General features: G+C 42.2%; 4 protein-coding genes across 4 annotated transcripts; 3 read left to right on the top strand and 1 right to left on the bottom strand.

Annotated features, from left to right (window-relative positions):
- Positions 1–27,042: 27,042 nt before the first annotated feature.
- hyal4 (hyaluronidase 4) lies at positions 27,043–34,453 on the top strand (the record flags this gene model as incomplete). Its single annotated transcript, XM_080737077.1, has 6 exons — positions 27,043–27,338; positions 27,857–27,950; positions 29,174–29,338; positions 30,500–30,907; positions 32,522–32,611; positions 33,932–34,453. The coding sequence occupies 6 exons, from the start codon at positions 27,043–27,045 to the stop codon at positions 34,451–34,453; spliced, it is 1,575 nt and encodes a 524-aa protein (XP_080593203.1).
- Positions 34,454–46,739: 12,286 nt separating this feature from the next.
- spam1 (sperm adhesion molecule 1) lies at positions 46,740–67,147 on the top strand (the record flags this gene model as incomplete). The annotated part of the gene is made up of 9 exons (XM_080737076.1): positions 46,740–47,678; positions 48,335–48,424; positions 52,855–53,187; positions 63,223–63,655; positions 64,297–64,568; positions 65,228–65,497; positions 65,935–66,024; positions 66,428–66,607; positions 66,902–67,147. 9 exons carry the CDS (start codon positions 46,740–46,742, stop codon positions 67,145–67,147), a joined length of 2,853 nt encoding a protein of 950 aa, XP_080593202.1.
- A 5,153-nt stretch (positions 67,148–72,300) lies between these two features.
- gpr37a (G protein-coupled receptor 37a) lies at positions 72,301–90,951 on the top strand (the record flags this gene model as incomplete). The annotated part of the gene is made up of 2 exons (XM_080737075.1): positions 72,301–73,326; positions 90,094–90,951. 2 exons carry the CDS (start codon positions 72,301–72,303, stop codon positions 90,949–90,951), a joined length of 1,884 nt encoding a protein of 627 aa, XP_080593201.1.
- A 29,223-nt stretch (positions 90,952–120,174) lies between these two features.
- On the bottom strand, positions 120,175–223,101 carry pot1 (protection of telomeres 1 homolog; the record flags this gene model as incomplete). Its single annotated transcript, XM_080737074.1, has 21 exons — positions 223,073–223,101; positions 208,122–208,265; positions 207,550–207,622; positions 206,280–206,380; positions 199,364–199,471; positions 198,022–198,099; positions 195,658–195,784; positions 191,240–191,370; positions 189,360–189,665; positions 188,044–188,199; positions 163,690–163,889; positions 163,212–163,300; positions 162,329–162,355; positions 162,066–162,222; positions 160,032–160,246; positions 156,031–156,184; positions 154,715–154,800; positions 153,213–153,307; positions 151,255–151,351; positions 140,666–140,833; positions 120,175–120,425 (listed from the first exon to the last, which is right to left on the bottom strand). The coding sequence occupies exons 2-21, from the start codon at positions 208,248–208,250 to the stop codon at positions 120,175–120,177; spliced, it is 2,748 nt and encodes a 915-aa protein (XP_080593200.1). The 5' UTR covers positions 208,251–208,265; positions 223,073–223,101.
- Positions 223,102–288,358: the final 65,257 nt, after the last annotated feature.

The raw sequence follows: 288,358 nt of genomic DNA, 5'->3' as shown, positions 1-288,358 counted from the left end.
TCCAGCCACCGAGGAGAAACGCTGTGACAGACAGACAGACAGACACTCACTCACTCACTCAGACATTCGCAAAATTATAGTATAGATGTATTAAAGGAAGGGGAGGGAGAGCTTTGTTAGAACCACAGGGGAAATTCTGCTTCAGCTTCACCAGCTGAGGACTGTTCAGATGTTATGAGCCCTTGTGGGGTGCAGATAGGGGAATTATAATATAAGCAGATAATATAACGCATTATTTATATGTTCATAATGCAATATGCTTCACAGAAAGTCAGAACGTAACACATTGTCACATTGAAAAAGAATAACTAAAGGATCAAGTGCAACTACAGTATAAGTAAATGTTTGCATGTTTGAAATAGAGTTGCATGGCAGAGGCCCTTCCTCAAACATAATTGCAGCTTTCCTTTCGTGTTGTTCTAATGTATACGTTACATCATTTACAATCTTACAGTGAAGCAGTTTTTCTCATTTTATGGTCTTCAATTACTCCTTTTAGCACTAATCTAAGCTCCCGAGCATGAAGGAGATCTATTTTAAAACTTCTTCAAAGAACTACAGACGGGTTTACTCGCATTCTCAGAGTCAGCATACCATGCAACGTCACCTTCACACTCTTTAAACACACAGTGTAGTAGTTGACTCTAGCACGGCTGAGACACTGTAATTTACCCCTCGGCCTCATTGAGCCCTCGTTAGCGCAGAAAATTAGCATGTCGTTACTGTGTACAATCTACATGACAACTCATTTATCTAACTAAGTACATGACTGCTGAAGGTGTTATTAAGGAAATTATTTTTGTAATCAAACTTGGCTTCTGAATTCCTGCACTCGCTGCCTCCGAGAGAGCGTTGCCTTTTTCAGCGCTGCTTCACCTGCATAACAGTTACTGTATTCAAACTTGTAAGTGTCGATGCAGTAGCATCGAATCATCATCTCTTTGATCTCTTTTATACTTAGAACCTTGTTTAGTATGTGAAACGGCACATGCTGACTCTGTCCGCCCGGACGTGTACACTTTTTTATGATCTATGGGTTTGCCGTTCTGACATCATGCACTGACATCACTGTGATGTCAGCGGAACCTGCCGCTCTGACGTCACATTCTGGCTTCACTGTGATGTCACACTAACCGGGCACAGTCAGTAAGCATGTTTGGGCTCTCACAGCCTATCTCCATACACAGTACATGGATCTCCATACAGTATACAGTATGGGTACCAGGGGTCTTCATATATGGGTAATTGGTCCGATATACATCACTTGCCAGATGGCCAAGACATGGCGCGACCTCACCGAGGTCGCTTGTCACCCTGAAGCGTCTTACTGGTAAATAAAGGGACTTATTGTCGGAACTGTGTGTTTTGATTTACAAGCTCACAACGAGGTGCAACACGACTTGTGATCCGTACAGTGGCATATGGTAGTAACAGCGGGCCCTGATGCAGGCTAACCCGATTCATTCTTGTTTTGACTGTTCAAAACTCAACTTTAATACCAATTCAAAGGTTTTGGCATGAGAAAACATACATTTACATTGCCAAAGCAAAAAAAATATAAGTCTGATAATTTCAACTGCAGTGCACAGCCAACAACTTCACAGCGACAATAACTCTCTGCTTCTGACGGTCGTCCCTTCACAATAAAGTGTCTCCCTTTTACCTCCCAATGCACCACATTTTACACTGGTTTTAGGTGTAACTTAACAGTGAGTGTATGTGTGGCAGAGAGAAAGCAAGCAAGAGCGAGCAAAAGAGAGAAAGCCCATTAAACACCACGGGTATCACCCCCGAGCCCTGATGCAACTGCATCCCCTATTATAGCTACGTCACTGTATCCACAAGATTTGGCATCAAAGGAAAAAAGTATTTAGGGTTTAAGTTCTTAAAGCAAGGGTCTTCAACAGGGGGTCCGGGACCCCTAGGGGGTCCTCAAAGTTACTACAGGGGGTCCTCCAAATCTTTTTGTGATAGAAACTTATTTCTCTTTTTTGATATTAACCACTTGAACCCTATAGCGTCCATATTCTGAGAACTTTCCCCAAAAATAGCAGATCTACAAGCAAGCTAAGTACAGTGAAAGGTCAAGTATTGACCGTTCAAGTGGTTAAATATCTGAAAACACACATTAACATGAATCCAAAATACACTGTTGATCGTGCTGTCAAACAATGGAACTCTATCTATGAAAAGCTTGTGGGTCCCTGCTTCATCTCTCTCTCTCAACTAAGGGGTTCTTGGCCTGTCTTAAAGCATCAAGTTCATGGCGCTCGGATGGCGCAGTGTAGCTGCCCACCACCACAGAGTCTTGGGGTTTGAATTCATCGCGGTGCATTCGGCTTTGTTGAGTGTCTACGAACACAATTGGCCCGTGTTCAGGGGAGGAAAGCCAAGCAGGGAGGATGATGATTGTTACCACATGTACTCCTATGGGCTGGGGGGCCTGTCAGCACTAGGGCGGGAGGAGTAGGACGCTGCTAGCTACATCCTCCTGGTGGGGGCTCCTTACTGGCAGGTGAGTCAGTAGGACAACAGCAGCGACTACAGACAGACATGTCTGTGGCAGTTGGGCATGACAACTAAAATTGGGGAGAAACTAGAAAAAAGTATCAAGTTTGTGGACGACAACCCTGATGGGATTGCTCCAGAAAAAGTGACAATATATGTCCAGAAAGGAGGGCAGCAACTTCGAGCTGGAAACTCAATCTCAAGCATGGGCACCGCTGTGTGCTGGTCGTGCGTGCGTGCGTATGTGCATGCGTGTGTGTGTACGTGCATGCGTGCGTGCGTGTGCCAGTGCCACCCAACGTTCAAACTCAGTCCAGGCTGTACAGTACAGCCTGTAGGTCACTTATCTCCACAAATAGGGCAAAAATGTGTTTTTCCAAAATCTTCCTGATCCATGTTGATGACATGAGTGTAGACATACTGTGTAGTGATTTTCGTGATTTTAGGGCAAAATCTGTAGGAGCAGTGTCCAAAAATGTGTTTTTAACTCATTTAATGCCAGCCTATCACCACTAGAGGGCATCCCAGTGGCCAGAGAATAATAGAGATATGCTGGTAATGCATGCCCAAGCCCTGGAGCCATGACTTGCCAGAACACTTTCCTTTGTGCATTTACAGGAAGAGGATGAAGTTAGCTTGAAGTTAGCTATTGGCTACCAAGCATTTTAGAAGATCTATTTTCGGCAATTTAGCCACGATTAAACCTTGCACACCTCATGCATGGGAAAAAAACAGAGAAGAATGAGCTCTAAAAAATCCAATGCAATCCTGGATTGCATTGTTGTGGTTTTGTGCAGTTTGTTCAAAGCTTTCAAACAAAAAAATCCGATTGGAAATCCGTTCAGGCATTCTTGAGATAATAGCCATTATGTTATGTTGTTATGTAAACAAAAATGGCTGCCCTGTATGTTAGATGGGGTTGGAACATGCAAAATCGCGATTGAAATCATGTTCACTAGTTTTGATGGGGTCCAAAAAAAAATTAAAAAAAAAAAAAAATTAAAAAAATTTTTTTTTTCAAAAAAAAAAACAAAAACAAAAAACGAATTTATTCGGTTTTGGCACTCCTTAATACGTTTTAATAAACCGAATTTATTCGGTTTTGGCACTAGAAGAGTTAAAAATCGGCCTGGAGGAGGCGCTATATGGGAGAGATTCATGTTGATGGGATGAGTGTAGACATACTGTGTACCGATTTGCGTGATTTTAGGGCAAAAATTTTAGGAGCAGTGTCCAAAAATGTGTTTTGCAAGAATGGGCCTCATGGTGGCGCTAGAAGAGGGCCATGTGAGAAATGAGGGGTGGGGTCTCCGCGCCGGCAAGGCGGACGAATAGGTACCGGCCCCGGCTGTCCCGGTCGCTCCTAGCCGGAGTTACGGCATTTTATGTGAGCTGCAGTGTAGGGGGTCCTCCACTGGGGGCGCCACCACTTTTGCATCCGTTCTGGAGCACCAGGAGTCGGTGGTCCCCGGGAATTCCCCGTGAGCAGCCCCGTTGGGTAGTGCTTCTCAAAGTGAGGTCCAGGGACCCTCTGGGTTCCTTGAGGGGGTTACAGATGGAACCAAATGGACCCACTCTCAGAGTTATTGTGGTCGTTAAAATTGTAAAGTTTGAGAACCACTAGGTACTGTAATTGTATAGCAGACGTGAAGTCAGTCCACATACCAGCTCTGACAATGTGATAAAACCTGTTCCGTAAACGGTTCCTGTGATGATGATGATGGAACAGATTCCGGTTCCTCAATGTTGGAACCGATTCCTGCAGCGCTTCCCCCGGTTCTGGAACCTGGATCCCAAACCTAGTTGAACGTTTTGAACAAAGCTCATTGGCCCACATGGGACACGGATCTCTCAGATTGTGCTCCCATGCTAAAAATAACTATTATTAGAGCCGGTATATTTATATCGGGGTCTAACTTTCGCAAACCGTTACATAACCTTATTTGTATTCTGCCTCAAACACAGAGAGTCAGCAACTCAGCATACAATGGCTCTGACTGAATACAGTTTAAGGATGAGGTCTATACTGCAGTACAAATAAAACCACCTCTGGACCAGTCTGGAGTCCAGTGGCTTTTGGCACTGAGGGCTTTGGGAAACCAAACCTCACTGACAAAATACCTCCATGATTACGCTGCACCCCCCTGACTCCCCCTATCCACCCACCCGAATGAGCACAAGCCAGCCCCACACACACACACACACACACACACACACACACACACACACACACACACACACACACACACACACACACACACACACACACACACACACACACACACACACACACACACACACACACACACACACACACACAGAAAGGAGTAAGATGTCTGAATAGCTGTGGAGAGATTGCGATCACATGACTTGGATTGGTTTAATCTGGCTGAAAGGAAAACAATATTTAACCACTTGAACCCCAGCATGCATATTCTGGTGGAGAACATTGGCCAAAAATAGCAGTTCTACAAGCTTGTAGATCGTCTGTAGAAAAGACTTGGTGTAGACATAAAAACGGCCCAAATACAGTTCTGACTCAGGTCCGTTCTGACTAAGAATAGAGGGTTAAATGGTTAAATGTGAAAAGTTGTAGAAGTGTTTTTGTTTTGGTAAAACTGAGACGTACTAAAGATGTATAATCCACTGGAAAAATACCATGTGTGTGTAACAGTAGACAGACAGCAAAAATGGTGGTTAATGTGACTCTGGGGAGTGTAAATAGACCCAAATGGGATCCATAAGGGTGTTTTTACACACTCGCAGAGTCGAATTAACACCCTGAATTTGTTTGTTGTTGACTGTGTACCGTAGGTGCCATCTTTTCATTTGATGGGGTAGCACTTTTTGGAAACAAAACTCTACATTTAGGCTAAATTGCGGAATACAGTATCGATGTTATTTATATCGTCTCTGTGCAATGGAACGGATGCATTTCACAGCTCATCATCATGACCTCCTCTCGGGGGGGGGGGGGGGGGGGGGGGGGGGTAGCAAGCCGTACAGTAATTGAGTAGATATTTGAGGTACAGTATTTGTACTTTACTGGAGTGTTTGCAACTTCCACTAAAAATATTTGTTACTAGTTACTTTGCAGATATAGATTAGCCTATTACAAAATACAGTATCCACTTCAGCCCTATAGTTTGGCTATTTGAAAATAGCTCTACAAGCCATGCTGAGAGCTGCTATTTTCAAAAGATTTGTATACAGCAGGCCTATATATTATATACACTTGAGAACCTGTGGGACATTTCATACATGCATAATGAGTACATTACTTTTGTACTTTTACTTAATTAAATTTGGAATACCAGACTTGTAACACAGTGTTTCTACTTTTACTTAAAAAAAAACAAAAAAACAAGTACTTCTATCCTACGGCGAATAGGATACATCCCATTTTGCGCTCTCGTCTGAGACCCGGGCGCCTTCTTGCGAGGCATCATTTGAGGTACGGTAGTCCAAAGACATATTCATAACAAATCCCATATGTTTCCCCCTCTCTCTGTACACACACGGCGAGGCACGCCGTCTCCAAACCACCACACCAAGGGGACGAGAACATTTTCCGACCGATCGGATGGAGGGAGAGTTTGTGTTGGGAGCAAAAGGAAAAAGAAAGGGAGAGCTGGGGGAGGATGGGTGTGTGTGTGTGTTGGGGGGGGTGGGGGGCGGACTCCAATGTCTCAGGACGGAGACCCTTTCATCCTAGGTGGTGGTAATGAATCCAGTGTATCTGGACTATACCCACCAGGCCAAAAGAACCATCCCACCACCCCTCTCTCTGATTGTGGGAATGTGGTTTCCTTCCCCCTAGAAGTCTTCTACCCAACCACAAGGGCCCCCCTCCCCCTCTGGTCTGGGGGACGCTTGTCTCCACTCTGGCTACACGCAGAGCGTCGGACGTCTGGGGTATGGAGAAATCACAGAGAGCGAGAGAGAGAGAGAGAGAGAGAGAGAGAGAGAGAGAGAGAGAGAGAGAGAGAGAGAGAGAGAGAGAATTGCTTACAGCATGTGTGCAAGATTTTACTTGTATACTGTATGATCTACGTACGTGCTTCTAAATCTGCTATTTTTGGCTAAAGTCCTCCTCAGAATAGGGATGGTAGGGTTCAAGTGGTTAATGTAAAAAAAAAAAACAATGTGTATGGGGGTGGGGGATATGAGGGGGACATGTACACTCCCCTGGGGGACCCGGGTCAACGAAGTATGTACGGTTTGGTTAGTATAGAAACCAAACTTCACATAATTCTTTATTCTGCGGGAGAAAAAGTGACAAAGAAAACAAATGAAGATCTACATCATCGAAAATACTGCTGTGTGTGTTCCGATAAAATTTTACAATCCTCATCCTGCTACGAATATGTTTCAGCATCTGTTCTGTATTATTAAGTCACTGTCTGGAACATGAGTTTGGAGCTGTTGAAAAGGGAATTCTCTTGCTGTTGTGTTATGGGCAGATTGTGTTTAATTCATGTGTTTAATTCATGTGCAAAGAGGTCAAACATTTTCTCATTGCTGCTTCGTCAATATTGTATATACTTCATTCAGGAGTAAACTGTAAAAAGAAAACTGTATACTCTAGTCTAGTGCTTTACTCCAAAGTGCTTTACAATGTGCATTACATTCAACCCTTCACACACCGACGGCAAAGGAAAAGATGCAAGGCAGGCAGTGAAGACACCAACCTACTCACTTCGACACGAACCCAGGGTGAGCCGGGGATCAAAACCAGGAAACTTCTGGCCAGGACCACTGGCCTAGCGGTTCGGGCTCCAAGCTCTCCTCCAATGTAGCCTGACAGTGCATTGCAGGTTCGAGACGCATTCCCGACCATCTTTACTGCAAGTCTCTTCGCATCTCTCTCCCCGTTTCCTGTCCATCTCCACTATACCTATAAATAAAGGCAGAAAAGCCAGTAAAATAAGATTCAAAAATGTCCAGTCTACCTCCTGAGCAGGTGTAGTATGTCAGCATTTGAACCAATATACAATATACTTCATTGACAGGGGTCCCCCAGAGGTCTGTACTTGGGTCAAAATGTTTCCCCTCTACATCATATCTCTGGAAATAGCAGACCCACAATATCCCAAACGTGTTAATGATGATGTGGTTAATTGTGATGTAGTTAATGCCACAGCAGATAAACCTGGCTTGTTGGCCGAGTGCTCAAATTAAATCTGTGTCAGTGGCGATGTATTTTTGCTTTAAATCATGTCAACACCATGCCAACTGTGTTCATCTGCCTCGCGCCGTGTTATCATAACAAATCATGGCGAAGTGCGATCTGAATGTTGTGCGCCGTGCTGAACAATGGCCCAAACAACGTTTCAAATTCCTCCACTCATTCTTGACAAAACTCTCTTATGCGACTCCTACACATGAAACTCAGAGCATGTAATTACCACCCACATGCCAGTCATAGCTGATACATTGCCCTACCGGTTGTCAGGAGGCTCAGCCACAACATCCATCCCCATTCAATGGCATTGGCTGGTATAATGTTGCACAGGAGCATTATATATTTCAGTAAACTACAGAGGCACTGCTTGTGTATGTTGTTGGAATAAATGAACTGGAGAGGTAAAGACAGAGGCAATTAGAGAAATGGGCTCCTGGCACGGTCTTGGATTGCGGTGAAATACAACAAGTGTAAGTAGATATCCTAGCAGAATGAAGGAAAGACAACATCTCCAAGCTTTGTTCTGTGACTGCCTCGGTGACTCAACCTTACATGGAACAAAAAATCACACCCAATGTGAAGTGAGCGGTGGTCGTGCTTGCATAACGTCTTCAGACTAGGATTTGAGTCTAGGATGTACAGGCTATGCTACACACGTTTTGCTATGGCAAAACGCTGAGGAAAAAGGCTACAGACACATGATGATGACATCACCGATGCTACAAACACACGTTTTGCTATGGCAAAACGCTGAGGAAAAAGTGGCTACAGACACACGCACAGCCACTCTATGGAGGTTTTACCACCGCTCAAAAACACTGGAACACAATGTGGGCCCAATGTCTGCTTGTATGGCCAGGGCCAAGCTTCGCGGGACAGTTAATGAAATAAACTCATAGCACCGCTCACTTCAAACTGGGTATGAGTTGGTGTGGAGCTTTTCCTCATTTATATTGTCTCCTCACCCGTCCCTAAGACTCTGATTGGCTATGGGAATACAAAGCCTGTAGCCCGTGATTGGCTACAGCCATAAACACAGACACACACTTGTCTAATTTATAGATACAAGGAGATATACTGTACATGTGTTGTGTTTGATATACCATCACACAGGTGCAATTTTCTTCTCAATTGTGCAAATAGTGGTTTGCACTGTTTACAGTGAAAAGGTTTTTCTTCATTGACCGAATTCACGTTACGCAACTTCCTGGCGCTGACGTCACGGTAGAAGGGGAAAAACTACTAATAGCCCATAGAGTTAACACAGAAATCGCAAATTTAATGCAATTTCTGAATTGTAAAGTATAAAATACGGCTAGCATGATCAAGAACACAAGATGGTAAAAGGCACAAAGCGGTATAATTTACTTTACCGTTCGAAATAATGATTTGTGTTATTTTACCCTCCAAAGCTGACGTCAGTACCAGGAAGTTGCTGAGAAATTCGCTGAGTGCGCATGCGTGGGCGGGCTGTGTTTTTTTCTCCAGTGTGGAGCTTCAGGTGTCTCTTCAGTGTACCTATCCGACTGAAACTCTTGTCACACTCTTTACAGTGAAAAGGTTTTTCTCCAGTGTGGATACGCTGGTGTCTCTTCATGACATCTAACCGGCTGAAACTCTTGTCACACTCTTTACAGTGATAAGGTTTTTCTCCTTTGTGGATACGCTGGTGAATCTTCAGGTCACCAAACCTACTGAAACTCTTGTCACACTCTTTACAGTGAAACGTATTTTCTCCTGTGTGGGTATGCTGGTGTCTCTTTAGTGCACTTGACTCACTGAAACTCTTGTCACACTCTTCACAGTGAAAAGGTTTTTCGCCCGTGTGGATACGCTGGTGAATCCTCAGGTGACCCAACTGACTGAAACTCTTGTCACACTGTTTACAGTGAAAAGGTTTGCCTCCTGTGTGAGTACGCTGGTGAATCTTCAGTGCACCTAACTGACTGAAACTCTTGTCACACTCTTTACAGTGAAAAGGTTTTTCGCCAGTGTGGATACGCTGGTGAATCTTCAGTTCCTCCAACCGAATAAAAGTCTTTTCACACTGTTTACAATAGAAAGGTTTTTCTCCTGTGTGGATTTGCAGGTGTCTCTTTAGTGCACTTAACTGACTGAAACTCTTGTCACACTCTTTACAGTCAAAAGGTTTTTTGCCAAGTTGGTGATTCTTCAGGTAGCCTAACTGACTGAAACTCTTGTTACACTGTTTACAGTGAAAAGGTTTGTCTCCTGTGTGGATACGCTGGTAAATCTTCAGTGTACCTAACTGACTCTTGGAACACTGTTTACAATAGAACAGTTTTTCTCCTGTGTGAATACGCTGGTGTGTCTTCAGGTGATCTAAGTTACTGAAACTCTGAAGCTGATGTGTCTTTGCCTCTCCTGGTTGAGTTAAAGTCTTGGTAAACTTTTGATGACTGTAAGATTTTGGTTCATTTGTGTCACCTTGTTCCTGGCTGGTTACAATTCTGGATTCTGAGGGGACCTGTCCATTTATGGGCATTTGGCAATCGAGGTCATCATGGTTTGATTGAGATCTGACGTATGTACAATCAGAACAGCGGACCTTAGTCTGGGGAGCTGGAGACCACACTCCTTCCTGGAGAGGCGGTTCATCATCACATCTGCATCTATACATGGACTGTGCTTGGGACAGAGTTATCTGTTGGGTAATGGACAATTTATTTATCCTCTTTCTGACTCGTAAGGTTTTCTATTTCTCTCTCTCACGACACTGAGTACAAACTCTGAATCCTCTGGTCTCTGTAAAATTTTAAGTTAATTAAAACTCAACTCTTATACATGCTGAGCAGAGCTCTGGTCTGACTTCACTCACAACACAACCGGTTGCCGCGCATGCCTGACAACACCGATGTGCGCAACTGCGCATGCTGCCGCCACCTACTATTATTTTTTGGCTTGGAGCAGCCCACACTGTTTTGTAGGAACAGTATTTCTAGTTTCATGAAGACATCAAAGAAAAATCAAAGAAATTCCAAAAATTAGAAAGTAGTAGTGAAAATAGCTGATCTACAAGCTCACAACGTGATGCGAGGCGAACGTCTAATCTCAACTTTTGGGTCACAGGCTAAAAAGTTTGGGAACACACTGGTATAGAACAGTGGTTCTCAAACTGTTTGGACTCAGGGCACCCCTGGAAATAACGTTTTCATCCACGGCACCGCTGAATGACAGTTCATTTTTAGAACCTTACATTTATGTCGTTATTAGGGTACGTAAATAAGTACATATAGTATGTCACGAGGAAAGAATATCTGTTTCCATTAGGACAGATTGAAAACAACATGACCTCTTGATTTTACCACTTGAAACCCAGCATCCCTATTCCTGGATGGGAACATTCAAAAAAAGAAGCAGCTCTACAAGCTCACAATGCGCTGTGATGCTTGTGAGCTTGTAGATCTGCTATTTTTGGCAAAGATTTGGTGAAGATGGGAAAAGGGCTCACCCAAGCACAGAGCAACTAGGTCCATTTTACTAAGTATATAGAGGGTCTAAAGTGGTTTTATGATCCTTTTCTCTACTTTTATTATTTGTCCTGCTACATGGTCTGAAGGAAACCGAACTAAAATACATTTTACTAAGGATGTACAGTGCACAATATGTAACAGAGTACCTTGATTCAGGGTATATTATCCATTACTGTGCAATACACTGTATATACACATTATACCGACACTGGACATGTTGTGCTGAGTGATAATTTCAAACAAAAAAAGGCGACACCCTCTGAAAAGAGTTTCTGTGTAGCCTACATTTGATTGTTACAGTCTGTCAGAAGGGTATTTACACAAGCACATTATGCGTCTGCAAACTTTTTTGTCTTCTCATGGTAAATAAGTGTGGTTTAACCACTGGAATGTGAGACCAACGTAAAGCAATGGGACACATGCTATGCTATGCGAGACCGTTTAATCAGCACAATGAGTCAATGACACATGCAGACTTGACAAAACACGAGCAGTACGACACATGGCCCCAACTAGCATTTAGTGTCTAGTTTGCAAGGTGGCTAACTGTCATCTGCTGCACGCACTGGTGAAGTTCAGAGCAGTGGTTCTCAAACTTAGACATTTTAAGGTCTCCCCTTAACTCTGACAGTGTACAAATTGAACCAATTTGGTATTTGGTTCAATTTGTACACCGTCAGAGTTACAGACTTGTATGGGTCAATTTAGACCCCCATTGGGAACCTATAGAGAGTCCCTGAAATCCACTTTGAGAACCACTAGTTCAGAGGATAAAACCTATGGCAGGAGTTCTTCTAAAGTGCACAGTCAAATCCCCAAGCGTTAATTCAACTCCCGAAAGGGTAAAAACTGATCCGGGCAATAGGCACTCATGTTTGACTTACATGTATCAAAGTATCAATTCCACCATGTAGAAATACTCACTGTCTGCTACTGACAAAACACTCAAACTCCGGTATTCAAAATGTGCGTACCAAAAGTAAGAGTAGCCTACTCATTATGCAGGATGCAGTTTCCAAAATGTACAAAATCCTTTGAAAATACTGTAGCAGATCTACAAGCTTAGATCTACACACTTTGTAGATCAGATGTTCAAATAGCCAAAGTATATAGGGTAGAAGTGTTTAGCGTATGTTTTGTAATAACAAGTAAAACACCTTAAGGGAGAGAAGTGACCGCAGGGCTCAGGGAAAAAACAGAATTTAAAAATGTACACACATGCGTCTCTGAGATGTAGAAGAGTAAAAGTAAAAGTATGAAAAAATGGAAATACTCCAGTAAAGTAATACATCAAAATGGTACTTTAGTACAGTACTTGAATAAATTAGTTACTTTCCACCACATGTGTGCGGGTCTGTTTTGACCCTTTCTGGAGTTGAATTAACACAATGTGTGCGACTGAATCAATGTGAAACAGGGCAGTGATGAAAAAGCTCACACTCCATTTCACATACTATAGTGCACACATCAAATGTTAATTAAGGTTTAAAAGAATCCAGCTGGGGTGCTGCTTGTGCTTGGTGGTACAGGCAGTTGGCACACAGGCAAAAATACTGAGTGTTAAATTAACTCTGTGTGTAAAAATGGACTTAGAGGTAACTAGAAACAGAGTCTAATAACCGACGTGACTTCGCTCTACAATAGAAAGGGCTTTCAGACAGTTTACCTAATTTAATTAGAGCATCTGGCAAACTAGCTAGAAAAATTCCCCTAAAACAGGGGTCTTCAACGTTTTCAGGCCAAGGACCCCGTAGTTGAGAGAGATGAAACAGGGACCTCCACAACCTTTTCAGATAATTTTTACTGATAATATGATGTTCAACAACATACCTCAACCACTTGTTCCCTATAGACTCCCTATTCTGGGGTGAACTTTCAGCAGAGATACCAGATCTCTAAGTTCACAACGTTTTGCGTTGTGACATGTGTTATGAGCTTGTAGATCGAGAGGAAAAAAAGGAGGGGGCCAATTCAGACCCCTGCAGGAGTTCGGTCAACTATAAGTACAGGCGGTTCATTTGGTTAAGAGAATGCAAGCAAGTGCTCTGGTGATTTCGCACTGGGTGCACAGTGTAGAAAAGTACTTTTACAGTCAAAGGGATTGCCGGCACTCACAGAAATATAGCCTTAGGGCACTTTTATTAAGTTGGCACGGGCAGCAAACAATCGACGCACGTGTTTCGTCACAAAGCCTCAAATCAGAGTATCAAAGATCAGCAAAGTATATAGGGTTTAGGTATCTTGACAAAACACAGGTTCATGGAATGAGACAGCTGGAGTCTCATTCCTGAACCTGTGTTTTGTCAAACACTCCTTCAAAACCGCCATAAAAGAGCACCTGTCTGCAATTTGCAACTGGACCTAGACCTAAAGTCTTCTAGCTTGCCAAAAGAAATGACGCCCCACTGTTTTTCTGTAAATACACTTTTACTGCTCCTAGTATTGATGATCTCTTTTATAGTCTTTATTATGTCTTGAATTGAATACACAGGACGATAATGAAAACAAGCCCTCAAGGGCTTTTTACTTAGCACAATTGTATAACTGTACCCACAATACTTTTTGCAAACTGTTAAAGAGGTGGTGTCATACTTTTTGTGTCTATGGACTTAACATTATTGTAACAGACCCCCAGGTGTGGTTTTAATATGCAAATATGTTTTCCCTGTGTATTTTTGGTTTCTTCCTGAAAGCCGAAAGCCTCTGAGTCAAAAAGCCCAATTGAAATACACCGCCTTAATGACATGAAATCATCCCCTCCCCTTTACATACAGCAACACTGTGCGTGTGGCTAACTTCAGCTGAGTCAACACCCACCTGACAACCAGGTATACTTAACAGGTGGGTGTGGGCACAAAAACAATTTTAACACTCTCTGTACACGTTTTTGAAAAAAACTTCCTCCAAGTAAAATCATAATACCTGATGACCATGTTGTGGGGTGGGGGGGGGGGGGGGGGGGGGGGGGGGGGGTGGATTACGGCACCCCGTCTTTAATAAAGTCTTCAATCAAGCAATCGAAATTGCTGTGCTAATAATGTAAGAGGGGACTGGAAAAGTGTAAGCATGTGTGCTCCATGCATGGGCAGACACCTTCCCACACACGCACGCACAAAGACTAAAGTGGTCTCTAAACAACATCACCCAGCCTAATACTGATTGAAGTGGATAAGCGTCAGACAGACTACCCCTGCTGCTTCAACAGAGGATCAGCCACCTTCAGCAGTCAGAGTGGGAATATAATCCACTCTCTCTCTGTCTCTGTCTCTCTCTGTCTCTCTCTCTCTCTCTCTCACACACACACACAGTCTCTCTCTCGCGCCTTGTTTCCCTCCTTCTCTCCTCTCCTCCCCCCTGACTGCGCTCTAATCGCTCTGTTGTGGCGTTAGCCTTGGCGTGGTGGTGGTTTCTCCTCCCTCACAGGAAATACACACACACACACACACTCTCTCTCTCTCTCTCTCTCTTTCTCTCTCTCTATTCCTCTCTCTCTCTCACTCTCCCTTGGCTGTATATATAAGTGGTGGATGGCCAGGCTTGTGTTTCAGTCAGGGAGAGAGAGGGAATGCTGCTAGTGTGCGGGACATATGGTGAGGGGGCATGCCCCCCCGCACTCTGTGGACCCTTCCCCACCAAGACCACCTGCTGCTGCGTTGGACAATGTGTGGCATCTACTACAGGTGAGTGTCTCTCTTCAATTATTGGTTCAATTCCAACGTACAGTTTAATTTGATTTGATGTATTAGACCGTATGTCATGGTTATAAAAGAAAAACATGTTACATTCTCACAGGCCTGTAAAGGATAAAACACAATTAAGTCAGTGACGTATTCCCATTGTGGTCCTGTGGTCTGAGACAGTGCAAGTCAGTGGGTCTCAAAGGCGGGGAACCCCTCAAAGAGGGCCTTCCAATTCTATCCTAACAGGTCTGTAACTCTGAGCTACAAATGGAAGTCAATGGACCCTTACGGGTTCATTGACTTCCATTTGTACAATCTCAAACAGAGATGTTGGGCTTTCTTGAAAACGGTTTTGAACCACAGCAACAGTTGCAGTGACAGCTTTGGAAGACTTGAATGAATGTCCAAAGTTTTCAGTAGACTGGAAAACAACAACAACAAGAAAAGCACGTTTTCTTGCTTGTCATTCCAGGACATCAACCTGGCATGACTGACGACCAGGGAAGTCACAGAGTTTGTAGATAACATGTATTTTTAAACACTTGAGGCCCCGGCAGTGGGAGAGGGAGGAGGTGGTTGTAAGCACCAAACCTTCTCCTTTGGGCGCAGCTAGCGGCAGCGAGAGGAGAGGGGGCGTGTCGCGCATGGAATGTTCACATACACTGTAATTCAAGACCCTAAACAATGCCTGTGTGCAAAGCTCTCAAACTTTTGACTCATTGACAAAAACTGACAAAGTAGTAGCACTGAAAAGCTTCATACTGTAGTTTCTTTTGCATACTGTATTTTTGCAATCGTGATACGCTTCCCTCAACATTTTTTGTTGTACAGAACAGTATTGCACAGTAAAATATTCAACCATATAGATTTGTGTCTTTATCTGTTGAGCAGATGTTAGGAACATCGTATTTAATAAGTCATTTTCAAAGGCCACGCAAGAACATGTAAGGTTGGGGTGAAACTGGGAGCAGTGTGTGTGTGTGCTGGTGGTGGTGAGACGACTATGTTTAATAGCACAAATTAACTTGCATTACAACCTCCTATAAAATGCTCATTTCTGTTTATTGGTGCACTTTTGCTTTCATCTCCCCCCATCCGCAGAGAATGAGTGATAGTACTGTAGGCTACAGTAGAATGGATGCTATGACAAGCCCTCCTCACAACAGAGAAAGAGTGATAGCACAGTAGCAGAATACAAGATCGCTCGCCCCCCAAAACACGCTCGTCCTGGGTCAAATAAGGCAACGGGATGGTCGCGAGTGGGGGTGAGTTACCCAGTAGCCTTCCTCACCCAGAGTGATCGTACAGTAGCATGGTATGACAAGCCCTCCACACGTGGGGTTCAACATGTTTGTCTTAGAGAGAGAGAGAGGTTTGTAAGCAGTCGTGGAAGAAGTTTATGCAGATTGTAAACAAACATGTTATGAGTCATTTTAACGTCTATACAGGCTTTTGTGAGCACAGTTTTTAAGTTCCTTGATTCATTATTTACATAATCTGATAAATCTGATAATCATTTTATCAGTAATCATTTTAAACCCTTTGTAACTCCAAACTCATTTTTAACCATGATAGCCTACTGTAGATTCAATCGAAAACACGCATCCATGGTTCTGGTGACTTGAGCTTGTACCTGCAGAGCTTGTAGCTCAGCTATTTTCAAGTAGCCAAATTTGAATAGGGCTGAAGTGAAGTATATATTGTAATAATAATTCAAATCTACAAAGTAACCAAAGTAAAGTTTTCTAATAATTGTAGCAGAGTTAAAAAGCACAATGTTCACCTCTGAGATGTAGTGGCTAGTGGAGTAGAAGTAAAAGTATTGAAAATGGGAAAGAAATTACCTCACCTACTTGAGTAAATGTACTTAGTTACTTTCCACCACTGCTCTCCAGGCACGTGCACACATAGACATTTAAGGGGGCTGAGCCCCTGCCCTTTTATCCGCCTGTAAAAAGTGCACTCTCCGAAAATAGCCGCGATGCGTTTTGAGCTTGGAGGTCGGCTATTTTCGATATTTTCACCAAAAGGCCCTTTTAGCGATTTCAGCCCCTGCCTCTCTAACATTCTCTGCATCCCTGCTGCTCTCAGCCACAGGTTGTAAGTGTAAGGATGTGACAGGAGGATTTCAGGTCAGGATTGTCCACAGAGCTGCAGTGAGATCAGAGGATGGGAGGAGCCGCCCAGGCCAAACACAGTGTGGGCCAGAGTGACAGATTGTGTTTACAACGGTGGCGTTGCTTCCAGTGTTGCCAGATATTGCGAGAGGAATAAGCAACCAGGTTTATGAAAACAAACCCCTAAATAAGCGACTATAGTTTGTTGGTTCTCAAAGTCCAGTTCCCATGCCAATATGTTAAAAACAAAACAGCATAATGGCAAAAAAAACATTGTTTCTATTCAATAAGAGTTACTGATCAAGGTATTGATGTAATTTGGTTTAAAAATGTACAAATGAGCAGGTTCACACAAAGTCATCATAACACCATCTTGACCTTAACACTAAAATAAATATTCCCATGTTCTAGTTTTTTATCACGTACCCCCTGCGTGCCCCCTGGACTAGTTCACATATGAGCACTTTAAACCTATCTATATCCAACGGATATTTGTAAATAGCTGTATCAGGAAGCAAGTCCAGATAAGCAACTACACTTTAGAAACAATGCCATACAAAACGCAACTGCCAATATTTACAAGCAACTTTACAGAAAAACAAGCCCAAAGTCACTCATAATAAGCAGACATGGCAACACTGGTTGCGGTTCACCGGAGGGTAAAGGTATTACACAGTGCCAAGACACCATCGTAACACACTCCTTGGCTGGGAAACCACAACCTCCGCCCCTGATTTCTCACATGCCCCTCTTCTAGCGCCACCATGAGGTTGCTTTTTGAAGACAACATACATGCGACCTGACGGTTGCTTATCTCCCGATTAGAGAGTCTTACTGGTAATAATCATTGTCCTCCCTCTGTACCCGTGTCTTGTTTACAAACATATTCTTCAACATGCATTCCTAATAATCTTGCTGGATATTGAACACTACTCAGCAGAATCGCAATAAACTTCATTTGCATAGTGCTTTTCGAAAGCAAGGTGACAAAGTGTTTTACAAAAACAAATAAGGAGCATAACAAAGATAAAAAAAAACAGGAACGAGTAGAAATGTGAAGATAAAATAAACAAATAGAAGGCATAAAAAAGCCATAAAAGGAGATGAGCATGGATAAATGAGAGGCAATGAAATGAACATTGTTTTCAGAAGTGATTTGAGGGACACTGACTGTTATAGCCTCAGATCCTCAGGTAGAGTGTTCCAAAGCCTATACAGTAGGTTAGCCTAGGCATTAGGGCAAAGGTTCTCAAACCTTTCAGGTACGACCCCCCCAAGATAATCATATTTGAACTGGGACCCCCTCCCCCGCCCCACCACCCTGACAAGCACTTGGAATTGTAGGCATTACATTTAGTTGGACTCTGTTCCAAATGTTGTGAAAATAGCCGAACTACAAGCTCACAGCTCGTTGATTGTATATTTTCACAATGTTCTCCTCTTTCTTCCTTATTATTTAACAATTTTGGCCATTTGGGCATTAAGAAAGGTCGAACCCCAGGGGGGTCCAGTGGAAAAATCCGCCTAAAAATGCATGCCCAAATTGGAACAGTTGTGGACAGAAAACTACAATGATTGTGGCTACTCTTGACCCACCAAATGTAAGCTAACCCCTGAAAACTCACAAATGCAGTGTACAACATCACATTTCTCTTACCAAATTGTAATGCTCCCTTACTAGGGAAAAGAGGATTGAAAAAGACCTCTGCATATAGAAAATTTGCATTCTGAATAGTGAAAAAGACTCAAGACCTCATTGGAGACATATAGTGAATAGAGAAATTGTCCATCAAGGTGTCATCATTTGATAGGCAAAATCTTATGAATATATTTCAAACTATGTAAACTCTACAGATGTTTTAGTGAGAGTAGTGCTGTAATAGTAGTAATGTAAAAGTATAGGGTGAAAAATGATAAAGACGAGTACAAATAATGTGTAATAATAATATAATATGAGTAATGCATGGATGAAAAATATAATGGCAGCTGATTATATGTGCTGTAGGGCCCCTGTAGCAGAATCAACATTGAAATTGTAATTTGATTTTGTCTCTATTGATTTATTGACCAATGAACCAGTCCCATAACCAGTGTGACTGGTTATGGGAAGCCGGCTTCCCATGTGGGGCTTAAGTGGTTAAAGTCATTACATTTGAACTTTAGAAATGTTCAGATACCCTGTATACACTGATACTGTATGTTGGTTTGTTTACTGTTGAGTGAGAAAATAATGTTGCACATTAAGCCAATCATCTGGGGACCCCCCAGTTTGGGAACCACTGGCCTAGGCCCTAGGGCATAGCTAAATAAATCCCATAGTTGAACTCTGGTTTTAAGTATGGGAAAGTGATCCGTTTTGCTTTGTATAATTTTTGCCTCATACTGTAATCTGACACTCTTTTCTGCTCCATTTCTCTTTCTCTGGAAAAGAAAAAAAATAATTGATGTGGCAAAAACTAGGGCATCAAATCCCCAAAAAGTATGGTCATCATTCTCATTCATGTGAGGTCAGGGGTGTCAGGGGTGGGGGGGGGGGGGGGGGAGTGGGACTGAGTTACTAGGGCCCAAGGTGGAGGAGCCTTAATAATTTTATACACTTTAGCTATTGAAAAATAGCAGATATACAAGCTCACAGCACGGCACTGAGTGCCGCACTGCAAGCAATAGATCTGCTATTTTTGAAAAGTTGTTAAAATGTGTGCAAATCTTTGAATATATGTATTTTTTAAGCGAACATTTGTTACTCAAATTTAGCTTCTGGGGGGTCCCTGGAACTAAATATTTTGAGATGGGGGTCCGTGGCCAAATACATGTCATTTTGGTGGTCCTTCACATGAAAAGGTTTGAGCACCAGTGACATAGAAACATAGGTTTTTCAAAAAACCTTAGAAGGATTTGAAATATTCAAAGACATTTTCATGATTTTTCCAAAAATAGCAGATCAACAAGCACTGCAAGCTTGTATTTCTGCTATTTTTCAATAGTTAAAGCACAAAACGTGAGTGAATCCTTGTACCCAGGGCACAGAATTTGGTGCAACACCCCTGTGTGAGGTCATCCAGCTGTTTTAGCCATCCAGCGGAGAACAATCCAACACAAACCAAACTCTAGCTCCACTATTTATCTTCTACACTGTGTCCTTGGGGTATAGTCGTCTGGGTGGCAAACCGACTTATTTTGGAGCCAATCGTCCTTGCAGAAGAGTTATGACGTTTGACCTCACAGTTATGTATACTTTTTTATTTTGAATATCATGGTTCTTTCCCTGGGAGCTTTTTTGTTTTTCAAACTCATGTTGAGGGAGGCCATGAAAAATGCAACGTCTATTTTTGACCGCATGCTGTGATGTTTGTTTTTATGTTGTTTGTAGCAGTTGAGTCTGATTAATCCACTAATAAAATTTATTGGGTGCTCATGCTTCTTCTGCAAAAACACATACTGTGTGCAAGTACCCCATCTTGTCTGTTTGAAAGGTTAACCTTTAACCTTTCAAACCACTCATAACCAACCTCATAATGGTGTCCAAAACTGTAACTTGTCAGGTTTCAAATTCAAAAATAGCAAAAGTAGCTCAAAACGTGTCGCTTCGTGCCGCGTTTCAAGCTTCTGTATCTGCTACCTTCGATGCTTGTGTGACTTCATCAAGTAGCCTGTAAATTTACGGAAAAACAAAGCGCTAGAAAATGGAGATAAGAGGTTTCTGCCCGACAGCAACGACATAAGGCTTAAGTGGTTAATAGAAGCTATGCAAAGGCTGCAAAATTGACTTATGCCAATATAGATACATGTATGTCTTTAGTTAGGCCTACATCCCACTGGCACATACATACTGTACAGCCAGGATGTCTCTCCCAGTTCTTGGCATTCCACAGTCTGCTTGGCTGCCTGTTCCAAGATAATATTCGTCCCTTTAGCTGCAGCCACAATTGTTCCTTTCCAAGCCGTATAACTTAATGGGTTGAACATGGCATGACACTGTAGCTGGGTTACGACTTCTACTCTGTGTAGAAAGCATAAATGGGAAGAGCATGGCACCAACATGGCCAGAGATTGAACCGTTATTCTCGGTGTAGCTCAGCGGATAGGTAAAGCATGGCATTAATGCAGCACAAGGGGGAGGAATTACCTTTCCTGTTGAATCCTGCCCGGTGAATACAGTCTGTCTCCAACAGACTGTATTCTGGAAGGAATTCCAATGCCATGTAAATCTCATTGGGTAGACGTAAACCATTATTTTATACTTCAGCTATTCAAAGATAGCAGATATAGTAGATCTGCTATTTTTGAAAAAAAGAGTGGGCTCTCAACTTGGTCCTGGGTTGGAAACTGCATATTGCATGCATTTTGTTGAAACCTCTTATCTCCATATTTTAAAGGTAGACTAGTGATTTCATTTAATTCAAATAACAAACAGACATATATTTTTGCACAAATTCCATTTCATGCTGGCATCCCTATGGGCATGTCATTATAGGCAGACATTTTCAAAGAAACCTGCATCATGATGAGCTTGGAGGTTGCTATTGTCACAGCGCAACATCATACGATGAACATTGTAAAATGTACAATAGTATAAAAAAGTAGCCTATACAATCGGGGCGGAAGTGGTTAATGGGCAGAGCAGGTCATTATCACTAGTTCTCTTCTATTCGGGTAGAATTTCCACTGGAGCACTGGAAATGTTTACACTAAAGGGCACTTTAGCTAAATGCAACAACAACCAAATCAATTCAAATAGGATAGATTTCAAACTAATTCCAAGAAGTCTTGATAATTCTCTGGTGGAAAAGCAGACCAAGCCACTAACAGATGTGCAACAATTCCAGGTCATCATCAGGGTCTCTGATTGAAATATTATTATTTGTAAACAACACCTTCTTATTCCCATATGAGATACAATAATCCATCACACAGAAATAAGACAGGAGAGTGATCAGAGTGAGAATGGAATATTTACTATGGAGAGAGAGGATTCAAGACAGGTATACAGTACATAAATAATGGTTGGTTCGTGCTCTCTCTGACATATTATGTTTTGACATGAGTATAAGTATGGTCATTTCATCAGTCAGTGGATGACGTTTCAACAGTTAATAGGATATGTTTCTTGTCCACACATCACAAGACTAAGAGTCCATATACAGGGTTCCTGGGGGGAGAGGTGTCCTTGCTGGTGTCTAGATGACACCAAATGTTCCAGGCCGAGCCTTAGAATACCAAAACAATTCTCATTGTTTTCGGAACAGGCTCCATGGCAGTAGATAAGGTCTGATTTCTACCAGACGGAGACCTTGTGGGTACTGTAGTGTACCTGACCTTATATGACACAGTCACTGTGCCATCAATATGTATTGATAAAAAGATGATATGAACCATAACAAAATACCTATCAGTCTCCATAAGGGTCTATCTCGGCCAACCCATGCCATTACAGGCAGAGGTTTTTCTGAAAAAGGAGAGCTACAAGCTCTCAACACATCGCCATGTAACATGTTGTGAGCTTATACAGTGGATAATTTGTTCTAAAGAAGTGGTTAATTCTGTGTCCTCAAGGTCCAAATGAGAGATATGCTGTCTGACAGAATGCTTGCAATATGCAATTTCGAACCCAGGTCCAAGCTACACACCCTCTCCATCTACTATTAGATTTTTCTTAGAGCCGCATCCCACTTCCAAGGCCATACACGCCCCTTTACATCCACTTCAACTCATAGCTAGCTCCGATGTCGGTAGAAGGCCATACACGCCCCCTTTACATCCACTTCAACTCATAGCTAGCTCCGCTGTCGGTAGAATGCACGGCACAGCCGTCCGCTGATTCGCTAGAGAGGGAAGGGGGGGGCCGCTGCACAGGGGGGGGAGAGAGAGAGAGAGAGAGAGAGAGAGAGACTCAATCGCTAGCCGAGAGCCTGTATCTTACAAGAAGTTCGCGGCCCTTCGGGCCACTCACATCTAGAGTTCACAGCAAGATACTGTCTGTCTGTCTGTCTGTGTGTGTGTGTGTGTGTGTGTGTGTGTGTGTGTGTGTGTGTGTGTGTGTGTGTGTGTGTGTGTGTGTGTGTGTGTGTGTGTGTGTGTGTGTGTGTGTGTGTGTGTTGCTAAAATGAAAACATTGAAATAATGAAAATAAAACATTGGCAGGCCTATTACAGTAACAATAATAACACAATTAGGCCAAAACCTGTTTTTTTTTCAACAAACTTTTTTTTTTTTCAAAAAAAAATGTTTTCAATTTTTTTTTTTTTTTTACTTTTTTTTTTATTTAAAAAAAAATAAAAACGGGCGTGGACTCTAGATGTGAGCGGCCCGAAGGGCCGCGAACCTCTAGTCATCTTACAATAAATGCGAGAAGTCTCTGCGTGTATGTACGTATGTATGTATGTAATCCGCGTATTTCGAGAACCGTTCGTCCCACCAGCTTCAGATTCGGCACGTGCGTTCCCCGCCGCGGCACGGAGTGCCGTGCCCGGCCTTGACCCGACATGGTTTTGGACGCCCGTGGGCGGAGCTGATGTCTGACATCAGAGTTCTCCATATATGGGCATAAATGGACACAGGCAAACAGATGGTCAAAACGGGTCCTATGACAACAGGTATAATGGGGTTTGCATTAAAGGGCGGGGCATTCATTCCCTATTTACATCGTTCCCGAGTTTGCCGGTCCCCTCGAGCTTCTAGTTACCCTAATTTAACAGTAATTCATATAGTCCCAAACAAACTTCACTGTAAAAACACCTTTTTCTTTTTTTGCAGAAGCTATGAGTTTAAAAGTACGAGAGTAGCATGAGCCATAATCAACAGACAAAATAAATGAGTTCTTCAAAGTAACTATAGGATGCCAGGAAACCATCAAACCTTAGCATCTGGCTAACCAAGATACTATCTGAATAACATTCCAAGCATATGCTCAAGCAAACTACATTTTGTCCATCTAAATGCCACAAGTAAACAGTAACCAACACACATCTGCAAAGTATAACCATAGGTTACAGGAATGATGAGCGCTAGGGGGTGAGGTGGAGTCTGAAGAGGTGAGCACTAGGGAGTGAGGTGGAGTCTGAAGAAGTGAGTGCTATGGGGGTGAGGTAGAGTCTGAAGAGGTGAGTGCTATAGGGGGTGAGGTAGAGTCTGAAGAGGTGAGTGCTAGGAGGGGGTGAGGTAGAGTTTGAAGAGGTGAGTGCTAGGGGGTGAGGATGAGTCTGAGGAGGTGAGTGCTAGGGGGTGAGGCAGAGTCTAGCAGTGACTTTTGGAAGCTGATATTCATTTAATGCTCTACATTTCAAACGGGATGCCGTCTTGCAGAGATTATTTGAGCAAAGGCATTCCATAAGAACCACTGTAAACATCATCTTATCATAATTGCTACCAGATGAGAACTTAGATCTACTTTTGACGTTTTGAATGCTGAAAAGTAACAGTTTTGGGGCATGTGAGGTTTCCACCCGACAGTCAGAGACGAGATTCTGCCAACATAACAGTAGTCCTCATGCAGCAGCGACTGCTGTGTACAGTTAACAGAGCCATGCATGCATGTCTTTGATTGTTACTGTACAGGATGTGGCTTCATCATTCATTCCCCCTCGGCTATGGATGATGCCAAAAACCTCAAAAAACTGGAAGAAAGGAGCTTTCAGATCGCAGAGCCCCATTTTCCAGTCAATCACAAAACTATCGAGACTATCTTTTCTTTTTCTGTAACTTTTTTCAATCGTTTGCCGCCTTTGCAAGACATCAAATAAAGGAACACATACAACCTCTCAACCTCATAATTAAGGGGCTAATAAAGTGCACATGTACTGTTATTATCACCATGGTTACTGGTGATTACTTCCATGAGTGCGGTGTTCCCTCAAGAGCCGGTCGGTCTAGTGCCATGCGCCATTGCCTGTCCCCCCTCACACACACACATTCACTATATCCCCCCTCCCCATCTCCCCCAAAGGAAAGAGATTGCACTGATTTATACTGCCAAGGTTTCAGGAACAGTGGTGTAAAGTAACTAAGTACATTTATTTACTGTACTGTACTTAAGTACAGTTTTGAGGTATTTGTACTTTACTTGAGTATTTCCAATACTTTTTACTTCTACTCCACAACATCTCGGATCCAAATATTGTACTTTTACTCCACTACAATTACTTGGAAACTTTAGTTACTAGTTACTTTGCAGATATAAATTATAATATTAAAAACTCACATTAACACACTTAAGCCCTAATTTAAACCTATAGGCTATTTGAAAATAGACGATCTACAATCTACATTTTGTTACTTTTGGTACTTCAAGTACATTTTGATGCCAACACTCATACTTTTACTCAAGTACATTTTGAAATCCGGACTTTTACTTTACTTTTACGGTTTGGCAGACAAAGTATTTCTACATTGCAGTATTGATTGACTCTTACTTAAGTAAAACTGTACTTTTCCCACCACTGTTCAGGAGTCACATCTGATAGCCGTGGTTTTCCCTCATCAGCTGAAAAAGGAAATCCATTAAAATGCATACATACGGCGGTGAGGCTGGAAAACTGATACCGTTTAAACACTGGGAAAAAAATGAAATAAAAAGCTTTGGTCTATACCACATCTAAATGCTGGCTTTGAAATGGCCATTATGAAACAAACTAGACTTATGAATGAAGCTGGAATACTTGGTGAATATGTCTCCATTGCAGACAGTTATCGTCTATATGTTGGGTAGAAACCTTGTATGTCCAAAACTGTTACTTTTCAGGATTCAACGTTTGTAGATCTGCTATTTTTTATGCTTTTGTGCTGTAGTATATGATCAAGTAGGGCATCCGTTTCAAGAAAAAAACACAGTAGAATATGTAGATAAGAGGTTTTTGTCCGTTAAGCAACAGATACAGAGGGCAATTATAGGGCAAGGTCCTGCTCATTTAGAGCTCGAATTGAAACGAAATGACAAAGAATGCGTTACAATTTCAAATAATTCAAAAGCAGAATTTTGTGAGGGAGCCACACACCAAATTGGTCACATTTGGGGTTGTAGTGCCATTTGCAGATGGCACAGAACATTATAAGAACGTCCGCAGACACACTGTACAAAGTGTACAGCGAAGCGTCCATCGCTGGGAGTTCATGCAGAGACGTTTTGGCAGAGGAGGCTGTGATTATGGGCATGTGGTGGGCTGGCGGCTAACGCTCTGGTCACGGTATGGCTAGTTGTGAGCAGCGACTGACATGTCCAGCTGAGGACAAGAGTCCCAGGTTCCTGGGTGTCAACTGTCACTCCTGTCTGTGACCCTGTGACCTAAAGGTACCGTGGGAACGGGACCAATTCGTGGATCTATTTATATCTTTAAGCCCACGATTTATAGTTTGTAGCACCAACGTGTCGTGCAATTTCCTTTGCAAAAATAACATTTCTACAAGCTAACAACACGTCACATTTTTTAAAATCTTTGCCTATGACATGCCCAGAATAGGGACACCAGCCAGGTGGAAAGTGGTTGAGGATGTAGTTGCTCTGCTTTTCATTTCCCATTGTAAAACAACATCTGCAAATAACATCTTAGGAATGTCTGAGTAACAGACTCTAGCAGAAAATATGTTTTTAAGGGTGGAATCAGGTAATTTGGGACACTTTGATATAATTACTAACCGAGACCATCCAAAAAGCTGCCTACTCACTCCAATTGTATATATATGTGCAAAGCTTTTGCTGTTTTGAAACGATGTTGAATTGCATGTTTCGAAACTACACACCTTCAAATACACCAGGGGACAAGTTTGAAAACCCAGTGCTAATATTTAAAGAGCACATTATCCAGACCAGAATAATGTCCAATTTTATCTCATGTCTGTATTTCCTCTGAGGACTCCCGACAGAATGGAACAGAACCTTCATTAGTATTATTAGTAACACCTGTAAGAAGAGGCTTGTCTCCAAAATGGATGCTGTACATATAGCCTAGTGGGCGGTTCCCAGATTGTGTCCCTCTTAATGATTCCTTTTATGTATCTGCGTCACTCTCTCCAGGATGACTGACAGAAGAAGAACCTCTCCCTGACCCAGACCCTTGACCCCCAGGATGCCCGCGGTGCCAGCGGGCGGTAGTACCTCCCACCACCATGCAGTGCCGGTGGCCTGCGCCCTCACCTGCTCCTGGCTCCTCCTCCTGTTCCACGCCGCCTTCGGACAGAAGCCCGCCAAGCTGCCGCTGGTGGGCCGCCGGCCCTTCGTGGCGGCCTGGAACGCCCCGCTGGACATGTGCACGCTCAAGTACAACGTCACGGCCAACCTGGACCACCTGTTCCAAATCCACGGGAGCCCACGGGCCGTCCGCACGGGACAGAACGTCACCATCTTCTACGCCAACCGACTGGGGTACGGTACTAGTATTGAGGCCTAAGTACTGTCACTCACAATTAAAACATAATGCCTGTTGATCAATTATTTTATATCGGTGGTTTTTATATCAAGGGCCATTAGGCTATTTATTGGGCATTTGAGCCGCAGACCACCATTTGATTAGATTTAGCCTCTCAGACCCCTTTTTTTATCTTTGGATATAAGATTTGGTCCATAATTCCATGCATGCTGTATTGATGTTGTACCATCGGAACAATTTTAGAAGTTTCCACTGTTTTTGATTGTTTTATAGTATAATTATGATGTATGGCCTTTTTCAGCCTTCGTACATTATTTATTTACATTATTGTTACCCATCACCATCTTTGTATATGTATTGTCATATCCTCCCTCTGCAATATTTGTTAACTTTGGATTTTGATATACACACTGTAATGGCATTTCCGTTGTGTTAAATGCCAAAACACAATTAAATCATGAATCGTAATTAATTGTCGGACAGTTAAAATGTTCTGATGTTTCCAACCCTACAGGTACTACCCCTACTACACAGATCAAGGTGTGCCTGTGCACGGAGGCCTGCCCCAGAACTGTAGCCTGGACTTCCACCTGTTCAAGGCCTACCAGGCAAGGTTATTATAATTAACCAAAACTAACACAATAAATACAACTTTAAAGGCATAGTATGTAACTTTTGCCCCGTGTTTACATAACAAAACCATACATAATTGTGTGGACCAATCACTTCCCTGCAGTCACTGGAGTAGTGTGGTGGTGTTTGCCTGCAGAAACACATTGCCCTCGCTATCTATTTTTGGTGTTTTCACTGTTTGTTTTGGTAGACAGGGACGTTTTTGAGCAACCAAAACCAACAGCCAACAGTGAAATCACCCAAATACAGTGAGAAGGCAGCTTGTTTTTCTGCAAGTTAACACCACTAACACCACTGGATGATAACTGCTGAGTGTGATTTAAACACAATCCCTGCCGGTCAACTGCCTGATCAACAATTTAACTAGGGGGTCCCTGCCGATCAACTTTTATCAACTTTTTTATAAAAAGTAATTCTTTAGATATTTTTTTCGGAAAAAACTCCCCTGGACTATAAGGAAAACGCTGATTTTGCTGGCTGGAGCTGGATTATTTATGTATTTACTCTGGCAGTGAATGGTTTAGGGGAAAAAAAGAAAAATGTATATGCTTTTTTGTTACGTAAACAGCGCAAAGTTGCATATTATGCCTTTAACTAACTGAAACTGCATTGTGTACTTACAAAACACACTAAATCTAAACTAAAATCACAGAGAAAATGGCCTTAGTCTTTGTGAATTTATGCCATACTGTACATACATGCATGTAAACCAAGTATTGTTTGTTTGTTTATAAAGCGGCACTACAGTATGCAATTTTTTTGTAGAATAAAATGTACATTGTCGAATCTGTATGGTAGAGTATGTTTGTTAATGCAATATAACGTATTCGATCGGTTTGGCAGCATTTGTCTCCCTGCTCTTCTATTGAGACTTTTGGATCGTGTCAAAGCTCATGTCTCACCTAGACACAGGATCTGACAAGATTCAATTCATACCCCTGAGCAAGCAGGCAGGCTCTATTAGTTCAATGGTAAAAAAAAAGGAAGTACAATTCTCAGCACTTGCGCAGGAAACCGGGTTCAAGTCCAGGGTAGAAGAGGAAAGTTAGTGCAGCTTTAACTGTGACAGTTAGGAAACTAACACTAAACTAGCAAACAAACTAAAACCGAGCTTTTTCCACAAAATAAAAACCCTTTAAAATTTTCAAACTGAAATTGGTAAACAAAACTATAAATAAAAACGACATTAACCTTCCAGGACATCACACACTTCATCCCATCGGAGGACTTCCGTGGCCTGGCCGTCATCGACTGGGAGTACTGGCGCCCCCAGTGGAGCCGCAACTGGCACAAGAAGGACATCTACCGCCGCAAGTCTCGCGAGCTGATAGCCAAAGCCTACATCAATGTGACCGCGCCACAGGTTAGTGTTGTATTATTTTGGACTTCTTTCTCTGTAAAGTTTCTATTTTTTATTGGTAGTTGCGGTAGTTTTTTAAAAATTACTATAATTATTTTGGTAGTTGCTTATTTGGGCTTGTTTCCAAATGTTTTAATTATTATTTAAACCATTGGTTCTCAAGCATTTTCATGTCATGGACCCCCAAATTAATGTGTATTTCCTTTAGACACTTCAGCTCAGAATTAACCATTTATTCAGGAACAACCATTTATCACAATGATATGATATTGCCTTGTGTTTGGCAGTATGGCTCTGGTGTTATATTACAGCATGAGACAGAATCTGATCCCCAAAAGCAAAGCATAATATATATAGCTATACATGCACATACTACAACTGAACCTTCAGTTTCATGATTTAAGATATTACATATCATATGATGGAGGGATTTTTTTTTCACTGACAGTAGTGACAGATAAACACACAAAATTAACATAGAATAGAGAACTGCTTAAATGAACCACCTGAGATGCACTGTGGGTAAGAGGTCGTATGTGAGTTAGCTTGTAGGGAATGAGAATGAACGTTAAGTGACAGACCGCATTTGTGGGAGTATGAATGGATTAACTTGTTAGAGAATGAATGGGGGGGATTATTACATTGGCTATTTGATTATTTTCAAATAGCCAATGTATAGCCTACAGTAGCCTATATAGGTTTATGTGGCCCATTTCTCCTTTTGCACAAAGTAGTGCATTGCAAGATAGAGGGCGCCAGATCCCTTTTAGTCACACCCTACCACTACTTCCTGTTCATCCACAGAGCGTTGATTCTAGTTGTTTTCTCAATTATATTAAAGTGCTTTCTTTTCACTTTTCTCAACTTTTACTTGTCAAAATAGATTTTATTTGTCTGCCTCATCTTTTTACCATCCCAAGTAATAAAAGTTGAAAAAAGTGAAAAGAAATCTAATGGAGAAAATGACAAGAATCAATGCTCTGTGGATGAACAGGAAGTAGTGGTAGGGTGTGACTAAAAGGGATCTGGCTCCCTCTATCTTGCAATGCAGTACTTTGTGAAAAAGGAGAATAATAGTTGCTTATTTCGGGCTATTTTTTATAGACCTGGTTGCTCATTCATTTCTCTCGCAAACAATCCGTAAACACTGTCCTGCACCCACAGGTCGAGGAGCTGGCTCGACGGCGCTTTGAGAAGAGCGCGCGGCTCTTCATGCAGAGGACCGTCCAGCTGGGGACGCGCCTGCGCCCCAACGGCCTCTGGGGCTACTACCTCTACCCCGACTGCCACAACTACAACCTGCACGACGGCAACTACACAGGCTTCTGCCCCCTGCTGGAGAGCCTGCGCAACGACGACCTGCTGTGGCTGTGGAACAGCAGCACGGCGCTCTTCCCCTCCGTGGCCATCAGGAAGAGCCACTCCAACAGCGCCAGCAACCGCCACTTCTCCCAGCACCGTATACGCGAGTCGCTGAGGACCGCATCGCTCACCTCCAGGGAGTACGACCTCCCCACCTACGTGTACCTGAGGCTGGGCTACAGGGACGAGGCCATGGCCTTCCTCACAAATGTAAGGCGGGGAGATATGTAGGCCGGGAGATTGTAAAGAGTTTACTACTAAAGACTTTACAGCATTTTACCTTTTTTTTTTTTTTACAATTTAAAGAATAATAAAAAGTAATAATAATAAGTCCATTACTACGTCTACATTTTGTCAAATATTACTATAAGAAAGTCAAGAGGCAAACAATTTCAAAATAGCTGATCTAACAAGCTCACAACGCCTCGCATTGTAAGGGATTGTAAGCTTGCAGTACGGCTATTTACACAAATTGCACAATATTTATCTATAGAACCGAGTCAAACTAAATGTAGAGTCTCAACTGCAACAATTCAAATTCCATGTGCTTGTCAGTTTAAATGTGATTATTTTGGATGGGTCTCGGCCTGAAAACTTTGTGAACCCTTGATCTAGACAGCATAAATAGACTCTCCATGGAGTCTGCGGGATTTCCTTTCCATAGTAAATCAACTTCCGCTGTCTGAGAATGAGAGCAGTGAGTACAGCAACTCTATGGTGTACAGACTGAAACAAAGTCAGTGGTCAGTGGAACTATACTCTTTGGTAATAGTAGCCACTCTAATCGTTAGCACCATCGTGTGGAGATAGAAAGCAAGTACATGGTGTGCACAGCCAGACAAACTGGTGCAGGGTGCAGGTTGCAATAACTAGGAAAATAAATCCACACACTGAAAAAAGTATCTGCCAATATTCAACTCAAACCAGCTTATTTTTTTATGTTTTATTCATCTTCTTCTGCCATATGATCCCGTTCAAAAACAGTGGTGGAAAAAGTACTCGCATAAGTAGAACAGCAAGGCCGCCCTCCCTCATGTAGAAGTATCAATACTGCAATAGGCCTATAGAAATACAGGTAAAATTCCAGAATTAAAAGTTTACTTGAGTAAACCTATATATTAGATATGCTGCCCCCTTATGAGCCAGGGCGCATCCTGAGGTCATCAGATAAGGCCCTATTGAAAGGCCACGATACCAACTTGGTTACCCGAGGTGATCAGGCTTTTGCCGCCCGTGCACCCAAGTTATGGAATGCACTGCCAGTGCACCACTATTTAAATCACTGCTTAAAACATACTTATTTACTAAATGTTTTTCTTAATTTTAGTGATGTGATAGTACACATTTTTAACTTATGATTTGTTATTTGTTTTTGTGTTGTGTTTTTTGCTTTGTTACATGAGGTTTTAATCTTGCCTTGTGCAGCACTTTGCTAATTTGTTTTGAAAGGTGCTATATAAATACAATTCTTTATCATTAAAAGTACAAAAGTGTTGGTATCAAAAGTAGAAAGTACTCATTATGCAGAATATCTCATTTAACAAGTTTTCAAATTTATAAACAAATCTTTTGAAAATAGCAGATCTACAAACTCGCAATGCGACGCGTTGTGAGCTTGTAGATCGGCTTAGCCTGATTATCAGACTGAAGCTGCAAGGAGTATATTGTACTTAAGTACAGTACTAAATGTACTTAGTTACTTTACACCTCTGCCAAAAATATCAATCCAGCAATCAATGACGGTAGTAGAGCAAACAGTTGCGCAAAATAATCTCCATGACTTATTTGTGTAAAGATACATTACATTCATGAAATATTTTACAGAAAGACTTGATTCACACCATCGGTGAGAGTGCTGCTTTGGGGGCTGCTGGCTTTGTGATCTGGGGAGACCTCAACCTCACCTCGTCCAGGGTAAGTTAAGTTTGTCCAAACTGTATGATCGAGTATGTTAATACAATATAACGTACACAATTGGGGTGGTTGTCTTTTGTCTCCCTGCTCTTCTATTGAGAAATTTAGATCCTGTGAGATATGGTGAGATATGACCTTTGACACATTTCTGGTTTGCCACAGATTCAATTCATCCTCTGAGCAATTAGGCAGGCTCTATTAGCTCAATAGTAAAACATGTCAGCACTTATTCATCCACCAAATCCAATGAAACCCGAAAATAGTCAATCTACACACTGATATCTTCACAGAAAACAGTCGATCTACACTCCGATATCTTCACCGAAAACAGTCGATCTATACATACAGCTGTAGATCGGCTATTTTCGCTGGAGGGGACATCAGATGTTCTCTGTTCTGTGATGATCTGCCAGTGTTTTGACATGACTGAAGTTTGTTGACAGAACGGCTGCCATTCATAACAGTGAGACTGTAAAAGAGAAACAGCGTTGCATGCCAAGTCCAAGTGTTCTTACGTACATTCACAGACACAATGTTTGGTTTCTGGAGCTGCTCCAGACAAGCCAACTCTATAAATACAGAGGAGCAGGACAATAGGTGGTTGACATGAGAGTCACTGGCTAACATCATGCGGCCATCGTTCTATGATCTTGTAATTTCAGCCTAACATTTTGAAATGTAAAGTGGATTGGATGTTTTGGAGGCCTTTTTATAGGCAATGATGTGGTCCACTAAAGTATTTGAACACTATTCATCAAGTTAGTTCTTCATTGTCAAAAACCTGTAGGGCTGCAGCTATTGATATTTTTTTGGTGATTATTTTATCAATTACTTTTTCAATTAATCAAAAGATACAGTAAGTAACAACTAATGAAAGTGTTTTTATTTTAACAATCAACTAAATCGCTTAGATTAACCACTTATGCCATACTTTATACTCTACATCATCATGCAATGGTGTCATACAAACATAGCATTTCTTTTTATTGATTAATCAATTAAAAATCACTTATTTGTTGCTGTCGGGCAGAAAACTCTTTAACTTTGTGTTTTTTCGCAAATTAACGCTCTACTGTACTTAATCACACTACAGTGTCAAACAAAAGCAGCAAAAGTAGCAGACCTACTAGCTCGAAACTCAAGCTCATTTCGAGCTTGTCGACCTGCCACTTTTGCCGTTTTTGAATTTTTAAATACAATTTATAAAAGTAGCACTTTTGGTCAACACAAGACTTCCACCCGACAGAGAAGTTATAAACGATTAAAACAGTTTGATTAATTGTTCGCACCTTGTGAAAACGTGTCTGTCCCACGCTACAGTTCAACTGCACCAAGGTGAAGTCATTCCTCAACGACCGTCTGGGCCGGTACATCACCAACGTGACGCGCGCCGCCGAGGTGTGCAGCGACTTCCTGTGCCAGAACAACGGGCGCTGTGTGCGCCGTGCACCCCGGGCGCCGCACTACCTCCACCTGAGCGCCGGCAGCTACCGCATCCAGCCGTCCGGAGACGGCGACTTCGCCGTCACCGGCTGGCACTCGCAGCACGAGCTGCAGCTGCTGGCGCAAAGGTTCCGCTGCCACTGCTATGAGGGCCACGCCGGGGACAAGTGTGACAGCCTCAACAAGGTGGTGGAGGAGGTGGAGGAGGTGGACAAGGAGGGGGACGAGGAGGGCAAGTGGAGCCCTCCGGACCAATGGGACGAGCAGCAGCAAGAGGACGAGCAGTGGAACAACGACGAAGGGAACGTGGCGGTGCCGACCGTTGGCGGCCCACCTCGTGTGACGTTGCTGTTGTTGCTGCTCATACTGAACTTGTCATTTGTCAGGATAGTTGTTTGATAATCTCTCAAGACAGATTCTGCTAATGTAGCGTTTTACGCACCAAGCTGGGCAGGTCTACCGAGCTGGAGACCGGGGTTCGATTCCAGCTTGGTTCGTGAAACGTTACATTGGCGTCAGAAGTGGGATGGGGACCGGTGGGGCGTGCCCTTGCGTGAGGTACTTTGAGGGACTCGAGAAGTGAAGTGTGAAGCGCGAGGGCACGAAGGAGGGGATAGTGTAGCAAACGCACAAAAGACCCAGCCATAACTTGCTCCTTCAAGTGAGCTCTCTTGGCGATGCTTGTTACCTGCTGGTCTGCCGAGCTGGAGAGCGGGGTTTGATTCCAGCTCGGTGCACGAAACGTTACACGGCAGAATCTGTCAGCACCACTGCCCTAAACGTGTAGTGTTGTTACGTTAGGAAGGAATAAGAGACTAAACGAGTTTCTACGCAAAAAAAAAGGAGGTGGTGCCCCACCCCCCACCCCCCGAGAGGCATTAACAAAGGATTCCCAGATTGGTTGTTTGATGACAGAACTTTAAATGACATGGACATTGATGGCTGTTGGTATTATTAGAGCTTGAAGTCACTTTTTGGGGCACAACCGTACGATGTTGGTGGTTAAATATCCACAGGGTTGGATTTGTTTAGGGGAATCTATGCCGCTGCTTTTTATCTGTTTTTATAGCCAGCCCAGTACGGAATCATGTTTTATTCCTGCGTCTGGTCAGACTGAATTAAATACATGCATTTTATTTGGAGGATACGTAGACGTAGTTTGATATTCATGTTTGATAATATCACAAGTTCAATTTAACAACTAAAGGGATATTACACTTTCAAAATTCAATTTGGTCATTTCATCATCTACTCAGGCTGTTGGGAACACCCCGGACAGTTTTTAAGTTGCTTGATTCAGTATTTAGATACTTAATATTCATTTTATCAGACACACCCCCTTCCTATACAAACTCATTGTAACTTCAAACTCCATTTTAACCATGATAGATTATTCAAAAACACAGTTCTTTTTTCTGGCGACTCAGGATACCCTCTGGATACGTGAGCAGGTATTTTCATTTTTTCATTTATTTTTAATAATTATTTAAAACAAAGAATACAATAAAGAAATTATAAAAAATAAATGAAAAAAGTAAGTAAAAGAACACGGCATACTCACGTATCCAGAGGGTATCCAGAGTCACCAGAAAAAATAACTTTGTTTTTGATGAATCTATCATGGTTAAAATGGAGTTTGAAGTTACAATGGGTTTGTATAGGAAGGGTCTGATAAAATGAATAATTAAATATCTAAATACTGAATCAAGCAACTTAAAAACTGTCCAGTGTGTTCCCAACAGCCTGAGTAGACGATGAAATGACCAAAACATTTTTTTGAAAGTGGAATATCCCTTTAACCACATTAACCCTAGCATGCCCTATTTTGGGCAAATTTGTATTTTATAATTTTTTAAATGTTAAAACATGTGACAAAGCATATAGGGCTTAAGTGGTAAAGAAAATGTACACCTTCCCTTTTTCCTTCTTTTTTCAACTTTTCAAATTGAATCCTGGCTATAACACAGGAAGGTGGCAAACAAATGTTGGCCAGGCACAACGGTTGTTAACCTTTTCAGGCTGTGATCCCCCAAAATAATCATATTTGAACTGGGGACCCCCCGCACCCTGACAAGCACTTTGTAGATCAGCTATGTTCACAATTATTGGCTCTTTCTTATATTATTCGACAATTTGGCCAATGTTTGACCAGTTTTTATAGTATAGTTTGTTGATTACTTTTGATGCAGTAATGTTTTTTTTTTTTTTTCAATTTCTTTTTAGGTGTTAAAAAGGTCTTAAAAGTCCTTAAAGTGTCACTTTACTGTCATCTGAGGACCCCCAAAAGATAATGTGGGGACCAACCTGGGGCTCCCGACCCACAGGTTGAGAACCAGTGGCCTAGCAGAAGGATCTATGGTGGAATGCTGGGTTAGTGCAGGTTATAAAGAATAACAAAGATACCTTGTCTGCTTTTAGGATTATATATCCCTGAAGGCAAATCCACCCTAAAACAAGTAAGAACTAGAATCCTACAGGATACCTCCCAAAGACACTTAATTAATGTTATCGCTAAAATGTATCGTGAAATCTTTATTTACCCTCCTAATGCGCTTTATTTCATAGTAACCTTTTTTATGAGCCAAAGGATTGACACATACAGTAAACATAGAAACTGTAGACATTATGAATATTATGGTAGCACAGTGTACTGTTCCAGCAATAAGGATTGTTACTCAGATAAAACACAACAACAACCCTATAGGCATAGCAGTGGTGGTCATTTTGTGGTTCCCTAGATAGAAAGCCTATACATTTTTTGAGAAATCTAGAGATTTCGGAAAATATTTATATTAATTATTTTAAGTCTGGAACCAAGCCCCATTATTATTATGTTATAGACCTATTTATTAACTAGCCTTTATTGTGGTTCTCAAATATTGTTCGAGACAAAATGTTTTATGGTCATAATTCAACAGGAGCCCGAATGGCTTGGTTCCAGGCCTAAAATAATTAATATAAATGTTTCTGGAAATCTCTATGGGAAAAAAATTAATGGGCTTTCTACCTGTGGAGCACAACATGTCTGCCACTGCTATGCACGACTGGGTTATATTTTCCATAAAGTCACATACTGTAGATTGCGATGATGTACTGTATTAATTTTCTTAACAATAAGCCTTGATTTTACAGTATATGGCATTTTTGTATTTGTTTATACAGGTTATTATACTAACATGGAAGGACTAATAAGAATCAGCTTAAACTATATCCACGTCATGTTCTTCTAATACTACAGTACGGCATGTGTACATGCAGTAAACACTTGCCTTCTACACAGACAAGCCTGTCTTTATGGGGACTACTCAATGTCACATTGTTCAATACACTTAAAACTGACCAAATCCAAAGGCTCACATAGAGTAGATTATATCCATCATCTAGTACTGTATATCTGATTTATCTAACTGTGTATTATTGCGACCGTAGGTCGCAGATTAGTATCTGAACGGTCATAGCTTGTCCGTATGTGTGTATCTCTGTCTGTCTGTCACGCCTGACACTGTGGCTCTATGGGTTTGTCGCTCTGACATCATGCTCTGATGTCAGTGTGATGTCAGGGGAACCACTCTTAACAGAAAAGGTTTGCCGCTCTGACATCACACACTCTGGCTTCACTGTGATGTCTCACTAACAGAATCCCTTTTATGCCCATATATGGAGTTCCCTGATGTCATCAATATTAACTAACATGACTTCATATGGGAATTCCCATATATGGAGGCCACATCGGCCACATACCACGCTAACAATCCATATATGGCCAAGACAGATGGCCAAGACACGAAGACAGCCCATATCTGTGTGGCTGGTTCTACAGACAGGGATCTCTGTGTATGGGCATAAAGGCTATGATGTCAGATGTCATAGACGTCATAGGACTTTCACATAACAAATAACTGAGTAAGCACGTTTGGGCTCTCACAGCATATCTCCATATACAGTACATGGATCTCCATATACTGTATGGGTACCAGGGGTCTCCATATATGGGTAACTGGTCCGATATACATCACTGGCCAACTGGCCAGAATTACAGCGACCTCGTCGCATGTCGCCCTGATGCGTCTTACTAGTATGAATATACAGTAGTAGTTACACTACACATAATTCACAATAATTATATCCATTTGTCTCTGCACATAGAGAGTATCTCCACATATAATGCAGTTAGAGTCCATGTAAATATGGTACTTCGACAATACTACCTATGAACTTAAATCTTTTGTATGGCCAAAGTATGTATCAGCCAAAGAGCAAATTATGTTACTGTATTTTCTTTTTTTTCCCCCCTTTTTTTTAGCTGCAAGTAACTGTTTAAAGGATGATGTTGGCTCAGCAATGGAACCAACCTCTTATCTCATGGTTTGTCTGGGAACTGCACCCATACAGTATAATACGAGCTCCACGATTTTAACCCATTTAGGACGGGAACCCTTTTGGGGTTTTTACCTTTCAAGACCGGAATTCTTGTTATGTGTAGTATGGGGCTTTTAAGCCGTGACATCATTTTGTAGGCAGAGGAGAATCTGCCCCCAGAGCATTTTCTGTCCCTCGCTATTTCAAAAAACAACGACTAAAAAATAACGACTAAAGTATAATTCTAACACTTTCCTTGCAACAACAAAGAGAAGAAAAATGTGTAAATAGTAAAAATAGTAAAAAGATTCATGGAAACTGGGGGCAGAAATTCTCCTCTGCCTACAAAATGATGTCATACTTAACAGCCCCATATAGCAACATACTGTAATTGTTTTACAACTTTTTGAACAACTATTTGAAGTTATTCGGAAAACTTAGGTCGGGATTTAGAAGGCGTTTTTAGAATCGGCCTCAGTACTAAATGGGTTGGACTCCGTTGCATGAATAACATTTTCATTACCGGCTAGGTAATATGATTCAATACCACTAAGATTCCAAACTTTTGCCTAGATTACGATTAATGAAAAGAAAATAGTGAAGCCTACTTCAGCTATTTTTGCATGATATTCTTTGTATGCGACCATTGTACAATGGAGTATAATTGTTTTGTGACAATTCATTGATACTGTAAGGCAGTGATTCTCAAACTTTTTCATGTTATATATTTGGCTGCGGAGCCCCATCGGAAATCGGAAAAGTTATCTCTTTTTTTTTGTTGCTCCCATCCGTTCCTTATAGTTGGTTCTAAATATATGGGTGTTGATGTATTTTCGGTTAACTGCCCAACCCTGTTACATCGAATAGGCCTACTGCATTACATCAACTGTGTACCTCAGAATTGTAATCTTAGCGCTGCCTTGATAAACCTAATCCCTCCCAGGATGGTGAACGAGTGACGGCTTGGAACGGATTTGACCAAAAGTCAACTTGTGACCCTCACGGGCCGTCACATGTTAACTAGGTGTGACCTTACGATTATGTCCCTATCGGGACGAATCTCTAACTGCACCGAATCGACTATTAAGCGGACTTCGCAACACTATAGGCACAGCGACCCGCTCGCTGGTGCCTCTCGTAGGTCAAGGCCGCTTTAGACATCGCCCCTCTGTCGTTTTAAATGTTTCGCGGAGCCGTCACCCTTTTTCATCTCGCATCCGACCAGGACAGCACCCGCTCTGTCAAACGTTTGGTCACATTTGTCCCAACAAGTCACTGTTGGCCATTTTGGGAGTGAGAGTGTGTTTACATTAATCCAGTCAGCATTAGTTCAGGCCAGCTGAACTGCATGCAGATAGTTCCAGTACTGTTTTCATCTCAGCCACAGTATCTACAGTACTGTGCTGTATGATGTATTTTTGTGTATACAGCACAGTGCACTTGTATTTTTTTCTTCTTGAGATTGTAAAACAAATATTATATGCAATAAGGACTATGCAACAACAGAAATATGATGTCTGAATGTAGACGCACTGCAAATAAAGACACATTGTTGTTTTGGAAACATTTTGTTTCTTACATTTGAATTCCAGATGTAATAATTGTGAGAGTGAATAATTTCACACACACACACACACACACACACACACACACACACACACACACACACACACACACACACACACACACACACACACACACACACACACACACACACACACACACACACACACACACACACACACACACACACACACACACACACACACACACACACTATTTTGGGGGGTCCCCAGACGATTAGCTTAATGTGCAAGTTGCAACATTGTTGTTCTCACTCAACAGTAAACAAACCAACATTAAACAGTATAAGTGTATACAGGGTATCTGCACATTTATAAAGTTACAATTTAATGACCTTTAAGACATCTTTAATGCCAAATTTGTCGAATTGTCAAATATTACGTATGAAAGAGTCAAACATTGTGAAAATAGCCGACCTCCACGCTGAGCTTCAAGCTGAGCTTGTAGTTCGGCTATTTTCCCAATGCTTATCTGTGGAACCGGGTCAAACTAACTGGCAAAATTACAAAATAAACATGTATCACTGTCTGAATACTTGTTGACAGTAGGACTGAAAGAGGAAGAGGTTGAGAGCGAGACAGAAGCATCATTACACATCGGTTGAAACTGGGTGTGGAAGACAGGCAAGGAGGGTGATACTGAGAAGTATAAAAAAAGCACTACACACTCTTGGTGGGGGAAGCTTACTGGCAGATGAGCCAATAGGTGGAAAAACAATCTTTTTACAATAAGTGCATAGGGCCTGTAGAGTACAACAGCAGCGGCAACAACATAGCAATGTCTGGGGAGTGTTCATTTGGGAGAAAATAGGCCAAAGAATCATCTACACATTTTTTGCAAACTTTAAAAAACAAGTGTGTCAGCGAGGTCAAATTGGTCAACAGCCACAAACATTACATCTGAAAATGAGTCGGACGGAAGGTCATGTGTGCAAATAACACATGACCTTACCAGTGTCTTTTAGGCAAAACATTGAATCCCTGCCTCGCCCTTATTGTCCCGTGTCACAGTGTGTGTCACAGGAGTGGGACTAGTATACAGTAGAGCCCTGGGCGACCCCCGTCAACTAAGTATAGGGTTTAAGTGGTTAAGCAAAATGACAAGAGCTTATGAGGGTTACATTATGGCAGACATGGGTAAAAATGGAAACACACACAAGACACTAAGGTTCAAAAGGGCATACAGACAACAGTACAAGACACATGAAACACAATAACAATGTGTAGGAACTGACCCAGAACTGGTTTAAATAGCCTATTACAGAGAAGAGTTAAAGGTGCACTATGTAACTTTTTCCCACGCAAGTGACTACATTTTTACCATTGAGCTAATAGAGCCTGCCTGCTTGCTCAGGGGATAAATTGAATCTTGATCATCAGGTCAAAATTCGTGTCAAATCCTGTGAGACATGACCTTTGACACAATCTAAATTTCTCAATAGAAGAGCAGGGAGACAAAATACCCAAATTGTAAAAGTTATGTAAGGGGATAACGTCTGCCTCAGCGGTCATTATCGAGTGATAAGATCCCGACTGGTTGAATGCTTGATTCCGATTGGCCAACCACTCTATAACAGACCGATGCCTAATCAAAGGCTCAGAGCACCTGCTGCACTCAGGCTGCAATGAGTGAATGTAGTGCCATATCCAATGTGACAGCCATGTAAACAAACACACAGTCATTTAGTTGTCATTTACAACTAAACATTGCTCTCAAGAATGTAAAAATATTTGAAGCGAGAAATAGACAAAGCAATAACAGAAAATGAATTCTATTTCACCAACAATTCCTTGTTTTCCAAGGCGACCGTGTTGTGCTGGGGGGACGCCCAGCGCAACACTTGTGGAATACTTTCACTACTGTAGGCAAGGACATACTTTGTTTTGTTTTTTTGTCAATTCTTTTTTGTAATAAGCGTGTAATAAGCTTCAGGACTATCACTCGATAGTGCCATAGTTTTGTACTTTTTCTGTTTTGTATGCGTCTATGGAGTTAACATTACTCTAATAGATCCCCGGGTGTGGTTATAATGTGCATATTTGATGACAGAACAATATTCAGGTGTTTGAATGCAGCAGTGACCACTTCTGATTTTTATGAACTCTTTGAGACACACTCTGAGACACACGTGGGTATCTATGAAAGAAATTGATCAATTAGTCGGGGGATATCTTAAAAAGTCCTGGAATAAATTCCTTACCAAAACATTTCTTCACCAATGTGTTTGTAAAGGTGTCTAGTAACACATCTCACAAAGACTGAAATTCAGTTTCCCTAGGAAAATCTTTGACAGCTAGGGTAATTCTGGGTCTCATTCACTCACTATACACTCCCAGAAAATATGCTTTAAGTTGGATGTGAGGGGTCTAACTAGGTGTTTTCAATTATTCTGAATCCATTGCAAGCATTTGTTTTGCACAAAAAAACATTCATTGGGCTAAAAACAGCCCATAAAATGATGGTTTAGTGATGAGTCATCACTTTTCACAGTGGTATGGGGGTCCATTTCTAGCCCAAGGAATGTTTTTGGTGCAAAAGAAATGCTTGCAATGGATTCAGAATAATTAAAAACACCTAGTTAAACCCCTCACATCCCACTTAAAGCATATTTTTTGGGAGTGATTTTTTCCCCTATAGTATAGTGTATAGTGAGTGAATGAGACCCAGAATTACCCTAGCTGTCAAAGATTTTCCTAGGGAAACTGAATTTCAGTCTTTGTGAGATGTGTTACTAGACACCTTTACAAACACATTTTGGTAAGGAATTTATTCCAGGATTTGACACTATTTCTAAAGATATCCCCCGACTAAATACTGACAGGCGGTCAGCAGGTGGATTCATGACTGTATGTATATGGACAATATTTTAGGTAATAAAATAAAAACGATATACCAAATTTCATACCCCACCTCAGGGGCAGCCGGACTAGAGTAGAAGTAAAAGTATTGGACATTGGAAATACTCAAGTAAAGTACAAATACCTCATAATTGTACTTAGTTACTTTACACCACTGCGTGATAGATACTGTATACACCTACAACACATTCCTGTGGTGTCGTAAATTACCGTCCCCCAATTGCACATACTAGGATGTGACATCACTGTGGCTAAAAGGTGAGCTGAGGTGAGATGAAAAGGTGGGCCGGACTAACAAGGAAGTGGAAACAGGTGTGTAGGTAACAGTCAATAACTAGATTAGACTGTGAGAGTATCCAGAAGGAATGGAGAGAGAGAAAGAAATGACAAAAAGAGTGACAAAGAGAGACAGACCATGACACATGATACAAACACACAAGAACACCACATAAGTGTGTACAATGTATAGCACAAACATAAATGTATAGCCATGAAATAGGCCTAACCTCTTTTCCTTCTGTGGGGAGACTTCCATGCACACTTTGTTAAAGCACCACTATGTCATTTTTTTCTTATGAATAAAACAAATGTTGTCCAATCTGTATGGTAGAGTATTATTAATACAATATAACTTATACATTTGTGATTGTAGTTTATCCCTACTATTGAGACAATTAGATCATGTCAAAGGTCATGTCTCACCTACAGTAGACACAGGCTCTGACACAAATTTTGACCTTCAAGATTCAATGTATCCCCTGAGCAAGCAGGCAGGCTCTATTAAGCTCAATGGCAAAATAAATAAATAGAGTTCAAAGCAAGGGTATAAAAGGAAAGTTACATAGTGAATAGACGATCTACAAGCCAATCTTCCAAGCCAACTACGCAGTGGGGGCGTTGTGGGCTTGTGAATCGGGTATTATCATCGAAGAGGTTTGGTGTAGCATGCAGGAATAAGATTGATACAGATGTTTTTTTTAAGTGGTTAAATACACATTAACCTGAAACCAACACAACGCTACACAATGATGATGTTGTCAAGCAGGGGCGTCACACCAAATTCTGGGCCCTGGGTACAAGGATTCACTGCGGGCCCCCCATGAATGTTAACTATTGAAAAATAGCAGATATACAAGCTCACAGCGCGGCACTGAGTGCCGCGCTGCGAGCTTGTATATCTGCTATTTTTGAAAAATCGTGAAAATGTGTGCAAGAAACCTATGTCAAGGACCCCCAAGATGATATGTATTTGGCCACGGACCCCGATCTCAAAATATTTAGTTCCAGGGACACCCAGAAGCAAAATGTTCGCTTAAAATATACATATGTATATTTTAAGCGAACATGTCTAACTCAAATTTTATGAAAATCTTTGAATATATTATATTCGAAGATTTTCACAACTTTTCAAAAATAGCAGATCTACAAGCTCGCAGCGCGGCACTCGGTGCCGCGCTGTGAGCTTGTATATCTGCTATTTTTCAATAGATAAAGTTATTAGGGCCCCTCACACCTTGGTCCCTGGTAACTCAGTCCCACTTTCCTACCCCTTGTGACGCCCCTGTTGTCAAGTCTATAAAACTATCGGATGAAATCTATGAAAAAGTGTAATCTGCAACACAATTGTGTACAATAATGTGGTGCTGGGCATCCCTGCTTCATCGCTCTCAGACCATGGGTTGAAAAACATCGAAGACCCCTGCTTTACAGTTCATGCAAATTATACTTTACAGTTATAGCCCAAATTTCAAAATGTATTTACCAAAAAAAGAGTGGTAAGATCAGTCCTCCTGACAACTGACATTGGGGATAAGGAGTTGCATTGGTGTGGACAGACCTTAAAACAGTTTTGTTGCAAGGAGTTGCGTTGCATTGGTGTGGATTGGCCTTAAAGTTTGAATGGTTGAGACATAAGAAAAACAGATTAGATAATGCACAAAAACAGGTTTCCTTTCAGGGATGATGAAGCAAAACAAAACAAGCGGAGAAAAGCAGAAGGAGGAGTATAGGCCTACTATCATTGATTCTCAGTTGGTCATCGTGTAAAGATCATTACCGGGACACATTTGGGTATGGAACAAAAAAATAAAAAATATGAAAAATTTGCAGTGATTACATGTGGCATATTATACTCTCCTCATACATGTGTACGCAAGATAACAGTACGAATCTTTGAGGATTATCTGTTTTAACAGCTTTGGAAGCCATCAGTCATCATCTGTCTTTTTATCATCATTCTTGTGATTACGGTAAATATTTTTTTTTCTTTTATTGCAATAACCTTAGTAAGAATTAGTTTTTTGTTATCTTGGGTAACATAAGAATATCTTACTAAAATAAATTTAAAAATAATGTACATATTTTCTTTCCATTAGAAATTATACTTAACAGTACACCCATTGGAATCGTCAGTTTTTTTCATTTTTAATTGATACATATATGTATTACTCTATTATCTTTGGCTAATGGCTTTTTAAAATCAGAATGAATAAAATTCATTTCCAAGCCCATTTAATCCAGGAAAATGTAAATGTATAAAACGCTACATAGATTATACAAACTAGAAGTTCGCGGCCATTCGGGCTAATCTGAAAGGGAACTGTCGTCTAATAAAGGTGAAGGGAAGCTCATCATTTCTGCCATGGTGAGGTATCCTTAGGGGAAGATTTTTTTCACCCGTTTGTGCCTACTGCAATCTCACATGACATTGTCCATCGTCTGCATTACCACCATTCTGGTGAAATGTTAGAGTGAGGTCAGGACCGCCTTGCAGGTTTCTAAGTAGCACGACTGGTGGTGCATACAGTATCTCCCTGTTTGGACTGTTCTGTTCTGCTGTGATGTCAGTCTCTGCGGACCCTCTATGACTCCAGTCTCGTGTGACATAGTGGGGTCTATGGATTCCTGGCATGTGTACATCCCTCCATAATATGGAGTTTCAGATACACTTATCTCCATAAATGGAGGTGGGGGGTCTATGGATTCCTGACACGTGGACTCCTATCTCCATTTAGTAGTAGGGATAACTAGGATCCCTACTACTCAAGACAGAAGTCAGTGAAAGAACAAATAAAAACAGACTTCAGAGTCAAAAATCAATTGCTGATTAATATAGAGACACTTACACTTTATTAACAGTAGATGTCAGTAAACACTAATGTGAGATGGTATAGTAAAGGGACTGTGTTCTAACATAAATCCCATTCATCTAAACATTTATTTTTCTATTTTTACATAATGATGTAGTTTAGATGCAATACATATAAAAAGATTTTTATTTGATTTTAATAGTGTGATTTTTGTTCATAATGTTCCTGTGTTCAATGACAAAACAATTAATTTGTGTGACAGTTAATTGTCAACTTAACTCATTGATTGCCATGTTCAGGCATTCATGAGATAGAAGCCTTCAAAGTCAGACAAAACAAACACTGCCACCTTCCTAAATTTCTAGTGCACAGATCAATTTTTAGTGCACGGATCGTGCACGCCCATGCCTAGATGACCATATGTGTAGTACTTTTTAACAGCTTTCAAACAAAAAATTCCGCTTGGAAATACGTTCAGGCATTCATGAGATAGAAGCCTTCAAAGTCAGACAAAACAAACATTTTGCCATTTTGAAAGATGTGTTTGTTATGGGGCTAAACATGCAATTTTGCGATTGCGATCATGCCTAATACATTTTAGGCATTTTTTGTTTTTGTTTTTTTATAATTTTTTTTTCTTTTTTTCAAAATGGCTGCCAACTCGGGAAACTCGGGCTGTGGCAGCCTGGGACTGCTGTAATAACTCGGGAAACTCGAGCCTTGGCAATCAATGAGTTACATTTCTAATCGTGACAGCGCTAATCATGTCTCATTTCCTCAGAGCAGTTGTCCTCCATGAACCATCGCCTCCTCCTGAGCAAGTGTGCTCTGGCACTCCTCCTGTTCACGCTCACCCTCTACGTCCTGGGCTGCTTCTCGTCCTCCTTGCCCCTCACGGAGGCGCCGCTGATCGACGGACATCCTTTCATAGCTGTGTGGCAGGCCCCCACCGAGAGATGCAGAGACCTACGAGTCCCGCTGGACATGTCGGCCTTCCACGCCGTGACCACGCCGGCCACTCTGCCCGGTCAGTTCCTCACCATCTTCTACGAAGACCGCCTCGGGCTCTATCCGAGGGTTGTTGGCACGCCACCGGCAGAGAAGCAACTCAACGGCGGCCTCCCCCAGAAGGGCAACCTGACGCGGCACCTGGACAAGGCCCTGGGGGACATTGCCCACTACATCAATTCACTTCCCGGCCTGGCCGTCATCGATTGGGAAGCGTGGCGCCCCCTGTGGGACCACAACTGGGGATCGAAACGCGTCTATCAGAAGCTATCCGTCGCTTATGCCCAGAAGAGGCCGGCTTCTCACTCAGACCTGGACGAAATAACCGCAATGGCTAAAAGCCAGTTTGAGACCGCCGGTAGGGGCTTCATGGAAAAGACCCTCAAGCTAGGAATCCGGCAGAAGCCCAAGAAACGCTGGGGTTTCTACCTGTTCCCTGACTGCTACAACCACGGCTGGAGGGAGCGCGGTTACACAGGGAGGTGCTCGGAGACCACCCAGCGGAACAACGACGCCATGCGGTGGCTGTGGGAGGCCAGCACGGCCCTCTACCCCTCCGTCTACCTGCACTCGACACTGAGGAACAGTGCCAAGGCCACGCTCTATGTCCAGAACCGCGTTCAGGAGGCACTACGGGTGGCCAGGCTTCCCAAACGGCCGTACACGGTGCCCGTCTACGTTTACTCGCGACCACTGTACCGCGATCAGAACAAGTATCTAAGCATGGTGAGCATGTTCATAGTTGCATATTGGGCAGTGCAGTGGTTTTTTCATAATGGTCCATTGTTTATTCTGCATTTGAGCTACAGGACCACCATTTGATGAGATAGATTCTCAGACCCAAAACCCCCCCCAAAAGAATTGTTGGATAAGATTTTGTCCACAATTCCATGGTGTACTGAGGTTGGTACACTATGGGTCTTCAACAGGGCCACTACATCTTTTGTTAACCACTTGAACCCTAGCAACCCTATTCTGAGGGGAACATTAGCCGAAAATCGACACGCTCATAACAACTCATAACTTCACATGAGCTTGCTTGTAAATATTTTTGGCAACAAGGTTTGCCAGGTACTTTGTTTGCTCCTTTTCCCCTCTACACCATAGAGGGGAAAAGGAGCAAACAAAGTACCAAAGCCAAAGGTCAAGTTTACTAAGTATTTGAGAGTGGATATATATATATATATATATATATATATATATAAAACATTAATTTACACAACACTGATGATAGTCAATGAAAAAAGCTTAATCTGCAACACAATTTTTAAACAATATGTAGAGTGGGGGATCTCTCACTCAGATAAGGGGTCCTTGGCCAGAAAAAAACATTGAAGACCCCTGACTTACACATATTTAATGTCTCTCTCCTTGCCATCCAGGAGGACCTGGTGAACACCATAGGAGAGAGTGCAGCCCTGGGGGCCTCAGGGACAGTCCTGTGGGGGGCCAGTGCTGACTTCAATGACACGGTAACTTTCCTCACTTCCTGTGAACGTTATGAGATAACAACTCCTCAGCTTCTTGCAGCATCATTGTGTGATTACACATTACACAATTTTTACATTGCAACACTGGAGCTGCTCAGAGGCCAATAGGAAAATAGTATTTACAACTATAAATAAAGGTATAGATGTTTGCACACAGGCTGCACACACCACCTCTCAGACGTATGAGAGTACTGTGCCACATAAAAGCTATTTTTGAACTTATGACAGGCCTTTGAACTTTAATTTATTGCTGTTGACCTGTTCATTTATAGCTTGATCAAATGTCAAATAGACCGCTACTGTAATTTAAAGGCCCCATGAAATGAAAAACAATGTACCGTCGACGGCTGTTCGGTGGTGCCGAGATTTTGTGACTCCCCGAACCGAACTGTACTGTATGCGGGAAAGTCCTGTTCTGGCGAAGCCCGAACTGGCGAAGTGGGGATTTGTCTCCTACCGTAGCGATCTGGCGAATCGATTGTCCACGACATTGCAAGCGGCGCGAAGGCCAGCGGACCTTGGTCCTGCTCTTCGCCCCCGAGCGCCGCAGGCGCGAGTGGCCGCGAAGAGCGGGCCAGGGCCGCGCGGCCGGCGGAGCGCCGCGCGAGTTACGAAGCCGTGGTGAATGCAATCGTTATATTTATGCCCAGGCCGTAAGGCCTGGGCAAGCGCACGATAAACGCCCTGTCCAGAAGACGTTCGCCAGATCGCTACGGTATCGGACATTTCCCCACTTCGCCAGTTCGGGCTTCGCCTAAAAGGTACGTGCCCCTGTATGCATCGTCCCTAATTGTACAGGAGGAGCTGTCTGTCCTGACGCCATTTCCTACTACCCCTGGGCCACAGTGTTATTTCTTTTGCATTGGAATCCCGAAAGGCCTATGGGGATTCCAAATAGAGGATGGCAGTACTTTTTTGGGGGGGGAGGGGAGGGGGGGGGGGGCAGTATAGATAGGACAGTAGACAGACAGGAAATGGGGAGAGAGATGGGGAGAGACATGCAGTGGCGGCTTAAGGATTCACAGGCCCTGGCGCTTCTCCAAATCAAAGGGCCCCCCCACCACCCCCCGCCCGACCCGACCGACCGACCGAATGCAGCAAAGGTCGTCGGGAACGGGACTCGAATCCACGACACGCTGTCATGCATCAACGCGTATATGGTACGCGCCTGGACCGCTGTTATATTACTGTATATCTTCACAGCAATTAGATATTGTTATTATTGTCGGCTTGCTGCCCGTGGTTACAAGCCATCTCGTAAAATACGAGATGGCCAGTACTAAAGAGTGAAGACACACGCACGCATCCCGTAACTGATACGGGAGGTCAGGGAATCATTACAGGGCGATTTATTTGAGAAATGACAGTGAAATGGGTGAAACTACAGTAGTGCTCCTAATTTTCTAGTCTCGCTGTGTACGCAGAGTCGCAGAGTAGACACACAGAGTTTGTGTGAGTGTGTGACAGAAGAAAATCCGTCAAGCCCTCGGCTCGTTACGGCTCTCCATTGGCTAATGTACTCATGTCACAACCAATCAGAGCCGTGTTGCTATAGATACGGATAGAACCCATAGGCTATGGGAGGCAGCACTCACACACACCACACTCCATTCTAGCTAAGCCACACAGAGACGTCATGTGTGAAATTCACAGCGCGAAATGTTCAGAGCATGGTTCTGAGCCCGGGCCCGGCCCTAGGCCCATTTGTGAGCCCGTTTTGGCGGGCCGTGGTCGGGTCCCGTCGGGCCTGCAGGGCTCTAGCGGCAGTGATCACACACTTCAGTGCCCTGTATTAGGTCGCCCTATTACTTTGAATGGTGTCCTCAAACACGATATCCATTACAAGTTCTCCATGACACATCCTGACAGGAATTCCATGGGAACTTTAAAATCTTTCTTGGGAATTTGAGTCATCATGAACATCCTAAAGGTGATGTGGCAGTCATACGGCACTGCCCAGGAAAAAACACAGACAGCTGGATAACGCACAAGATATGTCCAGTATAGGCCTCCCTCTCCCCATGTCTGAATTGTAAGAGGAAACATGGGAATCATGCACAAGTGGTCTATGTTGAATGACCTGTGTGAAGTATAAATCGGAAGATGCCTGATTTGTATGTGCTGCAACACGTCGTCGTGAGTGACTCGACAACAAGCTTATAGATCATCTATTTTCGTGCGTAACACTGAAGCCAGTATAGTCAGTATAACTCGGGCGTGACTGACATGACATTTGTTTGTGTGCTGTTGAAATAAGCTGTTTGCCTTCCTTGAGGCACATTCTCTAACACACAAACAGGGGAGGAGCAACGTGTGTCCTCACTGCACTTTGTGAATGACACTGACCTCTCTCTACCCCAAAGTCACCCTAAACATCCGCAGACAAAAAATAAATAATTGCAAGAATCAATCAATCAGTCGCCCATACATTGCACTTTCAACATTCCAAGCTTCAATAATACTTTAGTTAATTTCCTACCCTGGATTTAAACTGCTGTCTTCCCAAGTTGGAGACTACCACGCTTATAAAAAGGAATCCCAGCTTGGTGGGAATTCGTACGTGGAGATATTGCGGTTGCGGTTGTGAGCTTCAGCTTGTCCAGCAGTAGGTGTCCATGTCTAGTACTACCCGATACCAAGGTACAAATGTCTCAACGTAAGAGTAGGGAGACCAGCTCCAGCTAATACAGAAGGTTCTATTCTTGCATTAACATACTCTACCATACAGCTAGCTCTTAATACTTTTCATTGGTTCAATACAAAACCCACAAAATAAACCGCAGAAAATAGCCCACCTACGAGGCAAGCTCACAATGTTTGACCTAAAACCAACACAATTCTCTACTACTCTGCCACTAAAATGCAAAATGTCCTGACACCATCCATTAAAGGGCCTACACCATGCTTTTAAAACTATATTTTTTGTATAAATATATGCTCAAAATTGAGTCTTAGACAGGTTTTAACCCTCAAAAAACACTCTGACCATTCTTTTTGTTTGTTCTAGCTCTACTATAATGAGGCTCTCCAGCTGCAATACCAAAACGGCCTCTGTTTGCTCAGGGGCGCATCTAGTGGGGTTTTTCCAGAAAAAAAATAAGTTTTTTGAAAAAGAAAAAGTTTTTTGAAAAAAAAAAAAGTTTTTGAAAAAAAAAAAGTTTTTGAAAAAAAAAAGTTTTTTGAAAAAAAAAAGTTTTTTGAAAAAAAAAAGTTTTTTAAAAAAAAGTTTTTGAAAAAAAAAGAAACATTTTTTTTTAAAGTTTTTTTTTGACTCTGCATTGCATTTTTTTTGAAAAAAAAAAAGTTTTGAAAAAAAAAATGTTTTTGATTTTTTTTTTTTTTACTCTGAAAAAAAAAACGGGAATCCGAGAGTGACGTCACTCTCGTCAACTCTCAGAACAGCACTGTTCTGAGAACCCGTGGAAAGCTTTTCATCTCTGTCTGCCCAAAACCAGAGAAAGACACAACGGTCAGAAATAGGACTTTGTGAGGATAGAAGGTGCCAGTGGGACCCCAAAAAAAGGTTTTAAAATAGAAAAAGTTAAAATTCATGGTGTAGGTCCTTTAAGGATGTGTATCACTGGTCTCTTTCAGAACTGGCCTGAAAAACCACAAGGGGAGGTACACTGTAAATGTAAATTCTCATCGAAAGGAGGTGTTTTTCCTTTCTCTCCTTTGTGTTTGTTTTTGTTGAGGATAATGTATTATAGTTTGGTTTTACTTTTTTATGTTTATGTTTTATGTTCACGAATTGAATACAGGACCACAGGGGAAACAAGTCCCATGCAGACGTTTTTGTGTGATCATTTTAGTGTCTTACCTACTGTACCACATTCCATTTACATTTCCGACTAATAAATATTCAAGTACTAACTAGTAAGACGCCTCAGGGCGACATGCGACCTCGCCCCAAAAGGGCAACTTTGCGCCAATTATACTGTATATGGAGATATGCTATGAGAGCCCAAACATGTTCAGTTATTCGTTATGTGAAAGTCCTATGATGTCTATGACATCCGACATCATACCCTTTTATGCCCATACATGGAGATCCCTATCTGTAGAACCAGCCGCGTTAGTGTGGTATATGGCCGATATGTGGCCTCCATATATGGGCATTCCCTTATGAAGTCCTGTTAGATATAGGCTCAATATTGATGACATCAGGGAACTCCATATATGGGCATAAAATGGATTCTGTTAGTGTGACATCACAGTGAAGCCAGAGCGTGATGACAGAGCAGCTAACCCATTCTGTTAAGAGTGGTTCCCCTGACATCAAAGTGACGTCAGAGCGACAAACCCATAGAACCACATTGTCAGGTGTGACAGAGATACATACAGTACATACAGACAAGCTGTGACCGTTCACATACTAATCTGCAACCATCTTCCCTCTCCATCCTATACAGGCTACATGTGAGGCTCTGTCAGGATACCTGACCAGCACCCTCAACCGCTACGTGGCCAACGTCACGGCGGCCGCCAGGCTGTGCAGCCACGCGCTGTGCCAGGGCAACGGCCGCTGTGTGCGCAAGGACTACGAGTCCAGGGACTACCTCCACCTCAACCACGCCCACTTTGACATCATGAGGGTGGAGGGGACGTACCTGGCCGTGGGCACGCCGTCCTCCGCAGACCTCCGCGCGCTGGAGCGGAGCTTCACCTGCCAGTGCTACGCGGGCCGGAGGTGCTGGGCCAAGCTGTCCTCTGCCATGACAGATGACGTCATGTTTATCAGTGGTGTGAAGTAACTAATGTACTATTGTGGGGGCGGAAGTGGTTCAGTGGTAGAGTGGCCGCTTGGGAACCTTCTGGTGGATCCTGGGCTCCCCCAGAGCTGTTATTTTGACGCTTAGTATCGAGGTGTCCTTGAGCAAGACGCTGAATTGCTCCCGATGAGCAGGTTGGTGCCTTGAATGGTTTCCTCTGCCGGTAGCGGTTTTGCTGTTACTACGTGTCATCTGCTCGACACCCATTTCTAACCCTTACCCTAAACCTAATCTCCGTGGGGTGAGTCGCTAACCCTCCCGACGCTCCTTTGTCAAAATGACGGTCGTTCGAAAGAGCGAGATTTCCCCTCCTCTGCCATCGGTGTATGAATGTGTGTGAGAAGAATGTGGGTGAATGTAATGCAACATCATTGTAAAGTGCCTTGGATAAAGGCGCTATATAAATACACCATTTACCATTTTATTAAGTACAACTTTGATTTGTATTGTTTTACTTTACTGGAGTATTTCCAATGTTATGTACTTTTACTTCTACTCCATTAGGGCTACACCTCAAGAGGCAAATGTTGTACTTTTTACTCCACGAAAATGATTTGACTTTTATTTACTAGTTACTTTTTAGATGATTATTATTACAAAACATACATTAGGTCTACTTCAGCCCTATATACATTTCGGCAAGTCAAAAATAGCCAAGCTACAATAGTTCACAATGCTTGTGCGCTTGTAGATCGGCTGTTTCCACATTTTCTACATTTGAAAACTTGTGAAATGGGACATTCACATTCTGCATAATGAGCCGTGTACTTTTGTTACATTTTGATACAAATATTTGTGCTTTTACTCAGGTTTATTTTGAATTCCAGACTTTTACTTGTTACAGAGTATTTCTACATTGCAGTATTTGATACTTTTACTTGAGTAAAACATGTTAGTACTTTTCCCATCTCTGATGTTTATTCATGTTTAAGTCTGTAGATTCAGTGCACTGGTTATTCAAATAAGTCAACGGTTTTTGAAAATAGTGGATCTACAACAAGCACACAGCCTGTCACACGTGAGATTGTAGAGATCATCTATTTGCAAAGTGTTTTAAACTGTTCCTCATTCCCCCCTCCTCAACACCCACAATGACTCCTGGGGTCCCTGTCTGGACCCCACTTTGAGAAGCAGTGTTGTAGATCAGGGGTTCCCAAACTTTTTTGGCTCAAGGCACCCCTATAAATATTTTTTACTCCGAGGCACCTCTACATTATATTCATAATTTTCACTCCCAGCTTTGCTTTTAATTGCGTATCTCCAAGAGGAAACATAAGGGCATTTTTGCTATTATTCTCCCCATGATTACGTTGAGATAATAGCCATTATTGTTACAACTGAAAATAACTTGGTACTTCAAGTTTAAAATGATACAAAGTACTATTTTTAAGTGTCCAAATAAATTCGAAATATTATCAAATTATCTCGCGGTACCCCTGGACTACTGTCACGACACCCACTTTGAAAACCCTTACTGTAGATAATAAAAGTGACACCATTTTCTATTTTCATGTCATTTGGAGAGGCTGAAATGAATGCCAGCCGTGGCTGGCATTCATTCACCCTAACCCTTTGGTAGCCCATTTAAACTTTTGTGCAAATAAAGCAAGCTTAAAACAACTCACCCTCTGTTTATACACCCTCCTCAAGCAGGGTGGGGGTTGGCAGCAACAGGGACCAAGCAAGGACACCTGGGGAATTGGCAATAATTACATTGGGGAGAAAATGGGTAGGCCTAATGATGTTTTCTCATTGTCTTTATGACTTGATAACTAACCTCAGGCAATGGTGTTTGCCTCTGTGATTAATCTATATACCACATACCTAGCTAGCCACAAATTGCAACACTAGATTATTTTTAAATCAGTTGAATCTAGAGTTGCAATACCTCCAATAAGCAGCCAATGCATCAAAAAAAAATTGCTATCTGATTGTATTAAACATTGCGTTATAGAAGACGAGCGCTTCCAAAGTTCAACACTTAGAAAAAAAACAAAAACATGTGGGATTTATTGACAGATAGTAACTCATAACATGTATACGCTGGGTTTTTATGAAACAAACACTTTGCAGATAGAAAGCGGGCGGATACTCCAAGCTTTCCATACAGCCCCAATGTTGGTGAGTTTGACATTGTTTAATAAAATCAGATATCAAAACACTGTTTTGATGCATTGGCTGCTATGGCAGGTATTGCAACCCTACTGTAGATTGAACATATTAAAAAAAAAGATCTAGTGTTGCAATTTGCAGCTAATACCTAGCATTTATTTGCCCTGGGCAATGGGGAGAGATAAAAGATAGTAGCCTACTGATAACTCATATCAGGGCTGACAAGACAAACAACTGCCCACAGTTAGCTTTGTTGATCAAAAGCTATTTTCGCAATGTCCTCGAGTAAACAAGGCTGAAATCAGATAAAATGCATTTGTTTAACTTCTCCAGCCTATGGCTGCTTCAACAATGTATATCAGCTGATAGACTAATTTGGCAGCAAGTTATTGCTAACTGAGACTGTACCATATTAAATGATATTGCATCACCTTAAATACACCATGTCAACATAGCATCTGGTTCCACTCTGTATATTGTACAGTCATTCTCCTAGACTCCAAGTGTCACCATTTCTTCAGAAAACTATTTCAAGTTGTGTTTGTGGCCGGTTAAGTAACAACTACTATTATTGTGCAATTTGCGCAAGTTTTGTATGAGGTGAGGCACCAGAGCATTGCAGGGAAGAGGCACAGAGCAGCATGATCAACAGGAAGTTCACACAGGTGTTTTCACTTATCTCTGGCTGATTACCTGTGGGCACACAACCAGGCTTGATTGACAGCTCCCTCACACTCCTGTAGGTTTTGTTGTAGGCCTACCTTCCCCTAAGGACGGGACAATTTCTTCAGGCACTCTCTTGCTGCTTTGCTCTGATGCTTCATTCATGTGTTTGCGTGTAAATTAACTCTTGGCTTGACTTAATAGCTTCATGAGATAACTTGTGTTGTGATTTGGCGCCATCTCTCTTGCTCTCTGTCGGGTCAGATATAAGTCTTACAGGCAAGTAGGAAGTTGACACACTACTCATGGTGTTAATTATTTATCTACATTTCAGGGTAATGATGCTTTCAGGGTAATGCTGTTTTATCCTGTAGTTCCATTTATACAATCTTGCCGTGAAGGGTTTTGGGGGCATGTAAGGCCTTGCCTATTTATGTCCATGCATTACACTTCGCATAGCAGAGATCAGCAAAGATAGCCTACTGTAGCTAATATCATAAGAGGGAGTGTCTGAGCAAAGGGAAACCCTGCTGTCTCAGACCTTGAACACATGGTGCAAACCATCAAACCTGCATGGCTTTCTAGCCATAAATTACAAACCAAGGTCCGCCACTGTCATAGTTTGATTAACAGCAAGTGTCTGGCGGAAACCTAAAACCTGGCAATGCCTAATCCTTGAAGTTCTTTTATTGCGACCGGAGGTCGCACTTACTACAGAAAGCTGCTCGAGGTGTCCGTCTGTCCGTCACACACGTCACACGTCACACGTCACACTTTTGCCCTGCTCATATCTACGCAACCGTTGCCCCGATCCATGCCAGATTTTGCACACACACTCCTTACCTGCCAAAACTACCCCCGGAGCTCCAGGGACCCCCAGCTCCCTGGGGGACCCCCAAGTGTAAAAAATGAGCACATGTGCAAAAATTACCAAATGACCACCCCAACGGAGGTGCTCACGGGGAATTCCTGGGGACCACCCACTCCTGGTGCTCCAGAACGGATGCAAAAGTGGTGGCGCCCCCAGTGGAGGACCCCCTGCCACTGCAGCTCACATAAAATGCCGTAACTCTGGCTAGGAGCGTCCGGGAGAGCCGGGGCCAGTACCTATTCGTCCGCCAAGGCAACGCGGACACCCCACCCCTCATTTCTCACATGGCCCTCTTCTAGCGCCACCTACAGGCCGATTTTTAAAACACATTTTTGGCCACTGCTCCTACAGTTTTGGCCCTCAAATCACGAAAATCACTACACAGTATGTCTACACTCATCTCATCAACATGGATCAGGAAGTTTTTGGAAGAAAAAATGTTTGCCCTATTTGTGGAGATAAGTGACCTACGGTCGCTTATCTCCCGATTAGGGAGTCTTACTGGTATTTTACATTTTTTACATTGTTGTGACATGCACATTGACCCACATTCCAGTATGTTTACATATACGTCGTCTCTGTCGGGTGGAATCCTCATACGTCCAGAACTGTTAACCTTTCAGGATTCAAATTCAAAAGTAGCATTGCAGTTCTAAAAGCGCAATATGTGTCGCTTCGTGCTTTTTCGAGTTTGCATATCTGCTACTTTTGTGTGACGCTATAGTATGATCAAGTAGGGTGTCAATTTTACGAGAAGAAAAAAAAAACAGAAATTAAATATAGAGATAAGAGGTTTCTGCCCGACATCGATATGTTATACTACCTAAGTCACTCTTAAGCTGTGTAAGCATGTGTTTCTGTCAGCGTGTGTACACTTCTTTATCACAGCAGGCCCCAAGGATACAGCATGTCACTGTTGATGAAGCACAACTCATAGAACATCATGTTTCTATCTATTCTTATTATCCTGTGTCTTCCCTATCAATCATGACTCACATCAGTCACATAATGCCTATAGTGGCCATTCTCTCTGTGTGTGTGTGCCTTAATCAACACTGAGGACATGTTGGTGTCATTGTTCAGTTGTCACTGTGGACATAGCGTCCGTCAGCGTGTCCAGGATGAATGGCTAGCAGGTGGAACTGGAACCCATGGCTTAACAGGTGGAACCCATGGATTGACGTTATTGCTGTTCCTTCCAGAGCATATTGCTGCATCTTAATGTAAGTACAGGTTAACTGTTTTACAAGTATGATTAACTTCGCTATCAACATAACTGAGTGGGCCTGCTAATGAGTTTGACCCCAAGGCCTTGGCAGTGGAATTTGCGTTACTTGGTTACATCTTGGGTTATTACAAACACTGCAAGAGGAAATAAAAACTAAACCTATTCAGAATGTTTACATTGTTTCGTGTGAAACGATGAGCTAAGTTCTTTATTTTATCTATACTATAATTTTGCGAATGTCTGTCTGTCTGAGTGAGTGAGTGTCTGTCACAGCGTTTCTCCTCAGTGGCTGGAGCAATTGATCTGAAATCGCATCACCATTAGCATATGAACACACCTGACATAACTGTGAAGCCCGTTTGTCACTTTCACAAATCGTATGCTGTATATTAGCATTTTTATGGTGTATCTACTATCTATTCTGCATCTAGCTTGAGGCACATCTATTCTGCATCTAGCATGAGGCAAAATGTTTAACCAGCTCTGTGTGTGTGTGTGTGTGTGTGTGTGTGTGTGTGTGTGTGTGTGTGTGTGTGTGTGTGTGCGTGCAGGCAGGCGGGTGTGTGTGCAGGCGGGTGGGCGGGCGGGCTGGGGGGGGCGATAATGGGCCTGATATCAAAATGAAAATGACAGCAAAACACAACACTATAATCACAGGTAAGAAGAGTGGCAGACTAGACCAGCTCATATTCACTTATTCATCACCAAAATGCTCATAATGGCAGGCGTACCTTTAAATAATACTTCTTCTGTTCTTTAACGTTACAGTCTGTTTTTCTTGTGTAACATTACCTCATGGCTTTCATGTAAACTATAACAATGCCTGCTTGTTTTTGTTAAGCAATAGGGGTCATCATCATATCTGAAAACAAATCATTCAATAATTAGTGTAATCATTCATGGATAACAGTGCAGATGTTGACTGTTAACATGGGTAACCTACCAAGTTAAACAAATTTCAAATCAGAGCGTTTGGTTTAAGTTAAAGTGTTAATTACTCATATGGTCTATTAGGCGAGGTGTACTGCCAACGTTTTGTACAGTAATAAAGTGTGAGTGTGCAGTGCAACATGAGCTACAAAGCAAGACATACTGTAAATACGATAAGATTGTAATAACTGCTAGGATAGCTGTTATGCAAAACGTATTGGATGAACACAAACTTTGGTCAAATGCCAGATTAATTCATTCATATAATCAAGAAAGTAAAGGTGCTATATTCTTTTGTTAAAAGGTTAATCTCTATATTTTGATAGTAATCATACAATAGACTGACACAAGTAACAGCTAGGTGGCGGCTATAGGGGCGGCATAGCTCAGGGGTAGAGAAACTGGTATTAGAGCACGAAGGGTATAAATCCCGAAGGGTTCCCAGTTCGAATCCGGGCTCCCCCTGAGTTAATGTCGAAGGGTCCTTGGGCAAGACTCTGAACCCCTAATTGCCTCCGGTGAGTAGGTTGGTGCCTTGCATGGCTTCCTCCGCCACTGGTGTATGAATGTGTGTGTGAATGGGTGAATGTAATGCACAATCTATGTAAAGCGCTTTGGATTAAAAGCGCTATATAAATGCACCATTTACCATTTAGGTGACTCCCTGTTTCTCCGGCTCTTTCATAAGCATAAAATACATGTTCAGATGGATCACAATCAGTGTGTGCCACCGTGCCATTCTTTATTTTTTTTTGCAAACTGTTTATGAAGTATTCAATCAATCAAAAACAAAAGAGACAAATTTATCAACTTAAATTTATAGTGTTCCAATTCCAATTGTGTCTATTTGTTTGTTTCAACACTTCCTACTTATGTATCCTGCTGTAGGAGTTCTCTCTCCTGACTGGATGAAATTAAAGGTAGGGTAAATGATTTTCTTTAGTTAAAATAGAGTGTTAAATAGCGCTATATTCTGATAGTAGTACTCATTGCTATAGTGTCTGTTCAGTAACAGGAAGACCCCAACAGAAACAAGACCACAAGGACCTTCTTGGCGTGTTCTTTTTAGGCAGGTTGTTTTAACTGTACTTTTGCTGTATTCCAGTTTGTCAATTAAAATATCCAATCAATCAATCAGTCAGTCAAAGAGTCTCCATGTCTCTCCTGTTCTTTATTAAACAGAAAATGCATTTTCAGGTCGGGATACCAATTTTATCCAATCAGGATAGAGAACTCAGTCAGAATAGAGATTAAACAAGTGAAATTGGAAGTGATGACACAATTATGAAAAGACAACATTGGAACGGGAACGCTATAACAATGAAGCTGATAAATGGGTGCCCTTTCCTGATTGGCTGAAATGTTGTCAGTGTCACCTGAGCTGGAGACTCATGTTACTGAACACTCTATACTCTATAGCATATGGTTACTATCAGAATATAGTGCTTTAGCTTTTAACTTTTTGTTTCACCAAAAACATATCAACTATCCTGAAGATGTATTTTCTGATTAGAGCTGGAGAGTTATTACTGAACAAATAGCAATGACTGTTTTATTTTTTGTTGTGCAGTTCCCAATGGCCCCTTGAACATGAGATGATGTATCTCAATTGATTTATTGATTTGTGAAATAAATTATAGGTGAATACAGAGCTATTTAACACTTGCTTACAAAAAGATCACTTACACCACCTGTAAACAAATATTTATTACAAAATGATTAAAAAGTGAAAAAGACAGAAGCAAGAGCGAACACGCGCCTTTGTGTGTGTGTGTGTGTGTGTGTGTGTGTGTGTGTGTGTGTGTGTGTGTGACTCATTGTGGCAACCAGACCAAATGGTTTGTCATAATTCTCTTGAAGCTGATCGAGCTCTGTAAACAGTTTATCACTGTAGTGCTGTAGTTTTCCAACTGGAGCTGACCAAGTAGAAAAAGACAGAACACATTCCTTACGTGCCCCGACACATTCTGAGGATATGAGTAGTAGCTACTGGGGTCCACACACATTGTCCTGATACACAGACTGCTACAAATCTTTTCAGCCTGTTAAAATGTCCATGAAAATCCCCCCAAAAAATCAAGCCTGCCTCCTCGGGGCAAGAGGGGACGAATCAGGTTCCTGCTTTCCAAGACAAGTTTCCACAAGTGTCTTCCATTCGTGTAACTTAAACTAGCCTCAAAGCATATCGCAGAACTTATTTAAAGACATTCTATTTGGGTTCCTCACACACGAGAGCTACTGTCAGGGTGACGTTTATGGCGACACGTTAATAATCATCTCAAAAGAGAGCTTGCCAGGTGTGCGTTGTAGACTGCAGGAATTATACTAGAGTCTCTGGAACAGGTTGGTACATTTAAAATCTTTGTATTTTTTAACACTTTCTTAGTATTGTTGTTGCCTAATTTGACATGATAAATGTCTTTTTGAGGTATTTCTTATGGGGTTCAAAGGTTGATCGGTCGTCTCCTCACCTTTGTTTTTAAGTTTGGAAAGCGGTTGTAAACCAGAGAGTGTGTTTATGGGGTCAAGGTCAACAGCTGTACTGTAACTGATGATTAATTGAGAAGAGTGACTTAATAACCATGTTAACATGTTATTATAATAGACAGTTAACGTGAGACTTCACTTCCCAGACCCTGCCTCAGGTGTTAACAACATTGTCCCCCGTCCCTATTATAAGGGCACATTTTCAAAATGCGCACAATTGCTTTCAAAGATTTTGACTCTTTTTTTTCTCTTGTTTTGTTGCAAAAATAGCATATCTACAAGTTCACATGGATCAGCTATTTTCATAATTTGTTGTACAACAAAGTATATCTAAGGATTAAATGGTTCATGTTAAAAAAAGTATATTTTCTCAGGTTATTGATTTACCTATGATCCTAGATCTATGTATTTGATTTATTAATACTTTGCTTACTGTGCACTGTGTGCAGGTATATCGCTCTGGATTAAGAATGTCTTCTAAATGCCTACTGTAAATTGTAATTGTGATCATTTATACCATTTCAACCCGATACTTCATTGACCCTTCACCCCCCTTTTTTCCCCACTACAACAAATTTCTTTGCTGAAAATACCTGACCTGTCCTACAAGCACACAACGTGTATTTTGAGCTTGTAGATCTGCGAATGTTTCCCTAATTTTGGAGAAAGTACGCCTGACATTATGACATTATATGACATGCTCAGAATAGATATGCTAATAGTTGCCTTTAAAAGATTGTCAACACATTCCTGGCATATAGACAAAATATGTGAAAATGGAAGCCCCTCAAAAGTCAATATTGAATAAATGTGCTTAGCATATTTCAGTCTGCTTCCCAGGACATAATATTTAATCTCATCTCATAATGCGCAAGCAGCAGATTACAACTGAGATTAACCCCATTCCGGTCCTTTACATCATCACAGGAGGAGATCCAAACAATAGCTTTTGCAGATGCCTGTCTTCAAGGAAATTAAAAAACACAAATCATCCTTCTTTACAGTATTGTACCACATGCCAAGCAGATGTCATTTACTAAAACTCAGAATTATGGCCTAACCCTGAGACAACATTTTACTCACTTTTAAACATGTAAAGGCATGTACTGTAAGGTATTTATTGTTGGCTAAAACAAAAGGATGATTGTATACTATAAATGTTTAACCTATATTCTGATAGTAGTACACAGTTTGTTTAGTAAGAGGGGCCTCCCTCTATATCACACTTATGCCAGTGTGCCAGTGATCGGGAGAGTGTTTTTTGCAGGTCTTTCAGTCGGAGTGTATCAAAAAAGCAACTGTGTTAAGGCAGCGGAAGCTTGTGATTGGCTGCACGGAGGTGCCGAAAGTCGGGAGAGGTTAGACCCTAACACTAACCTCAGTAAAACTAACGCTGTTGAATGCTAACCTGGTGAAATGCTAACCTGCTGACGCTGGTGAATGTTAACCTGGTCGGACCAATGGGAGGTCGTCTCCACCTTAACCAAGGTGCTTTTTTGATACACTCAGACTGAAAGACCTGCAAAAAAGACTCTCCCGCCAGTGATCACCCTCCCCTGCGACAATGTCTGCACCCGTGCCTAAGGTTGCCTACTCCTACAAAGTCCTATCACTTATAGCATGCACTTTATTTGCACATACTTATGAAGTGCAAGTCCAATTGTATGTTCTATGTAGAATTTCTTCATAATGTATTATTCCGTCTTGTCTCCTTCAGAACTATAGACCCGGCTTCAGCATGAAATCGGACCAATGGCCCCATGAAGTCAAGCTCCACTTCTTGCTCCATGTCCTCATCTTCTCATCGGTCGTACTTCACTGCAGCCAGGCTTTCATCAGGACCGACCCGCCCGTGGAGCCCGACCACCCGTTCGTCTTCATGTGGAACGCCCCCACGGAGCTGTGCGACAGCCGCTTCGGCATCCACCTGGATCTGTCACACTTCCAGTTGGTCAGCAGCACGCTGAAGTCGGCCACCGACCAGAGGATCTCCATCTTCTACATTGACCGCTTCGGCATCTTCCCATACGTGGACGAGGACACTGGCGAGACGTTCGAGGAGGGCCTGCCGCAGTTTATCGACCTGGATGACCACCGCGAGGCGGCCGAGGACGACATCGAGAACTACATCCCGGAAGTGGGCCAAGCAGGTAAAAGAAAGGCTGTCTAACTATCGTTTTAGTTTTTCTCAGCGGTTATTCGATTAACTTTTTCCGATTAATTGAATAACCGAGTCGGTTGCTGCCCGCACAAAAAACAGTACAACACACTGATGCTGGCCTTCAAAGCAGCCAAAGGTATGGCACCTCGATACCTTCAACGCCTGAACAATCCCTACAACCCCACCCGTTCGTTCACTCAGATCAGCTAACACAGGGAAGCTGACAGAACCCCTGCTAAAAACTCCAGGACAAACGATCCACTCGTCCTACACTCTTCGCCCTCGTAGCCCCCAAACTGTGGAATAAACTCCCCATTGCAATTAGAACTGCAGACTCGCTCCCTAGCTTCCGCCGTGGTCCGACGACTCACCTCTTCAGACTCCACCTTAGCTCATAGCACTTACCGTAGCACTTGCCTATCCTCAATGACCATACATATATTGTATACATAGCATTTTTTCTTTGTTTTTATTTTATTTTATAATGTTTTTTACTGAATAGGTGCTTGGTCTACCTACGTTTTTTTTCTTAGATTACTATTTCTATGATGTATTAATGTATTATCTTGCTTATTGTAAGGGGAGACCTTGAAATGTAAAAGTTTGAGAACGCTTTCCCTATACGATCAGGCCTGGCCATCCTCGACTTCGAAGAGTGGCGGCCGCAGTGGGTCCGAAACTGGGGCAGCAAAGACATCTACCGGCAGTTGTCCATCGAGTCGGTCAAGAGGAGGAACTCCAGCCTGTCCGATGACCAAGTGGAGGCCCGGGCCAAGATGCTGTTTGACCGCGGGGCCCGGCGCTACTTCACCCGCTCCATCCGCATTGGGAAGAGACTGAGGCCCAAGAGGCTGTGGGGCTACTACCTGTTCCCCGACTGCTACAACTACGACTACAACCAGGTAGGGGTGGGCGGTTTGACATTTCTATCCGAAGTCTCTCTTATATCGATATCCGATACAATAATTGCTGTTATGGCCGATAACCGATACAAACCGATATGATCTCATTCTGTATTTAAAAAAACTACATTTGCAAAAGCAATTCCTCTTTATTCCAAAACTAGGGATGCACAGTTGTTGAAATGTTGGCCCATCCCAACATAAACAGCTAGAATGTAAGATTTCTATTTTAAAATCTTCCAACTTCACCACAAAAGGCTTTTTCAGTTTCACATTCAAACATATTATAAAATGAAATATCGGCTAAAACCGATATATTATTTGATATCTGTTCAATACCGATATTGCATTTTAGGGCCAACATCGGCCGATAGCGATCTGATGACTGATTTAAGGTCTTTGAACACTGCTGCGTTTTTTTCAGCACTGCTGCGTTCAATTTCGGAGCACGTAAATACAAAAATCAACCTCATGTTATGTCAATCACGTTTACACACTGCCGTGTGCATATATATATATATATATATATATATATATATAATTTTTTTTCCCCAATTTTTTTTTTCTTTCTTTTTTTTGGCGGATTTTGGATTTCCAAACCGCAACGAAAAACACAGCAGTGTGCAACCACCTTTTAATTGTCCATCCCTACAAACCAGGAAATGATTGACTACGACGGGAAGTGTCCCGAGCTCGAGAAGGAGCGCAACGATGAGCTGCAGTGGCTCTGGGAGGAGGTGACCGCCCTCTACCCGTCCATCTACCTGGAGGAGGTGCTCCGGGACTCCCGGCAGGCGCGCTTGTACGTCCGCCACCGCATCCAGGAGGCCATGAGGGTGTCCATGCTGGCCAAGGACGGCTTCTCCACGCCCGTCTACGCCTACATCCGCCCCGTCTACAAGGACAGCGTCGACGACTACATGTCAGAGGTGCGTTTCAGGTGAAGTATTCAGCGGTTTAATGTTTAACCCATTAAGACCCGGAATTATTTTATACTTTAGCTATTGAAAAATAGCATCTATACAAGCTCACAGCACGGCACCGAGTGCGAGCTTGTAGATCTGCAAGCTTGTAGATCAGATTTTCTTCTTTTTTTTAATAGCAATGTACAAGCTCGCAGTGCGTCATGAAGTGAACATAAAAATCTAACACAACACAGTTTTAATGGGTCACAGAAGGTTTTGAACTATGTTCTGTTTGTGGGGAAAAAGCTGAAGTCAACTAAATACTGACCGGAAAGCTACAAGCTCACAATATGGACTCTATGGCCTGGTTATGGTGGCAATGATAGGCTAAATGAGTTTTGATTGTATACACAACAGTATTTTCTGTGGGTTTATTTGATTGAATAACAGTTGTTTTCCAGTATGACCTGGTGAACACCATCGGAGAAGCAGCAGCACTAGGCGCCTCCGGCGTCATATCCTGGGGGGACATGAACGTCACTGACACAGAGGTAAAAAATGCCTTGTTTTCTGAAAAATAATTAATTCGAAAAACATAAGATGTATAACCTTGAAATGTGTTTTCTGGAAAGTCTCTCTCTATATTTATATATTAGGCTATATTTTCAAATAGCCTAGGTATAAAATAGGGCTAAAGTGGTAAATGTATGTTTTGTAATATAAGTTATACATACAAAGTAACTAGTAACTACTAACTAACTAAGTTTCCATATAAATGTAGCGGAGTAAAAGTACAATATTTGGATCCGAGATGTAGTAGAGTAGAAGTAAAAGTACTGGAAATTGGAAATACTCCAGTAAAGTACAAATACCTAAAAACTTTACTCAAGTAAATCTATTATCTACGGTATGTCTATAATCAACTACGTTACACCACTGCCCACTGCACACCAGGACTCGTGCTTTGACGCCCGGCAGCACTTGGAGAGGGTGATGAACCGCTACATGGTCAACGTGTCCACGGCCGCCCAGATGTGCAGCAGGGCTCTGTGTCAGTCCCAGGGCAGATGTTTGAGGAAGCACTGGGACAGCGACGACTACCTGCACCTGGACCCCCGTCACTTCTACATCAAGGTTAGCACCGTTTACCAGTGTTTCTCAAACCTTCGAATTTCAAGGCCTCCTCTTAACTCTGACAGTGTACAAATGGAACCAAACGGCCCCGTTAGGGTTCATTTGGCTCCATTTGCTCAGTTCTTTTTCTTTTTCACTTCAGTTTTTGGGAGGCTTTTCTACCTTTATTCTACGTTTTAATTTGTTTTGTAAACAACAAAGCCTTGTTTGGTTTGATTGAGCTCGCACGTTTAGTGAATGCCAGTTTCCATTATTTCTTAATAAACTATAATGAGCCTGTTCTTCATCATTAAGAGATACAGGAGCGGCGAGCTGACGGTGAAAGGCGAGATGTCCCAGGAGGACGTGGACTGGTTCGACCAGCGCTTCGACTGCCTGTGCTACACAGAGAAGCCGTGTCGCTCGGCCCTCACCCTGAACGTCATCCCCGACCTGGACGTCAACTTCGCCTGGAGCCACTCCGCGGGCGGGCAGTTAACCTTCACCCCTCACCAGACACACCTGCTGGTCCTCTTATTGTGGATGTATTTTATCATCTAAATTAGGGGTCTTCAACAGGGGGGGGAGGGGGGTCCTCAAAGATACTGCAGTATGGGGGGGGGGGGGGGGGGGGGGGGGCTTTATTTTATTTGTACATAAAGGACAATTCCGGACTAGTGCTTTTTTACTGTGATATCTGGAAAACAAATCTATTTCTAGCGCATGACCGGAGGCCGGGGGTGGGATCTAGTGGCCATTCTCTTTTTTTTTTTTTTTTTTACAGCAGCCCTTTATTGACAAAACTGAAAAAAAGAGCAGACCCAAGTAACGAGCCAAAGGTCAGGTTTACAAATATTGGGGGTTGAAGTTGTTAACTCCTGCTTCATCTCTAAGCTAAGGATAGGCCTGAAAAACAGTGAAGACTGTCTATAGACAATCTAAATACTATGGATGGAATACATACTGTATTGACATTAAAGTGGGCATTGTTATCAGCGATCCTGACGTTTTGGCGATTAATCGTCACAATGAATTGCAATAATAATTGCAATTCATTGTGTGACAATTATGATTTAATTGTGTTTTTGTCATTGGAACATTGTAATACTGTAATTTGTTTGCCTTCTAGTTTAGGCTTTGTAAACTAACATTGCACTGCAGATACAGTAAGACAAATGACTATATAAAGACTAACATATATGACTGACATATTTTAAATAATTGCGTAATTTCAAAATACTGAAAGTAGCAGATCTACAAGCTCACAACACGTCACAGTGTATCGCGTTGTGAGCTTGTAGATCGGTTATTTACACATTTTTTGGAAAATATTGAAGACCTCTTGTTCATTGCCATACCGGCTTGTGGACATTTTTTGTTAATGTCAAAATGTTTTACATTAATATTACCAGAGAGCTATAGCCCTAAATGTACTAGTGCTGTGGTCCTCAAAGTGGCTTTGTGGTAGTCCAAATTGAGGTCTGTAATTTGTTTTGTGTTTTTGGCATTGGAACATTGGAACATATTAATAAAAATTACCCTACGGGTCCATTTTGTTCCATTTGTATGCACACAGTTATGGGGGTCATTGAAAATAAAAGGTTTGAGAACCAGGTGCTACTGTAGGGCCTACCAGTGGACTCAAGACACCCATAGTGTCAAGTAAATCAGTGTCATACATATACTCTGAGGAAAACCTGCAGACTGACATTGAGTAATTAGTTGCCACAGGATCAAGGGGTCAAGTCTTGCCAGGGACACACAAATGTTGATGACCCCTGCTGAACGCCTGCTAAAAGTAGCATCAGAAGACAGGAATAGTTGTCTGGCTTGAGAAGACAACTGTCCTGTCAACTGAATTATCAAATGTTGAAAAGATTGATCTTTTAATGTAGCCTTTTCTTTGAATCAATACTTTTTTTCAAGTTTAGATTTCTGTTTTTGAAATGTTTGTTTGACTCAACAGCTGTGACTCACAAGTTACCGACTTTGAAAACTGAATCTCATGACTGAATCAGTTTAAAGGAGTAGTTTACGCCCAAAATATATTTTTTTCCTTTGATTAATCATGCTATGGAGACTTGAGTTCAATAATATTTTTGGGTATTGTTCACATTCCTATAAGACAATTGTTGATTACAATAAATGTACCCCCATTGATTTTGGACCCATCTGGAATCATTGGGGGTAAATGTACTATTTTCATTTTTGGGGGGTAAATGTACTATTTTCATTTTTATTTTTTTGTCTTAGGAATGCAACACATACAAATAAATATTAATGGACTCAAGTCTCCATGGCATGAGTAATCAATAGAAAGAAAGTCATTTTGGGGGTGAACTATGCTGCTGCTTCTTTCTTTCTGCTGCAGTATATACATCTCTCCTGCAGGTGGCATCAGTGCTCTTTCTATTTTACCTATTAAAGGACAACTCTGCCCTAAATCACTTCTAGGCTTATTTTCCTACTTATATTGATCCAAAAAGACTGTCCATGGGGTCTATTAGGCAGAAATGCCCTGGCAGCTCTCATAGCATAGCATAGCATAGCATTCATGAATGTGGTACTAGTTACAAACACATCCATGTCATCGTTGTCCCACACAAGCCATCACACTCTTCTAAACACTGATGCTCTTATGTGTTTTGCCAACCAAGGCATGGATGTGTTTGTAATGACAACTATAACACATTCATGAAAAAGAAAATCACTTTTGAACACAACAAATAGTGTAAAAGCTGGACAACAGGGGCATTTCTGCCTAATAGACCCCATGGACAGTCTTTTGGGATAAATATAAGTAAGAAAATGTGCATAGAAGTGATTTAGGGCAGAGTTGTCCTTTAGGACCAGTGCCACAGCAGTTAGCCTGCCAAATACACACAGAGTCAGTAGGCCTATATTTACTTGAGTATTGAACTTAAGTAAAGTTGTACTTTGTATTGATGCATGCGCGTGAGAGGCGACACTTGTCAGAAAAGATACGGGACAGCGTGTACACGCATGACCGGACCAATGCAACATTGTCTGTAGGCTACTTGTACAGTTGTACATGAGGGGGAGAGTGGGGTAAACTGAGACACCCCCTGTAATTGAACACATCTGTGGTCATGTGACCATTATATTTTCAAGCCCCTTGAATTTCCGACTTGCTGTGAAGGAGAGGACCTGATAGTGCTGTGGGAAACATGCTTTTTTCACAAAACATATGTGATTTTTTTGCATGTAAAAGTAAAATGTCTTGCTGTCAACATAATCGGCTGTTTTGTCAAAGCAAATTGATTCAGGGAGAACATTTTACATCATATACATATTGATGAACTACCAACTTATAAATCCATGTGATAGATGCTAGCTGAAGATTACCCAGAATTGATAAGAGATATAGAGTCCTTTTTCCCAAAATGTGGCTGTGTGGTAAATTGAGACAATTACCCCAACAAGATAGACAGGGAGAAAGTTGTAAAAACCTGATGAAAGGGTGTGCCAAACTTTGCAATATACATTTTTTTTGTGTTGTGCATAATTAATTCGATAATTAGCATATTTGGCTAAAATTATCTCATCAGTTATGCACAATACAACAATATACTTTGCAGAAATGGATTCTACAAGAAAAATTACATAAGGATCAACTGAGAAAAGTTTGGTAAACCCTTTTATCAACTTGTAGGGTTACTTATAGGGTTTTTCCTGTTCTTTCAGCCCACGTGTCAAATTATTTGACACATGGGTGGAAATGACAGGACAAACCTTATAAAAAGAAATTCTGCTAAGTACATTTTTGTATTGTGCATATTTAACCTGCCGACACTGTGGGTTTTTGTGTTTTTATTTTTAAAGGGAAAAAAGTAAGTGGGTCACTTTACCCCCTTGATTTCTCTGGTCTGTCTCAGTTTACCACGGTGCTGGGGTAAAGTGAGACACAAGACCACTTTAAAAAAAAAAAAAAATCATATTTTCACTGCCTTTTGTCTTGAATAGATTCTGATTCTTCCATTGTTAGGAAACATCCCAAATTACTGGGAAATCTGTACATTTTTACTGATAGGTCTATATCTTTTAGTTTGCCTAGAGATGAGGTGTAAAAAGTGTCTGTTTACCCCACTCTCCCCTTATTTGCTTTCTTATTTTTATTTTGTTGTTATGGCTTTCACTCCGCTGCATTTTACTGTTGCATATTTGACTCCACTGATTTCTAGGGAGATATCCTACAATTAACATTTACAAAAAGGGCTCAGGGCACCCCATAAATGTTTTTTTAATCCGAGGCACCCCTGCATTGTAATTTTCACTCCCAGCACCTTATATTATCATATTGTCGTTGTCGGGTGGAAACCTTGTATGTCCAAAACCGTTCGTTTTGTAGGCCTATTCATCATCTATAAAATGTAGGCCTACTAAACTAGTGAAAACAGCAGATCTACAAGCACACATCGCGAGGTGTTGTGTGCTTGTAGATCGGCTGTTTTCACTAGTTTTGTGATGTGAGTCTTGTATGATGAAGCAGGGCTTTACTTTACCAAAAGATACACATTTGAAACTTGGAAATACAAGGTTTCTGCCCGACAGTGACGATATTTTAGTGATTATGTTGTGAGGAAAATGTTGATAATAGCCATTTTGGATTTGGTTAGAACTGACTGAAAATAACTTTAATAAATGTTACTAAATATTGTTTTAATTCTCCAAATGAATTCCAAATATTATCAAATTATCTCGCGGCACCCCTGGACTGCCATCACGGCACCCCAGGGTGCCCCGTCACCCACTTTGAAAACCCCTGGGCTGGGCTACACTGTAATATGTAATATGGTTACCATATTATAGCCTAATGAAAATTTGTGAGAAAATGAAGATAGTAGGCTACAAGTACTTTTTTCTACTCTTCTACTTTCTACTCCACTTCATCTCAGAGGCAGTGTAGGCTTACTTTTACTACACTGACTACAACTATTTGAAAACTTTAGTTAGCTGAACAAACACGGTGTTGAGTTCAGGTTTGTGACATAGGCTAGTAACTACAGATCGGGGTTAAAGCCACCAGGGGGAGCGCTCGTCCCTTCTCCCCTGTCTCTCCTCTAATCTCTATTATGATGTCCGGGCGACGCACGGCTCCACACGGAGCTTGGCACCTCCTCGACACTCCATCCTGACCGTGTCCTCTGTGTGTCTGTGGGGCCTGCCTGTGTGTGTGGACCCAACGGCACCGACCGTCCTGGACTCTATGAACTCCTCTGTGTTGTCGATCATCTGGGATCAAAATGTCCAACAGGCTGTATACGGACGGACGCGCACACAAGTGGAGAATGAGGCGTGGGGATCTCCGTGGTGACTTTTAATGTTTACACGCTCGTTCTTTCCGAGCTCAGAAGAAACACACGGGGACTCGGGGAGGGGATTTCTCTCGGTATGAAAAGCGTCACTGTTTTATTCTTGTAAGACTGTAAAGAACAGACCAGCTATTTGGAGCTTCTTCTCTGCGACGCACCTGCACCCGTAAGGCAAGTTGACCACTGCTTTACATGTGAAATCCAGATTTGCGCACAGAAACATAAAATCGTGCGCTCACACAGACGGGAGTTATGAGCTTTGAGTTTTCAGGGTATTTCGTCTACGAACCTCGGAGTCGGAGATCATAAATGGATAAAATCACTGTGGATCACGGTTCATTTTGGTCCTGCGTGCGATCAGAATAGATCGACAGAAAAACCATGTTGTTGCCACTTTTGAGATTACTGTGCGTCTCGCTGTGCAGCGAGGCCGTGCTAATAAGTCACCCGCACGACGCGGAGAACACAAAGAGCACTTTCACCCCGCAGCGCGATTATGAATCCACCGCCACAAACAGGAATGTACATAAGGCTCGTAGTGGCAGCGGGACATGGCAGCCGGCTGCTGCCGGCGAGGGGCGAGGAGCCGCCGGCGAGGGGCGAGGAGCCGTCAACGACAAACAACACAATAACGCTTGGGCGCATCATCAGCAGCAGCAGCAGCACCACGCTGCCATCCTGAACTCCGTGGCGAGGAGTCGAGGCGCTCCGCGCGCCGTGCGTAAAACGCAGCATCCGAAAGGACCAAGAGGACGCGCCGAGGATGGAGACGGAGAAGGACCCTGGCGCGCGCCGCCACGGGATGAGGCGTCGGCTGCCATGGCAACGCAGGGCAGAGGAGGATGCAGCCATGTCAAGAGTGACGCAAATTATCATCATAAGAGCAAGAAGCACGAGCACACGTGCCGGCGGAAAAAGAAGACACAGCACAGCAACCGTCAGAGACGAAACGTGAAGGATGATGGAGAGACGAGCCAGGCAGCATCCTTGGCCGTGTGGGACACGCTGCCTAAACCCCTGGCCCAGGAGCAAGACTTCAACGAAAGCAGCGACTATGAGCAGTTCACGCTGCCCAACCTGTTCGACAACTTCTTCCCCAAGAACAACAACAGGCGAAAGCAAGTACGGAATCCCTTCTACCCGGTCACGGCGGAGTCGTACGGCGCCTACGCTGTGGTCATCATCGGCGGCATAATCTTCATCGTGGGCATCCTGGGGAATATAGCCATCATGTGCATCGTGTGTCACAACTACTACATGAGGAGCATCTCCAACTCTCTGCTGGCCAACCTGGCCTTCTGGGACTTTGTGGTAATCTTCTTCTGCCTGCCGCTGGTCGTCTTCCACGAGCTGACCAAGAACTGGCTGCTGGGAGAGTTCTCCTGTAAAGTCATCCCTTACCTCGAGGTAAATAATTCATTACACTCACTGGTACTGTAGTTCAACACAATGAACACATAATGTCACAGGTTCTCTCACATGCCCAAGTTTAGCCTTTGCATAAACCTGTCATCGAGGGTAGGCAAGTGTTACGGTAAGTGCTAAGGTGGAGTCTGAAGAGGTGAGTCTTCAGACTACGGTGGAAGCCAGTGAGTGAGTCTGCTTCAGTCTTGAAGCAATAACTTTAGTTGCTTTGTAGGCCAACATCATTGTTTTGTACATTGTATGTTATGCCAGGGACACCCATACAAGATGTGTCCTGTTAAAAGGTTTTAAAAAGATATTCCAAATTGTTTTCATGATTTCAATTTTAAATTGGGGGTTTTAAAGTCAATATGGTATAGGTGTCCATATGGTACATTATGGTGGACAGGAATGCTACAGACAGTTTAACAACAATAAGTGAATGAAATTGAGACACAATTGTTGTCAGATAAAGGGAAACAATGTTGCGGACTGACTATAGCAGATAATAAGGTCACAGTGTGTTGCAGATTTGACACACATGTGTGAGCTTATAGATCTTCTATTTTCTGTCTGCAACACCGGCGTATGACAAAGCATAAATGGGGCTTCATGTGTGCTCATAGTCTCATTTAGGGCAGTCGTTCTCAACCTTTTCAGGCCACGACTCCCAAAATAATCATATTTGAACTGGGGACCCTGACAAGCACTTGGAATTGTACATATAGTTTGACTATTGTGAAAATAGCAACGTTGTAGATTGTCTATTTTCAAAATGTTTGCCTCTTTCTTATATTATTTGACAATTTGGCCAATGTTTCATCAGACAGTTTGTTATACTTTTGATGTAACCTAGCTGGTGTTCGTTTACAATGGGCGGTTTAGGCGGAAACCACATGCAGAAGAAGCGGCGTCGCTTTGTTTTGGTTCCCCCCGTTTGTTTCCCCAATTAAAATGCTTGAGTAGCCTAGTGTAGTCTTGCCAGTCGCTATGAGTTGGACTAAAAGATGCATATACCAAACAGATTTTTCAAGCAAAATTACTCCGCATCAAGGGGTTTATTAGGTAGGCCCTAAAAGTATGTCCTTGAGCACAGGGGAATTATGTTGGGTTAAAACTGAATCTGGTTTGATCATTCCGGACAAATTTGGTTTCCGCTCCCGACCGGATCAAATCCCGAAAAGTGAAGGGATCCCAGACTACTTTTATGCCCCGATCACTGCGTATGTTCAGTCTCACAACTCCATATACCTGTTGTTGTTGTCGTTACCTCGGCTGTTGACACCTTAAGGGTCTTCAACAGGGGGTCCGGGACCCCTAGGGGGTCCTCAGAGTTACTACAGGGGGGTCGCCAAATCTTTTTTCTTTTTTTTTACATGAACGGTACCACTTGAACATCAGCATCCCTATTCTGAGGATAACTTTGTGTTCTTCAATCTACAAGCACACAACGCCTTGTGACGTAACACTTGCCAAAAATAGCCGATCTACAATCTCACAACACGCCGTTAGAGAGTAAAAAAAAAAGACTATCAAGTACATTATTTACAGGTCTGTTTTACCAATTATAGAGTGTTTAAGTGGTACCAGATATGCAGCAAATAAACAAATAAAAGCTGAATTGATCCCAGTGTATGACACATTTCATTAAATCTCCACGATATGATTATTGTTTTGAGTGTTTTTTATCACGATAAACAATAGCGATTATCATTCCAACCCTAGTCATTATACTGATCACAATTCAAGGCACAGCATCGGTATCCTGACTCCACCCCATTTGCAGGTCATGTCAGTACATTAGATTAGGGCATCATAATGTGAAACCGAAACGAAAGGCAAATGTCAGCCCTAAGCAGCTTACTCTTCAAGCAGCACACCCTTTGTTTTGATACATCAACAGCTTTCCCCACTGCTGGTGTCACAAGCTGTGATTGATTGACTGAAGACTTTATTAGAAGTTTGATAACGTGGTGAATATCATAATTCCATAGGTCAGTCTCATAGTGTAATGTTACTGTTTAAATGCTTATAGAGTGCCATATGTTCTTAACAGTCAACCACAATCAACAATACTGGGACCCCCCCCAGTCGTCCTTGAGGGGGTTCCAGGAGGTCCCCAGCTAAATGATTGATTCGTAGGAACCAAATCGACCCTTACAGGTCTGTAACTGTGAATGTGTATGCATATCATCACTGTCGGGCAGAAACCTTGTATCTCCAAGTTTCAAATGTGTACGTTTTTTCGCAAAGTAAAGCCCTGCTTCATCAGACAAGGCCGTCGCACAAAAGTAGTGAAAACAGCCGATCTACAAGCAACGCCGAGGCGTTGTGTGCTTGTAGATCGGCTGTTTTCACTAGTTTAGTTCATTTTTTTAAATGATAAAAACGAACGGTTTTGGACATACAAGGTTTCCACCCGACAACGACGATATGTGTGTTCCATTTGTACACTCTCAGAGTTAAAACAGCTCTACTGTAACCTAGAATATTGTCATTCATTTTCCACAACTCAAAGTGGCATTATGAAATCATCATCGAATAATTATGCCTAACCTGCTTTCAGAGCAGGTTGTTAGTCGAGGCACTCTTCACCGTTTCCACTGAATGAGCACGAGTCAACTTAAATGCACTCCATCAACCATGACACAACAAGGCCTAATCTCTGTCTGTCTGAGAGCGTAGCCTCTTAAAACATTTGTTAATCTGCGCGTTGTGATGCTGTTTGTTTGAGCCAGTATGGGGGGTTGGGGGCATAATACAGTACAGTACAGTACAGTGCCCAGGTTTTGTGTTGACTGGCTGTTTGCACCGTACAGGATGAGAAGTTGATCAGCTTGTGTTTGTCTTGTGGGAATTGTAAATTATGGGTGCAACAACACTGTTAAAATAGCAAAAATAGACGGTATACTAGCTCAAAACACATCGCAATGTGATGCGGGCTAATCAGTTTAGATCATCTATTTTCAATCATCTTGCATGACTGTTGTATGATGAATCAAAAAAAGAAAGAATAGGGCTTAAGTGGTTCATCAGACAAATCAATTTAGTTGATTAAGAAAAAAATATTGCATTAATTTGTTGATATATATAAAAAGAAAAGAAAATTATGACCACTGAAACACAAGCACCTCCATTATTCAATGAATCATAACAGTAATCAATGGAATAATATCTAAGAAGATAATCATTAGGCAGGCAGCCCTACTGGTAATGGTGTGAAGAGAGCCCAAAGAAACACATCCTCACTTCATTCTCATTCCACTCATCCATGTGTTTGAGTCTATCACTGTATGTACTGTTAGCCTCTGCCTGTCTGTCCACCTATCAACGCATCTATCTATAGCAGGGCTCGTCAACGTTGTCCAGGCCAAGGACCCCTTTTGCTAAGAGAGAGATAAAGCAGGGACCCCTACTTTACATTACATACTGTATACAATTGTGTTCCATTTTGTCTGTCGGGTGGAAACCTCATGGGCCCTATTTTCACTGGTGCCTTACCCCTTATCCCTAAACATTTTTGCAATTTCTTACTAATTTGAAAAACATTTTTAAATAGTTCAAATAGTCGATCTACAAGCTCACAACGTGTTGATTTAGATCAGCTATTTGAAGTACTTTCAAAAAATGGTAAAAAAATCCGAAGATACAGCAAGGCCCATTATGTCCAAAATTGTTACCTTTCAGGATTCAAATTCAAAAGTAGCAGATCCACAAGCTCATAACGCGTCTCTTGATGGCATGTTTCGAGCTTGCATATCTGCTACTTTGTATGCTTTTGTGTAACGCTCTGACTTTAAAAAAATATATATTTCCAATTAACTCCTCTAAGGTATATTAATGACATAGTTAAACATTGAAAATGGGTGGTCTTCCCCTTTAAGTAAATTTTGATACCAATATTTTGTACTTTTACTCAAGTACGTTTTTTAATTACAGACTTTTAACTTGTAACAGAGTATTTCTACATTGCAGTATTGGTACTTTTACTCAAAGAAGAAAGAGTACTTTTCCCACCACAGCCTGCAGAGTCCTTGGCTTGTATTCAAAACCGGCTGTTTGTGAGCTGAGTTTGTGCAGTCTCTATATTGTCATGGTGTGTGGCACCTTGTGGACAGGACGATACCCAGTCGCCTACTTTTTCCATTGTTCTGTGTACAATAGCTTGTTGACACGTAGCACATAGCTCGCAGCCACAACACTCCTATAAGCTGTACGGTACAGGTGGGTGTGTGTGGCGCATAGTATCATGCTATTGTCCATACCTTGCAAACATTCATTTCATATCGCTGGCTGCTGCTGTGAAGATTGATGTTATTCCATTCCTTTCTGAAATGATTTATTCTTAGCGGCGCACCAGTGTCATGCACCAAAAATAGATGATCTGCAAACTCACAACGGCGCACAACAACGTCAAAACTTGATGCGTTGTGAGCTTGTAGATCAGCTATTTCAGGTGCGCGACAGGGCGCACAACCAAGTATAACCCGGGCTTAACCACTCACCCACTTCAATAAAACAAGCATTAGTCTGCAATATTGGAAACGGTTCACGTCACGGTGAACCTGGCGGTTCCATAATTTTGGTTACAGGTTCTTTTGTTTTCTTACATCGACGACCACAGACACAACTGGGTCAGAGCAGTGTCTGGCTGTAACCCTAGAGCTGACATCAGAGTAGGTTGCCTCAGGTATGTAACTTTCACCAACTTGCAGTGCATGAGTGTCAAATGATAGCTGTAATGTAGAGCTAGAGAGTGTAGAGAGTTGTGAATCAGTGAAAACAAAAACATTAAGCCCCCCTCCCCCACAAGCACACATAAAATTGTGTTACGTCATTAGCCGCAGTGAAGAGAAGAGTGCTTCACCACAAACCCCGACACATCTCCCTGCTTTAACTTTCTGACATCAACCCCTCACCTAAACAAGTGAGTGTATGAATGAGCCTTTAGGAGTAAAAACCTATTAAAGTAGGTGATATTGGTACATTATAACCTGAACCTGATGGGTCGTTTTTCATTGCCAGACTGACAATAGAACATTGTTCAAATAGATAGAACAGGGGTCTTCAACATTTTCAGGCCAAGGACCCCTAAGCTGAGAGAAAGATGAAGCAGGGACCCCCTCTACATAAATGTGTGATGCAGATTTTCATCGATTTCATAGATAGATTCATAGACTTGTTTGACAGCACTGTCTGTCATCAGTCTATGTTGGATTCGTGTTTTTAGTTAACTTGACCTTTCACTCTGTACCCTGTACTTGGTCTGCTCTCTACACCAAATCTATTTGCCGAAAATAGCCGATCTACAAGCTCTCAACGCCTCGCAGTACGAGGCGTTGAGAGCTTGTAGATCTGCTATTTTTGGCTAAAGTTCTCCTCAGTATAAGGATGCGAGGGTTCAAGTTGTTCATTTAAAAGAATGATCCTATCACAAAGATTTGGCGGCCGCCCCTGTAGTAACTCTGAGGACCCCCTAGGGGTCCCGGTCCATGGTTCTATTACATTAGCCTACCGTAATCCTATTACATGTTCTTATTAGAACCCAGCCTTCAACCTGCATGATATGCCATCCATTTATAGGGGTATTTAAAATGTTTGCCCCCGGTGGTGGGAGGATACATCACAGCCATCCAATAACGACAGCGGCGCGTTAGCTTCGCTATGCCAAGCTGGTCTCAAACCATGCGGCTAATGGGGTGTAATTATAGCGAACAGAGGGGATATTAATTCTAATGGGCTGCCAGGGCAATGCACAATGCTCCACGGCCTGTGAAAATCTGTCATTATGGACGCAGATGAGACATGGGTTAGTTACACAAGGCCTTCCCCGCAACCCCCCCAGTCTAGTTTAGGACTGAGTCACACACACACACACACACACACACACACACACACACACACACACACACACACACACACACACACACACACACACACACACACACACACACACACCAGTTTTTGCGAGAGAAATAAGCAACCAGGTCTATGAAATGGAGCCCATAAAAGTCCAAAGCCGCTTATAATAAGCAGACATGGCAACACTGACACACACAGCTCTGGGGGACGTATTGCTGTCATGTTGATGTGATGCTAGACATTAATGTGTCGTTGTGTGTTTAATGTGCATGTCTTTTGTTTGTGCTGCGGTCGGACGACGTTTAGCTGAGCTCTAAGGTTGTATATCAACAAGGACACAAGGCGCGGGCAGACAGTTACACTGACACATAAAAATGTCTGTTATACTCTGGAGCAGGACAGAGGACCTTTGGGTGGCCGCCGTAGCCAGTATACATGTTGAACTGTACCTGACATTTAGTTGTTGTCGGTGGAAACCTTGTCTGTTTTTGTTTTTATTTTAAAAGCGATTTAAAATAGTGAAACTAGCCGATCTACAAGCACACAACGCCTCGCATCGTGAGGCGCCGCTGTGTGCTTGTAAGATCTGCTAGTTTCACTACTTTTGTGCGACACTCTGAAGTAGGGCTTTAATTTACAACAACAACAAACAAAAAAAACATACACATTTGAAACACATTTGAACTTGAAAATATGTATTTGGCCGCAGACCCCCTGTTGGTTTGTCCCAGGGACCCCCAGAAGAGAAGACTTATGTAAAAGAAATGTCCAAACATTTTCAATATGTGGTTACAATGATTGTGATGCTGTATGAGCCAATTTTGCTGGGGACCACTTTAAGAACCAATGATTTAACCACACGAACGTCCCTATCCTTGAGTATGTACAGTAGGGTTTGTTAAGCTTTAGCCCTCTCTCTGCATGCAGGTGATCACATTGTGTGTTATTTTGAGATCTGCTTCATTGAACGATGAAGCATGTATGGAATCACTACTTCTGGTTCTGCTCCTGTACATCACACAACACAAAAGCAACAGATGAAGATGAGCCACACTATTTAGAACTAGAAATACTGTTCCTACGAAACAGTGTAGGCTTGCATGTAACACCATTTATTATTAATGTAACGATTTATTTGTACATACATTTTTACCTTGATTGGGAGTTTTTATTTTAGTTTTTTCTTCTTTTTTTTCTGCAATTGGAATTCAATAGAGGAAAGGTGCAATTACAATTCAATGGGGAAGTGTAGTTCAATGGGAGAGTGATACTAGCTCCAGGATTGGTCTGGCTTCACATGACAGTTACCCACCTGTAGAATATAGTCACAGCACAGTTGTTGATTCTCCATGATGTCATAGAAACAGAGACTTCTGATTGAACATTTTTACCTTGATTGGGAGTTTTTATTTCAGTTATTATTATTTTTTATTTTTTCCTGAAATTGGAATTCAATGGAGGAAAGGTGCAATTGCCTACAAAACAGTGTGGGCTCACATGTAACACCATGTATGGGCTCAAAGATCTACCCTTTGGCTGCACCTTATTGGCTAAGGGCCCTGCCTTTGTACTGTCGAGGAGAACTTGACTGATAGATTACGTCATTTTTTGAGGAGAACTTGACTTATAGATTACTTCATTTTTGAGGAGAACTTGTAGATAAATAATGAAGATAACATACGTGTGCTCGCTTCCAGCGAGCCCACAATTAGTTTTTCCATATAGAGAGTAAGGTCAAAATGATGTCATTGTACCTGAGTCTCTGAGTGCATTGCCCACAACAACCCAATATTAAATAAATTAGTATAATGTTATCAGCATATAAAAGAAATTCAAGGCATTGTATGCATGTTATACTTATTTGCATAGTATATGTGTTACATCGGCTGTAGGTGTAATGTGAAAAAAGAGCGTACTAAGCATAGACATAGAAAGGTAGACGCCTCCTTCAGGACCAAGGGAATCCGTGTGCATTGCTTCCACGTGCGTCACACATACGGACGTTGCTAGGCCAATCAGAGGCAGGTGGGGGAGGATCTTTACCTACGCAGCCTGTAAGAACAGCTGAGCCGCGCAACATCGGAACTGGCTCTGTTGAATTGAATTGTAGTCCTTGGATAAGTCCCGGAAAAGATGCGCTGTGATTGGCCAGTAGTCACTTGACTGGCAGGAGTCCCTTGGTTTTTCCAGGAAGCCCGGACTACAACTGTTGCACGTCACTCCAATGAACTGCAGAGGCGAACGAGGCATTTCGCTTTTTATATCTGCGGTACCAAGTACAGTTGGAAGGTGCATTTGGGTTTTCACGGTTTACAGTAAAAAGGTTTTCCTCCAGTGTGGATACCCTGGTGTCTCTTCAGGTGACGTAACCGACTGAAAGCCTTGTCACACTCTTTACAGTGAAAAGGTTTTTCTCCTGTGTGGATATGCAGGTGACTCTTCAGGTTACATAACTGACTGAAACTCTTGTCACACTCTTTACAGTTGAAAGGTTTTTCTCCAGTGTGGACACGTTGGTGAATCTTCAGTTGATCTAACCGACTAAAGCTCTTGTCACACTGTTTACAATAGAAAGGTTTTTCTCCACTGTGGCTACGTTGGTGAATCTTCAGTTCATCTAACCGACGAAAACTCTTGTCACACTCTTTACAGTGAAAAGGTTTTTCTCCAGTGTGGATACGTTGGTGAATCTTCAGTTCATCTAACCGACTAAAACTCTTGTCACACTGTTTACAATAGAAAGGTTTTTCTCCAGTGTGGATACGCTGGTGTCTCCTCAGCTCATCTAACCGACTAAAAGCCTTGTCACACTGTTTACAATAGAAAGGTTTTTCTCCTGTGTGGATATGCAGGTGACTCTTCAGGTTACATAACTGACTGAAACTCTTGTCACACTCTTTACAGTGAAAAGGTTTTTCTCCTGTGTGGATACGCTGGTGATTTCTCAGGTTACATAACTGACTGAAACTCTTGTCACACTCTTTACAGCGAAAAGGTTTTTCTCCTGTGTGGATACGCTGGTGCATCTTCAGGAGGCTTAACTTACTGAAACTCTTGTCACACTGTTTACAGATGTGAGTTTTCTTCCCTTTATAAGTATTCACTTCTCCTGGTTGAATTAAAGGGCCTACACCATGAATTTTCATTTTTCCAATTTTTATGTATTTTCTTGGTGTCCCACCAGCAACTTCTATCCTCACAAAGTCCTATTTCTGACCATTGTGTCTTTCTCAGTTTATGGGCAGATCTATGTTAGCATGTCTCAGAACGGTCCTGATTGTGAAATGTCAGATTTGTGATGTCACAAGGCCTGAGAAGGAGGCAGGAGGAGCTGGGAGAGGGTTGGGGAGGGGTGGGCAGGCCTGAGAAGGAGGCAGGAGGAGCTGGGAGAGGGTTGGGGAGGGGTGGGCAGGCCTGCTGAGCAGGAGGTGGGGAGGAGTGTGGGGCCAAAACTGGCTCAATAGCGCAGTCCTCCCACTCAGGACAAGGTGGTACTGCAGCTGAAAATGCTCTGAAAGCCAGGCAGAAATGACAGGGGCTCTCTATTCAGGAGTGGTAATTTAGCCTCAAACCTTTTCAAAAACGTTTTTGGGACACAAACAGTGTTATATAAATTATTTTTAAATGCATGGTGTAGGACCTTTAAAGTCTTGGTCAACTTTTGATGACTGTAAGATTTCGGTTCGTCTGTGTCTCCTTGTTCCTGGCTGGTTACAATTCCGGTGATTTGCTGGAAGGATTCCGACAGGATATGTCCATTTATGGGTATTTGGCAGTTGAGGTCGTCATGGCTCGTTTGAGGTGTGAAGTACGTACAACCAGAACAGCGGATCGTAGTCTGGGGAGATTGAGACCATACTCCTTCCTGGAGTGGCGGTTCACCAAATCTGCATTTATACATGGACTGTGATAGGGACAGGGTTTTAGGGTCTGTTGGGTAATGGAATATTTATTTATCCTCTTTCTGACTCTGAGCTTTTTCTATCTCCTCCTCTCACAACACTGAGCAAGAAGACTGATGTCTGTGGAATGAAGTGGAATTCACAAATATTTTCAACTCTTATATGATGCTGAGCAGAGCTCTTGTCTGACCTCACGCACAACACAACCGGTTGCCATTCATGCCTGACAATACCGATGTGTGCAGGCTGCCGCCCCTCCATATTTGGGCAAGACTGACGTCATCAATATGACATCACCACCATGATGGAAGAGATCCATGTAGATGCCATGCCTTTATTAGACCCAGTTTATTTATTTTCACCAGCTTGCAAAGCTGGTTAATATTACGATAGTATGTCATCAAAATGATGAACATCATATTACAGGAGATTTAATGACGTCAGAATTTGGGAGATTATATAATGACTAGTCCAGGACTAGATTGCGCCTGCACTAGATTGCAGGCGCTTTTTTGAGAGTAAAATACCTGTGTGACGTATGATCTTGGAAGGTTGCCCCAGAAAATGTGTCGATCTCAACAGGCACTTCTTCTTTCGTGTATCATCGTCGCTTATCATCGCCCAGGCCTAATGGTAGCATCATAACATTTATATACTAGAAATACTGTTCCTGCGAAACAGCGTGGGCTCGCTCGTGACTATATTCTCCAACATGCTAACTGTCATGTGAAGCTCAACCAATACTCCAGCTACCACCACTCCCAGATGTTTCTCCGCAACTCGATTGCACCTAATTGGCTAAGGGCCCTGCCTTTGTACTGTCTGCGACGGAACTCACTATATATAAACTAGACCAGGTCAACCTGGTTGTGCCAGACCCCCTGTCTGTCATCATCATTTATGACATCATGCCTTTTGTAGGCATGTCATCATCATGTCATCATCATATATACCCTTTATATAGAAAACCAGGACAGACATTTGCTTATGTAGGCCTACCCATTTCATGGGTCTGGCAATAATGAAGATAACATAGTGTTCTTGCCTTTCAGGCGAGCCCACAATTATATCAGCTAGCTTTAGATAATTGAACCATGGCAATTGGTTTGTATAGCTACTGGCAATAAGGTTCTGTCAAACTTCAACATCACTTTAAACCTCTCAGCCTGAGCCCCTGGCTTGCATTGATTTATATACTTTTTTTGTGTGACTAATGGTGAAAAACATGTCACATTGCTATGGAAAAAAAATCTATCTTCTAGTGTCCCTTCAGAGGCTCCGTACATTGCAGCACATTGTGAGCTTTTAGACCTGTTGTTTTCGATATTTTTTTACTTTTTACTTTTGGCAATTAAAATGACATGACAATAGGTCAAGTTGAAAAGAGGTAAACTGCATCCTCTTCATCCTCCATGCATGGCTCCCCCCCCCCCCCCCCCCCTAGAGTTCTCAAATTCTGCCCGAACCGGACCATACCGACCCGACATTTAGGGTAGTGTAGGGCCTAAAATGTATGCTAATTAGAAAAGGATCAAACCTCGGTTCGAAGTGAAGCGGTGAATTTTTATTCTATGTGTTCTAGAGCTATGAAATCTGTAGATCTATACATTCTGTTTTCTAGATCTATACTTTCTATGTGCTTTAGTTCTATATTTTTATGAATTCTAAATGAATGAATGATTTTGTCTGGAGGGCCAAATTGGCATGTGAAACTTGACCAATCCTCAATTGGTCAAGCATGCACGGGACATGTACGGGACAGACAAAACTGACCAATCACAGCGCAGAGATGCACGGGACAGGTACGGGACACACAAAGCCACACCTTGGAAGCGGCTTTCACCGCTTAAAAAAAATGTATTGGAGTACATTTATAGTTTATGACTAAATTCTTTCCAAACCCGACCGTACCCGACCTGACCCGAGTTGGGTCGGGTAGGGCCTCGGGCTGGCCCAGTTAGGGCCCAGTTAGAACCGGGCCTTAATTTTCTGGCCCGTTGAGAACTCTACCCCCCCCCCCCCACACACACACACACACCTCCTCTTGACACCCGTGTGTCTGTTTGTTCCATCCTTCCATGGCTGCTTAGTGCTCCCCCTTCCCTCCTAGCCTCTTAGCCTCCTAGCCTCCTAGCTGGGGGCCAGAAAGCCTTCAGACAGATGAAAGAGCCTGGCTCCTCACAGCTGCATTCTGTCTTCTTCTGGCTCTGTGGAGCCTGAGCCAGGAAAACACTCTGCACTGTTTACACCTTCTGTTGCCAAGGCCCCTTATATGAGGGGGGACAAGGGCAACAGCACCAAGGCAAAGTGCTGCCTGCTGCCTGCCGCCCCCCAAACATCGGAACATGAGAGCATGTTCCCTGTGTGACTTTATTACGAGCATCAAAGAATGTGATCGTCACTGTCGGGCAGAAACCTTGTATCTCAATATAGATTTGTTTGTTTGTTTTTGTAAATGAATGCTCTGCGTCATTGTAAAAAAGGAGTAGTGAGAGTAGACAAAAGTAGTAAAAATAGCCAATATTTGAAAATCCTGTACATCAGCAATTTTTTCTCACTATTAAAAGAAAACGTGGTTATATGTATGTCTGTGGGGTTTATAAACATTGACCCAATGAAAATGAACAAGAGCTTGTGAGTAAATAATAACTCCATTGGATCCACAGGACAATCGTGGTTATGAACTCGACACCGTGGTATGCATTGCACAACCTTACAAACATACACATTTGTTTTAGCGGTATTGCAGTTATTGCACCCAGCCCGCACAAGTAGCTTTTTCCATTTCTGGAATAGTAACGGTTTTGGACATACAAGGTGTCTGCCCAGTAGTGACGCTATGAGACAATGCATATCGTTGCTGTTGTCGGGTGGAAACCTTGTATGTCCAAAACCGTTCGTTTTGTATTTATCCTTTTGAAAAATTATTTAAACTAGTGAAAATAGCCGATCGTTGGAGCAGGGCTTTACTTTACGAAAAAATGTACACATTTGAAACTTGGAGATACAAGGTTTCTGCCCGACAGTGACGATATGATCACATGAAGCGTTACTGGAACTGCTGCTGTACAGCTTATACTGTCATGACTCACAATCAGCACGTGCACACGCACGCACGCACGCACGCACGCACGCACGCACGCACGCACGCACGCACGCACGCACGCACGCACGCACGCACGCACGCACGCACGCACGCACGCACGCACGCACGCACACACACACACACACACACACACACACACACACACACACACACACACACACACACACACACACACACACACACACACACACACACACAAAAACACACACACACACACACACACACACACACACACACACACACACACACACACACACACACACACACACACACACACACACACACACACACACACACACGGCTCATGTTTACTTTGGCTGAAGTACAGTAATATACAGAGATATAACTGTGAACACAAATTAAGTACAGTACTCCAGTACTTTTAACTCAAGTAGCCTACAAATTTGACTGAGCATCTGTCACTTAGTTGGGTAATATTTGACCAGGAGTATCTATATTTTTGACTCGATTACCGGTTTTGAGTACTTTGACCACCACTTCCCGTAAGAGTACATTTTTACACTCCCAGATTATTTTAATTGTATCGTATTTTACCGTTATTTAATCAGGGAAAACCGATTGAGACCACCGAGCTCTCATTTTCAAAGGCGCCCGAAACACAATCATCATAAACAAAATAAAATCATCGCACATCAATACAGCTTGCACTGTTAATGATTATGGCGTTATTCGAAGCATGCACAATATGCCTGCACTTCAAATTCCTTCATCACATGTTTGAGTTGGCCCCTAAAGGACTGAAGTATTCCAATTTGAATGTCTGTTGAAAGTCGTCCTATACTCAACAACTAAAAGCTGTTTTTCCAGCTCTGTGTTGACTCCCAGGAGCAGCAAAGAGCCAGCTGATCCCCAGACCGTGTCTGGTAATTGTTACTGCAATGCCATGTAATGAGAGATGACAGGTAATTAGGTGGTACAATGAGATTGCTTTATAAACATATCGTCATTGTCGGGTGGAAACCTTGTATGTCCAAACCGTTCGCTTTGTATTTATCATTAAAAACAAAGATTTAAAATAGTGAAAATAGCAGATCTACAAGCATACAACGCCTCGCACTGCGAGGCGTTGTGCGCTTGTAGATCTGCTATTTTCTCTAGTTTTGTGCGACAGTCTTGTATGATGAAGCAGGGCTTTAACTTTACGAAAAAACATGCACATTTGAAACATGGAAATACAAGGTTTCTGCCCGACAGTGACGATATACAGGAGCCAGTGCTGTGTTCTCCTTGTGACCAGGGATGTCCTGCCCACTGCCATTCCTTACTTACCAGAGAGAACATTTAGAACATTGCCGATCTACTGGACAAACTCATGCAGTGAGCTTGTAGTTCGGCTATTTTCACCCCATTTATCTGTGGAACAGAGTCAAACTAAATGTAATGGCTCAACTCCTACAATTCCAAGTGCTTTTCAGGGTGTGTGTGTGTGTGGGGGGGTCCCCAGTTCAAAAGATTTTTTTGTCAGGGTCCCCAAATATGATTATTTTGGGCGGTCTCCAGTTCAAATGTGAATATTTTGGGGCGGTCCCCAGTTCAAGTGTGAATATTTTTGGTTATGGGGGGGTCACAGCCTGAAAAAGGTAGCCTGCATCAGAGGATTCCCAACCTCTTCTGGATCACAGATCAGGAATGGCTGCTCTCTACATTTCACTCTGTTCCCTGTCCTGTGATAAGCAGCAGGTGGCAGACAGATCTGTGAGGGCGTGACCACATCATGTGGATTTATATATCCACGCCAACCGCTCTAACCCGATCAATTACACAAAGTGTTCCTCCATGTCTGTGCTAATAGTGATTGATGGTGAACCCACTGCAAGTTTCCCCGACAACATTGTCGGGTGGAAATCTTGTATGTCCAAAACTGTTGACAGGAAAGGGGGGAAAAGAGCAGTGTGTGCACTTTTGGCTGCTTTTTCTGTAATGTCGCTTGTATGTATCATTAGTTGCAGTTTGTATTTTTTGGGTCTTGTTTTAAAAATACATTGTTGGCACTGTAGAATGACGAAGTAGGACATTAATTTACAAGTTCTCTTTTTTTTCTTTGGAAAGATATGAGGTTTCTGCCCGACATCAATGATAACGTCTGAGACAACTTCCTGTTTGGTTTGACAGAGACCAGAACTCTCCATTTAGGATGTTTCCCCCCATAAAACTGTATACCAGTGCTATATTTGCAATGTAGAAATGCTCTGTTACAAGTACAAGTCTGGAATTCAAACTATGTATTGAGTGAAAGTACAAAAGTATTCGTGACGTGTGAGCTTGCAGATCGTCTATTTTCAAATGCCGAAATGTAACTAGTAACTAAAGTTTTCAAATAATTGTTGTGGATTAAAAGTACAATGTTGGGATCTGAGATGTAGTGGAGTAGAAGCAAAGTATTGGAAATTGGAAATACTCAAGTAAAATACAAATACATCAAAATTGTACTTAAGTACATTTAAGTAAATGTACTTAGTTACTCTACAACACCCTGCTTCTGGTTGGACTGAATCAACCCATTAAGACCAGAGGCTGATTCTACAAATGCCTTCTAAATCAGTAGTTCTCACACTTTTTCAAAAACCACCTCGCAGCGCCACACAAAGTGAGGCGCTTGTGAGCTTGAAGAACTGCTATTTTTGGGGGTCCCGAGAGCCCCACTTTGAGAACCACTGTTATCTGGTCGTACAGCAGCAGCATCACATAGAGAACAGCTGGCTTCCATCAGTAGGGCTGGTTTACAGTAGGTTGCATTCTGTGGCTGTGTTGGTTTAGATACGATTCTAACGACTGTACTGTATCACTTGGCTTGTTGTCTTTTGTTGTGGTGATCAGAACGACCGGGGCCATCTGATTGGCCATTCAGGTGAAACACCGGAGCGGAGCAGGGGCCAGCGGGATGGTTTGTGTCCCGGCAGCGGGGCCTCCCGCTCCTTGGCCCGGTGCTCCAACAAACAAACAAAAGTGCCAGTGTGTTTGTGGGTGGGGAAGCCGGCAGTGTCCTTATCTCACGCTCACTAGTGACACCTACTGGTTGGTCGGCATGCCTGTGCAGCGGGGGAGGGGACCTGGAGGCTGTGGTGGACTGTAACCAAGTACATTTACTTGAGTACTGTACTCAAGTAAAATGTTTTGACTATCTGTTCCCAAAATTAAAAAAAAAAATCTATCGATTACTCACACCATGGAGACTTGAGTTCAATAATATTTTATGTATTTGTCGCATTCCTAAGACAAAATATAGATTATAGTAAGGCTCAGTGGCCTCGTGGTTAGAGTGTCAGCCCTGAGAGTGGGAGTTTGGGGTCCGGTTAATACCAAAGACTTCAATTCAATTCAATTTCAAACTACATTTCTTGGACGAGAAAAGTACTAGTAGTAGTTATGAATGAACCACTTAAGCCAAGCAAGTCCTTTTACTTAAGTACTGTACTTTTCTTTTTAGGTATTTTTACATTACTTGAGTATTCCCAATTTCCAATACTTTTACTTCTACTCCACCACATCTCTGATCCAAATATTGTACTTTTACTAAACTACATGTATTTGAAAACTTTAGTTACTAGTTAAAAATACTACAGTATATAAATTTCCGCCATTTGAAAACAGCCAATATACAAGAGAAGCAACTCACTGTGAGCTTGTAGATCAGCTATTTTCAAAAGATTTGTATTTGAAAACTTGAAACAGGACATTCTGCACAATGAGTACTTTTGGTAGTCTACTTTATTTTGAATTCCGGACTTTTACTTGTATTTCTATATTGCAGTATTGATACTTTTACTTACAAAAGTAGAACATGTGAGTACTTCTTTCCACCAGTACTACTTTCCACCACTGGTCGTGCTGAAGTCAACTCCCAGGTCCTAACACAACCACCTCTCTCCTCTTGTCCAGGTGGTCTCTCTCGGTGTCACCACCTTCACGCTGTGCGCCCTGTGCATCGACCGCTTCCGCGCCGCCACCAACGTGCAGATGTACTACGAGATGGTCGAGAACTGCGCGTCCACCGGCGCCAAGCTGGCTGTCATCTGGGTGGGCGCCCTCCTGCTGGCGCTGCCCGAGGTCCTCATCCGGCAGCTGGCGGTGGAGGACGGCGAGCCGCCGGATGCGGCGACGGCGCCCGGCGAGCGCTGCGTGGTGCGCGTCTCCACCGAGCTGCCCGACACGCTGTACGTCCTGGGCCTCACCTACGACGGCGCCCGCCTCTGGTGGTACTTCGGCTGCTACTTCTGCCTTCCCACACTGTTCACCATCTGCTGCTCGCTGGTGACGGCGCGCAAGATCCGCAAGGCCGAGCGGGCGGCCGTGCGCGGCACCAAGAAGCAGATCCACCTGGAGAGCCAGATGAACTGCACCGTGGTGGCGCTGGCCATCCTCTACGGCTTCTGCATCATCCCCGAGAACATCTGTAACATCGTGAGCGTCTACATGGCGGCCAGCGTGCCCCGCCGCGCCCTGGACGCGCTGCACCTGGTCGCCCAGCTGCTGCTGTTCTGCAAGGCGGCCGTGACGCCCGTGCTGCTGCTGTGCCTGTGCCAGCCGTTCAACCGGGCCTTCCTGGACTGTTGCTGCTGCTGCTGCCAGGAGTGCGGGCCCAGCGGCGGCGGCTCCGGCGGAGGCGCGCGGGCGTCAACGAGAACGAGTGCCAGCGACAACGAGTGCACCACCACCGAGCTGGAGCTGTCACCCTTCAGCACAATCCGTCGCGGTGAGACGACCTCGCCCTACGCCTCCGTGGGGACACACTGCTGAAGGGAAGGGACGGACAGACATACGGACGGACGGAGGGGTTTACAAACATGTCCAAAGTGTTACATCAAAGGAAGGGGTCTTTAAGTTCAATGGACCATAGGAACCGCAGCATTGGGTGAACATTTTGTTTAATTTCTACTACGTTTAGGAATTTGATTGTTATTGACATATCAAGTTATTTTGACCAACTCTGGGGACCACAAACAAAGGTGGGTTTACTAAGGGGCCGTGTCCACAGAAGGAGCGGAGAAGCGTTTGGCTAATCGCGTCCAGCGTGCTTCTTAAAACACACATTTTTTTTATTGTTTGAACCTATCCGACCTTTGCTGTGCTTGCGCGCCATCTGCTTCATTAGAAATCGAATCAGAATCAACTTATCACAGGTTTACAGGTGTAAAACAGTAGGTGAAATGTGTTTCTCTGCAAGCTCCATCATTTTGTGTTATTTCTATAAGAGAAAGGGAAGAAGACATGTTAGCAAGGGGAAGAGAGGTACTGTACAGTATATACCTGAGGTAAGACCTGTATTTTGATTGTCTTAAGTACCAGCTCTTATGCCTTAACTTAACTCTTTGAGTGCCAGCGCCCTCTAGGGGCCAAAGAATGCCAGCGCATCTCTCATAGGCGAGCGCTTTAGCTTCCAGGACTTCACCTTCCAGGACCTGACGTGCTCACGTTCATGCACGGCATGGAAATGTCCCGGATGAAGATGCTAACAGAATGGCTATTCCCATTTTGTCATCTAAAAGATCATTTTTGGGCGATTTCGCCGTAAATAAACCTCGCGCCGCTTCCCTAAAACACAAAAAAGAGATATAAGCCTTTAAAGATGCGGTCTTTCATTGGATTAGGCGGAGATTGGCGATTGCGTTTGCAAATTACGGCCGGCCGGGAGGTTGCTAGCTTTCGGCTAGTAGCTAGAAAAATCAGGCCAGGCTTCAGAAGGCCTCTTATCATTTTATTCATTTAATTAAATAAAGCCGAACTACTTTGGGATCGGCACACTCGTGTACTCATCGGAAGCGGCGCCGAACATCGGGTGAACATTGGGGAGCTCAAAAATGTATTTTAAACCATTTTTAATGGAATATATCGTCGGACAGAGTAGAACGGCTAGCTGGCTAGCGGCTAGCGAGCCAGGACCACCCACGACTCTACAAGCAGCTCGGGGTAAGTGAATTAATAAAAAAAAGATTGTATTGGATTGAAATAAAGCCGAACTAGTTCGGGATCGGCACCAGATGAGTTAAAGACCAGTCCATACTGTCTCCGACCACCGAACCTTTTGTTGGAGAGTTCCGACTTTTCGACGTGCAGCTTTCCGAACTCTTATTCGGGGTAATGCTTTTCAGAAGCTGCGAGTGAAGTCATTTTGTAGTTGACTTATACAACGAAATGTTCGGGTGGGAGACTGTATGGACAGGCCTTTAAGTTAAGGCATAAGAGCCCAGAAGTGATTTAGGGTGGAGTTGTCCTTTAAATACCAATCCCGGTGATATTTGCTTCTACCCTGAGCCGTCGAAAGCAAAGTATGTTGGAATTAGGTGGGTGTATGGGCTTAAGGCCAAGAAGTAGTCGTAACAGTTTGTTAAAAAAAAATCACACTCGTGTGAACTGAGCGGTGGTGTGTGTGTGTGTGTGTGTGTGTATGTGTTTGTGTGCCCCCTGTGTGTGTGTGTGTGTGTGCCCCCTGTGTGTGTTTGTGTGTGAGTGTGCCTGGCCTATGCCTGGCCTATCCTGAACAACAGCGCCCCTCCCTTAACATGTGTGGTCAGAAAAGGTTACTGCAGGGCAGGCTACGGACACGGAGACAGACAGACAAACAGACAGACAGACCCACACACACGGCCACGTATAGGAGCGTTGTGACCACCGCTCAAAAAGAAAGAAAACTTCTGTGGACACGCCCCCTAAAAGGGCAGAGCTGAGTAGAAGCTACAGTCCGCTGTCCCTTCTCTGTTTACACATTTTATATATGAAGGAATTCACACATTATTATTTGTATAGTTCAACTTGAATATTAGAATTTATGGCAATATGTTTATTTTTATTAACTCACCAGTATTGTTTCCAAACTTTGCACTCAGTCTTAAATTTTGTCTCATTTCTTTGTATATATTGTTTTTGTGTCTGTGTCTGTGGGGGGTGGGGTCTTTTGGTTCTTAAAGCATCCACAGAGTGAGTCACACATGGGAAGTAATATATTGAAGGTGTGCTGGTGTTGTGTTTTTGCTGATCATGGTGATTCTTGTGAATGGGTCCAGACGTATTAGCTCCCTTGCTATGTAAGTATGATATTCACTCTGTAGCCTATTTGATAGCAGAACAACAAAACCTTGTATCATACACTTCAGACAGTTGTGGAGTGTTTTGTTGTTTTCTTTGTTTCTTTCTTTTTTTTGTTTAGCAAAGGACTGTCACTTTAATAAAAGGGAGAACAAATTCAAATTTCATATTTTTGACCCCAGTTATGTGTATTGAGAGAGATTATATACAAGTATCTGTCCATGCTTCATGAAACCAATAATGTGACACAAAATAAAACAAAACAATTTTATTGATTTAAAAAAAGGATTTCATTGCTTTGGGTAAATAAGATCTGTTAGGTTATGTCAACAATGAGGTCTGTCCGGGCACAAAATGTCCGGCTAGGAATTCACGTTAAACTCTTCTAGGAATTCATTCTGATACATTGACCATTATTTCTCACCTCAAATGTTTTCAAATGCATTCTTTAGTGCAGTGGTTCTCAACCTGTGGCTTCGATTTTGGGGGGTCCCCAGATGACAGTAAAGTTACAATTTAAGGACTTTTAAGACAACTCCTCAGACCCAACTCCTACAATTCCAAGTGTTTTTCAGGGTGGGGGGGGGGTCCCAAGTTCAAATATGGTTAATTTGGTGGGTAGCGGCCTGAATTGGTTGAGCAACACTCTAATATCAAGAAATAACAGACCGCTGAATGCTGTAATTGACATATGACAATTAGTCTTGCGTAGCCAGACAGCTACAGTATTTCACAATCGTTGATTATACCTGTATAGAGTCTAGAACTACACCTTCCGAAAGCCGAGAACGGAAGCCGTCATCTGTTCGTCATTTCCGTTCACGAAAAAACATTTTCATTGATCATTTTCAGAGTTTTCCGTTGCTCCCGACTGTATGGCGGAAGTGCTTGAAACATTGTGGCAGGCAACAGTCCGGCTCGACGAGACTAGTATAAACAACATCACAATCGAACATTGAACCACTGGCATAGTACGTTCTTTTTAACACAGATGAACGCCTTTTTTTGGGGGGGGGGGGGATTTAAAAAAAAAGGAACGATGAAGGGACAAGGTTTTGTTTGCAGTCGATAAAATCAAGTCAACCTTCCCTGTAACAAAAAGCCCACAATCCACACGCTGCTTGGGGACTGAAGCTGTGCCACCAGGCCAGCTGTGCGCTGTCACACTCAGAATGACATCAGCATCCCATAATAACGCTCTAAATCATCCTCCCGCGGGCGTCCAGCGGGCAGCAGGTGGACATACTGTAGCTTCCTCATAATGGAGGGTGACGAGGGTCAGCCGTGAGGGTTGATAAGACCTCCGTCTGTCTGTCTGGCTGGCCGCTGTGACGATGTGTACCCCCCCTCACCCCCCCACCCTGAGTGGGGACACAGCGCTGCATTGTTCGCTCCGCCACGTTGCCACGGTTACCGGCGGAGTCTGCTGCTCCTCAGCTGGGTTCTAGTGACATCACCGAGGCCGAGACACACTGTCCAGATGGGTGTGTTTATTACATTACAGTCTGAGGCAGCGGTTCCCATCAACCTTTTCAGGCCGTGACCCCCCGAAAAGCATTGCATTTCAACTGGGGACCCCCCATGATAATCATATTTCAACTGGGGACCCCCCAAAATCAAACCTCCAGTTCTAGGCAACACAGAAGGGGGGGAACTTTTTCCACACAACTCCTCTAAGGTATATTAATGACATAGTTCAATATTCAAAATAGGTGGATTTCCCCTTTAACATTACATTCTGTTCCACAGATAAATATTGTGAAAATAATAGATGGTCTACTCTACAAGCTCACAACTCGAGCCGCTGTGAGATTGTACAGTAAATCGGCTATTTTCTCAATTTTTACTCTTATATTATTTGACAATTTGTCCAATGTATTTGTTTGACCAGTTGTTATAGATTCTTTTTATAGCTTTTATGCCTTTATTGATAGAAGAGTAGATTGGGCAAAATACGTTTTGGGGCATAAAAAAGGCTAGTTGTTATCACAATTTCATAATCATCAATTATTACTAAAGTAGTAGTCTTTTTACTTGATCCTGATGAAGTCAATTGGAAATTCAGTTTCAGCTTCACCCAGCTGATGGCTGCTCAGATGGTCATGATGAGCGTGCAGGGGGGGGGGGGGGGGAGCTGTTAGGGTTAAGTTTATTTTATAGGGACACTTCAACACTTAATACTGGGTGGTCCGAGGAGCCAACTGACCTGAGCCAGTTGTTCTCAACGTTTGGGTCGGACATGATTTTCTGGGAGGTCCCCAGATGAAAATAAAGTGACAATTTTTAATGCCCAAAAAATAAAAACAAAATGAAGACAGTGCAGTTAAAAGTAATCAACAAACTATACTATAAAAACTGGGCAAGCACTGGCCACATTTTGAAAATAGCTAATCTACAAAAGCTCACGATGAGCTGCTATTGTCACAATATTTAGCTGTGGAACTGAGTCAAACTAAATGTAATGCCTCAACTCCTGCAATGCCAAGTGCTTGCCAGGGTATTCAGATATGATTATGTTGGGGGGTCACAGCCTGAAAAGGTTGAGAACCACTGCACAAAGCTATGGCAGATGGCAAAACATGTTTACAGTACCAGTAAGACTCCCTAATCGGGAGATAAGCGACCGTCAGGTCGCAGCGTGATTTTAGCGCAAAATGTGTAGGAGCAGTGTCCAAAAATGTGTTTGAAAAAATCGGCCAGATGGTGGCGCTATATGGGACAGATCCATGTTGATGACATCAGTGTAGACATACTGTGTACCGATTTGCGTGATTTTAGGGCAAAATCTGTCGGAGCAGTGTCCAAAAATGTTTTTGAAAAAATCGGCCTGATGGTGGCGCTATATGGGACAGATCCATGTTGATGACATGAGTGTAGACATACTGTGTACCGATTTGCATGATTTTAGGGCAAAATCTGTAGGAGCAGTGTCCAAAAATGTGTTTGAAAAAATGGGCCTGATGGTGGCGCTATATGGGACAGATTCATGTTGATGGCTCTCTTGGCGCTGCCGAGGCGGACGCGTGGGTACCGGCCCCGGCTCTCCCGGTCGCTCCTAGCCCGAGTTACGGCATTTTATGTGCGCTGCAGTGGCAGGGGTCCTCCACTAGGGGCATCCATGCTGGAGCACCAGGAGTCGGTGGTCCCCGGGAATTCCCTGTGAACAGCCCCGTTTGGGTGGTCATTTGGTCATTTTTGCACTTTTTGGTGGCGGCGGAAGGGGGTCCTTGGAGCTCCGGGGGTCCCTGGTGGGGTGGAAGTTGTGGATTGGCAGGCAAGGAGTGTGTGTGCAAAGTTTGGCATGGATTGGGGCAACGGTGGCGGAGATATGAGTTGGGGAAAAGTGTGACGTGACAGACAGAATGACAGACTGACGGACAGACGGACAGACTGACAGACAGCCAGTGGAGGTATATATATATATATATATCTCACAACAATAAATGTTTTCATCGTCTTCACAGGCTTTGGGGGAGATCCCGGACAGTTTCTAGATTCAGTATTTACTATTTAGATATTTCATAATTTATCAGACACTCCACCTTCCTATACAAACCCATTCTAACTTCAAACTCCGCACCCGTCCTTGGTTCTGGTGACTCATACTGCCTTCCTAATACGTGAGGGGGCTGTGTTTTTTGGTTAAATGCTGCCATTCAGGCATCCCCCTATTCAGACACTAACCCTAACCTATATATATATATATATATATATGTATATATATATGTAAAATAAATGGTATTTCTGAATTTGACAAATGGTATGTAAAGCACTATACGAAACGGTTTGAATTGAGACACTTATTTGAATTTTGTCTGTTTCTGCAAAACATGCGATAAGGAGAAGTGGATTTCCTTCCAAAACAGAGGCTTTAGCTGTCTGAAAGAATGTCTTCTTCCCTCCCACACACTGTCAGAGCTGTCTGTTCAGTCACAGCCAGCGGATGCGATTGGCCACGGCACTGACTGATCTGCCTCTTCTTACAGAGGAGGGAGGCCTCGCTGTCTGATGCTGTGACTGTACAGACTGTACAGTACCAAATTCTGGGCCCTGTGGGTACAAGGATTCACTGCGTTATTTTGTGCTTTAACTATTGAAAAATAGCAGATATACAAGCTCGCAGCACGGCACTTAACTTGTTGATCTGCTATTTTTGAAAAATCGTGAAGATTTGAGCAAGTCTTTGATGTCAGTGGGGCTCAAACCTTTTCATGTGGAGGACCCCCAAAATGATATGTATTTGCCCACAGACCCCCATCTCAAAATATTTACATATATATATATATATACATATATTCAAAGATTTTCACACATTTTCACAAATTAAAATATATACTATATATATACTCCAATGTGACGCATTGTGAAGACCTGTAAATGTTGCTGTATCAGTGGTGCTCAAACTTTTTCATGTCAAGGACTCCCCCAGAATCAAAGATTGAAGTTCAAACGTTGGCAAATCTTTTACCAAATTTGCCAAAAATGGATCGGATGCCATGTGGTAAACATAAAATTAAAGTTGTATTACTGTCTTTAGGACTGTTGCCTCCCACAATTTTCAAAATTTCTTCCGTCGGAGATTGTTGAATAGTTGTCTGGCTACGCAATGTCTCACCTAGACACATGATATCTGCCATAAATATCAAACATTTCAGACAGTCTACATTTACCAGAAGGGGTGAAAAAAGAATGATCAAAAGCAGAGGCATGCATGGAGGCACCCCAGGCAAATCCTGGTCACCCCAATGTTTAAGGCCGGTTCATTTGGAGACTACAGCATAGAGCAGTGGTTCTCAAAGTGGATTCTGGTTTCCTTTAGGGGGTTCAAAATGGACCCCTATAAGACCTTTACAAGTCTGTAACTCTGACAGTGTACAAATGGAACCAAATGGGTCCATTTGGTTCCATTTGTACACTGTCAGAGTTAAGGGGAGACCTTAAAAGTTTCAGAACCCCTGGCATAGAGCATGAGAACGCAGGCTAGCATATTAATGTGACCCTGACTTTTTCAGTGCTTTTGTTGTGACTCACAAGAGAGAGAAAGACAAGCTGAAGTGATTTAAAATCATCTCGGAACCTTGGAACCCTTTCCCCTCGTTGGAATGTGTCTCTCTCCGGCGTCTGTTGGAATGTGTTTTTGCATGGTGTGCATATGAGCTGCAGTGAGGCTCAGCTGTTAGCCCAGATAGATGAAGCTGCTCTTTATAAAAGAATAAATAAAATAAGACGCAGTGTGTGAGCTGAGATTCACAGAACGGAGACTCATTATGCTGCTAAAGAAAAATCTCAAAACTGGAGCCAAAAAGAAGCTGTTCTTGCCTGACAGCTTAACACCCCCCATCAACACACACACACACACACACACACGCACGCACGCACGCACGCACGCACGCACGCACGCACGCACGCACGCACGCACGCACGCACGCACACACACACACACACACACACACACACACACACACACACACACACACACACACACACACACACACACACACACACACACACACACACACACACACACACACACACACACACACACACACACACACACACACACACACACACACACACACTCTGGATAATTAACTTGTCAGTCCAGTAGCGTCTCAAGTTCTATTGCATATTATTTTATTCTTTAAACTTAATGTATGTTTAGACCAGTACATTGTAAATGGTGTCTAATGTGTGGCTTTAGGGGTGACTTTTTCACACTACCATTATTGGATTTAGTTACCTATTAGTTTTCATCTCCTTTGGAGGTGATTGCATAATGGGCCTTTTTCACATACAACATGGAGGCTCTGTTCCATTTAGTGTGGCAGACTCAGAGTGTTTCCAGTGAGCCAACATGCGCAAGCAGCACCCTGACCCTGTTTGACCTGAACGGAACGCAACCTTAATCAGCATCATTGGTAACACCCATGTTCCCACGACTCATGCCAATATGGATGCCTTGAGAAAGTACTGTGAATCTGAACCTTTTACATTCCAAGGAGGATCCTCAGTTTGATAATTATGCATTAGGCCAGGGACCCCATTTATTTTATTGGCCACCACGATATCATCTGTGTTTATTTAACTCTGAGAGTGTGCACTATCGTGGAGTTACAAACCGCCACTGGTAGCCGCTGGACCCGACACTGAAGTCCAGTGTCTCAGTAGAATTGTCAATGCACAGGCCATATGAGGCCAAAAGCATCAAAGCTGCACGTAATATTGAAGAATCGTTGCATCCCTAATGTGTGCGATGCTGTTCGACAGATGTCTCTGGTTCATTCACCACATCACCAGACGTTCCTACTACACCCAGGTCTCTTTGGTTGCTACTGCATTTTAAGTCAATTATCATAACTGGACAAGTGGTTCTCAAACTTGTTTTCGTTCCATGCTAGATTCGATTGCTCTCGATTTTTCTATATGTTGAATCTAGAGTTGCAACCATTTTGAGTGTTGGAATTTGGAAGCGCTTGTGGGAAATCAATCAACAGTCCTTGCGTACCACCTGTTTCTTATCTGCACATATAATGTAGGAGACAGTAGCGTTATTGAAAAACTAAGAAAAATAAGTAGTAGTAGTTCATAACATGTTTACGGTGTATTTTGATCAAACAAATACTTTGCAGATATGAAAGAATACAATTCAAGATTTTCGTACATCTGCAAAGTTGGTGACTTTAACGTCATTTAGCACTTTTCTGTTTGGATGCATGGGCTGTCAATCGTTGATGTTGCAACTCATGCTGCACTCAGAAGCCTGTATCTTTCCAGCAGATCGTCGCGGTCAGACAGTGAATATTTTACGATTCGACAAGACCCGTGGGCGTCTTTTGAATGCTTCTGTGCACGGATCCGTGAACGCAGAATATTCTGCGACTTTTCAAAGGTACGTGAAAAAAACTGAGAATTAATTAAGCTATGTTATATGAATTATTGTGTTGTCCATTAACGTCAATACCTACACACACTGCATACAGACATACACACAGTCAAGCAGTGGAGCGCAGAGGCACCACTCAAAAATATAGAGTTGCATTTTCAAAGTATCACTGAGGGACAGCGAATACAATTCCCGGCACCGGCGGGTGCCACGACGCTGCCGCGGCAGGTGCCGGCCTTTACCTAACCCTAACCATAACCCTAAAGCCCTTTGCACACAGGCGCGTTTATCCGCACGGATAAAACTGACAATTTTTTTTTTTAAAGAAAACAATGATTCTCTACGACCTCATGCACACCGGATCCGAATTAACTGTGCGACGAGTGGCTGCGGCCGTGCGTTTTCTTTCTCGATCGAACCCAGTTCCATTCGTGCGTCTTGTCGCATGCGGTAAAAAACTCATCACTCCTTTTATGACTCCTTTTGGGATCCGCAGCGCCGATTCCGCACAGCATTGCACACCAAATCCAATGCGTTTTATTCATGCAGCAAACGAAAAAAAAAAAAACTGAACTATGCGCTGACGGTCCTACCTGCCGGTCCGTGCATCGGCTGCCTGTCCTACCTGCCGGTCCTGTTCTGTGCCTGTCGCGGCAATTCCGCGGCAGACACTGCTGCCGGGAAGTGTATTCGCTCTTTCTGGTATCAATGACTTGCATCAAGGCTAAAACATTTTATTAATTGCGGTGCAGCCATATATAGTATATTTGACACTTCCAATGGGACTTCCAAGTGATGTCCGCGTCCGTGTAGACGTGTACACATTTTTACGGCCTATGGGTTTGCTGCTCTGACATCATGCTCTGATGTCACTGTGATGTCAGGGGAACCACTCTACCAGAATGGGTTTGCCGCTCTGACATCACGCTCTGGCTTCACTGTGATTCACACTAACAGACTAGATTTTATGCACATATATGGAGTTCCCTGATGTCATCAATATTTATGATGCCCTGTTAGAAAGATCCCTGTGATGCCAGGGGGAACAAATCCCTTTTATGCCCATTATGGAGATCCCTGATGTGTCCACAGCCCTGATGTCCACATCAGGGCAAGGTCGCTTGTCGCCCTGAGGCGTCTTACTAGTATAACTTGATGCACATCAGTGACACTTTCTATCAGCCAGCGCATTTTAGTTCGTAAAATAGCAGCAGGTAAAGCAAGCAGTTTCAACACCGGGTCTCACTTTATCCCACATTGTATGGCGTAATCATTTCAGAGAAATAAACACTGTATTGAAACTCAGCATTATTCTTACTTCAAAATCAATTAGCTCTCAGTAGACGTTTGGAAGAAAAACAATTAAAACTGCTGATAGTGTCATCCAGATCAATTCCTCGTGAGTTATGTTGCCTGGGATTGGGGCTGCGAGCACAAAATGTGTGCAACAAGACAACAACCAGCCTTTTATAAAATGAGGTCCTGGGGGTCTGGCATTCCCTACCCCAGCAATTAGACTGTCCCATTCATTCAGAGACAATAGTGCAATGGCTACATTGATGAATTGCTACTAAACAAGTTGCTCAGTGACCTTATCCTAACGCCTTTCAGGGTTCTATGGGATGGGAGGGATGCACGACGACACCCTGGGATATGTACTGCATCCCCCCCTTTTCATTAGCTAGGAGCAGGGCTGCCATGGTAACCATACCCTCACCTGTGATATTAGGAAAACTAGTAAATGGTAATAACAAAGGTTGTTAATTTAGAGGTGACATGGTACACAAATCCTACAAATGGTCTCCTACTGTAAGTGGGAGCCTCCTGGCAGCAAATCTCGGGAACGACCAATCAGGGGCGTCACAAGGGGGGTTAAAGTGGGACTGAGTTACTAGGGCCCAAGGTGGAGGGGCCTTGATTACTTTATACTTTAGCTATTGAAAAATAGCAGATATACAAGCTCACAGTGAGCTTGTAGATCTGCTATTTTTGAAAAGTTGTGTGAAAATGTGTGCAAATCTTTGAATATATGTATTTTTTAAGCGAACATTTGTAATTTATTTCACTTGGAACTCAATATTTTGAGATGGGGCTCCTTCACATGAAAAAGTTCGAGCACCACTGACTGTATACAAATGGAACCAAAAAGCATTAGAAGAATTAAGAATGGTTTAGAAGCTGTGTTCACGTTCACTCTAATAGACTCCAACCTGCTTCGTGATCTCCTAAAAAGGCGTCCGCCCACTTCGTGCAGATACGGAAAGTAAACCGGGGATGGCATGTCTTGCTATTTCCTTCTTGCTTAATAATTAATAGGACAGGTGCATGGGCCATCCTGATCAACATGGGTTCTGAACCCATGTGATCAGGATAGCGACTTCCAGGAAAGCGGTTTAATTAAATTCTGTTTAATATTTTCTTTTAACCACTTAAACTGTATATCATTGATCGGGTTCCCTTCCTCAGGGTCTATACTTTTTTTTTTATCATACAAAATCTCTTGTTGCAGAATTGCAGATCTACGCGTCACATTGAAGCGTATTTTGTGAGCTTGTAGATCCAATGTTTCTCTATTAGGCCTACAGCATGTCCAGACCATGGATACAACATATCTCATTGTTATCTGTTATGCTCTAGCTTGAATCCCAGTGCTGGTATTTTATTGTTGTAATGTATGCTTGGGCTTTCCCTCTTTTTCTTTTCCTTTTCTCATGCCTCTATCTCATCCATATTCATAACTCAAGTCAAACACATTTTATTTGTGTGTACAAACCCACATGAGTGTGGATTTAATAATGTAGCTTTGCATAGAGGAACAGCCTCTCTGTTGTAGGGATGAATGTCTTATAAATATTTCATGTAGTGTGAATTGTTTCTGATATGACCTGTCTCTGGCTCACTACAGTAGTCCGCAATAAGAGCTCATTCTTTTACAGTGTCCAATGTTGTCCTCATCATACACATTTAGCATTATAATGCTTGAGTATCTATGCACACAGGATTCCAAGAAAACAAGCAGGCCTACGTTCTTCTAACTAGGTTAAGCAGCCAAGTAGACATAAAACCTGTCTAAATAGCATACAGTACTGTCTATTGCAGTGGTTCTCAAACTTTTTTGGCTCAGGTCACCCCTGTAAATAACTTTTTCATCCACAGCACGCACCACCGAATTACATTGTTACTTATATATAGGACCTTATATTTATGACATATTACAGTATGCAAATATGTACACCCCCCATTACAGTTTCCATTACGGACAGATTGAAAACAAAATAATTGTCATTTAAAGGTAGGGTAAGTGACTTCACTTAAGTTTCAGTTTTTTCATGTACAGTAGGTGACAGGCCTGGTGCGCGTAAGGCCTCGACCATGATTGGAGGAAGGCCCCACTCTATTCCAGATTGGAGGAAAACTTGTCCAAAGTGCAGAAACTACACTCCCACAATGCCTTGAGAATGTCAATTATTTCCTGGAATGTATCCCATAAACCGCTCAGTTTAGTTATCCGTGCCAGGATATGGGGTGACAAGTAGTGATTCTCACCTCTGCAGCCACTTTTATCTTCATCTTTAAAATTGCGCATCATATTTGTAAAAGAAAGACTCACTCACGGAGTTAACATGAAGTGCATTAATCGACCGGGCAAGACAGGGGGCAGTAGCTATTTCCGAAGTAGCCGCAAGCTCCACCAATCACAGACGTCGACGTAACCGGATGTACATTCTAAGACGTATGGGTAATGCAGTTCTTCTCCGTGCGATCTTTATTAGAACATGTTTTTACTAAAACTAGAGTTACTGCATATACATACTTTCTACAGGAGCATATTACCATTTACAACCACAATCCTAGTGGTGTTCATTGAATTGTTACGACTTTATGGCTGATAATGAAATCCCCTATGGTGTAGTTACTTCCGACACCTCACTGCGATGCCCTATATATAGTGGTGAATTAATCTTGTGGCCCAAGGTTCAATCTTCCAGTAAACAGCCAGGGAGTGTATAGCTGTACATTGTTAGTTAACGTTCTGTCCTTGAGCTCTGTAGATATAGTTCTGGGGGAAAGTCTCATCGTCAGATAAAACGAAGCCACAACATAACATTCCTGCGCTGTCAAACGCAATCCTCTCTGGGTGCTATAGAGCCCGCCCCGCTGGCACACAGCAGGGCCCTCGCTCCGGGCCCCCCGGTTGTTGTATAATCTGATCCGTCCGATGGAGCGGCGGCAGACTCGTCCGCTAAAGGATAAGGGCTTTATTGTGTCTTTCCGAAACCCCTTTTGTTGGGGATTGTTACAACATTTCTAGGTCACCGCCTGTGATCGAACGCTTCAATGCCCCAAATGAACCGTTTGCACGTTGGGGAGGGATCTCCCCCCACCCCTTCCTGAGTGAGAATGAGCAAATCTGTGGCATTAGAGAACACAATTAGACCCCCCTCCCCTTTTAATTCCCCCCCCCCATCCTAACTGGAATGAGGGGGACTACAATAGCCTTGTTATCACCTGCCAAATATTCGCCGTGTTTCATTTCATCTCAGAGCAAAAAAAGAAAGTTGTTGATGTGTTGTTGCCTGAACTGTTTTGTCAAAGAAGCCTCATTCAGGGCCATAATTGGGGCGGGAGCGTTCTCTCATCTCCCTCAAACTCTCTCACCCCTTCCTCTTCCGCCTCATTTACTTGTCCTCACGCGATTATCTTTAAAACCTTTGGCCCAGATCGCTCATGGAGGGAGGGGTTGAGTACATGTTTAGATGTGACACCGTATAGAGGCGAGGTCACATGTTCAAATGTGACCATTCATTGACTTTTTAAACCACTTAAAACTGTATACTCCCATATTTCTATACTTGACCCCCTCCTTTCCCCCCTCTAAACCAAGGACCCTATTTCTTGCATAAGGGCCTTATGCCTAAGCCTTTTTGGCCTTTTTAAAAATATTTTTAAATAGTCCAAATAGCCATATCTACAAACTCGCAATGTGTCAATAATCAATATGTAGATCTTTCCCTTTTTTTCAAATTTGAAAAGAATGGTGAAAGAGAGTTAAGGCATGAGTGGTCAGGCCTAAAAAAAAAAGAAAATAGAAACTGTAGGGCCCAAATCGCCTTGCTGTAAATAGCCGATCTACAAGCTCACTGTGCCAAACATTGTAGAGCTAATTGCCTACGAAGTATACATTTGCGAGATCACGTCAGAACTGAAGAGCTGCCAGAAAAAGCCAAGATGAAGCCGCTGAGTGAGGATGCGTAGATGGAAGCTGATGGACACATACTGTACTACAGCAGGACCATAACAACGACTGTAACATAGCAATGACATGATGGGAAACCAGAAGGCCTACTGTCCAGAAAGAAAGAAAGAAAAGAAGCAGGATGGAAATCATGGTCAACTTTAACTTTAACTATTGAAAAATAGCAGATTTACAAGCTCACAAAGTCTTTGAATGTTTCAAACCCTTCTAAGGTTTTTGAAAAACCTTCTGTTTCTATGTCAGTGGTGCTTAAACCTTTTCATGTGAAGGACCCCCGAATTGATATGTATTTGGCCACGGACCCCCATCTCAAAATATTTAGTTCCTTCCAGGGACCCCCCAGAAGCAAAATTTGAGTTAACTAGTTCACAGCCAAATCGCCAAACGTCGCCATTTCGAGGAGGCCCAGCCAGCCAGATCGCCAAACGTCGCCTGCCTGATGATTTTCTGATTTTTTTGGTATTTTTTTGACATTTTTAGAGCCATAAATGACCATTCTAGCTTCATTTAAGCTTCAGCAATGATATTGCGATGGAAATTACGTCATTGATGACGTAACCCGGAAGTCGTTTGGCCATAGCATAGCATAGGCCTTTTTTAGCATTGAAATCTAACGTTTTTCTTATCAAACTTTACCATATTTAGACGGATTTTCATTCGGAAAAAAAATGAGAGGCTGACAGAGTGGTCACCCAGCATCATGGTCGATTGTTTGAAATAAACTGATTGCGCCCGTGAGGGCGTGCACGATGCTGTTTGTTTGGGCGTTCCGGCCGGCCGGCTGTTCCATTATAAACAAAGGCTGCGGTCATTCTCATCCAGTCTAATGAGTCAGCCTGATCACTTAGTCGTTGGCGCACTCTTGTGGTATACAAATAGACTGCAGTTTACAATTATATTCTGCCTCATTGATTGTAGTATTGTATGACTGAAAAAATAATAATATTCCTGGCAGTATAGGCGCACAAGCATATTGTAAATGGCTGGGAGAGAGTTTTAATGTTCGCTTAGAAAAATACATATATTCAAAGATTTGCACACACAACTTTCAAAAATAGCAGATCTACAATCTCGCAGTGCGGCACTCGGTGCCGCGCTGTGAGCTTGTAGATCTGCTATTTGTGGTAAGGAGGTTTGGTGGTCCGTCTTACTAAGGATAGAGGGTTTAATTGGTTAAACTGAAGTGATATTGCCAGGGTTGTCGCACCAAATTCTGGGCCCTGGGTACAAGGATTACGCATTATTTTGTGCTTTAACTATTGAAAAATAGCAGATACACAAGCTCATAGCGAGCTTGTACTGTAGATCTGTTTTTTTTTTTGTGTTTTTTCAAAACCTATGTTTCTATGTCACTTTTTCATGTGAAGGACCCCCCAGAAGCATGATTTGAGTTACAAATGTTTGGAGATCTACAATCTCATAGATTTTTTTTACAGGATTACAAATTAAAGTACCAAAAGTTGCTTTCTTGGGCGCTGTGTGGAAGACATGAGCCGCCACACTGTCATGTCAGATGTATAAAGGCCGGGCCTATATAGTGGTGTAGTGGTGAATTAATCTTGTGGCCCAAGGTTCAATCTTCCAGTAAACAGCCAGGTCAGTGTTTGTATATTGTTAGTTAACGTTCTGTCCTTGAGCTCTCCCTGACTGTAGATATAGTTCTGTCCTTGAGCTCTCCCTGACTGTAGATATAGTTCTGGGGGAAAGTCTCAGCGTCAGATAAAACGAAGCCAACAACATAACATTCCTGCGCTGTCAGACGCCATCCTCTATGGGTGCTATAGAGCATCTCAAAATATTTAGTTCCTTCCAGGGACCCCCCAGAAGCAAAATTTGAGTTAATGTTCGCTCAGAAAAATACATTATATTCAAAGATTTGCACACACAACTTTCAAAAATAGCAGATCTACAATCTCGCAGTGCGGCACTCGGTGCCGCGCTGTGAGCTTGTATATCTGCTATTTTTCAATAGCTAAAGTATAAAATAATTAAGGCCCCTCCACCTTGGGCCCAAGTAACTTTTCAAGTAAATATCAATACTGCTACTCTGTTACAAGTAAAAGTCCGGAATTGAAAATGTACTTATTTCAGTTGAAAATAGTAGATCTACAAGCTCACAATTCCTCGAGTTGTTAGTGTGTCTTGTGATACTAATCAAAATCTAAGTAACCAACTAGTTACTAAAGTTTTCATATAGCCTAATTGTAGTGGAGTAACAAGTACAATATTATTGCCTCTGAGATGTTGTGGAGTAGAAGTCAAAGTACAGAACATTGGAAATACTCCAGTAAAGTAAATTACCTAAATTGTACTTAAATACAACAGCACTTGAGTAAATGTACTTAGTTACTTTATACCAGTGGTTCTCAACCTGTGGGTTGGGACCCCTGGGGGGGGGGGTCCCCAAATTATTTTAGGGGGTCCCCAGATTATTAACTTAAAGGAGTAGTTCACCCCCAAAATGACTTTTTTCCTATTGATTACTCAGGCCATGGAGAGTAGAGTTCAATAATACGTTTTGGTTTTTGTCACATTCCTAAGACAAAAATGTGATAACAATAAATTTACCCCCATTGATTCCGGATGGTGACCCGTTTTGAACGGGTCACCATCCGGAATCAATGGGGGTAAATTTACTCGAATCAAAATTTTGTCTTAGGAATGTGACAAAAACCAAAAAATATTATTGAACTCTACTCTCCATGGCCTGAGTAATCTCAATAGAAAAAAAGTCATTTTGGGGGTGAACTACTCCTTTAATGTGCAACATTGTTTTCTCTCTCAACAGTAAACAAACCAACATAACGTTTAAGTGTATAGAGGGTATATGCACATTTCTAAATTGAAAATTTAAGGACTTTCTAAAAGGACAAATTAAACATTGGCCAAATGATAAAATATTAGAGGCAGAAATTGTGAAAATAGCAGATCTAAATGCTCACAACGACTCACGTTGCGAGGCGTTGTGAGCATGTAGATCTGCTATTTTCACAATAGAACCGTGTTATACAAAATGTAATGCCTCAACTCTTAGTGCTCGTCATGGTGGTGGGGGGTCCCCAGGTAAAATATGATTATTTTGGAGGTCGCAGGCCTGAAAAGGTTGAGAACCGCTGCTTTATACCACAGAGTCTAACCTAATTCTCTGTGTAATTGGTTCCGTATGTCATCGACTCACAGGGGTAACTTAACTTACACTGTAAAAGTCAGCCAGACACCTGTGTAATATTGTAACAATCTGCCAGATATCTAATGGATTCAGTCACAAATCCGCCGCTGCTGCATGGTCACTGCACAATGAATCAAATATCCATGCTAATCATTACACCTCCATTACATCAGTGATATAAAAGAAATAGCTGATGCAACCAAGCATGAAGGGAGAGCAAATACGTTTCTAAAATCTTTTTGTGCCGTAAAGGAGCACTTCAACAGTGGTGGAAAAAGTAATTTTACGTTAAGTATCGATAATGCGACGTAGAAATACTCTACAAGTAAAAGTCCGGAATTCAAAATGCCCTTGAGTAAAAGTACAAAAGTATTGGCATCAAAATGTACTGAAAGTAAAAAGTACTCATTATGCGGAATGTACAATTTCAAGTTTTCAAATGTATCAAAATCTTTTGAAGATAGCAGATCTACAAGATCTTCTGTTGTCAAATGGCTGAAATGCATAGAGGGTTCAAGTGGTTAATGTATGTTTTTTAATAATAATCAATCTACAAAGTAACTAGTAACTAAAGTTTTCAAATAAATGTACAATATTTGCCTTTGAGATGTAGTGGAGTAGAAGCTAAAGTATTGGACATGTGGAATCCTCAAGTAAAGTAAAAATACCCCCAAAAAAGTACAGTACTTAGGTAAATGTACTCATTTAATTTCCACCACTGCACTTCAAACCATTTCATTAGCAGGCACACTGAACTTTTGCTCTTGGTATTTTAGTATATATTGAGAGTACAGCACTTTTTTTCAACACTGTTTTTAAATGTGATCTATAAAATAATGTTGACTGGAAATGGTATGATCTTGCCGATTCTGATATAGCTAAGCGCTTCTCAATCAACATATTTGGCTCTAAAAGCAGGGGTCACCAAATTATTTTGGGGGGGTCCCCAGATGATTAACTTAATGTGCAATCACAAACACACCAACATAAAGTTTAAGAGTATAGAATAGATAGAGGGTATATGCACATTTCTAAAGTGACAATTGAAGGACTATTTAATACCTCTAAAATGGCAAATTAAACAATGGCCAAATTGTCAAATATTAGAGGCAGAAATTGTGAAAATACCCGATCTACATGCTCACAACGCCTCACAACGGGGTCACGGCCTGAAAAGGTTGAGCACCACTGCTTTACCGTAATATGACACATATCATGACAACCTGCATCACCAGACATGATATGGCTGGACATGAATCATTTCTGTAAACAAGCAGCCAACCTTGCAGCTCTGCATTCGGCAAACCATGAATCACTTGGACTGACACAGCTCAGCCAGCAGAAAACACTAAGGAGCAGGCCAGAAACCCCTTATCTCCATCTTTTGGTGTGTTTTTTTCCCGTAACTTAATGCCCTGCTCGATCATACTACAGCGTTACACAATAGTATAACAAATATCAGATCTGCAAACTTGAAAGGGGGCTTGAAACAGGTCTTGTAGAGCTTGTAGATCTGCTATTTTATTAGAATCCTGAAAAGTAACAGTGAGTGGACATACTGTATGAGGTTTCCACACGACCAGAGTTGGGATCCGTTACTCCAAAAAGTAGTGCACTACATATTACATATTACCTCTGAAAAAAGTAGTGCCTTACACTACTTCATTACTTCCTGGAGAAAGTAACTCGTTACACTACTCGTTACACTACTTTTGCGTTACTCCATAAAAAAGCCTGAGATGCATTGCCAACATATATAAATATTTATTATATATTATTATAATATCTAATACAATACAGTTATGTTGTTCAATGAAGTGAGCAGGGCTCACTGGTGGTCATTTGAATGAGTCTAATAATAATAATAATATTAATAATACGAAGTTATAATAATTAATCAAAATTATAATAATTAAATTATTTCTGAGCCCCTGTGGCCTTATTTAGCTCACATATGAGTTTATTCATTTATTTATGGACATACATGGTTTCCACCTGACATTATAGCCTATAGTTCTGTATCCATATGTCAGTCAGTTTAAGCAGATTTCATTCCATTTGGCTCCTATGAATTTTCCAGTCCAGGGGTGGACATGACCTGGCGGAGATTCTCCCCCCACAGAGCGCAGCAGGTCATATAGTAATTATTATAATTTGTATTAGTAAGTAGGTAGTTCTGTAGTCAAATACAGCTGGGGGGCTTATTACCCCAGGGGGGGCCTATTCCCCCACTCTACCCTACTGTAGCAGGCGAAAGTGATGGAACTACAATGAGATGACTCCGTGTGCAGCAGAAGCACTAAAACAATGTCAAACTAATTCTAGCAGCGGAAAACTTCCCATTTGCTTAAAAAAGCAACATGCAGCGATGGTTTTGCATAAGGAATTATTAATTGTCCGTCATCATCAGCTCATGTCAGAGTCTCAGAGCAAAGGTGAGGTGCTCTTTTTCCCTCTCTCTCTCAGCCTACCGTACATTTCCAGTAGGCTAATTCATTCTTGTGGCTCGCTGGATATTTAATACTCACTATTTGGGGGTTTTAATGTATCTTGTCACGTGTAGGATATTAATCTAGGCTGTGATTCAAACGTCGGCTTTGCGCACCTCGTGATGCGCTGCCGTGCCACTCTTTTTTTCTCTTTTCTCTCTCTCTCTCCCTTTCTCTCATGGGCAAAAGGTAACTCATTTCTTTGCTTGATATTATAAATATCCGTATTTGGGGGGTTTGCTGTTTTTAGTCCCTTGTATTAATCTATATGCGATGGTTATCAAATGTCGGGTGGCTGCTGGCTGCGCTTGATTGCCACAGTGTCACCGTGACCTGCTGCTGCGCTGACAATCAAATGTGTTATCAAATGTGTTTGATTACCTCTTCTTTGGTTAGTTATTTTAGATAAATGGCAGTTCCAATGTTTTAAAAGACAAGTGATGATGTTTACAATCGGTTCCTGCTGAAGGCAGAAGCAGAAACTGCAGGCACGAAAGTAGCGAGTAGCGAGACCAGGCAGTATTTGTAGTGTTATTATTATTTCGGAGGAGTAGTACCGTTACACTACTCGTTACCGAAAAAAGTAGTATTATTACAGTAACGCGTTACTTTGTAACGCGTTACACCCAACTCTGCACACGACAGAGACAATTTCAGAGTCAGCAGCTGCATGTGAATAGAACATGACATACTGTAACACTGCTATTCTTTAGAGGACTGAGGCCCTTATCTGAGAACGAAGATGCAATGTGAAAAGATTAGGATAAAAGGAAGCTCGGACGGCATTTGCAGCAGACCTTTGGGAAATATTGAATCAACAGAGAGCTCTTCTGATCATCTCAGGCAGGCATCTATTGTAAAAAAACAAGCACCCAGGATGTGAGAAGACAGTAAGACACACTGACTGTATTGTGCGTAATGTGATTTATGGTCGGTAATGGGCTACCACAGACAATGACGTGACTACCTATTTAGCCTATGAAAGGTCTATCTGGACAGTTAAACTAAAATGTTTTTCTTTGTACAAAATTACATTGTTGGGAAGCTCGTTAATGGAATTGATAGTTTTGAGATGTTTTTATGTCTCCATTTTTTTCGTCGTTTTATCTCTAAATTGCTATGTGTTGCAATGTTTTGTTTTGTCTCTAGTTACTTTCAGCTGTGCAGGATTTGCCGTCCGTCCCCAAAGAGCCTTGGAAGCATGAGATCATAAATAGCGGAGCAGATGGGTTGTCTACACCCCCCAGCCAAAGCTAATGGAGGATTCCTCCTTCCTGACAGTTCAACAGAAACAAAGTGAAATCATAGTTACTGCATGGATGGAGGGAGCGCTGAGTGCAGGGAACTGCCTTAACTCATCCACTGCTTATGACTAGTTTGACGAGTTATAGTTATGTGTCCACTCTGCTTATGACGAGTTTGACGAGTTTGAAAAAAAAAAAAAAAAAAAAAAAGAATGTTTTTTTTTTTTTTTTTGAAAAAATATTTTTGGACCCCATTAAATCTAGTGAACATGATTTCAATCGCGATTTTGCATGTTCCACCCCCATACAACCCCATCTTTCATACAGGGCAGCCATCTTTGCTTACATAACATGTAAAACATAATGGCTATTATCTCAAGAATGCCTGAACGGATTTCCAATCGGATTTTTTTGTTTGAAAGCTGTGAACAAACTGCACAAACATGGTGCATGATCTGTGCATGGGCGTGCATGATCTATAAATTACATGGAATTCTATGGAGACTTCTGGCGGGGAGATCCCAAAGAAGGCATATTCAAAATGGCAGTAGATGAGATGTGTGTGTGCCTGCGTGCATGCGTGCTTTACGACAGTAAAGTGTGTGCCTACAATAGTATGCATTTGTGTGCACATCTGTGTGTGTGTGTGTGTGTGTGTGTGTGTGTGTGTGTGTGTGAGAGAGAGAAAGTTATGTATATGTAACACTGTACAAAGAACTGAGTGTGTTTACCTTTAGTAGTATTACCATTCTTGTGAGGGCCAAGTCCCCAAAAGTACACAGATCATAATTTGAGGGATGGATGTTGTGAGGAACGGCTTCCTGGTCCTCATAGAGAAGTTTGGGCTTAGAGTTTTGTATTGGGCATTTAGAGATGTAGGGTTATGCCTGATGTACTGTAGCTACTTTCAGTTGCACACCGGTGTTCACTGAGAATAGCAGATCTCTATCTCACAACGCGTTTTCGGGCCCCAGGTTTAGAGAGTACTGGGCTACCGTATTTATTTTTAAATATCTATAACAGGGGTCTTCAACAGGGGGTCCGGGACCCCTAAGGGGTCCTCAGTTACTACAGGGGGTCCTCCAAATCTTACAATCCTTTTTATATTAACAACTTGAACCCTAGCGTCCATATACTGACAACTGTAGCCAAAAATAGCAGATCTACAAGCTCACAACGCCTCGCGCTGTGAGGCATTGTGAGCTTGTAGATCGGCTATTTTCGGCAAAGAGGTTTGGTGTAGAGGGGAAAAAGAGCAGACTAAGTACAGAGTGAAAATTCAAGTTTGTTTTAAGTATTGACAGTTCAAGTGGTTAAATATCTGAAAACACAAATTGACATGAATCCAAAATACACTGACGGCTGTGCTGTCAAAGGATGCTATATGGAATCTATGAACAGGTTGAGGGGGTCCCTGCTTCATCTCTCTCTCAACTAAGGGGTCATTGGCCTGAAAACGTTGAAGACCCCTGATCTATAAAATTGCCATCCTGGTCCTATACTGTTGACGTTCTCACAAAAACAGTAATACAAAAGTGTTTTTTGTGAGCGAGTGTGTGGGAATACTACAAACCATCTGCAACCCCCTCCTCTTTCTGAGAACTGTTTGCTATTGGAGTGCTGCTTCACATAATGTTCCCGGTTCCTGGGTTTCACACCGCTCTGAGGATGCCTGCACAAGGCTTTTGTTTCACTGGAACCAGTGATTCAGTCACAGAGGGGAATAATAAGCTCTCATATGGAAGACCATCAAATATTCCCACAGTTGATTCCTTAAGCGTTGCCTCCTGCTTGTGCACTCGGTTGCTTATTGCGATTGTCTAGTTATTTGTGCAGGCGCAAGGGAAGTTGATTTGTGTAGTACATTTCATACGCAAAGGCAATTTCAAGTGCTTTACATGAGGCATAGAATTGCATTTAAAGGCATATATAATTGCATTTTTAAATAAATAATAAAAGGAGTATATATATATATATATATATATATATATATATATATATATATATATATATATATATATATATAGTTCAGCTATTTTTACTACTAGATCTTCAGATGCAGCCTGGAAATCCAATCCTATATTGTACTGATATTATTCTATAATATTCTATATAATATTCCGATAACAGTCTCAAACTTATCTCACCATCCATAAATATGAATGAGCAGAGGTGGATATCAAAAGCAGAGGCATGGTTCCCTTAGCCTGGAAACCAGACGAATCTGCCATGCAGTGCAAAAAGAAAACAAAAAAAACTTGTGATTGGATTTCCCTTTCTCCGTAGTTGGTGCACCAATCAAGGCCCAGTATGCCAATATGGGACAGGTTTGTCACCAGCATTTTTTTCCATGCAGGCTATGGTTTCGTCTCTAATCCACACTCACACAAGTGTCCAAAAATGACAAAAAGTTCTCCTGCATTGTTATTACTTGCGCCAGCAGAGCGTGCAAGTTAAGTGCTGTCTGTTTCAGGCCGACAGTACAAAAGCAGGGCCTTTAGCCAATGAGGGAGCAGCGTTCTCGGTGACGTCACCACCAACAAGTGCGACCTGATATAAACAACCCTGTGAGGTCACCGAGACGCCATCACCAACCAACAAGTGTCGTCACATACCCAGCACCGATCGCAGTAGTTGCGCACTCTGCTGGCACACAAGTAAGCCATACATGGCCACGAGTGCACAAGGTGCAAGTTGCCACCTTGACAGAGTGCAGTCAAGTTGGAATTATGAATACTAAAGTCACATGTTAGAACTAGATGGTTAAAGTCTGTGGAAATCATGTAAGGCAATGAGTCAGGCTGTTTAAGGCTACCAGCCAAGCCCCCAGACCGGCTTGTACATATTGAAGCAATCGACCATGCTGGCCAAAGCTGGAACTGCAGGCAGGGTGAAAAATACATGCACCAGCAAACGAGCGCGCCGCTGGGGTCTACAATAGGGTTCAACAGACGTCATTTGACATTTGTGGCGGTCGATCGTGACGTAAGATGTTCGTCGACGTAAGAAAAATTGGATCATCCAGATGATCCAATTCCCCCACAATGCACCTGGATTTCTGCTTCTTCTGGGTGCTTCAAAACGCCACTGAGCAACTTGCATTGAAATGAATAGCTGGGGCAGGGCTATCCGTTCTCTATTATATATATAAATATAATAAACTCTGTGGTACCAGCACGTGAGGAAGATTTCAATGTAATTAAAAATGTATTAAAACTATGTGAAATCTCTAAATGATATCTGCATGATGGGAATAGATCATTAAATATGACAGGTATGAGCCTCCTCTGACATCATCCAATAAAGTTGAGCTCAGGCGGTGCTGACGCAAGAAGAACTGCTGCACTGCAGTTCCTGTCTAACCTGAAACTGAGTTTGAGTTAAGTAGCAATGATCATTCATTAAAAATGATTTGTTTGCTTAACTAGCCCTTACCCGTTCAAAGATATGAGCTCCAAAATGATGTGCAGTGTGTGGGTTATGGGATGTGCACTGTGCACACAGTATATGAGGGATGGAAAGTAACTTTAACTGGTGCTTGCATGATGTAGGAGCATCAATGTAAGAAACCCGTTTCGTTTAATGGCTACAGAGATACTGTTCCCCCAGCCCACCCGCCCACCCACCCGCCTGCACACACACCCGCCTGCCTGCACACACACACACACACACACACACACACACACACACAGAGCTGGTTAAACATTTTGCCTCAAGCTAGATGCAGAATAGATGTGCCTCATGCTAGATGCAGAATAGATAGTAGATACACCATAAAAATGCTAATATACAGCATACGATTTGTGAAAGTGACAAACGGGCTTCACAGTTATGTCAGGTGTGTTCATATGCTTATGGTGATGCGATTTCAGATCAATTGCTCCAGCCACTGAGGAGAAACGCTGTGACACTCAGACACTCAGACATTCGCAAAATTATAGTATAGATATGCAACATTTAGCAAAGCTATTTTCGGCGCGCGGCGGACCATACATTTGGCATTATAGTGACAAGCACTGGAACAGCTTGGGGCTGAGATGAAATGGATATGAAATTTGATTTCATGTGCATGTGTGTAGGTCGGGTACATCTTGTTCAGTTGACTTCTAGTCAAAACAGGAATGGGGGGAGGTTACAAACACTGGTATAGAACCCAACCTGTTCATAGATTCATAGTTTCTTCTTTTGACAGCACAATCATCAGCTGTATTTTGGAATCATGTCAATTTGTGTTTTCAGATATTTAACCACTTGAACCGTCGATACTTAAAGAAAATAGATGATCTACAAGCTCACAACGCCTCACAGCGTGAGGCGTTGTGAGCTTGTAGATCTTCTATTTTAGGCTAAAGTTCTCTGAATATGAACGCTGGGGTTCAAGTGGTTAATATATAAAAGGAGGAAAAAATGTTTCTATCACACAAAGATTTGGAGGACCCCCTGTTTTAACTCTGAGGGCCCCCTAGGGGTCCCGGACGCGAGTTTCTAAATTCTAGGAAAGCTAAGGCAAAACCACGCCCCGGACTCATTTTTTAAGCTTGTGATTGGCTGAACCGGAGATAGTGAGCGCTCCATTGTAGTCACTTGGACCGCGGCAGAGGTGCACCAAAACCTGAACCTATCCTTAACCATTCCTAACCCTAACCCCAACTCTAACCCTAAACCTAACCTTAACCCTAACCCCAACCCTAACCCTAACCTTAACCTCAGTCAAACTGACGCTGGTGAATTCTAAACTGGTGAAATGCCTTAGCTCTCCTAGAATTTAGAAACTCGCATCCCGGACCCCCTGTTGAAAACCCTTGGTCTAAAGGATAGAACACATAGGGACGCTGGGGCACTAATAACTATAAAGGTGTCACGAGGAGTCCGCCAGGGAAAATGATCTCCGTCTTACCATTTATGTTAGATATTGTGATGTCAAGAGAAGCATGACCAATCCTGTCTGGAAATGATATTGTCCAATCAGAAAAGGTCCATTGAACTCAATGAAAAGTTGAATGAAAACAGGTTTACTTTATGTGACAGAAAACTTCTCGGACCAAGAATAGTATTCTGGTTTCCTATAGTGACCAAACTGACTATTACTCTGGAATCAAAACACACCAACATTCTGGTGCTATTCAGACTGTTGTTAATACACACACACACACACACACACACACACACACACACCCACACCCTTCCCCTCTCTGCTTGAGGCGTTGAGATGTGGAGGGGCAGGCACGTGCAGACATAGACAGCAAAGGGGCCTTGAGCCCCCGCCCTTTTATCTGTCTCTAAAAAAGTGCCCTCTCCAGGCCATGAATGCAGTTTTTACTATGGTGAAAGAAATGCAAAAGTAAATTCCATGCCATACCTGAAGGCAGCATTCAAGAGAATTGCCTTAATGTCCAAACTCTTGAAGAATTTCCCTCTCTATAGAAATCAATGCCGTTACGCCACATTTCCAGTATTCACTTGATTATGCTTAAGTGTGATATCACGTGCCGAAAATAGCCGACCTCCAAGCTCACAACGCGTCGCAGCTTGGAGGTCTGCTATTTTCAATAGTTCCACCAAAAGGCCCTTTTAGAAAGTTCAGCCCCTGCCTCATAACATTCTCTACATGTCCCTGGTGGAGGGGCCATAACCCCCCTCTCTCTGGAAGGGACAGTGGTGTGATTCCTTATAAAGGCTACCATAATAACACTGACCACAGGCCATAACAAACTCTGCTTTGTGTCAATCTGAGGAAGCATTTGTCCTGATTCAGAAAGACAGGAAGAGAGAGAGATTGAGAGTGAGAGAGAGAGAGAGTGAGTGAGAGAGAGAGAGAGAGAGAGAGAGAGAGAGAGAGAGAGAGGGGGAGGACGGAAAGAGAGCAGGGTTGTTTAAAGTTGTACCATGTAACTTTTTTTTATAAAACAAATCTTAAAATTGTCCTAACTGTTAAATCGCTAAAGTTTTAGAACACCCACTCCGTGAATTTCAGCCTGTAAAGCCTTCTCTATATATGTAAACTGCGATCCTTGCCGTGGACCGGATCTCGCGCCAAAATTGCGTCATCACACTACCGGCCAATCACAGCGAGGGTTATACAACTGCCGGCCAATCACAGCGCATCTTGAAGTGGGGTCGCTATGGCAGCCATATTTGTTGTCACCCGTTTGTACCATCCCTTCTCTAGGTAATTTCGCCTACCAGGCAGGGTGAAGGAGTCCGTATCTCTGGAATTACTGAACGCACAGGAACAAGGGACCCATCAAAAGATAGATCTCAGCGAGGTGGAGGCAGACGCGGGGGTCTGAAGGTACGAAAAACGGCCGAAAGACGCGGACGCGACCGCGGTTTGCTATAGGGCTAATGACCACTAGTTGGGCATCTTACACAGTATAGCTTTAAGTGAAAGATTATGCTAAGACTTGTCATTTCACATTTCTTTTTGCCGTCATGTGTATTCATTTTAATAGTTGGGGTTCTGATGGATACCGTTACTGTGTCTTAAACAATCAATAGCAACTCCTTTTCCTTTTACAACAAACTCTCTCTCTGGCTTCACTGCTCTTTTCCCGAAAATGTCCAACAAATGCATTTTTTCCACAGGTTTCTTTCATTTTTTGCCTTTCTAATTATTATGGAGAATGGAGCGTATTTTTTGCAGAAACCCACAAATGGCAAGAAACCACTCCATTCCCATTGAAAAGCAGAATCCACCTTCATTGGTAGATTTAAACTTCGAAGTCAGAGAAGGTCACGAAAACTGCAAAATTAGCTGATCTACAAGCTCAATGTTATGCCAATCCACTGGATATTGCCAATGGCAGACATGTGAAGTGTTGAAATGGCACAGTTGTACCTGGCTTAGTTAATACTTTTTGTTGAATATTCTTAATTCTATTTAACTTCTTTTTGAAGTTACATTTGATGTGTGTGGTCTCCTCTCCCTTGTTGCAAAGCAGAGCTGATTTGTAACACACAGTTTATTTTGTATTCTTTTTTTTAATAGAGTATTAAACTTTTAGCCAATGAGGAAGCTGCACTAGCCTCATTGACCTGAATGGGAAATTGCAAATACGTAACTTTATAGAGTAACTTTTAGCCAATGAGGAAGCAGGATTCTCGCCTTTATAGAGTAACCCCAAAAACCTTATAGATCAGGGGTGGGCAACTTTGATGACGGCGAGGGCCACTATATTTCCACCTTCACTCCAGAGGGCCACATTGCATATTGCCAAGTCCAACTTTGTCATTCTAGTATCTCATACAAAAGAAGCAAAAATAGCAGATCTACAAGCTTGTAGATCGACTATTTTTGCATCTTTTGAATTGGAATCCTGAATATTGTTTTATTTTTTAATTGGAATCCTGAAATGTAACATTTTGATTTCATTCATTATATACTCATGTTAACTTTATGAACATAAATACAAATACATTGGACATAAAACAATACATTTTAGTACCACTATACTAGTCATAAAGCTACTAATATAGACTGATGGAATTAAAACAGGTCATGTTTGGAATTGTAACAGCTAAAATCAATTATAATATCAGTATACCGGCATTAACCTGCGGGCCGCATTAAGTAAAGGTGGGGGCCGCATGTGGCCCCCGGGCCACCAGTTGCCCATGTATGTTATAGAGTAACCCCTCCGACTTGAATGGGAAAATGTAAAAAAAACGGAAACCACACTCCAATTTCCCATCTTTCTACCACTGCTTTCCCGTCTCTCAAACGACTGATCTCTCCTGCTCAGACGTGCCTCCTCTCTCAGTGACCACAGGGTCAACCCTGGAAACGTCAGTCACAGTTAAACCAAGTCTGTGTGCGTGAATGGTGCGTGTGTGTGTGCGTGAGTGTGTGCGGGAAACCTGTTTCATTGAGGGAAAAGAGAGGAGTTTTGCTGAGTTTACAGCAGGGACACGGGGAGGTTTGCCTGCGTCACTGTGTGAATCGGGGCTGTGACTAGGGAACAATCGCAGGCCTGTGTTGCTGCTTTGTGTGGCATGTGGGTGACGGCCAGCGGGTGGGTGGTGGGTGGTGTGTTGGTCTGTAAGCCACAGTGAGGGGCAGCCATGCCATGCAGCCGCGGGATGCTCTTCAATGAGCAGCCATCTGTGAACCAGGGAGGAGCGCAGTTCATACCCAGACCCGGATGCACTGCATGATGTGAGAGCAAATCATCATTAGCATTGGCTTGAGACGGGGCTGAGAAAAAGACAGCTTATTGCTATGGGACTGCCAGTGCAACTATCCTTTATTTTCTTAGCATTTCTTCTATAAATAATTCATCAAATAATCAAGAAGCATTTTTGTACAAATTATTTAGATAATATAAATATTTTGTATAGATCATGTTTTTTTATTGCGACCATAGGTCGCAAGTTTACTATGAAAACCGGCAGATCTTGTCTGCGTATCTGTATCTGTCTGTAGGTCACGCCTGACACTGTGCTTCCCCTGACACATCACTGTGACATCACAGGTGACATCACCTATGTAAAAGTCCATATATGGGTATTCCCCAGAATCCCTTTTATGCCCATATATAAAGATCCCTGATGTCATCGATATACATCACTGGCCAGATGGCCAAGACATGACATGGCCCATATCTGTGTGGCTGGTTAAGATAGGGATCTCCATGTATGGGCATTTAAGGGATTCAAGGCTGAGCGAATTGTCTGGGACGTCCACCATCCCGGCCACGGCCTGTTCAAGCCAGCAACGAGGCCGCGGCCAGGCAAGCGCTACCTCAGCCTCGCCAGCCGCACTCAAAGACTCTGGAGTACCTTCTACCTGACCGCCATCAGACTCATGAACAAACACTGAACTACACGGCCCGGACTATATGGCCATATGTCTGTTGGCTTATGTATTGGCATTTGCACAATTTTGCACTTTGCACAATTTTGCAGTTTGCACTTGAGTTTTTGCACTTTAGGTAGTTTTAGATCTTAACATATAGACATATTAAGTAGCTTAGTTCTTTTAGCAACTTAACACTGATTTTAATGTGGTATTCTTAAGACTGTAGCTGCTGCTTTGCTTGCGCACAATGAATTTCACTTGCCCTTTTACTTGTAAATTGGTATTGTTGACAATAAAGTTGAACCTTGAACCTTGTTGTGATGTCATGGGAACTACTAACAGAATCCCTTTTATGGCCATATATGGAGATCCCTGATGTCATCAATAATGGGAATGCCCATATATGGAGGAAGACAGCCCATATCTGTGTGGCTGGTTCAGACAAGGATCTCCATGTATGGGCATAAAAGGGATGTACCGTATACAGTACATGGATCTACATATGGGTACCAGGGGTCTCCATATATGGGTAACTGGTCAGATATACATCACTGGCCAGATGGCCAAGAATTGGCGCGACCAGGGCGATGTCGCCCTGAGGCGTCTTACTAGTTTTTATATATGGCTCAAATGCTTCAATTGCATTTCAGCAGGACAATTAAGATCTCAGTCTGGGGATGATCTCACTGATGGGTGCATTGATTGGTGTGTGTGTGTGTGTGTGTGTGTGTGTGTGTGTGTGTGTGTGTGTGTGTGTGTGTGTGTGTGTGTGTGTGTGTGTGTGTGTGTCTGTCTATGGTGGAGTGTTGCTGTATAAGCCTGTAGACATGTTGAGAACAGACTGCTATGCACTGCTATGCAGACTGCTATGCAGTGCAGACAGATATGGCAGCAATAGAGCCATCACACCTCTGACGCCTGCTGTTTGCTTTTAATTAGCTCAAGAGGCAGCACCTGTTTTGGGCCTAAATTCACACCATCTGAGCCAAATGCATCACACAAACAAGAAAGCGCTAAGAGATGGATAATTTTGCCTGCAGATCCGAGTTGGATCGTAGAGCCTCCTACGCCACCCGCCAAACACTCCCTGCTGACAGGTGCCGCCCCAAATCGTTTTCGCATAGACACTCGACAAGGCCGGATTCAAACCCCCAGACTCCATGGTGGTGGGATTTTACCACTGTACTGTGCCACCCGAGTGCATCATCTTCTTCTTTAACATCCACTCTGGCTTTTGTATGAACCCCAGAATGTTTTGTTGTATGTAATGAAGTGGACCCCACTTTGATAACCACCTTTTCACCTGAGACCCAAAAGATAATTTAGTTGTAACCCTGGGACACAACATTACAAAAATAATAAGAAATCTCTTGAACTGGGGACATCCGACCCTGACAAGCACTTGTAGTTGTTGTGCCATTACATTTAGTTTGACTCATAAAATGTGAAAATAGCAAATTACAGGGACTCAGTGGGTTCCTTTAGGGGTCTGTAACTCTGACAGTGTACAAATGGAACCATATGAACCCTAACAGGTTCATTTGGTTCCATTTGTATACTGTCAGAGTTAAGGAGACCTTGAAATTCGAAAGTTTGAGAAACTGCTTGAACCACAACACCCCATAGCAGTTTGGAAAGCATGCACTGCAGCAGGCCTAATGAACAAAGTGATATGCAATACCACCGCCTTTATAGTGAGTGAACGCTAACGAGCAACAGACATTGCTCTAAGCCTTGAGCCAAGTTATTCATACTGTATTAAATGGGCTCAGGAACACAAAGGGAGAAGACAGGGGCTGTTGCTGTGATGTAATCCTATTATCATTTCCCGTCAGATCATTTTGTTGATGTTACTGTCTACTACTGGTAATGACAGTAGTCATGATCTAAAATAGTGGTGCAGTGGTTAATCAAACTAATCGATTTAATTGATTATAAAAAGGAATTGCTAATGAAAAAAGAAAAGAAAAGAAGAAGAAAAAAAGATATACTAATCACTAAGAAAATAATCAATAGTTGCACCCCTAATCAAAAACAGTTTATCTGACATGTTTATGTACTGCTAAAGTACCAGGTAGTAGCAGATTCTGTTCCAAGTTTGTTTGAACCCCAGCCCATTAATTAAAATAAGATTTGGGTGCATTCAAATAGCCTCTTGTTTATGAGTGAAATTCAGTTTGAGGTCAAGGATAAGTAGTTTGGGGCGAGTCGAGTCTAAATGCCTCGCTAGCACCCCCTAAAGGCCATGCTGTTAATGAGATCTACATCTGTATCAGATTACTTGTTTTCTTTAATAAATGTTGTTCCATTTGTACACTCTCTGCATGAGTTAAAGGAGTAGTTCACCCCCCAAAATGACTTTTTTTCTATTGATTACTCATGCCATGGAGAGTAGAGTTCAATAATATTTTTAGTTTTTGTCACATTCCTAAGACAACATTTTTATTCGAGTACATTTACCCCCATTGATTACGGATGGGGACCCGTTTCTAAACGGGTCCCCATCCGGAACGAATGGGGGTAAATTTATTGTTATCACATTTTTGTCTTAGGAATGCGACAAAAAACTAAAAATATGATTGAACTCTAGTCTCCATGGCGTGAGTAATCAATAGATAAAAAGTCATTTTGGGGGTGAACTACTCCTTTAAGGCCGATGCATAGGCCTACTACACTTTTAGAGGTGAATTTATTTCGGTTCGGTCCTAGGTGTCACAAAATCTCTGCAGCACCGAATAGCCAACATTTATGACGGTACCCGCATTGAATGAATACTGTATGTAAAAGGCCATGCCACACCTATTATTTGTTGGCCATGGGACCCGCTGGGTTTAGCTTGAGAGAAGGGTATAAAGACACTAAGAAAGTGATAGGAGAGGGACTTCTGTAGGGAGAGGTGAAGAACTGTACCCAGGCCGTGGGGCCGTGAGGGCAGACAAGGCTTGAGATTTCTTCTGGGACATGCTGTATATCGTCGTTGTCGGGTGAAAACCTCCTATCTCCAAGTTTCAAATTTGTATGTTCTTTCGCAAAGTAAAGCCCTGCTTCATCGTACAAGGCCGTCACACAAAAGTAGTGAAAACAGCAGATCTACAAGTACACAACGGCTTGTAGATCGGCTGTTTTCACTAGTTTAAATCATTTTTAAAACGAAAAATCCAAAACGAAAGGTTTTGGACATACAAGGTTTCCACCCGACAACGACGATATGGACTTGTTAATCTGCTTTTATAATAAAGCTGGACATCTACATTCATCTTTATTCTATCTGGACAATATATTTCTCCCATAACACAAGGCACTGGGACAGCGTGGCCTGCCTGTAGCCTGGCGTGGCCGACTCATTATCACCCTCTGCCACAGTGAGGAATTAGTATGAGCAACGCCAGGCTAGGCTGTCTGGGCATCAATGCCACTGCTCGGGGCAAATCTTTTAATTTTTGTACCCTTTTTTCTCCTCAATTTAGTTGATATGCCAATTGATTCCTCCCCGCACAGATTTCTCTGTTGTCACTGTTGCATTTTTTTGTGCAAAGCCTTCTAAATGAGTTCATACACCATTCTGCAAAGCTCTGTGATCTCATGAATAATTTGCAGAAAATATGTTTGCCACATTTTAAGTGCTGACCTCAAAAGGGAATAAGTTTAAGTTGAATGTACATTTTTTTCACTCTCTCCTTTGTCTGGTTCAATATATTATTCATCATTGTTATAATTGTGTCCCTTTCTCTTTTTTTTTCAGGACAAAAGAAAGCCCTGTCCTCATTTCTGTTGTCACCGTGGCAACATCACATTATTATTTTAGTTATTGATGCTAACGAAGAAGCATCCAAACAAGAATGAAATATGTTTTTTGTCTGCAGCCTCAAAGTGTCAGACAGACATGAAACGGTTTCTCTTCTTATGTTCTTTATCTGTCACAACAACCCACAATCCTTTATGAGAAGTCTTCATTTAGTCTCATCTTCTGTAGCTGCCACAAGCTGAGCAGTGAGCACATGGGGTAAGAAGCCTCCATGTTGGTAATCCGAGTTCCCAGAAGTTATTTTTTTTCGCACTCTGAGCTCCCAGGATACTTCATTAATATTCAAAGTTCCAACTGGAACGCCGTGATTTCAATTCCTTAAGGTTTTTGGGTGCCAGTGTTTGCAATTAGAGTGTGTTGGGTTTATATAATTGATTATTGTTTAAAGTTGTGTGATGGGCTTCATAGGCCTATATGGGGTGACAACCAGTCTGATCACCTATGGCCAGTTTCACTCTCATCTCAACTTGGTGTCAATACAAGGACATTCTTTTGCGACCATGGACCTCCATATATGGAGCTGACCAACACTAACATCACCCGGATCTCCATATATGGCTATGGCTGATTCATTCGGACATCAGTGAATGCCAATATATAATTATGTCAGTCTAACCAATATGCCCATATCTCCATATATATTGATCTCCATATATGGGTATCAGGGATCTCCATATATGGGTACTGGTCCGATATCTATTAATAAAGGATAAAATAAAATAAAAGTCCATAAGGGTATTCCCAGATGACGCCCTGTTAGGGGAACCACTCTAACATAATCCATATATGGCCAAGACAGATGGCCCTTAGGCATCTTACTGGTAACATGAAACTGAATGGAACTTTATTATGATGTACGGCATAAGGTGATATAAAACTCTAGAACTTCATGCTGTAGACCAATAAATGCATGGTATGAAGTAATATAGAGTCTTTGAAATAGGAGAGAGAGTTGAGGTCATATAGTTTGAGATACTGTAGAATGGCATGTTTACTGACATTGGACAGCATAAAGTAATATAAAACTTCAAAACATTATGCCTGTATACAGTATGTACGCCATAAAGTAATATAAGACTTTCAAGGTTTATGCTGTATACACTGCTGCACAGACACAAGTGTGTGTGCTGTGCGTGTGCGTGTGTGCGTCTGCGTGGGTCGATGTTTTTGTTTTTATTATTTTACTTCTGTGCAAACAGAAGAAAATTATAAATGGTCTTCAAAGATTTACACTCTGAATCTAAAGGGATATTTAGGCCTACTCTGTTTGGGAAACTCTATCCTAAGACGGTGTCAGGCGCTGAAAATAAAAGCTCAGACCATCGTATGATCAAGTACATTTTTCCTCCAGGTTGACAGAAGGTTGTCTGCCCCGTTCATTCATTCTCTCTCTCTCTCTGGACAAAACAATATCAGTCTAGTCATTTTCAGAGTTGTTTACATGCTGACACAATGGCACCATAAAGAAAAGGAGATGAAAATAGAGGACATTTGAGACAACTGGGACACACAACACTCATGTGTCATAATGACGTTCCGTCTTTCTGTGACACACACCACACACACAGCGCTCGTGCATGAGTTGTAAATATCATAAGTGTGTGTGTGTGTCATTCATGAGTGCACTCAGGGCCCTATTTTGACCGAGTTCTTATTTGTTAACAAAGTGATAACAGCACCATCATATGCACAATTGGTATTATGAAAGAAGCACTGAACACGAACACTTATGGTTTTAGCATCGGCAGCATATTTAATGCATGGGGGAGTGTTCATATGTTAATTAACAATTTGTACGCCAAACTCGTTCAGTAACGAGATACGGCCACTAGAGGTCACTCTGCCAAAAGGAGTTGTCTCGTTCAGGAACGAGACAAAGGGTTAACCTGGTTACATGGAGCTGCATGCATCCTGTGTCGTCAGTGAAAGACCCTAGTCCATACGTCATAACGTAGCTCGCAGAGAGACAAAATGGCGCGTCTAGGCTGCAGTGATTTCTATTCTATGCTGAAACATAAAAAGGGCTTTATCTATGAATAAGGTGCAAAGAACGCCAGGGAAGCAGAGATCTGCCTGTTTTCACGGCAACACTTTACCGCGATGGATTTTAGTTTCGCGAGCGTTTGTAAACAAATGGATTATCTTCCTCAATCGTCAGTGGACACTCACGTGCACACGCACAAAGCTTCCGAGGCTCTTCAAAATTAAAGCGTAAGTGAACGACGGCAGCAGCAACAGCTAGAAATGTTAGAAATCTTGGCCTCCCATGTGTTAAGGGGCGCAATGCTATTATGAACCTTCGACTTCGGGGACTTCTATCCATGTGTGCATGTGGCCATCAGTCACCGATGTTTCGTTTTGTACACAGTACAGCCACGGCTGGAGTCAGAAAAGAAAGATCCCAAGTAAACTGTGGATTTTTTCCTTTTGAAAATCGGTTGAGAACTGAGTGAGATGGATCATAATGCCATGAGTGGTTGTGGTCTAAATGGAATCATTGAGCGCACAGTTCGGACACACGGATAGGGCCTATCCGACCGATAGGCCTACATTTGAAGCCACATCTCTGTCAATTCTAAGCCGATTATTTTGCTGAATGTTCGCCCCAAGGATAGTAGGGTTTATTTAAGGTATCGCCACCACAGAGACTCCCCTTCCTGTCATATGGACAGAGGAGGAAGTGGAGGAGGGGTGCGTGGTGGTTTGGGTGGAGGTTAAGGATGTGTGGTGTTGTTACTGGGTCAGCTCTCTATCCAACTATCACCCAAGAGAGAAAATACAGTAAGTAAGTAAGCCTTACAAGCCCTGAGGGCAGGAGCCCATCTCCTGTTTCATTGAGATGTGAGGCGGTTGATGTAAATGTACACTCCCTGGACACAAAGTACAAGTACAGTAGACTACCTGGACATGACGCTAGTATTTCACAGAGACTTAACCCCAAATCCCTTGATGCTGAGTGCCAAGCAGGGAGGGATTGGGTCCCATTTTTTGAGTCTTTGGTATGACCCAGCCGGAGATTGAACCCCGACCTCCGTCTCAAGGCGGACACTCTAACCACAAGGCCACTGAGCTGGTCTAAGAGAGAACAGGGGCTAATCCACTCAAAAGTCCCTTCTCCAAAGTTTACTTATAAAAGCCAATGCATGAAAAAAGGGAATTCTACACACGGTGTTCACTTACAGCCAGAACATTTATTGAGAATCTTTGTCGCACTAACCATCAGGTATCTGATCTGATGCAACTGAATTGTTGTATTCTCAGTAAATACTCTGGCTGTATAGTATTGTAAGTGTGAGGGATTCACTTTGTTCATGCATCGACTCCTGCTCCTATACATGCCTGTCCTTGAAGTACGTCTGCAGAAAAGTTAAATGTCTAGTTCAAGCATTTTCACTATATATAATATATTATCTGGTCTATGAAACTCATTTGGGGATTTTTTGGAGAGAATGGGGGATTAATGAAATTGGCAGCATTGGTATAGGCTAATCTTCACGTTCCAGGTCAAATACCAACCTTGAATGATTTAACATCGTCACGTCAGTCAAATATAGCCGAAACCTAGATCAGCATGGTCTGAAATATTCCTTCTAAACCCAAACTTGAAAACTCAGGTGTCACTTTATGGCACCTGTTCTCAATGTGAGGTCCAGGGTTCGAGGCGTGGTCCCTAGCAAACTTAGACCACATGTAGTCTAGATCTGCTATTTTTGATGGGGTTGGATGAATCAACAGTTTTGTATTTTTGATCTGCTATTTCAGATCTCCGCGGCCAATACTTAATCTGGGGGTCCATTGGCTTGATATTAAAATCTTTGAGAACATTTTTGCTGAGTTCTATGGCACCATTATGAGTGGAGCTTTTAACTGAGTCAGTGTTGAATGGCTGTGCACTTGGACACTGCCCATGGTCCCCTTCAAGAGCCTCTGTCCCCGGGCATGGGCCTGTTGCTGTTGCAGAGAGGAGGGTGACGGCCTCCACCCAGTCCTTCAGATTATTAATGTGAACACTCTCTTCTTGCCTCTGAGATGTAGTGGAGTAGAAACAAACTAAAGAAGAAAAAAAACACCCCAAAATGGTAGGCTACTACAGTATCATACTATTGTATTATCTTCATATATAATTGGTGCTCACTAATGCTCATTCTAATATGGTACACTTTTCTTCTACACTTCAGAAACCCGCCTAGTGACTTTGTTTGTTATAGGGGTTTTCTTTTTTTGTGTTTGTGTGTGTGAAACAAGGCTTCCCAATGTGACATTTGAGATTCAAATGCACATTTTATCTTCCTAGTCTCCTATAGTGGAGTAAAAAGTAAGCCTACAGTATTGCAACAGTAAAAGTCACAACAATAACAACAAAACAGACACAAAGTACAACTTTACTTAAGTTCAATACTCAAGTAAATGTATGTAGGCCTACTGTTACTGTCTCCACCAGTCCTGGTCTTAAACCAGAGGTAAAATAGAAAGAGCACTGATGCCACCTACAGGAGAATGTAAATTTTGCAACAGAAAGAAAGGAAAGCTGTGTATTAACACTATGTTAGTTCTAACAGTGAGTCTCCTCTCATGCCTCCACTCTCTGTCTCTTTGCCTTGTTGGCATAAACATGAAATAAATGTTCAGGTCGGGAAACCAATTTTATCCAATCAGGAGAGAGAACACATACAGGATACAGATCAACAAGTGACATTGGAAGTGATGACACAAAGACATTTGCAAACAAAATTGGAACTGGAACACTATGAACAGAAGGCCTACTGTACAGTGCACGGCACCCCCTGGACATGACGAGTAGTATGTTACAGGGACTTACAGTATCCCCAATCCAACCCTTGATTATGAGTGCCAAGCAGAAAGGTATTGGGTCCCGATTTTATAGTCTTTGGTCTGACCAGGCTGGGCGGGGACTGAACCGCGACTTCCCAATCTCAGAGCTGACTCTCTAACTTGTGGTTCTCAACCTGTGGGTCAGGTCGGGACCCCCAAGGTAGGGACACCAGGTTGAATGTGGTAAAAAGAAATCGGTCATTAAAGTTTTATGTAGAGTTTAGGTGTAATTTATTATCCTGCCATAACCAGGAATCTGGGCAACACATTTCGTTCTGTACCTGCATAGTGTGACAATAAAACTCATTGAACCTTCTAATTAGCAGAGTTAAAAACTGTGTAAGCCATACTTCTCTCACCCAGCTCTCCCTGCATCCTGTGTACTACACTTTGCTCTCAGTGTCCCTTGCAGCGGAGCATGATGATGATGATGGGAAAGCTCTTTGAAGTGGTTCAGGAGAAGGCCTCAGGGCTCTCAGCACCACGATGCCACCACCACACTGGCCACTGTAGGGTGGGTCCCCAGATGACAGTGTGAAGTGACAATTTAAGGACTTTTATGACCTTTTTAATACCAAAAAGTAAGACCATTACTGCATCAAAAGTAATAAACTAGGCTATATAAAAAATTGCCAAATATTGGCCAAATCGTCAAATAAGAAAGAACTTAAGAAGCCAACATTTGTGAGAATAGTCAATCTATACAATCCTACAACGCCTCGCTTGCAAGGCATTGTGAGTTTGTAGATCGCCTATTTTCACAATGGTGAACCGAGTCGATCAAGCCGAACAAAATTGCATGCCCCAACTCTTACAATGCCAAGTGATTGCCATGGTGCGGAGTCCTCAGTTCAAATATAATTATTTTGGGGTGGTCAAAGCCTGAAAAGGTTTAGAACCACTGCAGCTACCTCAAGGCCGTTGAGCTGGTTGGAATTTAGACAGGTACCATACAAACGCCTGTAAGACACAATGATAACACAACAATGATAATAATGATGACAACAAGAAGGGATTCCGATCGCACCAATGCATCAGAACCAAATAAGCAATCTAATGAAGTAAAATAACACAGGAAAACCTCCCTGGAGAATCAACAACACATTGTCTGGGACAAGACAAAGGTTGATAGGTCTGTGTAAACAAGCTCAACCACAAATACGTGCGCACGTGAACGCACACACACACACACAGATTTGTCATATACAAGCTGCGATGCTTGGATGGAGAAGAGTCGTCGATGGCCTATGCTCCATTTGGAGCGATGGGCCTACAGTAAGTAAGTAAAGTAAACTGCGATACCTTCGGAGCTTGTAGATCTGCTATTTTCTGCATGCGACTCCATCGAACAATAAAGAATAAATTGGGCTTAAATGTAAATAAAACAAAGCAATAGACCATAAAGACAAATAGGGGGGAATAAATACATCTTGTATTAATGTCAGATAAGGCCACATGTACACATCCAGAAATATATCTGTGGCAATAGTTTGCCAACTTGTGCTTTACCGAAGAAAAATGAAAATGTTCTGTTTAACAGGTCAGCACATTCTATAACCTGAACTTTCACTACACTAAGCCACTCTACTGCTACACTGCTCTCCCAAGTGGGAGATGTGGAGAGAGCTGTGATTATCACTCTTTTGCCCTAAAGGTTGAAGAGGCAGGGTTGTAAAAAACAGGAACTTTTTTTTTACACATTCAATCCCCACACTGTCTGGGAGAGAAAATGAGAAACGTTGACACCCTTTTTCTTTTCAACAGCTATATCTGAGGTGTCCTTGAGCTAGGAGCCTAATCGCCTACTGCTCCGGAGAGTGTACAAATGGAACCCTTACGGGTCCATTTGAACACTCCCCAGAGTTAGAGATGGATACATTGACACAGTAGGCCAGTCAATCTAAGCTAAAAAAGGGCCTGACCCAAAAGAAATTGCAATAGTAATGGTTCAAGGTTTTTTATGATCGTTAGGGTCATCCAAATAACATATTAAAAGTTGTGAATTATATATTTAGTGGATCAAGGTAAATTCAGGGGGTTCAAGTTTGGGTCCATTCACTTACTATACAGGAAAAAAAGACCCCCAAAAAATCTTCTTTAAAAGTAGCATGTGTGGGGTCTAACTAGGATTTTTTTTTATTCTGAATCCATTGCAAGCATTTGTTTTGCACAAAAAAACATTCCTTGGACTAAAAACGGACCCATAGAACTATGGTTTAGTGATGAGTCATCACTTTTCTGGGGTCAGCTCCGTTTTGTGGTGTCCGTTTTTAACCCGACGAATGTTTTTTGTGCAAAACGAATGCTTGCAATGGATTCAGGACCATGAAAAACCCCTAGTTATACCCCTCACATGCTACTTAAAGAAGATCTTTTGGGGGGTCTTTTTTTCCTGTATAGTAAGTGAATGGACCCAAACTTGAACCCCCTGAATTTACCTTGATCCACTAAATATATAATTCACAACTTTTAATATGTTATTTGGATGACCCTAACGATCATAAAAAACCTTGAACCATTACTATTGCAATTTCTTTTGGGTCAAATCTTAGATTGACTAGCCTAAGAGTACTTTTTCGGTTTATGTATGTAGTACACACACAGACATGGGGTGCAGTCATGGCACAGTGTTATTTATAGCTCTGCCATGTCGCATGAAATTCATACAGTTACTGTAGGTTTCAGAGTGTTTTTAAAATTAACCTCCTGGGCAGATAGGGCTGTTTTGCAGTAGAATCGCAAAGGATTCTCAACGGCTACTTCCTTATTAGCTTGTCCCTTTCTCTAGTCATGGAAGAAAGCCTATTATTATTTGTTTTTGTAGAGACAATTTCACACATGGTTACGTTTGGCTCCACTGCCATTTGAACAAAGCCAATTCATTGGACTGTAAATGTAACAGCAATGCAGTGCATGTGGAGGGAAAAAAGGCAGACTTGTTTTTGTTTTAGTTCACAGCACAGATGATTGGCTTACATTCAGCTGCACTATAAAATACTATTGATATTTACACTGTGGTTAAATAAAACAGTACGGTACAAGACTTTATTGTGGTCCAAAAGGTACAGTATGACTTAAGATCCAGTTGGCCCTATAGTATTTTCAGATTGTTAAATATATGCCCCCATTGAAAAAGGGGAGCGTCAATAATCCAACCTAAGAATGCAGGAGTTGGCATTCTTAGGTTAGGGTATTGACGAAAATAATATGTGCATGACCAGCAACCCTTCCCTGGGGAGACTAAACGGATGCACGTGGATCTTGGGATCCACAATAAAACGGACGTGGTTTTAATGTGGATTCACGTGATCAGCATGTGACATTGGTCATCTGCTGTACGATGTCAGACGTCTTCAACATAATCTCTGATATATGACTGCAACATTCTGCAATGTTTTAGCCCAATCAGAGCCCAATTGACTTCTGTTATGAAATTAAAGTTAAACACTTCCAAAAGTATGAAACACATTGGAACAATAGTGGAGGTAGGTATGTGACCTACAGTGCGCACAAGGCATTTGGTGCCGAATGGTTTGTGACGTTATCTCCGGGACACACAGACAGAGCCTCTTCTAGACGGCTAGACTCATGGGGGCTGTGCCTACTGTAGGTGCATTAAAAACAAACAAAAAGCACATTCCACTGTGGCTTCATCATACTGAAGAGGAGCTAAGATAGGCATTTATAAATATTATTATCTGCATTGAGAGACAGACAGACAGAGCCAGATGCAGGAGCGGTTAGCACCACTAAAAAGTTAAATAGTGAGGCTTTAAGATAAAGTCTGCCCCCCACGTGGAAGTACAGTATGCTGAAAATACCAACATTGTTTTGTTTCAAATGCTATTAACATTACTTACTTGATCCTAGTGGTACATAAGGCTTTGCCATTAACATGCTGAAGGATTTTTTCAAGGTTATTTCATCTCTGTAAAATGTTTTACACATTCACAGCCATACCGCCAAATAATAAATCAAAAGGAGAAATAATATTACAGTAGTAAAGAACATGTTGATAGGCATCACTAACCCTCTCACTGATTTAAATGCCAGCCTAAACTTTATTCTTTGTAGATCACTGGTCTGACTGATTTTCTACAGGTGGTTCTGGAGATATGCTAGTGACTCACTCACCCACTCAGAGATTGTGAACATTTATAATGACATGCCCAAGGTAGGGACACCAGGCTGAATGTGGTAAAAAGAAATCGGTCATTAAAGGTGATACACCATGAAATTTCACTTTTCCTATTTTAAAACCTTTTGTTGGGGTCCCACTAGCACCTTCTATCCTCACAAAGTCCCATTTCTGACCGTTGTGTCTTTCTCTGGTTTTGGGAAGGCTGAGGTTAAAAGCATCCCACGGGGGGGGGGGGGGGGGGGGGGGCTCTGAAAATGCTCTGAGAGCCATTCAAAATGAGAGAGGCTCTCTATTCAGGAGTGGTAATTTAGCCTCAAACCTTTTGAAAAACGTTTTTTGGGACAAACAATATGACATAAATACTTTTTAAATGCATGGTGTATCACCTTTAAAGTTGTATGTAATGCTTAGGTGTAATTTATTCTGCCATGACCATAGACAGTAAAAGAATATGGATGGTGTTAAGCCATTGGTTTCTATGCTGCGAAAATGACGCTTTTTTTGTCCCTTGTACGGGTGCCGCCAACATTGTAGAAATCAACGTTCATTGGTAGAAAAGGTACCATCTCGAATGCTATTGGCTGCCAACGGTCACATGCAACCGCAGGGATACTTGGGAGAATGTGGTGTTGAGCTTGCCAAATAAAGCACACAAAGAAGAAAGGAATCAAGCCCCTCCTACAGCATACCCTGCTTTAACATCAAATATAACATAAATTGGACCATATTTTCACAAAACGCATATCATGGTGATTGAAACGAGGCTTTAAACTAGCGACAGGAACCATAAAGTACTTATGACAATGTTTATTAAGGTAAGAAAATCAATGTAAAAGTTCGGGTGAATAGAATGGAATCCTATGGAGAACATGTTGCTTCTGGTACCAGAACAGCGCAACTAGCGGCCAATCATAGGAACTTTCAGTTCCGTGTTGCTTCATTTTAAATCCCGACGACTGCCCCCTGGCCATAACCAGGACCTGGGTAACACATTTTGTTCTGTACCTGCATAGAGTGACAATAAAACTCACTGAACCTTCTAATTAGCAGGGTTAAAAACTGTGTAAGTCATACTTCTCTCACCCAGCTCTCCCTGCATCCTGCAACACACACTACACACTGCTCTCAGCGTCCCTTGAAGCGGAGCATGATGATGATGGGAAAGCTCTTTGAAGTGGTTCAGGAGATGGCCTCAGGGCTCTCAGCACCATAATGCCACCACTACACTGAACACTGTGTAGGGTCACTGTGGGCACGGAACAGATTGTCCCCCAGAGGAAACTTCACACACCGTGGCGGCCTCACCTCGGCAGAGACAACGCACAGAGTCAAAAGGTGAAACATCACACCAAGAGTTGGGACACGGAAAGTCTCTCAGCATCAGCATGGCAGATTATGTAACACACATGCATGCATGCATGCATGCATATGTACACACACACACACACACACGCACTTTAACCACTAAACCCTATACTTGGTTGAGGAGTCCAACAGGGGTCTGAGGCTACAAGGCCCGCTCCTCTTTCCCCTCTAAACGGAGGGCCCTTTCTTGCACGCTGCCTTATGCCTAAACCTTTATGGGATATTTTACCTAAGCCTGTTTGGGATATTTTACAATTTTGAACACATTTTTAAAATAGCTCCACAAGCTCATAACGTGTTGATGTACACCGGCGATTTTCTGGTAAAAAAAAATGTCTACAAAGTTTAGCGGTAAGGCCTAAATCTCTTTGCCAATCTACAAGCTCAAAATGAATTGCGTTGCTATTTTTGCTGAATGCTCGCCTAAGAATAGGGATGCTATAGGAAGAAGATACAGAATAAAACCTAGATAGGCAAAATAAAGACTAAACATAAAGACTGTTACTATAGCCTATATTCTGACATAAATGTAATCCCCACTCCACTTTACATTTGCACACAGTATGACATTTCCTCTGCATTTAGCCATCCTAACCTGCAGCAGCAACATACATAGCAGCTCTCTCACATAAGAGATGTGTGATGTTACGAGGACGCAGCACCTGAAGATGTTGCTATAAAACCTCCCGATAATGAATTGGAGATCGACTTCCACTCGGGGCCTTTGCATCCAAATGAGCTTCGTTTTATTGAAGCATCGATAGTAATGAACCAGAAAATGAACTTACATCCACCATTAAAAGCCTCTACAAAATCTCTTAATGACATTGGCAAGTGTCTTGGCTCTTTGTCCCATCGAGCAGAAACATGTTTACGTTCACCGATATGAACTGCCAGCCCAACATCATAACGAAGAGACATTTTCTTATAAACCACTTAGCGTTACAGTATATTGTCGCTGTTGCTTTATTTAAAATAATATATGAATAGTGAAGATTGCCGATCTACAAGCGCACAACATGACAACGCATCATGAGATGGGTTGATTGAATACTTCATTAACACGATTATTAACACTAATAGGTAGTACTAGTCAAATGTTATGCTAAAAGGAGAACCACCATGTAATTGCAATCAAATACATTTTTGAGAGGTACAGTATCCGTTACAAATGAAACCAAATCAAGTTATCAATACTTCTCAGTCACAACAGAACAATTCATAAAAAAAGACTATATTAGAACCTGTGTGAATGTAATTATAACTGGTATATAAACAAATATTTGGATTATTAATCATGCAAAGCATATTATTATTTCACCGCCAGGTGGCCCACTTGTGCTACATGTATAGTGTGTGTTTATAATTACAACAAAATGGCCTTGATGAGAAGCCATGAGACATTGAGTACATTTCACATACATTACAGGCATCTTTACAATGCAGTTTGGACTTCTAGTACGTCATATCAAACAGCCCGGGACTTCTTTAAAACCCTGGCCTCTTCTTTTACTGTCTATTAAGGATTTTTATAGTCTGTCCACTGCCAACAAAGTACCTTACCTTTGCAATTTTATAGAAAAATAACAATCCATTATTTCCAATCGCGATCTTGTGTAAAAGACGGGCGTATCTCTCACAGAGTCGCGGATAAAGAAATCAGACGAACGGGCGCTGCCATTACAAGATGATCGAGTGGGGGTCGGGCCTTAGTGTGCATTAATTCAAATTTTGTTATTTGAATGAAATTAAATCACTTAACTCATACAGTGCCGCCGGCCACAAGGGGCGCTAGAGTGCCAGAAATGTCTCCATAGACCTTCGCTCTAGCTTCCGTCGACACTGTCCCAAGTGCCTTGGGATTTCACTCCAGCCAATGCTATGGGTGACGATAGGAGGAAGCTAGCTGACACGTAGCCAAAATACTAACCCATTTAGAAGCCCGATCTAAAGCTATTTCAGTCGCAAAAAACTTTTTCTTTGGGTCTGGGAATCCAGAATCCACAATCCGGAGAAAATCCTGTCTAAAGATGTGATTTATCATTGGAGTGGGCGGCGCGATGCGGCCGCGTTGCCTGATTACGGGCCGGGGGAAAGGGCTTTCGGTCGGCCGCCTAGATTTTAAATTTAGAGCCAGGCTTGGTGCGGCCTCAGATTATTTTATTCATTTTATTAAAAAAGCCGGACTAGTTCGGGATAGGCACACTGGAATACGTCGCGGGGTCTAAACTTTATTTTAAACCATTTTCAATGGAATAAATCGTCGGACCATCTAGCGTCTCTCGTTGGCTAGCGCTGGACGAGCCGGGACCACCCACGTTGCTCCAAGCAGCTCGGGGTAAGTAAAATAGCAAATAAAATATTGTATTGGATTGAAATAAAGCCGAACTTGTTCGGGATAGGCACTGTAAGGGTTAACCTACTGTACCTTTAATTTCAAATCAACTGTGCAATGGAGCCATATACATCATGGCATGGTAACCGTTACACTACCCAAACCTCTACCAGAGTGCCCTGTCGCTTATTTTTTCCACAACAATTTTGTTGTTATGCTAATTATTCCCTCCTCACACATATTTGTGTTGTCACTGTTGTATCCTACAACACCTGTCAGTGAGGAGTCCCCACCGGGAGGACATAGAGCCTTCTTCCTACTCCTCCCGCCCAACACGCATCCAGCCAGTAGGATTATGTGCTTTGACCATTTTCACCCTCCCCGCACAGCTTCCCTCCCCCGAACAAGGGGCCAATTGTGTTTGTGTAGACGCTCGACAAAGCCGGATGCAGCACAGTGGATTCAAACCGAAAACCTCTGCGGTGGATGGCAGGCACTTTAACACTGCTCCACCTGACCTGGCTTAAAGTACTTCTTCCATCACAGGTGATGTACCCCAGTGTGCCACACCGGGATACCCCTCAATATGAGTCATTTTAAGTGTTATAAGAGGTGTAGGTTTGCATTAATGTTCCTTTACTGATTAGGGTATTGCTTGGCCTTTCTTCTCAGGCCCACCTCACCCCTTATCACCACATAAGCGTGGGGTGGCTCACAGTAGCTGACAGAGAGTTCAGCATCTTGCAATGGGCCTGGTGTACAATATACACTACACCACCAAGATACTACTTCATAAACGTCAAGGATGTCCACAACTACAACACCAGATGCAGGTCCACGAATCACATTGAATCCAGATTTGGCTCTAAAAAAGGCTCAAATTCGTTCTCCTGCTATACGACTAACATGTGGAATGCACTCCCGCAAGCCCTAAAGGAGAGTACATCCCTAACCTCTTGCAACATCGGTCTGAAAAGTCACTTACAGGCGGCTGCTAATCGAAACTTGTAAATAGACTAAGCCCATACTCACCTCCCTTCCACTGTAAATATCTCTTTATTTTATTTACCTTTTATTCTGCTTTTATAATCGATGTTATCCTATGCAAAGTACTGTGTTCTATCCGTCTGTTTTTCAATGTTATATGAGATACATGAAGTGGTTCCTGTGTAATTAAGCCGAAAAGCATACTAGGATCTCCTTTTAGTTGACCTTGTACCAGCGATTTGTACTGTCATGAAACTGTACTTTTTCCTATGCAACCTTCTTATAAATTCTTCAATCAATCAATTAATCAATCAATCAATCAAAAGATGCACAAACTATCTGTGCAGGTATCCTCTATGTGGGAAAGGCCCTGCTGAATGAAATGTTAACAACACACAGATGATTACTGCAGGAGTAGTAATATTCCCCAATCCCCAATCCCCCAACTACATCACCTTAGACAGCCAGACAGATTGATTTAGGATACACTGGTAGATGAATGAAAACGTGGAAGAGACTATGGTCCGTCATATGAGTTTCCTGCACCGAAAATAGCCACTTTTTGCCACGTGCCACCATTGTAGGACAAAGTATAAATGTGGCTTCAGAAAGACAGGGCTGTGGAGTTATGTACAGTATATAGAACGCACTGGAGGTTGACCGGTCAATGAACTAATGTTTGACAATTGTAAGCCATTTCATTTGTGTTTTTCTTTTTGTTCATTTCCCGGACAAACTTCTCTAGACCAGTACTAAAACTTCTAAGTAAAGGCTGAAAAAAATAAAATAAGAGAATCTTACCAAAAGCATCCCACAGGATGTTCTCATGTTCTCATCAAGAGAGAGGAAAACGTGTTCCCCTATACTCTAAAACATTAACGTACACCCCCCGTTTTGTAATCCACATGTGATGAGCATTGATCTGGTGGATCCCTACAAAATGAAAGCACGTTCCTTGGTGGGTTTCTGTCAATCTGGACGGGAGCTGCAGCCATTATAACACACGATGAGCATGGGGAAAGAGAGGATAATAGCATCCTGCATCGATAGCACTCAAATGACTGAAGAAGGGCTCTGCTTCAAATATCGTCACGGGAAAAAGCTTTTATGTCCAAAAAAACGTTCCTTATGTGTTATTATTTTACAAACATATTTAAGAAGTTGAAATCTGGAGATATCATACGAGGTCTCCGTCCCGACCGACAGCAACAATATTAGCCAGCAATGAACTTAACAGCTTGTTTTATTTATTTGAAAAAGGTTATTGCGATATCTATACATACTGTATCAAAACTGTACATAAACAAGCAAAAAAAAATACCTTTACAGTAATTCAACAAGTAAAAAAAACAAAACGTTATCTGATCATTGTTTAATATATTGTTGCTGTCGGGCAGAAACCAATATTTCACTTTTCATGTTTTAATGAAAAGTGTAATAAAAAAGTGTAAATTTAACATTTTCATGTTAAAATGGTCATAAGTGGTTTCCACCAGACAGCGACAATGTTCAATTTGGTTGAACAAATTCAACCTGAACAACACAAATAAATGAACACACTGGTATTTAACACAAAGAAAACCACCAAAATGCTATGCTCCAAAATGCAAAACACTGTATAATATGCATAACACTATTTATACACAGTGACCTTTACAAACAGCAAGGAAAGGACAGTCTGTAAGGAAGGACTTGGCAATGTGTGTGTGTGTGTGTGTGTGTGTGTGTGTGTGTGTGTGTGTGTGTGTGTGTGTGTGTGTGTGTGTGCGTGTGTGCGCACGGTTGAGGTCAGTGTTGTGTATGTTTTTAGGTGGGGTGGTACGATTGCAGTGTAGCCAAGTCTGCCTATTTATAAGCGACTGTGGGCTTGTTTTCCTGTTACTTAATTGGGCTTGATTGCTTCCTAAATTTATTTTGTGGCAGCTAGGGGCCTCCACCATACAATATTTGAGTTAAGACATTTCCAAATAGTTCAATTTTTTGGCAAGATCTTTGTTGAAAATAAACATTTTCACTATGTGACACGTAAGCTTGTAGATTGTCTGTTTTCATTTAGCTGGGAACCTCCTTTGTGTGTGTGTGTGTGTGTGTGTGTGTGTGTGTGTGTGTGCTGCCTTATTCACTTCTTCTGGGCTTGTTGTTTTCGTGGACCTTGTTGCTTGTTTCTCTCCCTGGATCTGGCACCAGCGGCTGGACGGCGGTGCACTGTGTGTTACAGATCTGGTAGCAGGTCTGTCCGTCCTCTGCTGTGTACGCACAGAGACACAGGCTGAGACAAGGACGCTCTGCTGCTGAGAGAGAGACACACACACACACACACACGCGCACACACACACACGCACACGCGCACACGCACGCGCACGCGCACGCACACGCACACAAACAAACACACAAGGACATTAAAAATCCAACGGCTCCAGTCTGTTGTAGTCTGCTGGCATTAGTTGGCAAACTTTGTAATTTAAAAGTCGGGCGACGAACATTGCATTCAGACGGCTGGCAGGCGCTGGTTTGACACAAATTGACAGTGTTGCCAGGTCTGCTCCTTATAAGCGACTTTGATCTTGTTTTCCTATAATGTAGCTAGTTCTTGTGGGTTGCTTTTGTTTGAGCTTGTGTGTATAGTGTAGTTGCTTATTTGGCCTTGCTTTCAACATTCTTTTAGAAAATAACTAATGTAATAGAGCTCAAGAGGTGAAACTGGTCGCTTCTTTTGGGTATAGACCTGGCCGCTTGTTTCACTCACAGAATCTGGCAACCGGAAGTGCAGCAGCAGCACTATTACTAGCCTACTAGCTTTGCTTTGGATTTGATTGGAAAAGTAATTGAGATTTGAGAATTAGAATATGGTATTTAGTTAAAATTAGGGATGTTAATCGACGCATTATTTGCGAATCGACGCGCCGAGGCCGGAAATCGACGCGTCGATCGACTTTTTTCATGTTTTTTCCGCTAAGCAGCAGCTGAGAGGAGAGCACAACGGCGCATTACTTTAAGCAACACAACTTATGCAGCTGCACCCATAAGAACTTAGATCAAAGCCCTAATAATAATTATAATAAATAATTGCTCTTCCCTGCGTTAGCATGGAGTCTGTTCTCTAGAGACTAGAAGCGGAGTGACAAAGTCCATGGAAAGTAGTGGGAGCGCTCTGGCTGGCACCCCAGGCTAGTGTATCAAATGTGGAGCTTTGGTCTGCCTCGCTCTCCCTCCCCGGCCGCGTCCACGGGTGTGTCGCATTAATGACGAGTAGTGTATTTTGTGTTGTGTTTTATTGTCAATCTTGACAAAATCACCGCACACGAGGCGACGCTGCCACTGACAAGCAAGCTTTCGTGTGAAGCATGCATGCAAAGGCAGGAGCTAAACAAAACACATCCAGTCAGCACGCACTGTTATGACGCGTGCATCAGACCAGTCCAGCAGTGTTTCTCAAACAGTAGTCCGCAGACCTGGCTAGCGCCGCATGCATGCGAATCTGCGATGCATGCATGCACAACACAGACATGCACTCGTCTCCGACACAGACACACACACAACGGTCCTCTCACATATGGAAAACATTAACGCTTATAACGTTTTTGAACAAGCGATTAAAACATTTTTGGGGGAAAAACTTTAGAAAAATAAAAATAAATATTCGACTCATACTTTTTCACAACCCCCTCAATCCTACCGACTCCTAGAAAAAGACGGCTCAAGACTGAGCAAGCCCGGTTCTCCATCAACGGGTCCCGATGGCTTTATCGACGGCAAGCGTCTCTTGCCGAAAAGCTGCCGATGGAAAAACTTTTTTTTTAAATTTATTTCACCACATCTTTAAACAGTGACAGATGGACACTTTGTTGCCTCTTTACAGCTACCAGCCTTACTGTAATGCACCATTTCTCAACAGCAGGACCACCTGGGGTCCACATTGACTGCAAGCCATAGTCTATACAGACTTTGATTATTTTTATTTATATTAGGAAATAATTTGATAGGGTGAGAAGTTCAATCACCCGAGAGAGACTTGGAGTAGAACCGCTGCTCCTTCACTTGGAAAGGAGTCAGCTTAGGTGGTTCGGGCATCTAGTACGGATGCCCCCCGAGCGCCTTCCTAGGAAGGTCCTCGATGCACGTCCCACTGGGAGGAGACCCCGTGGCAGACCTAAGACCAGATGGAAGGATTATATCTCCAAACTGGCGAGGGAGTGGAGGAAGTTGCTCAGGATAAGGAAATCTGGAAGTCTCAGTTGGAACTGTTACCCCCGCGACCCGATTCCGGATAAGCGGTTGAAGATGACAAAAGACAAAGACAATGGGCTCTGGTGGCGCAGAGCTAAAGTACCTGCCAGCCACCGTGGTTCGAATCTAACACTGTGCATCCGGCTTTGTCGGGTGTCTACACAAACTGATATTTTGATATTGTAGTCAGGTCCGCTATGTTAATAAAGGTTTATTCGTTGGATTTTTTTGGAGATTTGTAAAACTATACATTTTTGGAATCTTCAGAGCATGGGGAATCCAAAAATCTTTGTTTGCATTTGCACAGACACCTGCAAAGCCTCCATTTTGGACGTTCAAAATGGCCGACATAAAATACACAATTTGTGCTATCTTGGCTTCTAGACAACCTAGAAACGTAATTAAACATGCTAATCCTATGTTTTCTGGGTCAAGGAATCGAATGAATGAATGATGGATGTAAAATGTTCTGGACCCCCACCCCCTTTCTGGGGGTCATCTATTTTGGGACCTCCCAGAACAGTACGCTAGCCAGTTAATGTCCGATTTTCATAATATTAGAGTTGTTTTGTAGGTTTTAAAACATCCCAAGTTCATTTATTAGACTTTTAAAGCAGCCAGAATAACCTTTCTGACTTTTGGTTGGGGTCTTTCCTCACCTGGGACCCCCTCAGTAATCGCTCTGCTACTGCTCCAGAACAATGTTAAATTAGATCATAATTGAAGCATAAAAGTTGTTGTAGCTGGGCTCTGAAAACAAAAATGAGTTGTAGCAAATACCAGGGGTCTTCCACAGGGGGTCCGGGACCCCTGCTGGGTCCTCAGAGTTACTACAGGGGGCCTGCCAATCTTGATGGGATCTTTTTTTTTTACATTTGAAACTGAAACTTTGAATGTTTTTATGTATCCTGGGTTTATTGCGGCCATAGGTCGCAGTTTGCGACCATGGGTCACAGTTTACTATCAGAACCGTCACATCTTGACCGTATCTATCTGTCTGTATGGACGGGTAACGCTTTTTTGTTGATTGACTCTCACACTCTGGCATCCCGCTCTGACATCACTGTGATGTCAGGGAACCAAATCCCCTTTATGCCCATATATGGAGATCCCTGTGATGCCAGGGGAACCATAAAAGGACAACTAGGTAGTCATCCGGCAACAGCTCACAGCTGTGAAGCCGGGAGGAGTTCAGATTGACAATCAGGTTCACAGGAGGGGAGGGTGCGAGTAAAGTGTGGTAGAACAGGGGAAGGGCAAGGGCCAGACACAGAATTTGACAAAATGAAAGTATTGCAATTTCTCACTTGTGCAGACTAACGTGTCCATTTATTGCACTGCACTCACACTGACAACACAACACACACACACACACACACACACACACACATACACACCTCTTTGTTATTGTCACCCCAAAACCCTCACCCTATCCTCTTAAAGAGCCCATGGTCAATTATGCCCAAAAAGATTCACTACAATGCAGTCATTTCAGACATGCAGGATCTATTGTCTTCATCATTGTCATCTTCAATGTCCAACCTAATAGTATTCACACAGTCTCCACCATGGAGTAAAAGGCAGGTTACTTGAGCAGCTGCAGCCATATTTGATGAGCTCAAGTACTGCCTTTGGAGCAGGGAGGGCAAGACACCTGACTGGAAAATACCCTCCACTCTCTGAATTCCATCTATTTTCTTCAATTGGTGGAAGCTCAGGGCAATTTGTCAGGTATGATTTATCCTGCATTGTGACATAGTTGGCACAGATGTGGTAGCAGTGCAGCACGAGTTGGAGGTAGCATCTCACCCTCAGTTCTTTGACAGAAATAGTTCCCATCTGAGTAATCGCAGGGTTGTTGGACCTTTTGAACTGTAAACATGGCATGCAAAATGCTCCAATGACTGCAATGTTGATGGAAGCTCACCAATAATAAGCTCAGGAGGAATGGAACCCTTTAAGGTCCTTGAAGTGGTTAATGACTTGGTCATCATCACCAGGCTTCAAGTAGGCATTGACCCATGTCTTTTTGGAGATTCAAACAAAATTCTCTTCCCCAGCCAGCACCAGAAAAATCATGTAGGCCAAGGAACCCTTGACATTTGTGACATCCAATAACTTGAACTTGCTTGAATATGTGTGTGCACTTCCACAAAATCATGTCCCTTGATGAAGGTATCGTATTATGATGCCTACTTTGTCATACCTGACAAATTGCCCCAAGCTTCGATCAATCGAAGAAAATAGAGAGTGGAGGGAATGTTCCAGTCAGGTGTCTTGCCCTCCCTGCTCCAAAGGCAGTACTTGAGCCCATCAAATTTGGCTGCAAAGCAGGTTGCACTCCTCCCTGCAAATGCTATGGTGGAGACTGTCAACACATATGTCTTGCAAATTAGGGAGGACATGTACAGTATTTTAGTGAATCTCTTTGGGCATAATTGACCATGAGCTCTTTAAGAGGATAGGGTGAGGGTTTTGGGGTGGTGAGGGTTTTGGGGTGACGATTAACAAAGAGGTGTGCGTGCGTGCGTGCGTGCGTGCGTGCGTGCGTGCGTGCGTGTGTGTGTATGTGTGCGTGCGTGCGTGTGTGCGTTTTGTCAGTGTGAGTGCAGTGCAATAAATGGACACGTTAGTCTGCACACCCAAAGTGAGAAGTAATACCTTAATCCCTGCAGTAACACCTGTCAACCATAACTGTCTAACACAAAAATTGTATAAATAATACTGAGAATACTAATAAATCATCGAAGTACAATACATAAACCCAGGATACATAAAAACATACATAAAAAAGAAAATCCTTTCCCATTAAGATTTGGTGGGCCCCCTGTAGTAACTATGAGGACCCCCCAAGGGTCCCGGACCCCCTGAGGAAGACCTCTGGTATTTTGCTTACTCATTTTTGTTTTCAGAGCCCAGCTACAACAACTTTTATGCTTCAATTATGATCTAATTTAACATTGTTCTGGAGCAGGAGCAGAGCGATTACTGTGATAGGCTCATGGGTCTGTCTAGGGGGTCCCAGGTGAGGAAAGACCCCAACCAAAAGTCAGAACTGTTATTCTGGCTGCTTTAAAAGTCTAATGAATCAACTCAGGATGTTTTAAAATCTACAAAACTCTAATATTATGAAAAAGACATTAACTGGCTAGCGTACTGTTCTGGGAGGTCCCAAAATAGATAACCCCAAGAAAGGGGGTGGGGGTCCGGAACATTTTACACCCATCATTTACTCAGTCGATTCCTTGACCCAGAAAACATAGGATTGGCATGTTTAATTAAGTTTCTAGGTTGTCTAGAAGCCAAGATAGCACAAATTATGTATTTTATGTCGGCCATTTTGAACGTCCAAAATGGCGGCTTTGCAGGTGTCTGTGCAAATGCAAACAAAGATATTTGGATTCCCCATGGTCTGAAGATTCCAGAAATGTATAGTTTTACTAATCTCCAAAAAAATCCAACAAAAATACGTAGTGGACCTGACTATTGTCACTGCGAGTACTGTTACGGGTGGAGGAGTATGATGGAGGCTCTACTTCCTCCCGGTAGGGGCTCCTCACTGGCAGGTGAGTCGGTAGGATACAACAGCAGTGACAACACAGAAATCTTGGCACAACGACTGAATTGGGAAGAAAAAGGGGTAACAAGCAACAACAACAAGAACACCACAAAAAAGTGGTTTTGAAGGTAGCATTCTGCCTGAGGGTCATTTCAACATTGCTTCACAACAACACCACCCCAAGGACTCTAAAAAGGAAGGTATCTAAACGGCTCTCACAGCACAGGGCATTCACTGCAATCCTCAGTCAGTCGCTTCTTTCCACCCCAGGGACGTGCAGAGAATGTTAGAGAGGCAGGTGAAAATATAGAAAATAGCAGACCTCCAAGCTCACAGAGATTGGAGGTCGGCTATTTTTTATGCTTGATACCACACTAAACTAAGCATAAAAACTTCAATACTGGAGAGGTGGCGTACAGCATGGCTTTTTACACAGTGAGGGCAATTCTTTCAACATATTGATGCTGTATTCAAGTTCAGGAGAGTTTGGATAAGGCAATTCTCTTGAATTTTGCCTTCAGGTATGGCATGGAAAGGGGGCATATTGCATTTCTTTCACCATAGTGTAAATTACATTCACGGTCTGGAGAGGGCACTTTTTACAGACGGGAAAAAAGGAGGGGGCTCAAGCCCCCTTTGATGTCTATGTGTGCACGTGCCTGTTCCCCCCTCTGCAATGAATTCACGTTCCACGAGGCAGGAAGCTAATCCTGACTCCTTGCTCGCTAATGGGGAGAGAGAACTCACTGCTGTTTGTCAATATGCTTCATTAGCCCCGGTAGAGATTTATACGTGAGGTTACACATTCTGTCCTTGGCAGCTCACTTCTCTTCAGTGGTGGAAAAAGTAGTCAAATGTTTTACTTAAGTAAAAGTATTGACAATACTGCAATGTAAACAAGTTACTGTTACAAGTAAAAGTCCGGCATTCAAAATGTACTTGAGTAAAAGTGCAAAAGTATTGGTATCAACATGTACATAAAGTACCAAAAGTAGAAAGTACTCACTATGCAGAAGGTCCCAATTCACAAGTTTTCAGATGTAAAAACAAGATCTACAAGCTCACAAGCTACAAGCTCACAATGTGTCTCATCGCGACGCATTGTGTGGCTATTTTCAAATAGCCACACAATGTACAGTATATAGGGTTGAAGTGGTTAATGTATGTTTTGTAATAATAATCAAAGTCTACAAAGTAACTAAGTAACTTAAACATTGTAGTGGAGTAAAAGTACAATATTTGCCTCTGAGATGTGGTGGAATAGAATTAAAACTATTGAAAACAGCAAATACTCCAGTAAAGTAAAAATAACTAAAAACTTGACTTAAGTACAGTACTTATTTATTTGTCAGGGACAAAGCACATTAATCAACATGTCAGTTTTCACATCAAATGAGCCAGAGTTAGCCATGAGCTAACTCTGGCTCTTGAGTAAATCTAATTAGTTGCTTCACGCTAGGGATGGGACAATAAGCGATATCCGTTTATTGTGATAAAAACACTCACGATAATCGTATCGTGGAGATTTCATTTATCGTGCTATCGTCCTCCGTCATGCATTGGGATCAATTCACCTTTATTTGCTGAGCTGCACATCTGGTACCATTTAAACCTTCTATAATTGGTAAACGGTACTTATAATATACGTTCTACAGTTTTTCTTTCACTCTCCATCTAATGTCTTTGCCAAAAAAATGGCCGATCTTGATATGACATTTTCATATTGTCCCATCCCCACGCCACTGCTTTTCCTCTGGTCTGTGTGATGAAGGAATGTCTTTCTATTAAAGCCCTGCCATCAATGCAATTACACATCACTATAGGGATGACACAGGCTGAAATGAGATTTTCCAAGTCAATAGCTCAATCATAATAAACTCATGTCAGAATGTCAGACTGCAACGTCTGTCTTTTTGTCAATTGAAGAGCCTGAACAATGCAGATTTGGGGGTCAGATGCCAATTCCAATTTTGACGAGTTTACTCATATTTTGTAAAGATTTTCAAATTGTTCCAAAAAACTTGAATTTGATTAACTCATTCACGGCCAATAATATTTAACCAAATTAGCCCTCAATGACAGCTATTTTTCTTAACTTTTCGAGTCGTCACAAAATATTTTTCTCCAGTACGATTGGCCCGCTGATCGATCATGCAAACAGTCTTTGTGCTTCCGTGGAAAAAAGACACGTGACGTGACATTTGGACGGTTCCAAAGTTACAATAGAATGAAAAAAACCCTGATTTGTTTTGACAAAGACCAAAGTCAGGAAGTGAAGATATGGGCGTTTCCTTATTTTGTTTAAACTGGAGCCAGATCTGGTTCCGGTTTTAACTCATACAGTGCCAAACGACTTTTAGATCAACTTTCTCACTATGGACTCAGGGTTTCCTGCAGGAAAAAGTCTTGACCAGGGGGGGATTTCATGGCGCACGCGCGAAAATTTTTGATAATTAATTAATTAATTCGAGTAATTAATTCACTTAATTTTTAATATGAATTCTTATTTTTGCCCTATAAAAAACACATGAATGTGCCCATGATGACGGAAAACACAACTACATGCTATCATCCACATTTATTCAACATTGAATAACTTATATTGCCGGTTCGCCACCAAAGGGTTAAAAAAATAGTGTGCACGCTGGTGTACGAATTCGTGCACAGATGATGCACTATGCATGTACACGCTTTTCACAGCTTTCAAACAAAAGAATTCGCTTGGAAATCCGTTCAGGCATTCAGGAGATACCAGCCCTTATGTTTTCTTCAAATGTAAACAAACATGGCTGCCATGTTTGAAAGATAGGGTTGGTATGGGGGTTAAACATGCAATTTCGCGATCGCGATCATGCCTAGTACATTGTTGGAGGTCCAAAAAGTTTTTTTTTGAAATTTTTTTTTTTTTTTTTTATACCCTTGGGGGGGCGGGGGGGTTTTCTGGCCAGGCGGGGTGCCTGGCCTGTAAAGTGCTGCAGGAAACCCTGGGACTTCCCTGCCAGACGACTTAAATCGACTTTTACTTAGAAAAAAAACAAACAAAAAAAATTTTTTTTGATTTTTTTTTTTTTTTTTACCCCATTAAATCTAGTAAACATGATTTCAATCGCGATTTTGCATGTTCCACCCCCATACAACCCCATCTTTCATACAGGGCAGCCATCTTTGCTTACATAACATGTAAAACATAATGGCTATTATCTCAAGAATGCCTGAACGGATTTCCAATCTTTTTTTTTTGTTTGAAAGCTGTGAACAGCCTGCACAAACATGGTGCATGATCTGTGCATGGGCGTGCATGATCTGTGCACTATAAATTACATGGAAGTCTATGGAGATTTTCTGGCAATAATGCCACTCGAGGGCATATTTAATTGGCAGTAACTGAGTTAAGATGATGTCTCATCCTGTTTCAATGCGTTACCGAGGGTCAAATGTTGACTTATATGCAAGTGAAAAGCGGAATCTAGTGTTTACAGTGAAAAAACAAAAAAATAAATCTGAAAATAGGGACACTGATGTTGTTGAAAAGGTAATGTCAGTTCTGTCCTTTCTCCTGTTGCCTTATCAATATCCCATTCCGGGCTGCAGTAAGAAGCCCTTTGTCTGCTCACAATAAGGTTAATCAGCTCTTACAAAGTCCACACAAAGATATCCAAATAATACAACAACTGGATACAACATTTTTTTTTCTTTCTTTTTTTTTTTGTATGTTTTGTGCTGTACCCTAACTCTGGATTTTAGTGGTACCCGATGACATCCTTGTATTATCAACAAGCTGACAATTAAGGCAACACTTCCATCATTATGTTGAGGTTTGGTACCCAGCAATGCTCGGGTTATTGCCTCTCCCTGTCTCCCTCACCCCCACCTTTCTCCTCACTCTCGCTGATTGAGCTCTTTATAGAATCTTTTAGCTTTTTCCCCTAATTTAGACGTCATGCCAATTATTTCCTCCCCACACACATTAACACATCGGGTGCCCCTGGATTGCCCCATTTATCCCCTCTTGCTGCCCAGGCCCACCACCATTGTATTGAATCCGGCCCTGCTGCGTCAATGCATGCGTCATGACGTCACTTGGTCACATGAGCGATGTTATTGTGTAACTTACTGTATGGGCCAGTGTTGATCATAGCTGTTCATTGCCGATCAAAATTTTGACATTTTGCCGCACCACGCCACAGTTCTAGCCATAAAACAAACATCAGAGATAAAGGGCGTTAAAGATGGGGAAATGCATTGGAGTATACGGAGAAAAACGGCCGTGCGATGCTCTCAGCGTCGACTCGAAGCGACTAGCGGCTAATGGGCTACATCCAGGCGCAGCCCCAACCAAACGGTGAGATTTAAAGTTAATACTGTAAATACAGTAAACACGTCAACGCGTTGTGGGCCTCCAGAGACATCAAAGAGATTGGCGTGTAGACACCTCGTGGGCACCCGCTGAGTTAATGTGTTGCTACTGGTGTTGTATCCTACTGACTCAACGGCCAGTGAGGAGCCCCCACTGGGAGGACGTAGAGCCTCCTACTCCTCCTGCCCAACACTCCCCAATGACAAGTTTTAAGGAATATCGTCTTACCAGTTCAGGAGGGAAGACTGAATCCATGGTTTTATGGACGATGTTCTATAGATCAGTGGTTCCCTAACTTTTTAGCTCGAGACCCAAAAGTAGTGAAAAGAGCAGATCTACAAGCTCACAACACATCGTGCCAAGTTGTGAGCTTCTAGATTGTCTATTTTCACTCCTTCTTAGTTATTCGTTTTCCAATTTATGGAATTTCTTCCATGATTTGTATTTGATTTATTCATGAAATTACGGTACTAGAAAGATCTGTGATGCGGTGAAACTTACCTTGAGTGAGGCAGAGTGAATCCATGGTTTTATGGATGATGTTCGATAGATGATGAGGTGAAACCTACCTCCAGTGGGGCAGAGTGAATCCATGGTTTTCTGGATGATGTTTTGCTGCTCCTGGCTGAAGGCCACCTCCTCTGCCGACACGTTGAAGAACAACTCCTGGTGTCACAGGACAGGAGGCACATAGTCAGGATGGGGTTAACACACTCTGGCACACAAGAGCATGGACTTCATCGACGTCTAATGGACTATTCCTTCTCTGGCACGCATGACGAGCACACAGAGTCAACAGTCATTAGTACGTGTTAGTCTAACTCCAGGGCTTGATATTTGCACTGACTCTTAACTTCAAGTCAAACACTGGCACAGCTTAAAAGGAACACTTCATATAATTGGTCCTCCTCACTAATGCTATTTAAAAGATGGCACCATTTCTGTCTATTTGGTCTGTGTCTTAGGGAAGGGCTGAGAACAGTTCAGAAACTTTGCCTATAAACAGAAGACATTGCTCTTGCATTAATAAAAAAAAGAGGTTGAAATTGAAATTACCAAACCTGCTTACGGATGATGCCCCCACCCCATTCCTAACACCCCTCCTGTCTTTTATAGCATTATGCTTGAACTGTTTCTACCTAAACTGCTGCATATAGAAGATGCTGTGAAGTCGTTTACATAAAGTAATATGGCAGCAACTGAAAAGCGCTGATGTTATCTTTTTGTTAACAATCTCTTTCTTTCTTTTTTGAAATGCTATTTTACGTTTTTGCCAGACCCATGAAATGGGTAGGCCTACATAAGCAAATGTCGGTCTGTCCGGGTTTTCTATATAAAGGGTATATATGATGATGACATGATGATGACATGCCTACAAAAGGCATGATGTCATAAATGATGATGACAGACAGGGGGTCTGGCACAACCAGGTTGACCTGGTCTAGTTTTATTATTGCGACCATAGGTCACATTTAGTATGAAAACCTGCAGATCATGTCTGTGCTTGTGTCCATATATGGCCATGTATGGCCAAGATCCCTGATGTCATCAATATGACTCATGTCACGCTCCATATACTGTATGGCAAAGAAGTTATTATGTGAAGTCCACAAGATTGGTCACATATTTCAGCAGGTCACCAATTTCAGCGTAACCCTGCCATGCTGGATGATGGAGGAGGCAGAAATGTAACTATTGGAATCTGGCTCATGTTTGAGACAGATTCAACCTTTGACTCTGAGCTGCCCTCTAGTGGATGTACTAGTCCTTAACACCCATGCCAACCTAAAGGAGGAATTCAAGTATGTGAGCACTAGTAAGCAGTGCAGCAGCAGCCGCTAGGCCTGATAGCTATTGTTTTTGTTACAGCCTGTCTGTTATGGTTCAACTTGTGCTTGTAGCAGCTACAGTATAACTATGCTCTGCTCGTTTTCAGAACTACCGTACCACTGACCTGGCTGAGTGTTATTGTACTTCTGCCCATGAGTTCTCCTTATGGGCAAAAAGGGACATCGACAGACAGACAGACAGAACGGGTGCTATGACCGCGGGTATGACGGGTATTGCAAGGTGGGGCATACATTCCATAATTTCGTTGTTCCCAACATGCATTGTTCCCCCTGAAAAGGGCATCATTCGCCTTTTTTTTTTTTTTTTTTTTACTATGATAACTATAATACACAATAGATTATAATAGTGGTTAAAACACAATAGAATCTATTATCATGTATTACAACTAGTGAGTGATCGGTCACGATGAAGTGTTTGGCCCTGTTTGGCCTAGCTCAGCCTCAGACCTATTCTAGATTGGATAATTTTTAGTACCACGTTTAGTACCACTTTCACACAACTCTTCTACCCTGGGTCCTTGTAGTGGAAAACCTGGCACAAGTGGGTGGTGTGGAGTGGTGTGGTGTTGGGCCATGTCAGTGGAAAAGGGTATCTAAGTTCCATGGATCAACACACATCAATCTGGGGGTCCCCTGACATTCATATGGTTGAGAGTCACTGTTACATTCTAACTCACAGCATCTCTAAAGAGCAGGGCCTCCAGGGTGGCTGTAGCGTCCTGCAGCAGCAGCTTCATGACCAGGACGTAGCGCAGCATCTGCACCCCGATGGCTGGAAAACAGAAGGACCAAAACCATAAAGTCACACAGGAACATTTTACAACCACAGGTGCTGAAAACAGGACAGGGGGAAAATGGCAGAAAAGAAAAAGGCAGAGCATTTTCACCTACAAAGCCAATGCCCATTTTGCAGGGGCACAGATTACCAATGTTTTGACCCATATTTTGTAAAAAGAAAAATGGAAAAGGTACAGAAAAAAGGTAATATACAGCTATAGCAATATTGCTAAAAGGACTTGTTTTCATTGTGGTCCTGTTTATTCGATTCATCAACACATATTATACATAGTATATTCACAGAAAACAGTGGAGGGTAGTTTCTTTTGGCAAGCTAGAAGACTTGTCAAGACCCAGTTGTAAATTGCTCTGTAAGGTGCTATTTTATGGCGGTTTAGAGGGAGGGAAGGGAGTTGCATTTTTTGATGGCTGGTCGTAGGACCATCCATTGATGTCAGCACCTCTGATGGGTGGTCTCAGAACTTCTCCTCAGACCTCCTGCATGTCCCGACTCTCTGAGCCAGTTCAGAGAGCCCGTCCGAAAAGCTTCTTCCCATGTCAGAAGGACAGCCTTAACTACCAATACAAATGTCATAAACAAAGGTTGAACAATGGTCCAGACCGCTGGCTCTACCACCGATCTGTTCTGTCTTAAAGACCCAACGAGGCCAGAGTGGGAGGATCAGGTGTTAACACCAAAGCCAGCTCAGGGCTCGCAGCTAGTGCTGAACAGCCCGGTGGACTTTTTTACCCACAAGCAGCCAAGGGGGAGCGAGAGGAGAGAACAGAGTGCTGGGCTGAGACGCTGCAGCAGCAAAACAGTAAAAAGCCAAAGTGAAGCAGACAGTGTAAGAGGCAGGGGAGCGTTTCCAACAGGGGACGGAGCGGGGAAGTGGCCTTTAAAGCAGGATCAAAGTAACAAGATCAGACGGAGAGGAGATAAGCACCACATAAATCATCGGAGACCAGGCAGCTGTGAGCGTGTGTGTGTGTGTGTGTGTGTGTGTGTGTGTGTGTGTGTGTGTGTGTGTGTGAGAGTGTAAACAGAACTGCTTACAGAGGATAAGAGACAGGTCAACAGCCATGTAAACAGCAAAACTCCGGGACAACTGAGGTCACGGCAACATGGTTGGTTAACATGGTTAGGTTTCGAGCACCCCCCCCCCCCCCCCAGCCATGAGGTGCATGGTTAGGTTTCGAGCACCCCCCCCCCAGCCATGAGGTGGCTGTCGTCGGGAGAAGACAACAGCCACCTCATGGCCTCCCCTAAGTAACAAGAAATCTTGTGAAATAAAATGTCGCCAACCAATCATCAAGGACGATGATACATGAAAGAAGAAGAACACTTAACATTCCTCAAACAACAATGTTCAGCAATGTTGTCCAATGAAGCATACAGTACCTGCAGCGAGTGTCTTCTCATTAATGACTTTCACATCTTCAAATGGATCTGGATCTGCCAGGTTCACCTCAGAACACTGCTTGCATCTGAAAAGCACACACACACACACAGAGAAATCACTTGCAGTACATGTCATGAACCGCCCAATACACCCCAAACAATAATGTGTTGATAATTAAAACAACTAATTATAAAAGCCTCATGGTTATTAGAATGAATTACAAACATATTGATTAAATAAACAATAAGAACATAATCAATAGTTGCAGCCCTTACTGTACATAATGAACGTAACATCAGTACACTTGAGGCAGCCAGCAATCAGAAATATATAATCTAAATCCTGCAATGCAATCATTCAATGTAACACAGCTAGGGATCATCATCAAATAAATCAATAACTCATTAATTGATTTATATTTATAATCGGTTTACTTATGTATATACAACAACTTCAGCAAAATGTGAATGTTTGTCTTTGTTCCATATAAATTATACACATTTTAAGATATTAATAATAATAAAAATTGTTAGTCGTAGCCCTAAGCACAAAGGCTTATTTTAGAACTTATTGTGGTTTTCGGCAATCAAACAAATATATTTTGGTAGGCAGCGTGAATGGCAGTGTTTAAGCTCCGGGCATAAAGTGATGTCAGAAGTGCAGACTGCAGAGCTAATGAAGTCACACCAGGCAGGGGGATTGAAAAATGAAACCATTGAACCAAAAGTGAAATGTCACTTGAAAAATTATTTAGCACCAGAGGCATTTAACCATCTAGTCCAGAGGTCTTCAACAGGGGGTACGGGACCAATAGGGGGTCCTCAGAGTTATTACAGGGGGGGCCGCCAAATCTTTGTGTGATAGAACTTGTTTTTTTTACATTAACCACTTGAACCCTAGCATCCCTGTTCTGAGAACTTTAACCAAAAATAGCAGATCTATAAGCTCACAGATCTGTAAGCTCACAATGCCTTACACTGCGAGGTGTTGTGAACTTGTAGATTAGCTTTTATTTATTGTAAGTACAGAGTGAAAGGTCAAGTTTACTAAGTATTAACGGTTTAAGAGGTTAAATGTCTGAAAATACACATTGACATGAATCCAAAATGATAGTGCTGTCAAACAAGTGAAGTCTATGAAGCTATGAAATGTTTTAATCTGCAACACAATTTTATATAACATGTAGCTTCATATGGGCAACTGTACTTGGACTGATAGATCTACAAAGCTCTGTGAGCTTGTACGTCTGCTATTTTTTGTGAATGTTCCCCCAGAATAGGGATGCTGGGGTTCATGTGGTTAAAAAGGTACTGACCCGTAGAATCTCCTTCTTCTCCTTCTCCCCTGGAACACAAAGGGAGCAGAGAGGTCCAACAGTGCCATGTGACCTTGCAGTGACCTGATGGGAACAACGTGTCGGGGCCCGTCTTCCAACTGACATATCTGACATGTCTCCGCCAGCGTCGTCCCTACAAGAGTCAAGGACAAGGTAGGGTCAAGTTCCAACGTCATGTCACCTCCCGCACCCTCAAATCTGGTGACACAAACCTCCTTGAGGTCCCCAACACCAAGCACCGTACCTGGAGCGACAGAGCTTTTTGCTGCTCCAACCCTGTGGAATGCTCTCCCCAATAATTGCTTGTTATACAATATTGCTTTCCCCAGTTAACTCTACCCCAAAACATTTCTCTTTTCCTAATACCACTGTTTTTTTATTGATTTTATTCCAGTCTTGGGGTTTTCTTTCCCCCTGATACAGGGGCTCACCTGAAAGGCAAGACCAGTATGTTATCTTCATTATTTATAGAGTTCCATCGTGTGAGTTTCGTTGCGTGAGTTCCGTCGCAGACAGTACAAAGGCAGGGCTCTTAGCCAATGAGGTGTGGAAAATCTGGGAGTGGTGTTAGCTGGAGTATTGGTTGCGCTTCACATGACAGTTAGCACACTGCAGAATATAGTACGAGCGAGCCCACACTGTTTCGTAGGAACAGTATCTCTAGTTTTTATTTGTTGTTTTCTCATGCCCCCATGTAAAGCGTCTTTGGGTACTCAGAGTGCTATATACATTTGAATTATTATTATAAGTTAACTTTCATTTGACAATACCATATCGTCGCTGCCTGGCAGAAACCTTGTTTCTCCATATTTCAATATTTTGTGTGTAAATTAATGCCCTACATCGTCGAACAAGTGTCATGCAAAAGAAGCAAAGAATAGCAGATCTAAAAGCTCACAACCCAAGGGTCCTTGAGGGAGTTCCAGGGGGTCCTTAGCTAAATGACAGTTTGTAACCAAATGGACCCTGCCCATGTACAAAATTAACCAAATGGACCTTTCTACCCATTCAGCAAAAAAAAAAAAAGAGTAGTGCACAACGAAGCAGCCTTTCAAAGCCTTTTTTTATGTTGGCTAAAACCGAAAATATATTGAAGTTGACATTTAGAACCAATAACCCACTTAATCTGTTTCATAGGTTAATCCAATAATCAAGAAGGCTTTTTCAACACAAACAATTTAAATAGATTACATTCTTAAGCCCTGTATTACACTAGTTGTACAATGGTGGCAAGCAAAAGTTTACAGTCCATTGGGTTAACAGTGCTCAATGATGTCAGTGTCTCTCTCATAAAAAAAAGAAAAAGTAAAGAAAAAAAGACTGATGCATGCATGGTCTGTTTTAAGGATGAAATGTGTAAGCTTCTGGCTAGGTGACAGAAGGTCACACCTTTCATCCTTGAAACAGACCGTGCATCAATCTTTTCTTTATTTTTTTACAATAGAAAGGCTCTTTAACATGGCAGGCAGTCAGGCAGCCACTGATCATAAAAATAATAATGTCACCCCACAGACAAATGACAAAAATTCAAAATAGACACATAAAAAAATTATAGGAAAAAGAAATTGCACAGTGCAGTAGTTCTCAATCTTTTTTGAACCAGAGCCCACTTGAAAATCTCAAAAGCGTTCACGGCCCACCCTTAACCACTTAACACAGCAAAATTATTTGGGGCCCCACTTGCAGTATCACCACGGCCCACCAGTCGACCCCGGCCCAAGGAGTTTTGCACGCAAGATTTGCACACATTTTCAGGATTTTTCAAAAAATAGCATATCTACAAGATCGCAGCACGGCACAAAGTACAAGTACTGTGAGCTTGTATATCTGATATGTTTTAATAAAAGTATAAAATAATGGTTAAAGTGGTTAAAATCTAAAATTATACAGATACTTTCCTGGTCTTAATAGGTTAAAAGTGTGATGCATTACTACAGTACAGTCTGTTTGGTTTGTTATGGATGGGTGCTTTGAGTTCAAACGTGTAATGCATTATTACAGTATATTTGGATTCTTATGGACGGGTGCTGTGAGTTTAAAGTGTGATGCATTACTACGCTTTATTTGGTTTTCTTGTGGACAGGTGCTGTGTGGGTCAATCCCAATGAACTTCCACAGGATTTCTGCCTATTTCACGCTTGCTGCATCGATATTTCTCAACCGGCAGAGTGAGCAGGGGAGAGAGAGAGAGAACAGAGCTGTTCCTTATTAAAACTGATGCTTCTTTGTTCTAACTTTTGCCAGAGTTATTTCAGCAAACCATATATCGCAACAGTTGACCATTTCTTGGCTTCCAAATAGGTTTATAGGCTACTGTTGTCTTGCCTCTCTCCAAGGTACTGAACAAGCACATTGCCAGAAGCCAGATATAAAGCATATTGTCAGTAGTGTGCATGATTTACACAGTGGCAGAAAAAGTACTCACATTTCTTACTTAAAGGGGAAAACCACCCATTTTCAACGTTGAACTATGTCATTAATATACCTTAGAGGAGTTGTGTGGAGAAAAAAAAGTCCCCCTCTTCTGTGTTGCCTAGAATTGGAGGATTGATTTTGGAGTTTGTATTGTATATCACACCGGTGTGATGTCATCAGGGTGTGATTTACAATACAAACGCCAAAATCAATCCTCCAGTTCTAGGCAACACAGAACAGTGGGGGGGGGGGGGGGGGGGGGGGACTCCTCTAAGGTACATTAATGACGTAGTTCAATATTGAAAATGGGTGGTTTTCCCCTTTAAGTAAAAGCATCAATACTGCAATGTAGAAATACTCTGTTACAAGTAAAAGTCTGGAATTCAAACTTTTAAAGGAAAATTGCAAACGTATTGGCATCAATACTGTATGTACAGTAGCCTACTTAAAGTACCAAAAGTAGAAAGTACTCATACAGTAATACAGAATGTCCCACGTTTTCAAATGTATAAAATGCTTTAAAATCTTTAATGTTAAGGTATGTTTTGTAATCAAACCAACAAGTAACTAAAGTTTTCAAATAATTGTTGTGAGTACAATATCTATCCATCTAATATGCTGTAATATTAGATTCCTGTATAAAGGTTAGGGTTGGGTATCGTCGGCGATACTTTTAATGGTATCGATTCACTGAAACGATACTATCGAGTATCGGTTCACATAAAAACTAACGATACCTTGTTTCGATACTTTTGAATGCACCCCTTGCCGGTCGCATCTGTAATAGTTGGGCTACTGAAAGTTTAATGACTGCTTTAGTAGGCTACACTCGTTACTGTGATAGCTGAGAATAGCCTATAATGTTTATTATTATGATAATGATCCAACGTCTATAAAATAGCCCATAGAAAAAGGCAAATAATAATTATGATAATAATAATAAATAAAAAGTATCGAAAATGGTATCGAAAAAGGTATCGTATCGATTCTCAGGTATCGAAAAAGGTATCGTATCGATTAAAAGGTGAACGATACCCATCCCTAATAAAGGTATAATTCAAATACACTGCTTTCTCAAAACACATCCTGTTCTGTCATCACTTACAAGAGACAAGCGGGTGCGCTAGGCAACCATGAAAAATGTTTAGACTCGTCTACAATTGCTGCTCTTGCATTTTAGTTGAATGTCAATTGAACACTTTCGACTGCTCGAAATGCTGAAAATCAACGACTAAATAGGTAAAATTAAGCCAAATCATGTTTTGAGCAGTTCGGCAGTTATAGAAGAATGTCTTGCTGCCTGATTTAAAAGGATCTCCGGATAGTAAGCCATGTAGGCCTTAATATGTTATAATAACCCTCTTTAACCAACATATACCATTTAAAACACTTAAAATGTCTTCCTTCAACCCATGGGGGAGCCATTGCAGTGTCCGTCGCAAGCAGTGATGACGTCATAGATAGCCAGGGATCCTTTTAAAAATATCTCTGCATATTTCCTAGTATAAACTATACTCAAAACATATTTCGTTCAGTTTTTAGTTGAGGAAATGGACACTGCTTACCCATCACAAAGACCAGAGCCTTGACTTCACTGAAGATCTGTCGGGGCATGTAAACAGTCATGGGTACGATAGAGTAGGAGCCGGGAACATATCGGATAGGAAGTATATCATCGTCCACAGACGAGGCCACCCAGTCCTCCTCACAGAGACCAAAGTCCTTCATCATGGCCTTTGAGAAGACGCCGGCCACCGTGTCATCATCTGGAATGTTCTGCCTGAACAGGAGGTTGGAACAGGGACAGAGGCACATTAAAGATTAACTGAAGTAATAAAAAAAATAAAAAAAAGTCATTTTGAGGGTGAACTATTCCTTTAAGACCTGAAGCCAATTCTACAAAATGCCTTCTAAATCACAACAGTTTTCAAAAAAAGAAAAAAAAAAAAGAAACATATGTTGCTATTTCAGTGGTGCTCAAACCTTTTCATGTCAATGACCCCCAAAATGATATGTATGTGTTGTGTCCGCAGCTGCAGCCCCCATCTAAACGTATTATTTTGTTCAAGGGAACATTTGAATGTTTGTTTCACAGAGAGACTGTTTTCAGCAAGACCTTTCAAAACAATCCGTGCTTTAAACAAATGTACAAATGCAATGATAAAGTCACTTTGACAAAAGAAATAATGGAGCAACACAAGTATGCTTTTGATGTAATTACTGTGTGTTTACCTTGCTTACGGCAATTCTCTCGGGATAAAGAGCATCTGCTAAATGCCCTAATTGTAAATTGTGCTGTGTTGTTGCATCTCCAATTTCAAGCGAGTTTCAAGTCCTTGCAAATAGATTTTCACACAAAACGAATGGAAAACAAAGGCTCCCTTCAAGGCCAAACACATGGTAATACTTACAACTAAACGGTCGGCAGTAATGTCAAGTATAATGGCGAGTAGCTACTCAAATGCACACTATCCAAAAGGTAAAATGATGTGTTAGACAGCAGAGCCTCTGCATTATTTAAAAGAATCTCACCCTCTGGACGGCGGTTGTTAAAGCCCCATCACTGCAGTTTTCACAATTCCAACAGCCAAATGAGGTGATTAACTGTCCATCAACGCTTAACAGCTTTTGGCTGGCGGCAGCAGTCAATTAATTCCATCATATATATATATTTATTTATTCATTCTAAAAACTTCCAGTTTAATTTTGAACAAAGTATTCTTCCCAGGACAACCAGTTTTTTTCAGCACATTGCTACTTCACAACCTTGTACAATACAATTTTCGCTTTTTTTTTTTAAACACACAGTGTCATTTACAACTAAACGTTGCACTCAAGAATGTTTTTTAATAAGATTTGAAGCGAGAAATAGACGATACAACAAAATGGATTCTATTTGACCAACACTTCCTTGTTTTCCAAGGCGACGTGTTGGGCTGGGGGGAGGCCCGGTGCAACACTTGTGGAATACTTTTTCACTACTATAAGCAAGGAAAAACTTTTGGTTTTAGTTTTGAGTCTAATAACCCCTGATAGCCTAATAATCCGGCTGTTCGGTGCTGCCGAGATGTTGGGACTCCCCGAACCGGACCAAAATATACCTGGCTCTAAAAGTGGAGTACTGTAAGCATCGGCCCATAGCAGTTATAGAAGATTTGAGAACGGATTAACAACATTCACTTGCAATGGGCCTGGTTTTCAAGGTACTCAAAGGACCAGTGTCCATGTACCTGTCAAACTACTTCAAAAGAGTGAGTAATGCCCACGGGAACAACACCCTGAGGGAGCTCTACTGATCTCCTTCCCCCCAGATTCGGCACAAACATGGGGATGAATTCATTCTGCTGTTATGTCCTGTGAAATGCCCTACCACCAGCCATCAAAAAAGTGTGACTACCTACCCTCCTTCAAAACCGCTATAACAGAACACCTGTCTCTACAATTTACAACTGGACCTAGACAAGTCTTCTAGCCTGCCAAAATAAATTACCCCCACAGTTTTTCTGTAAATATACTTTTACTGCTAGTATTGATGATTCCTTGTATACGGTAGTATTGTACAGTATGTCTTTATAAAAAGTATTGGGTTTCATACGTACATGGTTTTACACTTGTCACAGAAGAGTTTGAGTGACTCGTAGAGTGCGGTGGGCTGGTAGGACTGCAGAGGGACGGTGACATGGAAGAACCCAGACGGCTGGCTTTGTTTCACCTGAGCCAGAGTCATCTGTTCTATCGTGTGGCTACAGGTTGTCACTGCAAGGCAAACACAAACACATATTGCACAAATTAGGGCATCGGGGCAATTCACCCAAAATATCAAAACAGTTGAATTATTGTGGTTTATTAAATGATTTCATACCTGATGCTATTCCCACTGGACCAGTATCTGAAACAGCAACATGTCACATACAGTAGTGTTAATATACAGACAGTAATAGTTTAACCTTACAAACTTACATTACATATTGTAATATCACTGCTGTCGGGCAAAAAACCCTTATCTCCATATTCTAACGTATTGTGTTTTGTTCGTAAAATTAACACCCTACTTGATCAGACCACAGCGTCACACATAATTATCAAAAATAATTGATCCACAAGCTGTAGGTGAGCTTGTAGATCTGCTAATTTAGCTGTTTTTGAATTTGAATCCTGAAAAGTAACTGTTTTGGACATCTGAAACAGCGACACGTCACATACAGCGGTGTTAATAATATGTTATGAATATACTGTATGTGCAAACAGCAATAGTTTAACCAAAAAACTACTCCATATTGTAATCATGTCAAGTTATAGTGGGTCTGCAACTACATAATATTTTAAAGTTAGGTCCACAGATATAGGGACAACTTCTATGTAAATACTACAATATGATAGCCTGGGTGCCAGCCCGTTCGCTCCGTTCCGCAATTTGTTTTGTCTCTCCGCCTCGCAGTCTGGAAATGATTCAGTTGACTCGTATTTCTGAACGTCCGTTGTGACGTAGCGAGCTGAACAAATCAGAGTAGGGTTAAGGTAGCTACGTCATCAGCCAGCCAATAAACACTGGTGTAATTGTCCCGCCCCGCACCACAGACCAATCGGAAGCCGCGGTGGCTGGAAAGCCGCGTTCTATGTCCCACCTACCCTTGGAGATACAAGGCTTTCCAGACTGTAATGCGGAGACAAAACAAATCTAGGCTAACCATATGAAACAAAACAAATCTGTATCCGTTTCCTTTTTCACTTCCCTCTGCCCTTACCGATAGACTCTGGAGGGGTGCCCCACACCTCTGCCAGGGTCGAGTCACTTAATTCAGATTCATCGTTGTCTGGGAAGGAGTCCAATAACCTACAAACATTACACATGACAGATCATAAGAGTTCAATACCCTACACAGACACACATCACAAGACAGACCATAAAGAGCCTAAAGAACCTGAACACATGAAAGATTATACAAGACGTCATCATCTCTGCCGGGTGGACAGACATGAGAACTGTTTCTTTTCAGGATGCAAATTCGCAAAAGTAGGACATTTATTGTAATCAAATTATTGTCTTAAGAATGCGACAAAAAACTAATATTTTGTTTAAAAAGAAAACAATTTTATTTTGGACGTACAAGGTTTCCACCCGACTGCAAGGACAACCAGGCAGCTGGTGGCAACATGCCACCCTGTTGACTGCATGCTGTAGATCAAAGGGTAAACAAGGAGCAGTGGAACTCCCCGCCGTACCTTTTCATGTCTCGGACCTCAGGGCAGTCGTCTGGGAGGACCTGGATGCCTCTGCCGTAGGTTGTGCCCCCGTGGAGGTGGAACGCCAGGTGACCGGTCACTTCTGGACCGTTGTTGTTGTCCGCGGTGCCGCCCCCGGGCACCTTGCCGGCCCCCTGCAGCTGCCCGTGGAGGTTGTAGATCTTCAGGTAAGCCCCTGGCTGCCCAGGACACAGAGAGAGAGAGAGAGGAAGCGGGATTCAAAGTATGGTCAGAAACATATCGTAAAAAACAAGTTTTGTTTATTTTATAGCGGATCCCCATTAGCTGCCACCGCCCCCCTAGTGGCGAGAGAAAAAGAACCTCTGGGAACTCAGATTGGCTGCCACCTAAATGACAGCTATGTCGTCTTCCTTGGGTCCAAGATATAAATATACATTAACCACAATATAAAACATTATAATCTTAGAGTGTAGCACAAAAAATAACAGAGAGAGACCAACAGGAATACAGCAGATTTAAAATGTAAAATTAAATTGCAGTCAATCCGGTAAGTTAGTTAAGATGTTATTGTATGTTTTGAGTGTACAATAAAGTTTAAGTTTCTTTTTAAAACAAGCCTTTATTAATATCGACATGTAAAAGATTTCATCGTCCTCTTCAATGAATTGCACTTGGAGGTAGAGGTAACGGTGGACTGACGCCACCTCTCTCGCCATGAAATCAACCTCTCGCCCCACAAAGTGACCACCATATGGTGGTCTCTTTAGCTGATCCAGGAGGAATCAGTCAGTCTGAAGTCTCTTTACTCTATTTAGACTGTGTGGCTACGCGTGCGGTTAGGGTTAGAGATAGGGTTAGTAATTAGGGATGTAAAAAAGATTATTCCACAGTACTTTTCGATTAGTACCTGTAATCAATTTCGATCTTGAAATATTTTCAAACATGCACAAAATGTACATAGGACCCACACACACACCATCTTCAACTTGCCAGAAAAACTATTTTTATTTATTAGGAATGCAACGTTTCGGTCAAAGACCTTCTTCAGGCATCTCAATCCTCAATCTCAGATGTGCAGGTCCTATGTACATTTTGTGCATGTTTGAAATTATGTTGCCCCCCGCCTACGCACCCACGCTAAGCTTTGATTAGGTGTGCATAAGACTCTGTTGCCGATTTTGAAATATTAAAATCGATTTTTGTAGACTCCAACGACATATCACTATTCACACACAAGTGATACATATACATATATACAAAAAATCACACCTGTGTGAACTGAGCGGTGGTCGTGGGGGGGTGCCTGTGTGTGTGGGGTGGGTGGGTGTGTGTGTGTGTGTGTGTGTGTGTGTGTGTGTGTGTGTGTGTGTGTGTGTGTGTGTGTGTGTGTGTGTGTGTGTCTGGCCTGGCCTGGCCTGAACAACAGCGCCCCTCCCTTAACATGTGTGGTCAGAAAAGGTACTTCGGGCTACATACAGACACACACGCACGCACACACACACGCACGCATACACACACGGCCACGTATAGGAGACGGTGTAACCACCGCTCAAAAAAGACTATCTTTCATCACTATGTGATGTAGTGAGCAACATGCGGTACCACCATCAAACAGCAGATGGGAGTGTGGCACCAAACCAGTGCCCGGTTCAATGTAAAACATAACAGGGGAGAGGGACTGTCTGCTACAATAAACTTATTTTCTCCGGTGGGGGGTTGGTGTCGTCCTCTCTAGGCTGAGGCTTTTGCCTCTCACGATTTGTCACAGTTAGCCTCAGGCTGACGGAAATATGATCTAATGCTCATCATCTGCCATGTCCCATATATAAGAGCGGGGATTGTGAGGAGAAGAAATGCCTTACATTTTTAAACACTTAAATCCTATATATCGTCTCTGTCGGATGGAAACCTCATGTGTGCGCTTACTTTTCAGGATCCAAATTCAAAAGAAGCAAAAGTAGCAGATCAACAGGCTCAAAACGTGTTGCTTCGTGCCGTGCTTTGTGCTTGTGGATCTGATGTTTTTGTGTGATGCTGTAGGATGATCAACTAGGACGTTATTTTATGAAAAAACACAAAAGGTTAGACTATAGAGATAAGAGGTTTCAGCCCGACATCGAGGATATACTTAAATTGACTGGGGTTACTTGTCTCCTCCTTTCTTTTCTTTTTCCTGCTCTACACCAATGTCTTGGGCTTTGTCATCGCTGTGTCAGGTGACCTAACGCTTACCCCGGAAATAATTGGTGACCCATAAGCTAGAAAAGAGCACTATCCAGGGCAGGAATTTCATGGAGGCCGCGGTCGCCATTGCCCCATAGTTTGGCCTTGTGCCCCTCAAACCAATTCACTGCAGATTAGGTTAACATCCCTAACCCTTAAATTCAACAAATTCTTTCAATGGACTAAAATCTTGTTTTATTTGATGGCCTTCCTGCCCTGGCATTTGGCCTGTTCCCTAAAAAAAAGGCCAAGTGGCCATGCCCCTAAAATGACGCAATTCCAGACCTGGCGCTATTCAACGTCAAAATAAGGATAGGTCGTCAAAGTCGACGGTGGAGTCCTGGACTTCAGTGGTTCTCAAAGTGGATTTCAGGGACTCTCTAGGTTCCTTTATGGAGGTCTAAATTGACCTTTACAAGTCTGTAACTTTGACAGTGTACAAATGGAACCATAATGGACCCTAAAAGGTCCATTTGGTTCCATATGTACACTGTCAAAGTTAAGGGGAAAACTTCAAATGTCAAGTTTGAGAACCACTGCAGTAGCTTATTGAGGTGTTTGCATTTGAGACATTTAGATTGTGTCAAAGGCCATGGCCCACCTAGACACAGGATCTGACATGAATTTTGACCTGAAGGTCAAGATTAAATAAATAGCTCAATGGTAAAAAAAAACACCGGCATGTTCAAATAGAAGAAGAGTAGAAGAAGAAAGTTACATAGTGCTGCTTTAACTTAACCAGGAAATATCTGGTGAAGCAAAGGTGAAACTCGTTAAGATTGAGAAATTTGTTATCCCGAGGGGATTAGCTATACTGGGGGAAGGACTAGCAATGTCATTTTCACCTGCCACAATTCAGTGATTTTGGTCCTTTGTCGGATCAATGTTAATTTGTGATTACTTCAGGGTGCTTGCAGAGTAATTAATCCCGGTGGGAGTAAACAGTTTCTGGGTAAATAACATACTGTTTTTCCAGCAAAAAAAAACAAAACTTTGCATTCTAATTGCGCAAACTAGCTCATCACTGACGGCTGAAAATCTAGCTCTCCTAAAAGCAGAAATGACTGTCCAGTATTTCCTTTTATTTTTCAGCCATTTTGCCCACTGCGTGGTTTATAAAACCAGCTGCTCTCTCACCACTTGTGTTCACAGCGACCATGTTGGCCAGGTGGGTTGCTGTGTTCATAATGATGACAAGACATGTGGAGGGGGAGACGCAGACACATAGTCTAGACCCGAGGTTCCCAAACATTTTAGTTTGAACATTTGTGAAAAGTGTAAAATAATTGTATGTAACACAAATCTCAATATATGGGTCCCTTTCAGATGGGGGTCCGTGACCATGGGGGATGGCAGAGGTTCAGGAGGTAGGTTTGATCCCAGGCTACTGTGTGTTACTGTGTCGAAATAATATACATATGAATTTGGGGATCCCTGACAGGAAGATGTTTGAGAATCACTGCCCTAGAACAGAGTTCCCAAACTTTTCAGGCTTTTTTTGATCCGGTAACGTCAGCGACGTGTCAGGTGACGTCCAGTAGAATCAGAAATAAATAAATAAATAAATACAAATAAATTAGGTGGGGACCCACCTGGGGGTCCCAACCCACCTACAGGTTGAGAACCACCTTTATGCTACAGTCAGATATCTGCCACAGAACATGAGGTTGTCTAAGGCCTTGGACACATATTGTATAAAATTGTGTTGCAGATAAAACCTTTTCATAGATTTCATGTATGATATGTATCAGATCGCGCTGCGAGGCGTTGTGAGCTTGTAGATTGTCTATTTTTAGCTAAACTTCTCCTCAGAATAGGGACGCTGGCTAGTAAAATAGTAGATCTACGAGCTCTGTGATGCGTTGTAAGCTCGTAGATCTGCTACTTCACTAGCTAGCGTCAAGTTTCAAGTGGTTAAATAATCCTATCACACAAATATTCGTCGGCCCCTCAGTAGCAGCTCTGAGGATCCCCTAGGGGGTCCTGGACCCCTTGTTGAAGACGCTTGCTGTACAGAATACCCCCATCAACAATTCAATAATCTCTCGACCATCAAATGTTTCCAATTATTCCACTCTACAGCGTCTCTAGCCCTAAATGAGAATAGCCTCGCAGCCATTTTAATTGTTAGTCGTTAAGGTTCTAGCGGAATCATTTTGAATTTAAGAAGGTTCTCTGCCCTCAAAACAATTGCTCTTCCTTAAAATCAGGACATTCCCAAATTAAGATGCTTCTGTAAATTCCTATCTGCTGCAGAGAAAGACACATTCTTGTTCCCTAAATGCATAATAATGAAAACATTATGTAATGAATGAAGGATCCTAAATGGAGACAGGCAAAAAAAGAAAAGAGTAATGACTACTCTGACTAGATTCTAAGCAACTGGCTGAGCATGTAAACTGCTTTAATGAGGTAAAAACTGACAAGAAGTACCCAGGTCCCTGTGGGGGAGCTATCAAACGGGTCATGTCTTCTTTGTGATCCCAAACTAAGGACACCCAGTCGAGCTAGCTACAGTATGTCAACAACAAGTAATTACCCAGTTGCATCATTAAATACTCATATTAATGTGTGTGTGTGTGTGTGTGTGTGTGTGTGTGTGTGTGTGTGTGTGTGTGTGTGTGTGTGTGTGTGTGTGAGAATCAAACGGTGTCTGTAGCCCACATCTGCCTGACAGCTAAGACACTGGGGCCCATTGTCTCGTTGGTATTAGTGCTGCAAGATTTCAAAGTAAAAAAAGAACAAAAAACTGTAAAATTCAAAGATCGCTCTAGGCCTCTTTAACGAACTGGGGCTTAATAATAAAGAAGCCAACTATTCTACCCATGCCGAGAGAGAGACAACGAAAGAGGGCTCTTTATTTAACAGCAGCTTGCTTTTTTCTTTTTTCTTATTATATAAAAGCTAGGATATGAGACTTTTAGAAAAGTCAGATACGCTGTTATTTAATGGCGAGATCCTTCACCCTGGAAGAAAAGAAAAGTTAAATGATAATCCTCTCAACAGGGAGCAGGGTAAAAATATGGGAAATATGTATGCGTCATTGAGATTAAGCACCTCGATTACAGCTGGAGGCTTGGCGCACATGAGGCTCGCATTGATACCGTCTTAAATAAATAAATCTACTGTATAATTAAATATACCCTGCTGCCAGCAGTATCTTCGGGCATTAGAATTGCTGTACACGATGCCACTATTGGCGTAGTATACATTCCCTTCTTGTACAGCCAACAAATGAGCATTTGTGACGGGCATGCTGTAAAGACAGGCACATCTTAAAAATATGTATATTCCCGAACACAGACAGATGCTCATAAAACTGTCAGGCAGTAGTTTTGTCAGGCTATTATTGCAGTCGCTGGAGGTCCAGCGTTCGGATGGTAAATGTGGTAAATCTCTCTCACTCTCCTTTCAAGATTTCCCAGTCTCACCATGGCTCTCCATGAATAAAAGATAGCAGTACATGAGGCTGTCCTTGAGTCAAACAGCACAGATTAAAGTCCCTGACCACGATGGGTAATCATACATTGGCCAAAAGGCCGCTGGTCAATGTTTCACAGAATCACATCCTTCTGGCTATAGTGTATAGAACACTGATTTGTAACTATGACCCCAAGTTGAAATGAGCACACTTTTACAAAATATTATCTCATAATTCTATCTGTTTACATTTTTGGGAAATGAGTTTTATTTTTATTCTTGGTCTAACTTGAATTAAGAATCAGTTTACTGATAGACATGATGTGCACACAAAAACAAAGTGCTGTTATCTAAAACTGTACGGGCGACTAAAAGATAAAAGGCACATACACTAGTGGTTCTCAAAGTGGGGTACGACGAATTTCCAGGGGGTCCCCAGATAAATGTTAGTTAAGAACCAAATGTACTGTTATGTTAGTCCTAACTCTAAAGTGTACAAAGGGAACCGAATGATTTGGTTCCATTTGTACACTAATGCAGGGGTTCTCAAAGGGCCTGATGTAGATGTATCAGCTATTTTCAAAATAAATTCTTGAAATATTTTTGATATTTTTAACGTCACAGATCTTGGCACGAAACCTTTTCAGATGGGGGTCCGAGCCCAAATATACTGTTATTAAAGGAGACATCCAGACCAAAACACATATAGGGTTAAATCTGCCTTTTATCATACCCCTTCATACCTGCTTTAGTCGATTTTTTTCATAGCTGCCCCTGTTGCTAGATTTCGGCTGCCCCTGTTGCTAGATTTCGCGGGCTCTCTCATAACTAACACAGTGGATTGTCCTTAGGCTAGTGCGGTCATTTCTTGAGCTTCAAAGTTTGTATTTTTTTATTGGATTGTGTTTACACAACGTCCTGAGATGAACCACACCGCTGTTTTGACCTCACAGGCACCCTTACTTGTCAAACAGACCCCTCCCTCCCTCCCTTTCTAGCCTCTCCTCTCCCTGCTCTGGTGCAGAGCAGAAGCCGTTTGACAAGTAAGGGTGCCTGTGAGGTCAAAACAGCAGTTTGGTTGATCTCAGGACGTTGTGTAAACACAATCCAATAAAAAAATACTAACTTTGAAGCTAAAGAAATGACCGCACTAGCCTAAGGACAATCCACTGTGTTAGTTATGAGAGAGCCTGCGAAATCTAGCAACAGGGGCAGCCGAAATCTAGCAACAGGGGCAGCTATGAAAAAAATCGACTAAAGCAGGTATGAAGGGGTATGATAAAAGGCAGATTTAACCCTATATATGTTTTGGTCTGGATGACTCCTTTAATTTAGGGGTCCTTGACATGAATACGTTTGAGAACCACTGACATACACTGTGTTGGGGGGAGCCCTAAAAATCTACTCATGCGGACAATGTAATGAAGCATGAGTGATGATGCCTCTCTCTCCTTACTCTTTGAGTGTTTGTGGCCACACGCACAATTGCCTTCTTAAGTGCAATGAAAGATGGCAGCTTGTAATTTTTGGAAGGTTTTTAGCCTCCGGCATTAATCTCATGTTCATCCTGTGCGGTCGGTCAGTGTTCAATAAGCAGGAAAATAAAAGGGCAGCAGAGAATGACGAGGCGTGGGTGGGCACAGCTCTCGCATCAAGTTAGTGTACGACATGAAGCATAACCTCTGAAAATGCAAATCACTGAAGTTTCATGGCCAGTGCTTTCTAGGGCCAGGAGTTACAGTATGCAACACTGGGCACAGCCACATATTCATGGACCAAAGCAAAAACAAATCTCACTACTGACATTTTTGTTTTTGTAAGGCCACGTTCCAATCTGGGATTTGTGAAACAGAGTGAAAGGACTCCCCCCACTAGCACTCCATTTCCTACACAAAATGGAGATCTGCAGAGATCTCATTATATGGGCATAAAATGGACGCAGACAGACAGATACAGATATCTCCAAGGTTCGGAATCTCCGTATGCGGAGCTGATGTCTGACATCAGGCTGTTTCTGGAGGAACCGGAGCAAGCGTTGACTCATTGTGACATCACTTCTGCTGACTCATTCTGACATCACTCCTGTGCAAATAGTATGCAGAGCTGATGTCTGACATCAGGGTTTTCCGGAACGGGCATAAAAGGCTCTGACATCACGTATGCCACATGAGTCAACACAGACTTCGGCACGCGCGTTCCCCGCCGCAGCAGGTAGTGCAGTGCCCGGCCTCGACCCGACACGCGGTTTTCCATAACCAGCACGAAAGGTTCGGAATCTCCGTATGCGGAGCTGATGTTTGACACCAGGGTTTTACGGAACCAGCACTGTGTTGGCCGGCCCCCGACTAGACGTTCGGGCGGCCGAAAATGAGAATGTTAGGGTACCCCCTTATGCCCATATATGGAGATCCACAGGCATCAAACCAAGGCCCTAACTCACCAAGGCCCTGCTTGGCATTACGTGCGTTTTATGCCCATATATGGAGATTCCTATATTATCAATATTAAGGACATTATTAAGGATATTATGTTATCAATATTAAGGACATATATGGGCGGCGTGTTCCTCCCTCCGTGTCATCAGCGCCCAAACCCTAAGGTGGGGTTGGCGATAGGGCCTTTCTGTGTGGAGTTTGCATGTTCTCCCCGTGTCTCCTAGGGTTGATACCCACACAAAAACATGAACAAACTCCCCCCAGAATGACAACAACTAGAATCGTCAGAGAAACGCTGTGGTTGGCCAGATAATAATAATAATAATAATACATTTTATTTGTAACGCACTTTACATTTGACAGCAAACCTCAAAGTGCTACAGTACAGATAAAATAAAAACAGCATAAGAAAAACGTTGGCAAAAGGCAATCAAAGCAAGTTAAAACAAGTTATGTTGGCCAAGAATTGGCGTGACCTCGCCCTTTAGGGCGAGGTCGCATGTCACCCTGAGGTCGCAAGTCACCCTGAGGTCGCAAGTCACCCTGAGGTGTCTTACTAGTATATATACTGTATGTCCGGTTAGCTTAGTCGGCAGAGCACCCAATTATGGAACACAAGGTTCCAGGTTAATCCTGTGAACTAACTCAGCGTACAGTATCGTAGCGTGGCTTGGATGCGGCAAGACGTGCAGGATCTTGGAACTGATGGTGGGTGTTGCGCGCAACCTCAGCAATCCAAGCAATCCATCTCACAGGAGTCTAGTGCACTGAAACAGGGATAGACTCCTGCGTTGCCGAAAATAAGCCACTCTGACTTACAACACTCGGTTCAGTTGAAAATGTCATTTTCAGAATGACAGTCGTTTCTGTCGGGTGGAAACCTCATATGTCCAAAACTGTTACTTTTCAAGATTCAAATTCAAAAACAGTAAAGTAGCAGATCTACAAGCTTGAAACGCGGCTTGCAGATCTGCTACTATTGATGCTTCTGTGTGATGCTGTAATATGATCAAGTAGGGCGTTGATTTACAAAAAAAAAAAAGAAAAGAAAAACACCACCAAAGAATACGGAGATAAGAGATTTCTGCCCAACAGCAATGAAGTAGCGGTTGTTTCGAAAGCCTCGCACAACAAAGTTGAAACTGGGAGAAGTGCAGGCTCAGCAATAAGCGGACAATGGGAGGGAGTGTGCCATGTACAGTACAGGTGAGCAGGTAAACATCTGCTTCGGTTGTTTTTCTGCTGATGGAGAGAGAGAGGCCAGGACTGCAGGAGGTGGGAGGAAGGTAAATGGATAATTGAGGAACGGTGGAGTCAGGAGAAATTTACAACAAGATGTTGTTGAGATACAAGGGCCAGGGGGTTAGATAAGACAGGGAGGGAGAATTGGGAAACATGCTCGTGGGAGGCTCGACCGAGGGATGAAGATGTAAGACTGTGCTAGATTCCTGCATCGGTCTTTATTTTGGTGCCAAAAGTTTTCAGAAAAACTGTGGACAACAATGTCATGGGTTCAATCCTGGGCACTGCCAACTCAGCACATGGGTAGCATAGTTTGGGTGCAGCAAGCCATGAGGTAAGTACTGTGTGCTGATGGTACAGTACAGTAGGTACCTCAGCATTTCCCATGGGGAAATGCATTGTAACTGCATAGACTCTGACAATAACTTTGGCCAAAATGCAAAACCTTTCTGAAAATGTTTTGGATTTCACTTGAAATGAGGAGTCAAGATCGTTCTTCCGCTCATTTTGTAAAAAAAGAAATGTCATGTGACTAGAACATGACATTTGACAGGTTTGCAAAAGTGGCAAAATGATGAAGGCGAAGCTCAAAACCTCCTATCTGCTGATTGCTGATGATTTTGTCAGGTGGGGAAACTTTTACCACACCAAGAGGGTGAGTTGATAAAAAAAATGTAATGGTAATACTTGTAACAGACCTGTAGAACTTCTTGATCTCAAAAGAAGCATAATTAAGTGCTGTAAAACGTGTTATTTAACAACAAAAAAATCTAACTATCGAACTATTTCTAGGTAAAAACCTCCTATCTGCATGAGGTTTTTACCTAGAAATAGTAGATAGAAGGTTTTGGTGTTGAACACACATTTTTCTTTTTCATTTTCCCAACAAAGTGAATTATTCAGATAGGAGGTTTTGCATTTTGACCATTGAAATAAACTAATCATCTGGGGACCCCCCCCCCCCCCCCCAAAAAAAAGATCTGACCCCAGTTCCCCGCTAACCATTCTAGGTGAATGGTTAGCAGGGAAGCCTCTTTGGCACTGCAGCACTATTGTAGCAACATGCGTAGCGGAGTCCATGCTGACATCAGTCAGGGCGTTTCTACAATCAACTTGCGGCCAGCAGACTGTAGCCGAAAGCCAGGGAAACCCAGCTGTGTGCTGCAGCCTAGAGGCAATGGTGTGTGATTCTACATTCAGAACACTGACCGAGTTATAGCATGACTGGATATGGAATTTAACCGTTTCAAATGTGCCTGTGTGTGCGTGTGAGTGCACGCGTGTATGAGAGAGTGTCCATGTGTGGTTGCAATACTTTAGGACCAAAGGTGACGATTTTCCTGGTCCTCACCAAATAAATGAATGTTTTTGGTTCAATATACAGTAGGTGGGAGAAGAGATGGAGATTTTACACAATTGTGTACTGGTGTCATTTACAAAAAAATTGAAGATTGAAGAGATCAACGGGTCACACTGCGAGCTTCTACAGTAGATCTTATATTTTCGTCTTAGGGTTATGGTTAAAAATGGCAAAAAAGGAGTTCTGGAATCAAAACCAGGGGCTTCTGTCGCCTAACAGCTACTGTAAAAGGTCCTGGGTTCGATTCCCGCTGGGGATACTGTGGGCGCTGTGGGCGTGTTCTCTCCTCCACATCATCAGTGCCCATACCCTAGGTGGGATCGGCAAAAGGGCCTTTCTGTGTAGAGTTTGCATGTGCTCACCTGTGTCAAAAAATGCATGTAGTAATACTGGTCTCTATACTGCCTCCCCCTGGCCAGCTGGGGCGCCTGATGGAGGGGAAAGGAACTGGTTGGAATAATGTGTTCCTTCAACGCGCTACGTCCTAACAGGGAAACTCCCCCCTGTCAGGTGAAAAGAAGCGGATTGGTCTATTCATGCATTGAAGGAAGCATGAAGTCAGTCTGTTGCTCCCCCATGGTAGAGGGAGTGTAGCGCCCAGTGTAGCATGTGCGTACCACACTGTGATGGATTGCAATACTTAACTTCGTCCCCCTACCTCACTGTTCTTCCTCCCCTCTCCCTCCCTCCGTGTGTGTGTGTGTGTGTGTGTGTGTGTGTGTGTGTGTGTGTGTGTGTGTGTGTGTGTGTGTGTGTGTGTGTGTGTGTGTGTGTGTGTGTGTGTGTGTGTGTGTCTCTCTCTCTATCTGTTCTTCTCACTCTGTCCACATCTCTCCCCCTCGCCCTCCTAATATCCTCCCTTTCTTCTCAACTAGTTTTTTTCTTTATCCGGACACATGACTTCAGAGGAGATTGATAAATGGGAAGGGGGGGTGGTTAACGTGCGCATTATGTGAAATGTCTCTGTGAGGGTTATGTGAAACGTGCATGTGTTTCGTGCCTGCGTGCGTCAGCCATCACGTAACAGTTGCTTTTATTAACCATCCAATCAGAATCACAGTGTGAAGCAACCTGTCCATTGCGAAGCCATCCAATCACAACAGCTGTCGCAAACCATTCAACCAGAATCACCGTTTCTAAAATAAAATAAGTAATAGTGTGTATTTATGAAGCTTTGTAATAACTCAAGGATGCAGTCATCATACAGTTACACAGGGATTTTCAACAGGGGGTCTGGGACCCCTAGGGGCTCCTCCAAATCTTTGAGTGATAGAAGCTTTTTTTCTCCTTTAACCACTTGAACCCTAGCGTCCATATTCTGAGAACTTTAGCCAAAAATAGCAGATCTACAAGCTCACAACGCCTCGCGCTGCGAGTGAGCTTGTAGATCGGCAATTTTCGGCAAAGAGGTTTGGTGTAGAGGGGAAAAAGTGCAAGTTCAAGTACAGAGTGAAAGGTCAAGTTTATTAAGTATTGACGGTTCAAGTGGTTAAATATATGAAAACACAAATTGACATGAATCCAAAATACATTGATGATTGTGCTGTCAAACGATGAAACTATACGGAATATATTAACCCTGCTTCATCTCTCTCTCAGCTAAGGGGTCCTTGGCCTGAAAACGTTGAAGACCCCGGCAGTAACAACATATAAGTCCACAATGTGCTATAATAATTCTTATTTTCTACATGATTGGTAGCACATTAGCTGCATTTACATGGACACTTTTAATCTGATAAAAAAAATAATCAGATTAAAATTCTCCATGTATACACCTAAATAAATCTGATTAAATCCAACCTGATTTAAATTCTAATCAGGTGCAGAGGGGTGGTCTAGACCTTTTTACAACCTGATCAAACACCAGATCAGATTGATCTCATCCCATGTAAACACTTCAATCAAAGAAGATCCAAGATCCAAAACCTTCAATCAGATGTATTTTAATCAGATTGGAAGAAAGGTGACCATGTTGTAAATGCAGCTATTGTAAACTTAAGTCTACATCACTATGATCAGACTGGCAAAATGACAGATCACCAAAAATGGTGATTCATAACCACTTACAAATCTCTCTATGATCTTATGCTGTCATAGCACAGTTATAGTACATTATAAGTTCAAACAAAGTGTCACCACTTGAACTCTCTATAATCACGACACCAAGCGAATGAAATGGCTTATGAATTAGATTGAGGCTGTGGTGTCCCCTCCAGTAACCTCCCACAATGCTTCGGGGCAAGTCTTTTCATGATTTCTGAACGGTAACTTAATAACTACAACATGGAACGTGTCCTCTTCTTAACCTCAGCCCAGAAGGAGAGATTACGAATAAAAAAATATATATATATTGAAAGAAAGAAATTCTGAAAGTAAATTAATTTGAGAATGTATAATGATGTGATTTGATTTGAGTGTGTGTGTGTGTGTGTGTGTGTGTGTGTGTGTGTGTGTGTGTGTGTGTGTGTGTGTGTGTGTGTGTGTGTGTGTGTGTGTGTGTGTGTGTGAAGAATAATGAGTCAGACCTTTAATCGCTGTCGTCACATGGCTCATGGGGACAGAAATCAAAGTGACACGAAGAGCAAAATGAATCCCTGCTTGGCTGCACGGAGGCCAGGGCTTTGACTAACACTGTGATGCCACGCGACAGGCAGTCACATGAAAGGACAATTAAAAACACTGCACCGTGTTTGGCAAACTGTTTCCTATGAGGCCACTTTGGGACACAGACACGGACACGTACGCACACAGCCAGTGGGGTGTCTAAGCTTCAGACCTCCCAACAAAAAAAAATCACACCCGTGTGAAGTGGAGCTGTGTGTGTGTGTGTGTGTGTGTGTGTGTGTGTGTGTGTGTGTGTGTGTGTGTGTGTGTGGATCATGTGTACCGATTTTTGTGACATTTGAAGAAAATATGTAGGAAAAGGAGCAAAAAGTGTGTTTTGGAGAAAATTCAAGATGGCGGAAAATCTATCATGGCGCAAATGGGCGTGGCCTATATGGGGAGATGCGTCATGACCCAAGGAATCCAGGGAAAAAATATTTTTAATTTTCCGACCTACGGTTCAAGAGTTACAGGCCAAAACGTAAAGTGGGGTGTTATGGCGCCACCATGCGGCCAAATGACACAATTATTTTTTATTTAATCCTTGAAATCATTATGAACCTCCTCTCCAAGTCTTGAAACTCTAGCCCCTATGGTTTGCGAGAGACAAATAATTGAATGTGAGTTTTTGCGATTCCCATTATAAGTCAATGGGGAAAATTAATTCACTAATAAATTAATATCAATTAAACTATAGAACCTTTCTCTTAGAAAAGTAATAGCCCACGATTCCCGAGTAAGCCGTTCGATTTGACATATGGCGCGAGTGTGTGGTGGCAAAACTGTGGGACTAGTGGCGTGCCGAAGTTTAGGAAGTTCAGGCTACATACAGACACACACACAGACAGACACACAGACAGACCCACACGGCCACGTATAGGGAGCCTGTGCTTCACACAGCTCCAAAAACTGATACGACTACTTCTCTGCCTTAAAGGTGATGCACCATGAAATTTCACTTTTCCTATTTAAAAACCTTTTTTTGGGGTCCCACTAGCACCTTCTATCCTCACAAAGTCCCATTTCTGACCGTTGTGTCTTTCTCTGGTTTTGAGAAGGCGAAGGTTAAAAGTATCTCACGGGTTCTCAAAACAGGCTATACAGATTTGCTGTCGATTGTGACGTCATCTGCCAATTGTGACGTCATCACACAAAAAATAAAATAAAATAAAAACTTTTTTTCAAAAAAATCTTTTTTTTTTTCAAAACAGATTTTTTTTTTGGGGGGGGGGGGGGTGGCGCAGTTCAGGCCAAAGGTGGTACTGCAGCTGAAATGCTCTGAGAGCCATTCAAAAATGAGAGGCTCTCTATTCAGGAGTGGTAATTTAGCCTCAAACCTTTTGAAAAACGTTTTTGGGACATAAACAATATGACATAAATACTTTTTAAATGCATGGTGTATCACCTTTAAATCCATGACCCACCTAATTGCAATGCTTTGCTATACTGGGATGGCTCCCGGTAGAAGGCAAGGTTAATCAAAATATCAATGGGATCTGCATTTAAGATGGTCAATGTATACGTTTTTGGTCAATCAATCAAAAAAGAAGGGGGAAAAAAAGGCTCAGGAGGATGAGAGGTCCCTGGTTCCCCCTGGTTAGTGGCAAAGTGTCCTTGAGCAAGAAACTAAACCCCTAACTGCTCCTGATGAACTGGCTGGTATTTGGTGCCATGCAAGGTTTCATCTTACGTTGGTCTGTGAATGTCGTGCACATTGAAAGGCACTTTAAGGTCCTATATAAATGCACCATTTTACACACTAGTGCACAGAAACACATGGAGAGTGGGAAAATGTGTCCCCATCAAAAGCAGGAAAAACATGCCATAAACACAGCAGATGTGTTGTGCCCAGGCGGCAAGCAATCTCCGGTGGATCTGAAGACCACTTCCTGAATCTCTTAGGGGTGCAATTCCCATTAATGGCCCAGCAGATGTCGTTATTTCACCAAGGTTCTGGCTGGACTTTACGCTTCATTGTTTAGTATGTGAACCGTCACAACTTGTCCATATCTCTGTCTATAACGCCTGACACATCACTGTGACATCACAGGTGACATCACTAACAGAATCCTGTTTATGCCCATATATGGAGTTCCCTGATGTCATCAAAATTAAGCCCATATCTAACAGGACTTCATATGGGAATGCCCATATATGAAGGCCACATCGGCCCCATACCACACTAACAGAATCCATATATGGCCAAGACAGATAGCCAAGACAGCCCATATCTGTGTGGCTGGTTCTACAGACAGGGATCTCCATGTATGGTCATAAAAGGGTATGATGTCAGATGTCATAGACATCATAGTAAGCATGTTTGGGCTCTCACAGCATATCTCCATATACAGTACATGGATCTCCAATTCTCCATATATGGGTACCGGGGTCTCCATATATGGGTAACTGGTCCGATATACATCACTGTCCAGATGGCGGGCGAGTTCGCATGTCGCCCTGAGGCGTCTTACTAGTTTTATTACCTCAGTAAACATTTTCATACATGTTTAATTCGCTAGTTTAAAGGCTTTCTTAAATTATCATTACTAGCCCTTACCCGTTCAAAGATATGAGCTCCGAAATGATGTGCAGTGTGTGGGTTATGGGATGTGCACTGACTGTGCACACAGTATATGAGGGATGGAAAGTAACTTTAACTGGTGCTTGCATGCTAATATGTAGGAGCATCAATGTAAGAAATACCCGTTCCATTTAACGGCTACAGAGATACTGTGTACCGATCTGCATGATTTTTGGACAACATCTGTAACAGGGCCAGAACCCCCCCCCCCCCCCCCCCCCCCCCCCCCGCCTGCACACACACACACACTCCCCCCCCCCCCCCCCCCGTGTGTGTGTGTGTGGGTTTGTGTGTGATTGTGCATGGCCTGAACAACAGCGCCCCTCCCTTAACATGTGTGGTCACAAAAGGTACTGTAGGCTAAATAGATATAGATACACCATAAAAATGCGAATATACAGCATACGATTTGTGAAAGTGACAAACGGGCTTCACAGTTATGTCAGGTGTGTTCATATGCTAATGGTGATGCGATTTCAGATCAATTGCTCCAGCCACCGAGGAGAAACGCCGTTTCATACAGATAGACAGACACTCACTCACTCACTCAGACAGACATTCGCTAAATTATAGTATAGATGTGCATTTAGTACATTATGGTCCCATTCATTAAAATATATTTGATAAAGCAGGGTATATTTCTAGGGTTTCAACTGGTTCTACCGAGTGAAGACCCGCCCTCGCTGCAGTTAAATCCAATAGCAGTCGTTTACGGTTTCTTTTCAGGACCGGAAGTTCAGAAATGGTGGATTTGAATTCACAAAAAAAGTGGCTTCAAAACTGATCTGTAGAAACCAATGGGGCTTCCTTTGCCCATATGTTGTTGTACAGTCTTTGGTTGTACCACACAAGACATGCAGACAGGGAATAATCTTAACCACATGGAGCCGAGCGTCACTATTCTGGGCACGTCCTTATAGGAGAACATTTTGAAAACAGCACATTTGGCAAAAATGAATCCCTACTTGACAATACTCCAGAGTCACACAAAAGCAGCACAACCACAAGCTCGAAACGTGGCATTAAACCAGTTTTGAGCTTGTAAATCTGCTACTTTTACCGTTTTTGAATTTGAATCCTAAATAGCAACAGTTTGAGACATTGAGGTTTCCACACGACAGAGACAATAACGACTTTAAGTTCGATGATTTTCAGGACAGCAACGCCAGGCGGATTACGGCTGCTATGACGTAATCGCCGTAGTGGTCAAAATGGTTAAGCAAGCCTCGGCGGCGACGGGTTCCCACCCCTTTCACTGAACACTTTGGTTCCCATGGCGACGCGTACACGCATCAGACAGAGTAGGCGCTACGTGGGAAGGAACCTTCTGCCGTAGTAGAGACGGCTGCGGCGACGGCAGGTTTATCTATTAAGCGCGGATCATTTCCGGTTAACGTTGTCATCTGCCGTTGCCGTAGCAGTGCTTAAGGTCGCTAATATCGGGTTTAAATGGCTAAAACACTTAACTGCCTTGAACACAATGTCAAGAGATCCCTATTTTGGGCAAGGCATAATAGTACAGAAAATGTTCCAAGGATAGGGAAGAAGTGTCAGGGGGGGTCCCCAGCCAAAGTAGTTAACATATTAGCATCACAATCAGTTTAACCACAACATCCATTTTCATGTTGGCCATTCAAAAATAGCAGATCTACAAGCTCACAGCGTGTCACTTAGTGCCGTGCTGTGAGCTTGTATATCTGCTATTTTTGTATAATAATATTTGAAAAATATATCGGAAACAATTTTGAAATTTTCTTTTTTTTTTTTACACGTCCAAATACCAATTTGAGGCTCCTCGGCACAAAGAATGTTTGAGAACCACTGCTATAAGGGTTCCTTTTGGATCCATTTTGTCCACTCGTTCTGATTTAGGGATAAAAAGCAATGAAACCACAGCGTCTCCATTGATCTCTTACAACGGCGCAGCAGGGCAGCACAAACTTGTGAAGAATTGTTAAGACTAATTGGGTTCGGTGGAATAAAGTGTTCTATTTCAGTCCTCGCCGTTATCACACTGTTGGTGTGTGAAGCTACATGTGCTATAGTCTCATGATGAAGGCAGATGATCAGAGAGCTCTGCTTGCTGATACATGTTCTGACTAAATCTAAATTCAATGAATGAATGGTCTAAAACTGGGTTGAAACTATTCTGAAATTGTTAACACAACAGAACCAATGTAAAGACTTTAGCGTGGTCCTTCATATAAAGTGTTAATTAATTTTGTTTACTAAAAAAACTATGAAAAACTTTTGTCCATAAAAAACGAAATAAAAAAATAAGCCTGTGATAACTAAACTATGACAAAATATTTTCCGTCAACAAATTAAAAACTAGACCAAAATGTTAGGGAGGGACTAGTGGAGAAGAGATCCGGTAAAATAAAGAACTAGGAAAGCCAACGCCTCATTATCAAAACTAGCATAGCACACAGGTGCAGTGCACATTCTCGTGAAATATACAGCCAGACTTTAGAATGCCTCTGCTTAGACAAAATGTTAGCTGTGGTCTAAAAAAACAAGGCAGCGTGTGTGATGTGTCATCACGCATATGCAGGCATCGATAGTGGAATCGTAAGGACTTTGTCTAACGATTCCAAGGAATCGATCCACAGGGAACCGGTTCTCAATAAGAACTGGTTCTCAATACCCATCCCTACTCTGGACTGGAGTGTAATTCTTTCTATCCTTTGGTCTATGTACAGTAGAGTATGTACAGTATGTGTCTGTACTGTGTGCGTGTTTGCGTGCATGCATGTGTGCGTGACATGCGCACATGCACACGTGCCTGCGCTCATGCAAGTGTTTGTATGAGCGAGGAAGAGGCGGACACATCCATCTATATTTGACCCCATAAACACATAATTAAACCTTGTCAGTCTTTAACATGTCACCTCTTCTCCCCCTCAAAAAAAACCCAACAACAGCACAGAATGTTCATGTCAAATGTGATGCATGGCTCCTGAAATGCCTCAAGGCACATGCTGGGGCGGCACAGCTGTGCTGCTGCCGCTGATGACAAAGCCATCATATTGTCTCTGTCGGGTGGAGACCTGATATGTCCAAAAACTGTTACTTTTCAAATTCAGAAATAGCAAAAGTAGCAGACCTAAAAGCTCAGAACACGTCGCTTCGAGCTGGGTATCTGCTACTTTTGATGCTTTAGTGTGACGCTGTAGAATGATCGAGTAGAGCATTAATTAAAATAATAAAAAATAAAAAAAGTTAACCTATTAACACATTGGCCGCCATTTTAACATTGACTGTATGGCTCCCCTGCCATTTTGTTTAATGAAAAAATTGATATATTTTTTTTATATTGACATTTTTCCTAAATTCTGTGTTTTTTCGAAAATGTTATACCGTACCTGACATGAAAGAAGACAAGCTCTAGTCTCATCAAAAAATAAAGAAATTGAATAAAAAGCTTTTTTTTCTATAGTTGTAGCCATCTCAAAATAGCCATTTTTGACCAAAATCCAGCTATATTTGAAATAACAGGAGTTATTCACCTTTTTGTGATTGATGGCTTTTCGAGCGAATAACTCTGTTGATATTTGTATTTATGGCGTCAGGCACTTATCAGATAAGTGTACTAGTGTAATAAGTGTAATTGTGTAATAGGGCAATAACTGGAATAGTGTAATAGGGCTGTAATAGGTCACCTCTTGCCCTTAGGGCGTCTTACTGACTTCACACAAATAGAAATAAGCTTTTTACCTTTTATTCAGCATTCAAGTGTTTTATTTTGCACAGATCACGCACGCACGCACGCACGCACGCACGCGCGCGCACACACACACACACACACACACACACACACACACACACACACACACACACACACACACACACACACACACACACACACACACACACACACACACACACACACACACACACACACACACACACACACACACAACTTTATATAAGGCCTATGTGTATAACTGTAAATATGTTCCCCATATTCAACTTTTTTATTTATTTGTGGCACTTGCTTTGGCGATGTAAACGTAGCCTATGTTTTCTCATGCCAAAGCAAAGCCCTGCTTCATCATACAAGACTGTCGCACAAAATAGCAGAGTAACTTCATTGCTATCAGTTCTCTATATGTCGTTGTTGGGTGGAAACCTTGTATGTCCAAAACCGTTCGTTTTGTATTTATCATCTATAAAATGTACTAAACTAGTGAAAACAGCCGATCTACAAGCACACAACGCCGGCGTTGTGTGCTTGTAGATCTGCTGTTTTCACTAGTTTAGTACATTTTATAGATGATAAATACAAAACGAACGGTTTTGGACATACAAGGTTTCCACCCGACAACTAGAGAACTGATAGCAATAAAGTTACTCTGCTTGTTGGTGATCCGGCCTGGGTCTGTACCGGATGCGGAGACGTTTCTTGCGTGCATGTGAATGTTACATAACCGGATACAGTAGGCGGGCTTTAGAACGGAACAGACTGCAGCGATCACACAGACACCCACGCCCTCCTTCAAGCTGCAAGCACTCCAAGCAGTTGTTGCGCGGCGCGCCTCAAACACGAGCACATGCGCGATTGCGCGTGCACGCCATAGGGAGGACGCACGCTGCTGCTGCTGCTGCAGAACAACAACAGTATAGTTTAGGTTAGGATGTAAACCACAACAGTAAACTTACTGACAATGACGATCGCCGTGTTTGAGTTTCTTCCTGTTGGATTCCACTCGGTCGCGACGTGTTGTAGATCTGCTATTTTCACTACTTTTCTTTTGTTACACCGCTGGTAGTTTGGACGCAACCTTCTTGTGAGAACTGGAATATAATACTCCTCATCAGCCTCCATGGTCACGCTTGGATGCAAGGCGTTGTGTGCTTGCATATCTGCTATTTTCAGCAGTTTTGTTACATACCGATGGAAGTTATATGGACGCGACGCGTTGCTTTTCTTCAATGGTTGCCTGACTTGAGGAGTCCGCCGGGGGAGGGGGGATATTTTCTCCTCTCCACTCCCGTAGCAGGGCTTGAAGATCGGTTGGTGCTCGACTGGACCGGCCAACGGCGCTGCATCTTGTCCAGTAGGTGATTGTGTTGTTTGTAACCTCGCCTCACCAGGCTTTATATATGTGTGTTTGTAGTGGGCTGAGGATCTGTTCCAACTGGGTGTCGGACCAAATGATGGGCCCTGGGTACAAGGATTCACTGCGGGCCCCCCATGAATTTTCTTGGGTGATTTCAAAAATAGATATATACAAGCTCACAGCATGGCACCGAGTGTCGCGCTACAAGCTTGTAGATCTGCTATTTTTCAATAGCAAAAGTATAAAATAATGAAGCCCCTTCCACCTTGGGCCCTAGTAACTCAGACTCAGTCCCACTTTTCCCTTGTGAGTTGTGACGCTCCTGCTCTGATCTTGTTGTCTGACTGGGCCTGGGACATAATATTTTGTCGTGGAGACTTTGGGGGTTATGAAGGTGTGTGTTCTGTTGGCCCATGTGGCAGGTTATGGCTTTCCAAGTGAACATTTTACTGGATTTTGTTTGATTTGTGCATGGTCTCAGATCCAGCTGCTCCGTTTCGCTTCTGCGAGCCCTTGCACCAGGCATGTACACACATAGACATCAAAGGGGGCTTGAGCCCCTGCCCCTGAGGGCTGCATTCAATAGAATTGTCCACCAAAAGGCCCCTTTAGAAATGTCAGCCCCTGCCTCTCTAAATATTCACTGCACATCCCTGCCCCACATCCCTCTACATGCGTGTGCCCAGTGTGTCGCTGATTTCACTCTGCGGGCTGCAGGCTGCCACTCTAAATGCATTCACTGTGGTTTATTGAGAGTTTTATTCATTTTTATTGAGATTTATACATTATTACACTCTTGTTTTCAAACACACTTACTTTGATGAGTGATATCTTTGGTTCCCTTTAAGTGAGAAACCCCAAACTTTGTCACGGGCTAATTAAGAGTCTAATTAAACATTACATTATATAAAAGCAAATTCTCGGGACTATCGGGCCTGGCGGGGAACGACATTTAAAATTTCTCGGGACTATCGGGGGAGGCGGGGAATGAGTTAAGAGAAAGCATCAATTGTCATCACTTTGTGCCGCGCTATGAGTCTGTACACCTGATATGCTTTTGAATACTTGAAAATGTGTGAAAATCTTTAAATATACAGCTGCGATCATAAGGTTACATACACTTGTAAAGAACATGTATGTCATGGCAGTTTTGACTTTCCAATCATCAATTTTCGGAGTTAAGTTGATTAGAGAAAATATTTCTTTGTCATACGGGTTTTCTAAAAATTTGACTAAATCTGCTCAAAAACCTTGCTCCAGAAGCAGCACCTTAATATTTGTTTCATCTGACCACAGAAGTCCTCTAGAAGGCCTTGTCTTTGTCCATGTGATCAGCCCGCACACTTCAGTCGAACCTCAAGGTGCCGAGGCGTTCCCAGGCCAGTGTGGAGAACTTTAGCCAAGCTCACAATGCCTTGGCTATTTTCGGGAAAGAGGTTTGGTGTAGAGGGGAAAAAGAGCAGACTAAGTGCTATTATGTATTGACGGTTCAAGTGGTTAAATATCAGAAAACACAAATTGACATGAATCCAAAATACACTGATGATTGTGCCATCAAAAGATTAAACTATGTGGAATCTATGAAATCTATGTGGGGGTTAAAACATGTAGATAAGAGGTTTCAGCCCTGTTGATGAGGTCACGGTCGCGTGCCGCCGCAGCCCGTCAAGGCTGAGTGGGAGGGAGACGCCCCGCGTCCGCCCGCCACTCAGCGCACGTGGGGGAGACGAGCGCCGAGATAATTGTCTGTGTAGGCCAACGCGTCGTCCATTTATTACACACCACTATGCTAATGCGTCGTCTCTATCTCCAGCTGCCGATAAGGAGTAATCGCTACGGAGGAAGAACAAGAAGAGAGGATCAAAAGCCGGAATTAGACGTTCTTCAAAAGGAACGACGGAGGCACAAAGGAACGAGAGAGAAAACGATGACTGCAGATTGGAGGCGTTTCTTTTTTTTCCCTTCTTTTTATTCAGAGATATTATTGTCGGTGCAGAGAAGTAGAAAAAAAAAGAAAGAAAAGCAAGGTTGGCCCGAGGCACTCTTGAGCAGCAGAGAAGTGCAATGAGTAATTGCATTTTGGTGGAACACAAAGAGATTTGTTCGAAGACAAAAGGGAAGAGAGGAGACGTGGAAAACACTGCATGACAGATCTACAGAGTTATAAGGGAAGGATTGCGAGGACGGGACATTTTACATTTACTTCAGCTTGTTGCTGATTAGCCAGTGCAGCGTTATGAGCCCTTGGGGCTGATATGAGTTATCACTCTCTCTCTTGACCTTTTGTCGCCCCTGTCTGGGGCTGTCTTAAGGAAAAAATGGCTACCAATGTGTTAATTGGGGGGAAAAATAAAATCAAATCAAACCCAGTTTGAAGTGAGCGGTGGATTTGAGCACCCCCCTCCTCCTCTGCAGGGACTAAGAGTGTGTGGGTGTGTGTGTGTGTGTGTGTGTGTGTGTGTGTGTGTGTGTGTGTGTGTGTGTGTGTGTGTGTGTGTGTGTGTGTGTGTGTGTGTGTGTGTGTGTGTGTGTGCGCGCGCACCTGGGCTGCTCAACAACACCACTTGGTCACCCAGCAGTATTGCAGCTCATGCTACAGACAAACATAGTAACATAGTTACCTACCACACACGCAGTGACACATAGGAGACAGTGTGCCTTCGCTAAAAAAGGAGAGGAGGGGACCTAGTATAGCCCCCTGGGGGACTCCGGTCAACTAAGTACATAGGGTTTAAGCCCTAACATCTTCAAGGTGAATAGTTCACATCCGATTTAGACATTACCACGCTATGGTATCAGGCTGTTTTGTAAGCGCACCGCAACAGCTGCAATCATTTGAACGGTGAATTGTTATAGAAACTGTTAAAGAGGTGGTGCCATAGTTTTGTTCTTTTTCTGGTATGAGGTTGACAGTAGCCTGGTTCCAGCCCATAGACCCGCCTACTCTCAGAGTGGAGTCTGAAATCAGGCTAGGTTGACAGTACTTCATTAGACCCCCTGGTGTGGTTGCTATGAGCAATTATGTATTCCCTTTGTATTTTGGATTTCTTCCTGGAGGCTGACACCTTGTGGGTCAAAAGTGCAGATCCATTAACAGTGATTAAATGACATCATATAATCATCCCCTCCCCTTTTACCATTCACCCAACACTGTGGGTGTGGCTAACTTCAGCTGGGTCAACACCCATCTGAACATCCAGGCATACTTAATGAATTGGTGGGTGTGGCCACATAAAAAACACATTTTAACTCTTTCTGTACACTCTTTTGGAAAAAATCCTCCTAGTATAATCATAATACCTGATAATCATGTTTTAGGGGGGAACTAAATCATGGCACTGCATCTTTAAAGCTAGGATTTGGCAGCGCTCTGTTCACACCTCACCCACTCAAAACGAACGCACACATTCAACAGAGACCCGGTGGTGACTGGTGAGCTCTGACCTTTAGCTCTTTGGCGATCCAGTGGTGGTTGTCGTAGACCACAAGGTCGGCCGTGAGGTTCTCCTGGTCCTTGGAGAGGCAGGAACGGCCCTCTGTGACGCCTGGTTCCACCATCACCTTCAGCAACGTATAGGGACACTTGGTTCCATCCCAAACCTGACCAAAGAAACACATTTTTTAAGAAGTCTACAAGAGGGCGGTGAGGATATTGCAAGTAGGCCTCCAAATACTATACAAGAATCTAAATAAAGATTATACAGTATAACTTTAACTACATTTTTAAGAATTACTGTAAAAAAGGTTGTCATTGTGATACCGATGAATAGGAACTGAAAGCATAAAACGTTAGTTCCATTGATCCAAGCCAGAACAAGCCTTTGATTGATCCTTAAAATGCTCTGAAATGCACACCATTCGACTGCTGTGTTAAGTGTCAGATGAGTGGGTTAGAAACTTCAAGACAGTACAATTTAAATCTCTAAGATTTGTACATTCTCTGAGATAAATTATCACCTAGGATCTAGCCTGACAGAATATCATTGCTGTCAGGCAGAAACCTCTTATTTACATATTCTAACTTTTTTTGGGAATTAATGCCCTACTTGATCATACCTACAGCATCACACAAAAGCATCAAACCTGCATCAGACGTTTTTCAAAAACCTGGGCACGGACTTTTTACAGTTGCAATGACCTCTATTCATCGGGAGCGGATATGAAACTCGTCATGAAGACCGGACATGTTTTGTAAGAGTGTACAGGGTTCCCACACAGTTTTAACACTTAATTTCCAAAGCTTTTCCAAAACTTTTCCAAAATATTTAACCCAATTTCCAGGACTATATAACAATAATTCAGCTCAATAACAGGTTGCTTACTCCTATGCGCAATGCCCAAAGACAGGTAGTGTATGGCAGTAGTACTTTTCAGGCCGTGGCTCCCGAAATAGTCATGTTTTAACTGGGAACCCCCCACCCTGATGAGCACTAAGAGTTGAGGAATTTTGTATAACACGGTTCTATTGTGAAAATAGCAGATCTACATGCTCACAACGCCTCGCAACGCGAGGCGTTGTGAGCATGTAGATCTGCTATTTTCACAATGTCTGCCTCTAATATTTGACAATTTGGCCCATGTTTAATTTGTCATTTCAGAGGTATTAACAAAATCAATAACCAAAGACAATGCATAGCTATTTCTTCCAGGACCTTCCAGGACCCTTGATAAATTCCAAAACTTTTCCAGTACTGGATAAATATTTTTCTAATTTCAAAATATTTCCAGGAATTTTATGACCGTGGAAACCCTGAGTGTACCTTCAGCAGGGAGCGGCTGGAGTCAAGGGGGGCTTTGGCCAGCAGCTGGCATGTGAAGTCAAAGTAGGGCTTCACCGTGGGCTGCACCGTGGCCAGCGTCATGCGGGTATGGCTCTGCGTGGGGTCCAGGTCCTGGGTGGCGGCCCAGGCCCGGAGCTCCTCCACGACCCGCACGTCATCCGGGCTGAAGTGGAACTTCTTGCTGGTGGCGTTGGGGACCACCTCGCTGCCCACTGCCCCGTCCACGGTGACCGCGGAGAAGCCGTGCGTGGTCAGCAGACTGAAGGAGCCGTTGAACAGCTTGACCTTTAAAAGCAACGCCATGGCGTGTATGTGATGAACGGAACGAGACAGATAATATGGAGTGTGAGAAGCAGTGGTGGGAAAAAGTACTCACATGTTATACCTGAGTAAAAGTATACACACTGTACAAAACTGTTCAATCTTTAAAAAAAGAAAAAAGAAAAAGAAAATGCTGTACAAACTCCACATACCCCCATGGACATGAAATGAACGTGTGGAAAAAAAAACGATTGGGAATCTCAGCTGTATGTCTGTATGTCCGTAAATGTGTCTGTATGTGTAAAAAACTAAACAAAAAAGTATCAATACGGCAATGTATAAATGTGTCACATTGCGACGCATTGTGAGCTTGTAGATCTGCTATTTTAACATTTTCAAAATATATGGCTGAAGTGGTTAGCGTGTTTTATCTATCTAAACAATTTGACAACTGGCCACGCCCCCAGACGTTAGGTCGGTCTTGAATGTTAGGAGGCATCGTTCTGGAAGTTTTGTCTGTAAAACGTCCGGGCGGAACAAAATAGTTCCACGTCTTGAATGGTTGGATCTGCTGCGAGTGCTCACAGCAGCAGCATACAAATCTACAAAGTAACTAGTAACAATATTTCTTTTTTTTTTTTTTTAAGTACAATATTTGCCTCTGAGAAGTAGAGGAGTAGAACTACTGAAAACTGGAAATACTCCAGTAAAGTAAAAAATATCTCAAATTGTAATTAAGTATAGTTGGTTAAATTGACTTAGTTCTTTCACACCACTGGGAAGGAGACATTGAATATGATATGAACGGAACAGGACAGCAGTAAAGGCCTCTCCATACTTCGACAGAACCGAACTTTTCGGTTGAAAAATAAACTTTTTTATTTTTTATCTTTTCCGAAAAAAAGCGTCGGATGTTCATACTTCGCTCCTGTTCGGAGGGTTCGGGGAAAAGCGTACACCACGCTGCGTGTGGTGTAGGAGGCGGCGAGGCGCATTGTGAGGAGAAAGAGAACAGGAGAGAAGAGAGAGAGAGACAACAGCAGCGATGGCGGAGATGGAAAAGTTGTGGAGGTTATGGAGGTCCGGAAGACGAGGAGGCAGAGGAGGAGGAGGATTTTTTTTGCCCTGCTTTGTGCAGCTGAGGAGGAGGGGTACTGTGGGGTATGTCCGAGCCACTGCAGCTGGATGAACAGCTTTGGGACAGTGTTGTGGCCACCAGCATCACCCGTCTTCTTGTGAACACACACGGGATCCAACCGACCAATCACGTTTGCCGTTTCACCGAACTAGATTTCGGCGAGTCACAACATCTCGTTGTGCAAATTTCAGAACTATTGTTCGGAGAAAAAGCATTCCAGAACTTTCGAGGAATTTAATTTTATAGTTGAAAAGGACCTTTTGACCGAAAACGGCGGTTTCGGTCAAAGTATGGACAGGCCTTAAGGCACCGTGTCCACCAAAATAAATGTGGTTCTTCTTGGAGCCTTGGATGTATTCTGGTAAGACTATACTTATAAAGAATAGAAACCACTAATAAATCCTGGCAGCTAAAGATAACAACATTAGTAGAGATCAACTACCTTTAATGGAAGGTTTACCTTGACTCTGTGGAGGCGGATAATGTCTCCAATTTTTAAAATCTTGGGGTAATCCGCAATATTGTCGAGGAAGATGTTGCACATCACCCTTTTATTGGATCGATCCATAACCTTCACGTTGGAACAGTAGCCTAGTGGGGGAAATGAGAAACTGTCAAACCCTACTGAGAATATACATAATACTGTAACACACAAATCTGCACATTGTTGAGTGAATTTACTGTATGTACATTGATAATTACACGCGCGCGCGCACGCACACACACACACACACACACACACACACACACACACACACACACACACACACACACACACACACACACACACACACACACACACACACACACACACACACACACACACACACACACACACACACACACACACACACACACACACACACGCTTGTGGATCTTTATTTTCAAAAAATAAATGAGTGCTTTCTACTTTTGGTACTTAAAGTACATTTTTATGCCAATACTTTTAGTCAAGTATATTTAGAAATCCAGGGGCAGCTTCTGGTGCTACAGTGCTGTCAGTTCCCAGAACACATTTTCTCAAACAGGTCAATGGCATGCCCCGGAAATCTCAGGCAAAAAAAAAAAACATCTAATTTTCAGCGTTAAAATTCCTTTAAAAGAACTAGAGATATCTTGCCAAGAAATTGCCATTTGCATGTTTATTCTATTTATTTAATATAATCATTTGTTTTTATAACATTTTTATTTTATTATTTATTTTTTTCGCGAAGCTCTATCCACTCAAACCTGATTTACGCTCCACCATGCAAAGGTGTTGTGTGCAGCGAACGGCCGAGAACAGCAGACCTCTAAGATCACAACGGTCACATCCACGACGAAAACGTTGAGCTTGTATGTCAGCTATTCTCTGCGCAATACTGTTGCTAGGTGAAGTATATACTGTATGTCTTGCTAGGGTGCGCCTCAACAGCCAACACACGAGAGGAGGTTCAATGAACAGAAACCAACGCTCCCCAAGACAACAGGTTTGGGGATCTATTGAGAATTGATTACATGAAACCGGCACCAGCACATGCCGTTTAGGAATGCCAATTCCTGATCAGCTGATCAGTCACATGCTGACTCCATCTGATTAGGGCGAGCTATTTAAAAACCTCCCTGCTCAGTGCTGACAGCTCATGGGCTCTGTTTCTATGATTCTCCTATGGGGGTCTATTTCATTCCATTCCTCAAGTCTAGTTGGCAAATCATTTATTATAATTCATGCTCACAGGGAATTCATTAAATGAGACAGAGCTGTAATGCAAAATATGCTTAAATATTTATGCTCTCTATATATTATGCTCAACAAACAAATGTATGCAATCCAAGAGTTGTCTGACTGAACTGCATTGTATTTACTTCAGGGCCTAGGGAAGACTAGAGGCTCATTCATGTGCCTCTAATGTGGATCCTATAATAAACATAATCACAATGCAAAACGACGAGTTTGATGATGAATATGCTGAACAGATTTCAGCACATGAGATGACAAAGGATCAGATCTATCACTTTCATTTACACTAGAGCCCAAAACAGATATCTCGGTCTGGCATATATTATCAGCCAATATTTGACATAATCAGAATCAGCAAATATGCAGTCAACGATGCACGATTTTGTTGTTACCACTTTCAATCTGGCGTCCCTATTTTGGGCATGTCAGACTCATAACGGCCGGGCTACTCCAGAAAATGCGCTGTCTGTTTGTGTGTGAAAAGCCCCTGGCTACACCAAGGAGGGAGTATACTGTATGTGCGGGAGACCAGGGAGTTTGTGTACAAAATGAATACGCGCATGTACAAAATGGAACCGATCCTATTTTACAGCACGCGTATCCGGGGCTCGCGCTATCCGTGAGTCTGGTGTAGCCGATATGATTGATATATATTGGATCTTTCCAAACGCACAGACGCGTGCACGCCCCGTGTACGCACTGATGCGCGTGAAAAGGCAAAACATTTTAAACCTTTCTACAAGTTTAAAACACGTTGTGTTGGGCCTCTGTCATATTATATCAAAAAGTTATGTGTGTGTTGGTTTTCCCATATAATTAAAATGTTCTCAAATAGAGACGTTAATCAAAATCTACGTTGTTGTTAACCTTTATCTAGATGATCAGATGAAATGCCTTGATTTGTTACCATTGCTCCGGGAGGGGAAACAGCTGCTCCATTTGAATACTTCATTTACAAAAGACAGTTTAGCCTAATTACGGCTTAAACACATTGAAAGATTAGAACCCTACATACTGCTCGAGTTGTAAACACTGCTAACAAGATTGCCATTTGTTTTGTGCGCACGTGCGACCGTGCGTGTGACGCACGCTTGTGTTTGCTTTGCAGGCTTATTTTGGCAGCCATAAGTCTCTTGAAACGCAGGGCTTTGAGAGCATAGTGCTGTGCCTAGCTGCCTGAAAATGGGAATGGGATGGACCGGTGCTTATTGTTACTGCTGGTGCCTGGGGCTTCATGACTTTCATCCCTCTTTCCTCCATAGCACTTGACTTTCATGGCTTCACTACACTCCTGTGTGAAAGTGTAATATAATTTCCAAGTGGTGCTGCTAACTACAGGTTACAGTCGATGTCATGTACAGTACATGACATTGCTAGCTTGTGTTTTGGGAAATGTCCAACAGCAGGTACTACAGTCTCTACAGCAGCAGGAGGGTAAAACTGAAATACAAAACAGGGGGCCCTCCTTCTCCTAGTGCAGTGTTTCACATACAATTGGTCAGGACCATAGAGTATATTTAATAGAGAGCGGATCAGCCCCGCCCCCAGCTATCATTTCAATGCAAGTGCTCAGTGGCGTTTTGAAGCATGCGGAAGAAGCTGAATTCCAGTGCATTGTGGGTGAATCCAGGTGCATTCTGGGGGAAATTGGAACCAAATTAGGTTCCAGCGGCGCGCTCTTATGCTCGTGCATGTATGTTTCACCCCGCCTGAAATTCCAGCTTTGGCCAGTAGGGCGGCCGCTTCAACGTTTGCAAGCCGTTCTGGGGGCTTGGTCAGGACCCATTTTGGGATCATGCCATGGACCCATTTTTATGGGTCGCAAGCAAGTATACAGTTTCCTACACATGCATGTTTTCAAGAAATAGTAAAAACTGATCTACAATCTGCAAGCTCACAACGTGTAACAAAAACACAATCAAATCGTTAATCACAATTATTTGATTGACAATTAAAATGTAAAATGTCATAATCGTGACAGCCCCACACACACACACCAATAATATATCCCCATATATATCCAATGGGATGCGTTTGATGGGATCAAATGTTTAATGCGTGGCTGACCAAGGTTCCAAATATAGAGTAAAATCAGCACAATCTCACATACAAGAAGCTGAAGACTGAGTGTGTGCATATGTGCGTGCGTGCATGTGCACTCAGACAAACGTGCACTCAGACAAGCGTGCACTCAGTCAAGCGTGCACTCGCATTTATTTCCAGAGCACTAGTAGTCAATCACTGCCTTCAACACCAAACTACATTCAGGGCAGAGCAGGCGACATATTAATACTATATTGATATCAATTTGGGCATTTAGTAGACACTCTCATCCAGAGCGACTTACAAGCACGGAGTCGGAATAAGCAGAGTAAGCAAGATTTCTGGTCAATAAACAAGGTAAGTAATCACATAAATGGAGTCCAGAAAGAACAGTGTAGTCAAGTGCATCAAAGAAACGAGGGGGGGGGGGGGGGGGGGTGGTGTGGGCCCTGGGCCGTGGTCCAGCGGTCCGAGCACCTATGCGTAACCTGACAGCGCATTGCGGGTTCGAGTCCTGTTCCAGACGATCTTTGCTAGATGTCTCTCCCCATGTCTCTCTCCCTGTTCCCTGTCTGTCTCTACTGTGAATCTATAGATGAAGGCCAAAAAGACGCAAAGAAGTATACAGTATAAAACAAAAAAAAGAAAGATACTGCAGGGCCCAGGGGGGCCGCCAAATCTTTGTGATAGGATTTATTTTTTATTTTTTACATTAACCACTTGAACCCTTGCATCCCTGTTCTGAGGAGAACTTTAGACAAAGATAGCAGATCTACAAGCTCACAACATTGTGAGCTTGTCAATCAGGCAAGAGGTTCGGTGTGGAAAATGAGCCTTAAGAGTATGCTGAAAATCAAAGGTGAATCCTCTGTAGACATTGCCTCAGGTTTTGGATCTAGTAATATTGTGTTGTCTTCTCATGTTTTTAACAACTTACTGTATGCTAACCTACTTTATACTTTGTAATTTTTTGCTATTAATTTTGTTCTTTACATTATTATTCACAAACAATATTATCTTCACAATAGCGATAGAATAAACTATTGTGATATTTAAGGGGGTGTTTTGTATTCAGTTCCGAGTGTATGATGAGCTACGGGCCAACTGTCACTGACCTGTACCACTGGTCTTAAACGGTTGTTTGTAGAACACCACCACACCATAGACGTTCACTACAGCTCCCACCGTCAGGTCAGCCAGAGACACATAGGTGTACTTTAGTTCTTTGGATGGCTTGGACACCTGAGGACAAAAGGCAAAAAACAACTGCATTAGCATGTACAGCCAATGTACCCATAGCTTGGCATGTGCACTTAAAAAAGGTGGTGTAAATGATGTATGCTTTTGTTCAAATAAGTGTTAAACAACTTCTCCGATAGCTATGATTGCTGTGTAGTGTGTTTGTTCAGTAACAGGGATTTCCCATTAACATTAATTGCTATAAATTGATATGCCGACTTGACTGAACAGTTCATTTGTTTACTAAAGAGACAGAGAGACCTGTTACTGAACAAATATATCGTCTGTCGGGTGGAAAACTCTTATGTCCAAAAATGTAACTTTTTAGGGTAAAATGGCTTAAGTAGCAGTTCTGCAAGCTTGTGGATCTGTTACGTTTGCTACATTTTGTGACGCTGTAGTATGATTAATTTACAATGAACGCGTTGTGCGCTTGTAGATCTGATATTTTCACCATTTTAAAATGATGTAATAATGTGCACTGCACAGCTCATGATGTAGTGCATGCCAAAAGCACTGACCACGAGATATATCCTTTACAAGAGTTATGCTGCATTCACACTGGAAGAAGCCAAGCTAATGGTTGGCTTGGTAATTCAATGTAATCTCTATGCAAACCAGCTTTTAAAATGTCCAAGCTTTTTTTCGAGCATGGAAATTTTAAAAGCTAGTTTGCAAAGAGATTACATTAAATTACCAAGCCAACCATTAGCTTGGCTTCTCTCAGTGTGAATGCAGCATTATGCAACGTATCATCACAACTTTTTTAATTGTCCAACTAGTATTTTGGACAAGTGGCGTTCTGCTAATGCCCAGAATAAGTGCCTCATAATCATAAGGCATCATATCTTCATCACAAATTAAACTGACTAGACTCAGAGTCTGAACTGCAATATGAAGAATGCATGCTCACACACTGTGTGTGTGTGTGTGTGTGTGTGTGTGTGTGTGTGTGTGTGTGTGTGTGTGTGTGTGTGTGTGTGTGTGTGTGTGTGTGTGTGCGCGTGCAAACATGACATAAAAACCCATTACATAAAAGCAAATTTATGTAATTTATGTAAAAACTTTGTTGAAAAAGTTAAGAAAACTTCTTGGAAATCCTTAATTTGCCACTAATGACGAGCAGAGCTGATTATGTAAGCTCCCAGGGGAACCAGGCTAAACATATGAGGCTATGAGGCAAAACGTACAATTCATCTATATTTCATGTCCTTGATATATGAAGAAGTTATCGTAGGACCTGGTCTGCAGCAAAAATATTTATTAGTGCTATTAAAGTAGTCCACGTAATCCAAATAGCACTTACATGTTAGAATCCCGGAACGCAGTAGGCTATTAGACATACGAGCTTGTCTACAGCAATCAAGTAAAATGTTGAGATACTTTTACTTTACGTCAATTGTTTTTTTTTTTTCAATGCTTTCAATACACTTCTACTCCACTACAACTCAAAATTCACTCAAATATTGCACTTTTTACTCCACAACAATTATTTGACAACTTTAGTTACTCTAGTTAGTTCGCACATTTAAATTATTCATACAAAACATGCCTTAATCACAAAATCCCAACTGTATACGTTGATACCGTTTTACAAGCTCACAACACGTCACATGAAGATTGGCTAATTTCACCATCTGCTATATTTGAAAAGAATTGAAACCTTTGAGTCCTTTTTACATTTGGTACTGTATGTACATTTTTATGTCAATACTATTGGACTTTTATTCAGGTCACATTTAGACTACAGGCTTTTTAGTTGTAAATGAGTATCTATATTGTGGTCTTGCTACTTTTACTTAACTCATTTCCTGCCTATGAAAAGTATGACGAGTTATACTGTATAAATGCGTCCGTTGCGCCTACAGTATGACGAGTATGACGAGCTGTCAATAAGCTGTATTTTTCGCTATATTATTATCGCTATAATACAATTAAAGTATGATCACCGATCAGCCATTATTTTTTTTTATAGAGAGGCACTATCCACGAAAACCAGATCCGGATGTTCCCAGACTGGAAAAAGGGTGCGGGACAACAACCCCCTGTATCCTGTCTCAGAGCACTTCTTCCACTACTGAGTTTCAGCAGCCAAGGATGGTCCTTGTGAAAACATGACACATTGCAGGGTCGCCTTTGGGGAAACGCACTATGTTGACATGAACCATTCTGACAGGTAACAAGACGACCTCTGACACTTTCTTCCATGAGCCTTTCAGGTAATGAGACCGGTGACTGACCTCAGCGGCACGCGAAGACCTCTTCGTGTTGCTGACTTCTTTGGAGCTGCTGGGACATGGAGCTGGGACACGATACACCTGGAGGATGACGGAAAAGAGTTGAGGAGAACACAGGTTGAGGCATGAAGATGGCTGTGTTGTTGTTGTTTTTTTATTATGACTATTGTCATGGTTAACAGGTGTATGACATATGGTATACTGTATGGTTGCTGTCAGGCAGAAACCTCTTATCTCCATATTCTAACTTTGTAGTTTCTTCCATAAATGAACGCCCTACTCAATCACAAAAGCCTCAAAAGTTGGGCAGTTGGGCAGTTATTCACATATGGGTTTCCACCCAACAGAGACTATATAATTATGATTTGTGATTCAGTGGTGTCAACTATGGACTATGATATTAAATGTTTCTAAGAGGAATGGACCAGAATTTAGAAAACCCCTCTCAATATTAAACAGGGCTGTGGGACGGCAATGTATCCCGGTGGTTTGGGATAACAGATATGTTAGAATCCTATACCTCCACTACCCTTTTCCTACTGCCATCATTATGGCGGTCAGAAATGGCGATACGGAGGTATAAATATTTGGGAACCTTCCTGAATTATTAACTTATCTTGGATGCCAACAATGATTGCACTGCATGCGAAGTCTCTGCTGAAAAGTGTTTTCTATACTGCATGTACTGAGCGAGGTTTAACAGACAGCGAGTGTAAACAGCAACTCTGAGGGCAGAGGTGTTGGCACCCCTAGAGGTGTGAAAAACACATAGACACAGTCTTTTATTCCAACAACAGCCTTTTAAAATAAATAAAGGCTGTGATCATCTGCAGGTGTGATACATTTAATTTGTTGCTGTCCGTACTGAGGTGATAATGATAACAAGATGAGGTGTTAACTGTATATCCATCCGTCTTCAACCACTTAAACTTTAGCGTCCCTATTAGCGTTCATAAAAAGGGCAAACATTGAGGGGAGACAGGGTTGTGAGCTTGCAACCTGACGCTGCCAGATAGTGGCGTATTGAGTTCCTCATACACAAATTTTTAAGGCAAGCTTACTGAATTCTGAAGCACGCTTCCGTGTGTGTCACAGAAGGGGACGTTCGGTTGAATTGAAGTCCCGGAAAACTGCGTTTGGCCAGTAGTCACTTTGAGTGGCAGCGTGCTTTTGGCACACAAGAGCACTTGTGCAAATCTCTCCTGGTTAAATATATATATATTTTTAAACCTTGTGGATAATAAAGCTTTACTTCACCATACCTATTTGTCGTACGCTGAAGTCTAGAGGGCTTAATGTAAGTGGTTCAAGGTATTTGCATAAACACATGGTTCAAGGTACTTACATAAACACATGCATCATCTCCTGAAAGATGCAGGTTACAGGGGTGCAACTTGTCCTTGAGAACGGTAGGAGACTTGCCCACAGTGAAGCCAGTAACCGCCAGCACATCCTGTATGTAGTGAAGGACAGACATAATGCCAGTGGTTCTCAAACATTTTTCACAAATTGATATGAATTTGCATGGACCCCCAGCTGAAAAGATATTCGCACCAGGAAACCCCACAAGATTTTTTTTTATTATTGACTTGACGATTATTAAAAAATAAATCTACATGCTCACAAAGTGTGACGTGTCGTGAGCGTGTAGATTTGGGATTTTTGAAAAGCAGAAAGATAAAATGGGACTTAAATGATTAATGTGTTTCTCATTTTGCTGAGGACCCCCTGGAACCCCCTCAAGGACTCCTTTGGGAACCAGTGTGCACAACAACACAAAAAATTATCTAGGATGAAAAGATATATATTAGAATCTGGGAGGGAGCAGATTGAGGGAGCAGATGTTGCAGAGCCTGTAAGATGTTAAGCAAAGACTATCATAACAAACAAGAAATGATGATGAGCCATCTTGAAATAGACGTTTTCTGCTTTTGTTTGGGTCGTGACGTGTGACCTGCCCCCAAGACGGTTCTATCTCATTCAAGCCAGGAAAGCATCAGTGTCATTAAGCTCATATCGTGTCACTTCGTGCCACACAATGAGCGTGTTGATCTGCATTTACTTATTTTTATTGTGAAATGTTGAACTTTGATTATAATTTTAGATTTTAACTCAAATCATTGCTTCTGGGGTCCTTGGAACAAATTATTTTGAGATGGGGGTCGGCGGCCAAATTCATATAATTTTGGGGGTCCTTGACATGAATAGGTTTTGAGCACCACTGATATAGCACCAAAGGTTTTTCATTAAAAAAACTGTTAGGATTTAGAAGAAATTTTTAGAATCAGCATTAGGTCTCAATGGGTTTAAACAGCGCCGTCTGCCACAACTCTCTGGGCTGACAAAAGGAGATGGGTGATTGTCAGAGTAAGCACGGATTTGCTGATGGAGGGGAAAGGAACAAGATAAAGATACAAGTAAAAGTGCGGAATTCAAATTTGACTTGATTAAAGTAGCCTACAAAGGTCAAAATTGAGTTAAAGTATCAAAAGTAGGAATGCAAAAAAACAAATATTTCACAAGCTTTCAAATGTATAACATCTATACAAATATTGACATCTACAAGCTCATAATGGGTTGATCGCGACACATTGTGAGCTTGTAGATCTGCTATTTTCAAATGGCTGAAATGTAGGCCTATGCAGGGCTGAAGTGGTTAATGTATGTTTTGTAGTAACAATACAAATCTACAAAGTAACTCAAATAATTGCTTCAGAGATGTAGTGAGTAGAATTAATAGTATGGACAATTGGAAATACTCAAGTAAAGTACAAATACCTAACCCTATGTACTTATAGGGTTAGGACACAGACTGGTTGCTTGTTTTAGACATGGTGTTTAGATACTTGTAACACTGACTAGCATTGACTGTTATGAACACTGTTGTTTGGCACTGTAATGATAAGTATGCTTGAATAGAATTTACACTTTTGTCTGAAAATAGAAGATCTACAAGCTCACAACACGTCTGTCTGGGACTCAAACTAGTGGAAATAGAAGATCTACAAGCTCACAACACGTTTGTCTATAGGACCCAAACTAGTGAAAATAGAAGATCTACAAGCTCACAACACGTCTGTCTGGGACCCAAACTAGTGGAAATAGAAGATCTACAAGCTCACAACACGTTTGTCTATAGGACCCAAACTACAGAAAATAGAAGATCTACAAGCTCACAACACGTTTGTCTATAGGACCCAAACTAGTGAAAATAGAAGATCTACAAGCTCACACAACACGTTTGTCTATAGGACCCAAACTGGTGAAAATAGAAAATCTACAAGCTCACAACACGTTTGTCTATAGGACCCAAACTGGTGAAAATAGAAGATCTACAAGCTCACAACACATTTGTCTATAGGACCCAAACTAGTGGAAATAGAAGATCTACAAGCTCACAACACGTCTGTTTGGGACCCAAGCTAGTGGAAATAAAAGATCTACAAGCTCACAACACCTTTGTCTAGTGTAAATAGAAGATTTAGGAGAATAGAAGGGAAGGAGGAATATATTCATAAAGTGTCAAACACAGTCAATGCTCTTAAGTGTAACAGCCAACTTAAACAACAAAAAAAGCAAAATAGCAATCCTTAAGCACATGGATGTGATAAATACTTAAATAAAGCTGTTTCTCATCCACAATGTGGAGCATTTTAAAATGGAAAACCTCTCACTGTGTGTGTGTGTGTGTGTGTGTGTGTGTGTGTGTGTGTGTGTGTGTGTGTGTGTGTGTGTGTGTGTGTGTTGTGTGTGTGTGTGTGTGTGTGTCTACTTGAAGCTTCAAACCCTAATGACCTTTGACCTGGTGTCATGTTACCCTCTCAATACACAGAGCTGTAAGGTCCATTTGTCCTGTCAGGCAGGGCTTCTCAACCTGTTCAGGCCAGGACCCCCAAAATAATATTTGAACTGGGGACCCCCAAAATAATCATATTTGAACTGGGGACCCCAAAATAATCATATTTGAACTGGGGACCCCCCAAATAATAATATTTGAACTGGGGACCCCCAAAATAATCATATTTGAACTGGGGACCCCCCAAATAATCATATTTGAACTGGGGACCCCCAAAATAATTATATTTGAACTGGGGACCCCCAAAATAATCATATTTGAAAATAATCATATTTGAACTGGGGACATGCTCACAACACTGTTGTGAGCATGTAGATCTGCTATTTTTACTATTTCTGCCTCTAATATTTGACAATTTGACCAAAGTTTGACCAGAGGTACTAAAAAAGTCCTTAATAAATCACTTTATAAATAAGTCACTTTATAAATGTGCAGATACCCTGTATACACGTATAATGTATGTTGGTAAACAATGTTAACATTTAGCTACACATATAAGATAAGCAAATCCCTCTCCACTGGCACCACGCTTTAGACCCAGCTGATTCACATCAGGGCGGATGGAGGGAAACCACAACAAAACAAGAGGTACATATTGTTGCTGTCGGGCAGAAACCTCTTATCTCCATATTCTAACTCTGTTTTGTTTTTTTCGTGAATTAACGCCCTACTTGTCTTGATCATACTACACTAGTACAGCGTCAAAAAAAAGCATCAAAAGTAGCAGATCCACAAGCATCGAAACGCGGCGTGAAGCTACGCATTTTGAGCTTGTAGATCTGCTGCTTTTGCCATTTTTGAATTTCCTTTCCTGAAAAATAACAGTTTTGGACATATGAGGTTTCCACCTGACAGAGAAGGTATGATAAGAGAACAGTTTTGTTTTGTACAGTGGAAGCCATAAAAAAAGCTTGGGGACAATCATTCCTATGCAAATGCCATTTTAAATGATCCACATACTGTAGTCTGCTAAAGTGTTGTTATTTTCCCCCATGTTTATGTGAAGTCCAAAAACTACAGTAATTGTATTCCTTACGGTGATAAAACAATAAAATCTGCACACCAGAATGCACATTGTGGATTTCTTATTGGTAACTTTCCTGGCCGGGAGGCTCTTCCTCAGGCCTTAATAATAATAATCAACAGCATGGCTCTATAGGAGTCTAGTTGTGTATAGAGGAGGGTCTGTCTGTCTGTCAATTTGGGAAGCTGCTGGACAGATCTTTTTATGCACAATGCCAGTAGGCCACAGAACAACTCCACCAATTATTGTTCTGTTTAATTATCGTGGAAGACAACTCTGAAAAGGTTGGCTGCGAAGATGGCTACTGATGAAGTCTAGAGAAACTGTCCCCACTCGCAAGGTGAATTTTCTTGGAATTGTTTGATTTACAGAAACAGTAGTCATGATAAAGGGAAGTGTTTCGGCTACTCAGGCCTTCATCAGCGTTTGATGAAGTCCAGAGAGTCTAAACTCGTCCGTCCTTAATCACTTGACAGTAGACCACACTCAACTTGGGACTTCTGTCCCCTAGTATTTGGATACTGATGAAGACAGAAAATCAATGCACACGGAGGAAAGCACCTCCTTAATGCTGCCCTTGTGAAGTGGACTGATAATAATGGCCGATCACGTACATTGCCCCTTCGAGTGTGATTCTGGTGAAGGGGAAAAGGCAGAAGAATTGGCAGTGAGCCTGGGAGTGGGAGAAGACAATTTTAAAGTTTCCATAGGCTGGTTTGAGTGATTTTGAGAGAGAGAGAAAAAATCATTGTTTAAGAAAAAGTGCACACAGGGGTTGCTGATGCTGACAAGATGCCATATCATCATGAAAGGCTTGAGGGCCAGTGAAGATAGATGAGACAACAATACACAGAGGAAAACATTTTGGAGTTTGTGCCCATGAGAGTGGAATCTATTTCTGAGCACCAACGCTACTCGACTGTACCCTGACCTATACAGTAAGTACTGGAAGTCAGTGCTTCTCAGCCTGTGGGTTGGGGGGGTCCTCACAACAGTCTTTGATGAAGAACTTTTTAACACATGGGAATGATGGGATGCCTAAATGATTTTTGCTTCTCCGCGAGAAAGAAAAGACTTTCGCGGGAACAGGAGCCGCCGCGCACACAATCAAAAATCTGGTAAATACAATAGGAAATAGCTAATGTGGCCTAATCTACATTAGTTATGGCAAAACTATGGCAGTCTAAAGGTCTTTGCACACTGCTGCGTTTTTCGGGCCGAATATCGGAGCGAATTTCGGAGCACGTAAATAAAGAAATCAACCTCACGTTATGTCAATCACGTTTGCACACTGCCGCCCGTTTCGTATTTATTTTCAGACCAGGGTTGATTTTTTTCCGATTTTCGCAACTGTTGCCACTGAGTCCCTTGCTCTCTCTCTCTTTCCTCTCTCTCTCCCTGGCCTCCCGATTTCGGATTTCCAAAGCGCAGTGCAGTGAGCACGAAAAAAACGCAGTGCAGTGTGCAATCAGCTTTAGTATAAGTTAATAGTCATTAAAATGTAATGCCTCAACTCCTACAATTCCAAGTGCTTGTCAGAGTGGGGGGGGCCTGAAAAGGTTGAGAACCACTGCTGTTATTCAGTGGTTCTCAAACCTCTTCCTTGTCTAGGACCCCGAAATATTGTATATTTGGCTGAGATTTTATCAAACTGAGGGTCCTTGAAATGTAAAGTGCCGAGGGAATCACTAGTCTATTTCATGCACTTTGTGCGGATGGATGATGTTGGGCAGATTGCATTGCTTTCAGTGTTAAGTGTTGAGATTTCTTTGCAAGCATTGTAGCATTGAAATCTGATCTGCCTGCTACAACAGTAGCTAACTCAACCAGGCATCTCTTTGAGGATTGCCCCCTGCACGCTTGCACACGCACACAGAACAGAAATTCTATCCCGTCGTGTGATGTGCTTCATGCTTTAAAATATGATTCACCTGCTTTCCTTTTGACAAATGATAGAGCGGATATGTGATGACCATGGTATAAAAACATTAAGAGATGAAAGCACCCTGGTTTACGGGCAAACAGGGGGTTTGGTTGTTTACCCCAACATAAATAAACAATACATCCTTGTGTCTAAAGGTCCTTACGCAGCAGGAATGTGCCTGAAAATATTTCACACCAAACTATTAACTCATTTACTGCTGCGTGACTTATTGGCTGCCACGAACAACTTTAACGACATATCCTTATTTTGATGCTGGATGGCGCTGTTCGCTAGCTTATGGGTCACCAATATTTCCGGGTTAACCGGAAGGTCACCTGACATGCTGATGACGTCACCGGACCAAAATCACATGTTTTTAGGGGAAAAAAACGCACCTGTGCGAAGTGAGCGGTGCAAACACGACACACGTGCATATCTCCTTGCATCACTCAAAAAAGGAAAACGCCTTATAGAGGCAGTCTATGGGACGAGTGGTGTAAAGTGACACTGGATGGCACTGTTCGCTAGCTTATGGATCACCAATTATTTCCAGGGTAACCGGAAGATCACCGGACATGTTGATGACGTCACTGGACCAAAGTCTGCGTTTGCGTTTTTTTTTTTTTTTTATGGGTAAAAAAGGAAAGCCTCATAGTGTTAAGTCTATGGGACGAGTGGTGGAAGGAAAGCGAGGTGCCCGCGAAAACGGATATTTTTTGAGTGGATCATCAGTGAGTGGTCAGGGATTATTTTCCAACATCAGGACGCAAACTTTTAAACACAAATCTTCTTTTCTGGGGGCATCTCTGTGGGGGGGGGGGGGGGGGGGGGGAGGGGTTCCACAGCCAAGTAAATATAAAATTGTGGGTCCTTGACACGAGAGCGTTTAAGAACTAATGGCCCAAAGTATATAAAACTTAAGTTGGGGTTCTTGACATTAAAAAGGTTATGAATCACAGGGAATGCTAGACTCCCTATAGTGCCACATAATCTCATACTGGCCATAACATCTTTGACGGTCTGCAAGATATTAGATGTGTGCAGTCACAACAAGCTGCTACAGGTGATTTTTGATTAGGTTTTCTCCGCCCAAACCACCCCAAGCATAACAGCACAAACAAAGAACACAAATCACCATTAGCTATTAATGATGACGTTGCCAGAAATGCTGGTCCCTGATTGGGCTACAGGCTTAAACAAAGAAGGACACCGACATGCATATGCAGCCGAACGCATTACTTGCGCGCTCTGCTTGCGCAAGTAATAATACTAGAAAGATGCAATTGGAAATTGCAAGTGTGGTTGCCGTAAAGTGGGTCACACTTGCAAATATATCTATATCTGTCATATCTTGTCCCTATTTGAGCGGTGCTAACACAGATGCTTTCCAGGTCTAAATAGATTCAAACTTGTTTTATGTCATTTCTGATATTGATATATGAAGTTTAGGAACCTACCCCTTGATTGACAGAAGCAGAGAAGTCCTTGGCCAGGGATCCAATCAGAATGGTGTTGATGGAGATATGCTCTGGCAGTAGATCCTGATCCCGGTCATCTTCTAAAGTGACATGAAGCAATGTTATACATATCATTATGGCTGCCTGTCACCATTACAAAATATAAGTTGACGATTAGTTGTCATCCAAATAATTGCAAATAAACGATTTAATCGTTGAAAACTGGACCATATGAGTGAAGCTCGATTATGAAGCCTATTTTTGAAACTCTTATTTGATTAAAATCACTTGTTTTTTAATATAAAATCAATTAAATTGTTTCCTAGGTCAAACATGCTAATGATCCCAAAAAAAATCTTTATATTAATCAATACATTTTATTTTAGTGATATAATTATCAATAATATCTTTGTTTTGGCAATTATTTGGGGGCCCACATGCAATACTGTTTACAGCCCACAGGTTGAGAATCACTGTTCTATATTAAACATCTTACAAATTGTAGCTAATCCTTCCATTCATTCTGGCAGCCAGTTTAAAATACAAGTGCAACCTCAAGATTGGTGAGATTATGATGTGCCCAACACGCTCTTGGGAAAACTCCTTGTTTGTTGTCTCCCCCTCCCTAAGATGTAATGAGATCTGCGCCCCTGGGAAAAGGCTGTTTCGGTGGTTAAAAGCAGTAAATAAGCAACTCCAGTGATCCAGTGCATTTACATAAGTCAAACAAGGATGCACCTCTCCAGAATAAAAGGCTTGCGTATATTTTAATCATACCGCAAAGAGATAAGTGTGCCAAGGATAAGACAACAAAGGACATCTCTACCCTCTTCGTGGCACAATCCCATCTGAAAGTCATTCCAGCTGAATGGCTTGATGCTGAGACAATGATGCCAAGTGGACACAAAGCAGACAAAACGAGGCAGCTCCAGCTCTCCCCAGCTGGCTGGGAAGTGGGTTCGGTTGGCTAGTAATCCAAAGTTTGCCAAGATTCAAGGTCCACTACCATCACTGGCCAGTGGACCCCTTTGCATCGGTTTTCCAAACAATGGCAACCGATGTTTTAGTTGTGGACCCATTTTTATGGTTTGTGAGTAAAAATACCTTTTCTAAGTTTCCTACTACTGTGTGTATATATCATGCAATACAGTGAGCAGCTGCATGCATCTCATCATTACTTTGAGGCAGAAACCTCTTATCTCCATATTCTAACTGGTTGTGCGAGGTTTCCACCCGATAGAAAGTTTATACAAGAGACGTTAGACAATACCTTGTATCACAATCTTCAGAATAAACCGATCATCTCCTAAGGACACCAGCGGGCCCTTAAAGACCACTTTCCCCTGGTGGAGTGATGGGAGAAAAAACACAAAGTTGATTATTTAGAAATTGTTGAGAAAATGTTAAACTAGTTCTTCCTCAAAAGATGCTCTGTGTCCCTTGGCTATCGCAAACAACACAACTGCATTCATGTAAATCTTTTTTTTTTTTTTTTTCGTTCCTAGATAGGGGTCACCAAAATAAGCAGGTTTCTTCCTTTGCCAAGCGCATTATGTTTCGAGCCCATTAGATTTTGAGATAGAGAGAGAGAGAGTGTGTGTGTGTGTGTGTGTGTGTGTGTGTGTGTGTGTGTGTGTGTGTGTGTGTGTGTGTGTGTGTGTGTGTGTGTGTGTGTGTGTGCGTGTGTGTGTTTTTTTTTTATCCTTTTAGCTGACTATGCCACGTGCTGTTTACATTTTTGAGACTAATAAAAGTATTAAATCAAGCAATGAGTGCTTAAAACGTTGGGAGGATCAGATGCTACTGTACGTTCCGTTCATCATTCTTTCTGAACACACATACCTTCACCATTTTGTCTAACAAGTCTGCAGTGACACTGACGTGCTGGATGGGGATCCTCGTCAGTTGTGGGGGGACCTGCTGGTTCCCAGGACCACTGCCCCCCGCTTCCACGACCACATGGATGGGCATGTTATCCAAGAATGCCTGGGAGAAATGAAAAGCCAAAATAATAAAGCACATGGAGATGACTAGTTAGTTACCCACACCACAAAAATACAAGAACAATCCAGTAGTAATACTGTAGTCACCATTGTTACATAATCGCCTAATTGCAATTATTTGAGATAAACACAATTATTTTTGAGCGGAGCCGCTAACCGCTCCTACGTCTGGCTTTGTGTGTAGGTCCCTATGTCTCTATGTCTGTATGAGTGTCCATATGAGCACAAGACTAAAGTCATAGGAAGTACGCAAAGACCGACATCACCACAGCTCATGTCGCGGACAGAACGGCCCATAAAAGGAGATATGCACGTGTTGTGTTAGATTTTTTTTTTTATTTGTCATATTTGCCCTGTGCACCTTTTGTTTACAAAGCCTAAAAGCCAAACAGAAATGTAAACGTTATTCCGAATGTTCCAATGCAATTAAAACATTAATCGCAATTATTTGAGCGACAATTATCACCACGTAAAATGTCATAATCGTTGAGAGCCCTAGTATATTGAAGGCGGGATATATCCTTTTGCACTGTAAAAAAAAAAAAAAGAAAAAAAGAAACATGAATCTGTGAGTGTGAAGAGAGAGTTTTGTTGGAGAGAGACACATTGCTGGCAGGTGGCATATTGCTTCCCTGTCAGTACTTGTTTGTTTGATTTCAAGGGAAGATATAACTGCAGGGTCCCTCTAAATGCTACCTTGTATGGGCCGGGTGACGGCTTGACTAGGAAGGAACAGCCTAGGAGGCAGATGAGCTAGTCACTCAAGCGTTCAGTCAAACACTTAGTCACACGTAAAACACATCCAAGAGAAAGAAAAACAAACATTGACCCTCAAATTCAAAACGGCAGGGAGGAGCCAAAGGCATAAGTTAGAGCAGGAGTTTTCAAAGTGGGTGACGGGGCACCCTGGGGTGCCGTGATGCCAGTCCAGGGGTGCAGCGAGATAATTTGATAAGATTTGGAATTCATCAATAGTATCATAATAATATCACTTCACTATGCTTAGTAAAACAGACCTGATTTGCACTGTACTTGATGAGTTTCTTTTTCCATCTACGACAACTCTCTTCACCAAAAACAGCAGATCTACAAGCTCACAACGAGTCACGTTGTGAGCTTGTAGATCGGCTATTTTTGGTGAACCTTCCCCCCAGAATAAGCATGCTGGGGTTCAAGTGGTTAAAATGAAGGAAACGGATATTTCTCAGTGATGATGTAAGATTACAGTGTAACTCAGGGATGCCGTGGATGAAAAAGTTATTTACAGGGGGTGCCCTGAACCAAAAAAGTTTGAAAACCCCTGAGTTAGAGCATGCATGAGCTTGGGGAATGGAGACAGGTGTATGGATGGAGATACATACATACTAGTAGACCAAGGTTTGTGAATTGTGACCAGGGTGCTTTTCAGGACAAGGCGTAACGGTAAAGCACCCACTAGATGAGAGAGAGATGAAGCAGGGTGTGACCTAAATTTATAAGCACCTGTGCAACTACAAATTATTGCTGTGATGGCACCCCATCTTTAAACAAATCTGCTCATGTACCGTGCAGTTTGGCAGTGTGCAGGCGTATTCTTTTAAATTAGTAATGATTTCTGTGAAATTGCCTTGTTAATTAATGCTAAAACACAGTGCTCTCTCAGAGCACTTGGAGCAGTTAGCCCCCACGAGAACCGTGTGTTCACTACAGTCTTGTTTCAGAAGCACAGCCAGTGTGGTGTTTCTTTTATCCTTTCATCTTTGTGGTCAAACATTTTAAACACAGCAATACACAGCCAAACACAGAGCAAAAATAAACAGGTTACAAAGAAAATAAAGTCAATTGAAGATTTGAGAGAGTGATTCTACTACTAACTGGGAGAGAAAGTTTCAGCCACACTGGACCACTGTATTTGGCAAATGTACTGTATATAAATAATGCAGCCTTTGGTCAGATCTACATATCAATTGCTATTAAACATACAGTAAGTAAGTGAAGTAGAGAATATTGCTGTCAGTCAGTAACTTAGTGCTTTTTTGTAAATTAACGCCCTACAATTTTGATCATACCACAACATGACATAAAAGCATTACAAGTAGCAGATCTATTCAAAAGCTTGTCAATCTGCTACTTTTTCTGTTTGACTTTGAATAATGAAAAGTAACAGGTTTCCACCCGACAGAGACAATATGTAATATGTTATACGATAACTACGGTTATGTCACAGCCGTGTAGGATAATGACTTGGTGCTTAATTTTTAGACTTGGAAATAGCAGACCTACGTGTACATCACAACAGTCACAATGCAACGTGCTGTGAGCAGAGCATGGTATGCCAAATTATTCAAGTGGATGGGGAATTTCATTGTAGAAAAGGTACAGAAAGCTAAAATGACATGTGCTAAATGCCATTCTCATGCCTGGGGAGGAAATGCTTGGCACGACAAAAACCGACAACCTTCTCTTCACTGTCCCTCAGAGCAGCCAGAAAATTTGACTAAGTATTAAGTTAACAAGGGATGCCAACAAAATGAACAAGCAAGCTGGTGAGGAAAGCTAGCCCTGTAGTTAGAGTTGACCTAAAAGAACCTCTGGGAACTCAGATTGGAGTTGACCTGGACCGGAATCGTTTCTGGAACTGGATTTTAACCACGCTGTCCTTGAAGGGTATATTTTAAGATTCTGCCAGGTACCAAGCTGAAATAATTATGTTCTCATGGGGTTCATTTTTAATGATTTCTTGCACCTACCCATTCACTTACTATACAGGAAAAAAGACCCCCCCCCCCCCAAAAAAAAAAAAAAAAAAAAAAAACATTTTAAATAGCTTGTGCAGGGTCTAATTTTTTTTTTTTCATGATTATGAATCCATTGCAAGCATTTGCGTAGCATGAAAAACATTCCTTGGGCTAAAAACGGCCTCACAAAACTATATTTTTATGATGATAAGTGATGAGTGACTTTTCACAGTTTTGTAGGGTTCATTTTTTGCCCAAGGAATGTTTTTGTGCAAAACAAATACTGGATTCAGAATCATGAGAAACCCCTAGTTAGACCCCTCAAATGCTACTTTAGATTATTTTGGGGGGTCTTTTTTCCTGTATAGTAAGTGAATGGGTAGGTGCAAGAAATCATTAAAAAATTAACCCCATGAGAACATATTTCAGCTTGGTACCTGGCATAATCTTAAAATATATCCTTCAAGGATTAAGAAAAAACAGGTGGCGGAAAAAAATCCACCCTATGTGCCGGACCCCCCTTTCCATCTAGACTACAGAGCTGGTGTGTGGACTTCATGTCTGCTATCCACCTCTTTCCGCGGGAATTTACTGGAGAATTTTTTGCACCACACTTCCAGTTAACTCATCTGGTGCCGATCCCGAACTAGTTCGGCTTTATTTCAATCCAATACAATCTTTTTTTTATTAATTCACTTACCCCGAGCTGCTTGTAGAGTCGTGGGTGGTCCTGGCTCGCTAGCCGCTAGCCAGCTAGCCGTTCTACTCTGTCCGACGATATATTCCATTAAAAATGGTTTAAAATACATTTTTGAGCTCCCCAATGTTCACCCGATGTTCGGCGCCGCTTCCGATGAGTACACAAGTGTGCCGATCCCGAAGTAGTTCGGCTTTATTTAATTAAATGAATAAAATGATAAGAGGCGAAATGAATGGGGGTAAATGTATTGTTATCACATTTTTGTCTTAGGAATGCGACAAAAACCAAAAAATATTATTGAACTCTAGTCTCCATGGCGTGACTAATCAATAGAAAAAAAGTCATTTTGGGGGTGAACTACTCCTTTAACAGCAGACATACAAGCTCACGTCGCGTCGCAGATGCAACCGTTGTGAGCATGTAGATCACACTCGGCTGCGGCGCCAGAAGCTCCGTGCAACTTCTGCGCAATGCACGATGGGATGTTGGAAAGTTGTGGATACAATTACAATGCTGTTTGTTTTCAAACTTTTCATTTCAAGGACCACCATAACTGTGAGACCCGTAAGGGTCCTTTTGGTTCCATTTGTACACTCTCACAGTTACAGAGAGTACAGGCCTCCTGTAAGGGGCCTCTTGGAACCCCCGATAGGAATAGTTAAAGAGAACAATTAAGGAATGGGACCGTTAAGAGGCAATCTTTAAAGGAACCGAAATCGTTAAAATCCTAAAGAATCCCAACCCTACACTCCTGTGCTTCATTGTCACTGCTGTTGCTGCCATTACACCTGACCTGAACCCTCCCTCTGCTCTGGTGAGGATCAATAGCGGTTTATCTTGGGTCTTATCAAAACCTCATTTTCTACAACATAAACCTTCCAGCTGCCAGGGGTTTTCGACTCATCATAATCACAGGGGTGCAGACAGAAAGTGCAGACTGCAGACACATTGAGCAGGTGTGTTTTTCCGGCCCAGGTCAGACATACAGCAGGTTGGGAGGTGGGCTGGTGGGGTGCAACTAACTGCGTGCACAGCATAGTTATGTACTGGGACACGAGATCGCTTCCTTTTAACAGAACCCAATTTAACACATTAAGACCTGACGCCGATTCTACAAAAAAGTTTAATAAAAAGGTTATGCGATATCAGTGGTGTTACTCAATTGTATTCATGCCAAGGAAAGCCAAAATTAGATGTATTCGGCCGCGGACCCCCTATCTCAACAAAATCTTTTGTTACTTCCAGGGACGCCCAGAAGCAAAGATTTGAGTTAAAAAAGATTTCCACAAATTGTCACAATTTCCCGGTTTTACGGTGTTACAAACTCATGTCACCATCTCCCCTCTCTTAGTCACAGAGTTGAGAGAGGGCATAACTAAATAAGTGGCTGCCTGACAGACCCTGGCCTCAGAGACACAGACTCTCCTTGGGTTGTCCCCCACACCCCAACACACACACACACACACACACACACACACGCACGCACGCACGCACGTACGCACGCACACACGCACGCTCGCACGCAGACGCAAACTGGTATTACTATACTTTTGAGGAGTACACATTTAAGTTGCCGATTAATTGTCTTGTCACACAAATAATTGCAATTAACAATTTGTGTTTTTGGCATAGAACATTATAAATACAAATGTAATTTCTATTTGGTTTTTAAACTTCACAATCACAAATTAAACAGGGCAGATATGGCAAATCACTTAACAAAATCGTCTAATCAGGCTTTTGGGAGCACTCCAGACAGTTTTTAAGTTGCTTGATTGATTCAGTATTTAGATATTTGATATTCATTGTTATCAGACACACCCCCTTCCTATACAAACCCATTGTAACTTCATACTCCATTTTAACCATGATAGATTAATCGAAAACACCCATCCTTGGTTCTGGTGACTGATACTGCCCTCCAAACACGTGAGGAGGCTGTGTTTCTTTCAATAATGTTTTTCCTTTATTTGTAATAATTTTGGGGGAAAATTCAAAAAATCGAAAACAATCAAAAACAATGGGTTTGTATAGGAAGGGTGAGTGTCTGATAAAATGAATATCAAATATCTAAATACTGGATCAAGCAACTTAAAAACTGTTTCGGGTGCTCCCAAAAGCCTCATTAGACAATAAAATTACTCACAGTTTATTTGTATTTTTTTAAAGTGGAATATCCCTTTAAAATATACAAAGAAATGTCTGACACATTTAATAATTTTATACTTTCAAATGTAAAAAATAGAAGAAATAGTGACGTGTTGTAAGCTTGTAGATCAGCCATTTCTGCTATTTAGGGAAAATGTTTGAAAAAGTATGACATTTTTTCAACATGGAAACGATTATGCAAAGATAATTGACAGGCCGACATTGGTACTAGTCATGTGTACTAGTACACATGTGCTACATGTGTAGCACACAACTGTATGATGTGTAAATCAGACACAACTCTAACCCCAAGACCTGTGGCTTCTAAATCCTAACCGTTTTATCTAAAGCTGAAATCGAAAACGATACAGTCAGATGCTTTCCCGGTTCTAAATGTCTAATCCCAACCCAAACCTTAAACGTAAAACCAATTCTAAAATGATGTTTAACGATAACACAAGCAGTTCTCCTGTGAGGACCAGGAAAATTGTCCTCACAATGTCTATTTCTCAAATGCTAATACTAATATATTTGTGGGGACGTTTTCACAGTCGCAGGCACGCACGCACGCAAGAACACACACACACACAGGGAAGTGGAGGGGACTGGAGGAGACAGGCATTAGGTCCCAACGTTCACCCAGTGGACTAGCTGTTCCTTATCGTATGCATGCAGGGAAGAGGTTCTCACACAGCGAGCAGCCTTTGAGATGGGCGTCTCAAAGGACAGCACATGTCGAGGCTTAATTCGCAGAGTCACGCTTTGCTGATGACACGATAGGGCAACTTGACACTCACTTTGAAAACATTATTACTGAGCACAGAGTGTGTCCGAAATGTAGAGCGACTGTTGGAGGAAAACGGGCTGGAAGGTTAAATATCAGCACATCTTGCAGATTATGCAGGGCGTTTAGCCTACTGGAACAAGGACAAGTAAAAGACAACTACCCTGACTCAGTGAAGTTTTATACAATGGCAGAATCTACTTTGTTTGCATTTGTTTCTCTGCTAAAAGGTGCATTTATACAAGTGCGGCACTTTAGTGTGCATTACATTTTCACACACACACACACACACACACACACACACACACACACACACACACACACACACACACACACACACACACACACACACACACACACACACACACACACACACACACACACACACACACACACACACACACACACAAACACACTCTTACATTTGTGACCTACTTAGGATATTACATAGACTTCCATTCATTTTTATGCAAGTCCTGTGGCCTTACCCTAACCTCTATCCCTATTCCCTAAACCTAACCCCTAACCCTAACCCTAACCAGGGGGAGAGTTCCGCCGATTTAAAATGAGCCGAATACGGAACTAAAACTTCCTATGATTGGCCGCTAGTTGCGCCGTTTTCCCCCTGGCCGGTTGCAAAAAGAATTGTTCTCCATTGGATCCCATTCATTTTCCCCTTTCGTGTTCTAACCTTAATTAACATTTTCATGAATACTTTATGAATCTATCGCTAGTTAAAAATTGCCTTTCAATCACGATGATATGCGTTTTGTGAAAATAAGGTCCCATTTATGTTAAAATTGATGATAAAGTTGCGGGGGGCCTGGTCAACTAAACTGATACCAGCCGGCTGTGTTCTTCTTCGTGTGCTGTATTTCGGGAGGCTCCGACCACATTCTCCCATGTATCTCTGCGGTTGCACGTGACCGTTGGCAGCCAATAGCCTCCTCTGGTTGCATTTCAATCTATGATGGCAACACCCATGCCAAGGTCCCATATTGTGTCATTTGCGCTGCATAGAAACCAATGGCTTCGCTTTGTCCATATCTTTTATACAGTCTATGACCCTAACAGGGACCTACTATTTGGTCCCCACAATGTCTATTTCTCCAATTCTACTATACGTGTGGGGACATGTGGTCCTCACATAGTAATAAAAACCAGTCACACACACACACACACACACACACACACACACACACACACACACACACACACACACACACACACACACACACACACACACACACACACACACACACACAGTAGAGGAAACCATGAAGGCACCAACCTGCTCATCAGGAGCAAGTAAGGGTTCAGTGTCTTGCTCAAGGACACTTTGACACTAACTCTGGGATCAAACTGTGAACCAGTGGCCGCTCTACCTCCTGAGCCACTGCCGCCCCTAAATGTGTGACTTCTTTGAGACCTGTTTTGCATCATTCTACATCACAGCAAGCTACAGTAACCAACACAACACAGGGTTTCCTGCAGGAAAAAGTCTTGACCAGGGGGGGGATTTCATGGCTTTTTGGAGCGGTGAAAGCGCTCCCAATGAACAGGTATATCCGTGGGTATGTGGCTGGCTGGCTGGGTGGGTGGGTGGCTGGCTGGCCCTGTCCGTAGCCTGGGCAATACCTTGAGTGGCCACACACAACACACTAGTTAAAGGAGGGGCGCTGTTTTGTGCAGGCCAGGCACACTCACCACTCACTCACAGGCACAGTTTACACTCACTCACTCACTCACATAGGGTACAGCTGCTCAAATTCACCGCTCCACTTCGAACCGAGGTTTGATTTTTTGATAATTAATTAATTAATTCGAGTAATTAATTCACTTAATTTTTTATATTAATTCTTATTTTTGCCCTATAAAAAACACATGAATGTGCCCATGATGACGGAAAACACAACTACATGCTATCATTCACATATATTCAACATTGAATAACTACGTTTTTCACAGGACAGTGTAACTTGTTTTTTTCCCCCAGGTTAATCAACCAGCACTCGTGCCATATAAATCTACAGTCTACAGCACAGTAAAAAAAAAGAAACATTGGTGTAAAGTAACTAAGTAGATTTACTTAAGTACTGTACTTATACTGTACAAAGGAGATTTTCAGGTATTTGCACTTTACTTGAGTATTTCCTGCATTCAGGAGATACCAGCCCTTATGTTTTCTTCAAATGTAAACAAACATGGCTGCCATGTTTGAAAGATAGGGTTGGTATGGGGGTTAAACATGCAATTTCGCGATCGCGATCATGCCTAGTACATTGTTGGAGGTCCAAAAAGTTTTTTTGAGAAAAAAAAAATTTTTTGAAAAAAAAAAAAAAAAAAAAAAAAAATTTTTTTTTTTAATACCCTTGGGGGGGCGGGGGGGTTTTCAGGCCGGGCGGGGCGCCTGGCCTGTAAAGTGCTGCAGGAAACCCTGCAACATGAGAGAAATGAGGCAACGGTGGCGGAGATATGAGTAGGGGAAAAGTGTGACGTGACAGACTGACTGACTGCTGGTGGAGCTTGTCATAGTAACTTGGCCTCTAAAACTGGGTGGAGAGTTAACATTTAGAAATGTAAATTTCTACAAAACTGTTTTACAGCACCAGAGAACCAATGATGTAAAGAATTCAGAGCGTACTATATCAGGATTGGTTTTCAAAGCAGGTGTGTTAGAGGTGGTTTTCTCCACCGTTAAAGCCCACAATGAATTTAGATTTCCCTCTGGCTAGTTAACTTTCCAGGAAGAAAAGGGGCTTAGTTTCTATTAGCATGGAATCTCCATCGATGAAGTCATTGATAGGCAGATTTCTGAACTGTCCATAGCCCACCAATGAGACACAGAGTGAGTGGACGCCGGAAATTGTGCCATCTTGACTTATAATGAGCATTAGTAAGGTCTGACCGATAATATGAACATAATGGGTGAAAAGGGGTGAGGTGCTCCTTTAAGAACCCTGCAACCGGCAGGGATAGTGTTAAATAAAGCTATTGTGTTAAAAAAACGTAAAAAAAAACCTATTCAGTTTACGGTTACAGTTTTAGGCAGCTTTTTTATTTTTTTACAGGAAGGTACAGGCAAAACAGAAATGTCATGCCACAAAAACAAGATGTCCTGCGTTTCACAATAATGAACAACCCAAACAGACAGGAGGCTCTATTACCATAAGCTAGTGTGTTAAACACTGCCGTTCGTTTGCTGCTCTTTTTGTTTCTCTAATTCCACCAAGGCAAGGCCGTTTGCAAAGCAGCTTGATGTCATAACAGCATGCCAGATAGCAGCTTAGGGGAACTGAGACACATGAAAACAACATGAAAAAAACAGACACACATTCTACAGCAAACCTCTCATCATGTGGCAAAGGGGTGTACAAATTGTGCATTTCAGGGAAAGGAGGAAACGATAAATAAACATGTCGGCGACGAGTGACAGCTGTATTCAGTTGAGTGAATTGCCTCGCGGGGAAAAAACACAAACCGTCTTCTCCCTATTCACTGACTATTGAAGCCCGGTTTACATGCAGGTGTCGCACACTGAAAATAGCATATCTACAAGCTCATTATTGTGTCGTACCGTGACCGGTTGTGAGCTTGTCGATCTGCTATTTTCAGCGCACGATCAGGCATACAGTAAGTGTGAGACAACCTCAAATTTACCACATTTGCTTAATCTTTGCCGTTTTGCCTATTTGGGCTACAGAGGGAAGTGGTGGGTGGCAAGCCAACAGAAGTGGGGGAAAAATGAATACATCTTCTTCAAAAAGACAAGCACATCTGATGATGCCTGGAGGGGCTTTGTGGTCTCTCTATCTCCACTGTGCAAGTAGTGTTGCCAGATATTTGCGAGAGAAACAAGCAACGAGGGCTATGAAATCATACAAAATTCATTTGAGTGGGTCCTTGACATGAAAATACTCTTTTAAGAACATTAGGAAACAAGCCAAATATGCAACTACTGTACACTTTAGAAAGAAGCTCAAATAAGCAACTACACTTTAGAAACAAGCCCAAATAAGCAAGTAACACTTTAGAAACAAAGCAATTTCTTTTTTTTTTCATATCAGCATCTTTCTGATGTGGTCATACAAATAACTTCATTAACAATTGTTCCCTAATTAACTGATTAAATGTCCTCTAATTGATTGTCTTTTATTTGGGTCAGATTGCGTTCTCACCTACAGTGAACTGACCTCATTGCAGCAAACCAAGACCCAGGTTTTCTGCCAGACCATAGTCCAGACTAGTCGAATGAGCTTTCAGACCAGCTAGCGCAAACAGAGCAAAAACAGGGCAAACAGTCCAGGTGCAAAAGCAGCTGTAGACTTCTCAATTAGTACTAGAATAATCGCTAAGAATCCCTAATAAATATTCCTGGCAACAGTTTTCAGAATATGTTTATGTGAAGGTAGCCCTTTGAGTCCGACTTGTGTGTAAACTTTTGTGATCAATGCAATTTTAAAACAAATAAGATATTCTGAAATAATTTAAGTTAGTGATTCACGTTTGTTTTAAATTAGGTTCCACGTTCAGAAAGTGCAATCAGGCTATATTATTCGCCTAGTTTCTTTTTTTTTCTAAAACTTTTGTTTCATATCTTCTATAATCTATATTAAGCATATTTTTCTCCGGTGCTGTACTAGACAACATTGTCATTTCCTTGCCATGATGCCACCACCACCACTGCATAACGCATAGAGCAGTAACAGTGCTGTACACTGACTGCATACTGTACGGTACCTGCCATTCTTCTGCCAAGGTATTGCATTGTGTGATATATTCTATTCCGCACAGCATGCAGTTTCCTATCCACTTCAAAATCTGAGAGCACTGAACTTTGTGCGAGGGGTAAAATATATTAAAAAAGAGAACAAACAACCTCCATGCTGGCCAAGCTTATAAATATTCCTACGCACTTTCAAAGGGTACTTGAAGTTGGAGCCTCTGGACTGCAGTGAATCAGGGAAGAAAATAATACATCAGAGTTGAATAGATTCCCCAGTGATGTGGGGGGTGTTGAACAACATGGGGAAAATGTGATGAATAAACATAGCTATAAATCATAACTCTTGTAGAGTGCTTTTATTTTGGGACGTTAACTCTCTACAAGAGTTATAAAGGGGAGTCAGAACACTCTTGCTGGCCACTCGTCAGCATGTGTTAGTCCATATGTTTCCAATAAATTCATGTTTACTCAAACTTCTGGGAGACTCGCGTTTCCTCGTCGGAATGCTTCCGCATACAGAACGTAGGAATACTTCCGCCTACAATATGTCATGGCCTAGTATGAGCGAATAGTGAAGGCGATCAACGCCACGTGATATGTTCGGCCATTTTCACCCGACAACAAGGAAAGCGATAAGACTCCAAGAAGTTTGAGTAAACATTAATTTATTGGAAACATATGGACTAACACGTGCCGACGAGTGGACGCATCGGTAGAAAACTGTTTCGACAATGCGGTGAGCACCTTATTGATTTATACCTGTTTTGAGCTGAAAATGGACATTAGGGCTCACCCAGCAAGAGCGTTCTGACTCCCCTTTATAACTCTTGTAGAGGGATAACATCCCAACATAAATCATACAAGAGTTATGATTTATGGCTAGAACAAACAAAATGTACTCTCTTCAGAGTGATGATAATTAATTTGATGGCCACATAATTACCATGGCTGCAATCATTACGTTAAACAAAAACCATAGTATGATTCTTCTAACCATTGTGTCTGTAAATGGTCACAGTCATTTCAAGTCTGGAATAGTGTGGCTGATATTTGGCACTTGAGCCAAACAAATCTCCCTGAGAAAACATTAGCAGGCAAGCAGAAATGTAAAATAAACATGATGACAGTGAGTTAGGATTAAGAATACAAATGGTACTGTAACTAAACGTGGTGGTACAGCTAAAGTCTCAGCGATTCGTCAATGCTTCAAAACCACCATAAAAGAGCATCTGTGTGCAATTTGCTACTGGACCTAGACAAGTCTTCTAGCTTGCCAAAATAAATGACGTCCCACTGTTTTTACGTAAATATACTTTTACTGCTCCTCCTCCTAGTATTGATGATCTCTTGTATAATATTGCATGTATGTATGTGGCGGAGAGAGTCGCAGCCCCAGCCTGAAGCCTCAAAAGTCTAGTATCTGCTCTCATTCCAGAGGGATTTCCCTTTGGAGTAATGGTTAAGATATTGGACTTTCACGCGGGAGACCCGGGTTCGAAGCCGGGTGGGGAGGTTCGGATCACCTCCGTTACATTGGTGCCGTGACCCGGATCCGGGCTTCCTCGTAGGAGGAGGTCAAAGGGGGGTGAGTGTGGCGGAGAGAGTCGCAGCCCCAGCCTGAAGCCTCAAAAGTCTAGTATCTGCCCTCATTCCAGGGGGATATCCCTTTGGAGTGATGGTTAAGATATTGGACTTTCACGCGGGGGACCCGGGTTCGAAGCCGGGTGGGGAGGTTCGGATTCACCTCCGTTACATGTATATGTCTTAATGAATTGAATACAAGGTTTCCTTTCACTCTGTTTCGTTTGTTTTCATGTGCAAGACTTGCAGCATAGTTGATGCTCGGTTTACTTTATTTTTCCCTTTTTTTCTATTGTGACAAATAAGTAATGTCAATATTAACTCACTTACTGCCAATTAAAAATGCCCTCGAGTGGCATTAGTGCCAGCCCTCTCCATAGACTTCCATGTAATTTGTAGTGCACAGATCATGCACACCCATGCACAGATCATGCACCATGTTTGTGCAGGCTGTTCACAGCTTTCAAACAAAAAAAAAAGATTGGAAATCCGTTCAGGCATTCTTGAGATAATAGCCATTATGTTTTACATGTTATGTAAACAAAGATGGCTGCCCTGTATAAAGATGGGGTTGTATGGGGGTGGAACATGCAAAATCGCGATTGAAATCATGTTTACTAGATTTAATGGGGTCCAAAAAGATTTTTATTTTTTTTCCTAAGTAAAAGTCGCCCAAAGTCGCTTGGCAGGGAAGCCCATAGTGAGAAAGTCGCCCTAAAAGTCGCCTGGCACTGTATGAGTTAATAAGGTGGGCTTCAGCCCATTCCTTTTAAGCCAATGTTTATTTTGTTGCCTTTATTCTTTTTGTTCAACTGATTCATGACCAAAATAAACTAAGACACCAACTAACTAACTAACTGAATACACAGGACCACAATGGAAATAATCCCTCATGGCTTTTTGTATTATCCTTTTAGCATTATTGTATAACTGTACCTTTGCACTTTTGGCAAACTGTTAATAAAGTAATCAATCCATATCTCGAAGACTATAGTACTAAAGTCCATCACTTGGTATTCTGCACAGACAGATAGACAGACGGTAGATAGTATGCCCTCAGGGCTGGGTGATGTGACTTCAAATCAATATTGCTTATTTCACTATTTTTGTACTCCAATATTCTTGTACAATGACATACAGGGTTAACTTGGTAGTTGGTAATCAAATCAGACTAATCGATGTATAATGCATTATACAAATATATTATATAAATAGGTTAGAATGTTTGTGTGTTGATTCATTGATCTAATAAATGATTTCAATTAATAAATACAAAGTATCAAAAGAGAAACTGCTAGACTGTATCCAGGTGGTCTGCAGTTATCTACTTAATAGTTAATACAGCATCACAACCATTTAACTACTTTAAATAATGAATAATAATAATCCAAATCACTTTAGAAAATCTCTCTCTCTCTCTCTCTCTCTCTCTCTCTCTCTCTATTATTACTATAATTATTATTATTATTATTATAAAATGTTAAACAAAGATTTCCTCTTCGGGGTCCCCGTCACAATAAAGCACTTTCAGATGGGGGTTAGCGACCAAATACATGTCAAAAAGTGGGGCTCCGTGACATGAAAAAGTTGTAGTAGCTATGAAGGTTAGCTGCTAAATTAAGACTGGAATCAATTCACTTTGTAAGTGACAGATCCGGTCTAGAACGGATACGGAAAACGGTCTGTATGCGTGGATGTAATGCATCTGTCAGTGCAGAGCAGTGCAGTGCGGATCCGAGCTCTGAGCAGTAAATAGAAACCAACCGTTACTGCTAACCGCTGACAACACTTGCTTACAGCTACAAAGTAGGTCTGCGTTTTGCTTTCTGTTCCTCCTCGACCAGACACACGTCTCATTATGTCTGACACAAACAACATGACAGTTAAATGCTTTTATGTGTGGCTGGCTGGTGTCAAAGCGTAGCTTCTCGTTGCTAAAACTACTAGCGCACAGCTGAAGTTATTTATATCTGCCCAACAACAAGTCACAACATGGAGTAAAGTAAAAGTAGGCTACCATGAACTTACTAACCGGGCCAAAAGGCTTCTTGGCAACAGACGAATTTAAGGTTACAACTTTTAAACGTTACCATTTAGAATGTAAGAGTAAATATAAAGCAGAAATATAACTTACTATTTGTATAACAGCTCAGTCAGCTGGCGTCTCTTCTTCCCTCGCTTGTGTTCGAATTGACCATGTTGTGGCTGTGACGCGCATGCGCGCCATGAAGACCAAAGGTCTTCTACCTAGTCTGGGATCAGTTCACTTTTCGAGGTTTGATCCATAGAGTATATATAAAAGGTTTGATCCGGTCGAGGGAGGAAACCACTTTACGTCATGTTGTAGTACTCAAAGGACTACAATTTGCCGGAACTATCCACCGGATTCAGTTTTAACCCAAAATAATTCCCCTGCGCTCAAGGACATACTTTTAGGGCCTACCTAATAAACTCCTTGATGCGGAGTAGTTTTGCTTTTGAAAAATTAGTTTGGTACATGCATCTTTTTGTCCAACTGGTAGCGACTGGCAAGACTACACTAGGCTACTCGAGCATTTTAATAGGGATTGGGGAAACAAACGGAGGGAGCTAAATCAAAGCGACGCCGCTTCTTCTAGTGGTTTCCGCGCTTTAGGCGGAAACCAAACGGCCTGTTGTGAACGATCACCAGGCTTTCTCTCAGAAAGGCTGGTAGGCGAGGTTAACTACTACCGCTGTGACCTCGCCTCACCAGGCTTTCTGGGGGAAAGGGTCTGTGGTCCTGATGCGACTGACTGGATACAGGATAGGTGGGCACTAGGGGCATCTGGGCACCTCCACCAGTGGTGGAAAAAGTACTCACATTCAAGTAGAATTCCAGAATAAAACATTTACCTGAGTAAAAGTACAGAAGTATTGGTGTTAAAATGTACGTAAAGTAGACCTACCAAAAGTTAAAGTACTCATTGTGCACAATGTCTTCAAGTTTTCAAATCTTTTGAAAACAGCAGATCTACAAGCTCACAATGCGTCTCATCGCGACGCATTGTGAGCTTGTAAATCGGCTATTTTCAAATGGCCGAAAATTAGGGCTGAAGTGGCCAATGTATGTTTGTTTTGTAATAATAATCTAAATCTACAAAACACTACTAAAGTTTCTAAATGAATGTAATTGAGTAAAGGTATAATATTTGCCTCTGAGATGTAGTGTAGTAGAAGCAAAAGTATCGGAAATTGGAAATACTGAAGTAAAGTACAAATACCCCCAAATGGTACAGTACTTGAGTAAATGTACTTAGCTACTTTACACCACAGGCCACCTCAATGTAAAATTGGCTATTTTGTCATGGACCCCACTTTTATTATCAGCGACAAAAGGCAATTAAACTCAAAGAAAGACATTTAAAAATAAATAAAGAATTAGAAGTAATAAAAAGGGAAAATTTAAAGAAATAAATGATGCATAGGACAATTATGGTAAATTAGAATCCAATTATAGTTTAATTTACTCTCTACTATATCACCAATAAACTTGCATTCGAACATTTATCCATCTGTTCAGTATTGATTTTATTAGCACAGTCTTGCAGGACATGACAAAACAACATTTCCCTGCTTTGTAGGGTTCAACCATCCCTTGAAACACGGAATTGTCCCTTATTTGGAAAACAAAAATTATTGAAACTGATTAAGGACATATTTTGTTCCTTATTTTTGAGGGGAATCAATCAATGACACGTTACAAGTAAGTTCAAACAGCCCATATAGGCCTACTACAATACAGATTAACGTAACATATCACAGTTAACGATATACAGAGAGATTTGTTTTTTCTTCCTTATTATTCTTGGAAATAAGCGACGCCCGGCATGGTGTCCCTTATTTGAATTTCAGAAAGTTGTCAGCATGGTTGATTTTGACTTTTTATTTTGTTTTGAATTTCAGGAAGTTGTCAGCAGTGTTGATTTTGACGTTTTATTTTTGTTTTAGAAGTCTTTGGAATCAAATTCCATTTTAGTGTCATAAATGTTTAATTCTCTGAACCACGCTTCTATGTCGGCCGCCTATCCCACTGATTAAAGCCTGCCTCAAATAATTACTGCAATATCTGTCAAGAAACAAACAATGCCAAAGCATCCCGTTAAAAACAAACATTTGCTCACTCATGCTAATTTGCTCAGCACATGTATAGGGCTGATAGTGTCCATGTGTTGTTGATGTCATAGCCACGTTTTATTATAGATGTAAAGCTCAGGAGCCTCAACCACATTATTGACTATTTAATTAAAATTGAAAAATGCCAAACAGTCACCACGTCTGTGATTGAAAGCATAATTCTTTTTGTTCTTCTTATGTTGCTTTATCTTCCTCCGCTCTCTATTAGTGGGAGGCTCATTACTCAGCGCTAATGAGTTTTCCAGTTGTCTTGGGGTCTTGGTAATTTGCAGTAAATAGTGCAGAGAGAGACATCACAGGGAGGCCTACAGTGTGTCGTGTCTCACTATGGTTTATGTCCCTCATTGGCCACGGCGGTCAGTGAGAAATACCGCCAATAAAGAACTACAGAACAGGCATGTTCAATTTCATCCTATATGGCTGCAAGGGGTGACCCGGGCTCAGGGGTGTCGCACCAAATTCTGGGCCCTGGGTACAAGGATTCACTGCGGGCTTGTGCTCTAACTGTTGAAAAATAGCAGATAAACCAGCTCACAGCGTGGCACCGAGTGCCGCGCTGCGAGCTTGTACTGATCTGTTATCTTTGAATATTTCAAATCCTTCTAAGGTTTTGGAAAAACCTATGTTTCTATGTCAGTGATGCTCAAACCTTTTCATGTGAAGGACCTCCAAAATGATATGTATTTGGCCACGGACCCCCATCTCAATATATTGATCCAGGGACCCTCCAGAAGCAAAATTTGAGTTACAAATGCTTAAAAAAATACAGATTTGCACACATTTTCACAACTTTTCAAAAATAGCAGCTAAGCTGTAGATCTTCAATTTTTCAATAGCTTAAGTATATACCTTGGGCCCATGCTTTGGCCCCAGTAACTCAGTCCCCACCCCCCCCCCCCCCCCCCCCCCCCCACACACACACACACACACACACACACACACACACACATACACACACACTTGTGGCCTCCGGGGTGATCTCATTGTTGCAAAGTGTATCATTGTGTTTCCTATAATTAAAAATGCATACAGAGAGAAAAGACTTGCAGACAGCCTGCACACTGCAATTATGGGCAATTCACATTTCAATGATATTGCTTTATCATCATCATTGACAACAGCAGAAGTACACACTGTATCTGTGTACTGTGACACCTTACATTATTAACAGTACATTTGAGGAGATGGTTTAGTATAAAGTTCTGTAAACTGTCCATATTGACACTATCAAACACTGAGGATTTTGTTGCTCAAATACAAACATTTATTTTCATTTATTGTGTATATTTGTTCCTCAAATAATTTGTGAAATGAGAGACTAGATTTCTATATTCGTGGCAACTCACAGGAATGCACAGGAACCAGTGATCAAACAAGAGAGCACACACAGGGGCGTCACAAGCGAACATTTGTAACTCAAATTTTTTAACTCAAACTTCTGGGGGGTCCCTGGAACTAAATATTTTGAGATGTGGGTCCCCGGTCAAATACATATCATTTTGGGGGTCCTTGACATGAAAAGGTTTGAGCACCACTGACATAGAAACATAGGTTTTTCAAAAAAGGATTTGAAATATTCAGACTTTTCACGATTTTTCAAAAATAGCAGATCTACAAGTTCATAGTGCGGCACTCGGTGCCGCGCTGTGAGCTTGTATATCTGCTATCTTTCATTAGTTAAAGCACAAAATAATGCGTAATAATGCGTTCCCAGTTCCCCCTATGAAGAACATTCATGGGGAGCCTATAGTGAATGCTTGTACCGACTCCGATGGCCCAGAATTTGGTGCGACACCCCTGAGCACACAGGACAGGAGTAGGCCTAGTGCTGTGGTGGCGCGCAGGATGTACTGCAGAACCTTCTTATCAATAAATAATATCCATAACTCCACCTTAGGACCAGTGGTCAAACAAGAGGGGGACACGGGAGTCCTATGCTCTACACTGCGGCAGCACCTCTCATCAATAAATAACCACAAACAATAAGAGGCCGGGAGAGGAGGAGGGGAAGGTGACAAAGTAGGCCTCGCCTCCCAACAAAAATGAAACAAATACGATCGTAAATCCTGGCGCGGCAATGAAGGGGGCTGATGGTTATGATTTACTGTCTCTGCCCGCCCTCAGGACACGCTCCATCATTACCGTGGACCGACAACTCGTCTGCGGCAACGCGGAGACGAGGACAGGCGCCGGCGACGTCCCCCTGGAGCATGTGAGTGATGCTGTGTTATCCCAGAGAGCGTTGAGACGGCCCCGCGGTGATGGAGCCCATGGGCGTGATGCCCGAGAACCCCTCTGCTCTCTGCATAAAGCCTTTTTGTGTTCATCTGTCACGAAGGTGCGTGCATGGCCCGGGAGACGCTGAAATGTACAGATTGTGCAGAGTTCATCTGGCAAGGCGCCGTGAAAGATCATCACCTTCATCCCAGGACAAGAGCTGAATGGGATGGGGGTTCTACAGGTATTCTCCTTTTGCACAAAGTAGTGCAATGCAAGATAGAGGGCGCCAGATCCCTTTGAGTCACACCCTACCACTACTTCCTGTTCATCCACAGAGCATTGGTTCTATTAGATTAAAGTGCTTTCTTTTCACTTTTTTCAACTTTTATTACTTGTCTAAATACATTTTATTTGTCTGCCTCATCTTTTTACCATCCCAAGTAATAAAAGTTGAAAAAAGTGAAATGAAATCTAATGGAGAAAATGACAAGAATCAATGCTCTGTGGATGAACAGGAAGTAGTGGTAGGGTGTGACTCAAAGGCATCTGGCGCCCTCTATCTTGCATTGCACAACTTTGTGCAAAACAGAATTGTTTGTTGGAATGTGACTTTCCTCTTCTACTCCGGATTTGGTTGGTTGTTTGTTCATACTTTAGTATGTTGTGTTCATACTAAATCATACTAAATAACGACCTATATGGTCGCAATTAACATACTCTACCATACAGATTAGACAACATTACATTTGATTAATTAGAAAATAAGTTTCATAGTGCTGCTTTAACTCCAAAAGTGTATGAATGAAGGGATATGAAAAGCCCATAAACATTCATAGGACATTTTTCAATACGCACAGGTCACAGGTGCAATGCTTACACAAATGCACAATATGAACATTGGCAAAGGGGATGCAGACGTGCGTCCCCTTTCATGCATGGACACATTTATGTTCTTTTCCTGGTGGTCATAAATAATATGGTGGACAGTTCTTGTTGACACTGTTTTCCACAGCTAAGTGGAAAACGGTATTTCTTTCTTGGTTGGACTGATCCATCTGTACTCATTTTATGTTGTGACACGCTGCAGACAAGTCTGCTTGTTTGAGTTACTCAAAGCTTCACTCAACTCCATTACGGATATTCATCATCTAAATTGGCATACATACATACATAATATGTCTAATACATCCTGTCTGCAAATTATTTTGCAGAGCTAATTGTTATGGATTGACAGCAGAAGACACATCACTATCATTCCACTTTATCAACAGTATTGTGCATGAGGATAATGTACCAGTATTCCTCTTGATCAACAGACTTCTGCATGAGGATATTATCATTCTCTTGATCAACATCATCATCACAAGAAGTTCTTGTCGGAAAAGCACTGAAGAGAGGGTGCTTGGGTGGCCCAGGGGTAAAGTTACCGATCACTGAGGTTTTCAAATCCTCTGCAGTGCAATTGGAGTTGACCAGCCCACTGCCAGTATAAAACTCCCCAATCTATATAGTGAGGGAAAGTTAGCAGTGTTGGACCAATCTGGGAACTAAATGCTTACCAATAGCTTTCTTCACAAATGTGTTCATAAAGTTGTCTACTATCACCTCTGAACTTTTTCAATCACAACTCCCTTGGGAAACTTTGTGGGAGCCTATCAAAGTTGGAGGGATCCCGAGGGCCTGGGATTAAAGGGGGATAAAATCAAAAATGGACAATATGAGCGTATGAGGTGTGTAGTAAGGGTATTTCTGGGCTGCTGAATCCATTCCAACCATTAGTTTTGAGTTTAAATGACTCCTTGGCCATAAAATAGGCTACACCTACTTTTGTGTGTCCATGGGACATATACTATTGGCAATTTTTGCATAACTCAATGGATGACGGATGTTTTTGTTTGTTTGCCTATTAAGATATCACAAATGCATCTCAATTGGGACTGTAACTGTTGACATAGAAGTAGACAGACACAATCTTTAACTGATTTATTTAAAAGTGAAATTACTTCAATATCTAGGTGAAAAGAGTGTGCTACAGTACCCAAGTTTCCATCCGTACTCCGGAACATTCAGTGATGGACTTTGCAGCAGCAGCCAATCACTGGTCTACGGATGAAAGCTTGGGGACAAAGGCTATGAGCCAATTCCATCAACAGACCCCATTGCACCAGAATATCTCCTGAAGTTAGTCTGTCGCAACTGTGAGGGGGACTGTAGCACACTTAGGTGCTGCTGTAAAAAGCAATGGCAACTTTTGCAAGAACAAGCCAGGTAACAAGAGCAGTGAGGGAGATGCCAGGGAGTTGGATGAGTAGAGATAGATCTGTTTGTGTGTCATATTTGAACATACTGTAAATCATGTTGTATTAGGGGACATATTAGAGACACAAATATAGTTTATTACTGTCTACAAAAGCATTTAAGTGCTTTCTTTTTTAAAACATTAGTTTTAATCATGTGTTGATGTTTGTTTTTATTTAATTAATGAACTTCAAGTCTGAGGAGCTCTAGTAGACGATTTTCACCCTTCTTTTCGTCTAAGATATTGAAGTAATTTCACTTTTAAATAAATCAGTTAAAGATTGTGACTGTCAACAGTTATAATTTCAATTGAGAAGCATTTGTGATATTCTAATAAGCAAACAAACAAAAAACACCCGTTGTCCATTGTTATGCAAAAATTGCCCATGTGTGGCCTATTTTATGGCCAAGGAGTCATTCTAACTGAAAACTAATGGTTGGAATGGATTCAGCAGCCCAAAAATACCCTTATTACACACCTCATACGCTCATATTGGCCATTTTTGATTTTATCCCCCTTTAATCCCAGGCCCTTGGAATACCCCCAACTTTAATTGGCTCCCACAAAGTTTCCCAAGGGAGTTGTGATTGAAAAAGTTCAGAGGTGATAGTAGACAACTTTATGAACACATTTGTGAAGAAAGCTATTGGTATGCATGTAGTTCCCAGATTGGTCCAACACTCGGCTAACTTTCCCTCACTAATAGCATTATCCATAGGAGACAGGTTGCTGCTGCCACAGTATGACACTAGGATAGGACCACAATGGAAACAACATCCCCAGGACCTTTTTGTGTTATCCTTTTACAATACAATACGGGCCCCACGCCTTAGGGTGTTTTTGTCACAGTACATTTGCACATACGTGTGAAATTTGTCCTCTGCATTTTACCTATCCTGTAACAACTAGGAGCAGTGAGCAGCCATTGGATTCTATAGGGTGCTCTGGGAGCAATTAGGGGTTAAGAGTCTTGCTCAGGGACAGACATCGACACATTGCTGACTTGGCCGGGAACCCTACCTGGGACAACCACAGGCTCTGGCTCCCCAGGAAGGCTCAATAACCACTCAGCTTTGGCCGCCGTTAATGTCCCTTAGCCTTAATGTCTGACTGTACCACATGCTGTGTGTACATTTCTGACTAATAAAGTATCTATTCAATCAATCGATGCAAAACAGTCCTGTACAAAATGCACACCCACCACTGCATTGTTCCATGGTCCCTCCAGGATATGCTCTCTCCATCACTGCCAGACAGATAACCACTCGTCGCACGCACGCACGCGCACGCACGCACGCACGCACGCACGCACGCACGCACGCACGCACGCACGCACGCACGCACGCACGCACACACACACACACACACACACACACACACACACACACACACACACACACACACTTTGGACGGAACCTTTCTTGTACATCTGCTATTTTTGAAAATGTTAGAAAAATATCAAATAACATTAATCTTTCCTTCTGGGGGTAGGTGGCAAATTAATTTGAGGGTCCTTGACATGAAGAAGTTTGAGAACAGCTGCACTAGTGGCTCCAACAGGTTGGTCGTGGCACCTGTCCAGCAGGCAGAGGATCTGGAAGGGATAGCATGTTCCTAGTCTCGCGTGGCCAGACTGTTGCCTCCCCGAATTTGCAAATCATACAGTCTGGGAGACGGAGGTTCTGATCATGAGTATCCGGCATGAGAAGCGATAAAACGGATGATGATCAGAGATTTTGGAATAGTTGTGGCTAAGCGAGGCTAGCCTGTTCCTGACTCCAATAGGTGAAAAAGGCAGGTGTCTTGTGTGTCAGAGGAGACTCAAAAAGTTATGTTTTACTTTTCAGAATGGTACAGTGATGGTATGAGTTGGGGTTCACGATTATGGCTCTCTTAAACAGTTGTTCTATGTAGGTTTGATGGTTGTGGCACCAGCAACTGACCATTGAAGGTTTGTCTTTGCAGCTGCAGTTGAATGGTCGAATTTGAAAAAGTGATCATCTCTAAACCCTCCCACGTAGAAACTGTAAGGATCGGCAGTGACACAAGTGTGGGGGAAAAGGCAGAAATTTATATAAGAAACGGGGGGAAATGGGGGAAAAAAGAAGGATGAACAGCTCAGTAATTGCAAAGCAATATAACTTCGTACTTTATAGTTGTCGAGTCAAAATAGAAATATCAACTGTGCGTGTGCATGAGCGTGTGTGCATCTGAAAATCTGTAAAAGATTAAATTAATTAAGGCCGTCATCATCAATCCTGTATATAGTCCTGTGATATTCTCCCTCTTCTAGCGTACTCTATTTGATGAATCATTATTGAATCACTTCAGCATGTTATGCACAAAGTTCATCTGAAGATGTTGTCACTATAATTCACTTGCCTGTGATCATTCAGCTCCATATCTGCAGCAATTAGGAGCTTCATTATGATCAAAAAAGTTTAAGTATGTGGCAAACTTAAGAGTGGAGGTTTAAGTCTGAGAGAAGGTAGTTGTGGATACGCAGAATAATGTTAACATGCTGACAAGATGAAAAAAAAAGAATGTGTGTACTTAAGACCCTCAGCGGTGCAGGAAAACCATCACGTCTCAGGTATAGGTACTGTAACTGCTCAAGTGGCAAAAATCCCTGATAAAGTGTAACAAATGATGACAGCTCTGAAAAGAAGATACAGATAAGAAGCCAAGGCAGCCTGGAGAAGTGAAATCGCTCTGCGCATATACTAAAGCAGACAGTCGCTCCCTGGTGGGCTTAAAAAAAAACCTGAGAAGAGGTAATTGGTAATGTAGGTAGCTACTGTACTTTTGTGGGGGACTTCTGCCCCACTTCTAAAGACCATTCATCACCATCTCCTGGCCCCGAACACCTCCAGGGGTGTAAAGTAACTAAGTGCATTTACTCAAGTACTGTACTTGAGTACAGTTTTTATTCATTTTTACTTTACTTGAGTATGTCCAATTTGTAAACATTTTATACATTTGAAAACTTGGTAAATGGGAACTTTAGCATGATGAGAACTTTTACTTATCGTATGTATATATTTTCATGCTGATACTTTTGTACTTTTACTTAAGTAAACTTGGAATGCCGGAGTCGCCGGACTTTTACTTGTAACAGAGTATACAGGTACTTAGCGGTATTGATACTTTTACTTAGGTAAAAAATGTGAGTACTTTTTCCACCACTGCAACCACCCACCCCCTTGGGATTAAGGTACACGTACACTTCCAGTGCAGCCAAGACCGTAGTGTAAGTGCATCTTTTAGCCAGCCATCTGTGTCAGGGGCATGGGAGGGAGGGGAGTGAGTAGCACGGTGACACTGATGAGGAGTGACAGGCTGGACCGAACGCTTCCCTGACCACAGGGGCGTCACAAGGGGGGGGAGTGGGACTGAGTTACTAGGGCCCAAGGTGGAGGGAGGCCTTCATTATTTTATACTTCCGCTATTGAAAAAATAGCAGATCTACAAGCTTGTTATCTGCTATTTTTGAAAAGTTGTGAAAATGTGCGAAAAACTTTGATTGTATGTATTTTTTAAGCGAACATTTGTAACTAAAATTTTGCTTCTGGGGGGGTCCCTGGAACTAAATATTTTGAGATGGGGGTCCGAGGCCAAATACACATCATGAAAAAGTTTGAGCACCACTGACATAGAAAAGAAAATTGAATTTAGAAGACATTTATATAATGTCAAAAATATTCAAAGACTTGGACGAATTTTCACGATTTTTCAAAAATAGCAGATCTACAAGCTCGCAGTGCTGCACTCGGTGCCGTGCTGTGAGCTTGTATATCTGCTATTTAAAGCACAAAATATGAAGTGAATCCTTGTACCCAGGGCCCAGAATTTGGTGTGACACCCCTGCCTGACCTTCCTGTGACCCCCACCTTTATGTCACATTCTCTTAAAGGGCGACCAGGGAGAAGAGTACGGTATGTGGCATCATGTCCTAAAGGGTACGCAGGATGCAACACGCATCTAAATAGCAGGTTCTTTGGCAGGCAGAAAATGGAGGGGTTATAATTTTGGATTTTATATATTTTTTATAATCATTGAAAATCATTGAACATGGGGCGTCAATAGCGGAGTCGAAGGGACATATACAAGATAGATTCTGCATGGTTCTCTACCCCTGTAACTATCAATGAAGACAAGGAAAGCCGGGGGAAAAAGGGAGATATTTTCAATCAATCAATCAATCAAATATAGCACATTTTATACAACAAATGCAACCCAATGTGCTTCACAGATCGAATAGGAAAACATTTTGAAAACACACATAACGACTTTCCCAAAATAGGCAATAGACTCGAGGGTATGCACGTTACATCGTTGTACCCGGAAGTTATGCGGGAACGCCTGCTGAGTGGCAAAAAAACAGAGTCAGTAGGAGTCATGAGTCATGAGGAGTCAGCAGGAGTCGGTAGGAGTGAGGAGGAGCGCTTCCAAACTCCAAATGCTTCATGCTGCTTTATGTTTTGCCACTCAGTCTGCCACTCATATCTGTCCATGGTGCTGATCCTGAGTGGCATATGATGCATAGGCCTACCCTCTATAGCCAATTTTAACGGGGTTAAATGTTGAAGTTGACAGGTTGCTGAAGTTATTCTGTGATACTGCTTTTATTGTGGTGTTTTCTATGGAATAAGTGCACACCATCAATTTACCATCAGGCTGTGGAGCAGGGGCTCTTGATACTACGACCCAAATAAAGCATAATCATTTTGAAATTAAAGGAGTAGTTCACCCCCAAATATTCTTTCCTATAGAGGGTATGTGCGTGACAATGACATCATCATACCCGTAAGTTATGCGGGAACACCTACTGAGTGGCACAAAAATACTTTCTGGCCTTGACAGCCCATACATCCAAACAGAAAAGTCCTACCTGATTGCATTAAACGGCGTTAAACAACGTTAATCTCACTTTGCCACTCACTTTGCCACTCAATTTGCCATTCACTTCATGCATGCGCATACCCTCTTCAGTTCAATAATATTCTTTTAGTTTTTTGTCGCATTCCTAAGACAATAATTTGATTACAATAAATGTAACCCATTGATTCTGGATGGGGACCCAAATGCATCCAGAATAAATGGGGGTAAATTTACTATAATCACATTTTTGTTTTAGGAATGCGATAGGCCTATTAACTCATTTCCCGCGATCCCCGTCGAAACCGGAGATTTCCCGCTGTACCACTCTGCGATGCCCGACGAGCCCGAAGATTTAATTAGCTTTAATCATTATGAAACGATTAAAAGTATGGTCGCTGTATTGTATATAGCCGCTTCGGAGACTTTAGGCCCGCCCCCTAACTGTATCCGGTCGTATTTCCTGTTTAGACCGATCTAGGTTTCCATATCCGGTCTGAAAGCCAATCATAGCTCCCGGCCCATATGTTTTCCTTGTAAACAAAGGAAGGAGCTGCACGGCCATAGAATGTTTTTTTTTCACACGTTTTTTATTTTATTTGGTAGCTGTTTGATTCTTGTGCCCACCTGGCATATGATCCGCGCACATATCGTCTGCTATGTGCGCGAACGTGTCCACGTGTTACCATAGCGCACAGCTGGCTGTTTCCAACGTTTTCTTATGTAAATACTGGCGGATTCAGCAGGATACTGCCTGGCAACGGATTTGTCTATTCCAATGGATTATTTTTTTATTCGAAAGCTGTCATCTTGTCTACCGGTCTACTACATGAGTCGCGCACAGATCATGCACTATGCGTGCAAGTGCCCACGTTAAAAGGTAAGGACAATTTGGCAGCTGCTTAGTACAGCTATGTTTAAAATGGCAGCAAAATTGTTAAACTCAAGTCTCCATGAGGTGAGTAATCAATAGAAAAAAATCATGTTGGGGTGAACTACTCCTTTAAGGCCGCACTGTATGCATCCTATCGCACTCTAGGCCAGGGGTATTCAACAGGGCGTCCGGGACCCCTAGGGGGTCCTCAGAGTTACCACAGGGGGTCCTCCAAATCTTTGAGTGAAAAGTTTTTTTTCTACTTTTTTACATTAACCACTTGAACCCTATATTCTAAGAACTTTATCCAAAAATAGCAGATCTACAAGCTCACAACGCCTTGAGCTGCGAGGCGTTGTGAGCTTGTAGATCGGCTATTTTTGCCAAAGAGCTTTGGTGTAGGGGAGAGTGTTTTCTGCTGGTGATTCAGTCCGAGTGTATCAAAGGGTGCATTCGGAAATGCGCACCGGGTGTGGTTAGGGTTAAGGGTTAGGGTTAGGTTTAGGCATAGTTTTACTGAGGTTAAGGTTAGGGTTAGGGTTAGGCATAGTTTTACTGAGGTTAGGGTTATAATTAGGATTAGGGTTAGGTTTAGGCACTCACTACACTGAGCACACACTCGGTGCGCATTTCCGAACGCACCCTTTGATACACTAGGACTGAAACACCAGCAGAAAACACTCTCCCTTTGGTGTAGAGGGGAAAAAGAGCAGCCTAGAGTGAAAGGTCAAGTTTTTTTAAGTATTGACGGTTCAAGTGGTTATCTGAAAACACAAATTGACATGAATCCAAAATACACTGATGATTGGCCTGTCAAAAGATGAAACCATATGGAATCTATGAAAAGGTTATGGGGGTCCCTGCTTCATCTCTCTCTCAACTAAGGGGTCCTTCTGAAAACGTTGAAGACCCATACTCTAGGCCATTCCCTACATTTGTTTTTGTTTTCCCTCTATTCGTCATCTCTGAACATTGACCTCAACAACATCACAGACATCTACGACTAACTCCAACGCAGTTTTCAAGTATTGTGCTGCCGAGGCAGGCAGGCAGGCAGGCATCTGTGAGAGCAGGTGATGTGATCCACAGACAGCTGAGGCAGCATTCTTCCCACCTATGCACAGGGGTTTCCCTTTCCACATCAAATAGCCTAGAGTATACAACAAAATGTACAAAGAAAGTAAAAGAGAATCGAATGTTATACAGGAATTTATGCAAGAGTCAAGGAGCTCATCAAGGACTCATCATCTGTGAAACCGTGGCGTTAGCGATTGCAGCTCTTCTCTTTTGAGTGTTTGCTCAGTGTACACGCACACACGCACGCACAAATGCATGCACGCACACACAGTATATGATGTTTGATTAATCTCTCCACTGGGGCTGACTACTGAGTTTTCTCACAGTTTCGGGGCATGCTGATGCCTGCCTGATGAACCCAAGCCAGCCCAGGAATTTAATTTAACCACACGAACCCTATAGCGTCCATATTCTTGGGTGAACATTCGTGTCGTGTAGAGGGGAAAGATGAGGGGGCCAAGTATAGAGCCCTGGGGGTTTTAGTGGTTTTAATATCTCATAGCGGGGAAAAAAACTAAACTCAGGGGTTTTTGGCTAGCTGTGCGAGCGAGGTTAAGCTGATGAAATAGTCTCAGAGACTTCAAACAAAGGTTTGTTGTCATATGCATGGCACTTTGAGACAGGAAACGAGGCAACCATGAGCAATATAGAACGTTCAGTTTTGAAAGCGCCTTGAAATCATTTGATTTTGAGAGGTGATGATGTTATTGTTTGTTCTAAAGACTCTATCATGCCCTTTGATGTAAAACTTTAGATCAAAGGTTCTGATGAATCTTTAAATAATGTTCTCCGGAACATCTCCTTCTGATAGTAGCAATTTGCTGCCACTGTATATGCTGTACATAAACATATTTTAAAGTGAGACTCTTTTACTGTAAGTCGAACTCAAATACACATTTCCAAAACAGAAATCATTCCAATCCACATGTTTGCATAATGGACCAAATGGACCTGTAAGGGTCCATGTGGTTCCATTTTGTACACTCTCAGAATAACAAACCTGTAAGAGTCAATTTGGGTTTCTCTCAAGGAATCCTGTGGTTTCCCTTAACCCAACTTTGAAACCTGTTGGCTTACATCAATAAACAGAACCACAAACAGAAAGGGTAACGATAGACAAGCCTGGAACTAATCACAAAAAACAACATCAGGTGAAAATCGATGGAAGTTCACAACACGTCACACTCACAGCAACGCATCGAAAGAGGCTTGGGGAAGAGGGACAATAAGGGGCCAAGTGACCCTCTGGGGGACCCCAGTCAATTAAGTTAAATACTACTATAGGGTGTCAGTGGTTAATGATAATGATAATTTTGTATAGCTCAGATCATGTGCCAAGGGAAATGTTAAGCAATAAGCAGTAGTTGTTAACAGGTAAACATGTGAATCAATGATTTTAGTTCAGTCCTTGCTCACAACAAATGAAAAACATAGACTAGTCTCAAACTAAAACATTAACCGTTGGATTGATCAGGATGTAAATCCCATATCGTTCGACACATGTATTTAGTAGCCACTTTCAAGGAATAAAGATCCCAGATTCCCAGGATATAACCTCCATCCATGATGGAGTTGGAGTATATACACACACACACACACACACACACACTCACACACACACACACTATCTCTCTCACACACACACACACACACACACACACACACACACACACACACACACACACACACAAGCACGCACACACACGCAGCACAGAGAGTGGTTTCGGCTGGCCACTCATTCGTTCATTTACAAGCATAGCAGTTTTGCTCTTACTGGCGCTATGACCATAAACGCTCTCAAGTTGGTCACTTGTGGGTTTTGCGGTGTCAACAGCGCACTCCTTGGAGAGTCGTTAGTTCCAAGCCAAAGGCTGACAAACAGAGGCCCTCTGGCCGGCTCAAGACAAAACGATCGTCCTCTTTACGAGCTGCTGTGCGTCCAGGAAGTGTACATTTAATGGGGCCGGGGAGATGCATCATTATGAGCAGAGTCGATGACGATGCCTCTGCTGCTCTGTCTGCTGTGAGTGCATCTCTGTTAGTCTGGTACTGTACTTCTAATCTAGTGCACCCAGTGGTGTAGTGGTGATTTTATCTTTAGTGGCATGTTATTTTTAATGACATTACTCATTCCTAGGTTAATTCGTCTTGTTGTTGACACTCAGTCAGTCGGCATCTTTTGTAAACGTATAATTTTTAATACTTGTAAAAGAGTATTTATATATACCTGTATATTGTTTTGATATAGCTTTTTTCATTATCCTAAAGTAGAAATAGCACAGTGTAAAAATACCATATCTTAGTTAAGCCAAAGTAGCCTACTTAAACTAGAAATGTGTGTATTTACTCAAGTACTGTGCTTCAGCCCTATATAGGCCTACATTTCAAGTGCAAGTGAGCAATGGGAATCATTAAAAAAGTTGAATGAAAGATGTATTCATATTAAAGGTTTATGTATTATAATCACACAGTACATTTGTGTTTACAGGAATTAATTAAAAAGGGACTTTTGATATAAAAGATACACAAAAACCTTTGGCATCTATAATGAATATGTCCTCATTAGAGTTCTCAACGAGCCTGAAAATTAAGGCTAGCCCTAACCGACCCGACCCGAAAACGGAGGGTAGGGTAGGATCGGGTTCGGGAAGAACTTGAGAACTCTGTCACAGAGTAAAAGTAATAACATAAGAAAAAAATATATATATATTATCTTTTCATTGAGCCCGAGGTCCGGCCCTACCCAGCCCTAAAATGTCCGGATGGGTCGGGTAGGGAGGGGTTCCGGCATTATTTGAGAACTCTATTCCTCATTATGGCTGTGCGGGTAAAGTGTGAAAAACATATTTTCACCGCGTCTTAAAGGGTACCTGGACTCAGGTCAGCTTCGTTAAAAGCATGCGTGTATCTGCTGTGTCTAGTTGAAACCCTGGCCTCAACGGGTCACAGTGAGGTCAGCACACCAGGAGAAGTGCTGTTTATTTAGTTTGTAATGATGTCCCGGTAGATTGCACAGCACATTACCACTCTTTGATCGTTTTGCACTTGCCCTGTGAACTGTTGGAGGTTTGGAATTGCTGAGGGAAAAAACCCATGCCTCTGTTTTTGAGGCAATAGGTATATAGGCCTAATCCCTATCGTTTAAGCAGGTACAAATCGATCGATCGATCGATCATTAAAACAAACATGCTATTGCTCGCTTTGAAAATGCACATGGCCAACCCATCGGATGGGTGGGCAGCGAACTAAAAAAAGAGAAACACTGCTTCAAACACTTAAACACTATTATACTCTTTTGACCGGAATCCCCCACAGGTCGGTACATAGTCCCCTCCTATTTTTTCCATCTACACCCAATCTCCTTCAATGAATATAGGATGTCCTAGCTATGTTATGTATTTGTACACAAGATGTCCGACATACGTATGTCTATCTTGTACATCACAAGATGTAACAATAAAGCACAAACTTGAACCTTGATTTTGAGCTTGTGTTATGACATGCCCAGTACAGGGCTGCTATGGTTCATGTGGTTAATTCAAGGGCCCATGCTACAAAATTGCCAAATACACCAAACATAATTTTGTTTTATTTGTTTGTTCCAAAAGCCTTTGTATCTCATTTTCTCATTATTCCACATGGATGCTAACAGATGGGTTTGGACGTTGTAAACCGTTCAGCCATGAGTGTGAGACATAATTTGCAACCGAGTCAATGCAATAAAAAGCAAATCACCAAACAGAAAAGAAAAAAAAATCACCATCAATTCATCAAGTCATTCATTACAACCCAAAATGTGGGTTCACGTATAAATAGCAGCAGCAGCTTTCAAACAACATCCAGTTCCAGCTTTTGTTCCTATCGTAGCCGTTCGGTTAGAAACCTCATATCTCCATGTTTCTTCCATATTTGTTTTTGGTAAATGAATGTCCTACGTCGTCATACTGCAGTGTCTCACAAAAGTAGCTCGAAACGCATCGCACTGAGCTTGTAGATCTACTGTTTTATTATATTTTAATCCTGAAAGGTTTTGGACATATGATGGTTTCCACGCGCCAACAACGATAGGCTAAGCTCCACGTAATTACACCCAACCACTGCAACAGAAGGAATTTGTTTGGGCATTTCCATCAACAGCCTTCATTGTCCCAGTTACACAGCGAGCCACAACATTTGTTTGTGTCTTTAATTAAAGTCTTTTCTCCGACAGGGATGCTTCTCTGAGTTTGATAAGGCGCTGATGAGATGCGTCACTTTGTCTGAACGGGGCTTATTAGGTGTTCATTTGAAAGATGAAAGCCGTTCACCCCAGAGGAAAAGTCGAAACTCAATTATCATATTTCAGACTGAGTGGTGGTGGTACTGTAACCAAGAGAAACAGGCTCATTATTGGAATCTGTCGAGGAAAACTATAATTCATATACAGTACCTTATATGAATTATAATAACTTAATTATTTTTTTGTCTTACTTCAAGACATCCACATTTTTTCGTTTCATTTTTTTTTCTAAACGATGAAATATCTACCAACAGGGTCATCTGGTGTTACTGTTTTCTGTGTCCATAATTTAAAACGCCAATATTTGTTTTATATCTTGTAATGATTTAAGTAGCCTATTAACTTATACAAGCAGCGAAATAAGCAAACAAATTAAACATTGTAATGTGTGTGCTTTTTGCTAGCTTAGCTCAGCTAGGGTCTATAGGGCTGCTCAGCTCTGTACATTTTTCTCAGCACCCAAGTCGTGAGGAACCAACCAGTGCCCAGTATGCAATTGTAGGGCGCCACTCTGATTGGTTGTAGGGGAGGGTGTATCGCCTTTGCTGTTTCCACTGTGTGGAATCCAAAGAGGGTTTCTTAGACTACTCTTATTATTTGTAGATCTAACCAACAGTCCATTTGAATAGTTTTTGTAACCACCCCCGGAATCATTTTTTGAATGGCTGAGCACCAGACTATATCCACCCAGTGTGATATTGTCTGGCTATGCGAGGCTATACATTATTGCTGGTGTAATCATATTTTGTTAAATTTGTGGACGCTGTGCATGTTGTGCCCTGAGATTCTTTACTAGATAGATAGATAGATAGTTACCTACTCCTCCCGCAAGGGAAATTCGGGTATCGCAGCCCAACCCAGCTGCTTTTTTTTCAGCCTAACCCAGCTGAACCCAGTGCAGCCCACAAGGAGCGCGAGGGGGGGAGCAATTAGGGGTTAAGAGTCTTGCTCAGGGACACACATCGACATTGCTATCCTGGCCGGGAATCGAACCTGGGACAACCAGGGGAACTGGTTCCCCAGGCAGGCTCCCTAACCATTCAGCTATGGCCGCCACATACTAGTATGCAGTGGTGGAACTAAATAATGTACTCACATACGGCAATAAAACTTTTTTCTTTAACAAAATGTAAAGTTGTCCAATCTGTATGGTAGATTATGTTAATACAATATAATGTATACAATAATTGGTGTGGTTGTATTTGATCTCCTTGCTCTTCTATTGAGGCATGAAACAAATTTTAACTTGAGCAAACAGGCAGCTCAATGTTAAAGATTTCAGCACTTGGCGGGAAACCGCAGGTTCAAATCCGGGGTAGAAGTGGAAACATTTTGACATTATTACAGTTTTAAGTGAAACTTTTATGTTTAGTTCGAATATTTAAATTTGTGAATACTTTAAGCTTCTACTTTAACCACATCTTAGAGAGACAAATATTGCTCACAAGAGGGTGTGAGCTTGTAGGTCAGCTATTTTTGAAAATGTTTCATACATTTAAGAACAATGTTAGCCTTTGCTACTTTTACTTCAGTAAAACATCTCAGTTCCACCACTGTGAACTCATGCTGGACGATGTTCAGACTAGCTGTGATTGTGTTGTGTTGTTGAAAGTCTTTGGAGACTTCAAACCATACCTGTCTGTGACGTTGGAGTTGACACCTCATATTTAAACACCTTCTTTGTCAAAAATATTTCACAGCTGACACACTCACACTTGCATCTATTTCATGCGATGGTGAGCAGCTTGTAGACTGGCCATTTAAGCTATTTTTGAAAGTGTTTCATTTTCACGTTTCACCTATAAAGGCTATAATGCCCAGAATAGGCATGCCAGGTTGAAAGTGGTTGGGATACTTTATCGAAATTTAGGACATTATTGTAGCTGTGTAAAAACAGCCCTGAACTTTTAAACCATGCTTTGAAAATGGGAGTTTAATTTCTTTAAAACCACAGGGAATTGCAAAAATAACGAAAAAAGGCAATTATGCCAAACCTTCAAACACGTTCTTGATGAATATTTTACACTGACTGCATACAAAAAAAAGGAAAGAAAAACTTTGAATCGCAGTTAAGTGTGCCAATCTTTTATTCCAATGCTTTGAATAATTCATGCAGCTGCAATTTGGAATTCTGTATGCTACTATTCCTATTATACTGTAGTAGTTCTAACTATTATAATGTGTATTTGCTTGCCTACTACTGATCTACAGTACATTTCTCACAAGGCAAAAGTAGAAGGAAGCTAACATTTGTTTTCATGACATTCAGCAAAAACAGGCAAACGTTTGCAAATGTCCTCTGTTTGACATGCAACAAAGCATACAACCACATAAACCTTCCAGTATACAGTATAGCTATAGGCTACTATGTTGGAAGGGGTACCCCAGGGTCTATACTTGGTCCCCTCCCTTTTCCCCCTCTACACTGAAGCCCCTTTCTGGAAAATGTCCGGAAATCAGGTGCTGGGACAGTGTTGGCCTTTCACACATACTGTAGCATGCAATAGGAGCATGTTGTTTTGATGAAAAGTATAGGTTGATATTCTGTGATCAATTATTATAATAATGTCCCAGAATGCTGGCCTAGCGGTCCGGGCACCGTAAGACTCCCTAATCGGGAGATAATCAACCGCCAGGTCGCATACACAAACTTTATTAATGTTATTAATAATATTAATAACATTGTCCAGACTCCTCCTGGGTAATTTTATCACAGTACATTTGCACATACGTGACATTTCCCATCTGTATTTAATCCATTCTAACTGTTAATCCATTCTAACAGTGCATGCATTGCACTCTATTAACTCAATTAGCGCCGATCCCGAGAATACTCGTGAAAAATACTTGAGTAGCACATGCTGCCGATCCCGAGTATACTCGTGAAAAGTACTCTATTACTGTAACGGCGGTACTCTATTACCTGTTGGTGCGCGGAAGGTCCTGACACGATCGCCCTCGCCGATTCATCATCATCACGGATCCACGAGCACAAAATAGTAATCCCATAACATTGAGGCAGACGGGGAATCTCATCTTTAATGTCCATTATCTCGAAACGACACTTTCAAAGGGAAGATGGCAGTAGATTCTCGCTTATATAACACATGTTGAAAAGCACCGATCCGCCATTACACAACAGTATGTTGATGACGAGCGATTCCGGTGAAGGACGTGATGACGTAAAACCGGAAGTGTTTACGCTATGGACTTCTGGCCTTCAAAATAAGACAACGGTCGTGGATGCAGCCTGCGGGAGGCACGCTGGACATTTTAATCCGTTAATTTCTGGAGCACTAAATGAGTTAATACAGCACATGGGAAGTAGGGGTTCTTGCGACACTTCGAATTGACACATAGACCTGCAGGGGTGGAGGGCAGAACAGGTACAATGTGTTTCCCAGATGCACTCAAGTTTTTTGACCCTATTTTGCACTTGTGTATGTATATTTGATGAATCTTTACTTGAAAATGCAAAACGTTGGTGGCTTGTCCAGAAAACCAATATACCCACTCTTTTTTCACACCTGTAAACTTGTTAAGTGAAAATCCGCCAAAAGCCGAGTTAATGGCTTGCAGATTTATTTTCTTCTTTTATAAGAATCAATTTCAAACATTAGACAGTTACTTTCAAGTATATGCTGCAATCCAATGTAACAAGCTGGAGTGATTGGGTTTGTCTTCTTGAGCTATTATTACCAGTGAGACAGTAGCAAAGACAAACAGCAATCATCCCTGCACATGTGAAACAATAATGCACATGTTTAACCCATGAGATGCCACCCCATCCTTGGGCTCCTGCATGCAGCATGTAATCAGTGACACGCGGAGGTGATTATTACCGTAAGTGTCAGAACTCAGCAAGCAACCATGTAATAATGGAGCCCAAAATCCTCATCAGCAAGCCTTTGTGTTACCTGTTAAGCCTCTGATGTACACATTGTGTCACGCCGTAAATAGCCGATCTGCAAGATCACGACGCAACACAGCATGACGCGTTGTGAACTTGTAGATCCGGATGCGAGACACGGGTGCACTACTGAAATACCTCTTTTGTTCACACGTGAAGCACAGAGGTGGGAAACACCATGCATGCTCATTATTGTGATTATGATTATTATTATAATAGACCACAAGGATACAATGCATTTCCATTTGACGTTTTCTATTACATGGGCGGGAAAACATTTAAATGCATGCGGTTGAGTGTTCAACACTATGCCTCTCTGTGTTGCATGTGACCTGATGAATTGATGTGCGGGTCACTATTATTGGAAAAGAAAAAACGTGTTGCTGATTTTCTTTTTGTTTTGTTTTTCCCCAAACTTCTCAACAATAACAAAAGAAAAAACATTTGCAAAACCTCTGAGTCTGACTCTTCTGGTAAAATAAAACGATTGCAAAAAACAAAAGAAAAAGAAAAAAGAAAAGAACTAAAAAACATTTGATCTGTGCTCAAATTCAAACAATTCTTTCAGATCATACACACCAGCCGAAAGCATTCATTGGACACCACATGAAAAACAGAGAACACAGAGCTCAGGGCATGTAGTTACCGGCATTTTGTTTATTGGGTATAATAAACACATTTTGCAATAGAAAGTTTTAGTGATCACAAGTAAGAACTGTGAAATGTGAATACCACAAAAAGAAACACTCAAAATGAAAAGCAATCTTGTGGTCTAGTTCAGGGGTCTTCAACGTTTTCAGGCCGGGGACCCCCAAACTGATGGGGAGATGGAGCAGGGACCCCCTACCACCTCGTAGGGTGGGGGGGTCGGGGCTAAGACATATTTTTTATTTTAAACATGTACAAGTTAGTACAGCGAGCAGGGTGGGCCGTACCACTACCATTTCTAAACATAGGCCTACTACTTATTAACTGAGAACCAATGTCAATAATATCAACAATCTGTCAATTGCATAGTAATCATGTATTCAAGCTATTCAAAATGGATAGAATCATGATTTATTTTTTAACATAAATGTAAAAAATTAAAAAAAAATGTTTTTTTTTTTTTTTTTTTTTTTTAAGCAATAATTTCGCGGACCCCCTGCAGTACCTCCGCGGACCCCCTAGGGGTCGCGGACCCCCTGTTGAAGACCCCTGGTCTAGTTGATACAGTTGATTTAGCCCACTGTTTCCCAACCAGAGGGTAAATATCCCCTAAATATAAAGAATATGTGTGTGGAGACACCAAATTTCTCTTTTGGGTCTCGAGCTAAAAAACTGATTAAGTCAACTGTAGTTTCTCATAATGCCTGATTTATACAAGGATGCATTCTCCCTCTGTTCCTCTGTTGAGACAAAATGTACAAAGACTTTTATTCTGTCCTAAAGCTGGCATCGTCATCAACATTACTCATTCAAATAATTTCCAACACAAAATTACTATTCATGATTTGATGACTTTTTTTTAATGATCATTGCAATGCTGTGAATGTGGATGTGTACGGTAACTCAGTGTACTGTACTCAAGTACATTTACTCAAATACTGTACTTCACTAGGCTACTCCACTCCAATACAATTATTTGAAAACTTTAGTTACTACCTTTCCACCTTAAATGTCCTTACACATAGCATATAAGGGCAGGGAACACAATATCCCCAACTAACCATGTTTGGTCACCTGGATCGATGTACAGTCACCAAAATTATAAGTGTAGACATCATAATCGGGACCCACTGGTAAGCTTTGTAGTCCTCCGCATCTGAGACTAGCGCAATTAACGTTGAACTTGGAATAATAATAATAATAGCAGCAAAATGATCTTGTCTGGAGGAATGTTGTTCCTCCATGGGGGTAGAGATTAGATTTTATGGCCTCAAAAGTTATAGTTCAAAACGTGAATTGGTCTGTTACAGTACCTATATGTGATGATGTGCCGATGTGAAATTCCCTGGTGGGAATGTGCTTGCAAAGATGAGCTTTTCACAGGTGATCGACAGCCCGGAACAAACAGTCAGATGGACGTGCAGGAGAGAAAACAAAATCTCTCACCTTAGGCCCTTCCAGCCTGACGGGGATGAAAATGTAAATTAAATCCTGTTATACGGCCATAAAGTCAAACTGTCTGAGCAAACTTGTCTTCAATTTGATCGGGTAATATGAAAGAAATGTGAAATTATCAAATCATGCCACATGTTTTAAAGGGGCTATGTCTTCTTTAAAGTGTACGTGGCGGCGCTTATTCTGTGTTGTGTTGAATGGATAGGCTGGCTCAAGGATCTCCTGGGAGACAATTATCGTTAATTCTGAGTCATAAACTCCCCTTCCATGGTGGTGTAGAGAACGCAGTATTATGCCCAACTAACCAAGCTTGGTCACCTGGATCGATGCATGTCTGCTAAGTCACTGCGGCTTTCCTTTTTCTAAATGAATGACCCTCTGGTAAGCTGTAGAGAGAAAGATGCCAATCCAATGGTAATAAAGCTCTTTCTTCCAGTCAGTGAAAGTCTTTTTTATGTATAAGCGGACACAGGCCTTGCTGTCCTTGACAGAAAGTTGGAGACTAGCGCCATTATCGTTGAACTTGACAGGAAACTGACCATTAACATCCTGAAACTCTGGTCCCCTCAATAGTTAATTCCCGAGAAATGCCCCAAAGAACCAATACTTGACTACATGCAGTCGGACGTGAAGGCCGCCTTCAAGGGCAACTTACTGACACGTTCCCTGTGTCATTCTCCTTTTGCACAATGTAGTGCATTGCAAGATAGAGGGCGCCAGATCCCTTTTAGTCACACCCTACCAATACTTCCTGTTCATCCACAGAGCATTCATTCTAGTCATGTTCTCCATTAGATTTCTTTTCACCTTTTTCAACTTTTTTTATTACTGTTGGGATGGTAAAAAGATGAGGCAGACAAATAAAGTGTATTTTGACAAGTAATAAAAGTTGAAAAAAGTGAAAAGAAAGCACTTTAATCTAATGGAGAAAACAACTAGAATCAATGCTCTGTGGATGAACAGGAAGTAGTGGTAGGGTGTGACTCAAAGGGATCTGGCGCCCTCTATCTTGCATTGCACTACTTTGTGCTAGAGCAGAATAGAGATAGATCCACGTGGTAGCCTTTGAGGTAAGTTGTCGACTTGTCCATCGCAAAAAGAAACACGCCCACGGCCCCATGCCTTGCTCCAGAACTATTAGAATGCCCGTCCAGCAAACCCTGCCCCTTTCTTTGGAAGCGGGTGTCACCTTCAGCTTGATCTGCCCCAAATCACCACCATCATCGTCATGCCCTTGACTCGCGTTGCACCAGCACCACTGAAGGAAAATGGAGAAATGGCGTGCAGTCGAGGATACTGCTCGTATCTCGCCCCTGTCACATTATTTGCATGCATTTCAAATTGTTGTTGTATTTCCTAAAGGGTGGGGTTGTTGAGGTTCAGGCGGCGGATCGCTCTCAACAGCTTGGCATTGATACAAAAGGTGTTGGCTGGATCATAATGTCGACCTCGGTGCTGTGTGATGTAGACCTCGACAATGGTTCCGGTACTGTTCCTCATAATGATGATCCTATCCATGTTATTTTCTGGGTTTCGCCTTGTGTTAGTAGCTTCGGGGCACGTAACCAGGAAGAGCCCGGGCTCTGCATGTTGTTGTTGCAGTTGTTGTTGTTGTTGATGATGTCATTACGGACAAGATTTCCTAAAGAGTATAGTAACAGTTTTGTCCAGCAGGAAGCAGCTGCTGGGGATGGTTATTGTTGTTGAGTTTCCATGGTTGCCAACTTGCCATAATAGTGGATTCCATCTCCTCTCCTCTCTCTCTGCAAGTCATAACATTGTTGTTGTTGATGGCAATGTTGTTGGTGAACCAATGCAGCAGCAGCAGCCTGTGCCGGGGAGATTTATAAGTTATGTTCTTTTCGTTGACGACATCTTCGATGGAGTTGAGTGTTGCAGACACAAAACCAAGGAAGGAAATCGAAATCAAACAGCATCCGTGAGCCTTGTTCATCAATGCTGAACCTGGGAAAAGAGTTTGAATCCTTGCCTTTTCTGTTTAAAAGAGCTTGGCAATTTAGCCTTTTCCTTAATGTTTTTTTTTTCTTTTTTCGATTTTAACATTTTAACTGCAGGATGCTGTACATACGCTAGGAGCTCTCCTGATAGGATTCGGTCCCCTGTAGGCCTGTATTTGGTTCCAACGGATAAATCCACTCTGTTGACAGCCCTGTCCGTTCTAGAATTAAGCGTTAAGAAGCTCTGACAGAAATCAATTTAAGTTCCCAACAGCCCCTAACTAAAATTGATGTGCGGGGCCATTGATTTGAATATGTTTTTCCGAGCTGGCAACCCCAACTCATTTACAGCACTCCATCTGTGTTAGCAAAGTAGACGAGAAGAGAAGTGTCAGTCGTGCAAACAGTGTCACAAATCCAACAACAAGGCTCTTTGCTCTCTCTCTCTCTCTCTCTCTCTCTCTCTCTCTCTCTCTCTCTCTCTCTCTCTCTCTCTCTCTCTCTCTCTCTCTTTCCTGCAGTGTTGCCAGAATTTGCGAGATAAATAAGCAGCCAGGTCTATGCAAACAAGTCTGCATGTTGCAATATATGGCAGACATTATGACCATTTCATATCCATGTCTGTCTTCAACACTCATATCCAAGTCGGTTTAAACATTATATGACTAGTACACTACAAAAAAAAATAAAAACTGAACGAAATCCATGTAGCCGCCTTGGAGCTACGAGCCTCCATGTTTTCTCTGTAAACAAATGAAAACCGGATGCGGTCATTGAGAACCGGTTATGTTCCACCTCCCGGATCCGGAAATGGATACGTTTCCGGTCCCAGACTGGAAGGTGAAATCGGAAACCGCAGAGCGGCGATGAAAGTTGGATTGTTTTATAGTTAATCTAATGTAAGTAAATGGCCGTCAAACTCGTCATGGCATGTTGGACAACCTCCAAAACTCATCAAACTTGTCATATGGCAGACGCTGAAAAAATATTTTGTGCCAGGGATCAAGATTTGCGTTGTTAAAAATATTCACATAAAAGTAAAAAATAGCAGATCTTCAAGCTCACAACGCATCGCATTTTCAAATGCTCATGTGGCCTAGTCAGCTCTTTTGGGATTGTTTTCATAGAACCTGGGTTGCTTATTTTGCAAAAGAGGGGTGCAAAAATAACACTGGTAAAGAAGCTGTCTCCGTGTGAAGTGTCATTTTGGATGTCACCTTTGAACACGCTCCTCCAGCAAGGCAAAATGTGTCTCATTTACATAGTACACTTTAAAAGAGCGATAGAGCACAAAAGCAGATTATTCATAACCATTAGCACGTTCTTGACATTGGACTGGAACGCAACAGCAGATGGTAAGTTCTGGATAATTAACTTAGCCATAATGGATTTGTGCATGTCAGTGATTATAGTACAGCTGTAGCTGTCTCACCGACCATTATCCACGTTTGAATGGAAACATGTCCCGTTCTAATCAAAACACTACAGGCGTACAGTGGTAGAAAATAGTGGTTAATGGAACTAAAATGATTAATTGGCTGTTAAGAAGTAGAAGTGTCCGTGTGTGTGTCATTTTCTGAGCGGTTGATAGCAGCACGACTCACAACACCTTCAAAATGTCTTCACGTTTCCATTGCCAAGCTGTCAAGCGTATTATATGTTGACTAACCACATGAACCCCTTGTGTCCCTATTCTAGGTGAACATTCGACAAACACCATAGATTAGATAAGGGGAAAGGGAAGTGGACCAAGTAAGGGGACTGCCCATAAGTCCGACATCTCATTACTTTGTCTATGTGGCTACGCGTGCGGTTAGGGTTAAGGCAGGTGCTGCCTTGGAGGCTATGCCACATAGGCAAAGGCTGGGAGATGCACACTCCAAAAAGCTGCATCTTCTTGGGCCGCCATACACGTGGCAGTTGCTGCACCTGTTGGGCAATGACCCTCTGAAGGCGAGAGGGTGGTGAGAGGACTGCACGACCGCTCAACACCTTAAACAATCTGTGTGCTGGTAAGACATGCCGGTATCAAGGCACCTGACACCCAAAACAGCCCATACAGTGACGCGAGACGCCACCATACAGCCGAAATCTAAAATTACACAGCTGCTTTCTCGGTTTTAAGTGCCAAAACCGAACATGTTCGGTTTTTTAAAACGTATTACATATGCCGAAACCGAACATGTTCGGTTTTTGGACCCCATCAAATCTAGTGAACATGATTTCAATCGCGATTTTGCATGTTCCACCCCCATACAACCCCATCTAACATACAGGGCAGCCATGTTTGTTTACATAACATGTAAAACATAATGGCGATTATCTCAAGAATGCCTGAACGGATTTCCAATCGGATTTTTTTGTTTGAAAGCTGTGAACAAACTGCACAAATCCACTCCAATGCAATCCAGGATTGCATTGGATTTTTTAGAGCTCATTCTTCTCTGTTTTTTTCCCATGCATGAGGTGTGCAAGGTTTAATCATGGCTAAGTTCACGAAAATAAGGCTTCTAAAATGCTTGGTAGCCAATAGCTAACTTCAAGCTAACTTCATCCTCTTCCTGTACATGCACAAAGGAAAGTGTTCAGGCAAGTCATGGCTGCAGGGCTTCTGCATATACCAGCATATCTCTATGGGATTTTCTATGGCACCTGGGGCACCCTCTAGTGGTGAACGGGTGGCACTAAAAGAGTTAAATATCTTTTAAGCAAATAATATGATCTGGGATAAAATAAGCTCAACAACTTGAATTCTGAAACGTTATTTTGGACATATATGAGGTTTCCACAATATTCTACCCATGAGCACCTGCTGAGAACAAAGGCTTTAAAATAGGGGAAAGGTTAATTAGGAACAGTTGAATAGCTTGTTTTCTCCAACTCAACCAAAATGAGCTGTGTGAGAGAGCGAGACCAAAACAGCAGCTTCAAAACACCCCCTGGTATATCTCCTCATTGATTCAAACTCTTCCTGTTATGAGGGTGTTTTGTATTTAATAAGGTACATTGCATGCCAGTCACATGTCGGGTGGTGCCGTTGTGATGCCTTGATTCCTCCACAGTCTGACACAAACAACAGATGGAGGCGTTTGCTCCTGAAGCAGCATCTCTGTGTTGTTGTGTTATGCATGCGTTGGTCTGGGCCTCTCTCCACAGATATGCCGTCTAATTGTATTGTGCTTCTTTTAAATCTTTTAACAGACAACTCTCTTTCTTTCTGTCTGTCTGTCTGTCTGTCTGTCTGTCTGTCTGTCTGTCTGTCTGTCTGTCTCAGTTTTTATGAGGGCCACCTCATTGATACATGGTCACCTACCCGTACAAGGAAATATGCATGTGTGTTGTGTTTGATACCATACCACCACCTTCTATTACATCAAGTGTACAGATCTGCTCTCCGATTTAATCCAAAGATCTAAGCTGTGTGATGTTTACATTTTGAGTTAAGAACATTATTATCAACACATGTCCCTCTGCACTCTAGCAATTTGCGCACCTGCCGATGGTTAGCCTGTCAGTCATTGGCTGCTCAGTGGCGTAGCAAGGTAACAAATACATTTTACTCAAGTGCTTGCAATGCACAGTAAAAATTTGAGTAGTGTTACTTCTACTCCACTACAATTACAGCATTTGCAGATTGTATTAATACAAAACCAACAGTAACCACATACTTTACAGCTGATCTACAATGTGACGCTTTGAGCTTCATGTAGATCTGCTATTTTCTGAACATTTGAGTAATTTTAATTTGGTACTGTACTCACACACACACACACACACACACACACACACACACACACACACACACACACACACACACACACACACACACACACACACACACAATATTATCTATTTGTCCTTATTGTCCCATCAGGGATACAAGTAAACAGCACTTCTAAATACGGTCGCTAAATACGTTGTCGCTTTTGGCACGATAGATCTGAGGTCGCAATCATCTTCACAGTCAGTTCCAACAGAAAAACATAGCACACAACAAACAACATACACCAAGACAATACATGAAGTCCCCAAAAAAACATTAAAAGAAATCCTATTTTTGTTTGATGCCGCAGTTGCTGAAGGGACTACACTCGTGCTAAAACAAACTTTTTGCCATTTCAAAGTTCTGTATCTTCGTCCAGATGACATGAGTCTGATGATATAGGCCTGGGGATGATCAGTGTAATTTACTATTGTGAGCACTAAATGTGTGATGGTGGTTGTCTGTTAATCTTAGAGTCAATATGGGTAACACTGAAACGTTTGTTTACAGCATGACACACAATACAACAGAACAATAATGCTTTTGTACAGCAATAACAGAAGGTGAGGCTAGTTTGCTATTTTCTGTTACCTTTTAAACCTTCACTGGGTGGGAGAGCCACAGCCTGAGGCAATGGCAATGTGAAGTAGCCTGACTGAAGCATTCCACTCAGTGGAGTGGTCAGAGTACATGGTCTGGAGCTTCAGGCAATATAGTCGGGAGCAGTGGTGTAAAGTAGCTAAGGACATTTACTGTACTTAGGTACAGTTTGAGGTTTTTGTACTTTACTTGAGTATTCCCACTACTCCTCTACACAATTTTACATTTACTCCACTATTTGAAAACTTTAGTTGCAAGTTACTTTGTAGATTTTGATTATTATTACAAAATATACATTAACCAGCCTAATATACATGTTGGCCTTTTGAAAATAGTGAGCTAATTGTGAGCTTGTAGATCGTGTAGATTGTAGATTATAGATATTTTCAAAAGATTTCTTTACATTTGAAAACATGAAATGGGACATGAGTACTTTCCATTTTTGGTACTTTAAGTGCATTTTGATACCAATACCTTTGTACTTTAGTAAATGTAGAATTCCAGACTTTTTACTTGCAGTATTGATACTTTTAGAAAGAGGGTGTTTGGGAACCCCAGAAGTTGCACTAGGTACAGGGTTCCCACGGTCATGAAATTCCTACATGCTTGCTCACAACGCCTCGCAACTCGAGGCGTTGTGAGCATGTAGATCTGCTATTTTCACAATAAAACCGTGTTATACAAAATTCCTCAACTCTTAGTGCTCGTCAGGGTGCCGGGGTTCCCAGTTCAAATATGATTATTTCGGGGGTCACGGCCTGAAAAGGTTGAGAACCACTGGCATACACTACCTGTCTTTAGGCATTGTGCATAGGAGTAAGCAACTATTTATTGAGCTGAATTATTGTTATAGTCTTGGAAATTGGGTTAAATATTCTGGAAAAGTTTTGGAAATGAATTGGTAAAAATGTGTGGGAACCCTGTAGGGAAAAAAATCTCATAATGACTCATTGCACTTTTTATGATAAGCACAATACCGAGCTGACTCATGGAATGAGACATGGGACATTATATAACATAATATTGAGATTCCCCCTACAGGCACGTGGGTGAGGGGAGGTGGGCAGCTCTCCACTCCGTTACACTCCTGGGGTCTGGCAGTCTGACAGTGGCATCAGTCCTCCTCCTCTGTCTCCATATCCTCACACTGCTGAAGCCTAAGTGTTTTATTAGTGCCTCTCACAGCCGAAGCAGGAGGGAAATGGAGGTGTCTGCAATACTGACTGGAGGGTGGGAGGAGAGGAGAGACAAGTGGATAGATGGGAGGGGAGGGGAGGGGAGATAGGTGATGGACAGCTGAGAAGAGAAAGGGGGAGAGGAGAGAGGAGAAGAGGGGAGAAGAGAAGAGTTCACTGTGCTTTGTGTGGTATTGAATGTATATACAGATGTGCCGTTTCAAGTCTTTGTGCTTCACTGCTCTTTTCCCGAAAATGTCCTGCAAATGCATTTTTCCACAGGTTTCTTTCCCTGTGTTGCCTTTCTAATTTTTATGAAGAATGGAGCGTTTTTTGCACAAACCCGCAAATGGCAAGAAACCACTCCATTCCTTACCTGACTTTCGCCAGATGGTGGCAGCATTGCGTTGCATTGCTTTACCATCTGGGCTCGGTCCGCCAGCGTTGATAACACTCGTAAAGTCCCGGGCCGGACCAATCAGCGGCAGCTATGGGCGGGCTCTGAGCGGCTCTGAGCCAATAGAGTGACGTTGCCTGAGTGCATGACGTTGCCTGTCTGCAACGTCATGCAGACAGGCCAATATGAGTGGTTGGAGTTGGCACTCCCAGACTGTGATAGAAACGGCCACATCCAATCACCTGCTACAGAAATTCAAAAAATGGCCCGCCCCTTACATAGAGTCTGGCCGAGAGATCCCAGATGTAAGGCAGAGCGTTACGCACTGCTGCAACTATCTGGCGAAAGTCAGGTTACTCCATTCCCATTGAAAAGCAGAATCCACCTTTATTGGTAGATTTAAACTTCGAATAGAAGGTCATAAAAATTGAAAAAATATCTGATCTACAAGCTCAGTGTTCTGCCAATCCACTGGAAATCTACTGTCTTGCCAATGGCAGGACGTGGGAAGTTTTGAAATTGCATCTGTCGGCAGATATGAGCACTGTAATGGAGGTGACATTGGACAGAGATTGTTTGATTCTCTGCAGAGTGTGTTGGAATAGATGAAGGGGAAGGTTTCAGATGTCTGCTCTCATGTACTCTGAATACCAAGGAGCCATAAGAAAGCAGACAGGCTGGAGTGATGATTTCTTGGGATATCGTTCTCTTTCTATCATACAAGTAGCAAGTAGTCTCATATGGTCAGACCCACCGCCATAACCCAGCGAAGCGAAGGTCTGAAGTCTGTTCAAAACGTTTCAACAGACTCTCTTTTCCCGGTGTTTCGCCCAGGTGGGCGTGGTTTTGAGGTAAAGTTTAGGCATGGTTTCTGTGAGGTTAGGGTTAAGGTTGGGTTTAGGCATAATTTCTGTGAAGTTAGGGTTAAGGATGGGTATATATATATATATATATATATATATATATATATTATTGCGACCGTAGGTCGCATACTATGAAAACGTCACGCCTGACACTATGCTTCTATGGGTTTGTGTTTGTCGCTCTGACATCATTCTGTGATGTCACTGTGATGGCAGGGGAACCGCTCTTAATAGAATGGGTTTGCCGCTCTGACATCACGCTCTGGCTTCACTGTGAAGTCAGTGACTTTCACAGTGATTCTGTTATGTCACACTAACATAATACATAATCACTTTTATGCCCATATGGAGTTCCTTGATGTCATCAATATTAATCCCATATATATGTGGCTGGTTCAACAGACAGGGATCTCCATGTATGGGCATACAAGGGTATGATGTCAGATGTCATAGGCATCATAGGACTTTCACATAACGAATAACTGAGTAAGCATGTTTGGGCTCTCACAGCATATCCCATATACAGTACATGGGTCTCCATATATGGGTAACTGGTCCGTTATATACATCACTGGCCAGATGGCCTATAATTGGCGCGACAAGGGCGAGGTCCCATGTTGCCCTGAGGCGTCTTACTGGGGATGTTATGATATTATGACATATCGGGGACAGAGACCAGCCTGTGGAATCTGAATTAATGTTTCAGTTGGAAAAGCTAAGACAATAATCATACATATTATTTTGTGTTTTTCCAGGGAGTCCAAACTTACGGTATAAGCATGTTGCATAACACGTGTTAACCACTAAAATGTTAATGCAATCCTATACACAATTCACAGCGTGTACACCACAACAATAGAGAGTCATTTATTTCCATACATTCAGTTCACTTGAAAATTACATACAGGATAATGTCATATTATGTACAGCATACAAAAGTCTGCAGCATGTCATTTTGAAATGTAATGAGAGCTTATTGTTGGTTTATTGGATGGTTGCACAATCACAATAACTTTCCATTTCCCCCCCCCCATCCTGCGTTGGTGTTGCTCATCACTATTATGTATTCATGATATTATCCCCCCATGGCGGGTTTTATTTCTGAATTCATCTGAATACATAATGAAAACATTATTCCCTGTCAGACAATACACCTGTATGGCTGACTCACGACCCTGTATGCAGAGGGGCCACTATGCAATTTGCATTTCGTCGTTGTAGGGTGGAAAACTTGTATGTCCAAAACCTCCCTTTTTTGTTATTATTTAAAAAACGATTAAAAAATCTAATACTTTTGTGCGACACTTTTGTATGATGTTGGGCTTTAATTTACGAGAAAAATAAATCATACAAATGTGAAACTTGGAGACACAAAGGTTTCTGCCTGACTGTGCATTGCAAAAAAGGAGAAAAAAAGTACTTGCAAACGCTGCAGCAACATTTTCAAAGTACTCCTTCTATTTTGCTCATTACTTGAACAAAACATTTCGAACTGTAGAACAGTGCATCTTGTGCAAGTTTGAAATTACGTTGACCCCTGCCTACACATCCATCGCTAAGCTTTAATCAGGTGTGCAACTGTGCATAAGACTCTGTTGCCTCTTGCGAACTGTAGAACAGCAAACATATTTATTCTGCATATAGTCTCTGTCGGGTGGAAACCTCATTATGTCCAAAACTATTACTTTTCAGGATTCAAATTCAAAAACAGTAACAGTAACATTTGATGCATTTGTGTGACGCTATAGAATGAAAAGTTTACGAAAAAACACAAAAGGTTAGGAAATAATATTAGTTTTCTGGCTTTCTGTCCCTATACAGCAAAGATATAAGTTAGTGCTGTTATGGAGTTCAGACTGAAAATACCCCAAGCGCATGAAAACATACTGTACAGTGGGAGATCAGGTGAGTTTTAATAAGGTTTGTTTGTAGAGGATGGCTATTGGGAGTTGAGGAGCGGTATAGTGGATGGTGTGTGCAGGATGGAACAGCAGGCAGGCTGAGTGGGAGTCAAGCATGCAGGCAAACAGAAGGATCCTGAAGGCTATACACCAGGGGTCCTCAACGTTTTCATTCCAAGGACCCCTTTGTTGAGAAAGAGATGAAGCAGGGACCCCCGCAACCTTTTCATAGATTCCATATAGTTGCATCGTTTGACAGCACAATCATCAGTGTATTTTGGATTCATTTCAATTTGTTTTTTCAGATATTTAACCACTTGAACCGTCAATACTTTATAAACTCGACCTCTCACTCTGTACTTAATCTGCTCTTTTTCCCCTCTACACCAAACCTCTTTGCCAAAAATAGCTGATCTACAAGCAGTGCGAGGTGTTGTGAGCTTGTAGATCTGCTATTTTTGGCTAAACTTCTCTGAATATGGACGCTAGGATTCAAGTGGGTAATATAAAAAAGGAGAAAACAGAAAAACTGACACTCATTAATAGCCTAGTTACAATCGCCAGTGCACGGTGGACACTGTAGGCCAGTAGTTCTCACACCTTTTCAAGTCAAGGACCAACAAATTGATATGTATTAGGCCATGGATGTGTGAAGTGAGCGGTGCTATTTATGAGTTAATTTCATTAACCATCCCGCGAAGCTTGGCAAATGTGACCCTGGCCGTACAATAAAGCCAGATGTTGGACATTAAAAAAGGTGTTGTACCCTCAGAAGAGAAGATTTATATTTATTTGAAATTATTCAAAATAATACAAATAATAATAACTAAAATGCAGCTTGTAAATCAGCTATTTTTGAATAGCCAACGTATAAATGGATAAAGTGGTTTATGACGGCTTATTAGGGACACCTGGACGAGAGAGAAAAAATAATCTCCGCTGGGGGCGGGGCATATTTTTTTACTTTTAACTCAGATTTTTCGGACTAAAAACTCATATATTTCCGACTTCAAAAACTCACATAATTGCGACCTAAATCTCAGAGATTTCTGAGAGAAATCTCGGAAATGTCTGACTTAAAGGAGTAGTTCACCCCCAAAATGACTTTTTTTCTATTGATTAGTCACGCCATGGAGACTAGAGTTCAATAATATTTTTAGTTTTTTGTCGCATTCCTAAGACAAAAATGTGATAACAATAAATTTACCCCCATTCGTTCCGGAATCAATGGGGGTAAATTTACTCAAATCAAATTTTTGTCTTAGGAATGTGACAAAAACCAAAAAATATTATTGAACTCTACTCTCCATGGCGTGACTAATCAATAGAAAAAAAGTCATTTTGGGGGTGAACTACTCCTTTAAGATGTCACATTAATATAGCGCAAATATATTATTATAAACACACACATTTCTGACTTTAAACTCAGATTTTTGGTATTTAAGGTGGCACTTTGTATCACTTTGTTTGGATTACTGCCTAACAAATCACCCAATTTGCAATATATGGCTTAATAATTCTCTATGGTGGAATTAACACACCCAATGACCTGTACATCTTAGACTTGAGTCCTAATCTCAAGACATTATGCAAGCTAGCAGTTATTCAGTATGGTCTGGAGCGGTTAGAACTCCCACACAACATCAGGTGGGAACTGGCACAAATCCCAATGTATAAATGAATGGACCATTGTAAAGCGCTTTGAGTTCACAACTTGCTTAGAAAAGCGATATAAAGATGCAATCTACTATTATTATTATTAAATAAATGGCAAAAAGAAAAGAAAATCACATCACTATCATGCATGACTCCATCTTTGGGCAAGAGCTCAGCCCCATCCCACTGCCATTGACTGCCATTAAAAAAAATAATGATAAATGTTTAAAAACAAAATATGTGGGGGGAGAAATATGTGGCGCTTGACCTACAGACGGACAGACTATGTGTAGATACACCTAGTCCTACAAAGCCAAGCTGCAATGTTTCCCCATGGCGTTATTGTAATACCAGTAAGACGCCTAAGGGCAACAAGCGACCTCACCTTAAAGGGCGAGATCGCACCATGTCTTGGCCGTCTGGCCGTCGGACCAGTTACCCACATATAGAGACCCCTGGTACCCATATATGGAGATCCATGTACTGTATATGGAGATATGCTGTTAGACCCCAAACATGCTTACTCAGTTATTTTCATCATATCTGACATCCTAAATACAATCCCTTTTATGCCCATATATGGAGATCCCTGTCTGTAGAACCAGCCACACATATATGGGCTGTCTTCCTCCATATATGGGCATTCCCACATGAAGTCTTGTTAGATATGGGCTTAATATTGATGATATCAGGGATCTCCATATATGGGCATAAAAGGGTTTCTGTTAGTGTGGTTCCCCTGACATCACAGTGATATCAGAGCGTGATGTCAGAGCGGCAAACCCATATAGACCATAAAAAAGCGTACACGTCCAGACAGACGTCTGGACGGACAGAGACATGATGTGAGAGACAGCCGCTGGCCGCCGCGTCCACGTCCATGGACGCGGCCGTGGACGCGTCCATGGACGCGGACGCGAAAAAAACGTCCGTGGACGCGAGGCCGCGTCCACGGACGCAAACGGCCGGCCGTCCCGGCCGTGGACGCGGCCGTGGACGCAGACGGCCGGGGACGCGGCCGTGGACGAGGCCGCGGACGTGGACGCAAACGGCCGGCCGTGGACGAGTCCATGGACGAGGCCGCGAAAAAAAGGCAGCGAAAAAAGAAAAAAAAGGTGTCTATTGTATGTATTTTTTGGTGGAGAATTCAAATATGACCTTCTTTTTTGCATAGGACAACTCTAACCTGCATCAATTGGTATTTTATAATTGCCAATTGTACCCTATCCATCTGAAAAACAAATTGGATGTCTATTGTATGTATTTTTTGATGGAGAATTCAAATATTACCTTCTTTTTGGAATAGGACAACTCTAACCTGCATCAATTGGTATTTTATAATTGCCAATTGTACCCTATCCATCTCAAAAACAAATTGGATGTCTATTGTATGTATTTTTTGATGGAGAATTCAAATATTACCTTCTTTTTGGAATAGGACAACTCTAACCTGCATCAATTGGTATTTTATAATTGCCAATTGTACCCTATCCATCTCAAAAACAAATTGGATGTCTATTGTATGTATTTTTTGATGGGGAATTCAAACGTTACCTTCTTTTCTAGATAGGACAACTCTAACCTGCATCAATTGGTGCATCAACCTACTATCTATCTATCTATCTATCTATCTATCTATCTATCTATCTATCTATCTATCTATCTATCTATCTATCCATCTATCCATCTATCTATCCATCTATTTATTTATACTTCACCTTTAGTCCAGAAGAGAGTTCAGCATCAGGAACTTGCACACATGGAACTGTGTCATGACTGTGTCATGGAGCTAAAACAGGGCTATGTTAAATACTCAAAATGACTCTGATGGACCAATCAGGGTGGTGGTGGGGGGAGGGATCAACAATAGACAGAAACTGGATAATGCTTTGTTAACTGTCCCACCTAAGTCCCTGCTAGTCTGAACAAACATCACCTTCCCTCTCATAACACTACTACTACTACATTTATATAAAGCTGCTCTTGCATTTGAATTCAAGTCTGACACAAGTTAAGGTTAACTTAGGTAGTATTTCATTTTGCTGGCTTTTAGGGTCTGTGTGTGAGTGTGTAGGCTCACAAATTATTATAATTGTCATTAAGTGACTCTATCTATCTATCTATCTATCTATCTATCCATCTATCCATCTATCCATCTATTTATTTATACTTACTGTTTACATTTTCTATAAATATTTATTTCTATATAAAACTCAGTTGTGTGGAGTTATTGTGTGCCTTTTCTTGTAGCTAAAGAGTCCATTTGTTCACTAGACATTAAGTCAAGGTTACTATTTTGAGTTGAAGCTAAGTGTTTTATTGCTTTGTGGTTTAACATGATTTAAAAGGCAAATTCATTGTTATGGTTACTTTAGAAGACTGCTTTTGCATTCATGAGTTAAAAAGAGAGCCAAGCTAATTTAAAGAGTTAAGTTAAAGGAACACAAAACATGACCTAACTCGCTGCCATTGGACAGACAGTTACAACATAGGCCTACTCTTATCTTTCACAGAACAGACAATTATCATTTGTTTTATCTATTTGAGACTATGTAGCTGCTCTATGGGAAATAGAGCATTATATCAGCCTATTCAATTGATAATGACCAATGGGTGCCAGTTTCTAAGTAGTTAACCATATTAACATAACAATATATGTGGCCTAGACATGGATATTGCCCAATCAACTCGTAATCTACAGAAATGTCCACCACATCACACAGTATAAAACTTAGTAGGCTCAGTGGATTCACCTATGTTAAATCATGTCAGGTTAGTTTGGTTCAAGGTTCAAGTATAATAATTTATGAGACAAAAATGTAAACAGCACAAATGTACAATCACATCTCGGCTAGAATGATAACATAAAGTCCTGACTACTCCTTGTTATTGTGGTCCTAAATACTACAATGATTAGTTTGGATGCATTGCTTCTATCATGTCCAATTAAAAATAAATACATTACATACATACAGAAATCTGCCTTCTCCTGTATTGTATTAGTGACATTCATTATAAATAGTAAAATAACAGGACAGAGCAAAAAAGGCCTCTGTTGTGTCTTTATCTGATCACATGCAATCAGACACTCACACTGCACAGCAATATATAAACTTTATTACAGGCTCAAGGCCCACAGGGTAAGAAGACAATACATTACAAAGATAATAATTTAAAAAAACAACAACAGAGAGTACATTCACAAAGCCCCACCGGAGCTAAAGAGGCACTCATGCCACTCATGCCAGTGTCCACTAATGGTAGACGTGTACCTGACAGAGCTACATCCAGGGTCTGTCATCAGTCTCTGGAACAATCTGAAACAATGTATCTTTCCTGTGGCTGTTATAATGAACACAAACAGATCAGAAAGTAATTTAACATACAACAATGTAAGGGATTCCTTTCTATTAAAAGCAAAATCATAACTGGGTCAAAGTTGCTTGGTTCTCCCCATATAAAGGCATGTAGGTAACAGTAACATGATATTATGTCATGAATGATAAAAGTAATGTTTAAACACTTTGATGTGTGTGAGTTTATCTGGAGACTTACTCAGTCTGTGACTTACAGAGATCTTGATGGTCTTTGGGTTCCACCCGTTCATCAGAATTGCCGCTGGTGCCGTCTAGAGATTTCATCTTCACTTGAAGTCTGGAGTCTATTATGTACAGTGTATTCTGGACAGTTGTGGACACTCTGCAACTAACCTAACCTAACACACACTATGTGTTAATGTTGATCAATATAATAATGTAAAAATACAAAGTTAAGTAGACCTAAGTAAGAAATAGTAAATACATTGTAATAATACATTGAAGGGGAAAATGTAGGAAAACAAATGCAACTCAGCATTGAATTTATGGCAAACATTTTGCTAACCCTTTCCAAATAATATACAATTAAGAAGTGGGATGTTACACTTAGTAAGAGAAAGAATTAATGAAATATTACATTTTTAAAAAGCTAGAAGACTCACCTATTATAGTAACCATGTGAATTGCTAATAATGTTATGGGTCAGATGTGTAAAGATCTATCACATTGTATTGTTCTTTTCAGACTCAACAATAATAATGATGATGTTACTTAAATGCTGATCAATGTGTGAATCTGGATCTTATCAGGTGTGTGTTTTCTCTCCCTGTCCTGTGCTGTCCTCAGTTAAACCAAGACAGTGCTGTTGTGACCAATGTGGAAAAAGCCTTCAGCTCAATTTATTATCTCAAAGTAGACCAGAGAATTCATACCGGAGTGAAGCCATTCAGCTGTGAACAATGTGGGAAGTATTTTGCTCGGTCTGGACAATTAAAAGATCATAAGCGTTCACATACTGGAGAGAAACCTTATTGTTGTGACCAGTGTGGGAAAAGATTTGTTCAAAAGGGGATTTTAAAAGAACACCAGAGAATTCACACTAGAGAGAAGCCCTATTGCTGTGACCAGTGTGGGAAAAGCTTTACTCGATTGTCTTATCTCAAAATACATGAACGAATTCACACAGGAGAGAAACCATACAGCTGTGTCCAATGTGGGGAAAAGTTCAGTTTAATCGCTGCTCTGAAAGTACACCAGAGATTTCACATCGAAGAAAAGCCTTACTGCTGTGAACACTGTGGCAAACGTTTCACTGTAAAATCTAGCCTCGTACAACACAAGAAGATTCACACTTGAGAGAGACCTTACTGCTGTCACCAATGTGGGTGACAGCAGTAAGGTCTCTGAAAAGACACCTGAAAATCCACACTGGTGAGAAGCCATATACTGCTGTGTCCAGTGTGAGAAAAGGTTCAGTGATATGCATCATCTCAAAGCACACCAGAAAAATCACACTGGAAAGAAACCTTATTGCTGTGACCAGTGTGGAAAGAGCTTTCCTAGACTGGAACATATCAAAATACACCAACAAATTCACACCGGAGAGAAACCTTATATCTGTAACCAATGTGGGGAAAGCTCTGTCAGGTACACGTCTACCGTTAGAGGACACTGGCATGAGTGCCTCTTTAGCTCCGGTGGGGCTTTGTGAATGTACTCTCTGTTGTTGTTTTTTTTAATTATTATCTTTGTAATGTATTGTCTTCTTACCCTGTGGGCCTTGAGCCTGTAATAAAGTTTATATATTGCTGTGCAGTGTGAGTGTCTGATTGCATGTGATCAGATAAAGACACAACAGAGGCCTTTTTTGCTCTGTCCTGTTATTTTACTATTTATAATGAATGTCACTAATACAATACATGAGAAGGCAGATTTCTGTATGTATGTAATGTATTTATTTTTAATTGGACATGATAGAAGCAATGCATCCAAACTAATCATTGTAGTATTTAGGACCACAATAACAAGGAGTAGTCAGGACTTTATGTTATCATTCTAGCCGAGATGTGATTGTACATTTGTGCTGTTTACATTTTTGTCTCATAAATTATTATACTTGAACCTTGAACCAAACTAACCTGACATGATTTAACATAGGTGAATCCACTGAGCCTACTAAGTTTTATACTGTGTGATGTGGTGGACATTTCTGTAGATTACGAGTTGATTGGGCAATATCCATGTCTAGGCCACATATATTGTTATGTTAATATGGTTAACTACTTAGAAACTGGCACCCATTGGTCATTATCAATTGAATAGGCTGATATAATGCTCTATTTCCCATAGAGCAGCTACATAGTCTCAAATAGATAAAACAAATGATAATTGTCTGTTCTGTGAAAGATAAGAGTAGGCCTATGTTGTAACTGTCTGTCCAATGGCAGCGAGTTAGGTCATGTTTTGTGTTCCTTTAACTTAACTCTTTGAATTAGCTTGGCTCTCTTTTTAACTCATGAATGCAAAAGCAGTCTTCTAAAGTAACCATAACAATGAATTTGCCTTTTAAATCATGTTAAACCACAAAGCAATAAAACACTTAGCTTCAACTCAAAATAGTAACCTTGACTTAATGTCTAGTGAACAAATGGACTCTTTAGCTACAAGAAAAGGCACACAATAACTCCACACAACTGAGTTTTATATAGAAATAAATATTTATAGAAAATGTAAACAGTAAGTATAAATAAATAGATGGATAGATGGATAGATAGATAGATAGATAGATAGATATATAGATAGATAGATAGATAGATAGATAGATAGATAGAGTCACTTAATGACAATTATAATAATTTGTGAGCCTACACACTCACACACAGACCCTAAAAGCCAGCAAAATGAAATACTACCTAAGTTAACCTTAACTTGTGTCAGACTTGAATACAAATGCAAGAGCAGCTTTATATAAATGTAGTAGTAGTAGTGTTATGAGAGGGAAGGTGATGTTTGTTCAGACTAGCAGGGACTTAGGTGGGACAGTTAACAAAGCATTATCCAGTTTCTGTCTATTGTTGATCCCTCCCCCCACCACCACCCTGATTGGTCCATCAGAGTCATTTTGAGTATTTAACATAGCCCTGTTTTAGCTCCATGACACAGTCATGACACAGTTACATGTGTGCAAGTTCCTGATGCTGAACTCTCTTCTGGACTAAAGGTGAAGTATAAATAAATAGATGGATAGATAGATGGATAGATGGATAGATGGATAGATAGATAGATAGATAGATAGATAGATAGATAGTAGGTTGATGCACCAATTGATGCAGGTTAGAGTTGTCCTATCTAAAAAAGAAGGTAACATTTGAATTCCCCATCAAAGAATACATACAATAGACATCCAATTTGTTTTTGAGATGGATAGGGTACAATTGGCAATTATAAAATACCAATTGATGCAGGTTAGAGTTGTCCTATCCCAAAAAGAAGGTAATATTTGAATTCTCCATCAAAAAATACATACAATAGACATCCAATTTGTTTTTCAGATGGATAGGGTACAATTGGCAATTATAAAATACCAATTGATGCAGGTTAGAGTTGTCCTATGCAAAAAAGAAGGTCATATTTGAATTCTCCATCAAAAAATACATACAATAGACACTTTTTTTTTTTTTTTTCCGCTGCCTTTTTTTCGCGGCCTCGTCCATGGACTCGTCCACGGCCGGCCGTTTGCGTCCACGTCCGCGGCCTCGTCCACGGCCGCGTCCCCGGCCGTCTGCGTCCACGGCCTCGTCCACGGCCGCGTCCACGGCCGGGACGGCCGGCCGTTTGCGTCCGTGGACGCGGCCTCGCGTCCACGGACGTTTTTTTCGCGTCCGCGTCCATGGACGCGTCCACGGCCGCGTCCATGGACGTGGACGCGGCGGCCAACGGCTCTTGCTGCTTCCAGTCTCAGATGCAAGGTCGGGCCACTCTGAAAAATCTCCATATTTAAACTTTTTATGTTGCTTTGTCATTACACAATGACATCACAACATCGTCATCACAACCATGTAATCGCCCTTTATTATTATTAAAATTAATTGTCAAATTGAAAATAAACCGATTTAGCAAGTTCTGCCGGCAAAACTTTTCAACTTTTTAACCATTAGTTGTTAGCACTGATTCACGGTGGTACTGGTGTGTGAGATGCTACACTGGACAATACATCTGAAAGATACATATAGAATCAGATCCCACAATGCTGCTGTAGCTGTGAAGCTCAAGGTGTACTCCTTTGGAGAATACATTAACAACAGTGATCAGCTTGATGTGTGCATCTTCAACACAGTGTCTTTGTGCTGGAGGAAGTTGCCCCCAGTGACTCCTGGAAGAAGAAAACGTCCGCTGGAGGTTCCATCCTACCGCTGGGACCACACAGCTGTGCTTATTGAAGACATCATCTACATTTGGGGAGGGACGTCTATCACGTCTTACTGCAACATGCTTTATGCATTTGATGTCGACACCCATAGATGGATCATGACTAGGGTTTCTGGGACCCTTCCAGAGGGGAGACAGGTCCACTCAGCTTGTGTCTTGGGGAAGGTCATGTATGTCCATGGAGGATACATGACATCTGAAACATATAATGACATCTACAAGTTGGACACCACCACAATGGTCTGGTCTTTAATCAACACCAATGCACCTGCTTCATACTGTCACTCTGCCACCATCATTGGGACAAGGATGTTTGTATTTGGGGGTTTGGGGTCAGACAACAGCATCAGAGTGTTTGACACAGAGACCAACACATGGCTGAACACTCCTTCTACAAAGCTCCTTCCGAAAGGACGCTGGGGTCATTCAGCCTTTCCCTACAATGGAGAGATGTACATATGTGGTGGCTCCGGCTGTGGTAACCAGAACTTCAATGATCTGTGGAAATTTAGTCCAGAAACGTTCTCCTGGAAAAAGATTAATCCCAAAGGGAGAGGACCGTCTTTAAAGATGTATAGAACCTCCTGTTGCATGGTGGGAGATCGTATAATCCTACATGGTGGATACAACACACCCCATGACCTGTACGTCTTAGACTTGAGTCCCAGTCTTAAGACGCTCTGCAAGCTAGCAGCTATTCAGTATAATCTGGAGCGGTCAGAACTCCCACACGACATCAGGTGGGAATTGGCACAAATCCCAATGTGTAAATGAATGGATCATTGTAAAGTGCTTTGAGTTCGCAACTTGCTTAGAAAAGCGCTATAAAGATGTAATCCACTATTATTATTAAATAAACGGCCAAAAAAAGACACACAATGAAACATTTCATGAATAACAACGACTGGCTCAACACAAAAACTACAACCAGGCAGGGTCTAATGACATGGATTTGGGGCATCACGTGGCCTGGCTGTGACATCGCATCTATCATGCATGACTCCATATTTGGGCCCCATCCCACTGCCATTGACCGCCATTAAAAAAATAATTATTGCGACCATAGGTCACAAGTTTACTGTGAAAACCGGCACATCTTGTCCGTGTATCTCTGTCTGTCTGTCTGAAGGTCACGCCTGACACTGTGGTTCCCCTGACACATCACTGTGACATCACAGGTGATATCCCATATATATATATATATATATATATATATATATATATTGTGGAGACTGAACCCAAACCAAGGCACAAGAGAGCAAAGACAGTGTTGCCAACTCGGGCATTTATTGAACAGTTCTTATTTTACAACAGCATTGTAATGCAACGTAGCATGAATGAACAACATAAATGTGAATAACTGAAATTGTCTTTTAATAAATCAACACAAGGTTTTCCCTGGACGGGGCTGTCGTTTCTCCTCTTCGTGGGGCGGCCAGGGGGGTAGGTAAGAGTTACTTTAAAGGGGTTTCCCTCCACAGGAAACAGGCGAGTATAATTCCATTGTATAGTCTCTCTTCCCCACAGGCGCTAGGTGAGTATAGTTCCTCTCTACAGGTGACAGGTAAAGTATTTCTTTCCCATAGGTAATAGGTGAGTATAGTTCTTTTCCACAGGTGACAGGTAATAGGTGAGTATAGTTCTTTTCCACAGGTGACAGGTAATAGGTGAGTAGGTGCCCGCTCTTTACACAAATCCGTCTAATTCTCTATCTTCTAAATAAAATGAACACGGGGTATAATGGGCCTGGGGCCAGAGAATTTCCGGATACTAGTAAGGTTTTAAGGGAAGTGAGATATACTCAACAAAATAGGAATAGGGGTGGCTCGCTGGGGGTCCGGAAGGTAAGGCTGTGGTCTCCTTTTCCAGGTCCTTCTCCTCAGCTCGCCGAGTACACACTCTCCAGTGATAGGTACACACTCCACAGTGAGTCAGGTTTGCGCTCCTCATTGATCCAGGTACACACTCCTCAGTGTCAGTCCGCTCCCAGTCCATGCCTAGAAGTAATGAGTAGAAGGAACATTACTATAATGCACTTTACACAGTAACATGCGGTGGAGAGGGAAATATGGTGGCTCTTACCGCCTGTCTGCCCATGATCAGCTTGTCAGAGACTCCCAGCACAGACTGAAGGGGAGAGCGAGCTCAGTACTTATGCACCCCTGTGTTGGGTGGGGCCCACAGGTGCATACGCTTGTGCCTGATGAAGCGTGTGGGCCGGCAGGTAACGCCCGTCAATCACTTGGCCCACACAGTGTGTTGGTCTGCTAGGGCTCGCTCTCCCATCCAGGGTGCGCTTCTTTGACATGCAGGGCCTACCTGGCGGGCGGTGTCCAAACGAACCACCACACATCCCCCCCCTTAAGTTTGCTACTGGTTCGCAAACTTGCCGCTCTTCCTCATAGAGCCTGGACAGGGCATCGGCATGGGGAATATCCTTCCCTGGTTTATGCTCCACCTCAAAGTTGTAATCCTGCAACTCCAGAAACCAACGTGTTATTCTCTTATTAGTGTCCTTACTTTTAGCCATCCATTTCAATGGTGCGTGGTCCGTTATGAGAGTGAAACGCCTTCCCCACAAATAATAGCGTAGGTGGTGTATGGCCCACTTAATAGCAAGAGCCTCTTTCTCTATCGTTGCATAATTAAGTTCATGCTTTAAGAGCTTTCTGCTAATGAAGACTATTGGGTGCTCTTCGTCATCAATGACTTGCGAGAGCACGGCCCCGAGGCCTGTGTTCGAGGCGTCGGTGTGGAGTAAAAAATTCTTACCGAAGTCCGGGGTTTTTAGGACCGGCTCATCGCAGAGCTTCAGTTTGAGGCCTCGGAACACGGCCTCGGTCTCCTCTGTCCAGCGCAGCATATTGGGCCGACTTTGTCGGGTCATCTCGTACAAGGGAGCTGCAAGGGTAGCATAGTTATTTATGAACTTGTTATAGTAGGACATGATTCCCAAGAATGACTTTAACTGCTTCTTGCTGACGGGTTTGGGCCATTCGCGTATACGCTCCACTTTGCGTAATTGGGGTTTTACGCACCCGCGCCCAATAGTGAAACCCAAATATTCGGCCTCATACAGACCTATTCGGCACTTCTTGGCGTTGGCGGTCAGACCCGCTCGTCGGAGAGCTCCCAGGACTGCTTCGATGTGATGGAGGTGATTCTCCCAGGTGCTGCTGTGGATCACAATGTCATCTAAATATGCGGCGGCATAGAGATGATGGGGCCTTAATACTCGGTCCATGAGTCTCTGAAATGTTGCGGGGGCACCGTGTACCCCGAACGGTAAGACAGTATATTGGAACAGCCCTTCAGGGGTAGAGAAGGCTGTTTTCTCTTTGGTTTCTTTTGTAAGGGGCACTTGCCAATAGCCTTTTGTCAAATCGAGGGTGCTTACAAATCGAGCGGGGCCCAGCCGCTCGATTAATTCATCTACCCGGGGCATGGGGTAAGCATCAAAATTTGAAATCTCATTTAATTTACGGAAATCATTGCAGAACCGGATTGTGCCGTCCGGCTTGGGGACCAGCACAATGGGACTCGACCAGGCACTGTGTGACTCCTCTATAATTCCCAGTTGTAGCATATTTGTTACCTCCTCTTTTACGGCTCCTCGCCGGGCCTCTGGGATACGGTACGGACGTTGTCTCACTATTTTCCCCGGGGTTGTTTGGATGTCGTGCGCAATAGCGTGGGTACGGCCCGGCAGTTCTGAGAACCGGTCCGCATTCCTGCTCAGAAGCTCACGTATATCTTGCGCCTGAGCTGGGGACAGTTCCTCTCCAATAGGGACTGGAGGCGGGTTCTGAGAGGAGAGAGTGGTTAGTAGGGCCGGGAGAGCGACAGGAGGCACAACGTGCCACTTTTTCAGCAGATTAATATGGTAAATTTGCATAGTTTTTCGCCGCCCTATTTGGCGCACGCGGTAGTTGACCGGGCCCAGTTTCTCCATAATTTCGTATGGCCCTTGCCATTTTGCGAGAAATTTACATTCGCTCGTGGGAATGAGCACCAGCACTTTTTCGCCCACCTCAAAGCTCCGCAGCGTGGCGCCTCGGTTGTACACCCTGCACTGGGCGCGCTGCGCTTGTTCCATGTGTTCACGAACGAGCGGCCAGATCTTCTTGGCTCTCTCCTGTAATTGTTCAACATGGTCAATGACAGAACGATGTGGGGAAGGTTGGCTTTCCCAGGTTTCCTTTGCTATATCCAACAGCCCCCGTGGCTGCCGTCCATATAGCAATTCAAACGGGGAGTACCCCGTAGACGCTTGAGGCACCTCCCGTATGGCGAACAACACCAGCGGAATCAAGCGATCCCAATCTTTGCCATCTATATCTATCAACTTTTTTAACATCTGCTTTAAACTTTTATTAAAGCGTTCCACTAATCCGTCCGATTGCGGGTGAAAGATAGAGGTCTTTATTTTATCTATTTTAAGCCATTTATAGAGTGCGGTGATGACGCGAGACATGAAACATGTGCCTTGATCCGATAAAATGGCATCGGCTATTCCGACCCGGCTGAATAGCATGAAGAGCTCGTGCGCCACTGCTCTGGCTGTAGCGGCTCTCAGGGGTATTGCCTCGGGGTACCGAGTTGCATAGTCTAGTATTACCAATATATATTTGTGTCCCCGAGCCGATTTGGGGAGGGGGCCGACTATATCCATACCAATGCGGCTGAATGGGGTGGAAATGATAGGCATAGGTATGAGAGGGTTACGTTGAAAAGGACGGGGTGCGGTGAGCTGGCATACACCGCAGCCTTTGCAGAAGTCCTCTACTGCTCGTTTTATGCCTGGCCAATAAAACCGTGCATTGATGCGATCGGTGGTTTTCTTCACGCCCAGGTGCGCCCCCAGCTGGTGCGTGTGGGCCAAATACAATACTCTGGTGACATATTCTTTTGGCACGAGCAGCTGTTCTATCACGTCCCCAGTGTTGTTCCGCCACCCTCTATACAGTAAATCCCTCCGCACAAAGAAATAGGGGGAAATTAATTCACTCACCCCATCACATAGTTTCCCATCAATCGCGCTGACGTTCCTCCGAGCATTTTCCAGGTTCGGATCGTTCCACTGTTGTGTGGCGAAGTCCCCTCTGAGCGGAGAGCTCTCATCCTCCTCTTCGGGGAAGTCAGGCCACGCCACCGGCTCTGGCTCTTCTGACGAGGTGCCCCGCGGCGCTTCCTCCGCCTCGGGTGCATCTCCCTGCAGCTCCTCGTCTGGAGAGGGTTCGCTCTCTGGTCCCTCTGAGTCGGCGCGGAAGACCGGGCACGCGGGCAATGAGTTCCTCCAACGGGGGCCCGGCCGGATCTTTCTTCTTCGCCGCGGCCGCGGCGGTCCTCTACCCCCCGGGTTCCAATGTCTCCCAAACAGCACACAGTCCGTGCCGATGAGCAGTGGGACCGGTAGGTTAGGTACAATTCCAGCTTCCACTTCGACATCTCCTTTGGTGGATTGGACGCGTATCAGCGTCGTTGGGTAGGAGCGCACATCCCCATGCACACAGCTGACCGGCATACGGCTGGAGGTGGGACGCCCGGCATGCTCAGCGTGTACCAGCGTGACGACGCTCCCCGAGTCGAGAAGAGCCTGGGTGTCCACTCCGTCAATTCTCACCGGCAGGTTGGAGTGGCGCCGCCGCTGGCTCCCGGAGTGAAGGCAGGGGCGTCGGCCGTCGGAGGCGGCGGTGGCGGATGGCATGGATACGTCCCGGTCTCGGTCCGGGCAGGACCATGCGATATGATCCGCTTTCCCGCAGACGTAGCACCGGCGTGATGTCTGCGGTTGGCTTCGGGCAGTCCGCTCTGTGGCGGCTCGTCTCGTAGTAGTAGGCGACAGGGGAGTAGCCGGAGGCCGCGAGCGGTCCCGGTTGTAACGTGCCTCCCCCGTCCCTCTGGGAATTTCTGACTTTGTGCTTCTCATCATCTCTGTACTCACTTGGTGATTTTCCAGGAGCGCAACCAGGGCCTCCACGGAATTTGGGCTCACCTGTGAGGCATAGCGGCGGGCATCAGGCGGCAGGGAACGTATACATTTGTCTATGACAATTCTCTCAATCAGTGGCGGGTCACCGGCCGTAGTCAGCCACCCATGAGTTAGGCGGAGGAGAGCGGCTATTTGGGGCCGAGGCGGCAGCGCCGCTTGCATGTTCCACCCATGGAAGCGCTGGGCTCGGGCCGGCATACTATAACCTTGACTAGCCAAGATAGCTGCTTTCAGGCGCCTATATTCACGGGCCTCTGCCAGGGGTAGGTCACGGCACACACGTTGGGCTTCTCCTGAGAGGAAAGGAGCGATGATGCTGCCCCAGTCGGGGACGGGCCATCGTTCCCGGGCAGCGGTGCGCTCGAACACCTCCAGGAAGGCTTCAATATCATCATCGGGGGACAGTTTCGTTAACACTTCTCCAGGCGAACGTGTGGGATTAACGTTTTGGTCAATTTGGATTTTCTCTATTAATTTAGTCACCGCTTGCTGTAATTCGGCCTGGCTCTGTAACAGAGCGTCTAGGGCCGGTGTGGTTGTCATATTGCGTCTAGGTGAGGTTCAGTACCCGTATTCTGCACACCATGTGTGGAGACTGAACCCAAACCAAGGCACAAGAGAGCAAAGACAGTGTTGCCAACTCGGGCATTTATTGAACAGTTCTTATTTTACAACAGCATTGTAATGCAACGTAGCATGAATGAACAACATAAATGTGAATAACTGAAATTGTCTTTTAATAAATCAACACAAGGTTTTCCCTGGACGGGGCTGTCGTTTCTCCTCTTCGTGGGGCGGCCAGGGGGGTAGGTAAGAGTTACTTTAAAGGGGTTTCCCTCCACAGGAAACAGGCGAGTATAATTCCATTGTATAGTCTCTCTTCCCCACAGGCGCTAGGTGAGTATAGTTCCTCTCTACAGGTGACAGGTAAAGTATTTCTTTCCCATAGGTAATAGGTGAGTATAGTTCTTTTCCACAGGTGACAGGTAATAGGTGAGTATAGTTCTTTTCCACAGGTGACAGGTAATAGGTGAGTAGGTGCCCGCTCTTTACACAAATCCGTCTAATTCTCTATCTTCTAAATAAAATGAACACGGGGTATAATGGGCCTGGGGCCAGAGAATTTCCGGATACTAGTAAGGTTTTAAGGGAAGTGAGATATACTCAACAAAATAGGAATAGGGGTGGCTCGCTGGGGGTCCGGAAGGTAAGGCTGTGGTCTCCTTTTCCAGGTCCTTCTCCTCAGCTCGCCGAGTACACACTCTCCAGTGATAGGTACACACTCCACAGTGAGTCAGGTTTGCGCTCCTCATTGATCCAGGTACACACTCCTCAGTGTCAGTCCGCTCCCAGTCCATGCCTAGAAGTAATGAGTAGAAGGAACATTACTATAATGCACTTTACACAGTAACATGCGGTGGAGAGGGAAATATGGTGGCTCTTACCGCCTGTCTGCCCATGATCAGCTTGTCAGAGACTCCCAGCACAGACTGAAGGGGAGAGCGAGCTCAGTACTTATGCACCCCTGTGTTGGGTGGGGCCCACAGGTGCATACGCTTGTGCCTGATGAAGCGTGTGGGCCGGCAGGTAACGCCCGTCAATCACTTGGCCCACACAGTGTGTTGGTCTGCTAGGGCTCGCTCTCCCATCCAGGGTGCGCTTCTTTGACATGCAGGGCCTACCTGGCGGGCGGTGTCCGAACGAACCACCACAATATATATATATATATATATATATATATATATATATATCCATATACTGTATGGGTATTCCCTAGAATCCCTTTTATGCCCATATTATGAAGATCCCTGATGCCCATATTTTGTGGCTGGTTCAGATAGGGATCTCCATGTATGGGCATAAAAAGGGGGGGGGGATGTGTGGAGCTTGACGCATGGACAGACAGCCTATGTAGATGCCTTGCATCCTTCAAAGCCAAGCTGTAAAAAAAGGGTTTTAGACTAAACCTTTTTTCCCTAGGGTCTCCCATATAAAAAGGTTGGCGACCACAGATTACAGAGAAGCCGACAATGTGCATGCACACGCACACACATGTAGTCGTACAATGTAAGTCAATGAGACACACTTTGTTGGCTTGTTATTTTCTCATCAACTGCACACCAGAGTGATGTATCTCGTCAGTTGGACCAGTTGCATGATGGGATGGCAACTACACCATGTCCTAACCTCTACCAAAGTATATGAAAGTATTGGCATCTAAAAGTACTTAAAGCACCAAAAGTAAAAGTACAAAATGTTTGAAAATAGCAGCTCACAACGCGTCACAGTGGTTTCAAAGGGGGGGTCCAGGGACCCCCAGGGATCACTGAGGGGGTCCTCAGGGCGTCTCCAGCAAAAGTAGTTAACATAGCCTCCCTTTCAGTTTAACCACTAAGATGGTGTATTTGGACCTTTGACTGCTGTAGTATTCAACCCCCTGTACTCTGAGTCACCAACCCCTTTCAGATATGAACCTTAAAGCCGTCACGAGCTTTGCCCTCACAAGTAGTAAATGACACTGATCCTCCCTTCCACCGTCACTTTACACTCATGCCATCTGGAGCGGAGAGATATAGAACAATTTCTTATTAAAGTACAGTACTCAAGTAAATGTACTTCAATACTATCCACCACTGATCACTTCACTTCGGAGGTTTGATCCAGAAACACAGATGTGGTGGGGGGTTCATTTCTAAAGCCCACAGGTGCCACTAATAGTCCCATGAGAAGAGGGCTAATGACTGTGCAAAACCTGTGTGTATGATGGAAGGCAGGTGTGCAGAGCAACAGGAACACAGAAGGAGTGGGGTAACACATAGAAACAAAACAAGATACAGAGTCACAGCCATGGCCATTAAGTATGTGTGTGTGGTTGTGTGTGTATTCCAGCGGGTCCCTATAGCTAAATGAGTGATAGTTAATCTTCACCATTATTACATCATGTACATTGTCGGGTTGAAACCTCTCCATCTCCAAATTCTAACTTTTAGTTTTTTCGTAAATTAAACCCCTATTGATCAGACTACAGCGTCAGACAAAGGTATCAAAAGTAGGAGATCTGCAAGCTCGAAGCACTAGTGCGAAGCGACACATTTCGAGCTTGTAGATCTGCTACTTTTGCATTTGCTTTTGAATCCTTGGACAGAGACGAAACACACTGTTATCTTGACACCTACATTCTCTAGACTATAGACCGATGTACTGAGTACCCAGAGGGCGCCACCCGCCATTTCTGCTGTGTTACAGTAGTGTAAAGTAATTGTAGCCTACATTTATTTAAGTACTGTACAGTTTTGAGTATTTGTACTGTACTTTACTTGAGTATTTCCCATTTTCAATCATTTTACTTCTACTCCACTACTGGCTGCGGTTTACACCGCAGAAATGGCGCTCTCTACAGCAAATCGGTCTATAGCGATAGTAAAGGAAATCTCCACTAAATGACAGGCAATGTTGGACCGAATCACGTGTAACAATAAAACATTTCTTATAATTATATCCTAGCGATGGGGAGACGAAGGTGAGTATTTTCTGGGCCCAAGGGGAAGGGGAAATTCTTTTTACTGCTTCACCCAGCAGATGGCTACGCAGATGGCTCTGGCGAGTACACTGTGGGGACAAATGCAGATCCGTAGTGTAAAGTGCAAATTTGGCGTCCTTGGAATTAAAAAGGTTGAGAACACTGCTGTAAGTCCTACAGTGTATGATTTGAACCCCTTGACCAGGGTTTCTCAAAGTGGGTGCCTTGACGCAAGTCCAGGGGGGCCTCAGAATACTTTGATAATATCCCAATTGTATCAATGTCACTTCAGTTTAACCACTTAGAGCAGTGGTTCTCAACCAGTGGTCCTTGAGGGGGTTCCAGGTGGTCCCCAGCTAAATGATGGAGAGCAACCATGATGGAGTTAGTAACCAACCCTTATAGTCCACTTGTTTCCATTTTACACTCTCAAGAGTTAAACTATTGTTTAACATCTGCATTAAGGGTTAGGGTTAGGGTTCTTAATTAAAGAATTGTTATTTTTGCCTGTCACCTCTCCTATATGATACCGCATCATCATACAGCATGGAATTGTGGACAAAATCTTCTCCAACGACAACAAAATATTCTTGGGTCTGAGAGTCTAAATTTCATCAAATGGTGGTTGGCTCAAATACAGAATATATAATGGTCCTTGGTGTGAAAGGGGATGAAAACCACTGACTTAGAGGTTCTATACGGACCCGAGTTAAACTGTACTTGATGCGTTCTTTTTCAGCCTACAGTACACCAAAAATAGCAGATCTAAAAGCTCACAACATCAACTATTTTTGGTGAATGTTCCCCACATAATATATAGGAATGATGGGGTATAAAAGCTATTTTCAGTCTGTCCTAATGGAAACAAATATTCTGTCCCATTTTCCTCGTGAAATACTGTATTTTGGGAGGTAAAGATTTAGATATTTACGTATACCGTTAATTTGACAAAAGTTGCTATAAAGTAACACTGTAATTCGGGGGTGCCATGGATTTATACAGGGGTGACCTGAGCAAAAAAAAAGAAAGAAAAAAAAGAGAGAACCTCCGCCCTAGACCAGTGGATCTCAAAGTGGATTCCAGGGACTCTGTGGGTTCCTTTATGGGGGTCTAAATTGACCCTTACAAGTCTGTAACTGTCAGAGTTATGGGAAGACCTTAAAAGTTGAAAGTTTGAGAAACACTGCGCTAGACTCTGCGGTGGTGGACAGGTGCTTTACTTCTGCACCAGTCGAGCGCCTCTAAGTCATACAGTATGAGTCATACAGTAGGAGTTTGAAAATGATGTGTTTTTTCTTTTGTACCCATACTGTATAGCTGACCTTGGGGTGGTACGGTGACTCACTAAGTTACAGTAAGTAAGTACAGTACACTGTCACAGTATGGAAGGTCTTGCAGCCTTTTGCACCAGCTAAGCAGTACAGTAAGTTGGAGGCTAAGTTAGGGCGTGAACTTTATCGCTAATATAGTAATATTATCTTAAGTTACTTTGAACCTAAATCTATATCCTAACCCTATCCACAACTTTCCAACATCCCATCGTGCATTGCGCAGAATGTGCAGGCAGCTTCCGGCGCCGCAGCCGAGAGTGATCTACAAGCTCACAAAGGTTGCATCTGCGACGCGACGTGAGCTTGTATGTCTGCTGTTAACCAGAAGTGTCCCGCAAATAATGCTATAGTAAATTCTCGCGGAAACAGGTGGATAGGCTACGCAAAGAACCCTGTATTAGTTCTCTCCAACAATATATATTTTTAAGGCAAACATTTTTAACTAATATCTTCTGGGCGTCCTTGGAACTGGGTTGGCGGCCAAATACATATCATTTTGAGGGTCCTTGACATGAAGAAATTTGGAGCACCACTGATACGCGGCCAAATACATATCATTTTGAGGGTCCTTGACATGAAAAGGTTTGGAGCACCACCGATACTTTTTTCAGAAGACGGTTAGGATTTACTCTCCACTCCTTAATGGGTTAAACCCTGCTTTTGTTGGCACTCCCTGCAGGATTGTATCTGTGTTTACTCTGTTGTTATTCTGTGTGTTTCTGTGCTCATTCTCCCAGGTTTGATCCATCTGTTTGTTTGTAAGTTTTCACAGTTTTCTCTGTTCTCTGAACAGCTGACCTTATATTGAACTGTAGACTCCACATCAAAGTTTTGTTAAAAAGTACTTTTACGAGTCTGTCCGCTTTTGGGTGCCAAAAACTAATTCTTGACTACCCCTCGGGGGTGCCAAAGATCACAGGCGTGAGGCCTTTTTCTAAACAAGTTGCACAAAGTCATAACTTGCTTTCAATGTTATATCAGTCAGTCCAACTTTAGAAAACATTATTTTCAAAATGTTTCAAACATTTCAAAATAGCAGCTCTACCACAATGTAAGGGGGGGGCTCCATGGAAAAAAATACCCACTGTGAACTGGTATTAAGCAGGCTACCAGGGATGGAAAAAGTACTCGCATATTTTACTTAAGTAAGATATACTCTGTTAATGTACGTAAAGTAAAATTAGCCAAGTATCGGCATCAAAATATAATTAAAGGACCAAAAGTAAAAGTAGGCTACATCATTTCACTTTAAAATATAATAAAAGTATCGAATTTACAAGCTCACAATGCGTCACATCTCGACTCATTGGAAGGTTGTAGATCTGCTATTTTCAAATGGCCGAAATGTATAGCCTATACTGAACTGTAGGGCTGAAGTGGTTAATGCAAGTTTTGTATTCAAAATTGACAAAGTAACTAACGTTTTCAAATAATGGTAAAGGAGTAAAAGTACAATATGTTCCACTGAGATATAGTGGAGTTAAGTAAAATTATTGAAAATATTAAATACTGAAGAAAGTAGCATGGCTGTTTGAAGTCATAAATCGGTTCTGGTTTTGTATGTTTTGTAATAATATTTATTTTATTTTATTTGTATGTGAAACTTTGTGTTCTGCTGTTTTGGTCAAAACTCCCATGCAAAGGAGATTTTTAATCTCAATAAGACTATCCTAGTCAAATAAAAGGTGTAACAAAAAAGCACAGCACAAAGCACTGAGCTGTGGCTGCCCCACTGCTCCTAACCGGATGGGTTAAGTGATTTTGACAATTCTCCCACAGGGATCAATATTATATCCTGCCATAATTGCTGTCTATTAGATCAGCCATGCCTGTGCTCACCTTTCCCAACATTTTAATATACTTTTATTGTCAGGTGTGAGTGAGCGCTGAGCGGGGGACCCAAAGGCAAGATGGCAACCAGAGGTAGAGAGCAGCTAGACAACTACTGTAAATAGCCTACAGTACCAACAAAAAGGGGAAAAAAGAAAAGAAGAATTATAATGGGGATTAACTGAGTCAATTTGTAAAGGGTACAATTATCATAGTTAGCATAATCACAACATATAAAAGGAAAATCAAATTGAGCCGTCACAGTAAAAATAAATGGAGCATAGAGTTTACACGTGAGTCTTGCCTGAATCAGCTGTCAGTTAGCGCCTATTCCTATTCTTCATTCACTCTGCCGGTCATTACATCAAACTGTCATACTCCAATCAGAGCTCATGCTCTATAAGGGAGGCTACTTGCCGTATACGGCATAAATACGGTATGCATTCACTATAGCTCTGCTTGTCTTGGATCCGAAGCTTCAGATCAGCTGCTGCTTAGCTGCCTCCTCCACCCCAGCCTCCACCTTTTGATCAGAGTTTGGCATAGTATACTGTAGTCTCAAATACTTGTCATTTTATGTCTGCTGATTCAAACTAATGTATTGCTATTGTATCCCTATGGGGTGGAACATCTCTGAATGCTGAGCCCTTTAAGTTTAACGTCAAGTGTAACTGTATTCCATTTGTTGCAATACTTTGACGTGAGTGTTCCTGACAAAATTACAATTCATACATTATACAGTTGACCTCTTAAACTCATGGCCCATGTGTTTCTTGATCGGCATCCATAGAAAACTGTATAAACCCTAAGTACTGTATAAGCTGTGTGCTTTCTCCCATTGTAAAGTGTTGATGTTATAATACAGAAGGTTATTTTAAAGAGGGGAAAGAAAGAAAGCAGTGTTTAGCCCTTGCCACCACATAAGATAGATAATATAAGCAAGTAACCCTAACCCCTTCATTCTATTGATCAGGGGGAATGTTTATCTTTTCGGGAAATGGTTCCAGGAGACATAGTACTATAAAGGATGTGTTATTGAGAAAGAGACCTGCAGTCCAAAAGGGTAGGCAAAATCCAATATCCAAAACACAAACAGAGAGGATCAGAACCCACAGGCGCTGCTGGCTGGCAATACTCAATCTGGAGACAGCTCAGAGAAACCCAGGCAGGCAGGAGGCTATACCGCCAAAACATACAGTATAACTTTAGGAACTGGCAGGGAACACTGAAAACTGTCAAAAGAAGCCTTGTATCTCTTTTTCTTTCTTTCTTTCTTTTTTTTCCAATTAAAAGGTATAGGGTTATATTTTTGGGTTTTGGTTAAAAGTTGAAGCTCTATTTATTTTAATTTTGTTCAGTATCATAGTCAGTATCATGTTGGTATCATGGTAAGTATCATGTTAGTTTCATAGTCAGTATCATGGTCAGTATCATGTTAGTATCATAGTCAGTATCATGGTCAGTAACATGTCAGTATCATGACAGTATCATGACAGTTTGAGTATCATGTCAGTGTCATGTTAGTATCATGTCAGTATCATGACAGTATCATGTTAGTATCATGTCAGTATCATGTCAGTGTCATGTCAGTATCATGGTCAATATCATGGTCAGCAGCATGGTCAACTGGACAACCTAGTATAGCATCACTAGCATGCCATTGTTTTAATGGTTTTCACACTGGAAACCAAACATTTGACCAAAAATTATGACCTACACGTACGTTCATGACGTGTTGTGAGCTTGTAGAATAAGACCTTATGTACTCTAGTCTTGGGGGACTCTGGTTAATAAAGTACAGTATATATACTGTATAGTTTATAGTTAGTTGTTCATTTGAAACTAATATCCCTTGGGTGAAATGTAAGGAGTGTCATGGAAGGACTGTCCACTTCTATTCTCTGCTTAACCCCCCAGTCAGTGTAACCATAGATGTTAATAGTCTATTACTGTAATGTGCATTGTGTGCTTGACATATAGAATAATAGCATTTCCATTACCTGCTCCTCTTGTGTGTGGGTAGAACAGGGTATTTTACTTTTAAACTATATACTTCTGGGTCCATTTTAATGTCTACTCAGGCTTTTGTGCTGTGAGCTTGTAGATAAGCTATCATTCAACTTTAGGGCTAATTATAGGTATATATAGCTCTAAAGTCGAATGATAGCCGATCTGCAAGCTCACAAAGTTTTACCCTTGGCCCTATAGGGTAAAGAATCGCCCAATAATTAGCATCCTTTAACGTTGATATCCTCACAGGTATATAGTAATACAAATGTGCAATTTGGACGAGTGTGTGTGTGTGTGTGTGTGTGTGTGTGTGTGTGTGTGTGTGCGTGCGTGCGCGTGCGTGCGCATGTGTGCGTGTGTGCGTGTGTTTCATTTTATGACCTGCGCTGAAACAAATTAAGAACAGAGTTGTGTGAAATTGTGTCATGGGGGCAAGGAAGAGAAGACTGATTAAATCTTCACACAGATAGACCAAAAGGCACATGGCAATGGCAGGGGCGGGGGTGGCTTCTCTAAAAATAATAAATCACATAAAAGGAGTTATGCCTCAACACCTCCAAACTTTGAGGAAAAGTTTGTCATCGTGGGGCAACAAAGAACCGATTAACTTTTTCTACCATATGCTATGTACGTTTTTCTTCCATTCAATAATATCCCTGGGCCACTTTCCCTTTCTTCTAAAGCCTCAAGCGTGCTGGTGGGGGGTCATTGGAGCTCAGCTCAGAGCCATAGATTTAAATTGTTTTTTTTTAATGTCTCAAAAGGACACCTCGTGGGGTGTCATTGTACCGGCTATGTGCATGGTCCACATCGGCAAGCAGATCTGGAGCTGGTGGATTATGGCTGGGACGATGGGATTCCTTTTCTACCCCATTTTCTCCCCAATTTAGTCATTATGCCAATCGATCCCTCCCCACACACAGGCTCAAACAGCAGACATAACTTCCACTTGTTTTTGCACCCTAGGTGTGTCCAGTCTACCGGTACCTTTTATAATGCTTTACTGCAAGGGTCTTCAACAGAGGGTCCTGGACCCCTAGGGGGTCCTCAGAGTTACTACATGTGGTCCTCCAAATCTTTGTGACCGAAACTTTCTTTTCTATTTTTTTACGTGTATTAACCACTTGAACCCTAGTGTCCAAAATCTTGAGAACTTTAGCCAAAAATAGCAGATCTACAAGCTCACAACACCTTGCAGCGCGAGGCGTTGTCATTGTTACTTGTGCAACAGGAGGAGTGCAATAAATCCACACAGTGAAGCTTTATATGGGGTAAACGTGTCAGTGCAGCTGACATCGGCTCAGTAGACCTGCATTACAGCAGCGTAAAACAATCACTATAGCATATATCCTCATAATTTATATGCTAATGTCATATAATGTATGCTTTTTCTGAATGATTATCATAAGCCCTTACTTATGAATGTGTCAAGATTTCCTCCGCTAACCTTTTTTCTTTTACTTCTCATTTAAAAAGAAAAGAGAGGCAGCTGCTTTTTAGGATGCGATCATCAGGAGAACTCGACGGCAAATCCCATGAGCTTCTAACGGAATGTTTATGGAGGGTATAATCACCGCTCCACTTTGTATGTCACGACTGTAAAAAGTGATAAATGCGAGTTATCTGTGACCAGAGTGTTCCTTCCCTGCACAAAGCCACACGTCTGAATGTGAATGTGAATATGAATGTGTGCCCACAGCACAATGTGCATGAGGCGAGGCGGGAACACCCTCCCTGAAATTAGGGCACTTTGCTAGGAAAATGTCACAAAAAGGAAAATGCTTGATGACTCGGTGGTGAAGCATAAATATCCCAGCTGTCTCTTCCAGGCAAAAATGTCCTTCTTATAATTCAGGTAAAAAAATAAAAAAATAAATCCTTGCTCATTTTATAACGTGGACACACTGCAAGATTTTACAGTGCAGGCTAGAGGCAATATCGTCAATGTCGTGCAGAAACCTCTTATCTCCATATTTTAACTTTCTGTGTGTTTTAAATTAATGCCACAAGAGCAATGGAAGCTATTTAAAGCCCAACTAGGCTGCGGCTCCAAACTCAGATCCAACACAGATACCAACAACATATCAAAACTGCCATCGCCCTCATCACTGACAATCGTGATGTTGGCATAAAACTAAACACCTACTTCACCTCCATGGCCGCTTCACTGGTAAGAAAAACTGCCCGCTCCTTCTGGGCTGTTTGGTGTTAAGCACATCCTGAAATTCTACAGGAACCTAGGGGTTCCTGTAGAATTTTTAAACAGTACAGTACAGTTCTCAACCCCCAGGGGGTCCCTGCATGACAGTAAGGTGACAGTTTAAGGGGGAAAAAAAACAAAAAAAAAAACTTTACTATAAAAACTGATCAACCATTGGCCAAATTGTCAAATGATATAAGAAAGCGGAAAACTTGTAGACTGGCTATTTTCATAATCTGTGGAAACTCAGCTAGCCGGATCTCCAGGGGCAGGGCATTCAAGAGGGTGGGGGCTCTAGATGCAAAAGCCATACGACGACCTTTAGTGTTAAATTGATCTGTTGTAAATTTGTTCAGGATAACTCTTTAATAACTTTATTTGCAGATCTCAGTGTACGTTGTGACACATAGTTAGACACTAGGTCCGAGATGTAGGCAGGGACAAGGCCCATCCTGGCCTTACATGTGATGAGTAGGATTTTAAACTGTATTCTGAAATCGATTGGCAGCCAGTGCAGAGATGCTAGAACAGGTGTGAAGTGATCGTATTTCCTTGTGCCAGTCAATATGCGGGCGCCTGCGGCATTCTGAACCAATTGGAGATTGTGGATGGATTTCTTTGAGAGAGATGTGTACAGGGAGTTGCAATAGTCGAGGCGTGAGAAGATGAAGGCATGGACTACTTTTGACAGATCGGAGGGGGTCAGGAATGATTTAGTCTTTGAAATGTTTCTGATATGGTAATGAGGATTGAATTACTTTTTTAACATGCTGTGGTAGGTTGAGGTCTGGGTCAAAGGTTACACCAAGTAATGGGCCAAGGTCTGTTTCGGTATGGGCATGAGAACAAGTATAGTTAGTTCTGCTGAAAATGTAGTTTAGAATTATATATACGCCAGCAGCCTATACAGTAGCCTATACACTATTCACCTCTGTAATATGTATTTAAAATATTGTCGCTCTCGGGCAGAAACCTCCTATCTCCATATTCTAAGTTTTTGTGATTTTCTGAAATAAACGTCCTAATACTACAGCGTCACTCAAAAGCATCAAAATGAGCAGATCTGGAAGACGTGGTGTGAAGAGTTGCGTTTTCAAGATATTTTGCTGTTTTTGAATTTGAATCCTGAAAAGTAACAGTTTTGGACATAATTCCACCCGACTTTGTCACTGTCTGACCAAAACATCTTAACTCCATTTTTGAGGTTTTTGATTTTTTTGGAATAACAAGGCTCATCTGAGTGTTGGTTAAAGTTATATTGAACCAATGGAAAGTAGTAAAAACCCCTTCGGTCAAAACCTCCTAACTCCATTTGAGCTCATTTTCCTGAAAAATGAACATTTTGGAGTTAGGAGGTTTTGGCCCGACAGCAGAGATATGCTTTTTTTTCTCATGAGGGACCCTGAGCAGTTTGCTATTCTACCAGGTACAGTAGCTAAAGCTAGAATCTGTAAGTTTCATGTCCATACAGTACCAGAGATTCAAACCTCCCGCTCAGTCTCCCGTTGTATGCGTGATGGATACTCGGATAAAGCCTACACAGTGGGTAGCCTATTGTATTAACAGAGGCTGCCATAGCCATACAGACTGGCCAAAGTAATGTTTTATAAAAATGTGTCCCGGATTGCAGCTTTATAGCCTATCTGCGTATAATGTCCCAGACCTTCCTATTGAGAACCATGCTGTTATAATACACCATGATGCACTCTAGCATTTCCTATGTCCTAAAAAAGGCTTGGGACTCTATGATGTCTCCATTTCTAACTGTTTTCCAGCCATTCAGGCAATTTGAGCCACTCTGCCACTCTCTCTTTCTCTCTCTCTCTCAATTGTGAAATGGTTTGAAATTGGTGCAGCGATGACGTTCAAAATGTTCCAGAGGTTGGTCGCTGGAAGCCAAAAATTATGACCATGCAACGGAAATGTGAGACATACACGTCATTGATGCACACGTTGCAAGACCATTGACCTATTGTCCCTGTCGGGTGGAAACCTCACTGATAGTGTATAGCCTACTTTTGATGCTTTTTTGAGACATTGTAGTATGATCAAGTAGGGCATTAATTTACGAAAAAACACAAAAAGTTTAAATATGGACATAAGAAATATCTACCCGACATCAACGATATTCACAGCACTTTAAGCCTGATAATTTTAGTTCTCTCAAGCCAGACAAGTGGCCTATTCCACAATCTTCAAATGTTACAAATGGTCTGTATACCACACACCTTGATAATGTTGCACACAGAAGCTGTCATCTGCGGTGATGGAAGACCAAATTAAATTACTCATTGTGCAGAATGTATAACAATCTTTTGAAAATACAATGTGACACATTGTGAGCTTTTAAAAATCTGCCATTTTCAAAGTGGTTAATGTTTTGTGATAATAATCAACATCTGCAAAGGAACTTAAAATATATTTTCCTTTCAATGTCTGCTAAGCAGTAGGCCTATGCTAGATACTTTAAGAGAAATCCTCTTTCTTTGCATTTTCAGGTGATTCACAAATATTGAATTAGGCTCAAAACAGAGACATGAGCCATGAATTCAAATTCAAGGCTTCATGGAGTGAATATTGATAGGAAAAGAAAATATATAAAATGTGCTTACTTACTTGCTTACTTACATTGCTTCATTTACTAAAGCAAAATATATATACTGTATATGTCACAGTGTTTTTGAGATTCAGTGAAATTGAGACCAGGAGCGCTTGTTTTTGGACACGAGGTGGAGCAAGCGGTGCCTCCTTCCGGGGACTGCCCATGAGTCCGACGTCTCATTAGTCCTACAGGGTTAGGTTTAGGCATAGTTTTACTGTGGTTAGGGTTATCATTCACCAGGTTAAAATTCACCAGGTTAGCATTCACCAGCATCGGCAGGTTAACATTCACCAGTTTAGCATTCACCAGCATCGGCAGGTTAGCATTCACCAGGTTAGCACTCACCAGTGTCTGCAGTGTCTGATTCCCAGATAATGCCCTGTTAGAGCAACAACACTACACCCTTTTATGCCCATCAATTTTAAGCCCATATCTGGGAATGCCCATACAATAGCTGCTGACATTGTGACATCACATTGTTGTGACATCACCTCATGAAACATCTACATCTGATTCCCAGATGGTGCCCTGTTAGGGAAACCACACTAATAGAATCCCTTTTATGCCCATCAATATTAAGCCCATACCTGGGAATGCCCATAGAATAGAATCCCTTTTATGCCATCGATATTAACTCTTTTACTGCCAGATGTTTTATTTATTTATTGGGTCTGGCGCCAGCAAAAAGCGGCTTACCTTTGCGACGTTATAGTAGATAGATAGACATTTATTTATTTATTATTATTTTTATTATTTTTTGGATTGTGCAACATGCACTTTGGCAGACCAGGCAGCAGAGGGCGGCGTCATGCAAGAATTAATGTGAATTTGGCCGTTATGTGTTGCCATCCATTGAGACCAGTCTCTGGCCACAGAGCCACAGGGCCAGAGAAATCAACACGGAAGAGAATTGGTCTCCGTTGATGTTAACGCATAAGGGATTTTTAAGACCATCACTGCGGGCGATGTGATTACAGTACACGGCGGCGCGACCCCTCATCAGCTTACGGACATCAACAAGGTAAACGAACGAACGGCCGTATTGGCGCGACGCGACACAGAGAAATGGGGCGAACGGGAACGTCCGTAGCAGTAAAACAGTTAAGCCCATATCTGCATGGGAATGCCCATATATGGACATATTGTGTTAGTTTAACCAGTCCAACTTAAACAACCATCCGCAACTCGAATCGCACTTGCAAATGAATTACGTCCTATGCGACCTCGCCCTTTAGGGGCTGCCATTTTCAAAGTGGTTAATGTTTTGTGATAATAATCAACATCTGCAAAGGAACTTGTCTTTAAAATATATTTTCCTTTCAATGTCTGCTAAGCAGTAGGCCTATGCTAGATACTTTAAGAGAAATCCTCTTTCTTTGCATTTTCAGGTGATTCACAAATATTGAATTAGGCTCAAAACAGAGACATGAGCCATGAATTCAAATTCAAGGCTTCATGGAGTGAATATTGATAGGAAAAAAAAATATATAAAATGTGCTTACTTACTTGCTTACTTACATTGCTTCATTTACTAAAGCAAAATATATATACTGTATATGTCACAGTGTTTTTGAGATTCAGTGAAATTGAGACCAGGAGCGCTTGTTTTTGGACACGAGGTGGAGCAAGCGGTGCCTCCTTCCGGGGACTGCCCATGAGTCCGACGTCTCATTAGTCCTACAGGGTTAGGTTTAGGCATAGTTTTACTGTGGTTAGGGTTATCATTCACCAGGTTAAAATTCACCAGGTTAGCATTCACCAGCATCGGCAGGTTAACATTCACCAGTTTAGCATTCACCAGCATCGGCAGGTTAGCATTCACCAGGTTAGCACTCACCAGTGTCTGCAGTGTCTGATTCCCAGATAATGCCCTGTTAGAGCAACAACACTACACCCTTTTATGCCCATCAATTTTAAGCCCATATCTGGGAATGCCCATACAATAGCTGCTGACATTGTGACATCACATTGTTGTGACATCACCTCATGAAACATCTACATCTGATTCCCAGATGGTGCCCTGTTAGGGAAACCACACTAATAGAATCCCTTTTATGCCCATCAATATTAAGCCCATACCTG

This window comes from Nannobrachium achirus (assembly GCF_963921795.1).
Source record: "Nannobrachium achirus genome assembly, chromosome: 11".
Taxonomy (NCBI): domain Eukaryota; kingdom Metazoa; phylum Chordata; class Actinopteri; order Myctophiformes; family Myctophidae; genus Nannobrachium; species Nannobrachium achirus.
Note: the sequence above shows the minus strand (reverse complement) of the source record. Positions and strands in the feature narration are given on the sequence as shown.